The sequence below is a fragment of the Microcebus murinus genome, chromosome 21 (genome assembly GCF_040939455.1).
Source record: "Microcebus murinus isolate Inina chromosome 21, M.murinus_Inina_mat1.0, whole genome shotgun sequence".
Taxonomy (NCBI): Eukaryota; Metazoa; Chordata; class Mammalia; order Primates; family Cheirogaleidae; genus Microcebus; species Microcebus murinus.
In genome coordinates, this window is record NC_134124.1 from 210912 (window position 1) to 487235 (window position 276324).

Here is a 276324-nt window from a genome sequence, read left to right on the forward strand (position 1 = left end):
TGTCTCTGTTTGCTCGTTTCTTTCTTCCATTTCGGGAAAGTCTTCCTTGCTGGGTGTGGAAATCTCCTATGCCTTCCCTCGCCTATTCTGTCAGCTTTAAAATTCTCTTTCAGTTGCCACCCTCACAGATGGATTAGGAAACTCTTTCCAGTGCACTCATTAGTGAAATGACCTCCAGGAAGCTGGAATCCAATATCTAATGGCCGATTTTTAGCGAGTCCACACGCCAGGGTGGTCGGGGTCCAATGCAGCCCCGGCCAGGCCCAGGCCCCTTGGACTGGGCCACAGGAGGACACGGAGGAGGGTCCCGGCCCCCACGAAGCGGTGCCGGCAGTTCTCCACGGGCTTGGGCGTTTTCCAGAGGTAGCAGATGGAGGGGACTGATTTCTTCAGCGCCCCCCAAACCACGCCACCCCACCCCACCCATGGGACACATCCCCAGAGAGAGACGCCCCATACACTGGCTGTGCCCCAGCCCTGGCCCGGGGGAATAGGCGGCAGCCCACCCACAGGGCTAGGGGGCGGGCGCAGCTGAAAGGGGTTGTGGGGGAGGGCGGCCCCTGGCTGGGGTCAAAGGGCGAGCGTCCCGCGCGTGCGCAGTCAGCGGCAGGCAGCGACGCGCTGGGGGTGGGCAGCGGGTAGGTGAAGGAGGCCGGGCGAGGAGACGAGGGGGGCTGGGAGGGCTCCACCTTGGCTAGTCCAACCGTGGAGGCGCATCTTGTGTGAGTGTGAGTGAGTGTGAGTGTGTGTGTGTGTGTATAGAGAGACAGCCCCCGCCCCGCCCCGCCCCGCCCCGCCCCGCCCATCACCCTCGTCCCTGGGAGCCCGCGGGACCCGGCCGGCGAACTCAACCGGCCCGGCCCGGCGCGGGAGGCGGCGGCGGGGAAGCCCAGAGAGGCTCGGCTTCTTGAGCGGGGCAGGGGCGCCCTCCGCCGCCGTCTAGGGCCACACCACCCTGAACGCCCCCGATCTCGTCTGGTCTGGGAAGCTAAGCAGGGTCGGGCCCGGTTAGTACTTGGATGGGAGACCGCCTGGGAATACCGGGTGCCACAGGCTGCTGCTTTTTTTTTTTTTTTTTTTTGTCCCCTTTCTGGGAGCGCGGCGGCGGCCCGGGGTGGGGGTCACCCCCACCCTCAGCGCCCGCGCGGTGCCTGGCGCCCCAGCCCGCACCGTGGGGCCTCCTCTTGTCCCAAGCCGCGACACCGCCGCCACGCGGCAGCATGCGTGGCATCTGGACTGTCAGGTCTCAGACCAAAGGTCTGCTCTGTGGGAACCGACACGCTGGAGGAAACCTTGAGAGTCTGAGAGGGGAGGGAGTTCCAGAGGAAGGCCAGGATGTCATTTTGAGGGAGTATGTGACCAGAACTCGTCCCGTTGCTTTTGGGGTTCTATGGGCTACACGCAGGAATCTTTGGTGGTGGCACCTGATGTTGGGGGATCCGGAGTCACACCCAGACCTGCTCCACAGGCCTCCTTTTACTTTTCTCTTCGGATTCATTATTTTTAAAAAGTGTCTCTTACCTCTAGGATTGCATTTTCTTTTCTCTCTCTCTTCAAGCAGATGATGGGAGTACAAGTATTCAGGTGACATGTGTTGCCCGTGCCCCCCTCCTCCCTGCGTTCTTTTTTTTTTTTTTTTTTTTGAGACAGAGTCTCGTTTTGCTGCCCAGGCTAGAGTGAGTGCCATGGCGTCAGCCTAGCTCACAGCAACCTCAATCTCCGGGCTCAAGCAATCCTGCTGCCTCAGCCTCCCGAGTAGTTGGGACTACAGGCATGCACCACCACGCCCGGCTGTGTTTTTCTATATATATTAGTTGGCCAATTAATTTCTTTCTATTTTTAGTAGAGACGGGGTCTCGCTCTTGCTCAGGCTGGTTTCGAACTCCTGACCTGGAGCAATCCGCCCGCCTCGGCCTCCCAGAGAGCTAGGATTACAGGCGTGAGCCACCGCGCCCGGCCCCCCCTGTGTTCTTATTCATATACCTCTCATGTTGTTCCAGCGTATTGTGGGGGTACCAATGTTAAGGTCGGGTGCCTTGCCCTCTCCAAGCCTCCCCCCTCGGGTCAGAGCTTCAAGTGCGCCCATCCCCCAGTCGGTGCGCACCCACCCCATGCCTAATGGATGTGTATGCCCCTCCCCTCCCCCCACCCGCCCGACACCCACCCGATGAAGGTGATTCCTCTCTGTCCACTTAGGCGTCCATCCGTTCGTACCAATTTGCTGGTGAGCGCGCTCACGTGGTGCTCGTGTGTCCATTCTTGGGATACCTGGCCTACTGGAACGGGTTCCAGCTCTGGCCAGGAGAACACGAGAGGCGCCCTCTCACCGCTGCTCCTCACAGCCGAATGGCACTCCGTGGTGTCCACGCGCCACATTTTATTGATGCACTCCTGGATGGATGGGCACTCGGGTCGCTTCCACGTCTTTGCGATTGTGAATTGTGCCCTAACTGTCACCCTAACCCTTACCCAGCCCGTCTCCTCTGCCCCTGCCTGACGCACTCCTCCCCGGCCAGGCCCGTCACTGTCCTGGGCCCCCGCCTGACCGGCTCCTCCCCGCCCGGCCTGTCACCGTCCTCTGCCCCTGCCTGACATGCTCCTTCCCGCCCGCCCGGCCTCTCACCGTCCTGGGCCCCTGCCTGACCGGCTCCTCCGTCGCCTGGGCCTTCCAAGGGCTTGGTGTGGACGCTGCTTCCAGGAAGCCCACCAGAAACCCGGCAGCAGGGTGGCCGCAGCAGTCTCCAGCAGCCGTCCCTAAGTCGCGTGAGTGCGGGGGACGTGCCCCCGCTGTGCCGCGGGGGCCCAGCCTGGTGTCTTCCCTGAGGCCCTGCGGCTGCCGGCTGGGCTGCCGCTCCCCGCAAGGGGAGAGCCGCGGAGGTGGGGACCGCCTCCTGATGGGGACGTACACGCAGCTCTCCACGTCGGATTCCGGGGCTCTCTGTCCTGCCCGAAGGCCCAGCTGGCCTGCGGGTCCTTAGAGTGGCAAAAACATCCGAAAACTGAGATTGAGGGTCCGGTGGGTGTCTGCACTTTTGTGCTGGGCACCCCAGGGAGGCCCGGGGGCTGGCTGGACAACGTGGTCTGCTGGGCGGGGGGGTTGGAGGAGCAACTGATGCCCTTTGCACTTTGGGTAGCAAGAGTCTGAGGTGTCTCTGAGCCCTGTGCCCTGTGGGGGGGGGCGGGGGGGGAGGAGGAGGAGGAGGAGGAGGAGGTGGGAAGGGCCGGGGCCTGCAGTCCTGTTCCCGGGGTGGCACGGCAAGTGGCTTCTTCCACAGGCTGCTTGGCCTGGGCTCCCTGCACCTGGGCCTTTGGAGGACCGGCCCTGTGCTTGCCAACACTTCCTGCAGGGACCCAGAGCTGGGAGGTGGCATCTCTCAGCCCTGGGTCGGGCAGAGCCCCAGCGGGCCATGCCCACAACCTCTCTCAGCACCGGTCCCCCAGAAGGCTCCTTTGGGACCAGGATTCTCTTGCGGTGACTCTTTAAGGTCTGGCCCCTGGATGGAGGGGCACCAGGAGTAGAGGAGCAGGAAGGGGAAGGGGGTGGCCATGCGAGGGGACACTTTGAGGCCGAGTCCCAGCTTCAGCCTGATCCTCCTGGGAACCCCGCTCTGAGACAAGGAGCCGGGCTTCGCATTCCCACAGCAGCCAGTCGTGGGCTGAGGACACCTGGGGCGTTGGGAACTCCCTGGCTTCTCCTTGGTTTAACGTCTAGAGTTGCTTGTGAATCGCGCCGCCACACACACCCGAGCGCAGGTGTCTTCCGCACAGACTGCGGGCCTCGCTCTTCTGAACGCCGCTAGCTCGCCACCCACCCACGGGTGAACCTGGTCAGGGTGCTTTCTCTAAGGGGCAGACTCTTTTCCGGGCGGGCTACCGGTGTCTCTGTTTGCTCGTTTCTTTCTTCCATTTCGGGAAAGTCTTCCTTGCTGGGTGTGGAAATCTCCTATGCCTTCCCTCGCCTATTCTGTCAGCTTTAAAATTCTCTTTCAGTTGCCACCCTCACAGATGGATTAGGAAACTCTTTCCAGTGCACTCATTAGTGAAATGACCTCCAGGAAGCTGGAATCCAATATCTAATGGCCGATTTTTAGCGAGTCCACACGCCAGGGTGGTCGGGGTCCAATGCAGCCCCGGCCAGGCCCAGGCCCCTTGGACTGGGCCACAGGAGGACACGGAGGAGGGTCCCGGCCCCCACGAAGCGGTGCCGGCAGTTCTCCACGGGCTTGGGCGTTTTCCAGAGGTAGCAGATGGAGGGGACTGATTTCTTCAGCGCCCCCCAAACCACGCCACCCCACCCCACCCATGGGACACATCCCCAGAGAGAGACGCCCCATACACTGGCTGTGCCCCAGCCCTGGCCCGGGGGAATAGGCGGCAGCCCACCCACAGGGCTAGGGGGCGGGCGCAGCTGAAAGGGGTTGTGGGGGAGGGCGGCCCCTGGCTGGGGTCAAAGGGCGAGCGTCCCGCGCGTGCGCAGTCAGCGGCAGGCAGCGACGCGCTGGGGGTGGGCAGCGGGTAGGTGAAGGAGGCCGGGCGAGGAGACGAGGGGGGCTGGGAGGGCTCCACCTTGGCTAGTCCAACCGTGGAGGCGCATCTTGTGTGAGTGTGAGTGAGTGTGAGTGTGTGTGTGTGTGTATAGAGAGACAGCCCCCGCCCCGCCCCGCCCCGCCCCGCCCCGCCCATCACCCTCGTCCCTGGGAGCCCGCGGGACCCGGCCGGCGAACTCAACCGGCCCGGCCCGGCGCGGGAGGCGGCGGCGGGGAAGCCCAGAGAGGCTCGGCTTCTTGAGCGGGGCAGGGGCGCCCTCCGCCGCCGTCTAGGGCCACACCACCCTGAACGCCCCCGATCTCGTCTGGTCTGGGAAGCTAAGCAGGGTCGGGCCCGGTTAGTACTTGGATGGGAGACCGCCTGGGAATACCGGGTGCCACAGGCTGCTGCTTTTTTTTTTTTTTTTTTTTGTCCCCTTTCTGGGAGCGCGGCGGCGGCCCGGGGTGGGGGTCACCCCCACCCTCAGCGCCCGCGCGGTGCCTGGCGCCCCAGCCCGCACCGTGGGGCCTCCTCTTGTCCCAAGCCGCGACACCGCCGCCACGCGGCAGCATGCGTGGCATCTGGACTGTCAGGTCTCAGACCAAAGGTCTGCTCTGTGGGAACCGACACGCTGGAGGAAACCTTGAGAGTCTGAGAGGGGAGGGAGTTCCAGAGGAAGGCCAGGATGTCATTTTGAGGGAGTATGTGACCAGAACTCGTCCCGTTGCTTTTGGGGTTCTATGGGCTACACGCAGGAATCTTTGGTGGTGGCACCTGATGTTGGGGGATCCGGAGTCACACCCAGACCTGCTCCACAGGCCTCCTTTTACTTTTCTCTTCGGATTCATTATTTTTAAAAAGTGTCTCTTACCTCTAGGATTGCATTTTCTTTTCTCTCTCTCTTCAAGCAGATGATGGGAGTACAAGTATTCAGGTGACATGTGTTGCCCGTGCCCCCCTCCTCCCTGCGTTCTTTTTTTTTTTTTTTTTTTTGAGACAGAGTCTCGTTTTGCTGCCCAGGCTAGAGTGAGTGCCATGGCGTCAGCCTAGCTCACAGCAACCTCAATCTCCGGGCTCAAGCAATCCTGCTGCCTCAGCCTCCCGAGTAGTTGGGACTACAGGCATGCACCACCACGCCCGGCTGTGTTTTTCTATATATATTAGTTGGCCAATTAATTTCTTTCTATTTTTAGTAGAGACGGGGTCTCGCTCTTGCTCAGGCTGGTTTCGAACTCCTGACCTGGAGCAATCCGCCCGCCTCGGCCTCCCAGAGAGCTAGGATTACAGGCGTGAGCCACCGCGCCCGGCCCCCCCTGTGTTCTTATTCATATACCTCTCATGTTGTTCCAGCGTATTGTGGGGGTACCAATGTTAAGGTCGGGTGCCTTGCCCTCTCCAAGCCTCCCCCCTCGGGTCAGAGCTTCAAGTGCGCCCATCCCCCAGTCGGTGCGCACCCACCCCATGCCTAATGGATGTGTATGCCCCTCCCCTCCCCCCACCCGCCCGACACCCACCCGATGAAGGTGATTCCTCTCTGTCCACTTAGGCGTCCATCCGTTCGTACCAATTTGCTGGTGAGCGCGCTCACGTGGTGCTCGTGTGTCCATTCTTGGGATACCTGGCCTACTGGAACGGGTTCCAGCTCTGGCCAGGAGAACACGAGAGGCGCCCTCTCACCGCTGCTCCTCACAGCCGAATGGCACTCCGTGGTGTCCACGCGCCACATTTTATTGATGCACTCCTGGATGGATGGGCACTCGGGTCGCTTCCACGTCTTTGCGATTGTGAATTGTGCCCTAACTGTCACCCTAACCCTTACCCAGCCCGTCTCCTCTGCCCCTGCCTGACGCACTCCTCCCCGGCCAGGCCCGTCACTGTCCTGGGCCCCCGCCTGACCGGCTCCTCCCCGCCCGGCCTGTCACCGTCCTCTGCCCCTGCCTGACATGCTCCTTCCCGCCCGCCCGGCCTCTCACCGTCCTGGGCCCCTGCCTGACCGGCTCCTCCGTCGCCTGGGCCTTCCAAGGGCTTGGTGTGGACGCTGCTTCCAGGAAGCCCACCAGAAACCCGGCAGCAGGGTGGCCGCAGCAGTCTCCAGCAGCCGTCCCTAAGTCGCGTGAGTGCGGGGGACGTGCCCCCGCTGTGCCGCGGGGGCCCAGCCTGGTGTCTTCCCTGAGGCCCTGCGGCTGCCGGCTGGGCTGCCGCTCCCCGCAAGGGGAGAGCCGCGGAGGTGGGGACCGCCTCCTGATGGGGACGTACACGCAGCTCTCCACGTCGGATTCCGGGGCTCTCTGTCCTGCCCGAAGGCCCAGCTGGCCTGCGGGTCCTTAGAGTGGCAAAAACATCCGAAAACTGAGATTGAGGGTCCGGTGGGTGTCTGCACTTTTGTGCTGGGCACCCCAGGGAGGCCCGGGGGCTGGCTGGACAACGTGGTCTGCTGGGCGGGGGGGTTGGAGGAGCAACTGATGCCCTTTGCACTTTGGGTAGCAAGAGTCTGAGGTGTCTCTGAGCCCTGTGCCCTGTGGGGGGGGGGCGGGGGGGGAGGAGGAGGAGGAGGAGGAGGAGGTGGGAAGGGCCGGGGCCTGCAGTCCTGTTCCCGGGGTGGCACGGCAAGTGGCTTCTTCCACAGGCTGCTTGGCCTGGGCTCCCTGCACCTGGGCCTTTGGAGGACCGGCCCTGTGCTTGCCAACACTTCCTGCAGGGACCCAGAGCTGGGAGGTGGCATCTCTCAGCCCTGGGTCGGGCAGAGCCCCAGCGGGCCATGCCCACAACCTCTCTCAGCACCGGTCCCCCAGAAGGCTCCTTTGGGACCAGGATTCTCTTGCGGTGACTCTTTAAGGTCTGGCCCCTGGATGGAGGGGCACCAGGAGTAGAGGAGCAGGAAGGGGAAGGGGGTGGCCATGCGAGGGGACACTTTGAGGCCGAGTCCCAGCTTCAGCCTGATCCTCCTGGGAACCCCGCTCTGAGACAAGGAGCCGGGCTTCGCATTCCCACAGCAGCCAGTCGTGGGCTGAGGACACCTGGGGCGTTGGGAACTTTCTGGCTTCTCCTTGGTTTAACGTCTAGAGCTGCTTGTGAATCGCGCCGCCACACACACCCGAGCGCAGGTGTCTTCCGCACAGACTGCGGGCCTCGCTCTTCTGAACGCCGCTAGCTCACCACCCACCCACGGGTGAACCTGGTCAGGGTGCTTTCTCTAAGGGGCAGACTCTTTTCCGGGCGGGCTACCGGTGTCTCTGTTTGCTCGTTTCTTTCTTCCATTTCGGGAAAGTCTTCCTTGCTGGGTGTGGAAATCTCCTATGCCTTCCCTCGCCTATTCTGTCAGCTTTCAAATTCTCTTTCAGTTGCCACCCTCACAGATGGATTAGGAAACTCTTTCCGGTGCACTCATTAGTGAAATGACCTCCAGGAAGCTGGAATCCAATATCTAATGGCCGATTTTTAGCGAGTCCACACGCCAGGGTGGTCGGGGTCCAATGCAGCCCCGGCCAGGCCCAGGCCCCTTGGACTGGGCCACAGGAGGACACGGAGGAGGGTCCCGGCCCCCACGAAGCGGTGCCGGCAGTTCTCCACGGGCTTGGGCGTTTTCCAGAGGTAGGAGATGGAGGGGACTGATTTCTTCAGCGCCCCCCAAACCACGCCACCCCACCCCACCCATGGGACACATCCCCAGAGAGAGACGCCCCATACACTGGCTGTGCCCCAGCCCTGGCCCGGGGGAATAGGCGGCAGCCCACCCACAGGGCTAGGGGGCGGGCGCAGCTGAAAGGGGTTGTGGGGGAGGGCGGCCCCTGGCTGGGGTCAAAGGGCGAGCGTCCCGCGCGTGCGCAGTCAGCGGCAGGCAGCGACGCGCTGGGGGTGGGCAGCGGGTAGGTGAAGGAGGCCGGGCGAGGAGACGAGGGGGGCTGGGAGGGCTCCACCTTGGCGAGTCCAGCCGTGGAGGCGCATCTTGTGTGGGTGTGAGTGAGTGTGAGTGTGTGTGTGTGTGTGTATAGAGAGACAGCCCCCGCCCCGCCCCGCCCCGCCCCGCCCATCACCCCCGTCCCTGGGAGCCCGCGGGACCCGGCCGGGGAACTCAACCGGCCCGGCCCGGCGCGGGAGGCGGCGGCGGGGAAGCCCAGAGAGGCTCGGCTTCTTGAGCGGGGCAGGGGCGCCCTCCGCCGCCGTCTAGGGCCACACCACCCTGAACGCCCCCGATCTCGTCTGGTCTGGGAAGCTAAGCAGGGTCGGGCCCGGTTAGTACTTGGATGGGAGACCGCCTGGGAATACCGGGTGCCACAGGCTGCTGCTTTTTTTTTTTTTTTTTTTTTTTGGCCTCTTGTTCTGTCCCCTTTCTGGGAGCGCGGCGGCGGCCCGGGGTGGGGGTCACCCCCACCCTCAGCGCCCGCGCGGTGCCTGGCGCCCCAGCCCGCACCGTGGGGCCTCCTCTTGTCCCAAGCCCCGACACCGCCGCTACGCGGCAGCATGCGTGGCATCTGGACTGTCAGGTCTCAGACCAAAGGTCTGCTCTGTGGGAACCGACACGCTGGAGGAAACCTTGAGAGTCTGAGAGGGGAGGGAGTTCCAGAAGAAGGCCAGGATGTCATTTTGAGGGAGTATGTGACCAGAACTCGTCCCGTTGCTTTTGGGGTTCTATGGGCTACACGCAGGAATCTTTGGTGGTGGCACCTGATGTTGGGGGATCCGGAGTCACACCCAGACCTGCTCCACAGGCCTCCTTTTACTTTTCTCTTCGGATTCATTATTTTTAAAAAGTGTCTCTTACCTCTAGGATTGCATTTTCTTTTCTCTCTCTCTTCAAGCAGATGATGGGAGTACAAGTATTCAGGTGACATGTCACGCCCGTGCCCCCCTCCCCCCTGCGTTCTTTTTTTTTTTTTTTTTTTTGAGACAGAGTCTCGTTTTGCTGCCCAGGCTAGAGTGAGTGCCATGGCGTCAGCCTAGCTCACAGCAACCTCAATCTCCGGGCTCAAGCAATCCTGCTGCCTCAGCCTCCCGAGTAGTTGGGACTACAGGCATGCACCACCACGCCCGGCTGTGTTTTTCTATATATATTAGTTGGCCAATTAATTTCTTTCTATTTTTAGTAGAGACGGGGTCTCGCTCTTGCTCAGGCTGGTTTCGAACTCCTGACCTGGAGCAATCCGCCCGCCTCGGCCTCCCAGAGAGCTAGGATTACAGGCGTGAGCCACCGCGCCCGGCCCCCCCTGTGTTCTTATTCATATACCTCTCATGTTGTTCCAGCGTATTGTGGGGGTACCAATGTTAAGGTCGGGTGCCTTGCCCTCTCCAAGCCTCCCCCCTCGGGTCAGAGCTTCAAGTGCGCCCATCCCCCAGTCGGTGCGCACCCACCCCATGCCTAATGGATGTGTATGCCCCTCCCCTCCCCCCACCCGCCCGACACCCACCCGATGAAGGTGATTCCTCTCTGTCCACTTAGGCGTCCATCCGTTCGTACCAATTTGCTGGTGAGCGCGCTCACGTGGTGCTCGTGTGTCCATTCTTGGGATACCTGGCCTACTGGAACGGGTTCCAGCTCTGGCCAGGAGAACACGAGAGGCGCCCTCTCACCGCTGCTCCTCACAGCCGAATGGCACTCCGTGGTGTCCACGCGCCACATTTTATTGATGCACTCCTGGATGGATGGGCACTCGGGTCGCTTCCACGTCTTTGCGATTGTGAATTGTGCCCTAACTGTCACCCTAACCCTTACCCAGCCCGTCTCCTCTGCCCCTGCCTGACGCACTCCTCCCCGGCCAGGCCCGTCACTGTCCTGGGCCCCCGCCTGACCGGCTCCTCCCCGCCCGGCCTGTCACCGTCCTCTGCCCCTGCCTGACATGCTCCTTCCCGCCCGCCCGGCCTCTCACCGTCCTGGGCCCCTGCCTGACCGGCTCCTCCGTCGCCTGGGCCTTCCAAGGGCTTGGTGTGGACGCTGCTTCCAGGAAGCCCACCAGAAACCCGGCAGCAGGGTGGCCGCAGCAGTCTCCAGCAGCCGTCCCTAAGTCGCGTGAGTGCGGGGGACGTGCCCCCGCTGTGCCGCGGGGGCCCAGCCTGGTGTCTTCCCTGAGGCCCTGCGGCTGCCGGCTGGGCTGCCGCTCCCCGCAAGGGGAGAGCCGCGGAGGTGGGGACCGCCTCCTGATGGGGACGTACACGCAGCTCTCCACGTCGGATTCCGGGGCTCTCTGTCCTGCCCGAAGGCCCAGCTGGCCTGCGGGTCCTTAGAGTGGCAAAAACATCCGAAAACTGAGATTGAGGGTCCGGTGGGTGTCTGCACTTTTGTGCTGGGCACCCCAGGGAGGCCCGGGGGCTGGCTGGACAACGTGGTCTGCTGGGCGGGGGGGTTGGAGGAGCAACTGATGCCCTTTGCACTTTGGGTAGCAAGAGTCTGAGGTGTCTCTGAGCCCTGTGCCCTGTGGGGGGGGGGCGGGGGGGGAGGAGGAGGAGGAGGAGGAGGAGGTGGGAAGGGCCGGGGCCTGCAGTCCTGTTCCCGGGGTGGCACGGCAAGTGGCTTCTTCCACAGGCTGCTTGGCCTGGGCTCCCTGCACCTGGGCCTTTGGAGGACCGGCCCTGTGCTTGCCAACACTTCCTGCAGGGACCCAGAGCTGGGAGGTGGCATCTCTCAGCCCTGGGTCGGGCAGAGCCCCAGCGGGCCATGCCCACAACCTCTCTCAGCACCGGTCCCCCAGAAGGCTCCTTTGGGACCAGGATTCTCTTGCGGTGACTCTTTAAGGTCTGGCCCCTGGATGGAGGGGCACCAGGAGTAGAGGAGCAGGAAGGGGAAGGGGGTGGCCATGCGAGGGGACACTTTGAGGCCGAGTCCCAGCTTCAGCCTGATCCTCCTGGGAACCCCGCTCTGAGACAAGGAGCCGGGCTTCGCATTCCCACAGCAGCCAGTCGTGGGCTGAGGACACCTGGGGCGTTGGGAACTTTCTGGCTTCTCCTTGGTTTAACGTCTAGAGCTGCTTGTGAATCGCGCCGCCACACACACCCGAGCGCAGGTGTCTTCCGCACAGACTGCGGGCCTCGCTCTTCTGAACGCCGCTAGCTCACCACCCACCCACGGGTGAACCTGGTCAGGGTGCTTTCTCTAAGGGGCAGACTCTTTTCCGGGCGGGCTACCGGTGTCTCTGTTTGCTCGTTTCTTTCTTCCATTTCGGGAAAGTCTTCCTTGCTGGGTGTGGAAATCTCCTATGCCTTCCCTCGCCTATTCTGTCAGCTTTCAAATTCTCTTTCAGTTGCCACCCTCACAGATGGATTAGGAAACTCTTTCCGGTGCACTCATTAGTGAAATGACCTCCAGGAAGCTGGAATCCAATATCTAATGGCCGATTTTTAGCGAGTCCACACGCCAGGGTGGTCGGGGTCCAATGCAGCCCCGGCCAGGCCCAGGCCCCTTGGACTGGGCCACAGGAGGACACGGAGGAGGGTCCCGGCCCCCACGAAGCGGTGCCGGCAGTTCTCCACGGGCTTGGGCGTTTTCCAGAGGTAGGAGATGGAGGGGACTGATTTCTTCAGCGCCCCCCAAACCACGCCACCCCACCCCACCCATGGGACACATCCCCAGAGAGAGACGCCCCATACACTGGCTGTGCCCCAGCCCTGGCCCGGGGGAATAGGCGGCAGCCCACCCACAGGGCTAGGGGGCGGGCGCAGCTGAAAGGGGTTGTGGGGGAGGGCGGCCCCTGGCTGGGGTCAAAGGGCGAGCGTCCCGCGCGTGCGCAGTCAGCGGCAGGCAGCGACGCGCTGGGGGTGGGCAGCGGGTAGGTGAAGGAGGCCGGGCGAGGAGACGAGGGGGGCTGGGAGGGCTCCACCTTGGCGAGTCCAGCCGTGGAGGCGCATCTTGTGTGGGTGTGAGTGAGTGTGAGTGTGTGTGTGTGTGTGTATAGAGAGACAGCCCCCGCCCCGCCCCGCCCCGCCCCGCCCATCACCCCCGTCCCTGGGAGCCCGCGGGACCCGGCCGGGGAACTCAACCGGCCCGGCCCGGCGCGGGAGGCGGCGGCGGGGAAGCCCAGAGAGGCTCGGCTTCTTGAGCGGGGCAGGGGCGCCCTCCGCCGCCGTCTAGGGCCACACCACCCTGAACGCCCCCGATCTCGTCTGGTCTGGGAAGCTAAGCAGGGTCGGGCCCGGTTAGTACTTGGATGGGAGACCGCCTGGGAATACCGGGTGCCACAGGCTGCTGCTTTTTTTTTTTTTTTTTTTTTTTGGCCTCTTGTTCTGTCCCCTTTCTGGGAGCGCGGCGGCGGCCCGGGGTGGGGGTCACCCCCACCCTCAGCGCCCGCGCGGTGCCTGGCGCCCCAGCCCGCACCGTGGGGCCTCCTCTTGTCCCAAGCCCCGACACCGCCGCTACGCGGCAGCATGCGTGGCATCTGGACTGTCAGGTCTCAGACCAAAGGTCTGCTCTGTGGGAACCGACACGCTGGAGGAAACCTTGAGAGTCTGAGAGGGGAGGGAGTTCCAGAAGAAGGCCAGGATGTCATTTTGAGGGAGTATGTGACCAGAACTCGTCCCGTTGCTTTTGGGGTTCTATGGGCTACACGCAGGAATCTTTGGTGGTGGCACCTGATGTTGGGGGATCCGGAGTCACACCCAGACCTGCTCCACAGGCCTCCTTTTACTTTTCTCTTCGGATTCATTATTTTTAAAAAGTGTCTCTTACCTCTAGGATTGCATTTTCTTTTCTCTCTCTCTTCAAGCAGATGATGGGAGTACAAGTATTCAGGTGACATGTCACGCCCGTGCCCCCCTCCCCCCTGCGTTCTTTTTTTTTTTTTTTTTTTTGAGACAGAGTCTCGTTTTGCTGCCCAGGCTAGAGTGAGTGCCATGGCGTCAGCCTAGCTCACAGCAACCTCAATCTCCGGGCTCAAGCAATCCTGCTGCCTCAGCCTCCCGAGTAGTTGGGACTACAGGCATGCACCACCACGCCCGGCTGTGTTTTTCTATATATATTAGTTGGCCAATTAATTTCTTTCTATTTTTAGTAGAGACGGGGTCTCGCTCTTGCTCAGGCTGGTTTCGAACTCCTGACCTGGAGCAATCCGCCCGCCTCGGCCTCCCAGAGAGCTAGGATTACAGGCGTGAGCCACCGCGCCCGGCCCCCCCTGTGTTCTTATTCATATACCTCTCATGTTGTTCCAGCGTATTGTGGGGGTACCAATGTTAAGGTCGGGTGCCTTGCCCTCTCCAAGCCTCCCCCCTCGGGTCAGAGCTTCAAGTGCGCCCATCCCCCAGTCGGTGCGCACCCACCCCATGCCTAATGGATGTGTATGCCCCTCCCCTCCCCCCACCCGCCCGACACCCACCCGATGAAGGTGATTCCTCTCTGTCCACTTAGGCGTCCATCCGTTCGTACCAATTTGCTGGTGAGCGCGCTCACGTGGTGCTCGTGTGTCCATTCTTGGGATACCTGGCCTACTGGAACGGGTTCCAGCTCTGGCCAGGAGAACACGAGAGGCGCCCTCTCACCGCTGCTCCTCACAGCCGAATGGCACTCCGTGGTGTCCACGCGCCACATTTTATTGATGCACTCCTGGATGGATGGGCACTCGGGTCGCTTCCACGTCTTTGCGATTGTGAATTGTGCCCTAACTGTCACCCTAACCCTTACCCAGCCCGTCTCCTCTGCCCCTGCCTGACGCACTCCTCCCCGGCCAGGCCCGTCACTGTCCTGGGCCCCCGCCTGACCGGCTCCTCCCCGCCCGGCCTGTCACCGTCCTCTGCCCCTGCCTGACATGCTCCTTCCCGCCCGCCCGGCCTCTCACCGTCCTGGGCCCCTGCCTGACCGGCTCCTCCGTCGCCTGGGCCTTCCAAGGGCTTGGTGTGGACGCTGCTTCCAGGAAGCCCACCAGAAACCCGGCAGCAGGGTGGCCGCAGCAGTCTCCAGCAGCCGTCCCTAAGTCGCGTGAGTGCGGGGGACGTGCCCCCGCTGTGCCGCGGGGGCCCAGCCTGGTGTCTTCCCTGAGGCCCTGCGGCTGCCGGCTGGGCTGCCGCTCCCCGCAAGGGGAGAGCCGCGGAGGTGGGGACCGCCTCCTGATGGGGACGTACACGCAGCTCTCCACGTCGGATTCCGGGGCTCTCTGTCCTGCCCGAAGGCCCAGCTGGCCTGCGGGTCCTTAGAGTGGCAAAAACATCCGAAAACTGAGATTGAGGGTCCGGTGGGTGTCTGCACTTTTGTGCTGGGCACCCCAGGGAGGCCCGGGGGCTGGCTGGACAACGTGGTCTGCTGGGCGGGGGGGTTGGAGGAGCAACTGATGCCCTTTGCACTTTGGGTAGCAAGAGTCTGAGGTGTCTCTGAGCCCTGTGCCCTGTGGGGGGGGGCGGGGGGGGAGGAGGAGGAGGAGGAGGAGGAGGTGGGAAGGGCCGGGGCCTGCAGTCCTGTTCCCGGGGTAGCACGGCAAGTGGCTTCTTCCACAGGCTGCTTGGCCTGGGCTCCCTGCACCTGGGCCTTTGGAGGACCGGCCCTGTGCTTGCCAACACTTCCTGCAGGGACCCAGAGCTGGGAGGTGGCATCTCTCAGCCCTGGGTCGGGCAGAGCCCCAGCGGGCCATGCCCACAACCTCTCTCAGCACCGGTCCCCCAGAAGGCTCCTTTGGGACCAGGATTCTCTTGCGGTGACTCTTTAAGGTCTGGCCCCTGGATGGAGGGGCACCAGGAGTAGAGGAGCAGGAAGGGGAAGGGGGTGGCCATGCGAGGGGACACTTTGAGGCCGAGTCCCAGCTTCAGCCTGATCCTCCTGGGAACCCCGCTCTGAGACAAGGAGCCGGGCTTCGCATTCCCACAGCAGCCAGTCGTGGGCTGAGGACACCTGGGGCGTTGGGAACTCCCTGGCTTCTCCTTGGTTTAACGTCTAGAGCTGCTTGTGAATCGCGCCGCCACACACACCCGAGCGCAGGTGTCTTCCGCACAGACTGCGGGCCTCGCTCTTCTGAACGCCGCTAGCTCGCCACCCACCCACGGGTGAACCTGGTCAGGGTGCTTTCTCTAAGGGGCAGACTCTTTTCCGGGCGGGCTACCGGTGTCTCTGTTTGCTCGTTTCTTTCTTCCATTTCGGGAAAGTCTTCCTTGCTGGGTGTGGAAATCTCCTATGCCTTCCCTCGCCTATTCTGTCAGCTTTCAAATTCTCTTTCAGTTGCCACCCTCACAGATGGATTAGGAAACTCTTTCCGGTGCACTCATTAGTGAAATGACCTCCAGGAAGCTGGAATCCAATATCTAATGGCCGATTTTTAGCGAGTCCACACGCCAGGGTGGTCGGGGTCCAATGCAGCCCCGGCCAGGCCCAGGCCCCTTGGACTGGGCCACAGGAGGACACGGAGGAGGGTCCCGGCCCCCACGAAGCGGTGCCGGCAGTTCTCCACGGGCTTGGGCGTTTTCCAGAGGTAGCAGATGGAGGGGACTGATTTCTTCAGCGCCCCCCAAACCACGCCACCCCACCCCACCCATGGGACACATCCCCAGAGAGAGACGCCCCATACACTGGCTGTGCCCCAGCCCTGGCCCGGGGGAATAGGCGGCAGCCCACCCACAGGGCTAGGGGGCGGGCGCAGCTGAAAGGGGTTGTGGGGGAGGGCGGCCCCTGGCTGGGGTCAAAGGGCGAGCGTCCCGCGCGTGCGCAGTCAGCGGCAGGCAGCGACGCGCTGGGGGTGGGCAGCGGGTAGGTGAAGGAGGCCGGGCGAGGAGACGAGGGGGGCTGGGAGGGCTCCACCTTGGCTAGTCCAACCGTGGAGGCGCATCTTGTGTGAGTGTGAGTGAGTGTGAGTGTGTGTGTGTGTGTATAGAGAGACAGCCCCCGCCCCGCCCCGCCCCGCCCCGCCCCGCCCATCACCCTCGTCCCTGGGAGCCCGCGGGACCCGGCCGGCGAACTCAACCGGCCCGGCCCGGCGCGGGAGGCGGCGGCGGGGAAGCCCAGAGAGGCTCGGCTTCTTGAGCGGGGCAGGGGCGCCCTCCGCCGCCGTCTAGGGCCACACCACCCTGAACGCCCCCGATCTCGTCTGGTCTGGGAAGCTAAGCAGGGTCGGGCCCGGTTAGTACTTGGATGGGAGACCGCCTGGGAATACCGGGTGCCACAGGCTGCTGCTTTTTTTTTTTTTTTTTTTTTGTCCCCTTTCTGGGAGCGCGGCGGCGGCCCGGGGTGGGGGTCACCCCCACCCTCAGCGCCCGCGCGGTGCCTGGCGCCCCAGCCCGCACCGTGGGGCCTCCTCTTGTCCCAAGCCCCGACACCGCCGCTACGCGGCAGCATGCGTGGCATCTGGACTGTCAGGTCTCAGACCAAAGGTCTGCTCTGTGGGAACCGACACGCTGGAGGAAACCTTGAGAGTCTGAGAGGGGAGGGAGTTCCAGAAGAAGGCCAGGATGTCATTTTGAGGGAGTATGTGACCAGAACTCGTCCCGTTGCTTTTGGGGTTCTATGGGCTACACGCAGGAATCTTTGGTGGTGGCACCTGATGTTGGGGGATCCGGAGTCACACCCAGACCTGCTCCACAGGCCTCCTTTTACTTTTCTCTTCGGATTCATTATTTTTAAAAAGTGTCTCTTACCTCTAGGATTGCATTTTCTTTTCTCTCTCTCTTCAAGCAGATGATGGGAGTACAAGTATTCAGGTGACATGTCACGCCCGTGCCCCCCTCCCCCCTGCGTTCTTTTTTTTTTTTTTTTTTTTGAGACAGAGTCTCGTTTTGCTGCCCAGGCTAGAGTGAGTGCCATGGCGTCAGCCTAGCTCACAGCAACCTCAATCTCCGGGCTCAAGCAATCCTGCTGCCTCAGCCTCCCGAGTAGTTGGGACTACAGGCATGCACCACCACGCCCGGCTGTGTTTTTCTATATATATTAGTTGGCCAATTAATTTCTTTCTATTTTTAGTAGAGACGGGGTCTCGCTCTTGCTCAGGCTGGTTTCGAACTCCTGACCTGGAGCAATCCGCCCGCCTCGGCCTCCCAGAGAGCTAGGATTACAGGCGTGAGCCACCGCGCCCGGCCCCCCCTGTGTTCTTATTCATATACCTCTCATGTTGTTCCAGCGTATTGTGGGGGTACCAATGTTAAGGTCGGGTGCCTTGCCCTCTCCAAGCCTCCCCCCTCGGGTCAGAGCTTCAAGTGCGCCCATCCCCCAGTCGGTGCGCACCCACCCCATGCCTAATGGATGTGTATGCCCCTCCCCTCCCCCCACCCGCCCGACACCCACCCGATGAAGGTGATTCCTCTCTGTCCACTTAGGCGTCCATCCGTTCGTACCAATTTGCTGGTGAGCGCGCTCACGTGGTGCTCGTGTGTCCATTCTTGGGATACCTGGCCTACTGGAACGGGTTCCAGCTCTGGCCAGGAGAACACGAGAGGCGCCCTCTCACCGCTGCTCCTCACAGCCGAATGGCACTCCGTGGTGTCCACGCGCCACATTTTATTGATGCACTCCTGGATGGATGGGCACTCGGGTCGCTTCCACGTCTTTGCGATTGTGAATTGTGCCCTAACTGTCACCCTAACCCTTACCCAGCCCGTCTCCTCTGCCCCTGCCTGACGCACTCCTCCCCGGCCAGGCCCGTCACTGTCCTGGGCCCCCGCCTGACCGGCTCCTCCCCGCCCGGCCTGTCACCGTCCTCTGCCCCTGCCTGACATGCTCCTTCCCGCCCGCCCGGCCTCTCACCGTCCTGGGCCCCTGCCTGACCGGCTCCTCCGTCGCCTGGGCCTTCCAAGGGCTTGGTGTGGACGCTGCTTCCAGGAAGCCCACCAGAAACCCGGCAGCAGGGTGGCCGCAGCAGTCTCCAGCAGCCGTCCCTAAGTCGCGTGAGTGCGGGGGACGTGCCCCCGCTGTGCCGCGGGGGCCCAGCCTGGTGTCTTCCCTGAGGCCCTGCGGCTGCCGGCTGGGCTGCCGCTCCCCGCAAGGGGAGAGCCGCGGAGGTGGGGACCGCCTCCTGATGGGGACGTACACGCAGCTCTCCACGTCGGATTCCGGGGCTCTCTGTCCTGCCCGAAGGCCCAGCTGGCCTGCGGGTCCTTAGAGTGGCAAAAACATCCGAAAACTGAGATTGAGGGTCCGGTGGGTGTCTGCACTTTTGTGCTGGGCACCCCAGGGAGGCCCGGGGGCTGGCTGGACAACGTGGTCTGCTGGGCGGGGGGGTTGGAGGAGCAACTGATGCCCTTTGCACTTTGGGTAGCAAGAGTCTGAGGTGTCTCTGAGCCCTGTGCCCTGTGGGGGGGGGCGGGGGGGGAGGAGGAGGAGGAGGAGGAGGAGGTGGGAAGGGCCGGGGCCTGCAGTCCTGTTCCCGGGGTGGCACGGCAAGTGGCTTCTTCCACAGGCTGCTTGGCCTGGGCTCCCTGCACCTGGGCCTTTGGAGGACCGGCCCTGTGCTTGCCAACACTTCCTGCAGGGACCCAGAGCTGGGAGGTGGCATCTCTCAGCCCTGGGTCGGGCAGAGCCCCAGCGGGCCATGCCCACAACCTCTCTCAGCACCGGTCCCCCAGAAGGCTCCTTTGGGACCAGGATTCTCTTGCGGTGACTCTTTAAGGTCTGGCCCCTGGATGGAGGGGCACCAGGAGTAGAGGAGCAGGAAGGGGAAGGGGGTGGCCATGCGAGGGGACACTTTGAGGCCGAGTCCCAGCTTCAGCCTGATCCTCCTGGGAACCCCGCTCTGAGACAAGGAGCCGGGCTTCGCATTCCCACAGCAGCCAGTCGTGGGCTGAGGACACCTGGGGCGTTGGGAACTCCCTGGCTTCTCCTTGGTTTAACGTCTAGAGCTGCTTGTGAATCGCGCCGCCACACACACCCGAGCGCAGGTGTCTTCCGCACAGACTGCGGGCCTCGCTCTTCTGAACGCCGCTAGCTCGCCACCCACCCACGGGTGAACCTGGTCAGGGTGCTTTCTCTAAGGGGCAGACTCTTTTCCGGGCGGGCTACCGGTGTCTCTGTTTGCTCGTTTCTTTCTTCCATTTCGGGAAAGTCTTCCTTGCTGGGTGTGGAAATCTCCTATGCCTTCCCTCGCCTATTCTGTCAGCTTTAAAATTCTCTTTCAGTTGCCACCCTCACAGATGGATTAGGAAACTCTTTCCAGTGCACTCATTAGTGAAATGACCTCCAGGAAGCTGGAATCCAATATCTAATGGCCGATTTTTAGCGAGTCCACACGCCAGGGTGGTCGGGGTCCAATGCAGCCCCGGCCAGGCCCAGGCCCCTTGGACTGGGCCACAGGAGGACACGGAGGAGGGTCCCGGCCCCCACGAAGCGGTGCCGGCAGTTCTCCACGGGCTTGGGCGTTTTCCAGAGGTAGCAGATGGAGGGGACTGATTTCTTCAGCGCCCCCCAAACCACGCCACCCCACCCCACCCATGGGACACATCCCCAGAGAGAGACGCCCCATACACTGGCTGTGCCCCAGCCCTGGCCCGGGGGAATAGGCGGCAGCCCACCCACAGGGCTAGGGGGCGGGCGCAGCTGAAAGGGGTTGTGGGGGAGGGCGGCCCCTGGCTGGGGTCAAAGGGCGAGCGTCCCGCGCGTGCGCAGTCAGCGGCAGGCAGCGACGCGCTGGGGGTGGGCAGCGGGTAGGTGAAGGAGGCCGGGCGAGGAGACGAGGGGGGCTGGGAGGGCTCCACCTTGGCTAGTCCAACCGTGGAGGCGCATCTTGTGTGAGTGTGAGTGAGTGTGAGTGTGTGTGTGTGTGTATAGAGAGACAGCCCCCGCCCCGCCCCGCCCCGCCCCGCCCCGCCCATCACCCTCGTCCCTGGGAGCCCGCGGGACCCGGCCGGCGAACTCAACCGGCCCGGCCCGGCGCGGGAGGCGGCGGCGGGGAAGCCCAGAGAGGCTCGGCTTCTTGAGCGGGGCAGGGGCGCCCTCCGCCGCCGTCTAGGGCCACACCACCCTGAACGCCCCCGATCTCGTCTGGTCTGGGAAGCTAAGCAGGGTCGGGCCCGGTTAGTACTTGGATGGGAGACCGCCTGGGAATACCGGGTGCCACAGGCTGCTGCTTTTTTTTTTTTTTTTTTTTGTCCCCTTTCTGGGAGCGCGGCGGCGGCCCGGGGTGGGGGTCACCCCCACCCTCAGCGCCCGCGCGGTGCCTGGCGCCCCAGCCCGCACCGTGGGGCCTCCTCTTGTCCCAAGCCGCGACACCGCCGCCACGCGGCAGCATGCGTGGCATCTGGACTGTCAGGTCTCAGACCAAAGGTCTGCTCTGTGGGAACCGACACGCTGGAGGAAACCTTGAGAGTCTGAGAGGGGAGGGAGTTCCAGAGGAAGGCCAGGATGTCATTTTGAGGGAGTATGTGACCAGAACTCGTCCCGTTGCTTTTGGGGTTCTATGGGCTACACGCAGGAATCTTTGGTGGTGGCACCTGATGTTGGGGGATCCGGAGTCACACCCAGACCTGCTCCACAGGCCTCCTTTTACTTTTCTCTTCGGATTCATTATTTTTAAAAAGTGTCTCTTACCTCTAGGATTGCATTTTCTTTTCTCTCTCTCTTCAAGCAGATGATGGGAGTACAAGTATTCAGGTGACATGTGTTGCCCGTGCCCCCCTCCTCCCTGCGTTCTTTTTTTTTTTTTTTTTTTTGAGACAGAGTCTCGTTTTGCTGCCCAGGCTAGAGTGAGTGCCATGGCGTCAGCCTAGCTCACAGCAACCTCAATCTCCGGGCTCAAGCAATCCTGCTGCCTCAGCCTCCCGAGTAGTTGGGACTACAGGCATGCACCACCACGCCCGGCTGTGTTTTTCTATATATATTAGTTGGCCAATTAATTTCTTTCTATTTTTAGTAGAGACGGGGTCTCGCTCTTGCTCAGGCTGGTTTCGAACTCCTGACCTGGAGCAATCCGCCCGCCTCGGCCTCCCAGAGAGCTAGGATTACAGGCGTGAGCCACCGCGCCCGGCCCCCCCTGTGTTCTTATTCATATACCTCTCATGTTGTTCCAGCGTATTGTGGGGGTACCAATGTTAAGGTCGGGTGCCTTGCCCTCTCCAAGCCTCCCCCCTCGGGTCAGAGCTTCAAGTGCGCCCATCCCCCAGTCGGTGCGCACCCACCCCATGCCTAATGGATGTGTATGCCCCTCCCCTCCCCCCACCCGCCCGACACCCACCCGATGAAGGTGATTCCTCTCTGTCCACTTAGGCGTCCATCCGTTCGTACCAATTTGCTGGTGAGCGCGCTCACGTGGTGCTCGTGTGTCCATTCTTGGGATACCTGGCCTACTGGAACGGGTTCCAGCTCTGGCCAGGAGAACACGAGAGGCGCCCTCTCACCGCTGCTCCTCACAGCCGAATGGCACTCCGTGGTGTCCACGCGCCACATTTTATTGATGCACTCCTGGATGGATGGGCACTCGGGTCGCTTCCACGTCTTTGCGATTGTGAATTGTGCCCTAACTGTCACCCTAACCCTTACCCAGCCCGTCTCCTCTGCCCCTGCCTGACGCACTCCTCCCCGGCCAGGCCCGTCACTGTCCTGGGCCCCCGCCTGACCGGCTCCTCCCCGCCCGGCCTGTCACCGTCCTCTGCCCCTGCCTGACATGCTCCTTCCCGCCCGCCCGGCCTCTCACCGTCCTGGGCCCCTGCCTGACCGGCTCCTCCGTCGCCTGGGCCTTCCAAGGGCTTGGTGTGGACGCTGCTTCCAGGAAGCCCACCAGAAACCCGGCAGCAGGGTGGCCGCAGCAGTCTCCAGCAGCCGTCCCTAAGTCGCGTGAGTGCGGGGGACGTGCCCCCGCTGTGCCGCGGGGGCCCAGCCTGGTGTCTTCCCTGAGGCCCTGCGGCTGCCGGCTGGGCTGCCGCTCCCCGCAAGGGGAGAGCCGCGGAGGTGGGGACCGCCTCCTGATGGGGACGTACACGCAGCTCTCCACGTCGGATTCCGGGGCTCTCTGTCCTGCCCGAAGGCCCAGCTGGCCTGCGGGTCCTTAGAGTGGCAAAAACATCCGAAAACTGAGATTGAGGGTCCGGTGGGTGTCTGCACTTTTGTGCTGGGCACCCCAGGGAGGCCCGGGGGCTGGCTGGACAACGTGGTCTGCTGGGCGGGGGGGTTGGAGGAGCAACTGATGCCCTTTGCACTTTGGGTAGCAAGAGTCTGAGGTGTCTCTGAGCCCTGTGCCCTGTGGGGGGGGGGCGGGGGGGGAGGAGGAGGAGGAGGAGGAGGAGGTGGGAAGGGCCGGGGCCTGCAGTCCTGTTCCCGGGGTGGCACGGCAAGTGGCTTCTTCCACAGGCTGCTTGGCCTGGGCTCCCTGCACCTGGGCCTTTGGAGGACCGGCCCTGTGCTTGCCAACACTTCCTGCAGGGACCCAGAGCTGGGAGGTGGCATCTCTCAGCCCTGGGTCGGGCAGAGCCCCAGCGGGCCATGCCCACAACCTCTCTCAGCACCGGTCCCCCAGAAGGCTCCTTTGGGACCAGGATTCTCTTGCGGTGACTCTTTAAGGTCTGGCCCCTGGATGGAGGGGCACCAGGAGTAGAGGAGCAGGAAGGGGAAGGGGGTGGCCATGCGAGGGGACACTTTGAGGCCGAGTCCCAGCTTCAGCCTGATCCTCCTGGGAACCCCGCTCTGAGACAAGGAGCCGGGCTTCGCATTCCCACAGCAGCCAGTCGTGGGCTGAGGACACCTGGGGCGTTGGGAACTTTCTGGCTTCTCCTTGGTTTAACGTCTAGAGCTGCTTGTGAATCGCGCCGCCACACACACCCGAGCGCAGGTGTCTTCCGCACAGACTGCGGGCCTCGCTCTTCTGAACGCCGCTAGCTCACCACCCACCCACGGGTGAACCTGGTCAGGGTGCTTTCTCTAAGGGGCAGACTCTTTTCCGGGCGGGCTACCGGTGTCTCTGTTTGCTCGTTTCTTTCTTCCATTTCGGGAAAGTCTTCCTTGCTGGGTGTGGAAATCTCCTATGCCTTCCCTCGCCTATTCTGTCAGCTTTCAAATTCTCTTTCAGTTGCCACCCTCACAGATGGATTAGGAAACTCTTTCCGGTGCACTCATTAGTGAAATGACCTCCAGGAAGCTGGAATCCAATATCTAATGGCCGATTTTTAGCGAGTCCACACGCCAGGGTGGTCGGGGTCCAATGCAGCCCCGGCCAGGCCCAGGCCCCTTGGACTGGGCCACAGGAGGACACGGAGGAGGGTCCCGGCCCCCACGAAGCGGTGCCGGCAGTTCTCCACGGGCTTGGGCGTTTTCCAGAGGTAGGAGATGGAGGGGACTGATTTCTTCAGCGCCCCCCAAACCACGCCACCCCACCCCACCCATGGGACACATCCCCAGAGAGAGACGCCCCATACACTGGCTGTGCCCCAGCCCTGGCCCGGGGGAATAGGCGGCAGCCCACCCACAGGGCTAGGGGGCGGGCGCAGCTGAAAGGGGTTGTGGGGGAGGGCGGCCCCTGGCTGGGGTCAAAGGGCGAGCGTCCCGCGCGTGCGCAGTCAGCGGCAGGCAGCGACGCGCTGGGGGTGGGCAGCGGGTAGGTGAAGGAGGCCGGGCGAGGAGACGAGGGGGGCTGGGAGGGCTCCACCTTGGCGAGTCCAGCCGTGGAGGCGCATCTTGTGTGGGTGTGAGTGAGTGTGAGTGTGTGTGTGTGTGTGTATAGAGAGACAGCCCCCGCCCCGCCCCGCCCCGCCCCGCCCATCACCCCCGTCCCTGGGAGCCCGCGGGACCCGGCCGGGGAACTCAACCGGCCCGGCCCGGCGCGGGAGGCGGCGGCGGGGAAGCCCAGAGAGGCTCGGCTTCTTGAGCGGGGCAGGGGCGCCCTCCGCCGCCGTCTAGGGCCACACCACCCTGAACGCCCCCGATCTCGTCTGGTCTGGGAAGCTAAGCAGGGTCGGGCCCGGTTAGTACTTGGATGGGAGACCGCCTGGGAATACCGGGTGCCACAGGCTGCTGCTTTTTTTTTTTTTTTTTTTTTTTTGGCCTCTTGTTCTGTCCCCTTTCTGGGAGCGCGGCGGCGGCCCGGGGTGGGGGTCACCCCCACCCTCAGCGCCCGCGCGGTGCCTGGCGCCCCAGCCCGCACCGTGGGGCCTCCTCTTGTCCCAAGCCCCGACACCGCCGCTACGCGGCAGCATGCGTGGCATCTGGACTGTCAGGTCTCAGACCAAAGGTCTGCTCTGTGGGAACCGACACGCTGGAGGAAACCTTGAGAGTCTGAGAGGGGAGGGAGTTCCAGAAGAAGGCCAGGATGTCATTTTGAGGGAGTATGTGACCAGAACTCGTCCCGTTGCTTTTGGGGTTCTATGGGCTACACGCAGGAATCTTTGGTGGTGGCACCTGATGTTGGGGGATCCGGAGTCACACCCAGACCTGCTCCACAGGCCTCCTTTTACTTTTCTCTTCGGATTCATTATTTTTAAAAAGTGTCTCTTACCTCTAGGATTGCATTTTCTTTTCTCTCTCTCTTCAAGCAGATGATGGGAGTACAAGTATTCAGGTGACATGTCACGCCCGTGCCCCCCTCCCCCCTGCGTTCTTTTTTTTTTTTTTTTTTTTGAGACAGAGTCTCGTTTTGCTGCCCAGGCTAGAGTGAGTGCCATGGCGTCAGCCTAGCTCACAGCAACCTCAATCTCCGGGCTCAAGCAATCCTGCTGCCTCAGCCTCCCGAGTAGTTGGGACTACAGGCATGCACCACCACGCCCGGCTGTGTTTTTCTATATATATTAGTTGGCCAATTAATTTCTTTCTATTTTTAGTAGAGACGGGGTCTCGCTCTTGCTCAGGCTGGTTTCGAACTCCTGACCTGGAGCAATCCGCCCGCCTCGGCCTCCCAGAGAGCTAGGATTACAGGCGTGAGCCACCGCGCCCGGCCCCCCCTGTGTTCTTATTCATATACCTCTCATGTTGTTCCAGCGTATTGTGGGGGTACCAATGTTAAGGTCGGGTGCCTTGCCCTCTCCAAGCCTCCCCCCTCGGGTCAGAGCTTCAAGTGCGCCCATCCCCCAGTCGGTGCGCACCCACCCCATGCCTAATGGATGTGTATGCCCCTCCCCTCCCCCCACCCGCCCGACACCCACCCGATGAAGGTGATTCCTCTCTGTCCACTTAGGCGTCCATCCGTTCGTACCAATTTGCTGGTGAGCGCGCTCACGTGGTGCTCGTGTGTCCATTCTTGGGATACCTGGCCTACTGGAACGGGTTCCAGCTCTGGCCAGGAGAACACGAGAGGCGCCCTCTCACCGCTGCTCCTCACAGCCGAATGGCACTCCGTGGTGTCCACGCGCCACATTTTATTGATGCACTCCTGGATGGATGGGCACTCGGGTCGCTTCCACGTCTTTGCGATTGTGAATTGTGCCCTAACTGTCACCCTAACCCTTACCCAGCCCGTCTCCTCTGCCCCTGCCTGACGCACTCCTCCCCGGCCAGGCCCGTCACTGTCCTGGGCCCCCGCCTGACCGGCTCCTCCCCGCCCGGCCTGTCACCGTCCTCTGCCCCTGCCTGACATGCTCCTTCCCGCCCGCCCGGCCTCTCACCGTCCTGGGCCCCTGCCTGACCGGCTCCTCCGTCGCCTGGGCCTTCCAAGGGCTTGGTGTGGACGCTGCTTCCAGGAAGCCCACCAGAAACCCGGCAGCAGGGTGGCCGCAGCAGTCTCCAGCAGCCGTCCCTAAGTCGCGTGAGTGCGGGGGACGTGCCCCCGCTGTGCCGCGGGGGCCCAGCCTGGTGTCTTCCCTGAGGCCCTGCGGCTGCCGGCTGGGCTGCCGCTCCCCGCAAGGGGAGAGCCGCGGAGGTGGGGACCGCCTCCTGATGGGGACGTACACGCAGCTCTCCACGTCGGATTCCGGGGCTCTCTGTCCTGCCCGAAGGCCCAGCTGGCCTGCGGGTCCTTAGAGTGGCAAAAACATCCGAAAACTGAGATTGAGGGTCCGGTGGGTGTCTGCACTTTTGTGCTGGGCACCCCAGGGAGGCCCGGGGGCTGGCTGGACAACGTGGTCTGCTGGGCGGGGGGGTTGGAGGAGCAACTGATGCCCTTTGCACTTTGGGTAGCAAGAGTCTGAGGTGTCTCTGAGCCCTGTGCCCTGTGGGGGGGGGCGGGGGGGGAGGAGGAGGAGGAGGAGGAGGAGGTGGGAAGGGCCGGGGCCTGCAGTCCTGTTCCCGGGGTAGCACGGCAAGTGGCTTCTTCCACAGGCTGCTTGGCCTGGGCTCCCTGCACCTGGGCCTTTGGAGGACCGGCCCTGTGCTTGCCAACACTTCCTGCAGGGACCCAGAGCTGGGAGGTGGCATCTCTCAGCCCTGGGTCGGGCAGAGCCCCAGCGGGCCATGCCCACAACCTCTCTCAGCACCGGTCCCCCAGAAGGCTCCTTTGGGACCAGGATTCTCTTGCGGTGACTCTTTAAGGTCTGGCCCCTGGATGGAGGGGCACCAGGAGTAGAGGAGCAGGAAGGGGAAGGGGGTGGCCATGCGAGGGGACACTTTGAGGCCGAGTCCCAGCTTCAGCCTGATCCTCCTGGGAACCCCGCTCTGAGACAAGGAGCCGGGCTTCGCATTCCCACAGCAGCCAGTCGTGGGCTGAGGACACCTGGGGCGTTGGGAACTCCCTGGCTTCTCCTTGGTTTAACGTCTAGAGCTGCTTGTGAATCGCGCCGCCACACACACCCGAGCGCAGGTGTCTTCCGCACAGACTGCGGGCCTCGCTCTTCTGAACGCCGCTAGCTCGCCACCCACCCACGGGTGAACCTGGTCAGGGTGCTTTCTCTAAGGGGCAGACTCTTTTCCGGGCGGGCTACCGGTGTCTCTGTTTGCTCGTTTCTTTCTTCCATTTCGGGAAAGTCTTCCTTGCTGGGTGTGGAAATCTCCTATGCCTTCCCTCGCCTATTCTGTCAGCTTTCAAATTCTCTTTCAGTTGCCACCCTCACAGATGGATTAGGAAACTCTTTCCGGTGCACTCATTAGTGAAATGACCTCCAGGAAGCTGGAATCCAATATCTAATGGCCGATTTTTAGCGAGTCCACACGCCAGGGTGGTCGGGGTCCAATGCAGCCCCGGCCAGGCCCAGGCCCCTTGGACTGGGCCACAGGAGGACACGGAGGAGGGTCCCGGCCCCCACGAAGCGGTGCCGGCAGTTCTCCACGGGCTTGGGCGTTTTCCAGAGGTAGCAGATGGAGGGGACTGATTTCTTCAGCGCCCCCCAAACCACGCCACCCCACCCCACCCATGGGACACATCCCCAGAGAGAGACGCCCCATACACTGGCTGTGCCCCAGCCCTGGCCCGGGGGAATAGGCGGCAGCCCACCCACAGGGCTAGGGGGCGGGCGCAGCTGAAAGGGGTTGTGGGGGAGGGCGGCCCCTGGCTGGGGTCAAAGGGCGAGCGTCCCGCGCGTGCGCAGTCAGCGGCAGGCAGCGACGCGCTGGGGGTGGGCAGCGGGTAGGTGAAGGAGGCCGGGCGAGGAGACGAGGGGGGCTGGGAGGGCTCCACCTTGGCTAGTCCAACCGTGGAGGCGCATCTTGTGTGAGTGTGAGTGAGTGTGAGTGTGTGTGTGTGTGTATAGAGAGACAGCCCCCGCCCCGCCCCGCCCCGCCCCGCCCCGCCCATCACCCTCGTCCCTGGGAGCCCGCGGGACCCGGCCGGCGAACTCAACCGGCCCGGCCCGGCGCGGGAGGCGGCGGCGGGGAAGCCCAGAGAGGCTCGGCTTCTTGAGCGGGGCAGGGGCGCCCTCCGCCGCCGTCTAGGGCCACACCACCCTGAACGCCCCCGATCTCGTCTGGTCTGGGAAGCTAAGCAGGGTCGGGCCCGGTTAGTACTTGGATGGGAGACCGCCTGGGAATACCGGGTGCCACAGGCTGCTGCTTTTTTTTTTTTTTTTTTTTTGTCCCCTTTCTGGGAGCGCGGCGGCGGCCCGGGGTGGGGGTCACCCCCACCCTCAGCGCCCGCGCGGTGCCTGGCGCCCCAGCCCGCACCGTGGGGCCTCCTCTTGTCCCAAGCCCCGACACCGCCGCTACGCGGCAGCATGCGTGGCATCTGGACTGTCAGGTCTCAGACCAAAGGTCTGCTCTGTGGGAACCGACACGCTGGAGGAAACCTTGAGAGTCTGAGAGGGGAGGGAGTTCCAGAAGAAGGCCAGGATGTCATTTTGAGGGAGTATGTGACCAGAACTCGTCCCGTTGCTTTTGGGGTTCTATGGGCTACACGCAGGAATCTTTGGTGGTGGCACCTGATGTTGGGGGATCCGGAGTCACACCCAGACCTGCTCCACAGGCCTCCTTTTACTTTTCTCTTCGGATTCATTATTTTTAAAAAGTGTCTCTTACCTCTAGGATTGCATTTTCTTTTCTCTCTCTCTTCAAGCAGATGATGGGAGTACAAGTATTCAGGTGACATGTCACGCCCGTGCCCCCCTCCCCCCTGCGTTCTTTTTTTTTTTTTTTTTTTTGAGACAGAGTCTCGTTTTGCTGCCCAGGCTAGAGTGAGTGCCATGGCGTCAGCCTAGCTCACAGCAACCTCAATCTCCGGGCTCAAGCAATCCTGCTGCCTCAGCCTCCCGAGTAGTTGGGACTACAGGCATGCACCACCACGCCCGGCTGTGTTTTTCTATATATATTAGTTGGCCAATTAATTTCTTTCTATTTTTAGTAGAGACGGGGTCTCGCTCTTGCTCAGGCTGGTTTCGAACTCCTGACCTGGAGCAATCCGCCCGCCTCGGCCTCCCAGAGAGCTAGGATTACAGGCGTGAGCCACCGCGCCCGGCCCCCCCTGTGTTCTTATTCATATACCTCTCATGTTGTTCCAGCGTATTGTGGGGGTACCAATGTTAAGGTCGGGTGCCTTGCCCTCTCCAAGCCTCCCCCCTCGGGTCAGAGCTTCAAGTGCGCCCATCCCCCAGTCGGTGCGCACCCACCCCATGCCTAATGGATGTGTATGCCCCTCCCCTCCCCCCACCCGCCCGACACCCACCCGATGAAGGTGATTCCTCTCTGTCCACTTAGGCGTCCATCCGTTCGTACCAATTTGCTGGTGAGCGCGCTCACGTGGTGCTCGTGTGTCCATTCTTGGGATACCTGGCCTACTGGAACGGGTTCCAGCTCTGGCCAGGAGAACACGAGAGGCGCCCTCTCACCGCTGCTCCTCACAGCCGAATGGCACTCCGTGGTGTCCACGCGCCACATTTTATTGATGCACTCCTGGATGGATGGGCACTCGGGTCGCTTCCACGTCTTTGCGATTGTGAATTGTGCCCTAACTGTCACCCTAACCCTTACCCAGCCCGTCTCCTCTGCCCCTGCCTGACGCACTCCTCCCCGGCCAGGCCCGTCACTGTCCTGGGCCCCCGCCTGACCGGCTCCTCCCCGCCCGGCCTGTCACCGTCCTCTGCCCCTGCCTGACATGCTCCTTCCCGCCCGCCCGGCCTCTCACCGTCCTGGGCCCCTGCCTGACCGGCTCCTCCGTCGCCTGGGCCTTCCAAGGGCTTGGTGTGGACGCTGCTTCCAGGAAGCCCACCAGAAACCCGGCAGCAGGGTGGCCGCAGCAGTCTCCAGCAGCCGTCCCTAAGTCGCGTGAGTGCGGGGGACGTGCCCCCGCTGTGCCGCGGGGGCCCAGCCTGGTGTCTTCCCTGAGGCCCTGCGGCTGCCGGCTGGGCTGCCGCTCCCCGCAAGGGGAGAGCCGCGGAGGTGGGGACCGCCTCCTGATGGGGACGTACACGCAGCTCTCCACGTCGGATTCCGGGGCTCTCTGTCCTGCCCGAAGGCCCAGCTGGCCTGCGGGTCCTTAGAGTGGCAAAAACATCCGAAAACTGAGATTGAGGGTCCGGTGGGTGTCTGCACTTTTGTGCTGGGCACCCCAGGGAGGCCCGGGGGCTGGCTGGACAACGTGGTCTGCTGGGCGGGGGGGTTGGAGGAGCAACTGATGCCCTTTGCACTTTGGGTAGCAAGAGTCTGAGGTGTCTCTGAGCCCTGTGCCCTGTGGGGGGGGGCGGGGGGGGAGGAGGAGGAGGAGGAGGAGGAGGTGGGAAGGGCCGGGGCCTGCAGTCCTGTTCCCGGGGTGGCACGGCAAGTGGCTTCTTCCACAGGCTGCTTGGCCTGGGCTCCCTGCACCTGGGCCTTTGGAGGACCGGCCCTGTGCTTGCCAACACTTCCTGCAGGGACCCAGAGCTGGGAGGTGGCATCTCTCAGCCCTGGGTCGGGCAGAGCCCCAGCGGGCCATGCCCACAACCTCTCTCAGCACCGGTCCCCCAGAAGGCTCCTTTGGGACCAGGATTCTCTTGCGGTGACTCTTTAAGGTCTGGCCCCTGGATGGAGGGGCACCAGGAGTAGAGGAGCAGGAAGGGGAAGGGGGTGGCCATGCGAGGGGACACTTTGAGGCCGAGTCCCAGCTTCAGCCTGATCCTCCTGGGAACCCCGCTCTGAGACAAGGAGCCGGGCTTCGCATTCCCACAGCAGCCAGTCGTGGGCTGAGGACACCTGGGGCGTTGGGAACTCCCTGGCTTCTCCTTGGTTTAACGTCTAGAGCTGCTTGTGAATCGCGCCGCCACACACACCCGAGCGCAGGTGTCTTCCGCACAGACTGCGGGCCTCGCTCTTCTGAACGCCGCTAGCTCGCCACCCACCCACGGGTGAACCTGGTCAGGGTGCTTTCTCTAAGGGGCAGACTCTTTTCCGGGCGGGCTACCGGTGTCTCTGTTTGCTCGTTTCTTTCTTCCATTTCGGGAAAGTCTTCCTTGCTGGGTGTGGAAATCTCCTATGCCTTCCCTCGCCTATTCTGTCAGCTTTCAAATTCTCTTTCAGTTGCCACCCTCACAGATGGATTAGGAAACTCTTTCCGGTGCACTCATTATTGAAATGACCTCCAGGAAGCTGGAATCCAATATCTAATGGCCGATTTTTAGCGAGTCCACACGCCAGGGTGGTCGGGGTCCAATGCAGCCCCGGCCAGGCCCAGGCCCCTTGGACTGGGCCACAGGAGGACACGGAGGAGGGTCCCGGCCCCCACGAAGCGGTGCCGGCAGTTCTCCACGGGCTTGGGCGTTTTCCAGAGGTAGCAGATGGAGGGGACTGATTTCTTCAGCGCCCCCCAAACCACGCCACCCCACCCCACCCATGGGACACATCCCCAGAGAGAGACGCCCCATACACTGGCTGTGCCCCAGCCCTGGCCCGGGGGAATAGGCGGCAGCCCACCCACAGGGCTAGGGGGCGGGCGCAGCTGAAAGGGGTTGTGGGGGAGGGCGGCCCCTGGCTGGGGTCAAAGGGCGAGCGTCCCGCGCGTGCGCAGTCAGCGGCAGGCAGCGACGCGCTGGGGGTGGGCAGCGGGTAGGTGAAGGAGGCCGGGCGAGGAGACGAGGGGGGCTGGGAGGGCTCCACCTTGGCTAGTCCAACCGTGGAGGCGCATCTTGTGTGAGTGTGAGTGAGTGTGAGTGTGTGTGTGTGTGTATAGAGAGACAGCCCCCGCCCCGCCCCGCCCCGCCCCGCCCCGCCCATCACCCTCGTCCCTGGGAGCCCGCGGGACCCGGCCGGGGAACTCAACCGGCCCGGCCCGGCGCGGGAGGCGGCGGCGGGGAAGCCCAGAGAGGCTCGGCTTCTTGAGCGGGGCAGGGGCGCCCTCCGCCGCCGTCTAGGGCCACACCACCCTGAACGCCCCCGATCTCGTCTGGTCTGGGAAGCTAAGCAGGGTCGGGCCCGGTTAGTACTTGGATGGGAGACCGCCTGGGAATACCGGGTGCCACAGGCTGCTGCTTTTTTTTTTTTTTTTTTTTGTCCCCTTTCTGGGAGCGCGGCGGCGGCCCGGGGTGGGGGTCACCCCCACCCTCAGCGCCCGCGCGGTGCCTGGCGCCCCAGCCCGCACCGTGGGGCCTCCTCTTGTCCCAAGCCCCGACACCGCCGCTACGCAGCAGCATGCGTGGCATCTGGACTCCCAGGTCTCAGACCAAAGGTCTGCTCTGTGGGAACCGACACGCTGGAGGAAACCTTGAGAGTCTGAGAGGGGAGGGAGTTCCAGAAGAAGGCCAGGATGTCATTTTGAGGGAGTATGTGACCAGAACTCGTCCCGTTGCTTTTGGGGTTCTATGGGCTACACGCAGGAATCTTTGGTGGTGGCACCTGATGTTGGGGGATCCGGAGTCACACCCAGACCTGCTCCACAGGCCTCCTTTTACTTTTCTCTTCGGATTCATTATTTTTAAAAAGTGTCTCTTACCTCTAGGATTGCATTTTCTTTTCTCTCTCTCTTCAAGCAGATGATGGGAGTACAAGTATTCAGGTGACATGTCACGCCCGTGCCCCCCTCCCCCCTGCGTTCTTTTTTTTTTTTTTTTTTTTGAGACAGAGTCTCGTTTTGCTGCCCAGGCTAGAGTGAGTGCCATGGCGTCAGCCTAGCTCACAGCAACCTCAATCTCCGGGCTCAAGCAATCCTGCTGCCTCAGCCTCCTGAGTAGTTGGGACTACAGGCATGCACCACCACGCCCGGCTGTGTTTTTCTATATATATTAGTTGGCCAATTAATTTCTTTCTATTTTTAGTAGAGACGGGGTCTCGCTCTTGCTCAGGCTGGTTTCGAACTCCTGACCTGGAGCAATCCGCCCGCCTCGGCCTCCCAGAGAGCTAGGATTACAGGCGTGAGCCACCGCGCCCGGCCCCCCCTGTGTTCTTATTCATATACCTCTCATGTTGTTCCAGCGTATTGTGGGGGTACCAATGTTAAGGTCGGGTGCCTTGCCCTCTCCAAGCCTCCCCCCTCGGGTCAGAGCTTCAAGTGCGCCCATCCCCCAGTCGGTGCGCACCCACCCCATGCCTAATGGATGTGTATGCCCCTCCCCTCCCCCCACCCGCCCGACACCCACCCGATGAAGGTGATTCCTCTCTGTCCACTTAGGCGTCCATCCGTTCGTACCAATTTGCTGGTGAGCGCGCTCACGTGGTGCTCGTGTGTCCATTCTTGGGATACCTGGCCTACTGGAACGGGTTCCAGCTCTGGCCAGGAGAACACGAGAGGCGCCCTCTCACCGCTGCTCCTCACAGCCGAATGGCACTCCGTGGTGTCCACGCGCCACATTTTATTGATGCACTCCTGGATGGATGGGCACTCGGGTCGCTTCCACGTCTTTGCGATTGTGAATTGTGCCCTAACTGTCACCCTAACCCTTACCCAGCCCGTCTCCTCTGCCCCTGCCTGACGCACTCCTCCCCGGCCAGGCCCGTCACTGTCCTGGGCCCCCGCCTGACCGGCTCCTCCCCGCCCGGCCTGTCACCGTCCTCTGCCCCTGCCTGACATGCTCCTTCCCGCCCGCCCGGCCTCTCACCGTCCTGGGCCCCTGCCTGACCGGCTCCTCCGTCGCCTGGGCCTTCCAAGGGCTTGGTGTGGACGCTGCTTCCAGGAAGCCCACCAGAAACCCGGCAGCAGGGTGGCCGCAGCAGTCTCCAGCAGCCGTCCCTAAGTCGCGTGAGTGCGGGGGACGTGCCCCCGCTGTGCCGCGGGGGCCCAGCCTGGTGTCTTCCCTGAGGCCCTGCGGCTGCCGGCTGGGCTGCCGCTCCCCGCAAGGGGAGAGCCGCGGAGGTGGGGACCGCCTCCTGATGGGGACGTACACGCAGCTCTCCACGTCGGATTCCGGGGCTCTCTGTCCTGCCCGAAGGCCCAGCTGGCCTGCGGGTCCTTAGAGTGGCAAAAACATCCGAAAACTGAGATTGAGGGTCCGGTGGGTGTCTGCACTTTTGTGCTGGGCACCCCAGGGAGGCCCGGGGGCTGGCTGGACAACGTGGTCTGCTGGGCGGGGGGGTTGGAGGAGCAACTGATGCCCTTTGCACTTTGGGTAGCAAGAGTCTGAGGTGTCTCTGAGCCCTGTGCCCTGTGGGGGGGGGCGGGGGGGGAGGAGGAGGAGGAGGAGGAGGAGGTGGGAAGGGCCGGGGCCTGCAGTCCTGTTCCCGGGGTAGCACGGCAAGTGGCTTCTTCCACAGGCTGCTTGGCCTGGGCTCCCTGCACCTGGGCCTTTGGAGGACCGGCCCTGTGCTTGCCAACACTTCCTGCAGGGACCCAGAGCTGGGAGGTGGCATCTCTCAGCCCTGGGTCGGGCAGAGCCCCAGCGGGCCATGCCCACAACCTCTCTCAGCACCGGTCCCCCAGAAGGCTCCTTTGGGACCAGGATTCTCTTGCGGTGACTCTTTAAGGTCTGGCCCCTGGATGGAGGGGCACCAGGAGTAGAGGAGCAGGAAGGGGAAGGGGGTGGCCATGCGAGGGGACACTTTGAGGCCGAGTCCCAGCTTCAGCCTGATCCTCCTGGGAACCCCGCTCTGAGACAAGGAGCCGGGCTTCGCATTCCCACAGCAGCCAGTCGTGGGCTGAGGACACCTGGGGCGTTGGGAACTCCCTGGCTTCTCCTTGGTTTAACGTCTAGAGCTGCTTGTGAATCGCGCCGCCACACACACCCGAGCGCAGGTGTCTTCCGCACAGACTGCGGGCCTCGCTCTTCTGAACGCCGCTAGCTCGCCACCCACCCACGGGTGAACCTGGTCAGGGTGCTTTCTCTAAGGGGCAGACTCTTTTCCGGGCGGGCTACCGGTGTCTCTGTTTGCTCGTTTCTTTCTTCCATTTCGGGAAAGTCTTCCTTGCTGGGTGTGGAAATCTCCTATGCCTTCCCTCGCCTATTCTGTCAGCTTTCAAATTCTCTTTCAGTTGCCACCCTCACAGATGGATTAGGAAACTCTTTCCGGTGCACTCATTAGTGAAATGACCTCCAGGAAGCTGGAATCCAATATCTAATGGCCGATTTTTAGCGAGTCCACACGCCAGGGTGGTCGGGGTCCAATGCAGCCCCGGCCAGGCCCAGGCCCCTTGGACTGGGCCACAGGAGGACACGGAGGAGGGTCCCGGCCCCCACGAAGCGGTGCCGGCAGTTCTCCACGGGCTTGGGCGTTTTCCAGAGGTAGGAGATGGAGGGGACTGATTTCTTCAGCGCCCCCCAAACCACGCCACCCCACCCCACCCATGGGACACATCCCCAGAGAGAGACGCCCCATACACTGGCTGTGCCCCAGCCCTGGCCCGGGGGAATAGGCGGCAGCCCACCCACAGGGCTAGGGGGCGGGCGCAGCTGAAAGGGGTTGTGGGGGAGGGCGGCCCCTGGCTGGGGTCAAAGGGCGAGCGTCCCGCGCGTGCGCAGTCAGCGGCAGGCAGCGACGCGCTGGGGGTGGGCAGCGGGTAGGTGAAGGAGGCCGGGCGAGGAGACGAGGGGGGCTGGGAGGGCTCCACCTTGGCGAGTCCAGCCGTGGAGGCGCATCTTGTGTGGGTGTGAGTGAGTGTGAGTGTGTGTGTGTGTGTGTATAGAGAGACAGCCCCCGCCCCGCCCCGCCCCGCCCCGCCCATCACCCCCGTCCCTGGGAGCCCGCGGGACCCGGCCGGGGAACTCAACCGGCCCGGCCCGGCGCGGGAGGCGGCGGCGGGGAAGCCCAGAGAGGCTCGGCTTCTTGAGCGGGGCAGGGGCGCCCTCCGCCGCCGTCTAGGGCCACACCACCCTGAACGCCCCCGATCTCGTCTGGTCTGGGAAGCTAAGCAGGGTCGGGCCCGGTTAGCACTTGGATGGGAGACCGCCTGGGAATACCGGGTGCCACAGGCTGCTGCTTTTTTTTTTTTTTTTTTTTTTTGGCCTCTTGTTCTGTCCCCTTTCTGGGAGCGCGGCGGCGGCCCGGGGTGGGGGTCACCCCCACCCTCAGCGCCCGCGCGGTGCCTGGCGCCCCAGCCCGCACCGTGGGGCCTCCTCTTGTCCCAAGCCCCGACACCGCCGCTACGCGGCAGCATGCGTGGCATCTGGACTGTCAGGTCTCAGACCAAAGGTCTGCTCTGTGGGAACCGACACGCTGGAGGAAACCTTGAGAGTCTGAGAGGGGAGGGAGTTCCAGAAGAAGGCCAGGATGTCATTTTGAGGGAGTATGTGACCAGAACTCGTCCCGTTGCTTTTGGGGTTCTATGGGCTACACGCAGGAATCTTTGGTGGTGGCACCTGATGTTGGGGGATCCGGAGTCACACCCAGACCTGCTCCACAGGCCTCCTTTTACTTTTCTCTTCGGATTCATTATTTTTAAAAAGTGTCTCTTACCTCTAGGATTGCATTTTCTTTTCTCTCTCTCTTCAAGCAGATGATGGGAGTACAAGTATTCAGGTGACATGTCACGCCCGTGCCCCCCTCCCCCCTGCGTTCTTTTTTTTTTTTTTTTTTTTTGAGACAGAGTCTCGTTTTGCTGCCCAGGCTAGAGTGAGTGCCATGGCGTCAGCCTAGCTCACAGCAACCTCAATCTCCGGGCTCAAGCAATCCTGCTGCCTCAGCCTCCCGAGTAGTTGGGACTACAGGCATGCACCACCACGCCCGGCTGTGTTTTTCTATATATATTAGTTGGCCAATTAATTTCTTTCTATTTTTAGTAGAGACGGGGTCTCGCTCTTGCTCAGGCTGGTTTCGAACTCCTGACCTGGAGCAATCCGCCCGCCTCGGCCTCCCAGAGAGCTAGGATTACAGGCGTGAGCCACCGCGCCCGGCCCCCCCTGTGTTCTTATTCATATACCTCTCATGTTGTTCCAGCGTATTGTGGGGGTACCAATGTTAAGGTCGGGTGCCTTGCCCTCTCCAAGCCTCCCCCCTCGGGTCAGAGCTTCAAGTGCGCCCATCCCCCAGTCGGTGCGCACCCACCCCATGCCTAATGGATGTGTATGCCCCTCCCCTCCCCCCACCCGCCCGACACCCACCCGATGAAGGTGATTCCTCTCTGTCCACTTAGGCGTCCATCCGTTCGTACCAATTTGCTGGTGAGCGCGCTCACGTGGTGCTCGTGTGTCCATTCTTGGGATACCTGGCCTACTGGAACGGGTTCCAGCTCTGGCCAGGAGAACACGAGAGGCGCCCTCTCACCGCTGCTCCTCACAGCCGAATGGCACTCCGTGGTGTCCACGCGCCACATTTTATTGATGCACTCCTGGATGGATGGGCACTCGGGTCGCTTCCACGTCTTTGCGATTGTGAATTGTGCCCTAACTGTCACCCTAACCCTTACCCAGCCCGTCTCCTCTGCCCCTGCCTGACGCACTCCTCCCCGGCCAGGCCCGTCACTGTCCTGGGCCCCCGCCTGACCGGCTCCTCCCCGCCCGGCCTGTCACCGTCCTCTGCCCCTGCCTGACATGCTCCTTCCCGCCCGCCCGGCCTCTCACCGTCCTGGGCCCCTGCCTGACCGGCTCCTCCGTCGCCTGGGCCTTCCAAGGTCTTGGTGTGGACGCTGCTTCCAGGAAGCCCACCAGAAACCCGGCAGCAGGGTGGCCGCAGCAGTCTCCAGCAGCCGTCCCTAAGTCGCGTGAGTGCGGGGGACGTGCCCCCGCTGTGCCGCGGGGGCCCAGCCTGGTGTCTTCCCTGAGGCCCTGCGGCTGCCGGCTGGGCTGCCGCTCCCCGCAAGGGGAGAGCCGCGGAGGTGGGGACCGCCTCCTGATGGGGACGTACACGCAGCTCTCCACGTCGGATTCCGGGGCTCTCTGTCCTGCCCGAAGGCCCAGCTGGCCTGCGGGTCCTTAGAGTGGCAAAAACATCCGAAAACTGAGATTGAGGGTCCGGTGGGTGTCTGCACTTTTGTGCTGGGCACCCCAGGGAGGCCCGGGGGCTGGCTGGACAACGTGGTCTGCTGGGCGGGGGGGTTGGAGGAGCAACTGATGCCCTTTGCACTTTGGGTAGCAAGAGTCTGAGGTGTCTCTGAGCCCTGTGCCCTGTGGGGGGGGGCGGGGGGGGAGGAGGAGGAGGAGGAGGAGGAGGTGGGAAGGGCCGGGGCCTGCAGTCCTGTTCCCGGGGTAGCACGGCAAGTGGCTTCTTCCACAGGCTGCTTGGCCTGGGCTCCCTGCACCTGGGCCTTTGGAGGACCGGCCCTGTGCTTGCCAACACTTCCTGCAGGGACCCAGAGCTGGGAGGTGGCATCTCTCAGCCCTGGGTCGGGCAGAGCCCCAGCGGGCCATGCCCACAACCTCTCTCAGCACCGGTCCCCCAGAAGGCTCCTTTGGGACCAGGATTCTCTTGCGGTGACTCTTTAAGGTCTGGCCCCTGGATGGAGGGGCACCAGGAGTAGAGGAGCAGGAAGGGGAAGGGGGTGGCCATGCGAGGGGACACTTTGAGGCCGAGTCCCAGCTTCAGCCTGATCCTCCTGGGAACCCCGCTCTGAGACAAGGAGCCGGGCTTCGCATTCCCACAGCAGCCAGTCGTGGGCTGAGGACACCTGGGGCGTTGGGAACTCCCTGGCTTCTCCTTGGTTTAACGTCTAGAGCTGCTTGTGAATCGCGCCGCCACACACACCCGAGCGCAGGTGTCTTCCGCACAGACTGCGGGCCTCGCTCTTCTGAACGCCGCTAGCTCGCCACCCACCCACGGGTGAACCTGGTCAGGGTGCTTTCTCTAAGGGGCAGACTCTTTTCCGGGCGGGCTACCGGTGTCTCTGTTTGCTCGTTTCTTTCTTCCATTTCGGGAAAGTCTTCCTTGCTGGGTGTGGAAATCTCCTATGCCTTCCCTCGCCTATTCTGTCAGCTTTCAAATTCTCTTTCAGTTGCCACCCTCACAGATGGATTAGGAAACTCTTTCCGGTGCACTCATTAGTGAAATGACCTCCAGGAAGCTGGAATCCAATATCTAATGGCCGATTTTTAGCGAGTCCACACGCCAGGGTGGTCGGGGTCCAATGCAGCCCCGGCTAGGCCCAGGCCCCTTGGACTGGGCCACAGGAGGACACGGAGGAGGGTCCCGGCCCCCACGAAGCGGTGCCGGCAGTTCTCCACGGGCTTGGGCGTTTTCCAGAGGTAGGAGATGGAGGGGACTGATTTCTTCAGCGCCCCCCAAACCACGCCACCCCACCCCACCCATGGGACACATCCCCAGAGAGAGACGCCCCATACACTGGCTGTGCCCCAGCCCTGGCCCGGGGGAATAGGCGGCAGCCCACCCACAGGGCTAGGGGGCGGGCGCAGCTGAAAGGGGTTGTGGGGGAGGGCGGCCCCTGGCTGGGGTCAAAGGGCGAGCGTCCCGCGCGTGCGCAGTCAGCGGCAGGCAGCGACGCGCTGGGGGTGGGCAGCGGGTAGGTGAAGGAGGCCGGGCGAGGAGACGAGGGGGGCTGGGAGGGCTCCACCTTGGCGAGTCCAGCCGTGGAGGCGCATCTTGTGTGGGTGTGAGTGAGTGTGAGTGTGTGTGTGTGTGTGTATAGAGAGACAGCCCCCGCCCCGCCCCGCCCCGCCCATCACCCCCGTCCCTGGGAGCCCGCGGGACCCGGCCGGCGAACTCAACCGGCCCGGCCCGGCGCGGGAGGCGGCGGCGGGGAAGCCCAGAGAGGCTCGGCTTCTTGAGCGGGGCAGGGGCGCCCTCCGCCGCCGCCGTCTAGGGCCACACCACCCTGAACGCCCCCGATCTCGTCTGCTCTGGGAAGCTAAGCAGGGTCGGGCCCGGTTAGTACTTGGATGGGAGACCGCCTGGGAATACCGGGTGACACAGGCTGCTGGTTTTTTTTTTTTTTTTTTTTTTTTTTTGGCCTCTTGTTCTGTCCCCTTTCTGGGAGCGCGGCGGCGGCCCGGGGTGGGGGTCACCCCCACCCTCAGCGCCCGCGCGGTGCCTGGCGCCCCAGCCCGCACCGTGGGGCCTCCTCTTGTCCCAAGCCCCGACACCGCCGCTACGCGGCAGCATGCGTGGCATCTGGACTGTCAGGTCTCAGACCAAAGGTCTGCTCTGTGGGAACCGACACGCTGGAGGAAACCTTGAGAGTCTGAGAGGGGAGGGAGTTCCAGAAGAAGGCCAGGATGTCATTTTGAGGGAGTATGTGACCAGAACTCGTCCCGTTGCTTTTGGGGTTCTATGGGCTACACGCAGGAATCTTTGGTGGTGGCACCTGATGTTGGGGGATCCGGAGTCACACCCAGACCTGCTCCACAGGCCTCCTTTTACTTTTCTCTTCGGATTCATTATTTTTAAAAAGTGTCTCTTACCTCTAGGATTGCATTTTCTTTTCTCTCTCTCTTCAAGCAGATGATGGGAGTACAAGTATTCAGGTGACATGTCACGCCCGTGCCCCCCTCCCCCCTGCGTTCTTTTTTTTTTTTTTTTTTTTGAGACAGAGTCTCGTTTTGCTGCCCAGGCTAGAGTGAGTGCCATGGCGTCAGCCTAGCTCACAGCAACCTCAATCTCCGGGCTCAAGCAATCCTGCTGCCTCAGCCTCCCGAGTAGTTGGGACTACAGGCATGCACCACCACGCCCGGCTGTGTTTTTCTATATATATTAGTTGGCCAATTAATTTCTTTCTATTTTTAGTAGAGACGGGGTCTCGCTCTTGCTCAGGCTGGTTTCGAACTCCTGACCTGGAGCAATCCGCCCGCCTCGGCCTCCCAGAGAGCTAGGATTACAGGCGTGAGCCACCGCGCCCGGCCCCCCCTGTGTTCTTATTCATATACCTCTCATGTTGTTCCAGCGTATTGTGGGGGTACCAATGTTAAGGTCGGGTGCCTTGCCCTCTCCAAGCCTCCCCCCTCGGGTCAGAGCTTCAAGTGCGCCCATCCCCCAGTCGGTGCGCACCCACCCCATGCCTAATGGATGTGTATGCCCCTCCCCTCCCCCCACCCGCCCGACACCCACCCGATGAAGGTGATTCCTCTCTGTCCACTTAGGCGTCCATCCGTTCGTACCAATTTGCTGGTGAGCGCGCTCACGTGGTGCTCGTGTGTCCATTCTTGGGATACCTGGCCTACTGGAACGGGTTCCAGCTCTGGCCAGGAGAACACGAGAGGCGCCCTCTCACCGCTGCTCCTCACAGCCGAATGGCACTCCGTGGTGTCCACGCGCCACATTTTATTGATGCACTCCTGGATGGATGGGCACTCGGGTCGCTTCCACGTCTTTGCGATTGTGAATTGTGCCCTAACTGTCACCCTAACCCTTACCCAGCCCGTCTCCTCTGCCCCTGCCTGACGCACTCCTCCCCGGCCAGGCCCGTCACTGTCCTGGGCCCCCGCCTGACCGGCTCCTCCCCGCCCGGCCTGTCACCGTCCTCTGCCCCTGCCTGACATGCTCCTTCCCGCCCGCCCGGCCTCTCACCGTCCTGGGCCCCTGCCTGACCGGCTCCTCCGTCGCCTGGGCCTTCCAAGGGCTTGGTGTGGACGCTGCTTCCAGGAAGCCCACCAGAAACCCGGCAGCAGGGTGGCCGCAGCAGTCTCCAGCAGCCGTCCCTAAGTCGCGTGAGTGCGGGGGACGTGCCCCCGCTGTGCCGCGGGGGCCCAGCCTGGTGTCTTCCCTGAGGCCCTGCGGCTGCCGGCTGGGCTGCCGCTCCCCGCAAGGGGAGAGCCGCGGAGGTGGGGACCGCCTCCTGATGGGGACGTACACGCAGCTCTCCACGTCGGATTCCGGGGCTCTCTGTCCTGCCCGAAGGCCCAGCTGGCCTGCGGGTCCTTAGAGTGGCAAAAACATCCGAAAACTGAGATTGAGGGTCCGGTGGGTGTCTGCACTTTTGTGCTGGGCACCCCAGGGAGGCCCGGGGGCTGGCTGGACAACGTGGTCTGCTGGGCGGGGGGGTTGGAGGAGCAACTGATGCCCTTTGCACTTTGGGTAGCAAGAGTCTGAGGTGTCTCTGAGCCCTGTGCCCTGTGGGGGGGGGGCGGGGGGGGAGGAGGAGGAGGAGGAGGAGGAGGTGGGAAGGGCCGGGGCCTGCAGTCCTGTTCCCGGGGTGGCACGGCAAGTGGCTTCTTCCACAGGCTGCTTGGCCTGGGCTCCCTGCACCTGGGCCTTTGGAGGACCGGCCCTGTGCTTGCCAACACTTCCTGCAGGGACCCAGAGCTGGGAGGTGGCATCTCTCAGCCCTGGGTCGGGCAGAGCCCCAGCGGGCCATGCCCACAACCTCTCTCAGCACCGGTCCCCCAGAAGGCTCCTTTGGGACCAGGATTCTCTTGCGGTGACTCTTTAAGGTCTGGCCCCTGGATGGAGGGGCACCAGGAGTAGAGGAGCAGGAAGGGGAAGGGGGTGGCCATGCGAGGGGACACTTTGAGGCCGAGTCCCAGCTTCAGCCTGATCCTCCTGGGAACCCCGCTCTGAGACAAGGAGCCGGGCTTCGCATTCCCACAGCAGCCAGTCGTGGGCTGAGGACACCTGGGGCGTTGGGAACTCCCTGGCTTCTCCTTGGTTTAACGTCTAGAGCTGCTTGTGAATCGCGCCGCCACACACACCCGAGCGCAGGTGTCTTCCGCACAGACTGCGGGCCTCGCTCTTCTGAACGCCGCTAGCTCGCCACCCACCCACGGGTGAACCTGGTCAGGGTGCTTTCTCTAAGGGGCAGACTCTTTTCCGGGCGGGCTACCGGTGTCTCTGTTTGCTCGTTTCTTTCTTCCATTTCGGGAAAGTCTTCCTTGCTGGGTGTGGAAATCTCCTATGCCTTCCCTCGCCTATTCTGTCAGCTTTCAAATTCTCTTTCAGTTGCCACCCTCACAGATGGATTAGGAAACTCTTTCCGGTGCACTCATTAGTGAAATGACCTCCAGGAAGCTGGAATCCAATATCTAATGGCCGATTTTTAGCGAGTCCACACGCCAGGGTGGTCGGGGTCCAATGCAGCCCCGGCCAGGCCCAGGCCCCTTGGACTGGGCCACAGGAGGACACGGAGGAGGGTCCCGGCCCCCACGAAGCGGTGCCGGCAGTTCTCCACGGGCTTGGGCGTTTTCCAGAGGTAGGAGATGGAGGGGACTGATTTCTTCAGCGCCCCCCAAACCACGCCACCCCACCCCACCCATGGGACACATCCCCAGAGAGAGACGCCCCATACACTGGCTGTGCCCCAGCCCTGGCCCGGGGGAATAGGCGGCAGCCCACCCACAGGGCTAGGGGGCGGGCGCAGCTGAAAGGGGTTGTGGGGGAGGGCGGCCCCTGGCTGGGGTCAAAGGGCGAGCGTCCCGCGCGTGCGCAGTCAGCGGCAGGCAGCGACGCGCTGGGGGTGGGCAGCGGGTAGGTGAAGGAGGCCGGGCGAGGAGACGAGGGGGGCTGGGAGGGCTCCACCTTGGCGAGTCCAGCCGTGGAGGCGCATCTTGTGTGGGTGTGAGTGAGTGTGAGTGTGTGTGTGTGTGTGTATAGAGAGACAGCCCCCGCCCCGCCCCGCCCCGCCCCGCCCATCACCCCCGTCCCTGGGAGCCCGCGGGACCCGGCCGGGGAACTCAACCGGCCCGGCCCGGCGCGGGAGGCGGCGGCGGGGAAGCCCAGAGAGGCTCGGCTTCTTGAGCGGGGCAGGGGCGCCCTCCGCCGCCGTCTAGGGCCACACCACCCTGAACGCCCCCGATCTCGTCTGGTCTGGGAAGCTAAGCAGGGTCGGGCCCGGTTAGCACTTGGATGGGAGACCGCCTGGGAATACCGGGTGCCACAGGCTGCTGCTTTTTTTTTTTTTTTTTTTTTTTTGGCCTCTTGTTCTGTCCCCTTTCTGGGAGCGCGGCGGCGGCCCGGGGTGGGGGTCACCCCCACCCTCAGCGCCCGCGCGGTGCCTGGCGCCCCAGCCCGCACCGTGGGGCCTCCTCTTGTCCCAAGCCCCGACACCGCCGCTACGCGGCAGCATGCGTGGCATCTGGACTGTCAGGTCTCAGACCAAAGGTCTGCTCTGTGGGAACCGACACGCTGGAGGAAACCTTGAGAGTCTGAGAGGGGAGGGAGTTCCAGAAGAAGGCCAGGATGTCATTTTGAGGGAGTATGTGACCAGAACTCGTCCCGTTGCTTTTGGGGTTCTATGGGCTACACGCAGGAATCTTTGGTGGTGGCACCTGATGTTGGGGGATCCGGAGTCACACCCAGACCTGCTCCACAGGCCTCCTTTTACTTTTCTCTTCGGATTCATTATTTTTAAAAAGTGTCTCTTACCTCTAGGATTGCATTTTCTTTTCTCTCTCTCTTCAAGCAGATGATGGGAGTACAAGTATTCAGGTGACATGTCACGCCCGTGCCCCCCTCCCCCCTGCGTTCTTTTTTTTTTTTTTTTTTTTTGAGACAGAGTCTCGTTTTGCTGCCCAGGCTAGAGTGAGTGCCATGGCGTCAGCCTAGCTCACAGCAACCTCAATCTCCGGGCTCAAGCAATCCTGCTGCCTCAGCCTCCCGAGTAGTTGGGACTACAGGCATGCACCACCACGCCCGGCTGTGTTTTTCTATATATATTAGTTGGCCAATTAATTTCTTTCTATTTTTAGTAGAGACGGGGTCTCGCTCTTGCTCAGGCTGGTTTCGAACTCCTGACCTGGAGCAATCCGCCCGCCTCGGCCTCCCAGAGAGCTAGGATTACAGGCGTGAGCCACCGCGCCCGGCCCCCCCTGTGTTCTTATTCATATACCTCTCATGTTGTTCCAGCGTATTGTGGGGGTACCAATGTTAAGGTCGGGTGCCTTGCCCTCTCCAAGCCTCCCCCCTCGGGTCAGAGCTTCAAGTGCGCCCATCCCCCAGTCGGTGCGCACCCACCCCATGCCTAATGGATGTGTATGCCCCTCCCCTCCCCCCACCCGCCCGACACCCACCCGATGAAGGTGATTCCTCTCTGTCCACTTAGGCGTCCATCCGTTCGTACCAATTTGCTGGTGAGCGCGCTCACGTGGTGCTCGTGTGTCCATTCTTGGGATACCTGGCCTACTGGAACGGGTTCCAGCTCTGGCCAGGAGAACACGAGAGGCGCCCTCTCACCGCTGCTCCTCACAGCCGAATGGCACTCCGTGGTGTCCACGCGCCACATTTTATTGATGCACTCCTGGATGGATGGGCACTCGGGTCGCTTCCACGTCTTTGCGATTGTGAATTGTGCCCTAACTGTCACCCTAACCCTTACCCAGCCCGTCTCCTCTGCCCCTGCCTGACGCACTCCTCCCCGGCCAGGCCCGTCACTGTCCTGGGCCCCCGCCTGACCGGCTCCTCCCCGCCCGGCCTGTCACCGTCCTCTGCCCCTGCCTGACATGCTCCTTCCCGCCCGCCCGGCCTCTCACCGTCCTGGGCCCCTGCCTGACCGGCTCCTCCGTCGCCTGGGCCTTCCAAGGGCTTGGTGTGGACGCTGCTTCCAGGAAGCCCACCAGAAACCCGGCAGCAGGGTGGCCGCAGCAGTCTCCAGCAGCCGTCCCTAAGTCGCGTGAGTGCGGGGGACGTGCCCCCGCTGTGCCGCGGGGGCCCAGCCTGGTGTCTTCCCTGAGGCCCTGCGGCTGCCGGCTGGGCTGCCGCTCCCCGCAAGGGGAGAGCCGCGGAGGTGGGGACCGCCTCCTGATGGGGACGTACACGCAGCTCTCCACGTCGGATTCCGGGGCTCTCTGTCCTGCCCGAAGGCCCAGCTGGCCTGCGGGTCCTTAGAGTGGCAAAAACATCCGAAAACTGAGATTGAGGGTCCGGTGGGTGTCTGCACTTTTGTGCTGGGCACCCCAGGGAGGCCCGGGGGCTGGCTGGACAACGTGGTCTGCTGGGCGGGGGGGTTGGAGGAGCAACTGATGCCCTTTGCACTTTGGGTAGCAAGAGTCTGAGGTGTCTCTGAGCCCTGTGCCCTGTGGGGGGGGGCGGGGGGGGAGGAGGAGGAGGAGGAGGAGGAGGTGGGAAGGGCCGGGGCCTGCAGTCCTGTTCCCGGGGTGGCACGGCAAGTGGCTTCTTCCACAGGCTGCTTGGCCTGGGCTCCCTGCACCTGGGCCTTTGGAGGACCGGCCCTGTGCTTGCCAACACTTCCTGCAGGGACCCAGAGCTGGGAGGTGGCATCTCTCAGCCCTGGGTCGGGCAGAGCCCCAGCGGGCCATGCCCACAACCTCTCTCAGCACCGGTCCCCCAGAAGGCTCCTTTGGGACCAGGATTCTCTTGCGGTGACTCTTTAAGGTCTGGCCCCTGGATGGAGGGGCACCAGGAGTAGAGGAGCAGGAAGGGGAAGGGGGTGGCCATGCGAGGGGACACTTTGAGGCCGAGTCCCAGCTTCAGCCTGATCCTCCTGGGAACCCCGCTCTGAGACAAGGAGCCGGGCTTCGCATTCCCACAGCAGCCAGTCGTGGGCTGAGGACACCTGGGGCGTTGGGAACTCCCTGGCTTCTCCTTGGTTTAACGTCTAGAGCTGCTTGTGAATCGCGCCGCCACACACACCCGAGCGCAGGTGTCTTCCGCACAGACTGCGGGCCTCGCTCTTCTGAACGCCGCTAGCTCGCCACCCACCCACGGGTGAACCTGGTCAGGGTGCTTTCTCTAAGGGGCAGACTCTTTTCCGGGCGGGCTACCGGTGTCTCTGTTTGCTCGTTTCTTTCTTCCATTTCGGGAAAGTCTTCCTTGCTGGGTGTGGAAATCTCCTATGCCTTCCCTCGCCTATTCTGTCAGCTTTCAAATTCTCTTTCAGTTGCCACCCTCACAGATGGATTAGGAAACTCTTTCCGGTGCACTCATTAGTGAAATGACCTCCAGGAAGCTGGAATCCAATATCTAATGGCCGATTTTTAGCGAGTCCACACGCCAGGGTGGTCGGGGTCCAATGCAGCCCCGGCTAGGCCCAGGCCCCTTGGACTGGGCCACAGGAGGACACGGAGGAGGGTCCCGGCCCCCACGAAGCGGTGCCGGCAGTTCTCCACGGGCTTGGGCGTTTTCCAGAGGTAGGAGATGGAGGGGACTGATTTCTTCAGCGCCCCCCAAACCACGCCACCCCACCCCACCCATGGGACACATCCCCAGAGAGAGACGCCCCATACACTGGCTGTGCCCCAGCCCTGGCCCGGGGGAATAGGCGGCAGCCCACCCACAGGGCTAGGGGGCGGGCGCAGCTGAAAGGGGTTGTGGGGGAGGGCGGCCCCTGGCTGGGGTCAAAGGGCGAGCGTCCCGCGCGTGCGCAGTCAGCGGCAGGCAGCGACGCGCTGGGGGTGGGCAGCGGGTAGGTGAAGGAGGCCGGGCGAGGAGACGAGGGGGGCTGGGAGGGCTCCACCTTGGCGAGTCCAGCCGTGGAGGCGCATCTTGTGTGGGTGTGAGTGAGTGTGAGTGTGTGTGTGTGTGTGTATAGAGAGACAGCCCCCGCCCCGCCCCGCCCCGCCCCGCCCATCACCCCCGTCCCTGGGAGCCCGCGGGACCCGGCCGGGGAACTCAACCGGCCCGGCCCGGCGCGGGAGGCGGCGGCGGGGAAGCCCAGAGAGGCTCGGCTTCTTGAGCGGGGCAGGGGCGCCCTCCGCCGCCGTCTAGGGCCACACCACCCTGAACGCCCCCGATCTCGTCTGGTCTGGGAAGCTAAGCAGGGTCGGGCCCGGTTAGTACTTGGATGGGAGACCGCCTGGGAATACCGGGTGCCACAGGCTGCTGCTTTTTTTTTTTTTTTTTTTTTTTGGCCTCTTGTTCTGTCCCCTTTCTGGGAGCGCGGCGGCGGCCCGGGGTGGGGGTCACCCCCACCCTCAGCGCCCGCGCGGTGCCTGGCGCCCCAGCCCGCACCGTGGGGCCTCCTCTTGTCCCAAGCCCCGACACCGCCGCTACGCGGCAGCATGCGTGGCATCTGGACTGTCAGGTCTCAGACCAAAGGTCTGCTCTGTGGGAACCGACACGCTGGAGGAAACCTTGAGAGTCTGAGAGGGGAGGGAGTTCCAGAAGAAGGCCAGGATGTCATTTTGAGGGAGTATGTGACCAGAACTCGTCCCGTTGCTTTTGGGGTTCTATGGGCTACACGCAGGAATCTTTGGTGGTGGCACCTGATGTTGGGGGATCCGGAGTCACACCCAGACCTGCTCCACAGGCCTCCTTTTACTTTTCTCTTCGGATTCATTATTTTTAAAAAGTGTCTCTTACCTCTAGGATTGCATTTTCTTTTCTCTCTCTCTTCAAGCAGATGATGGGAGTACAAGTATTCAGGTGACATGTCACGCCCGTGCCCCCCTCCCCCCTGCGTTCTTTTTTTTTTTTTTTTTTTTTGAGACAGAGTCTCGTTTTGCTGCCCAGGCTAGAGTGAGTGCCATGGCGTCAGCCTAGCTCACAGCAACCTCAATCTCCGGGCTCAAGCAATCCTGCTGCCTCAGCCTCCCGAGTAGTTGGGACTACAGGCATGCACCACCACGCCCGGCTGTGTTTTTCTATATATATTAGTTGGCCAATTAATTTCTTTCTATTTTTAGTAGAGACGGGGTCTCGCTCTTGCTCAGGCTGGTTTCGAACTCCTGACCTGGAGCAATCCGCCCGCCTCGGCCTCCCAGAGAGCTAGGATTACAGGCGTGAGCCACCGCGCCCGGCCCCCCCTGTGTTCTTATTCATATACCTCTCATGTTGTTCCAGCGTATTGTGGGGGTACCAATGTTAAGGTCGGGTGCCTTGCCCTCTCCAAGCCTCCCCCCTCGGGTCAGAGCTTCAAGTGCGCCCATCCCCCAGTCGGTGCGCACCCACCCCATGCCTAATGGATGTGTATGCCCCTCCCCTCCCCCCACCCGCCCGACACCCACCCGATGAAGGTGATTCCTCTCTGTCCACTTAGGCGTCCATCCGTTCGTACCAATTTGCTGGTGAGCGCGCTCACGTGGTGCTCGTGTGTCCATTCTTGGGATACCTGGCCTACTGGAACGGGTTCCAGCTCTGGCCAGGAGAACACGAGAGGCGCCCTCTCACCGCTGCTCCTCACAGCCGAATGGCACTCCGTGGTGTCCACGCGCCACATTTTATTGATGCACTCCTGGATGGATGGGCACTCGGGTCGCTTCCACGTCTTTGCGATTGTGAATTGTGCCCTAACTGTCACCCTAACCCTTACCCAGCCCGTCTCCTCTGCCCCTGCCTGACGCACTCCTCCCCGGCCAGGCCCGTCACTGTCCTGGGCCCCCGCCTGACCGGCTCCTCCCCGCCCGGCCTGTCACCGTCCTCTGCCCCTGCCTGACATGCTCCTTCCCGCCCGCCCGGCCTCTCACCGTCCTGGGCCCCTGCCTGACCGGCTCCTCCGTCGCCTGGGCCTTCCAAGGGCTTGGTGTGGACGCTGCTTCCAGGAAGCCCACCAGAAACCCGGCAGCAGGGTGGCCGCAGCAGTCTCCAGCAGCCGTCCCTAAGTCGCGTGAGTGCGGGGGACGTGCCCCCGCTGTGCCGCGGGGGCCCAGCCTGGTGTCTTCCCTGAGGCCCTGCGGCTGCCGGCTGGGCTGCCGCTCCCCGCAAGGGGAGAGCCGCGGAGGTGGGGACCGCCTCCTGATGGGGACGTACACGCAGCTCTCCACGTCGGATTCCGGGGCTCTCTGTCCTGCCCGAAGGCCCAGCTGGCCTGCGGGTCCTTAGAGTGGCAAAAACATCCGAAAACTGAGATTGAGGGTCCGGTGGGTGTCTGCACTTTTGTGCTGGGCACCCCAGGGAGGCCCGGGGGCTGGCTGGACAACGTGGTCTGCTGGGCGGGGGGGTTGGAGGAGCAACTGATGCCCTTTGCACTTTGGGTAGCAAGAGTCTGAGGTGTCTCTGAGCCCTGTGCCCTGTGGGGGGGGGCGGGGGGGGAGGAGGAGGAGGAGGAGGAGGAGGTGGGAAGGGCCGGGGCCTGCAGTCCTGTTCCCGGGGTAGCACGGCAAGTGGCTTCTTCCACAGGCTGCTTGGCCTGGGCTCCCTGCACCTGGGCCTTTGGAGGACCGGCCCTGTGCTTGCCAACACTTCCTGCAGGGACCCAGAGCTGGGAGGTGGCATCTCTCAGCCCTGGGTCGGGCAGAGCCCCAGCGGGCCATGCCCACAACCTCTCTCAGCACCGGTCCCCCAGAAGGCTCCTTTGGGACCAGGATTCTCTTGCGGTGACTCTTTAAGGTCTGGCCCCTGGATGGAGGGGCACCAGGAGTAGAGGAGCAGGAAGGGGAAGGGGGTGGCCATGCGAGGGGACACTTTGAGGCCGAGTCCCAGCTTCAGCCTGATCCTCCTGGGAACCCCGCTCTGAGACAAGGAGCCGGGCTTCGCATTCCCACAGCAGCCAGTCGTGGGCTGAGGACACCTGGGGCGTTGGGAACTCCCTGGCTTCTCCTTGGTTTAACGTCTAGAGCTGCTTGTGAATCGCGCCGCCACACACACCCGAGCGCAGGTGTCTTCCGCACAGACTGCGGGCCTCGCTCTTCTGAACGCCGCTAGCTCGCCACCCACCCACGGGTGAACCTGGTCAGGGTGCTTTCTCTAAGGGGCAGACTCTTTTCCGGGCGGGCTACCGGTGTCTCTGTTTGCTCGTTTCTTTCTTCCATTTCGGGAAAGTCTTCCTTGCTGGGTGTGGAAATCTCCTATGCCTTCCCTCGCCTATTCTGTCAGCTTTCAAATTCTCTTTCAGTTGCCACCCTCACAGATGGATTAGGAAACTCTTTCCGGTGCACTCATTAGTGAAATGACCTCCAGGAAGCTGGAATCCAATATCTAATGGCCGATTTTTAGCGAGTCCACACGCCAGGGTGGTCGGGGTCCAATGCAGCCCCGGCCAGGCCCAGGCCCCTTGGACTGGGCCACAGGAGGACACGGAGGAGGGTCCCGGCCCCCACGAAGCGGTGCCGGCAGTTCTCCACGGGCTTGGGCGTTTTCCAGAGGTAGCAGATGGAGGGGACTGATTTCTTCAGCGCCCCCCAAACCACGCCACCCCACCCCACCCATGGGACACATCCCCAGAGAGAGACGCCCCATACACTGGCTGTGCCCCAGCCCTGGCCCGGGGGAATAGGCGGCAGCCCACCCACAGGGCTAGGGGGCGGGCGCAGCTGAAAGGGGTTGTGGGGGAGGGCGGCCCCTGGCTGGGGTCAAAGGGCGAGCGTCCCGCGCGTGCGCAGTCAGCGGCAGGCAGCGACGCGCTGGGGGTGGGCAGCGGGTAGGTGAAGGAGGCCGGGCGAGGAGACGAGGGGGGCTGGGAGGGCTCCACCTTGGCTAGTCCAACCGTGGAGGCGCATCTTGTGTGAGTGTGAGTGAGTGTGAGTGTGTGTGTGTGTGTATAGAGAGACAGCCCCCGCCCCGCCCCGCCCCGCCCCGCCCCGCCCATCACCCTCGTCCCTGGGAGCCCGCGGGACCCGGCCGGCGAACTCAACCGGCCCGGCCCGGCGCGGGAGGCGGCGGCGGGGAAGCCCAGAGAGGCTCGGCTTCTTGAGCGGGGCAGGGGCGCCCTCCGCCGCCGTCTAGGGCCACACCACCCTGAACGCCCCCGATCTCGTCTGCTCTGGGAAGCTAAGCAGGGTCGGGCCCGGTTAGTACTTGGATGGGAGACCGCCTGGGAATACCGGGTGCCACAGGCTGCTGCTTTTTTTTTTTTTTTTTTTTGTCCCCTTTCTGGGAGCGCGGCGGCGGCCCGGGGTGGGGGTCACCCCCACCCTCAGCGCCCGCGCGGTGCCTGGCGCCCCAGCCCGCACCGTGGGGCCTCCTCTTGTCCCAAGCCCCGACACCGCCGCTACGCGGCAGCATGCGTGGCATCTGGACTGTCAGGTCTCAGACCAAAGGTCTGCTCTGTGGGAACCGACACGCTGGAGGAAACCTTGAGAGTCTGAGAGGGGAGGGAGTTCCAGAAGAAGGCCAGGATGTCATTTTGAGGGAGTATGTGACCAGAACTCGTCCCGTTGCTTTTGGGGTTCTATGGGCTACACGCAGGAATCTTTGGTGGTGGCACCTGATGTTGGGGGATCCGGAGTCACACCCAGACCTGCTCCACAGGCCTCCTTTTACTTTTCTCTTCGGATTCATTATTTTTAAAAAGTGTCTCTTACCTCTAGGATTGCATTTTCTTTTCTCTCTCTCTTCAAGCAGATGATGGGAGTACAAGTATTCAGGTGACATGTCACGCCCGTGCCCCCCTCCCCCCTGCGTTCTTTTTTTTTTTTTTTTTTTTGAGACAGAGTCTCGTTTTGCTGCCCAGGCTAGAGTGAGTGCCATGGCGTCAGCCTAGCTCACAGCAACCTCAATCTCCGGGCTCAAGCAATCCTGCTGCCTCAGCCTCCCGAGTAGTTGGGACTACAGGCATGCACCACCACGCCCGGCTGTGTTTTTCTATATATATTAGTTGGCCAATTAATTTCTTTCTATTTTTAGTAGAGACGGGGTCTCGCTCTTGCTCAGGCTGGTTTCGAACTCCTGACCTGGAGCAATCCGCCCGCCTCGGCCTCCCAGAGAGCTAGGATTACAGGCGTGAGCCACCGCGCCCGGCCCCCCCTGTGTTCTTATTCATATACCTCTCATGTTGTTCCAGCGTATTGTGGGGGTACCAATGTTAAGGTCGGGTGCCTTGCCCTCTCCAAGCCTCCCCCCTCGGGTCAGAGCTTCAAGTGCGCCCATCCCCCAGTCGGTGCGCACCCACCCCATGCCTAATGGATGTGTATGCCCCTCCCCTCCCCCCACCCGCCCGACACCCACCCGATGAAGGTGATTCCTCTCTGTCCACTTAGGCGTCCATCCGTTCGTACCAATTTGCTGGTGAGCGCGCTCACGTGGTGCTCGTGTGTCCATTCTTGGGATACCTGGCCTACTGGAACGGGTTCCAGCTCTGGCCAGGAGAACACGAGAGGCGCCCTCTCACCGCTGCTCCTCACAGCCGAATGGCACTCCGTGGTGTCCACGCGCCACATTTTATTGATGCACTCCTGGATGGATGGGCACTCGGGTCGCTTCCACGTCTTTGCGATTGTGAATTGTGCCCTAACTGTCACCCTAACCCTTACCCAGCCCGTCTCCTCTGCCCCTGCCTGACGCACTCCTCCCCGGCCAGGCCCGTCACTGTCCTGGGCCCCCGCCTGACCGGCTCCTCCCCGCCCGGCCTGTCACCGTCCTCTGCCCCTGCCTGACATGCTCCTTCCCGCCCGCCCGGCCTCTCACCGTCCTGGGCCCCTGCCTGACCGGCTCCTCCGTCGCCTGGGCCTTCCAAGGGCTTGGTGTGGACGCTGCTTCCAGGAAGCCCACCAGAAACCCGGCAGCAGGGTGGCCGCAGCAGTCTCCAGCAGCCGTCCCTAAGTCGCGTGAGTGCGGGGGACGTGCCCCCGCTGTGCCGCGGGGGCCCAGCCTGGTGTCTTCCCTGAGGCCCTGCGGCTGCCGGCTGGGCTGCCGCTCCCCGCAAGGGGAGAGCCGCGGAGGTGGGGACCGCCTCCTGATGGGGACGTACACGCAGCTCTCCACGTCGGATTCCGGGGCTCTCTGTCCTGCCCGAAGGCCCAGCTGGCCTGCGGGTCCTTAGAGTGGCAAAAACATCCGAAAACTGAGATTGAGGGTCCGGTGGGTGTCTGCACTTTTGTGCTGGGCACCCCAGGGAGGCCCGGGGGCTGGCTGGACAACGTGGTCTGCTGGGCGGGGGGGTTGGAGGAGCAACTGATGCCCTTTGCACTTTGGGTAGCAAGAGTCTGAGGTGTCTCTGAGCCCTGTGCCCTGTGGGGGGGGGCGGGGGGGGAGGAGGAGGAGGAGGAGGAGGAGGTGGGAAGGGCCGGGGCCTGCAGTCCTGTTCCCGGGGTAGCACGGCAAGTGGCTTCTTCCACAGGCTGCTTGGCCTGGGCTCCCTGCACCTGGGCCTTTGGAGGACCGGCCCTGTGCTTGCCAACACTTCCTGCAGGGACCCAGAGCTGGGAGGTGGCATCTCTCAGCCCTGGGTCGGGCAGAGCCCCAGCGGGCCATGCCCACAACCTCTCTCAGCACCGGTCCCCCAGAAGGCTCCTTTGGGACCAGGATTCTCTTGCGGTGACTCTTTAAGGTCTGGCCCCTGGATGGAGGGGCACCAGGAGTAGAGGAGCAGGAAGGGGAAGGGGGTGGCCATGCGAGGGGACACTTTGAGGCCGAGTCCCAGCTTCAGCCTGATCCTCCTGGGAACCCCGCTCTGAGACAAGGAGCCGGGCTTCGCATTCCCACAGCAGCCAGTCGTGGGCTGAGGACACCTGGGGCGTTGGGAACTCCCTGGCTTCTCCTTGGTTTAACGTCTAGAGCTGCTTGTGAATCGCGCCGCCACACACACCCGAGCGCAGGTGTCTTCCGCACAGACTGCGGGCCTCGCTCTTCTGAACGCCGCTAGCTCGCCACCCACCCACGGGTGAACCTGGTCAGGGTGCTTTCTCTAAGGGGCAGACTCTTTTCCGGGCGGGCTACCGGTGTCTCTGTTTGCTCGTTTCTTTCTTCCATTTCGGGAAAGTCTTCCTTGCTGGGTGTGGAAATCTCCTATGCCTTCCCTCGCCTATTCTGTCAGCTTTCAAATTCTCTTTCAGTTGCCACCCTCACAGATGGATTAGGAAACTCTTTCCGGTGCACTCATTAGTGAAATGACCTCCAGGAAGCTGGAATCCAATATCTAATGGCCGATTTTTAGCGAGTCCACACGCCAGGGTGGTCGGGGTCCAATGCAGCCCCGGCCAGGCCCAGGCCCCTTGGACTGGGCCACAGGAGGACACGGAGGAGGGTCCCGGCCCCCACGAAGCGGTGCCGGCAGTTCTCCACGGGCTTGGGCGTTTTCCAGAGGTAGCAGATGGAGGGGACTGATTTCTTCAGCGCCCCCCAAACCACGCCACCCCACCCCACCCATGGGACACATCCCCAGAGAGAGACGCCCCATACACTGGCTGTGCCCCAGCCCTGGCCCGGGGGAATAGGCGGCAGCCCACCCACAGGGCTAGGGGGCGGGCGCAGCTGAAAGGGGTTGTGGGGGAGGGCGGCCCCTGGCTGGGGTCAAAGGGCGAGCGTCCCGCGCGTGCGCAGTCAGCGGCAGGCAGCGACGCGCTGGGGGTGGGCAGCGGGTAGGTGAAGGAGGCCGGGCGAGGAGACGAGGGGGGCTGGGAGGGCTCCACCTTGGCTAGTCCAACCGTGGAGGCGCATCTTGTGTGAGTGTGAGTGAGTGTGAGTGTGTGTGTGTGTGTATAGAGAGACAGCCCCCGCCCCGCCCCGCCCCGCCCCGCCCCGCCCATCACCCTCGTCCCTGGGAGCCCGCGGGACCCGGCCGGCGAACTCAACCGGCCCGGCCCGGCGCGGGAGGCGGCGGCGGGGAAGCCCAGAGAGGCTCGGCTTCTTGAGCGGGGCAGGGGCGCCCTCCGCCGCCGTCTAGGGCCACACCACCCTGAACGCCCCCGATCTCGTCTGGTCTGGGAAGCTAAGCAGGGTCGGGCCCGGTTAGTACTTGGATGGGAGACCGCCTGGGAATACCGGGTGCCACAGGCTGCTGCTTTTTTTTTTTTTTTTTTTTGTCCCCTTTCTGGGAGCGCGGCGGCGGCCCGGGGTGGGGGTCACCCCCACCCTCAGCGCCCGCGCGGTGCCTGGCGCCCCAGCCCGCACCGTGGGGCCTCCTCTTGTCCCAAGCCCCGACACCGCCGCTACGCGGCAGCATGCGTGGCATCTGGACTGTCAGGTCTCAGACCAAAGGTCTGCTCTGTGGGAACCGACACGCTGGAGGAAACCTTGAGAGTCTGAGAGGGGAGGGAGTTCCAGAAGAAGGCCAGGATGTCATTTTGAGGGAGTATGTGACCAGAACTCGTCCCGTTGCTTTTGGGGTTCTATGGGCTACACGCAGGAATCTTTGGTGGTGGCACCTGATGTTGGGGGATCCGGAGTCACACCCAGACCTGCTCCACAGGCCTCCTTTTACTTTTCTCTTCGGATTCATTATTTTTAAAAAGTGTCTCTTACCTCTAGGATTGCATTTTCTTTTCTCTCTCTCTTCAAGCAGATGATGGGAGTACAAGTATTCAGGTGACATGTCACGCCCGTGCCCCCCTCCCCCCTGCGTTCTTTTTTTTTTTTTTTTTTTTGAGACAGAGTCTCGTTTTGCTGCCCAGGCTAGAGTGAGTGCCATGGCGTCAGCCTAGCTCACAGCAACCTCAATCTCCGGGCTCAAGCAATCCTGCTGCCTCAGCCTCCCGAGTAGTTGGGACTACAGGCATGCACCACCACGCCCGGCTGTGTTTTTCTATATATATTAGTTGGCCAATTAATTTCTTTCTATTTTTAGTAGAGACGGGGTCTCGCTCTTGCTCAGGCTGGTTTCGAACTCCTGACCTGGAGCAATCCGCCCGCCTCGGCCTCCCAGAGAGCTAGGATTACAGGCGTGAGCCACCGCGCCCGGCCCCCCCTGTGTTCTTATTCATATACCTCTCATGTTGTTCCAGCGTATTGTGGGGGTACCAATGTTAAGGTCGGGTGCCTTGCCCTCTCCAAGCCTCCCCCCTCGGGTCAGAGCTTCAAGTGCGCCCATCCCCCAGTCGGTGCGCACCCACCCCATGCCTAATGGATGTGTATGCCCCTCCCCTCCCCCCACCCGCCCGACACCCACCCGATGAAGGTGATTCCTCTCTGTCCACTTAGGCGTCCATCCGTTCGTACCAATTTGCTGGTGAGCGCGCTCACGTGGTGCTCGTGTGTCCATTCTTGGGATACCTGGCCTACTGGAACGGGTTCCAGCTCTGGCCAGGAGAACACGAGAGGCGCCCTCTCACCGCTGCTCCTCACAGCCGAATGGCACTCCGTGGTGTCCACGCGCCACATTTTATTGATGCACTCCTGGATGGATGGGCACTCGGGTCGCTTCCACGTCTTTGCGATTGTGAATTGTGCCCTAACTGTCACCCTAACCCTTACCCAGCCCGTCTCCTCTGCCCCTGCCTGACGCACTCCTCCCCGGCCAGGCCCGTCACTGTCCTGGGCCCCCGCCTGACCGGCTCCTCCCCGCCCGGCCTGTCACCGTCCTCTGCCCCTGCCTGACATGCTCCTTCCCGCCCGCCCGGCCTCTCACCGTCCTGGGCCCCTGCCTGACCGGCTCCTCCGTCGCCTGGGCCTTCCAAGGGCTTGGTGTGGACGCTGCTTCCAGGAAGCCCACCAGAAACCCGGCAGCAGGGTGGCCGCAGCAGTCTCCAGCAGCCGTCCCTAAGTCGCGTGAGTGCGGGGGACGTGCCCCCGCTGTGCCGCGGGGGCCCAGCCTGGTGTCTTCCCTGAGGCCCTGCGGCTGCCGGCTGGGCTGCCGCTCCCCGCAAGGGGAGAGCCGCGGAGGTGGGGACCGCCTCCTGATGGGGACGTACACGCAGCTCTCCACGTCGGATTCCGGGGCTCTCTGTCCTGCCCGAAGGCCCAGCTGGCCTGCGGGTCCTTAGAGTGGCAAAAACATCCGAAAACTGAGATTGAGGGTCCGGTGGGTGTCTGCACTTTTGTGCTGGGCACCCCAGGGAGGCCCGGGGGCTGGCTGGACAACGTGGTCTGCTGGGCGGGGGGGTTGGAGGAGCAACTGATGCCCTTTGCACTTTGGGTAGCAAGAGTCTGAGGTGTCTCTGAGCCCTGTGCCCTGTGGGGGGGGGCGGGGGGGGAGGAGGAGGAGGAGGAGGAGGAGGTGGGAAGGGCCGGGGCCTGCAGTCCTGTTCCCGGGGTAGCACGGCAAGTGGCTTCTTCCACAGGCTGCTTGGCCTGGGCTCCCTGCACCTGGGCCTTTGGAGGACCGGCCCTGTGCTTGCCAACACTTCCTGCAGGGACCCAGAGCTGGGAGGTGGCATCTCTCAGCCCTGGGTCGGGCAGAGCCCCAGCGGGCCATGCCCACAACCTCTCTCAGCACCGGTCCCCCAGAAGGCTCCTTTGGGACCAGGATTCTCTTGCGGTGACTCTTTAAGGTCTGGCCCCTGGATGGAGGGGCACCAGGAGTAGAGGAGCAGGAAGGGGAAGGGGGTGGCCATGCGAGGGGACACTTTGAGGCCGAGTCCCAGCTTCAGCCTGATCCTCCTGGGAACCCCGCTCTGAGACAAGGAGCCGGGCTTCGCATTCCCACAGCAGCCAGTCGTGGGCTGAGGACACCTGGGGCGTTGGGAACTCCCTGGCTTCTCCTTGGTTTAACGTCTAGAGCTGCTTGTGAATCGCGCCGCCACACACACCCGAGCGCAGGTGTCTTCCGCACAGACTGCGGGCCTCGCTCTTCTGAACGCCGCTAGCTCGCCACCCACCCACGGGTGAACCTGGTCAGGGTGCTTTCTCTAAGGGGCAGACTCTTTTCCGGGCGGGCTACCGGTGTCTCTGTTTGCTCGTTTCTTTCTTCCATTTCGGGAAAGTCTTCCTTGCTGGGTGTGGAAATCTCCTATGCCTTCCCTCGCCTATTCTGTCAGCTTTCAAATTCTCTTTCAGTTGCCACCCTCACAGATGGATTAGGAAACTCTTTCCGGTGCACTCATTATTGAAATGACCTCCAGGAAGCTGGAATCCAATATCTAATGGCCGATTTTTAGCGAGTCCACACGCCAGGGTGGTCGGGGTCCAATGCAGCCCCGGCCAGGCCCAGGCCCCTTGGACTGGGCCACAGGAGGACACGGAGGAGGGTCCCGGCCCCCACGAAGCGGTGCCGGCAGTTCTCCACGGGCTTGGGCGTTTTCCAGAGGTAGCAGATGGAGGGGACTGATTTCTTCAGCGCCCCCCAAACCACGCCACCCCACCCCACCCATGGGACACATCCCCAGAGAGAGACGCCCCATACACTGGCTGTGCCCCAGCCCTGGCCCGGGGGAATAGGCGGCAGCCCACCCACAGGGCTAGGGGGCGGGCGCAGCTGAAAGGGGTTGTGGGGGAGGGCGGCCCCTGGCTGGGGTCAAAGGGCGAGCGTCCCGCGCGTGCGCAGTCAGCGGCAGGCAGCGACGCGCTGGGGGTGGGCAGCGGGTAGGTGAAGGAGGCCGGGCGAGGAGACGAGGGGGGCTGGGAGGGCTCCACCTTGGCTAGTCCAACCGTGGAGGCGCATCTTGTGTGAGTGTGAGTGAGTGTGAGTGTGTGTGTGTGTGTATAGAGAGACAGCCCCCGCCCCGCCCCGCCCCGCCCCGCCCCGCCCATCACCCTCGTCCCTGGGAGCCCGCGGGACCCGGCCGGGGAACTCAACCGGCCCGGCCCGGCGCGGGAGGCGGCGGCGGGGAAGCCCAGAGAGGCTCGGCTTCTTGAGCGGGGCAGGGGCGCCCTCCGCCGCCGTCTAGGGCCACACCACCCTGAACGCCCCCGATCTCGTCTGGTCTGGGAAGCTAAGCAGGGTCGGGCCCGGTTAGTACTTGGATGGGAGACCGCCTGGGAATACCGGGTGCCACAGGCTGCTGCTTTTTTTTTTTTTTTTTTTTGTCCCCTTTCTGGGAGCGCGGCGGCGGCCCGGGGTGGGGGTCACCCCCACCCTCAGCGCCCGCGCGGTGCCTGGCGCCCCAGCCCGCACCGTGGGGCCTCCTCTTGTCCCAAGCCCCGACACCGCCGCTACGCAGCAGCATGCGTGGCATCTGGACTCCCAGGTCTCAGACCAAAGGTCTGCTCTGTGGGAACCGACACGCTGGAGGAAACCTTGAGAGTCTGAGAGGGGAGGGAGTTCCAGAAGAAGGCCAGGATGTCATTTTGAGGGAGTATGTGACCAGAACTCGTCCCGTTGCTTTTGGGGTTCTATGGGCTACACGCAGGAATCTTTGGTGGTGGCACCTGATGTTGGGGGATCCGGAGTCACACCCAGACCTGCTCCACAGGCCTCCTTTTACTTTTCTCTTCGGATTCATTATTTTTAAAAAGTGTCTCTTACCTCTAGGATTGCATTTTCTTTTCTCTCTCTCTTCAAGCAGATGATGGGAGTACAAGTATTCAGGTGACATGTCACGCCCGTGCCCCCCTCCCCCCTGCGTTCTTTTTTTTTTTTTTTTTTTTGAGACAGAGTCTCGTTTTGCTGCCCAGGCTAGAGTGAGTGCCATGGCGTCAGCCTAGCTCACAGCAACCTCAATCTCCGGGCTCAAGCAATCCTGCTGCCTCAGCCTCCTGAGTAGTTGGGACTACAGGCATGCACCACCACGCCCGGCTGTGTTTTTCTATATATATTAGTTGGCCAATTAATTTCTTTCTATTTTTAGTAGAGACGGGGTCTCGCTCTTGCTCAGGCTGGTTTCGAACTCCTGACCTGGAGCAATCCGCCCGCCTCGGCCTCCCAGAGAGCTAGGATTACAGGCGTGAGCCACCGCGCCCGGCCCCCCCTGTGTTCTTATTCATATACCTCTCATGTTGTTCCAGCGTATTGTGGGGGTACCAATGTTAAGGTCGGGTGCCTTGCCCTCTCCAAGCCTCCCCCCTCGGGTCAGAGCTTCAAGTGCGCCCATCCCCCAGTCGGTGCGCACCCACCCCATGCCTAATGGATGTGTATGCCCCTCCCCTCCCCCCACCCGCCCGACACCCACCCGATGAAGGTGATTCCTCTCTGTCCACTTAGGCGTCCATCCGTTCGTACCAATTTGCTGGTGAGCGCGCTCACGTGGTGCTCGTGTGTCCATTCTTGGGATACCTGGCCTACTGGAACGGGTTCCAGCTCTGGCCAGGAGAACACGAGAGGCGCCCTCTCACCGCTGCTCCTCACAGCCGAATGGCACTCCGTGGTGTCCACGCGCCACATTTTATTGATGCACTCCTGGATGGATGGGCACTCGGGTCGCTTCCACGTCTTTGCGATTGTGAATTGTGCCCTAACTGTCACCCTAACCCTTACCCAGCCCGTCTCCTCTGCCCCTGCCTGACGCACTCCTCCCCGGCCAGGCCCGTCACTGTCCTGGGCCCCCGCCTGACCGGCTCCTCCCCGCCCGGCCTGTCACCGTCCTCTGCCCCTGCCTGACATGCTCCTTCCCGCCCGCCCGGCCTCTCACCGTCCTGGGCCCCTGCCTGACCGGCTCCTCCGTCGCCTGGGCCTTCCAAGGGCTTGGTGTGGACGCTGCTTCCAGGAAGCCCACCAGAAACCCGGCAGCAGGGTGGCCGCAGCAGTCTCCAGCAGCCGTCCCTAAGTCGCGTGAGTGCGGGGGACGTGCCCCCGCTGTGCCGCGGGGGCCCAGCCTGGTGTCTTCCCTGAGGCCCTGCGGCTGCCGGCTGGGCTGCCGCTCCCCGCAAGGGGAGAGCCGCGGAGGTGGGGACCGCCTCCTGATGGGGACGTACACGCAGCTCTCCACGTCGGATTCCGGGGCTCTCTGTCCTGCCCGAAGGCCCAGCTGGCCTGCGGGTCCTTAGAGTGGCAAAAACATCCGAAAACTGAGATTGAGGGTCCGGTGGGTGTCTGCACTTTTGTGCTGGGCACCCCAGGGAGGCCCGGGGGCTGGCTGGACAACGTGGTCTGCTGGGCGGGGGGGTTGGAGGAGCAACTGATGCCCTTTGCACTTTGGGTAGCAAGAGTCTGAGGTGTCTCTGAGCCCTGTGCCCTGTGGGGGGGGGCGGGGGGGGAGGAGGAGGAGGAGGAGGAGGAGGTGGGAAGGGCCGGGGCCTGCAGTCCTGTTCCCGGGGTAGCACGGCAAGTGGCTTCTTCCACAGGCTGCTTGGCCTGGGCTCCCTGCACCTGGGCCTTTGGAGGACCGGCCCTGTGCTTGCCAACACTTCCTGCAGGGACCCAGAGCTGGGAGGTGGCATCTCTCAGCCCTGGGTCGGGCAGAGCCCCAGCGGGCCATGCCCACAACCTCTCTCAGCACCGGTCCCCCAGAAGGCTCCTTTGGGACCAGGATTCTCTTGCGGTGACTCTTTAAGGTCTGGCCCCTGGATGGAGGGGCACCAGGAGTAGAGGAGCAGGAAGGGGAAGGGGGTGGCCATGCGAGGGGACACTTTGAGGCCGAGTCCCAGCTTCAGCCTGATCCTCCTGGGAACCCCGCTCTGAGACAAGGAGCCGGGCTTCGCATTCCCACAGCAGCCAGTCGTGGGCTGAGGACACCTGGGGCGTTGGGAACTCCCTGGCTTCTCCTTGGTTTAACGTCTAGAGCTGCTTGTGAATCGCGCCGCCACACACACCCGAGCGCAGGTGTCTTCCGCACAGACTGCGGGCCTCGCTCTTCTGAACGCCGCTAGCTCGCCACCCACCCACGGGTGAACCTGGTCAGGGTGCTTTCTCTAAGGGGCAGACTCTTTTCCGGGCGGGCTACCGGTGTCTCTGTTTGCTCGTTTCTTTCTTCCATTTCGGGAAAGTCTTCCTTGCTGGGTGTGGAAATCTCCTATGCCTTCCCTCGCCTATTCTGTCAGCTTTCAAATTCTCTTTCAGTTGCCACCCTCACAGATGGATTAGGAAACTCTTTCCGGTGCACTCATTATTGAAATGACCTCCAGGAAGCTGGAATCCAATATCTAATGGCCGATTTTTAGCGAGTCCACACGCCAGGGTGGTCGGGGTCCAATGCAGCCCCGGCCAGGCCCAGGCCCCTTGGACTGGGCCACAGGAGGACACGGAGGAGGGTCCCGGCCCCCACGAAGCGGTGCCGGCAGTTCTCCACGGGCTTGGGCGTTTTCCAGAGGTAGCAGATGGAGGGGACTGATTTCTTCAGCGCCCCCCAAACCACGCCACCCCACCCCACCCATGGGACACATCCCCAGAGAGAGACGCCCCATACACTGGCTGTGCCCCAGCCCTGGCCCGGGGGAATAGGCGGCAGCCCACCCACAGGGCTAGGGGGCGGGCGCAGCTGAAAGGGGTTGTGGGGGAGGGCGGCCCCTGGCTGGGGTCAAAGGGCGAGCGTCCCGCGCGTGCGCAGTCAGCGGCAGGCAGCGACGCGCTGGGGGTGGGCAGCGGGTAGGTGAAGGAGGCCGGGCGAGGAGACGAGGGGGGCTGGGAGGGCTCCACCTTGGCTAGTCCAACCGTGGAGGCGCATCTTGTGTGAGTGTGAGTGAGTGTGAGTGTGTGTGTGTGTGTATAGAGAGACAGCCCCCGCCCCGCCCCGCCCCGCCCCGCCCCGCCCATCACCCTCGTCCCTGGGAGCCCGCGGGACCCGGCCGGGGAACTCAACCGGCCCGGCCCGGCGCGGGAGGCGGCGGCGGGGAAGCCCAGAGAGGCTCGGCTTCTTGAGCGGGGCAGGGGCGCCCTCCGCCGCCGTCTAGGGCCACACCACCCTGAACGCCCCCGATCTCGTCTGGTCTGGGAAGCTAAGCAGGGTCGGGCCCGGTTAGTACTTGGATGGGAGACCGCCTGGGAATACCGGGTGCCACAGGCTGCTGCTTTTTTTTTTTTTTTTTTTTGTCCCCTTTCTGGGAGCGCGGCGGCGGCCCGGGGTGGGGGTCACCCCCACCCTCAGCGCCCGCGCGGTGCCTGGCGCCCCAGCCCGCACCGTGGGGCCTCCTCTTGTCCCAAGCCCCGACACCGCCGCTACGCAGCAGCATGCGTGGCATCTGGACTCCCAGGTCTCAGACCAAAGGTCTGCTCTGTGGGAACCGACACGCTGGAGGAAACCTTGAGAGTCTGAGAGGGGAGGGAGTTCCAGAAGAAGGCCAGGATGTCATTTTGAGGGAGTATGTGACCAGAACTCGTCCCGTTGCTTTTGGGGTTCTATGGGCTACACGCAGGAATCTTTGGTGGTGGCACCTGATGTTGGGGGATCCGGAGTCACACCCAGACCTGCTCCACAGGCCTCCTTTTACTTTTCTCTTCGGATTCATTATTTTTAAAAAGTGTCTCTTACCTCTAGGATTGCATTTTCTTTTCTCTCTCTCTTCAAGCAGATGATGGGAGTACAAGTATTCAGGTGACATGTCACGCCCGTGCCCCCCTCCCCCCTGCGTTCTTTTTTTTTTTTTTTTTTTTGAGACAGAGTCTCGTTTTGCTGCCCAGGCTAGAGTGAGTGCCATGGCGTCAGCCTAGCTCACAGCAACCTCAATCTCCGGGCTCAAGCAATCCTGCTGCCTCAGCCTCCTGAGTAGTTGGGACTACAGGCATGCACCACCACGCCCGGCTGTGTTTTTCTATATATATTAGTTGGCCAATTAATTTCTTTCTATTTTTAGTAGAGACGGGGTCTCGCTCTTGCTCAGGCTGGTTTCGAACTCCTGACCTGGAGCAATCCGCCCGCCTCGGCCTCCCAGAGAGCTAGGATTACAGGCGTGAGCCACCGCGCCCGGCCCCCCCTGTGTTCTTATTCATATACCTCTCATGTTGTTCCAGCGTATTGTGGGGGTACCAATGTTAAGGTCGGGTGCCTTGCCCTCTCCAAGCCTCCCCCCTCGGGTCAGAGCTTCAAGTGCGCCCATCCCCCAGTCGGTGCGCACCCACCCCATGCCTAATGGATGTGTATGCCCCTCCCCTCCCCCCACCCGCCCGACACCCACCCGATGAAGGTGATTCCTCTCTGTCCACTTAGGCGTCCATCCGTTCGTACCAATTTGCTGGTGAGCGCGCTCACGTGGTGCTCGTGTGTCCATTCTTGGGATACCTGGCCTACTGGAACGGGTTCCAGCTCTGGCCAGGAGAACACGAGAGGCGCCCTCTCACCGCTGCTCCTCACAGCCGAATGGCACTCCGTGGTGTCCACGCGCCACATTTTATTGATGCACTCCTGGATGGATGGGCACTCGGGTCGCTTCCACGTCTTTGCGATTGTGAATTGTGCCCTAACTGTCACCCTAACCCTTACCCAGCCCGTCTCCTCTGCCCCTGCCTGACGCACTCCTCCCCGGCCAGGCCCGTCACTGTCCTGGGCCCCCGCCTGACCGGCTCCTCCCCGCCCGGCCTGTCACCGTCCTCTGCCCCTGCCTGACATGCTCCTTCCCGCCCGCCCGGCCTCTCACCGTCCTGGGCCCCTGCCTGACCGGCTCCTCCGTCGCCTGGGCCTTCCAAGGGCTTGGTGTGGACGCTGCTTCCAGGAAGCCCACCAGAAACCCGGCAGCAGGGTGGCCGCAGCAGTCTCCAGCAGCCGTCCCTAAGTCGCGTGAGTGCGGGGGACGTGCCCCCGCTGTGCCGCGGGGGCCCAGCCTGGTGTCTTCCCTGAGGCCCTGCGGCTGCCGGCTGGGCTGCCGCTCCCCGCAAGGGGAGAGCCGCGGAGGTGGGGACCGCCTCCTGATGGGGACGTACACGCAGCTCTCCACGTCGGATTCCGGGGCTCTCTGTCCTGCCCGAAGGCCCAGCTGGCCTGCGGGTCCTTAGAGTGGCAAAAACATCCGAAAACTGAGATTGAGGGTCCGGTGGGTGTCTGCACTTTTGTGCTGGGCACCCCAGGGAGGCCCGGGGGCTGGCTGGACAACGTGGTCTGCTGGGCGGGGGGGTTGGAGGAGCAACTGATGCCCTTTGCACTTTGGGTAGCAAGAGTCTGAGGTGTCTCTGAGCCCTGTGCCCTGTGGGGGGGGGCGGGGGGGGAGGAGGAGGAGGAGGAGGAGGAGGTGGGAAGGGCCGGGGCCTGCAGTCCTGTTCCCGGGGTGGCACGGCAAGTGGCTTCTTCCACAGGCTGCTTGGCCTGGGCTCCCTGCACCTGGGCCTTTGGAGGACCGGCCCTGTGCTTGCCAACACTTCCTGCAGGGACCCAGAGCTGGGAGGTGGCATCTCTCAGCCCTGGGTCGGGCAGAGCCCCAGCGGGCCATGCCCACAACCTCTCTCAGCACCGGTCCCCCAGAAGGCTCCTTTGGGACCAGGATTCTCTTGCGGTGACTCTTTAAGGTCTGGCCCCTGGATGGAGGGGCACCAGGAGTAGAGGAGCAGGAAGGGGAAGGGGGTGGCCATGCGAGGGGACACTTTGAGGCCGAGTCCCAGCTTCAGCCTGATCCTCCTGGGAACCCCGCTCTGAGACAAGGAGCCGGGCTTCGCATTCCCACAGCAGCCAGTCGTGGGCTGAGGACACCTGGGGCGTTGGGAACTCCCTGGCTTCTCCTTGGTTTAACGTCTAGAGCTGCTTGTGAATCGCGCCGCCACACACACCCGAGCGCAGGTGTCTTCCGCACAGACTGCGGGCCTCGCTCTTCTGAACGCCGCTAGCTCGCCACCCACCCACGGGTGAACCTGGTCAGGGTGCTTTCTCTAAGGGGCAGACTCTTTTCCGGGCGGGCTACCGGTGTCTCTGTTTGCTCGTTTCTTTCTTCCATTTCGGGAAAGTCTTCCTTGCTGGGTGTGGAAATCTCCTATGCCTTCCCTCGCCTATTCTGTCAGCTTTCAAATTCTCTTTCAGTTGCCACCCTCACAGATGGATTAGGAAACTCTTTCCGGTGCACTCATTAGTGAAATGACCTCCAGGAAGCTGGAATCCAATATCTAATGGCCGATTTTTAGCGAGTCCACACGCCAGGGTGGTCGGGGTCCAATGCAGCCCCGGCCAGGCCCAGGCCCCTTGGACTGGGCCACAGGAGGACACGGAGGAGGGTCCCTGCCCCCACGAAGCGGTGCCGGCAGTTCTCCACGGGCTTGGGCGTTTTCCAGAGGTAGGAGATGGAGGGGACTGATTTCTTCAGCGCCCCCCAAACCACGCCACCCCACCCCACCCATGGGACACATCCCCAGAGAGAGACGCCCCATACACTGGCTGTGCCCCAGCCCTGGCCCGGGGGAATAGGCGGCAGCCCACCCACAGGGCTAGGGGGCGGGCGCAGCTGAAAGGGGTTGTGGGGGAGGGCGGCCCCTGGCTGGGGTCAAAGGGCGAGCGTCCCGCGCGTGCGCAGTCAGCGGCAGGCAGCGACGCGCTGGGGGTGGGCAGCGGGTAGGTGAAGGAGGCCGGGCGAGGAGACGAGGGGGGCTGGGAGGGCTCCACCTTGGCGAGTCCAGCCGTGGAGGCGCATCTTGTGTGGGTGTGAGTGAGTGTGAGTGTGTGTGTGTGTGTGTATAGAGAGACAGCCCCCGCCCCGCCCCGCCCCGCCCCGCCCATCACCCCCGTCCCTGGGAGCCCGCGGGACCCGGCCGGGGAACTCAACCGGCCCGGCCCGGCGCGGGAGGCGGCGGCGGGGAAGCCCAGAGAGGCTCGGCTTCTTGAGCGGGGCAGGGGCGCCCTCCGCCGCCGTCTAGGGCCACACCACCCTGAACGCCCCCGATCTCGTCTGGTCTGGGAAGCTAAGCAGGGTCGGGCCCGGTTAGCACTTGGATGGGAGACCGCCTGGGAATACCGGGTGCCACAGGCTGCTGCTTTTTTTTTTTTTTTTTTTTTTTGGCCTCTTGTTCTGTCCCCTTTCTGGGAGCGCGGCGGCGGCCCGGGGTGGGGGTCACCCCCACCCTCAGCGCCCGCGCGGTGCCTGGCGCCCCAGCCCGCACCGTGGGGCCTCCTCTTGTCCCAAGCCCCGACACCGCCGCTACGCGGCAGCATGCGTGGCATCTGGACTGTCAGGTCTCAGACCAAAGGTCTGCTCTGTGGGAACCGACACGCTGGAGGAAACCTTGAGAGTCTGAGAGGGGAGGGAGTTCCAGAAGAAGGCCAGGATGTCATTTTGAGGGAGTATGTGACCAGAACTCGTCCCGTTGCTTTTGGGGTTCTATGGGCTACACGCAGGAATCTTTGGTGGTGGCACCTGATGTTGGGGGATCCGGAGTCACACCCAGACCTGCTCCACAGGCCTCCTTTTACTTTTCTCTTCGGATTCATTATTTTTAAAAAGTGTCTCTTACCTCTAGGATTGCATTTTCTTTTCTCTCTCTCTTCAAGCAGATGATGGGAGTACAAGTATTCAGGTGACATGTCACGCCCGTGCCCCCCTCCCCCCTGCGTTCTTTTTTTTTTTTTTTTTTTTTGAGACAGAGTCTCGTTTTGCTGCCCAGGCTAGAGTGAGTGCCATGGCGTCAGCCTAGCTCACAGCAACCTCAATCTCCGGGCTCAAGCAATCCTGCTGCCTCAGCCTCCCGAGTAGTTGGGACTACAGGCATGCACCACCACGCCCGGCTGTGTTTTTCTATATATATTAGTTGGCCAATTAATTTCTTTCTATTTTTAGTAGAGACGGGGTCTCGCTCTTGCTCAGGCTGGTTTCGAACTCCTGACCTGGAGCAATCCGCCCGCCTCGGCCTCCCAGAGAGCTAGGATTACAGGCGTGAGCCACCGCGCCCGGCCCCCCCTGTGTTCTTATTCATATACCTCTCATGTTGTTCCAGCGTATTGTGGGGGTACCAATGTTAAGGTCGGGTGCCTTGCCCTCTCCAAGCCTCCCCCCTCGGGTCAGAGCTTCAAGTGCGCCCATCCCCCAGTCGGTGCGCACCCACCCCATGCCTAATGGATGTGTATGCCCCTCCCCTCCCCCCACCCGCCCGACACCCACCCGATGAAGGTGATTCCTCTCTGTCCACTTAGGCGTCCATCCGTTCGTACCAATTTGCTGGTGAGCGCGCTCACGTGGTGCTCGTGTGTCCATTCTTGGGATACCTGGCCTACTGGAACGGGTTCCAGCTCTGGCCAGGAGAACACGAGAGGCGCCCTCTCACCGCTGCTCCTCACAGCCGAATGGCACTCCGTGGTGTCCACGCGCCACATTTTATTGATGCACTCCTGGATGGATGGGCACTCGGGTCGCTTCCACGTCTTTGCGATTGTGAATTGTGCCCTAACTGTCACCCTAACCCTTACCCAGCCCGTCTCCTCTGCCCCTGCCTGACGCACTCCTCCCCGGCCAGGCCCGTCACTGTCCTGGGCCCCCGCCTGACCGGCTCCTCCCCGCCCGGCCTGTCACCGTCCTCTGCCCCTGCCTGACATGCTCCTTCCCGCCCGCCCGGCCTCTCACCGTCCTGGGCCCCTGCCTGACCGGCTCCTCCGTCGCCTGGGCCTTCCAAGGGCTTGGTGTGGACGCTGCTTCCAGGAAGCCCACCAGAAACCCGGCAGCAGGGTGGCCGCAGCAGTCTCCAGCAGCCGTCCCTAAGTCGCGTGAGTGCGGGGGACGTGCCCCCGCTGTGCCGCGGGGGCCCAGCCTGGTGTCTTCCCTGAGGCCCTGCGGCTGCCGGCTGGGCTGCCGCTCCCCGCAAGGGGAGAGCCGCGGAGGTGGGGACCGCCTCCTGATGGGGACGTACACGCAGCTCTCCACGTCGGATTCCGGGGCTCTCTGTCCTGCCCGAAGGCCCAGCTGGCCTGCGGGTCCTTAGAGTGGCAAAAACATCCGAAAACTGAGATTGAGGGTCCGGTGGGTGTCTGCACTTTTGTGCTGGGCACCCCAGGGAGGCCCGGGGGCTGGCTGGACAACGTGGTCTGCTGGGCGGGGGGGTTGGAGGAGCAACTGATGCCCTTTGCACTTTGGGTAGCAAGAGTCTGAGGTGTCTCTGAGCCCTGTGCCCTGTGGGGGGGGGCGGGGGGGGAGGAGGAGGAGGAGGAGGAGGAGGTGGGAAGGGCCGGGGCCTGCAGTCCTGTTCCCGGGGTGGCACGGCAAGTGGCTTCTTCCACAGGCTGCTTGGCCTGGGCTCCCTGCACCTGGGCCTTTGGAGGACCGGCCCTGTGCTTGCCAACACTTCCTGCAGGGACCCAGAGCTGGGAGGTGGCATCTCTCAGCCCTGGGTCGGGCAGAGCCCCAGCGGGCCATGCCCACAACCTCTCTCAGCACCGGTCCCCCAGAAGGCTCCTTTGGGACCAGGATTCTCTTGCGGTGACTCTTTAAGGTCTGGCCCCTGGATGGAGGGGCACCAGGAGTAGAGGAGCAGGAAGGGGAAGGGGGTGGCCATGCGAGGGGACACTTTGAGGCCGAGTCCCAGCTTCAGCCTGATCCTCCTGGGAACCCCGCTCTGAGACAAGGAGCCGGGCTTCGCATTCCCACAGCAGCCAGTCGTGGGCTGAGGACACCTGGGGCGTTGGGAACTCCCTGGCTTCTCCTTGGTTTAACGTCTAGAGCTGCTTGTGAATCGCGCCGCCACACACACCCGAGCGCAGGTGTCTTCCGCACAGACTGCGGGCCTCGCTCTTCTGAACGCCGCTAGCTCGCCACCCACCCACGGGTGAACCTGGTCAGGGTGCTTTCTCTAAGGGGCAGACTCTTTTCCGGGCGGGCTACCGGTGTCTCTGTTTGCTCGTTTCTTTCTTCCATTTCGGGAAAGTCTTCCTTGCTGGGTGTGGAAATCTCCTATGCCTTCCCTCGCCTATTCTGTCAGCTTTCAAATTCTCTTTCAGTTGCCACCCTCACAGATGGATTAGGAAACTCTTTCCGGTGCACTCATTAGTGAAATGACCTCCAGGAAGCTGGAATCCAATATCTAATGGCCGATTTTTAGCGAGTCCACACGCCAGGGTGGTCGGGGTCCAATGCAGCCCCGGCTAGGCCCAGGCCCCTTGGACTGGGCCACAGGAGGACACGGAGGAGGGTCCCGGCCCCCACGAAGCGGTGCCGGCAGTTCTCCACGGGCTTGGGCGTTTTCCAGAGGTAGGAGATGGAGGGGACTGATTTCTTCAGCGCCCCCCAAACCACGCCACCCCACCCCACCCATGGGACACATCCCCAGAGAGAGACGCCCCATACACTGGCTGTGCCCCAGCCCTGGCCCGGGGGAATAGGCGGCAGCCCACCCACAGGGCTAGGGGGCGGGCGCAGCTGAAAGGGGTTGTGGGGGAGGGCGGCCCCTGGCTGGGGTCAAAGGGCGAGCGTCCCGCGCGTGCGCAGTCAGCGGCAGGCAGCGACGCGCTGGGGGTGGGCAGCGGGTAGGTGAAGGAGGCCGGGCGAGGAGACGAGGGGGGCTGGGAGGGCTCCACCTTGGCGAGTCCAGCCGTGGAGGCGCATCTTGTGTGGGTGTGAGTGAGTGTGAGTGTGTGTGTGTGTGTGTATAGAGAGACAGCCCCCGCCCCGCCCCGCCCCGCCCCGCCCATCACCCCCGTCCCTGGGAGCCCGCGGGACCCGGCCGGGGAACTCAACCGGCCCGGCCCGGCGCGGGAGGCGGCGGCGGGGAAGCCCAGAGAGGCTCGGCTTCTTGAGCGGGGCAGGGGCGCCCTCCGCCGCCGTCTAGGGCCACACCACCCTGAACGCCCCCGATCTCGTCTGGTCTGGGAAGCTAAGCAGGGTCGGGCCCGGTTAGTACTTGGATGGGAGACCGCCTGGGAATACCGGGTGCCACAGGCTGCTGCTTTTTTTTTTTTTTTTTTTTTTTGGCCTCTTGTTCTGTCCCCTTTCTGGGAGCGCGGCGGCGGCCCGGGGTGGGGGTCACCCCCACCCTCAGCGCCCGCGCGGTGCCTGGCGCCCCAGCCCGCACCGTGGGGCCTCCTCTTGTCCCAAGCCCCGACACCGCCGCTACGCGGCAGCATGCGTGGCATCTGGACTGTCAGGTCTCAGACCAAAGGTCTGCTCTGTGGGAACCGACACGCTGGAGGAAACCTTGAGAGTCTGAGAGGGGAGGGAGTTCCAGAAGAAGGCCAGGATGTCATTTTGAGGGAGTATGTGACCAGAACTCGTCCCGTTGCTTTTGGGGTTCTATGGGCTACACGCAGGAATCTTTGGTGGTGGCACCTGATGTTGGGGGATCCGGAGTCACACCCAGACCTGCTCCACAGGCCTCCTTTTACTTTTCTCTTCGGATTCATTATTTTTAAAAAGTGTCTCTTACCTCTAGGATTGCATTTTCTTTTCTCTCTCTCTTCAAGCAGATGATGGGAGTACAAGTATTCAGGTGACATGTCACGCCCGTGCCCCCCTCCCCCCTGCGTTCTTTTTTTTTTTTTTTTTTTTGAGACAGAGTCTCGTTTTGCTGCCCAGGCTAGAGTGAGTGCCATGGCGTCAGCCTAGCTCACAGCAACCTCAATCTCCGGGCTCAAGCAATCCTGCTGCCTCAGCCTCCCGAGTAGTTGGGACTACAGGCATGCACCACCACGCCCGGCTGTGTTTTTCTATATATATTAGTTGGCCAATTAATTTCTTTCTATTTTTAGTAGAGACGGGGTCTCGCTCTTGCTCAGGCTGGTTTCGAACTCCTGACCTGGAGCAATCCGCCCGCCTCGGCCTCCCAGAGAGCTAGGATTACAGGCGTGAGCCACCGCGCCCGGCCCCCCCTGTGTTCTTATTCATATACCTCTCATGTTGTTCCAGCGTATTGTGGGGGTACCAATGTTAAGGTCGGGTGCCTTGCCCTCTCCAAGCCTCCCCCCTCGGGTCAGAGCTTCAAGTGCGCCCATCCCCCAGTCGGTGCGCACCCACCCCATGCCTAATGGATGTGTATGCCCCTCCCCTCCCCCCACCCGCCCGACACCCACCCGATGAAGGTGATTCCTCTCTGTCCACTTAGGCGTCCATCCGTTCGTACCAATTTGCTGGTGAGCGCGCTCACGTGGTGCTCGTGTGTCCATTCTTGGGATACCTGGCCTACTGGAACGGGTTCCAGCTCTGGCCAGGAGAACACGAGAGGCGCCCTCTCACCGCTGCTCCTCACAGCCGAATGGCACTCCGTGGTGTCCACGCGCCACATTTTATTGATGCACTCCTGGATGGATGGGCACTCGGGTCGCTTCCACGTCTTTGCGATTGTGAATTGTGCCCTAACTGTCACCCTAACCCTTACCCAGCCCGTCTCCTCTGCCCCTGCCTGACGCACTCCTCCCCGGCCAGGCCCGTCACTGTCCTGGGCCCCCGCCTGACCGGCTCCTCCCCGCCCGGCCTGTCACCGTCCTCTGCCCCTGCCTGACATGCTCCTTCCCGCCCGCCCGGCCTCTCACCGTCCTGGGCCCCTGCCTGACCGGCTCCTCCGTCGCCTGGGCCTTCCAAGGTCTTGGTGTGGACGCTGCTTCCAGGAAGCCCACCAGAAACCCGGCAGCAGGGTGGCCGCAGCAGTCTCCAGCAGCCGTCCCTAAGTCGCGTGAGTGCGGGGGACGTGCCCCCGCTGTGCCGCGGGGGCCCAGCCTGGTGTCTTCCCTGAGGCCCTGCGGCTGCCGGCTGGGCTGCCGCTCCCCGCAAGGGGAGAGCCGCGGAGGTGGGGACCGCCTCCTGATGGGGACGTACACGCAGCTCTCCACGTCGGATTCCGGGGCTCTCTGTCCTGCCCGAAGGCCCAGCTGGCCTGCGGGTCCTTAGAGTGGCAAAAACATCCGAAAACTGAGATTGAGGGTCCGGTGGGTGTCTGCACTTTTGTGCTGGGCACCCCAGGGAGGCCCGGGGGCTGGCTGGACAACGTGGTCTGCTGGGCGGGGGGGTTGGAGGAGCAACTGATGCCCTTTGCACTTTGGGTAGCAAGAGTCTGAGGTGTCTCTGAGCCCTGTGCCCTGTGGGGGGGGGCGGGGGGGGAGGAGGAGGAGGAGGAGGAGGAGGTGGGAAGGGCCGGGGCCTGCAGTCCTGTTCCCGGGGTAGCACGGCAAGTGGCTTCTTCCACAGGCTGCTTGGCCTGGGCTCCCTGCACCTGGGCCTTTGGAGGACCGGCCCTGTGCTTGCCAACACTTCCTGCAGGGACCCAGAGCTGGGAGGTGGCATCTCTCAGCCCTGGGTCGGGCAGAGCCCCAGCGGGCCATGCCCACAACCTCTCTCAGCACCGGTCCCCCAGAAGGCTCCTTTGGGACCAGGATTCTCTTGCGGTGACTCTTTAAGGTCTGGCCCCTGGATGGAGGGGCACCAGGAGTAGAGGAGCAGGAAGGGGAAGGGGGTGGCCATGCGAGGGGACACTTTGAGGCCGAGTCCCAGCTTCAGCCTGATCCTCCTGGGAACCCCGCTCTGAGACAAGGAGCCGGGCTTCGCATTCCCACAGCAGCCAGTCGTGGGCTGAGGACACCTGGGGCGTTGGGAACTCCCTGGCTTCTCCTTGGTTTAACGTCTAGAGCTGCTTGTGAATCGCGCCGCCACACACACCCGAGCGCAGGTGTCTTCCGCACAGACTGCGGGCCTCGCTCTTCTGAACGCCGCTAGCTCGCCACCCACCCACGGGTGAACCTGGTCAGGGTGCTTTCTCTAAGGGGCAGACTCTTTTCCGGGCGGGCTACCGGTGTCTCTGTTTGCTCGTTTCTTTCTTCCATTTCGGGAAAGTCTTCCTTGCTGGGTGTGGAAATCTCCTATGCCTTCCCTCGCCTATTCTGTCAGCTTTCAAATTCTCTTTCAGTTGCCACCCTCACAGATGGATTAGGAAACTCTTTCCGGTGCACTCATTAGTGAAATGACCTCCAGGAAGCTGGAATCCAATATCTAATGGCCGATTTTTAGCGAGTCCACACGCCAGGGTGGTCGGGGTCCAATGCAGCCCCGGCCAGGCCCAGGCCCCTTGGACTGGGCCACAGGAGGACACGGAGGAGGGTCCCGGCCCCCACGAAGCGGTGCCGGCAGTTCTCCACGGGCTTGGGCGTTTTCCAGAGGTAGGAGATGGAGGGGACTGATTTCTTCAGCGCCCCCCAAACCACGCCACCCCACCCCACCCATGGGACACATCCCCAGAGAGAGACGCCCCATACACTGGCTGTGCCCCAGCCCTGGCCCGGGGGAATAGGCGGCAGCCCACCCACAGGGCTAGGGGGCGGGCGCAGCTGAAAGGGGTTGTGGGGGAGGGCGGCCCCTGGCTGGGGTCAAAGGGCGAGCGTCCCGCGCGTGCGCAGTCAGCGGCAGGCAGCGACGCGCTGGGGGTGGGCAGCGGGTAGGTGAAGGAGGCCGGGCGAGGAGACGAGGGGGGCTGGGAGGGCTCCACCTTGGCGAGTCCAGCCGTGGAGGCGCATCTTGTGTGGGTGTGAGTGAGTGTGAGTGTGTGTGTGTGTGTGTATAGAGAGACAGCCCCCGCCCCGCCCCGCCCCGCCCATCACCCCCGTCCCTGGGAGCCCGCGGGACCCGGCCGGCGAACTCAACCGGCCCGGCCCGGCGCGGGAGGCGGCGGCGGGGAAGCCCAGAGAGGCTCGGCTTCTTGAGCGGGGCAGGGGCGCCCTCCGCCGCCGCCGTCTAGGGCCACACCACCCTGAACGCCCCCGATCTCGTCTGCTCTGGGAAGCTAAGCAGGGTCGGGCCCGGTTAGTACTTGGATGGGAGACCGCCTGGGAATACCGGGTGACACAGGCTGCTGGTTTTTTTTTTTTTTTTTTTTTTTTTTGGCCTCTTGTTCTGTCCCCTTTCTGGGAGCGCGGCGGCGGCCCGGGGTGGGGGTCACCCCCACCCTCAGCGCCCGCGCGGTGCCTGGCACCCCAGCCCGCACCGTGGGGCCTCCTCTTGTCCCAAGCCCCGACACCGCCGCTACGCGGCAGCATGCGTGGCATCTGGACTGTCAGGTCTCAGACCAAAGGTCTGCTCTGTGGGAACCGACACGCTGGAGGAAACCTTGAGAGTCTGAGAGGGGAGGGAGTTCCAGAAGAAGGCCAGGATGTCATTTTGAGGGAGTATGTGACCAGAACTCGTCCCGTTGCTTTTGGGGTTCTATGGGCTACACGCAGGAATCTTTGGTGGTGGCACCTGATGTTGGGGGATCCGGAGTCACACCCAGACCTGCTCCACAGGCCTCCTTTTACTTTTCTCTTCGGATTCATTATTTTTAAAAAGTGTCTCTTACCTCTAGGATTGCATTTTCTTTTCTCTCTCTCTTCAAGCAGATGATGGGAGTACAAGTATTCAGGTGACATGTCACGCCCGTGCCCCCCTCCCCCCTGCGTTCTTTTTTTTTTTTTTTTTTTTTGAGACAGAGTCTCGTTTTGCTGCCCAGGCTAGAGTGAGTGCCATGGCGTCAGCCTAGCTCACAGCAACCTCAATCTCCGGGCTCAAGCAATCCTGCTGCCTCAGCCTCCCGAGTAGTTGGGACTACAGGCATGCACCACCACGCCCGGCTGTGTTTTTCTATATATATTAGTTGGCCAATTAATTTCTTTCTATTTTTAGTAGAGACGGGGTCTCGCTCTTGCTCAGGCTGGTTTCGAACTCCTGACCTGGAGCAATCCGCCCGCCTCGGCCTCCCAGAGAGCTAGGATTACAGGCGTGAGCCACCGCGCCCGGCCCCCCCTGTGTTCTTATTCATATACCTCTCATGTTGTTCCAGCGTATTGTGGGGGTACCAATGTTAAGGTCGGGTGCCTTGCCCTCTCCAAGCCTCCCCCCTCGGGTCAGAGCTTCAAGTGCGCCCATCCCCCAGTCGGTGCGCACCCACCCCATGCCTAATGGATGTGTATGCCCCTCCCCTCCCCCCACCCGCCCGACACCCACCCGATGAAGGTGATTCCTCTCTGTCCACTTAGGCGTCCATCCGTTCGTACCAATTTGCTGGTGAGCGCGCTCACGTGGTGCTCGTGTGTCCATTCTTGGGATACCTGGCCTACTGGAACGGGTTCCAGCTCTGGCCAGGAGAACACGAGAGGCGCCCTCTCACCGCTGCTCCTCACAGCCGAATGGCACTCCGTGGTGTCCACGCGCCACATTTTATTGATGCACTCCTGGATGGATGGGCACTCGGGTCGCTTCCACGTCTTTGCGATTGTGAATTGTGCCCTAACTGTCACCCTAACCCTTACCCAGCCCGTCTCCTCTGCCCCTGCCTGACGCACTCCTCCCCGGCCAGGCCCGTCACTGTCCTGGGCCCCCGCCTGACCGGCTCCTCCCCGCCCGGCCTGTCACCGTCCTCTGCCCCTGCCTGACATGCTCCTTCCCGCCCGCCCGGCCTCTCACCGTCCTGGGCCCCTGCCTGACCGGCTCCTCCGTCGCCTGGGCCTTCCAAGGGCTTGGTGTGGACGCTGCTTCCAGGAAGCCCACCAGAAACCCGGCAGCAGGGTGGCCGCAGCAGTCTCCAGCAGCCGTCCCTAAGTCGCGTGAGTGCGGGGGACGTGCCCCCGCTGTGCCGCGGGGGCCCAGCCTGGTGTCTTCCCTGAGGCCCTGCGGCTGCCGGCTGGGCTGCCGCTCCCCGCAAGGGGAGAGCCGCGGAGGTGGGGACCGCCTCCTGATGGGGACGTACACGCAGCTCTCCACGTCGGATTCCGGGGCTCTCTGTCCTGCCCGAAGGCCCAGCTGGCCTGCGGGTCCTTAGAGTGGCAAAAACATCCGAAAACTGAGATTGAGGGTCCGGTGGGTGTCTGCACTTTTGTGCTGGGCACCCCAGGGAGGCCCGGGGGCTGGCTGGACAACGTGGTCTGCTGGGCGGGGGGGTTGGAGGAGCAACTGATGCCCTTTGCACTTTGGGTAGCAAGAGTCTGAGGTGTCTCTGAGCCCTGTGCCCTGTGGGGGGGGGCGGGGGGGGAGGAGGAGGAGGAGGAGGAGGAGGTGGGAAGGGCCGGGGCCTGCAGTCCTGTTCCCGGGGTAGCACGGCAAGTGGCTTCTTCCACAGGCTGCTTGGCCTGGGCTCCCTGCACCTGGGCCTTTGGAGGACCGGCCCTGTGCTTGCCAACACTTCCTGCAGGGACCCAGAGCTGGGAGGTGGCATCTCTCAGCCCTGGGTCGGGCAGAGCCCCAGCGGGCCATGCCCACAACCTCTCTCAGCACCGGTCCCCCAGAAGGCTCCTTTGGGACCAGGATTCTCTTGCGGTGACTCTTTAAGGTCTGGCCCCTGGATGGAGGGGCACCAGGAGTAGAGGAGCAGGAAGGGGAAGGGGGTGGCCATGCGAGGGGACACTTTGAGGCCGAGTCCCAGCTTCAGCCTGATCCTCCTGGGAACCCCGCTCTGAGACAAGGAGCCGGGCTTCGCATTCCCACAGCAGCCAGTCGTGGGCTGAGGACACCTGGGGCGTTGGGAACTCCCTGGCTTCTCCTTGGTTTAACGTCTAGAGCTGCTTGTGAATCGCGCCGCCACACACACCCGAGCGCAGGTGTCTTCCGCACAGACTGCGGGCCTCGCTCTTCTGAACGCCGCTAGCTCGCCACCCACCCACGGGTGAACCTGGTCAGGGTGCTTTCTCTAAGGGGCAGACTCTTTTCCGGGCGGGCTACCGGTGTCTCTGTTTGCTCGTTTCTTTCTTCCATTTCGGGAAAGTCTTCCTTGCTGGGTGTGGAAATCTCCTATGCCTTCCCTCGCCTATTCTGTCAGCTTTCAAATTCTCTTTCAGTTGCCACCCTCACAGATGGATTAGGAAACTCTTTCCGGTGCACTCATTATTGAAATGACCTCCAGGAAGCTGGAATCCAATATCTAATGGCCGATTTTTAGCGAGTCCACACGCCAGGGTGGTCGGGGTCCAATGCAGCCCCGGCCAGGCCCAGGCCCCTTGGACTGGGCCACAGGAGGACACGGAGGAGGGTCCCGGCCCCCACGAAGCGGTGCCGGCAGTTCTCCACGGGCTTGGGCGTTTTCCAGAGGTAGCAGATGGAGGGGACTGATTTCTTCAGCGCCCCCCAAACCACGCCACCCCACCCCACCCATGGGACACATCCCCAGAGAGAGACGCCCCATACACTGGCTGTGCCCCAGCCCTGGCCCGGGGGAATAGGCGGCAGCCCACCCACAGGGCTAGGGGGCGGGCGCAGCTGAAAGGGGTTGTGGGGGAGGGCGGCCCCTGGCTGGGGTCAAAGGGCGAGCGTCCCGCGCGTGCGCAGTCAGCGGCAGGCAGCGACGCGCTGGGGGTGGGCAGCGGGTAGGTGAAGGAGGCCGGGCGAGGAGACGAGGGGGGCTGGGAGGGCTCCACCTTGGCTAGTCCAACCGTGGAGGCGCATCTTGTGTGAGTGTGAGTGAGTGTGAGTGTGTGTGTGTGTGTATAGAGAGACAGCCCCCGCCCCGCCCCGCCCCGCCCCGCCCCGCCCATCACCCTCGTCCCTGGGAGCCCGCGGGACCCGGCCGGCGAACTCAACCGGCCCGGCCCGGCGCGGGAGGCGGCGGCGGGGAAGCCCAGAGAGGCTCGGCTTCTTGAGCGGGGCAGGGGCGCCCTCCGCCGCCGTCTAGGGCCACACCACCCTGAACGCCCCCGATCTCGTCTGGTCTGGGAAGCTAAGCAGGGTCGGGCCCGGTTAGTACTTGGATGGGAGACCGCCTGGGAATACCGGGTGCCACAGGCTGCTGCTTTTTTTTTTTTTTTTTTTGTCCCCTTTCTGGGAGCGCGGCGGCGGCCCGGGGTGGGGGTCACCCCCACCCTCAGCGCCCGCGCGGTGCCTGGCGCCCCAGCCCGCACCGTGGGGCCTCCTCTTGTCCCAAGCCCCGACACCGCCGCTACGCGGCAGCATGCGTGGCATCTGGACTCCCAGGTCTCAGACCAAAGGTCTGCTCTGTGGGAACCGACACGCTGGAGGAAACCTTGAGAGTCTGAGAGGGGAGGGAGTTCCAGAAGAAGGCCAGGATGTCATTTTGAGGGAGTATGTGACCAGAACTCGTCCCGTTGCTTTTGGGGTTCTATGGGCTACACGCAGGAATCTTTGGTGGTGGCACCTGATGTTGGGGGATCCGGAGTCACACCCAAACCTGCTCCACAGGCCTCCTTTTACTTTTCTCTTCGGATTCATTATTTTTAAAAAGTGTCTCTTACCTCTAGGATTGCATTTTCTTTTCTCTCTCTCTTCAAGCAGATGATGGGAGTACAAGTATTCAGGTGACATGTCACGCCCGTGCCCCCCTCCCCCCTGCGTTCTTTTTTTTTTTTTTTTTTTTGAGACAGAGTCTCGTTTTGCTGCCCAGGCTAGAGTGAGTGCCATGGCGTCAGCCTAGCTCACAGCAACCTCAATCTCCGGGCTCAAGCAATCCTGCTGCCTCAGCCTCCTGAGTAGTTGGGACTACAGGCATGCACTTCCACGCCCGGCTGTGTTTTTCTATATATATTAGTTGGCCAATTAATTTCTTTCTATTTTTAGTAGAGACGGGGTCTCGCTCTTGCTCAGGCTGGTTTCGAACTCCTGACCTGGAGCAATCCGCCCGCCTCGGCCTCCCAGAGAGCTAGGATTACAGGCGTGAGCCACCGCGCCCGGCCCCCCCTGTGTTCTTATTCATATACCTCTCATGTTGTTCCAGCGTATTGTGGGGGTACCAATGTTAAGGTCGGGTGCCTTGCCCTCTCCAAGCCTCCCCCCTCGGGTCAGAGCTTCAAGTGCGCCCATCCCCCAGTCGGTGCGCACCCACCCCATGCCTAATGGATGTGTATGCCCCTCCCCTCCCCCCACCCGCCCGACACCCACCCGATGAAGGTGATTCCTCTCTGTCCACTTAGGCGTCCATCCGTTCGTACCAATTTGCTGGTGAGCGCGCTCACGTGGTGCTCGTGTGTCCATTCTTGGGATACCTGGCCTACTGGAACGGGTTCCAGCTCTGGCCAGGAGAACACGAGAGGCGCCCTCTCACCGCTGCTCCTCACAGCGGAATGGCACTCCGTGGTGTCCACGCGCCACATTTTATTGATGCACTCCTGGATGGATGGGCACTCGGGTCGCTTCCACGTCTTTGCGATTGTGAATTGTGCCCTAACTGTCACCCTAACCCTTACCCAGCCCGTCTCCTCTGCCCCTGCCTGACGCACTCCTCCCCGGCCAGGCCCGTCACTGTCCTGGGCCCCCGCCTGACCGGCTCCTCCCCGCCCGGCCTGTCACCGTCCTCTGCCCCTGCCTGACATGCTCCTTCCCGCCCGCCCGGCCTCTCACCGTCCTGGGCCCCTGCCTGACCGGCTCCTCCGTCGCCTGGGCCTTCCAAGGGCTTGGTGTGGACGCTGCTTCCAGGAAGCCCACCAGAAACCCGGCAGCAGGGTGGCCGCAGCAGTCTCCAGCAGCCGTCCCTAAGTCGCGTGAGTGCGGGGGACGTGCCCCCGCTGTGCCGCGGGGGCCCAGCCTGGTGTCTTCCCTGAGGCCCTGCGGCTGCCGGCTGGGCTGCCGCTCCCCGCAAGGGGAGAGCCGCGGAGGTGGGGACCGCCTCCTGATGGGGACGTACACGCAGCTCTCCACGTCGGATTCCGGGGCTCTCTGTCCTGCCCGAAGGCCCAGCTGGCCTGCGGGTCCTTAGAGTGGCAAAAACATCCGAAAACTGAGATTGAGGGTCCGGTGGGTGTCTGCACTTTTGTGCTGGGCACCCCAGGGAGGCCCGGGGGCTGGCTGGACAACGTGGTCTGCTGGGCGGGGGGGTTGGAGGAGCAACTGATGCCCTTTGCACTTTGGGTAGCAAGAGTCTGAGGTGTCTCTGAGCCCTGTGCCCTGTGGGGGGGGGCGGGGGGGGAGGAGGAGGAGGAGGAGGAGGAGGTGGGAAGGGCCGGGGCCTGCAGTCCTGTTCCCGGGGTAGCACGGCAAGTGGCTTCTTCCACAGGCTGCTTGGCCTGGGCTCCCTGCACCTGGGCCTTTGGAGGACCGGCCCTGTGCTTGCCAACACTTCCTGCAGGGACCCAGAGCTGGGAGGTGGCATCTCTCAGCCCTGGGTCGGGCAGAGCCCCAGCGGGCCATGCCCACAACCTCTCTCAGCACCGGTCCCCCAGAAGGCTCCTTTGGGACCAGGATTCTCTTGCGGTGACTCTTTAAGGTCTGGCCCCTGGATGGAGGGGCACCAGGAGTAGAGGAGCAGGAAGGGGAAGGGGGTGGCCATGCGAGGGGACACTTTGAGGCCGAGTCCCAGCTTCAGCCTGATCCTCCTGGGAACCCCGCTCTGAGACAAGGAGCCGGGCTTCGCATTCCCACAGCAGCCAGTCGTGGGCTGAGGACACCTGGGGCGTTGGGAACTCCCTGGCTTCTCCTTGGTTTAACGTCTAGAGCTGCTTGTGAATCGCGCCGCCACACACACCCGAGCGCAGGTGTCTTCCGCACAGACTGCGGGCCTCGCTCTTCTGAACGCCGCTAGCTCGCCACCCACCCACGGGTGAACCTGGTCAGGGTGCTTTCTCTAAGGGGCAGACTCTTTTCCGGGCGGGCTACCGGTGTCTCTGTTTGCTCGTTTCTTTCTTCCATTTCGGGAAAGTCTTCCTTGCTGGGTGTGGAAATCTCCTATGCCTTCCCTCGCCTATTCTGTCAGCTTTCAAATTCTCTTTCAGTTGCCACCCTCACAGATGGATTAGGAAACTCTTTCCGGTGCACTCATTATTGAAATGACCTCCAGGAAGCTGGAATCCAATATCTAATGGCCGATTTTTAGCGAGTCCACACGCCAGGGTGGTCGGGGTCCAATGCAGCCCCGGCCAGGCCCAGGCCCCTTGGACTGGGCCACAGGAGGACACGGAGGAGGGTCCCGGCCCCCACGAAGCGGTGCCGGCAGTTCTCCACGGGCTTGGGCGTTTTCCAGAGGTAGCAGATGGAGGGGACTGATTTCTTCAGCGCCCCCCAAACCACGCCACCCCACCCCACCCATGGGACACATCCCCAGAGAGAGACGCCCCATACACTGGCTGTGCCCCAGCCCTGGCCCGGGGGAATAGGCGGCAGCCCACCCACAGGGCTAGGGGGCGGGCGCAGCTGAAAGGGGTTGTGGGGGAGGGCGGCCCCTGGCTGGGGTCAAAGGGCGAGCGTCCCGCGCGTGCGCAGTCAGCGGCAGGCAGCGACGCGCTGGGGGTGGGCAGCGGGTAGGTGAAGGAGGCCGGGCGAGGAGACGAGGGGGGCTGGGAGGGCTCCACCTTGGCGAGTCCAGCCGTGGAGGCGCATCTTGTGTGGGTGTGAGTGAGTGTGAGTGTGTGTGTGTGTGTGTATAGAGAGACAGCCCCCGCCCCGCCCCGCCCCGCCCATCACCCCCGTCCCTGGGAGCCCGCGGGACCCGGCCGGCGAACTCAACCGGCCCGGCCCGGCGCGGGAGGCGGCGGCGGGGAAGCCCAGAGAGGCTCGGCTTCTTGAGCGGGGCAGGGGCGCCCTCCGCCGCCGCCGTCTAGGGCCACACCACCCTGAACGCCCCCGATCTCGTCTGCTCTGGGAAGCTAAGCAGGGTCGGGCCCGGTTAGTACTTGGATGGGAGACCGCCTGGGAATACCGGGTGACACAGGCTGCTGGTTTTTTTTTTTTTTTTTTTTTTTTTTGGCCTCTTGTTCTGTCCCCTTTCTGGGAGCGCGGCGGCGGCCCGGGGTGGGGGTCACCCCCACCCTCAGCGCCCGCGCGGTGCCTGGCGCCCCAGCCCGCACCGTGGGGCCTCCTCTTGTCCCAAGCCCCGACACCGCCGCTACGCGGCAGCATGCGTGGCATCTGGACTGTCAGGTCTCAGACCAAAGGTCTGCTCTGTGGGAACCGACACGCTGGAGGAAACCTTGAGAGTCTGAGAGGGGAGGGAGTTCCAGAAGAAGGCCAGGATGTCATTTTGAGGGAGTATGTGACCAGAACTCGTCCCGTTGCTTTTGGGGTTCTATGGGCTACACGCAGGAATCTTTGGTGGTGGCACCTGATGTTGGGGGATCCGGAGTCACACCCAGACCTGCTCCACAGGCCTCCTTTTACTTTTCTCTTCGGATTCATTATTTTTAAAAAGTGTCTCTTACCTCTAGGATTGCATTTTCTTTTCTCTCTCTCTTCAAGCAGATGATGGGAGTACAAGTATTCAGGTGACATGTCACGCCCGTGCCCCCCTCCCCCCTGCGTTCTTTTTTTTTTTTTTTTTTTTGAGACAGAGTCTCGTTTTGCTGCCCAGGCTAGAGTGAGTGCCATGGCGTCAGCCTAGCTCACAGCAACCTCAATCTCCGGGCTCAAGCAATCCTGCTGCCTCAGCCTCCCGAGTAGTTGGGACTACAGGCATGCACCACCACGCCCGGCTGTGTTTTTCTATATATATTAGTTGGCCAATTAATTTCTTTCTATTTTTAGTAGAGACGGGGTCTCGCTCTTGCTCAGGCTGGTTTCGAACTCCTGACCTGGAGCAATCCGCCCGCCTCGGCCTCCCAGAGAGCTAGGATTACAGGCGTGAGCCACCGCGCCCGGCCCCCCCTGTGTTCTTATTCATATACCTCTCATGTTGTTCCAGCGTATTGTGGGGGTACCAATGTTAAGGTCGGGTGCCTTGCCCTCTCCAAGCCTCCCCCCTCGGGTCAGAGCTTCAAGTGCGCCCATCCCCCAGTCGGTGCGCACCCACCCCATGCCTAATGGATGTGTATGCCCCTCCCCTCCCCCCACCCGCCCGACACCCACCCGATGAAGGTGATTCCTCTCTGTCCACTTAGGCGTCCATCCGTTCGTACCAATTTGCTGGTGAGCGCGCTCACGTGGTGCTCGTGTGTCCATTCTTGGGATACCTGGCCTACTGGAACGGGTTCCAGCTCTGGCCAGGAGAACACGAGAGGCGCCCTCTCACCGCTGCTCCTCACAGCCGAATGGCACTCCGTGGTGTCCACGCGCCACATTTTATTGATGCACTCCTGGATGGATGGGCACTCGGGTCGCTTCCACGTCTTTGCGATTGTGAATTGTGCCCTAACTGTCACCCTAACCCTTACCCAGCCCGTCTCCTCTGCCCCTGCCTGACGCACTCCTCCCCGGCCAGGCCCGTCACTGTCCTGGGCCCCCGCCTGACCGGCTCCTCCCCGCCCGGCCTGTCACCGTCCTCTGCCCCTGCCTGACATGCTCCTTCCCGCCCGCCCGGCCTCTCACCGTCCTGGGCCCCTGCCTGACCGGCTCCTCCGTCGCCTGGGCCTTCCAAGGGCTTGGTGTGGACGCTGCTTCCAGGAAGCCCACCAGAAACCCGGCAGCAGGGTGGCCGCAGCAGTCTCCAGCAGCCGTCCCTAAGTCGCGTGAGTGCGGGGGACGTGCCCCCGCTGTGCCGCGGGGGCCCAGCCTGGTGTCTTCCCTGAGGCCCTGCGGCTGCCGGCTGGGCTGCCGCTCCCCGCAAGGGGAGAGCCGCGGAGGTGGGGACCGCCTCCTGATGGGGACGTACACGCAGCTCTCCACGTCGGATTCCGGGGCTCTCTGTCCTGCCCGAAGGCCCAGCTGGCCTGCGGGTCCTTAGAGTGGCAAAAACATCCGAAAACTGAGATTGAGGGTCCGGTGGGTGTCTGCACTTTTGTGCTGGGCACCCCAGGGAGGCCCGGGGGCTGGCTGGACAACGTGGTCTGCTGGGCGGGGGGGTTGGAGGAGCAACTGATGCCCTTTGCACTTTGGGTAGCAAGAGTCTGAGGTGTCTCTGAGCCCTGTGCCCTGTGGGGGGGGGGCGGGGGGGGAGGAGGAGGAGGAGGAGGAGGAGGTGGGAAGGGCCGGGGCCTGCAGTCCTGTTCCCGGGGTAGCACGGCAAGTGGCTTCTTCCACAGGCTGCTTGGCCTGGGCTCCCTGCACCTGGGCCTTTGGAGGACCGGCCCTGTGCTTGCCAACACTTCCTGCAGGGACCCAGAGCTGGGAGGTGGCATCTCTCAGCCCTGGGTCGGGCAGAGCCCCAGCGGGCCATGCCCACAACCTCTCTCAGCACCGGTCCCCCAGAAGGCTCCTTTGGGACCAGGATTCTCTTGCGGTGACTCTTTAAGGTCTGGCCCCTGGATGGAGGGGCACCAGGAGTAGAGGAGCAGGAAGGGGAAGGGGGTGGCCATGCGAGGGGACACTTTGAGGCCGAGTCCCAGCTTCAGCCTGATCCTCCTGGGAACCCCGCTCTGAGACAAGGAGCCGGGCTTCGCATTCCCACAGCAGCCAGTCGTGGGCTGAGGACACCTGGGGCGTTGGGAACTCCCTGGCTTCTCCTTGGTTTAACGTCTAGAGCTGCTTGTGAATCGCGCCGCCACACACACCCGAGCGCAGGTGTCTTCCGCACAGACTGCGGGCCTCGCTCTTCTGAACGCCGCTAGCTCGCCACCCACCCACGGGTGAACCTGGTCAGGGTGCTTTCTCTAAGGGGCAGACTCTTTTCCGGGCGGGCTACCGGTGTCTCTGTTTGCTCGTTTCTTTCTTCCATTTCGGGAAAGTCTTCCTTGCTGGGTGTGGAAATCTCCTATGCCTTCCCTCGCCTATTCTGTCAGCTTTCAAATTCTCTTTCAGTTGCCACCCTCACAGATGGATTAGGAAACTCTTTCCGGTGCACTCATTATTGAAATGACCTCCAGGAAGCTGGAATCCAATATCTAATGGCCGATTTTTAGCGAGTCCACACGCCAGGGTGGTCGGGGTCCAATGCAGCCCCGGCCAGGCCCAGGCCCCTTGGACTGGGCCACAGGAGGACACGGAGGAGGGTCCCGGCCCCCACGAAGCGGTGCCGGCAGTTCTCCACGGGCTTGGGCGTTTTCCAGAGGTAGCAGATGGAGGGGACTGATTTCTTCAGCGCCCCCCAAACCACGCCACCCCACCCCACCCATGGGACACATCCCCAGAGAGAGACGCCCCATACACTGGCTGTGCCCCAGCCCTGGCCCGGGGGAATAGGCGGCAGCCCACCCACAGGGCTAGGGGGCGGGCGCAGCTGAAAGGGGTTGTGGGGGAGGGCGGCCCCTGGCTGGGGTCAAAGGGCGAGCGTCCCGCGCGTGCGCAGTCAGCGGCAGGCAGCGACGCGCTGGGGGTGGGCAGCGGGTAGGTGAAGGAGGCCGGGCGAGGAGACGAGGGGGGCTGGGAGGGCTCCACCTTGGCTAGTCCAACCGTGGAGGCGCATCTTGTGTGAGTGTGAGTGAGTGTGAGTGTGTGTGTGTGTGTATAGAGAGACAGCCCCCGCCCCGCCCCGCCCCGCCCCGCCCCGCCCATCACCCTCGTCCCTGGGAGCCCGCGGGACCCGGCCGGCGAACTCAACCGGCCCGGCCCGGCGCGGGAGGCGGCGGCGGGGAAGCCCAGAGAGGCTCGGCTTCTTGAGCGGGGCAGGGGCGCCCTCCGCCGCCGTCTAGGGCCACACCACCCTGAACGCCCCCGATCTCGTCTGGTCTGGGAAGCTAAGCAGGGTCGGGCCCGGTTAGTACTTGGATGGGAGACCGCCTGGGAATACCGGGTGCCACAGGCTGCTGCTTTTTTTTTTTTTTTTTTTGTCCCCTTTCTGGGAGCGCGGCGGCGGCCCGGGGTGGGGGTCACCCCCACCCTCAGCGCCCGCGCGGTGCCTGGCGCCCCAGCCCGCACCGTGGGGCCTCCTCTTGTCCCAAGCCCCGACACCGCCGCTACGCGGCAGCATGCGTGGCATCTGGACTCCCAGGTCTCAGACCAAAGGTCTGCTCTGTGGGAACCGACACGCTGGAGGAAACCTTGAGAGTCTGAGAGGGGAGGGAGTTCCAGAAGAAGGCCAGGATGTCATTTTGAGGGAGTATGTGACCAGAACTCGTCCCGTTGCTTTTGGGGTTCTATGGGCTACACGCAGGAATCTTTGGTGGTGGCACCTGATGTTGGGGGATCCGGAGTCACACCCAGACCTGCTCCACAGGCCTCCTTTTACTTTTCTCTTCGGATTCATTATTTTTAAAAAGTGTCTCTTACCTCTAGGATTGCATTTTCTTTTCTCTCTCTCTTCAAGCAGATGATGGGAGTACAAGTATTCAGGTGACATGTCACGCCCGTGCCGCCCTCCCCCCTGCGTTCTTTTTTTTTTTTTTTTTTTTGAGACAGAGTCTCGTTTTGCTGCCCAGGCTAGAGTGAGTGCCATGGCGTCAGCCTAGCTCACAGCAACCTCAATCTCCGGGCTCAAGCAATCCTGCTGCCTCAGCCTCCCGAGTAGTTGGGACTACAGGCATGCACCACCACGCCCGGCTGTGTTTTTCTATATATATTAGTTGGCCAATTAATTTCTTTCTATTTTTAGTAGAGACGGGGTCTCGCTCTTGCTCAGGCTGGTTTCGAACTCCTGACCTGGAGCAATCCGCCCGCCTCGGCCTCCCAGAGAGCTAGGATTACAGGCGTGAGCCACCGCGCCCGGCCCCCCCTGTGTTCTTATTCATATACCTCTCATGTTGTTCCAGCGTATTGTGGGGGTACCAATGTTAAGGTCGGGTGCCTTGCCCTCTCCAAGCCTCCCCCCTCGGGTCAGAGCTTCAAGTGCGCCCATCCCCCAGTCGGTGCCCACCCACCCCATGCCTAATGGATGTGTATGCCCCTCCCCTCCCCCCACCCGCCCGACACCCACCCGATGAAGGTGATTCCTCTCTGTCCACTTAGGCGTCCATCCGTTCGTACCAATTTGCTGGTGAGCGCGCTCACGTGGTGCTCGTGTGTCCATTCTTGGGATACCTGGCCTACTGGAACGGGTTCCAGCTCTGGCCAGGAGAACACGAGAGGCGCCCTCTCACCGCTGCTCCTCACAGCCGAATGGCACTCCGTGGTGTCCACGTGCCACATTTTATTGATGCACTCCTGGATGGATGGGCACTCGGGTCGCTTCCACGTCTTTGCGATTGTGAATTGTGCCCTAACTGTCACCCTAACCCTTACCCAGCCCGTCTCCTCTGCCCCTGCCTGACGCACTCCTCCCCGGCCAGGCCCGTCACTGTCCTGGGCCCCCGCCTGACCGGCTCCTCCCCGCCCGGCCTGTCACCGTCCTCTGCCCCTGCCTGACATGCTCCTTCCCGCCCGCCCGGCCTCTCACCGTCCTGGGCCCCTGCCTGACCGGCTCCTCCGTCGCCTGGGCCTTCCAAGGGCTTGGTGTGGACGCTGCTTCCAGGAAGCCCACCAGAAACCCGGCAGCAGGGTGGCCGCAGCAGTCTCCAGCAGCCGTCCCTAAGTCGCGTGAGTGCGGGGGACGTGCCCCCGCTGTGCCGCGGGGGCCCAGCCTGGTGTCTTCCCTGAGGCCCTGCGGCTGCCGGCTGGGCTGCCGCTCCCCGCAAGGGGAGAGCCGCGGAGGTGGGGACCGCCTCCTGATGGGGACGTACACGCAGCTCTCCACGTCGGATTCCGGGGCTCTCTGTCCTGCCCGAAGGCCCAGCTGGCCTGCGGGTCCTTAGAGTGGCAAAAACATCCGAAAACTGAGATTGAGGGTCCGGTGGGTGTCTGCACTTTTGTGCTGGGCACCCCAGGGAGGCCCGGGGGCTGGCTGGACAACGTGGTCTGCTGGGCGGGGGGGTTGGAGGAGCAACTGATGCCCTTTGCACTTTGGGTAGCAAGAGTCTGAGGTGTCTCTGAGCCCTGTGCCCTGTGGGGGGGGGCGGGGGGGGAGGAGGAGGAGGAGGAGGAGGAGGTGGGAAGGGCCGGGGCCTGCAGTCCTGTTCCCGGGGTGGCACGGCAAGTGGCTTCTTCCACAGGCTGCTTGGCCTGGGCTCCCTGCACCTGGGCCTTTGGAGGACCGGCCCTGTGCTTGCCAACACTTCCTGCAGGGACCCAGAGCTGGGAGGTGGCATCTCTCAGCCCTGGGTCGGGCAGAGCCCCAGCGGGCCATGCCCACAACCTCTCTCAGCACCGGTCCCCCAGAAGGCTCCTTTGGGACCAGGATTCTCTTGCGGTGACTCTTTAAGGTCTGGCCCCTGGATGGAGGGGCACCAGGAGTAGAGGAGCAGGAAGGGGAAGGGGGTGGCCATGCGAGGGGACACTTTGAGGCCGAGTCCCAGCTTCAGCCTGATCCTCCTGGGAACCCCGCTCTGAGACAAGGAGCCGGGCTTCGCATTCCCACAGCAGCCAGTCGTGGGCTGAGGACACCTGGGGCGTTGGGAACTCCCTGGCTTCTCCTTGGTTTAACGTCTAGAGCTGCTTGTGAATCGCGCCGCCACACACACCCGAGCGCAGGTGTCTTCCGCACAGACTGCGGGCCTCGCTCTTCTGAACGCCGCTAGCTCGCCACCCACCCACGGGTGAACCTGGTCAGGGTGCTTTCTCTAAGGGGCAGACTCTTTTCCGGGCGGGCTACCGGTGTCTCTGTTTGCTCGTTTCTTTCTTCCATTTCGGGAAAGTCTTCCTTGCTGGGTGTGGAAATCTCCTATGCCTTCCCTCGCCTATTCTGTCAGCTTTAAAATTCTCTTTCAGTTGCCACCCTCACAGATGGATTAGGAAACTCTTTCCGGTGCACTCATTAGTGAAATGACCTCCAGGAAGCTGGAATCCAATATCTAATGGCCGATTTTTAGCGAGTCCACACGCCAGGGTGGTCGGGGTCCAATGCAGCCCCGGCCAGGCCCAGGCCCCTTGGACTGGGCCACAGGAGGACACGGAGGAGGGTCCCGGCCCCCACGAAGCGGTGCCGGCAGTTCTCCACGGGCTTGGGCGTTTTCCAGAGGTAGGAGATGGAGGGGACTGATTTCTTCAGCGCCCCCAAACCACGCCAACCCACCCCACCCATGGGACACATCCCCAGAGAGAGACGCCCCATACACTGGCTGTGCCCCAGCCCTGGCCCAGGGGAATAGGCGGCAGCCCACCCACAGGGCTAGGGGGGGGGCGCAGCTGAAAGGGGTTGTGGGGGAGGGCGGCCCCTGGCTGGGGTCAAAGGGCGAGCGTCCCGCGCGTGCGCAGTCAGCGGCAGGCAGCGACGCGCTGGGGGTGGGCAGCGGGTAGGTGAAGGAGGCCGGGCGAGGAGACGAGGGGGGTTGGGAGGGCTCCACCTTGGCGAGTCCAGCCGTGGAGGCGCATCTTGTGTGAGTGTGAGTGAGTGTGAGTGTGTGTGTGTGTGTATAGAGAGACAGCCCCCGCCCCGCCCCGCCCCGCCCCGCCCATCACCCCCGTCCCTGGGAGCCCGGGACCCGGCCGGCGAACTCAACCGGCCCGGCCCGGCGCGGGAGGCGGCGGCGGGGAAGCCCAGAGAGGCTCGGCTTCTTGAGCGGGGCAGGGGTGCCCTCCGCTGCCGTCTAGGGCCACACCACCCTGAACGCCCCCGATCTCGTCTGGTCTGGGAAGCTAAGCAGGGTCGGGCCCGGTTAGTACTTGGATGGGAGACCGCCTGGGAATACCGGGTGCCACAGGCTGCTGCTTTTTTTTTTTTTTTTTTTTTTTTTGGCCTCTTGTTCTGTCCCCTTTCTGGGAGCGCGGCGGCGGCACGGGGTGGGGGTCACCCCCACCCTCAGCGCCCGCGCGGTGCCTGGCGCCCCAGCCCGCACCGTGGGGCCTCCTCTTGTCCCAAGCCCCGACACCGCCGCTACGCGGCAGCATGCGTGGCATCTGGACTGTCAGGTCTCAGACCAAAGGTCTGCTCTGTGGGAACCGACACGCTGGAGGAAACCTTGAGAGTCTGAGAGGGGAGGGAGTTCCAGAAGAAGGCCAGGATGTCATTTTGAGGGAGTATGTGACCAGAACTCGTCCCGTTGCTTTTGGGGTTCTATGGGCTACACGCAGGAATCTTTGGTGGTGGCACCTGATGTTGGGGGATCCGGAGTCACACCCAGACCTGCTCCACAGGCCTCCTTTTACTTTTCTCTTCGGATTCATTATTTTTAAAAAGTGTCTCTTACCTCTAGGATTGCATTTTCTTTTCTCTCTCTCTTCAAGCAGATGATGGGAGTACAAGTATTCAGGTGACATGTCACGCCCGTGCCCCCCTCCCCCCTGCGTTCTTTTTTTTTTTTTTTTTTTGAGACAGAGTCTCATTTTGCTGCCCAGGCTAGAGTGAGTGCCATGGCGTCAGCCTAGCTCACAGCAACCTCAATCTCCGGGCTCAAGCAATCCTGCTGCCTCAGCCTCCCGAGTAGTTGGGACTACAGGCATGCACCACCACGCCCGGCTGTGTTTTTCTATATATATTAGTTGGCCAATTAATTTCTTTCTATTTTTAGTAGAGACGGGGTCTCGCTCTTGCTCAGGCTGGTTTCGAACTCCTGACCTGGAGCAATCCGCCCGCCTCGGCCTCCCAGAGAGCTAGGATTACAGGCGTGAGCCACCGCGCCCGGCCCCCCCTGTGTTCTTATTCATATACCTCTCATGTTGTTCCAGCGTATTGTGGGGGTACCAATGTTAAGGTCGGGTGCCTTGCCCTCTCCAAGCCTCCCCCCTCGGGTCAGAGCTTCAAGTGCGCCCATCCCCCAGTCGGTGCGCACCCACCCCATGCCTAATGGATGTGTATGCCCCTCCCCTCCCCCCACCCGCCCGACACCCACCCGATGAAGGTGATTCCTCTCTGTCCACTTAGGCGTCCATCCGTTCGTACCAATTTGCTGGTGAGCGCGCTCACGTGGTGCTCGTGTGTCCATTCTTGGGATACCTGGCCTACTGGAACGGGTTCCAGCTCTGGCCAGGAGAACACGAGAGGCGCCCTCTCACCGCTGCTCCTCACAGCCGAATGGCACTCCGTGGTGTCCACGCGCCACATTTTATTGATGCACTCCTGGATGGATGGGCACTCGGGTCGCTTCCACGTCTTTGCGATTGTGAATTGTGCCCTAACTGTCACCCTAACCCTTACCCAGCCCGTCTCCTCTGCCCCTGCCTGACGCACTCCTCCCCGGCCAGGCCCGTCACTGTCCTGGGCCCCCGCCTCCTTCCTGCCCGCCCGGCCTCTCACCGTCCTGGGCCCCTGCCTGACCGGCTCCTCCGTCGCCTGGGCCTTCCAAGGGCTTGGTGTGGACGCTGCTTCCAGGAAGCCCACCAGAAACCCGGCAGCAGGGTGGCCGCAGCAGTCTCCAGCAGCCGTCCCTAAGTCGCGTGAGTGCGGGGGACGTGCCCCCGCTGTGCCGCGGGGGCCCAGCCTGGTGTCTTCCCTGAGGCCCTGCGGCTGCCGGCTGGGCTGCCGCTCCCCGCAAGGGGAGAGCCGCGGAGGTGGGGACCGCCTCCTGATGGGGACGTACACGCAGCTCTCCACGTCGGATTCCGGGGCTCTCTGTCCTGCCCGAAGGCCCAGCTGGCCTGCGGGTCCTTAGAGTGGCAAAAACATCCGAAAACTGAGATTGAGGGTCCGGTGGGTGTCTGCACTTTTGTGCTGGGCACCCCAGGGAGGCCCGGGGGCTGGCTGGACAACGTGGTCTGCTGGGCGGGGGGGTTGGAGGAGCAACTGATGCCCTTTGCACTTTGAGTAGCAAGAGTCTGAGGTGTCTCTGAGCCCTGTGCCCTGTGGGGGGGGCGGGGGGGGGAGGAGGAGGAGGAGGAGGAGGAGGTGGGAAGGGCCGGGGCCTGCAGTCCTGTTCCCGGGGTGGCACGGCAAGTGGCTTCTTCCACAGGCTGCTTGGCCTGGGCTCCCTGCACCTGGGCCTTTGGAGGACCGGCCCTGTGCTTGCCAACACTTCCTGCAGGGACCCAGAGCTGGGAGGTGGCATCTCTCAGCCCTGGGTCGGGCAGAGCCCCAGCGGGCCATGCCCACAACCTCTCTCAGCACCGGTCCCCCAGAAGGCTCCTTTGGGACCAGGATTCTCTTGCGGTGACTCTTTAAGGTCTGGCCCCTGGATGGAGGGGCACCAGGAGTAGAGGAGCAGGAAGGGGAAGGGGGTGGCCATGCGAGGGGACACTTTGAGGCCGAGTCCCAGCTTCAGCCTGATCCTCCTGGGAACCCCGCTCTGAGACAAGGAGCCGGGCTTCGCATTCCCACAGCAGCCAGTCGTGGGCTGAGGACACCTGGGGCGTTGGGAACTCCCTGGCTTCTCCTTGGTTTAACGTCTAGAGCTGCTTGTGAATCGCGCCGCCACACACACCCGAGCGCAGGTGTCTTCCGCACAGACTGCGGGCCTCGCTCTTCTGAACGCCGCTAGCTCGCCACCCACCCACGGGTGAACCTGGTCAGGGTGCTTTCTCTAAGGGGCAGACTCTTTTCCGGGCGGGCTACCGGTGTCTCTGTTTGCTCGTTTCTTTCTTCCATTTCGGGAAAGTCTTCCTTGCTGGGTGTGGAAATCTCCTATGCCTTCCCTCGCCTATTCTGTCAGCTTTAAAATTCTCTTTCAGTTGCCACCCTCACAGATGGATTAGGAAACTCTTTCCGGTGCACTCATTAGTGAAATGACCTCCAGGAAGCTGGAATCCAATATCTAATGGCCGATTTTTAGCGAGTCCACACGCCAGGGTGGTCGGGGTCCAATGCAGCCCCGGCCAGGCCCAGGCCCCTTGGACTGGGCCACAGGAGGACACGGAGGAGGGTCCCGGCCCCCACGAAGCGGTGCCGGCAGTTCTCCACGGGCTTGGGCGTTTTCCAGAGGTAGGAGATGGAGGGGACTGATTTCTTCAGCGCCCCCCAAACCACGCCACCCCACCCCACCCATGGGACACATCCCCAGAGAGAAACGCCCCATACACTGGCTGTGCCCCAGCCCTGGCCCGGGGGAATAGGCGGCAGCCCACCCACAGGGCGAGGGAGGGGCGCAGCTGAAAGGGGTTGTGGGGGAGGGCGGCCCCTGGCTGGGGTCAAAGGGCGAGCGTCCCGCGCATGCGCAGTCAGCGGCAGGCAGTGACGCGCTGGGGGTGGGCAGCGGGTAGGTGAAGGAGGCCGGGCGAGGAGACGAGGGGGGCTGGGAGGGCTCCACCTTGGCGAGTCCAACCGTGGAGTCGCATCTTGTGTGAGTGTTAGTGAGTGTGAGTGTGTGTGTGTGTGTATAGAGAGACAGCCCCCGCCCCGCCCCGCCCCGCCCTGCCCCGCACCGCCCATCACCCTCATCCCTGGGAGCCCGCGGGACCCGGCCGGCGAACTCAACCGGCCCGGCCCGGCGCGGGAGGCGGCGGCGGGGAAGCCCAGAGAGGCTCGGCTTCTTGAGCGGGGCAGGGGCGCCCTCCGCCGCCGTCTAGGGCCACACCACCCTGAACGCCCCCGATCTCGTCTGGTCTGGGAATCTAAGCAGGGTCGGGCCCGGTTAGTACTTGGATGGGAGACCGCCTGGGAATACCGGGTGCCACAGGCTGTTGCTTTTTTTTTTTTTTTTTTTGTCCCCTTTCTGGGAGCGCGGCGGCGGCCCGGGGTGGGGGTCACCCCCACACTCAGCGCCCGCGCGGTGCCTGGCGCCCCAGCCCGCACCGTGGGGCCTCCTCTTGTCCCAAGCCGCGACACCGCCGCCACGCGGCAGCATGCGTGGCATCTGGACTGTCAGGTCTCAGACCAAAGGTCTGCTCTGTGGGAACCGACACGCTGGAGGAAACCTTGAGAGTCTGAGAGGGGAGGGAGTTCCAGAAGAAGGCCAGGATGTCATTTTGAGGGAGTATGTGACCAGAACTCGTCCCGTTGCTTTTGGGGTTCTATGGGCTACACGCAGGAATCTTTGGTGGTGGCACCTGATGTTGGGGGATCCGGAGTCACACCCAGACCTGCTCCACAGGCCTCCTTTTACTTTTCTCTTCGGATTCATGATTTTTAAAAAGTGTCTCTTACCTCTAGGATTGCATTTTCTTTTCTCTCTCTTTTCAAGCAGATGATGGGAGTACAAGTGTTCAGGTGACATGTGTTGCCCGTGCCCCCCTCCCCCCTGTGTTCTCATTCATATACCTCTCATGTTGTTCCAGCGTATCGTGGGGGTACCAATGTTAAGGTCGGGTGCGTTGCCCTCTCCCAGCCTCCCCCCTCGGGTCAGAGCTTCAAGTGCTCCCATCCCCCAGTCGGTGCGCACCCACCCCATGCCTAATGGATGTGTATGCCCCTCCCCTCCCCCCACCCGCCCGACACCCACCCGATGAAGGTGATTCCTCTCTGTCCACTTAGGTGTCCATCCGTTCGTACCAATTTGCTGGTGAGCGCGCTCACGTGGTGCTCGTGTGTCCATTCTTGGGATACCTGGCTTACTGGAACGGGTTCCAGCTCTGGCCAGGAGAACACGAGAGGCGCCCTCTCACCGCTGCTCCTCACAGCCGAATGGCACTCCGTGGTGTCCACGCGCCACATTTTATTAATGCACTCCTGGATGGATGGGCACTCGGGTCGCTTCCACGTCTTTGCGATTGTGAATTGTGCCCTAACTGTAACCCTAACCCTTACCCAGCCCGTCTCCTCTGCCCCTGCCTGACGCACTCCTCCCCGGCCTGGCCCGTCACTGTCCTGGGCTCCCGCCTGACCGGCTCCTCCCCGCCCGGCCTGTCACCGTCCTCTGCCCCTGCCTGACATGCTCCTTCCCGCCCGGCCTCTCACCGTCCTCGGCCCCTGCCTGACCGGCTCCTCCGTCGCCTGGGCCTTCCAAGGGCTTGGTGTGGACGCTGCTTCCAGGAAGCCCTCCAGAAACCCGGCAGCAGGGTGGCCGCAGCAGTCTCCAGCAGCCGTCCCTAAGTCGCGTGAGTGCGGGGGACGTGCCCCCGCTGTGCCCCCGCGGGGGCCCAGCCTGGTGTCTTCCCTGAGGCCCTGCGGCTGCCGGCTGGGCTGCCGCTCCCCGCAAGGGGAGAGCCGCGGAGGTGGGGACCGCCTCCTGATGGGGAGGTACACGCAGCTCTCCACGCAGCTCTCCACGTCGGATTCCGGGGCTCTCTGTCCTGCCCGAAGGCCCAGCTGGCCTGCGGGTCCTTAGAGTGGCGAAAACATCCGAAAGCTGAGATTGAGGGTCCGGTGGGTGTCTGCACTTTTGTGCTGGGCACCCCAGGGAGGCCCGGGGGCTGGCTGGACAACGTGGTCTGCTGGGCGGGGGGGTTGGAGGAGCAACTGATGCCCTTTGCACTTTGGGTAGCAAGAGTCTGAGGTGTCTCTGAGCCCTGTGCCTTGTCGGGGGTGGGGGGCGGGGGGGAGGAGGAGGTGGGAAGGGCCGGGGCCTGCAGTCCTGTTCCCGGGGTGGCATGGCAAGTGGCTTCTTCCACAGGCTGCTTGGCCTGGGCTCCCTGCACCTGGGCCTTTGGAGGACTGGCCCTGTGCTTGCCAACACTTCCTGCAGGGACCCAGAGCTGGGAGGTTGCATCTCTCAGCCCTGGGTCGGGCAGAGCCCCAGCGGGCCATGCCCACAACCTCTCTCAGCACCGGTCCCCCAGAAGGCTCCTTTGGGACCAGGATTCTCTTGGGGTGACTCTTTAAGGTCTGGCCCCTGGATGGAGGGGCACCAGGAGTAGAGGAGCAGGAAGGGGAAGGGGGTGGCCATGCGAGGGGACACTTTGAGGCCAAGTCCCAGCTTCAGCCTGATCCTCCTGGGAACCCCGCTCTGAGACAAGGAGCCGGGCTTCGCATTCCCACAGCAGCCAGTCGTGGGCTGAGGACACCTGGGGCGTTGGGAACTCCCTGGCTTCTCCTTGGTTTAACATCTAGAGCTGCTTGTGAATCGCGCCGCCACACACACCCGAGCGCAGGTGTCTTCCGCACAGACTGCGGGCCTCGCTCTTCTGAACGCCGCCGGCTCGCCACCCACCCACGCGTGAACCTGGTCAGGGTGCTTTCTCTCAGGGGCAGACTCTTTTCCGGGCGGGCTACCGGTGTCTCTGTTTGCTCGTTTCTTTCTTCCATTTCGGGAAAGTCTTCCTTGCTGGGTGTGGAAATCTCCTATGCCTTCCCTCGCCTATTCTGTCAGCTTTAAAATTCTCTTTCAGTTGCCACCCTCACAGATGGATTAGGAAACTCTTTCCGGTGCACTCATTAGTGAAATGACCTCAAGGAAGCTGGAATCCAATATCTAATGGCCGATTTTTAGCGAGTCCACACGCCAGGGTGGTCGGGGTCCAATGCAGCCCCGGCCAGGCCCAGGCCCCTTGGACTGGGCCACAGGAGGACACGGAGGAGGGTCCTGGCCCCCACGAAGCGGTGCCGGCAGTTCTCCACGGGCTTGGGCGTTTTCCAGAGGTAGGAGATGGAGGGGACTGATTTCTTCAGCGCCCCACAAACCACCCCACCCCACCCATGGGACACATCCCCAGAGAGAGACGCCCCATACACTGGCTGTGCCCCAGCCCTGGCCCCGGGGAATAGGCGGCAGCCCACCCACAGGGCGAGGGGGGGGCGCAGCTGAAAGGGGTTGTGGGGGAGGGCGGCCCCTGGCTGGGGTCAAAGGGCGAGCGCCCCGCGCTCGCGCGTGCGCAGTCAGCGGCGGCGACGCGCTGGGGGTGGGCAGCGGGTAGGTGAAGGAGGCCTGGGGAGGAGACGAGGGGGGCTGGGAGGGCTCCACCTTGGCGAGTCCAGCCGTGGAGGCGCATCTTGTGTGAGTGTGAGTGAGTGTGAGTGTGTGTGTGTGTGTATAGAGAGACAGCCCCCCCCCCCGCCCCGGGCCGCCCCGCCCCGCCCATCAACCCCGTCCCTGGGAGCCCGCGGGACCCGGCCGGCGAACTCAACAGGCCCGGCCCGGCGCGGGGCCTGGGGCGGGAGGCGGCGGCGGCGGCGGCGGCGGCGGGGGGAAAGCGCAGAGAGGCTCGGCTTCTTGAGCGGGGCAGGGGCGCCCTCCGCCGCCGTCTAGGGCCACCCCACCCTGAACGCCCCCGATCTCGTCTGGTCTCGGAAGCTAAGCAGGGTCGGGCCTGGTTAGTACTTGGATGGGAGACCGCCTGGGAATACCGGGTGCCACAGGCTGCTGCTTTTTTTTTTTTTTTTTTTTTTCCTCTTGTTCTGTCCCCTTTCTGGGAGCGGGGCGGCGGCGGCCCGGGGTGGGGGTGACCCCAACCCTCAGCGCCCGCCGCGGTGCCTGGCGCCGCAGCCCGCACCGTGGGGCCTCCTCTTGTCCCAAGCCGCGACACCGCCGCCACGCGGCAGCATGCGTGGCATCTGGACTGTCAGGTCTCAGACCAAAGGTCTGCTCTGTGGGAACCGACACGCTGGAGGAAACCTTGAGAGTCTGAGAGGGGAGGGAGTTCCAGAAGAAGGCCAGGATGTCATTTTGAGGGAGTATGTGACCAGAACTCGTCCCGTTGCTTTTGGGGTTCTATGGGCTACACGCAGGAATCTTTGGTGGTGGCACCTGATGTTGGGGGATCCGGAGTCACACCCAGACCTGCTCCACAGGCCTCCTTTTACTTTTCTCTTCGGATTCATGATTTTTAAAAAGTGTCTCTTACCTCTAGGATTGCATTTTCTTTTCTCTCTCTTTTCAAGCAGATGATGGGAGTACAAGTGTTCAGGTGACATGTGTTGCCCGTGCCCCCCTCCCCCCTGTGTTCTCATTCATATACCTCTCATGTTGTTCCAGCGTATCGTGGGGGTACCAATGTTAAGGTCGGGTGCGTTGCCCTCTCCCAGCCTCCCCCCTCGGGTCAGAGCTTCAAGTGCTCCCATCCCCCAGTCGGTGCGCACCCACCCCATGCCTAATGGATGTGTATGCCCCTCCCCTCCCCCCACCCGCCCGACACCCACCCGATGAAGGTGATTCCTCTCTGTCCACTTAGGTGTCCATCCGTTCGTACCAATTTGCTGGTGAGCGCGCTCACGTGGTGCTCGTGTGTCCATTCTTGGGATACCTGGCTTACTGGAACGGGTTCCAGCTCTGGCCAGGAGAACACGAGAGGCGCCCTCTCACCGCTGCTCCTCACAGCCGAATGGCACTCCGTGGTGTCCACGCGCCACATTTTATTAATGCACTCCTGGATGGATGGGCACTCGGGTCGCTTCCACGTCTTTGCGATTGTGAATTGTGCCCTAACTGTAACCCTAACCCTTACCCAGCCCGTCTCCTCTGCCCCTGCCTGACGCACTCCTCCCCGGCCTGGCCCGTCACTGTCCTGGGCTCCCGCCTGACCGGCTCCTCCCCGCCCGGCCTGTCACCGTCCTCTGCCCCTGCCTGACATGCTCCTTCCCGCCCGGCCTCTCACCGTCCTCGGCCCCTGCCTGACCGGCTCCTCCGTCGCCTGGGCCTTCCAAGGGCTTGGTGTGGACGCTGCTTCCAGGAAGCCCTCCAGAAACCCGGCAGCAGGGTGGCCGCAGCAGTCTCCAGCAGCCGTCCCTAAGTCGCGTGAGTGCGGGGGACGTGCCCCCGCTGTGCCCCCGCGGGGGCCCAGCCTGGTGTCTTCCCTGAGGCCCTGCGGCTGCCGGCTGGGCTGCCGCTCCCCGCAAGGGGAGAGCCGCGGAGGTGGGGACCGCCTCCTGATGGGGAGGTACACGCAGCTCTCCACGCAGCTCTCCACGTCGGATTCCGGGGCTCTCTGTCCTGCCCGAAGGCCCAGCTGGCCTGCGGGTCCTTAGAGTGGCGAAAACATCCGAAAGCTGAGATTGAGGGTCCGGTGGGTGTCTGCACTTTTGTGCTGGGCACCCCAGGGAGGCCCGGGGGCTGGCTGGACAACGTGGTCTGCTGGGCGGGGGGGTTGGAGGAGCAACTGATGCCCTTTGCACTTTGGGTAGCAAGAGTCTGAGGTGTCTCTGAGCCCTGTGCCTTGTCGGGGGTGGGGGGCGGGGGGGAGGAGGAGGTGGGAAGGGCCGGGGCCTGCAGTCCTGTTCCCGGGGTGGCACGGCAAGTGGCTTCTTCCACAGGCTGCTTGGCCTGGGCTCCCTGCACCTGGGCCTTTGGAGGACTGGCCCTGTGCTTGCCAACACTTCCTGCAGGGACCCAGAGCTGGGAGGTTGCATCTCTCAGCCCTGGGTCGGGCAGAGCCCCAGCGGGCCATGCCCACAACCTCTCTCAGCACCGGTCCCCCAGAAGGCTCCTTTGGGACCAGGATTCTCTTGGGGTGACTCTTTAAGGTCTGGCCCCTGGATGGAGGGGCACCAGGAGTAGAGGAGCAGGAAGGGGAAGGGGGTGGCCATGCGAGGGGACACTTTGAGGCCAAGTCCCAGCTTCAGCCTGATCCTCCTGGGAACCCCGCTCTGAGACAAGGAGCCGGGCTTCGCATTCCCACAGCAGCCAGTCGTGGGCTGAGGACACCTGGGGCGTTGGGAACTCCCTGGCTTCTCCTTGGTTTAACATCTAGAGCTGCTTGTGAATCGCGCCGCCACACACACCCGACCGCAGGTGTCTTCCGCACAGACTGCGGGCCTCGCTCTTCTGAACGCCGCCGGCTCGCCACCCACCCACGCGTGAACCTGGTCAGGGTGCTTTCTCTCAGGGGCAGACTCTTTTCCGGGCGGGCTACCGGTGTCTCTGTTTGCTCGTTTCTTTCTTCCATTTCGGGAAAGTCTTCCTTGCTGGGTGTGGAAATCTCCTATGCCTTCCCTCGCCTATTCTGTCAGCTTTAAAATTCTCTTTCAGTGGCCACCCTCACAGATGGATTAGGAAACTCTTTCCGGTGCACTCATTAGTGAAATGACCTCAAGGAAGCTGGAATCCAATATCTAATGGCCGATTTTTAGCGAGTCCACACGCCAGGGTGGTCGGGGTCCAATGCAGCCCCGGCCAGGCCCAGGCCCCTTGGACTGGGCCACAGGAGGACACGGAGGAGGGTCCCGGCCCCCACGAAGCGGTGCCGGCAGTTCTCCACGGGCTTGGGCGTTTTCCAGAGGTAGGAGATGGAGGGGACTGATTTCTTCAGCGCCCCACAAACCACCCCACCCCACCCATGGGACACATCCCCAGAGAGAGACGCCCCATACACTGGCTGTGCCCCAGCCCTGGCCCCGGGGAATAGGCGGCAGCCCACCCACAGGGCGAGGGGGGGGCGCAGCTGAAAGGGGTTGTGGGGGAGGGCGGCCCCTGGCTGGGGTCAAAGGGCGAGCGCCCCGCGCTCGCGCGTGCGCAGTCAGCGGCGGCGACGCGCTGGGGGTGGGCAGCGGGTAGGTGAAGGAGGCCTGGGGAGGAGACGAGGGGGGCTGGGAGGGCTCCACCTTGGCGAGTCCAGCCGTGGAGGCGCATCTTGTGTGAGTGTGAGTGAGTGTGAGTGTGTGTGTGTGTGTATAGAGAGACAGCCCCCCCCCCCCCGCCCCGGGCCGCCCCGCCCCGCCCATCAACCCCGTCCCTGGGAGCCCGCGGGACCCGGCCGGCGAACTCAACAGGCCCGGCCCGGCGCGGGGCCTGGGGCGGGAGGCGGCGGCGGCGGCGGCGGCGGCGGCGGCGGCGGCGGCGGGGGGGAAAGCGCAGAGAGGCTCGGCTTCTTGAGCGGGGCAGGGGCGCCCTCCGCCGCCGTCTAGGGCCACCCCACCCTGAACGCCCCCGATCTCGTCTGGTCTCGGAAGCTAAGCAGGGTCGGGCCTGGTTAGTACTTGGATGGGAGACCGCCTGGGAATACCGGGTGCCACAGGCTGCTGCTTTTTTTTTTTTTTTTTTTTTTCCTCTTGTTCTGTCCCCTTTCTGGGAGAGGGGCGGCGGCGGCCCGGGGTGGGGGTGACCCCAACCCTCAGCGCCCGCCGCCGTGCCTGGCGCCGCAGCCCGCACCGTGGGGCCTCCTCTTGTCCCAAGCCGCGACACCGCCGCCACGCGGCAGCATGCGTGGCATCTGGACTGTCAGGTCTCAGACCAAAGGTCTGCTCTGTGGGAACCGACACGCTGGAGGAAACCTTGAGAGTCTGAGAGGGGAGGGAGTTCCAGAAGAAGGCCAGGATGTCATTTTGAGGGAGTATGTGACCAGAACTCGTCCCGTTGCTTTTGGGGTTCTATGGGCTACACGCAGGAATCTTTGGTGGTGGCACCTGATGTTGGGGGATCCGGAGTCACACCCAGACCTGCTCCACAGGCCTCCTTTTACTTTTCTCTTCGGATTCATGATTTTTAAAAAGTGTCTCTTACCTCTAGGATTGCATTTTCTTTTCTCTCTCTTTTCAAGCAGATGATGGGAGTACAAGTGTTCAGGTGACATGTGTTGCCCGTGCCCCCCTCCCCCCTGTGTTCTCATTCATATACCTCTCATGTTGTTCCAGCGTATCGTGGGGGTACCAATGTTAAGGTCGGGTGCGTTGCCCTCTCCCAGCCTCCCCCCTCGGGTCAGAGCTTCAAGTGCTCCCATCCCCCAGTCGGTGCGCACCCACCCCATGCCTAATGGATGTGTATGCCCCTCCCCTCCCCCCACCCGCCCGACACCCACCCGATGAAGGTGATTCCTCTCTGTCCACTTAGGTGTCCATCCGTTCGTACCAATTTGCTGGTGAGCGCGCTCACGTGGTGCTCGTGTGTCCATTCTTGGGATACCTGGCTTACTGGAACGGGTTCCAGCTCTGGCCAGGAGAACACGAGAGGCGCCCTCTCACCGCTGCTCCTCACAGCCGAATGGCACTCCGTGGTGTCCACGCGCCACATTTTATTAATGCACTCCTGGATGGATGGGCACTCGGGTCGCTTCCACGTCTTTGCGATTGTGAATTGTGCCCTAACTGTAACCCTAACCCTTACCCAGCCCGTCTCCTCTGCCCCTGCCTGACGCACTCCTCCCCGGCCTGGCCCGTCACTGTCCTGGGCTCCCGCCTGACCGGCTCCTCCCCGCCCGGCCTGTCACCGTCCTCTGCCCCTGCCTGACATGCTCCTTCCCGCCCGGCCTCTCACCGTCCTCGGCCCCTGCCTGACCGGCTCCTCCGTCGCCTGGGCCTTCCAAGGGCTTGGTGTGGACGCTGCTTCCAGGAAGCCCACCAGAAACCCGGCAGCAGGGTGGCCGCAGCAGTCTCCAGCAGCCGTCCCTAAGTCGCGTGAGTGCGGGGGACGTGCCCCCGCTGTGCCCCCGCGGGGGCCTAGCCTGGTGTCTTCCCTGAGGCCCTGCGGCTGCCGGCTGGGCTGCCGCTCCCCGCAAGGGGAGAGCCGCGGAGGTGGGGACCGCCTCCTGATGGGGAGGTACACGCAGCTCTCCACGCAGCTCTCCACGTCGGATTCCGGGGCTCTCTGTCCTGCCCGAAGGCCCAGCTGGCCTGCGGGTCCTTAGAGTGGCGAAAACATCCGAAAGCTGAGATTGAGGGTCCGGTGGGTGTCTGCACTTTTGTGCTGGGCACCCCAGGGAGGCCCGGGGGCTGGCTGGACAACGTGGTCTGCTGGGCGGGGGGGTTGGAGGAGCAACTGATGCCCTTTGCACTTTGGGTAGCAAGAGTCTGAGGTGTCTCTGAGCCCTGTGCCTTGTCGGGGGTGGGGGGCGGGGGGGAGGAGGAGGTGGGAAGGGCCGGGGCCTGCAGTCCTGTTCCCGGGGTGGCACGGCAAGTGGCTTCTTCCACAGGCTGCTTGGCCTGGGCTCCCTGCACCTGGGCCTTTGGAGGACTGGCCCTGTGCTTGCCAACACTTCCTGCAGGGACCCAGAGCTGGGAGGTTGCATCTCTCAGCCCTGGGTCGGGCAGAGCCCCAGCGGGCCATGCCCACAACCTCTCTCAGCACCGGTCCCCCAGAAGGCTCCTTTGGGACCAGGATTCTCTTGCGGTGACTCTTTAAGGTCTGGCCCCTGGATGGAGGGGCACCAGGAGTAGAGGAGCAGGAAGGGGAAGGGGGTGGCCATGCGAGGGGACACTTTGAGGCCAAGTCCCAGCTTCAGCCTGATCCTCCTGGGAACCCCGCTCTGAGACAAGGAGCCGGGCTTCGCATTCCCACAGCAGCCAGTCGTGGGCTGAGGACACCTGGGGCGTTGGGAACTCCCTGGCTTCTCCTTGGTTTAACATCTAGAGCTGCTTGTGAATCGCGCCGCCACACACACCCGACCGCAGGTGTCTTCCGCACAGACTGCGGGCCTCGCTCTTCTGAACGCCGCCGGCTCGCCACCCACCCACGCGTGAACCTGGTCAGGGTGCTTTCTCTCAGGGGCAGACTCTTTTCCGGGCGGGCTACCGGTGTCTCTGTTTGCTCGTTTCTTTCTTCCATTTCGGGAAAGTCTTCCTTGCTGGGTGTGGAAATCTCCTATGCCTTCCCTCGCCTATTCTGTCAGCTTTAAAATTCTCTTTCAGTTGCCACCCTCACAGATGGATTAGGAAACTCTTTCCGGTGCACTCATTAGTGAAATGACCTCAAGGAAGCTGGAATCCAATATCTAATGGCCGATTTTTAGCGAGTCCACACGCCAGGGTGGTCGGGGTCCAATGCAGCCCCGGCCAGGCCCAGGCCCCTTGGACTGGGCCACAGGAGGACACGGAGGAGGGTCCCGGTCCCCACGAAGCGGTGCCGGCAGTTCTCCACGGGCTTGGGCGTTTTCCAGAGGTAGGAGATGGAGGGGACTGATTTCTTCAGCGCCCCACAAACCACCCCACCCCACCCATGGGACACATCCCCAGAGAGAGACGCCCCATACACTGGCTGTGCCCCAGCCCTGGCCCCGGGGAATAGGCGGCAGCCCACCCACAGGGCGAGGGGGGGGCGCAGCTGAAAGGGGTTGTGGGGGAGGGCGGCCCCTGGCTGGGGTCAAAGGGCGAGCGCCCCGCGCTCGCGCGTGCGCAGTCAGCGGCGGCGACGCGCTGGGGGTGGGCAGCGGGTAGGTGAAGGAGGCCTGGGGAGGAGACGAGGGGGGCTGGGAGGGCTCCACCTTGGCGAGTCCAGCCGTGGAGGCGCATCTTGTGTGAGTGTGAGTGAGTGTGAGTGTGTGTGTGTGTGTATAGAGAGACAGCCCCCCCCCCCGCCCCGGGCCGCCCCGCCCCGCCCATCAACCCCGTCCCTGGGAGCCCGCGGGACCCGGCCGGCGAACTCAACAGGCCCGGCCCGGGGCGGGGCCTGGGGCGGGAGGCGGCGGCGGCGGCGGCGGGGGAGAAAGCGCAGAGAGGCTCGGCTTCTTGAGCGGGGCAGGGGCGCCCTCCGCCGCCGTCTAGGGCCACCCCACCCTGAACGCCCCCGATCTCGTCTGGTCTCGGAAGCTAAGCAGGGTCGGGCCTGGTTAGTACTTGGATGGGAGACCGCCTGGGAATACCGGGTGCCACAGGCTGCTGCTTTTTTTTTTTTTTTTTTTTTTTTCCTCTTGTTCTGTCCCCTTTTTGGGAGCGGGGCGGCGGCGGCCCGGGGTGGGGGTGACCCCAACCCTCAGCGCCCGCCGCGGTGCCTGGCGCCGCAGCCCGCACCGTGGGGCCTCCTCTTGTCCCAAGCCGCGACACCGCCGCCACGCGGCAGCATGCGTGGCATCTGGACTGTCAGGTCTCAGACCAAAGGTCTGCTCTGTGGGAACCGACACGCTGGAGGAAACCTTGAGAGTCTGAGAGGGGAGGGAGTTCCAGAAGAAGGCCAGGATGTCATTTTGAGGGAGTATGTGACCAGAACTCGTCCCGTTGCTTTTGGGGTTCTATGGGCTACACGCAGGAATCTTTGGTGGTGGCACCTGATGTTGGGGGATCCGGAGTCACACCCAGACCTGCTCCACAGGCCTCCTTTTACTTTTCTCTTCGGATTCATGATTTTTAAAAAGTGTCTCTTACCTCTAGGATTGCATTTTCTTTTCTCTCTCTTTTCAAGCAGATGATGGGAGTACAAGTGTTCAGGTGACATGTGTTGCCCGTGCCCCCCTCCCCCCTGTGTTCTCATTCATATACCTCTCATGTTGTTCCAGCGTATCGTGGGGGTACCAATGTTAAGGTCGGGTGCGTTGCCCTCTCCCAGCCTCCCCCCTCGGGTCAGAGCTTCAAGTGCTCCCATCCCCCAGTCGGTGCGCACCCACCCCATGCCTAATGGAGGTGTATGCCCCTCCCCTCCCCCCACCCGCCCGACACCCACCCGATGAAGGTGATTCCTCTCTGTCCACTTAGGTGTCCATCCGTTCGTACCAATTTGCTGGTGAGCGCGCTCACGTGGTGCTCGTGTGTCCATTCTTGGGATACCTGGCTTACTGGAACGGGTTCCAGCTCTGGCCAGGAGAACACGAGAGGCGCCCTCTCACCGCTGCTCCTCACAGCCGAATGGCACTCCGTGGTGTCCACGCGCCACATTTTATTAATGCACTCCTGGATGGATGGGCACTCGGGTCGCTTCCACGTCTTTGCGATTGTGAATTGTGCCCTAACTGTAACCCTAACCCTTACCCAGCCCGTCTCCTCTGCCCCTGCCTGACGCACTCCTCCCCGGCCTGGCCCGTCACTGTCCTGGGCTCCCGCCTGACCGGCTCCTCCCCGCCCGGCCTGTCACCGTCCTCTGCCCCTGCCTGACATGCTCCTTCCCGCCCGGCCTCTCACCGTCCTCGGCCCCTGCCTGACCGGCTCCTCCGTCGCCTGGGCCTTCCAAGGGCTTGGTGTGGACGCTGCTTCCAGGAAGCCCTCCAGAAACCCGGCAGCAGGGTGGCCGCAGCAGTCTCCAGCAGCCGTCCCTAAGTCGCGTGAGTGCGGGGGACGTGCCCCCGCTGTGCCCCCGCGGGGGCCCAGCCTGGTGTCTTCCCTGAGGCCCTGCGGCTGCCGGCTGGGCTGCCGCTCCCCGCAAGGGGAGAGCCGCGGAGGTGGGGACCGCCTCCTGATGGGGAGGTACACGCAGCTCTCCACGCAGCTCTCCACGTCGGATTCCGGGGCTCTCTGTCCTGCCCGAAGGCCCAGCTGGCCTGCGGGTCCTTAGAGTGGCAAAAACATCCGAAAGCTGAGATTGAGGGTCCGGTGGCTGTCTGCACTTTTGTGCTGGGCACCCCAGGGAGGCCCGGGGGCTGGCTGGACAACGTGGTCTGCTGGGCGGGGGGGTTGGAGGAGCAACTGATGCCCTTTGCACTTTGGGTAGCAAGAGTCTGAGGTGTCTCTGAGCCCTGTGCCTTGTCGGGGGTGGGGGGCGGGGGGGAGGAGGAGGTGGGAAGGGCCGGGGCCTGCAGTCCTGTTCCCGGGGTGGCACGGCAAGTGGCTTCTTCCACAGGCTGCTTGGCCTGGGCTCCCTGCACCTGGGCCTTTGGAGGACTGGCCCTGTGCTTGCCAACACTTCCTGCAGGGACCCAGAGCTGGGAGGTTGCATCTCTCAGCCCTGGGTCGGGCAGAGCCCCAGCGGGCCATGCCCACAACCTCTCTCAGCACCGGTCCCCCAGAAGGCTCCTTTGGGACCAGGATTCTCTTGCGGTGACTCTTTAAGGTCTGGCCCCTGGATGGAGGGGCACCAGGAGTAGAGGAGCAGGAAGGGGAAGGGGGTGGCCATGCGAGGGGACACTTTGAGGCCAAGTCCCAGCTTCAGCCTGATCCTCCTGGGAACCCCGCTCTGAGACAAGGAGCCGGGCTTCGCATTCCCACAGCAGCCAGTTGTGGGCTGAGGACACCTGGGGCGTTGGGAACTCCCTGGCTTCTCCTTGGTTTAACATCTAGAGCTGCTTGTGAATCGCGCCGCCACACACACCCGAGCGCAGGTGTCTTCCGCACAGACTGCGGGCCTCGCTCTTCTGAACGCCGCCGGCTCGCCACCCACCCACGCGTGAACCTGGTCAGGGTGCTTTCTCTCAGGGGCAGACTCTTTTCCGGGCGGGCTACCGGTGTCTCTGTTTGCTCGTTTCTTTCTTCCATTTCGGGAAAGTCTTCCTTGCTGGGTGTGGAAATCTCCTATGCCTTCCCTCGCCTATTCTGTCAGCTTTAAAATTCTCTTTCAGTTGCCACCCTCACAGATGGATTAGGAAACTCTTTCCGGTGCACTCATTAGTGAAATGACCTCAAGGAAGCTGGAATCCAATATCTAATGGCCGATTTTTAGCGAGTCCACACGCCAGGGTGGTCGGGGTCCAATGCAGCCCCGGCCAGGCCCAGGCCCCTTGGACTGGGCCACAGGAGGACACGGAGGAGGGTCCCGGCCCCCACGAAGCGGTGCCGGCAGTTCTCCACGGGCTTGGGCGTTTTCCAGAGGTAGGAGATGGAGGGGACTGATTTCTTCAGCGCCCCACAAACCACCCCACCCCACCCATGGGACACATCCCCAGAGAGAGACGCCCCATACACTGGCTGTGCCCCAGCCCTGGCCCCGGGGAATAGGCGGCAGCCCACCCACAGGGCGAGGGGGGGGCGCAGCTGAAAGGGGTTGTGGGGGAGGGCGGCCCCTGGCTGGGGTCAAAGGGCGAGCGCCCCGCGCTCGCGCGTGCGCAGTCAGCGGCGGCGACGCGCTGGGGGTGGGCAGCGGGTAGGTGAAGGAGGCCTGGGGAGGAGACGAGGGGGGCTGGGAGGGCTCCACCTTGGCGAGTCCAGCCGTGGAGGCGCATCTTGTGTGAGTGTGAGTGAGTGTGAGTGTGTGTGTGTGTGTATAGAGAGACAGCCCCCCCCCCCCCGCCCCGGGCCGCCCCGCCCCGCCCATCAACCCCGTCCCTGGGAGCCCGCGGGACCCGGCCGGCGAACTCAACAGGCCCGGCCCGGCGCGGGGCCTGGGGCGGGAGGCGGCGACGGCGGCGGCGGCGGCGGCGGCGGCGGCGGGGGGGAAAGCGCAGAGAGGCTCGGCTTCTTGAGCGGGGCAGGGGCGCCCTCCGCCGCCGTCTAGGGCCACCCCACCCTGAACGCCCCCGATCTCGTCTGGTCTCGGAAGCTAAGCAGGGTCGGGCCTGGTTAGTACTTGGATGGGAGACCGCCTGGGAATACCGGGTGCCACAGGCTGCTGCTTTTTTTTTTTTTTTTTTTCCTCTTGTTCTGTCCCCTTTCTGGGAGCGGGGCGGCGGCGGCCCGGGGTGGGGGTGACCCCAACCCTCAGCGCCCGCCGCGGTGCCTGGCGCCGCAGCCCGCACCGTGGGGCCTCCTCTTGTCCCAAGCCGCGACACCGCCGCCACGCGGCAGCATGCGTGGCATCTGGACTGTCAGGTCTCAGACCAAAGGTCTGCTCTGTGGGAACCGACACGCTGGAGGAAACCTTGAGAGTCTGAGAGGGGAGGGAGTTCCAGAAGAAGGCCAGGATGTCATTTTGAGGGAGTATGTGACCAGAACTCGTCCCGTTGCTTTTGGGGTTCTATGGGCTACACGCAGGAATCTTTGGTGGTGGCACCTGATGTTGGGGGATCCGGAGTCACACCCAGACCTGCTCCACAGGCCTCCTTTTACTTTTCTCTTCGGATTCATGATTTTTAAAAAGTGTCTCTTACCTCTAGGATTGCATTTTCTTTTCTCTCTCTTTTCAAGCAGATGATGGGAGTACAAGTGTTCAGGTGACATGTGTTGCCCGTGCCCCCCTCCCCCCTGTGTTCTCATTCATATACCTCTCATGTTGTTCCAGCGTATCGTGGGGGTACCAATGTTAAGGTCGGGTGCGTTGCCCTCTCCCAGCCTCCCCCCTCGGGTCAGAGCTTCAAGTGCTCCCATCCCCCAGTCGGTGCGCACCCACCCCATGCCTAATGGATGTGTATGCCCCTCCCCTCCCCCCACCCGCCCGACACCCACCCGATGAAGGTGATTCCTCTCTGTCCACTTAGGTGTCCATCCGTTCGTACCAATTTGCTGGTGAGCGCGCTCACGTGGTGCTCGTGTGTCCATTCTTGGGATACCTGGCTTACTGGAACGGGTTCCAGCTCTGGCCAGGAGAACACGAGAGGCGCCCTCTCACCGCTGCTCCTCACAGCCGAATGGCACTCCGTGGTGTCCACGCGCCACATTTTATTAATGCACTCCTGGATGGATGGGCACTCGGGTCGCTTCCACGTCTTTGCGATTGTGAATTGTGCCCTAACTGTAACCCTAACCCTTACCCAGCCCGTCTCCTCTGCCCCTGCCTGACGCACTCCTCCCCGGCCTGGCCCGTCACTGTCCTGGGCTCCCGCCTGACCGGCTCCTCCCCGCCCGGCCTGTCACCGTCCTCTGCCCCTGCCTGACATGCTCCTTCCCGCCCGGCCTCTCACCGTCCTCGGCCCCTGCCTGACCGGCTCCTCCGTCGCCTGGGCCTTCCAAGGGCTTGGTGTGGACGCTGCTTCCAGGAAGCCCTCCAGAAACCCGGCAGCAGGGTGGCCGCAGCAGTCTCCAGCAGCCGTCCCTAAGTCGCGTGAGTGCGGGGGACGTGCCCCCGCTGTGCCCCCGCGGGGGCCCAGCCTGGTGTCTTCCCTGAGGCCCTGCGGCTGCCGGCTGGGCTGCCGCTCCCCGCAAGGGGAGAGCCGCGGAGGTGGGGACCGCCTCCTGATGGGGAGGTACACGCAGCTCTCCACGCAGCTCTCCACGTCGGATTCCGGGGCTCTCTGTCCTGCCCGAAGGCCCAGCTGGCCTGCGGGTCCTTAGAGTGGCGAAAACATCCGAAAGCTGAGATTGAGGGTCCGGTGGCTGTCTGCACTTTTGTGCTGGGCACCCCAGGGAGGCCCGGGGGCTGGCTGGACAACGTGGTCTGCTGGGCGGGGGGGTTGGAGGAGCAACTGATGCCCTTTGCACTTTGGGTAGCAAGAGTCTGAGGTGTCTCTGAGCCCTGTGCCTTGTCGGGGGTGGGGGGCGGGGGGGAGGAGGAGGTGGGAAGGGCCGGGGCCTGCAGTCCTGTTCCCGGGGTGGCACGGCAAGTGGCTTCTTCCACAGGCTGCTTGGCCTGGGCTCCCTGCACCTGGGCCTTTGGAGGACTGGCCCTGTGCTTGCCAACACTTCCTGCAGGGACCCAGAGCTGGGAGGTTGCATCTCTCAGCCCTGGGTCGGGCAGAGCCCCAGCGGGCCATGCCCACAACCTCTCTCAGCACCGGTCCCCCAGAAGGCTCCTTTGGGACCAGGATTCTCTTGCGGTGACTCTTTAAGGTCTGGCCCCTGGATGGAGGGGCACCAGGAGTAGAGGAGCAGGAAGGGGAAGGGGGTGGCCATGCGAGGGGACACTTTGAGGCCAAGTCCCAGCTTCAGCCTGATCCTCCTGGGAACCCCGCTCTGAGACAAGGAGCCGGGCTTCGCATTCCCACAGCAGCCAGTCGTGGGCTGAGGACACCTGGGGCGTTGGGAACTCCCTGGCTTCTCCTTGGTTTAACATCTAGAGCTGCTTGTGAATCGCGCCGCCACACACACCCGAGCGCAGGTGTCTTCCGCACAGACTGCGGGCCTCGCTCTTCTGAACGCCGCCGGCTCGCCACCCACCCACGCGTGAACCTGGTCAGGGTGCTTTCTCTCAGGGGCAGACTCTTTTCCGGGCGGGCTACCGGTGTCTCTGTTTGCTCGTTTCTTTCTTCCATTTCGGGAAAGTCTTCCTTGCTGGGTGTGGAAATCTCCTATGCCTTCCCTCGCCTATTCTGTCAGCTTTAAAATTCTCTTTCAGTGGCCACCCTCACAGATGGATTAGGAAACTCTTTCCGGTGCACTCATTAGTGAAATGACCTCAAGGAAGCTGGAATCCAATATCTAATGGCCGATTTTTAGCGAGTCCACACGCCAGGGTGGTCGGGGTCCAATGCAGCCCCGGCCAGGCCCAGGCCCCTTGGACTGGGCCACAGGAGGACACGGAGGAGGGTCCCGGCCCCCACGAAGCGGTGCCGGCAGTTCTCCACGGGCTTGGGCGTTTTCCAGAGGTAGGAGATGGAGGGGACTGATTTCTTCAGCGCCCCACAAACCACCCCACCCCACCCATGGGACACATCCCCAGAGAGAGACGCCCCATACACTGGCTGTGCCCCAGCCCTGGCCCCGGGGAATAGGCGGCAGCCCACCCACAGGGCGAGGGGGGGGCGCAGCTGAAAGGGGTTGTGGGGGAGGGCGGCCCCTGGCTGGGGTCAAAGGGCGAGCGCCCCGCGCTCGCGCGTGCGCAGTCAGCGGCGGCGACGCGCTGGGGGTGGGCAGCGGGTAGGTGAAGGAGGCCTGGGGAGGAGACGAGGGGGGCTGGGAGGGCTCCACCTTGGCGAGTCCAGCCGTGGAGGCGCATCTTGTGTGAGTGTGAGTGAGTGTGAGTGTGTGTGTGTGTGTATAGAGAGACAGCCCCCCCCCCCCCCGCCCCGGGCCGCCCCGCCCCGCCCATCAACCCCGTCCCTGGGAGCCCGCGGGACCCGGCCGGCGAACTCAACAGGCCCGGCCCGGCGCGGGGCCTGGGGCGGGAGGCGGCGACGGCGGCGGCGGCGGCGGCGGCGGCGGCGGGGGGGAAAGCGCAGAGAGGCTCGGCTTCTTGAGCGGGGCAGGGGCGCCCTCCGCCGCCGTCTAGGGCCACCCCACCCTGAACGCCCCCGATCTCGTCTGGTCTCGGAAGCTAAGCAGGGTCGGGCCTGGTTAGTACTTGGATGGGAGACCGCCTGGGAATACCGGGTGCCACAGGCTGCTGCTTTTTTTTTTTTTTTTTTTCCTCTTGTTCTGTCCCCTTTCTGGGAGCGGGGCGGCGGCGGCCCGGGGTGGGGGTGACCCCAACCCTCAGCGCCCGCCGCGGTGCCTGGCGCCGCAGCCCGCACCGTGGGGCCTCCTCTTGTCCCAAGCCGCGACACCGCCGCCACGCGGCAGCATGCGTGGCATCTGGACTGTCAGGTCTCAGACCAAAGGTCTGCTCTGTGGGAACCGACACGCTGGAGGAAACCTTGAGAGTCTGAGAGGGGAGGGAGTTCCAGAAGAAGGCCAGGATGTCATTTTGAGGGAGTATGTGACCAGAACTCGTCCCGTTGCTTTTGGGGTTCTATGGGCTACACGCAGGAATCTTTGGTGGTGGCACCTGATGTTGGGGGATCCGGAGTCACACCCAGACCTGCTCCACAGGCCTCCTTTTACTTTTCTCTTCGGATTCATGATTTTTAAAAAGTGTCTCTTACCTCTAGGATTGCATTTTCTTTTCTCTCTCTTTTCAAGCAGATGATGGGAGTACAAGTGTTCAGGTGACATGTGTTGCCCGTGCCCCCCTCCCCCCTGTGTTCTCATTCATATACCTCTCATGTTGTTCCAGCGTATCGTGGGGGTACCAATGTTAAGGTCGGGTGCGTTGCCCTCTCCCAGCCTCCCCCCTCGGGTCAGAGCTTCAAGTGCTCCCATCCCCCAGTCGGTGCGCACCCACCCCATGCCTAATGGATGTGTATGCCCCTCCCCTCCCCCCACCCGCCCGACACCCACCCGATGAAGGTGATTCCTCTCTGTCCACTTAGGTGTCCATCCGTTCGTACCAATTTGCTGGTGAGCGCGCTCACGTGGTGCTCGTGTGTCCATTCTTGGGATACCTGGCTTACTGGAACGGGTTCCAGCTCTGGCCAGGAGAACACGAGAGGCGCCCTCTCACCGCTGCTCCTCACAGCCGAATGGCACTCCGTGGTGTCCACGCGCCACATTTTATTAATGCACTCCTGGATGGATGGGCACTCGGGTCGCTTCCACGTCTTTGCGATTGTGAATTGTGCCCTAACTGTAACCCTAACCCTTACCCAGCCCGTCTCCTCTGCCCCTGCCTGACGCACTCCTCCCCGGCCTGGCCCGTCACTGTCCTGGGCTCCCGCCTGACCGGCTCCTCCCCGCCCGGCCTGTCACCGTCCTCTGCCCCTGCCTGACATGCTCCTTCCCGCCCGGCCTCTCACCGTCCTCGGCCCCTGCCTGACCGGCTCCTCCGTCGCCTGGGCCTTCCAAGGGCTTGGTGTGGACGCTGCTTCCAGGAAGCCCTCCAGAAACCCGGCAGCAGGGTGGCCGCAGCAGTCTCCAGCAGCCGTCCCTAAGTCGCGTGAGTGCGGGGGACGTGCCCCCGCTGTGCCCCCGCGGGGGCCTAGCCTGGTGTCTTCCCTGAGGCCCTGCGGCTGCCGGCTGGGCTGCCGCTCCCCGCAAGGGGAGAGCCGCGGAGGTGGGGACCGCCTCCTGATGGGGAGGTACACGCAGCTCTCCACGCAGCTCTCCACGTCGGATTCCGGGGCTCTCTGTCCTGCCCGAAGGCCCAGCTGGCCTGCGGGTCCTTAGAGTGGCGAAAACATCCGAAAGCTGAGATTGAGGGTCCGGTGGGTGTCTGCACTTTTGTGCTGGGCACCCCAGGGAGGCCCGGGGGCTGGCTGGACAACGTGGTCTGCTGGGCGGGGGGGTTGGAGGAGCAACTGATGCCCTTTGCACTTTGGGTAGCAAGAGTCTGAGGTGTCTCTGAGCCCTGTGCCTTGTCGGGGGTGGGGGGCGGGGGGGAGGAGGAGGTGGGAAGGGCCGGGGCCTGCAGTCCTGTTCCCGGGGTGGCACGGCAAGTGGCTTCTTCCACAGGCTGCTTGGCCTGGGCTCCCTGCACCTGGGCCTTTGGAGGACTGGCCCTGTGCTTGCCAACACTTCCTGCAGGGACCCAGAGCTGGGAGGTTGCATCTCTCAGCCCTGGGTCGGGCAGAGCCCCAGCGGGCCATGCCCACAACCTCTCTCAGCACCGGTCCCCCAGAAGGCTCCTTTGGGACCAGGATTCTCTTGCGGTGACTCTTTAAGGTCTGGCCCCTGGATGGAGGGGCACCAGGAGTAGAGGAGCAGGAAGGGGAAGGGGGTGGCCATGCGAGGGGACACTTTGAGGCCAAGTCCCAGCTTCAGCCTGATCCTCCTGGGAACCCCGCTCTGAGACAAGGAGCCGGGCTTCGCATTCCCACAGCAGCCAGTCGTGGGCTGAGGACACCTGGGGCGTTGGGAACTCCCTGGCTTCTCCTTGGTTTAACATCTAGAGCTGCTTGTGAATCGCGCCGCCACACACACCCGACCGCAGGTGTCTTCCGCACAGACTGCGGGCCTCGCTCTTCTGAACGCCGCCGGCTCGCCACCCACCCACGCGTGAACCTGGTCAGGGTGCTTTCTCTCAGGGGCAGACTCTTTTCCGGGCGGGCTACCGGTGTCTCTGTTTGCTCGTTTCTTTCTTCCATTTCGGGAAAGTCTTCCTTGCTGGGTGTGGAAATCTCCTATGCCTTCCCTCGCCTATTCTGTCAGCTTTAAAATTCTCTTTCAGTGGCCACCCTCACAGATGGATTAGGAAACTCTTTCCGGTGCACTCATTAGTGAAATGACCTCAAGGAAGCTGGAATCCAATATCTAATGGCCGATTTTTAGCGAGTCCACACGCCAGGGTGGTCGGGGTCCAATGCAGCCCCGGCCAGGCCCAGGCCCCTTGGACTGGGCCACAGGAGGACACGGAGGAGGGTCCCGGCCCCCACGAAGCGGTGCCGGCAGTTCTCCACGGGCTTGGGCGTTTTCCAGAGGTAGGAGATGGAGGGGACTGATTTCTTCAGCGCCCCACAAACCACCCCACCCCACCCATGGGACACATCCCCAGAGAGAGACGCCCCATACACTGGCTGTGCCCCAGCCCTGGCCCCGGGGAATAGGCGGCAGCCCACCCACAGGGCGAGGGGGGGGCGCAGCTGAAAGGGGTTGTGGGGGAGGGCGGCCCCTGGCTGGGGTCAAAGGGCGAGCGCCCCGCGCTCGCGCGTGCGCAGTCAGCGGCGGCGACGCGCTGGGGGTGGGCAGCGGGTAGGTGAAGGAGGCCTGGGGAGGAGACGAGGGGGGCTGGGAGGGCTCCACCTTGGCGAGTCCAGCCGTGGAGGCGCATCTTGTGTGAGTGTGAGTGAGTGTGAGTGTGTGTGTGTGTGTATAGAGAGACAGCCCCCCCCCCCCCGCCCCGGGCCGCCCCGCCCCGCCCATCAACCCCGTCCCTGGGAGCCCGCGGGACCCGGCCGGCGAACTCAACAGGCCAGGCCCGGCGCGGGGCCTGGGGCGGGAGGCGGCGGCGGCGGCGGCGGCGGCGGCGGCGGCGGCGGGGGGGAAAGCGCAGAGAGGCTCGGCTTCTTGAGCGGGGCAGGGGCGCCCTCCGCCGCCGTCTAGGGCCACCCCACCCTGAACGCCCCCGATCTCGTCTGGTCTCGGAAGCTAAGCAGGGTCGGGCCTGGTTAGTACTTGGATGGGAGACCGCCTGGGAATACCGGGTGCCACAGGCTGCTGCTTTTTTTTTTTTTTTTTTTTTTCCTCTTGTTCTGTCCCCTTTCTGGGAGAGGGGCGGCGGCGGCCCGGGGTGGGGGTGACCCCAACCCTCAGCGCCCGCCGCCGTGCCTGGCGCCGCAGCCCGCACCGTGGGGCCTCCTCTTGTCCCAAGCCGCGACACCGCCGCCACGCGGCAGCATGCGTGGCATCTGGACTGTCAGGTCTCAGACCAAAGGTCTGCTCTGTGGGAACCGACACGCTGGAGGAAACCTTGAGAGTCTGAGAGGGGAGGGAGTTCCAGAAGAAGGCCAGGATGTCATTTTGAGGGAGTATGTGACCAGAACTCGTCCCGTTGCTTTTGGGGTTCTATGGGCTACACGCAGGAATCTTTGGTGGTGGCACCTGATGTTGGGGGATCCGGAGTCACACCCAGACCTGCTCCACAGGCCTCCTTTTACTTTTCTCTTCGGATTCATGATTTTTAAAAAGTGTCTCTTACCTCTAGGATTGCATTTTCTTTTCTCTCTCTTTTCAAGCAGATGATGGGAGTACAAGTGTTCAGGTGACATGTGTTGCCCGTGCCCCCCTCCCCCCTGTGTTCTCATTCATATACCTCTCATGTTGTTCCAGCGTATCGTGGGGGTACCAATGTTAAGGTCGGGTGCGTTGCCCTCTCCCAGCCTCCCCCCTCGGGTCAGAGCTTCAAGTGCTCCCATCCCCCAGTCGGTGCGCACCCACCCCATGCCTAATGGATGTGTATGCCCCTCCCCTCCCCCCACCCGCCCGACACCCACCCGATGAAGGTGATTCCTCTCTGTCCACTTAGGTGTCCATCCGTTCGTACCAATTTGCTGGTGAGCGCGCTCACGTGGTGCTCGTGTGTCCATTCTTGGGATACCTGGCTTACTGGAACGGGTTCCAGCTCTGGCCAGGAGAACACGAGAGGCGCCCTCTCACCGCTGCTCCTCACAGCCGAATGGCACTCCGTGGTGTCCACGCGCCACATTTTATTAATGCACTCCTGGATGGATGGGCACTCGGGTCGCTTCCACGTCTTTGCGATTGTGAATTGTGCCCTAACTGTAACCCTAACCCTTACCCAGCCCGTCTCCTCTGCCCCTGCCTGACGCACTCCTCCCCGGCCTGGCCCGTCACTGTCCTGGGCTCCCGCCTGACCGGCTCCTCCCCGCCCGGCCTGTCACCGTCCTCTGCCCCTGCCTGACATGCTCCTTCCCGCCCGGCCTCTCACCGTCCTCGGCCCCTGCCTGACCGGCTCCTCCGTCGCCTGGGCCTTCCAAGGGCTTGGTGTGGACGCTGCTTCCAGGAAGCCCTCCAGAAACCCGGCAGCAGGGTGGCCGCAGCAGTCTCCAGCAGCCGTCCCTAAGTCGCGTGAGTGCGGGGGACGTGCCCCCGCTGTGCCCCCGCGGGGGCCTAGCCTGGTGTCTTCCCTGAGGCCCTGCGGCTGCCGGCTGGGCTGCCGCTCCCCGCAAGGGGAGAGCCGCGGAGGTGGGGACCGCCTCCTGATGGGGAGGTACACGCAGCTCTCCACGCAGCTCTCCACGTCGGATTCCGGGGCTCTCTGTCCTGCCCGAAGGCCCAGCTGGCCTGCGGGTCCTTAGAGTGGCGAAAACATCCGAAAGCTGAGATTGAGGGTCCGGTGGGTGTCTGCACTTTTGTGCTGGGCACCCCAGGGAGGCCCGGGGGCTGGCTGGACAACGTGGTCTGCTGGGCGGGGGGGTTGGAGGAGCAACTGATGCCCTTTGCACTTTGGGTAGCAAGAGTCTGAGGTGTCTCTGAGCCCTGTGCCTTGTCGGGGGTGGGGGGCGGGGGGGAGGAGGAGGTGGGAAGGGCCGGGGCCTGCAGTCCTGTTCCCGGGGTGGCACGGCAAGTGGCTTCTTCCACAGGCTGCTTGGCCTGGGCTCCCTGCACCTGGGCCTTTGGAGGACTGGCCCTGTGCTTGCCAACACTTCCTGCAGGGACCCAGAGCTGGGAGGTTGCATCTCTCAGCCCTGGGTCGGGCAGAGCCCCAGCGGGCCATGCCCACAACCTCTCTCAGCACCGGTCCCCCAGAAGGCTCCTTTGGGACCAGGATTCTCTTGCGGTGACTCTTTAAGGTCTGGCCCCTGGATGGAGGGGCACCAGGAGTAGAGGAGCAGGAAGGGGAAGGGGGTGGCCATGCGAGGGGACACTTTGAGGCCAAGTCCCAGCTTCAGCCTGATCCTCCTGGGAACCCCGCTCTGAGACAAGGAGCCGGGCTTCGCATTCCCACAGCAGCCAGTCGTGGGCTGAGGACACCTGGGGCGTTGGGAACTCCCTGGCTTCTCCTTGGTTTAACATCTAGAGCTGCTTGTGAATCGCGCCGCCACACACACCCGACCGCAGGTGTCTTCCGCACAGACTGCGGGCCTCGCTCTTCTGAACGCCGCCGGCTCGCCACCCACCCACGCGTGAACCTGGTCAGGGTGCTTTCTCTCAGGGGCAGACTCTTTTCCGGGCGGGCTACCGGTGTCTCTGTTTGCTCGTTTCTTTCTTCCATTTCGGGAAAGTCTTCCTTGCTGGGTGTGGAAATCTCCTATGCCTTCCCTCGCCTATTCTGTCAGCTTTAAAATTCTCTTTCAGTTGCCACCCTCACAGATGGATTAGGAAACTCTTTCCGGTGCACTCATTAGTGAAATGACCTCAAGGAAGCTGGAATCCAATATCTAATGGCCGATTTTTAGCGAGTCCACACGCCAGGGTGGTCGGGGTCCAATGCAGCCCCGGCCAGGCCCAGGCCCCTTGGACTGGGCCACAGGAGGACACGGAGGAGGGTCCCGGTCCCCACGAAGCGGTGCCGGCAGTTCTCCACGGGCTTGGGCGTTTTCCAGAGGTAGGAGATGGAGGGGACTGATTTCTTCAGCGCCCCACAAACCACCCCACCCCACCCATGGGACACATCCCCAGAGAGAGACGCCCCATACACTGGCTGTGCCCCAGCCCTGGCCCCGGGGAATAGGCGGCAGCCCACCCACAGGGCGAGGGGGGGGCGCAGCTGAAAGGGGTTGTGGGGGAGGGCGGCCCCTGGCTGGGGTCAAAGGGCGAGCGCCCCGCGCTCGCGCGTGCGCAGTCAGCGGCGGCGACGCGCTGGGGGTGGGCAGCGGGTAGGTGAAGGAGGCCTGGGGAGGAGACGAGGGGGGCTGGGAGGGCTCCACCTTGGCGAGTCCAGCCGTGGAGGCGCATCTTGTGTGAGTGTGAGTGAGTGTGAGTGTGTGTGTGTGTGTATAGAGAGACAGCCCCCCCCCCCCCCGCCCCGGGCCGCCCCGCCCCGCCCATCAACCCCGTCCCTGGGAGCCCGCGGGACCCGGCCGGCGAACTCAACAGGCCCGGCCCGGCGCGGGGCCTGGGGCGGGAGGCGGCGGCGGCGGCGGCGGCGGCGGCGGCGGCGGCGGGGGGGAAAGCGCAGAGAGGCTCGGCTTCTTGAGCGGGGCAGGGGCGCCCTCCGCCGCCGTCTAGGGCCACCCCACCCTGAACGCCCCCGATCTCGTCTGGTCTCGGAAGCTAAGCAGGGTCGGGCCTGGTTAGTACTTGGATGGGAGACCGCCTGGGAATACCGGGTGCCACAGGCTGCTGCTTTTTTTTTTTTTTTTTTTTCCTCTTGTTCTGTCCCCTTTCTGGGAGAGGGGCGGCGGCGGCCCGGGGTGGGGGTGACCCCAACCCTCAGCGCCCGCCGCGGTGCCTGGCGCCGCAGCCCGCACCGTGGGGCCTCCTCTTGTCCCAAGCCGCGACACCGCCGCCACGCGGCAGCATGCGTGGCATCTGGACTGTCAGGTCTCAGACCAAAGGTCTGCTCTGTGGGAACCGACACGCTGGAGGAAACCTTGAGAGTCTGAGAGGGGAGGGAGTTCCAGAAGAAGGCCAGGATGTCATTTTGAGGGAGTATGTGACCAGAACTCGTCCCGTTGCTTTTGGGGTTCTATGGGCTACACGCAGGAATCTTTGGTGGTGGCACCTGATGTTGGGGGATCCGGAGTCACACCCAGACCGGCTCCACAGGCCTCCTTTTACTTTTCTCTTCGGATTCATTATTTTTAAAAAGTGTCTCTTACCTCTAGGATTGCATTTTCTTTTCTCTCTCTTTTCAAGCAGATGATGGGAGTACAAGTGTTCAGGTGACATGTGTTGCCCGTGCCCCCCTCCCCCCTGTGTTCTCATTCATATACCTCTCATGTTGTTCCAGCGTATCGTGGGGGTACCAATGTTAAGGTCGGGTGCGTTGCCCTCTCCCAGCCTCCCCCCTCGGGTCAGAGCTTCAAGTGCTCCCATCCCCCAGTCGGTGCGCACCCACCCCATGCCTAATGGATGTGTATGCCCCTCCCCTCCCCCCACCCGCCCGACACCCACCCGATGAAGGTGATTCCTCTCTGTCCACTTAGGTGTCCATCCGTTCGTACCAATTTGCTGGTGAGCGCGCTCACGTGGTGCTCGTGTGTCCATTCTTGGGATACCTGGCTTACTGGAACGGGTTCCAGCTCTGGCCAGGAGAACACGAGAGGCGCCCTCTCACCGCTGCTCCTCACAGCCGAATGGCACTCCGTGGTGTCCACGCGCCACATTTTATTAATGCACTCCTGGATGGATGGGCACTCGGGTCGCTTCCACGTCTTTGCGATTGTGAATTGTGCCCTAACTGTAACCCTAACCCTTACCCAGCCCGTCTCCTCTGCCCCTGCCTGACGCACTCCTCCCCGGCCTGGCCCGTCACTGTCCTGGGCTCCCGCCTGACCGGCTCCTCCCCGCCCGGCCTGTCACCGTCCTCTGCCCCTGCCTGACATGCTCCTTCCCGCCCGGCCTCTCACCGTCCTCGGCCCCTGCCTGACCGGCTCCTCCGTCGCCTGGGCCTTCCAAGGGCTTGGTGTGGACGCTGCTTCCAGGAAGCCCTCCAGAAACCCGGCAGCAGGGTGGCCGCAGCAGTCTCCAGCAGCCGTCCCTAAGTCGCGTGAGTGCGGGGGACGTGCCCCCGCTGTGCCCCCGCGGGGGCCCAGCCTGGTGTCTTCCCTGAGGCCCTGCGGCTGCCGGCTGGGCTGCCGCTCCCCGCAAGGGGAGAGCCGCGGAGGTGGGGACCGCCTCCTGATGGGGAGGTACACGCAGCTCTCCACGCAGCTCTCCACGTCGGATTCCGGGGCTCTCTGTCCTGCCCGAAGGCCCAGCTGGCCTGCGGGTCCTTAGAGTGGCGAAAACATCCGAAAGCTGAGATTGAGGGTCCGGTGGCTGTCTGCACTTTTGTGCTGGGCACCCCAGGGAGGCCCGGGGGCTGGCTGGACAACGTGGTCTGCTGGGCGGGGGGGTTGGAGGAGCAACTGATGCCCTTTGCACTTTGGGTAGCAAGAGTCTGAGGTGTCTCTGAGCCCTGTGCCTTGTCGGGGGTGGGGGGCGGGGGGAGGAGGAGGTGGGAAGGGCCGGGGCCTGCAGTCCTGTTCCCGGGGTGGCACGGCAAGTGGCTTCTTCCACAGGCTGCTTGGCCTGGGCTCCCTGCACCTGGGCCTTTGGAGGACTGGCCCTGTGCTTGCCAACACTTCCTGCAGGGACCCAGAGCTGGGAGGTTGCATCTCTCAGCCCTGGGTCGGGCAGAGCCCCAGCGGGCCATGCCCACAACCTCTCTCAGCACCGGTCCCCCAGAAGGCTCCTTTGGGACCAGGATTCTCTTGCGGTGACTCTTTAAGGTCTGGCCCCTGGATGGAGGGGCACCAGGAGTAGAGGAGCAGGAAGGGGAAGGGGGTGGCCATGCGAGGGGACACTTTGAGGCCAAGTCCCAGCTTCAGCCTGATCCTCCTGGGAACCCCGCTCTGAGACAAGGAGCCGGGCTTCGCATTCCCACAGCAGCCAGTCGTGGGCTGAGGACACCTGGGGCGTTGGGAACTCCCTGGCTTCTCCTTGGTTTAACATCTAGAGCTGCTTGTGAATCGCGCCGCCACACACACCCGAGCGCAGGTGTCTTCCGCACAGACTGCGGGCCTCCCTCTTCTGAACGCCGCCGGCTCGCCACCCACCCACGCGTGAACCTGGTCAGGGTGCTTTCTCTCAGGGGCAGACTCTTTTCCGGGCGGGCTACCGGTGTCTCTGTTTGCTCGTTTCTTTCTTCCATTTCGGGAAAGTCTTCCTTGCTGGGTGTGGAAATCTCCTATGCCTTCCCTCGCCTATTCTGTCAGCTTTAAAATTCTCTTTCAGTTGCCACCCTCACAGATGGATTAGGAAACTCTTTCCGGTGCACTCATTAGTGAAATGACCTCAAGGAAGCTGGAATCCAATATCTAATGGCCGATTTTTAGCGAGTCCACACGCCAGGTTGGTCGGGGTCCAATGCAGCCCCGGCCAGGCCCAGGCCCCTTGGACTGGGCCACAGGAGGACACGGAGGAGGGTCCCGGCCCCCACGAAGCGGTGCCGGCAGTTCTCCACGGGCTTGGGCGTTTTCCAGAGGTAGGAGATGGAGGGGACTGATTTCTTCAGCGCCCCACAAACCACCCCACCCCACCCATGGGACACATCCCCAGAGAGAGACGCCCCATACACTGGCTGTGCCCCAGCCCTGGCCCCGGGGAATAGGCGGCAGCCCACCCACAGGGCGAGGGGGGGGCGCAGCTGAAAGGGGTTGTGGGGGAGGGCGGCCCCTGGCTGGGGTCAAAGGGCGAGCGCCCCGCGCTCGCGCGTGCGCAGTCAGCGGCGGCGACGCGCTGGGGGTGGGCAGCGGGTAGGTGAAGGAGGCCTGGGGAGGAGACGAGGGGGGCTGGGAGGGCTCCACCTTGGCGAGTCCAGCCGTGGAGGCGCATCTTGTGTGAGTGTGAGTGAGTGTGAGTGTGTGTGTGTGTGTATAGAGAGACAGCCCCCCCCCCCCCCGCCCCGGGCCGCCCCGCCCCGCCCATCAACCCCGTCCCTGGGAGCCCGCGGGACCCGGCCGGCGAACTCAACAGGCCCGGCCCGGCGCGGGGCCTGGGGCGGGAGGCGGCGGCGGCGGCGGCGGCGGCGGCGGCGGCGGGGGGGAAAGCGCAGAGAGGCTCGGCTTCTTGAGCGGGGCAGGGGCGCCCTCCGCCGCCGTCTAGGGCCACCCCACCCTGAACGCCCCCGATCTCGTCTGGTCTCGGAAGCTAAGCAGGGTCGGGCCTGGTTAGTACTTGGATGGGAGACCGCCTGGGAATACCGGGTGCCACAGGCTGCTGCTTTTTTTTTTTTTTTTTTTTTTCCTCTTGTTCTGTCCCCTTTCTGGGAGAGGGGCGGCGGCGGCCCGGGGTGGGGGTGACCCCAACCCTCAGCGCCCGCCGCGGTGCCTGGCGCCGCAGCCCGCACCGTGGGGCCTCCTCTTGTCCCAAGCCGCGACACCGCCGCCACGCGGCAGCATGCGTGGCATCTGGACTGTCAGGTCTCAGACCAAAGGTCTGCTCTGTGGGAACCGACACGCTGGAGGAAACCTTGAGAGTCTGAGAGGGGAGGGAGTTCCAGAAGAAGGCCAGGATGTCATTTTGAGGGAGTATGTGACCAGAACTCGTCCCGTTGCTTTTGGGGTTCTATGGGCTACACGCAGGAATCTTTGGTGGTGGCACCTGATGTTGGGGGATCCGGAGTCACACCCAGACCTGCTCCACAGGCCTCCTTTTACTTTTCTCTTCGGATTCATGATTTTTAAAAAGTGTCTCTTACCTCTAGGATTGCATTTTCTTTTCTCTCTCTTTTCAAGCAGATGATGGGAGTACAAGTGTTCAGGTGACATGTGTTGCCCGTGCCCCCCTCCCCCCTGTGTTCTCATTCATATACCTCTCATGTTGTTCCAGCGTATCGTGGGGGTACCAATGTTAAGGTCGGGTGCGTTGCCCTCTCCCAGCCTCCCCCCTCGGGTCAGAGCTTCAAGTGCTCCCATCCCCCAGTCGGTGCGCACCCACCCCATGCCTAATGGATGTGTATGCCCCTCCCCTCCCCCCACCCGCCCGACACCCACCCGATGAAGGTGATTCCTCTCTGTCCACTTAGGTGTCCATCCGTTCGTACCAATTTGCTGGTGAGCGCGCTCACGTGGTGCTCGTGTGTCCATTCTTGGGATACCTGGCTTACTGGAACGGGTTCCAGCTCTGGCCAGGAGAACACGAGAGGCGCCCTCTCACCGCTGCTCCTCACAGCCGAATGGCACTCCGTGGTGTCCACGCGCCACATTTTATTAATGCACTCCTGGATGGATGGGCACTCGGGTCGCTTCCACGTCTTTGCGATTGTGAATTGTGCCCTAACTGTAACCCTAACCCTTACCCAGCCCGTCTCCTCTGCCCCTGCCTGACGCACTCCTCCCCGGCCTGGCCCGTCACTGTCCTGGGCTCCCGCCTGACCGGCTCCTCCCTGCCCGGCCTGTCACCGTCCTCTGCCCCTGCCTGACATGCTCCTTCCCGCCCGGCCTCTCACCGTCCTCGGCCCCTGCCTGACCGGCTCCTCCGTCGCCTGGGCCTTCCAAGGGCTTGGTGTGGACGCTGCTTCCAGGAAGCCCTCCAGAAACCCGGCAGCAGGGTGGCCGCAGCAGTCTCCAGCAGCCGTCCCTAAGTCGCCTGAGTGCGGGGGACGTGCCCCCGCTGTGCCCCCGCGGGGGCCTAGCCTGGTGTCTTCCCTGAGGCCCTGCGGCTGCCGGCTGGGCTGCCGCTCCCCGCAAGGGGAGAGCCGCGGAGGTGGGGACCGCCTCCTGATGGGGAGGTACACGCAGCTCTCCACGCAGCTCTCCACGTCGGATTCCGGGGCTCTCTGTCCTGCCCGAAGGCCCAGCTGGCCTGCGGGTCCTTAGAGTGGCGAAAACATCCGAAAGCTGAGATTGAGGGTCCGGTGGGTGTCTGCACTTTTGTGCTGGGCACCCCAGGGAGGCCCGGGGGCTGGCTGGACAACGTGGTCTGCTGGGCGGGGGGGTTGGAGGAGCAACTGATGCCCTTTGCACTTTGGGTAGCAAGAGTCTGAGGTGTCTCTGAGCCCTGTGCCTTGTCGGGGGTGGGGGGCGGGGGGGAGGAGGAGGTGGGAAGGGCCGGGGCCTGCAGTCCTGTTCCCGGGGTGGCACGGCAAGTGGCTTCTTCCACAGGCTGCTTGGCCTGGGCTCCCTGCACCTGGGCCTTTGGAGGACTGGCCCTGTGCTTGCCAACACTTCCTGCAGGGACCCAGAGCTGGGAGGTTGCATCTCTCAGCCCTGGGTCGGGCAGAGCCCCAGCGGGCCATGCCCACAACCTCTCTCAGCACCGGTCCCCCAGAAGGCTCCTTTGGGACCAGGATTCTCTTGCGGTGACTCTTTAAGGTCTGGCCCCTGGATGGAGGGGCACCAGGAGTAGAGGAGCAGGAAGGGGAAGGGGGTGGCCATGCGAGGGGACACTTTGAGGCCGAGTCCCAGCTTCAGCCTGATCCTCCTGGGAACCCCGCTCTGAGACAAGGAGCCGGGCTTCGCATTCCCACAGCAGCCAGTCGTGGGCTGAGGACACCTGGGGCGTTGGGAACTCCCTGGCTTCTCCTTGGTTTAACATCTAGAGCTGCTTGTGAATCGCGCCGCCACACACACCCGAGCGCAGGTGTCTTCCGCACAGACTGCGGGCCTCGCTCTTCTGAACGCCGCCGGCTCGCCACCCACCCACGCGTGAACCTGGTCAGGGTGCTTTCTCTCAGGGGCAGACTCTTTTCCGGGCGGGCTACCGGTGTCTCTGTTTGCTCGTTTCTTTCTTCCATTTCGGGAAAGTCTTCCTTGCTGGGTGTGGAAATCTCCTATGCCTTCCCTCGCCTATTCTGTCAGCTTTAAAATTCTCTTTCAGTGGCCACCCTCACAGATGGATTAGGAAACTCTTTCCGGTGCACTCATTAGTGAAATGACCTCAAGGAAGCTGGAATCCAATATCTAATGGCCGATTTTTAGCGAGTCCACACGCCAGGGTGGTCGGGGTCCAATGCAGCCCCGGCCAGGCCCAGGCCCCTTGGACTGGGCCACAGGAGGACACGGAGGAGGGTCCCGGCCCCCACGAAGCGGTGCCGGCAGTTCTCCACGGGCTTGGGCGTTTTCCAGAGGTAGGAGATGGAGGGGACTGATTTCTTCAGCGCCCCACAAACCACCCCACCCCACCCATGGGACACATCCCCAGAGAGAGACGCCCCATACACTGGCTGTGCCCCAGCCCTGGCCCCGGGGAATAGGCGGCAGCCCACCCACAGGGCGAGGGGGGGGCGCAGCTGAAAGGGGTTGTGGGGGAGGGCGGCCCCTGGCTGGGGTCAAAGGGCGAGCGCCCCGCGCTCGCGCGTGCGCAGTCAGCGGCGGCGACGCGCTGGGGGTGGGCAGCGGGTAGGTGAAGGAGGCCTGGGGAGGAGACGAGGGGGGCTGGGAGGGCTCCACCTTGGCGAGTCCAGCCGTGGAGGCGCATCTTGTGTGAGTGTGAGTGAGTGTGAGTGTGTGTGTGTGTGTATAGAGAGACAGCCCCCCCCCCGCCCCGGGCCGCCCCGCCCCGCCCATCAACCCCGTCCCTGGGAGCCCGCGGGACCCGGCCGGCGAACTCAACAGGCCCGGCCCGGCGCGGGGCCTGGGGCGGGAGGCGGCGGCGGCGGCGGCGGGGGAGAAAGCGCAGAGAGGCTCGGCTTCTTGAGCGGGGCAGGGGCGCCCTCCGCCGCCGTCTAGGGCCACCCCACCCTGAACGCCCCCGATCTCGTCTGGTCTCGGAAGCTAAGCAGGGTCGGGCCTGGTTAGTACTTGGATGGGAGACCGCCTGGGAATACCGGGTGCCACAGGCTGCTGCTTTTTTTTTTTTTTTTTTTTTTTCCTCTTGTTCTGTCCCCTTTTTGGGAGCGGGGCGGCGGCGGCCCGGGGTGGGGGTGACCCCAACCCTCAGCGCCCGCCGCGGTGCCTGGCGCCGCAGCCCGCACCGTGGGGCCTCCTCTTGTCCCAAGCCGCGACACCGCCGCCACGCGGCAGCATGCGTGGCATCTGGACTGTCAGGTCTCAGACCAAAGGTCTGCTCTGTGGGAACCGACACGCTGGAGGAAACCTTGAGAGTCTGAGAGGGGAGGGAGTTCCAGAAGAAGGCCAGGATGTCATTTTGAGGGAGTATGTGACCAGAACTCGTCCCGTTGCTTTTGGGGTTCTATGGGCTACACGCAGGAATCTTTGGTGGTGGCACCTGATGTTGGGGGATCCGGAGTCACACCCAGACCTGCTCCACAGGCCTCCTTTTACTTTTCTCTTCGGATTCATGATTTTTAAAAAGTGTCTCTTACCTCTAGGATTGCATTTTCTTTTCTCTCTCTTTTCAAGCAGATGATGGGAGTACAAGTGTTCAGGTGACATGTGTTGCCCGTGCCCCCCTCCCCCCTGTGTTCTCATTCATATACCTCTCATGTTGTTCCAGCGTATCGTGGGGGTACCAATGTTAAGGTCGGGTGCGTTGCCCTCTCCCAGCCTCCCCCCTCGGGTCAGAGCTTCAAGTGCTCCCATCCCCCAGTCGGTGCGCACCCACCCCATGCCTAATGGAGGTGTATGCCCCTCCCCTCCCCCCACCCGCCCGACACCCACCCGATGAAGGTGATTCCTCTCTGTCCACTTAGGTGTCCATCCGTTCGTACCAATTTGCTGGTGAGCGCGCTCACGTGGTGCTCGTGTGTCCATTCTTGGGATACCTGGCTTACTGGAACGGGTTCCAGCTCTGGCCAGGAGAACACGAGAGGCGCCCTCTCACCGCTGCTCCTCACAGCCGAATGGCACTCCGTGGTGTCCACGCGCCACATTTTATTAATGCACTCCTGGATGGATGGGCACTCGGGTCGCTTCCACGTCTTTGCGATTGTGAATTGTGCCCTAACTGTAACCCTAACCCTTACCCAGCCCGTCTCCTCTGCCCCTGCCTGACGCACTCCTCCCCGGCCTGGCCCGTCACTGTCCTGGGCTCCCGCCTGACCGGCTCCTCCCCGCCCGGCCTGTCACCGTCCTCTGCCCCTGCCTGACATGCTCCTTCCCGCCCGGCCTCTCACCGTCCTCGGCCCCTGCCTGACCGGCTCCTCCGTCGCCTGGGCCTTCCAAGGGCTTGGTGTGGACGCTGCTTCCAGGAAGCCCTCCAGAAACCCGGCAGCAGGGTGGCCGCAGCAGTCTCCAGCAGCCGTCCCTAAGTCGCGTGAGTGCGGGGGACGTGCCCCCGCTGTGCCCCCGCGGGGGCCCAGCCTGGTGTCTTCCCTGAGGCCCTGCGGCTGCCGGCTGGGCTGCCGCTCCCCGCAAGGGGAGAGCCGCGGAGGTGGGGACCGCCTCCTGATGGGGAGGTACACGCAGCTCTCCACGCAGCTCTCCACGTCGGATTCCGGGGCTCTCTGTCCTGCCCGAAGGCCCAGCTGGCCTGCGGGTCCTTAGAGTGGCAAAAACATCCGAAAGCTGAGATTGAGGGTCCGGTGGCTGTCTGCACTTTTGTGCTGGGCACCCCAGGGAGGCCCGGGGGCTGGCTGGACAACGTGGTCTGCTGGGCGGGGGGGTTGGAGGAGCAACTGATGCCCTTTGCACTTTGGGTAGCAAGAGTCTGAGGTGTCTCTGAGCCCTGTGCCTTGTCGGGGGTGGGGGGCGGGGGGGAGGAGGAGGTGGGAAGGGCCGGGGCCTGCAGTCCTGTTCCCGGGGTGGCACGGCAAGTGGCTTCTTCCACAGGCTGCTTGGCCTGGGCTCCCTGCACCTGGGCCTTTGGAGGACTGGCCCTGTGCTTGCCAACACTTCCTGCAGGGACCCAGAGCTGGGAGGTTGCATCTCTCAGCCCTGGGTCGGGCAGAGCCCCAGCGGGCCATGCCCACAACCTCTCTCAGCACCGGTCCCCCAGAAGGCTCCTTTGGGACCAGGATTCTCTTGCGGTGACTCTTTAAGGTCTGGCCCCTGGATGGAGGGGCACCAGGAGTAGAGGAGCAGGAAGGGGAAGGGGGTGGCCATGCGAGGGGACACTTTGAGGCCAAGTCCCAGCTTCAGCCTGATCCTCCTGGGAACCCCGCTCTGAGACAAGGAGCCGGGCTTCGCATTCCCACAGCAGCCAGTTGTGGGCTGAGGACACCTGGGGCGTTGGGAACTCCCTGGCTTCTCCTTGGTTTAACATCTAGAGCTGCTTGTGAATCGCGCCGCCACACACACCCGAGCGCAGGTGTCTTCCGCACAGACTGCGGGCCTCGCTCTTCTGAACGCCGCCGGCTCGCCACCCACCCACGCGTGAACCTGGTCAGGGTGCTTTCTCTCAGGGGCAGACTCTTTTCCGGGCGGGCTACCGGTGTCTCTGTTTGCTCGTTTCTTTCTTCCATTTCGGGAAAGTCTTCCTTGCTGGGTGTGGAAATCTCCTATGCCTTCCCTCGCCTATTCTGTCAGCTTTAAAATTCTCTTTCAGTTGCCACCCTCACAGATGGATTAGGAAACTCTTTCCGGTGCACTCATTAGTGAAATGACCTCAAGGAAGCTGGAATCCAATATCTAATGGCCGATTTTTAGCGAGTCCACACGCCAGGGTGGTCGGGGTCCAATGCAGCCCCGGCCAGGCCCAGGCCCCTTGGACTGGGCCACAGGAGGACACGGAGGAGGGTCCCGGCCCCCACGAAGCGGTGCCGGCAGTTCTCCACGGGCTTGGGCGTTTTCCAGAGGTAGGAGATGGAGGGGACTGATTTCTTCAGCGCCCCACAAACCACCCCACCCCACCCATGGGACACATCCCCAGAGAGAGACGCCCCATACACTGGCTGTGCCCCAGCCCTGGCCCCGGGGAATAGGCGGCAGCCCACCCACAGGGCGAGGGGGGGGCGCAGCTGAAAGGGGTTGTGGGGGAGGGCGGCCCCTGGCTGGGGTCAAAGGGCGAGCGCCCCGCGCTCGCGCGTGCGCAGTCAGCGGCGGCGACGCGCTGGGGGTGGGCAGCGGGTAGGTGAAGGAGGCCTGGGGAGGAGACGAGGGGGGCTGGGAGGGCTCCACCTTGGCGAGTCCAGCCGTGGAGGCGCATCTTGTGTGAGTGTGAGTGAGTGTGAGTGTGTGTGTGTGTGTATAGAGAGACAGCCCCCCCCCCCCCCCGCCCCGGGCCGCCCCGCCCCGCCCATCAACCCCGTCCCTGGGAGCCCGCGGGACCCGGCCGGCGAACTCAACAGGCCCGGCCCGGCGCGGGGCCTGGGGCGGGAGGCGGCGACGGCGGCGGCGGCGGCGGCGGCGGCGGCGGGGGGGAAAGCGCAGAGAGGCTCGGCTTCTTGAGCGGGGCAGGGGCGCCCTCCGCCGCCGTCTAGGGCCACCCCACCCTGAACGCCCCCGATCTCGTCTGGTCTCGGAAGCTAAGCAGGGTCGGGCCTGGTTAGTACTTGGATGGGAGACCGCCTGGGAATACCGGGTGCCACAGGCTGCTGCTTTTTTTTTTTTTTTTTTTCCTCTTGTTCTGTCCCCTTTCTGGGAGCGGGGCGGCGGCGGCCCGGGGTGGGGGTGACCCCAACCCTCAGCGCCCGCCGCGGTGCCTGGCGCCGCAGCCCGCACCGTGGGGCCTCCTCTTGTCCCAAGCCGCGACACCGCCGCCACGCGGCAGCATGCGTGGCATCTGGACTGTCAGGTCTCAGACCAAAGGTCTGCTCTGTGGGAACCGACACGCTGGAGGAAACCTTGAGAGTCTGAGAGGGGAGGGAGTTCCAGAAGAAGGCCAGGATGTCATTTTGAGGGAGTATGTGACCAGAACTCGTCCCGTTGCTTTTGGGGTTCTATGGGCTACACGCAGGAATCTTTGGTGGTGGCACCTGATGTTGGGGGATCCGGAGTCACACCCAGACCTGCTCCACAGGCCTCCTTTTACTTTTCTCTTCGGATTCATGATTTTTAAAAAGTGTCTCTTACCTCTAGGATTGCATTTTCTTTTCTCTCTCTTTTCAAGCAGATGATGGGAGTACAAGTGTTCAGGTGACATGTGTTGCCCGTGCCCCCCTCCCCCCTGTGTTCTCATTCATATACCTCTCATGTTGTTCCAGCGTATCGTGGGGGTACCAATGTTAAGGTCGGGTGCGTTGCCCTCTCCCAGCCTCCCCCCTCGGGTCAGAGCTTCAAGTGCTCCCATCCCCCAGTCGGTGCGCACCCACCCCATGCCTAATGGATGTGTATGCCCCTCCCCTCCCCCCACCCGCCCGACACCCACCCGATGAAGGTGATTCCTCTCTGTCCACTTAGGTGTCCATCCGTTCGTACCAATTTGCTGGTGAGCGCGCTCACGTGGTGCTCGTGTGTCCATTCTTGGGATACCTGGCTTACTGGAACGGGTTCCAGCTCTGGCCAGGAGAACACGAGAGGCGCCCTCTCACCGCTGCTCCTCACAGCCGAATGGCACTCCGTGGTGTCCACGCGCCACATTTTATTAATGCACTCCTGGATGGATGGGCACTCGGGTCGCTTCCACGTCTTTGCGATTGTGAATTGTGCCCTAACTGTAACCCTAACCCTTACCCAGCCCGTCTCCTCTGCCCCTGCCTGACGCACTCCTCCCCGGCCTGGCCCGTCACTGTCCTGGGCTCCCGCCTGACCGGCTCCTCCCCGCCCGGCCTGTCACCGTCCTCTGCCCCTGCCTGACATGCTCCTTCCCGCCCGGCCTCTCACCGTCCTCGGCCCCTGCCTGACCGGCTCCTCCGTCGCCTGGGCCTTCCAAGGGCTTGGTGTGGACGCTGCTTCCAGGAAGCCCTCCAGAAACCCGGCAGCAGGGTGGCCGCAGCAGTCTCCAGCAGCCGTCCCTAAGTCGCGTGAGTGCGGGGGACGTGCCCCCGCTGTGCCCCCGCGGGGGCCCAGCCTGGTGTCTTCCCTGAGGCCCTGCGGCTGCCGGCTGGGCTGCCGCTCCCCGCAAGGGGAGAGCCGCGGAGGTGGGGACCGCCTCCTGATGGGGAGGTACACGCAGCTCTCCACGCAGCTCTCCACGTCGGATTCCGGGGCTCTCTGTCCTGCCCGAAGGCCCAGCTGGCCTGCGGGTCCTTAGAGTGGCGAAAACATCCGAAAGCTGAGATTGAGGGTCCGGTGGCTGTCTGCACTTTTGTGCTGGGCACCCCAGGGAGGCCCGGGGGCTGGCTGGACAACGTGGTCTGCTGGGCGGGGGGGTTGGAGGAGCAACTGATGCCCTTTGCACTTTGGGTAGCAAGAGTCTGAGGTGTCTCTGAGCCCTGTGCCTTGTCGGGGGTGGGGGGCGGGGGGGAGGAGGAGGTGGGAAGGGCCGGGGCCTGCAGTCCTGTTCCCGGGGTGGCACGGCAAGTGGCTTCTTCCACAGGCTGCTTGGCCTGGGCTCCCTGCACCTGGGCCTTTGGAGGACTGGCCCTGTGCTTGCCAACACTTCCTGCAGGGACCCAGAGCTGGGAGGTTGCATCTCTCAGCCCTGGGTCGGGCAGAGCCCCAGCGGGCCATGCCCACAACCTCTCTCAGCACCGGTCCCCCAGAAGGCTCCTTTGGGACCAGGATTCTCTTGCGGTGACTCTTTAAGGTCTGGCCCCTGGATGGAGGGGCACCAGGAGTAGAGGAGCAGGAAGGGGAAGGGGGTGGCCATGCGAGGGGACACTTTGAGGCCAAGTCCCAGCTTCAGCCTGATCCTCCTGGGAACCCCGCTCTGAGACAAGGAGCCGGGCTTCGCATTCCCACAGCAGCCAGTCGTGGGCTGAGGACACCTGGGGCGTTGGGAACTCCCTGGCTTCTCCTTGGTTTAACATCTAGAGCTGCTTGTGAATCGCGCCGCCACACACACCCGAGCGCAGGTGTCTTCCGCACAGACTGCGGGCCTCGCTCTTCTGAACGCCGCCGGCTCGCCACCCACCCACGCGTGAACCTGGTCAGGGTGCTTTCTCTCAGGGGCAGACTCTTTTCCGGGCGGGCTACCGGTGTCTCTGTTTGCTCGTTTCTTTCTTCCATTTCGGGAAAGTCTTCCTTGCTGGGTGTGGAAATCTCCTATGCCTTCCCTCGCCTATTCTGTCAGCTTTAAAATTCTCTTTCAGTGGCCACCCTCACAGATGGATTAGGAAACTCTTTCCGGTGCACTCATTAGTGAAATGACCTCAAGGAAGCTGGAATCCAATATCTAATGGCCGATTTTTAGCGAGTCCACACGCCAGGGTGGTCGGGGTCCAATGCAGCCCCGGCCAGGCCCAGGCCCCTTGGACTGGGCCACAGGAGGACACGGAGGAGGGTCCCGGCCCCCACGAAGCGGTGCCGGCAGTTCTCCACGGGCTTGGGCGTTTTCCAGAGGTAGGAGATGGAGGGGACTGATTTCTTCAGCGCCCCACAAACCACCCCACCCCACCCATGGGACACATCCCCAGAGAGAGACGCCCCATACACTGGCTGTGCCCCAGCCCTGGCCCCGGGGAATAGGCGGCAGCCCACCCACAGGGCGAGGGGGGGGCGCAGCTGAAAGGGGTTGTGGGGGAGGGCGGCCCCTGGCTGGGGTCAAAGGGCGAGCGCCCCGCGCTCGCGCGTGCGCAGTCAGCGGCGGCGACGCGCTGGGGGTGGGCAGCGGGTAGGTGAAGGAGGCCTGGGGAGGAGACGAGGGGGGCTGGGAGGGCTCCACCTTGGCGAGTCCAGCCGTGGAGGCGCATCTTGTGTGAGTGTGAGTGAGTGTGAGTGTGTGTGTGTGTGTATAGAGAGACAGCCCCCCCCCCCCCCCGCCCCGGGCCGCCCCGCCCCGCCCATCAACCCCGTCCCTGGGAGCCCGCGGGACCCGGCCGGCGAACTCAACAGGCCCGGCCCGGCGCGGGGCCTGGGGCGGGAGGCGGCGACGGCGGCGGCGGCGGCGGCGGCGGCGGCGGGGGGGAAAGCGCAGAGAGGCTCGGCTTCTTGAGCGGGGCAGGGGCGCCCTCCGCCGCCGTCTAGGGCCACCCCACCCTGAACGCCCCCGATCTCGTCTGGTCTCGGAAGCTAAGCAGGGTCGGGCCTGGTTAGTACTTGGATGGGAGACCGCCTGGGAATACCGGGTGCCACAGGCTGCTGCTTTTTTTTTTTTTTTTTTTCCTCTTGTTCTGTCCCCTTTCTGGGAGCGGGGCGGCGGCGGCCCGGGGTGGGGGTGACCCCAACCCTCAGCGCCCGCCGCGGTGCCTGGCGCCGCAGCCCGCACCGTGGGGCCTCCTCTTGTCCCAAGCCGCGACACCGCCGCCACGCGGCAGCATGCGTGGCATCTGGACTGTCAGGTCTCAGACCAAAGGTCTGCTCTGTGGGAACCGACACGCTGGAGGAAACCTTGAGAGTCTGAGAGGGGAGGGAGTTCCAGAAGAAGGCCAGGATGTCATTTTGAGGGAGTATGTGACCAGAACTCGTCCCGTTGCTTTTGGGGTTCTATGGGCTACACGCAGGAATCTTTGGTGGTGGCACCTGATGTTGGGGGATCCGGAGTCACACCCAGACCTGCTCCACAGGCCTCCTTTTACTTTTCTCTTCGGATTCATGATTTTTAAAAAGTGTCTCTTACCTCTAGGATTGCATTTTCTTTTCTCTCTCTTTTCAAGCAGATGATGGGAGTACAAGTGTTCAGGTGACATGTGTTGCCCGTGCCCCCCTCCCCCCTGTGTTCTCATTCATATACCTCTCATGTTGTTCCAGCGTATCGTGGGGGTACCAATGTTAAGGTCGGGTGCGTTGCCCTCTCCCAGCCTCCCCCCTCGGGTCAGAGCTTCAAGTGCTCCCATCCCCCAGTCGGTGCGCACCCACCCCATGCCTAATGGATGTGTATGCCCCTCCCCTCCCCCCACCCGCCCGACACCCACCCGATGAAGGTGATTCCTCTCTGTCCACTTAGGTGTCCATCCGTTCGTACCAATTTGCTGGTGAGCGCGCTCACGTGGTGCTCGTGTGTCCATTCTTGGGATACCTGGCTTACTGGAACGGGTTCCAGCTCTGGCCAGGAGAACACGAGAGGCGCCCTCTCACCGCTGCTCCTCACAGCCGAATGGCACTCCGTGGTGTCCACGCGCCACATTTTATTAATGCACTCCTGGATGGATGGGCACTCGGGTCGCTTCCACGTCTTTGCGATTGTGAATTGTGCCCTAACTGTAACCCTAACCCTTACCCAGCCCGTCTCCTCTGCCCCTGCCTGACGCACTCCTCCCCGGCCTGGCCCGTCACTGTCCTGGGCTCCCGCCTGACCGGCTCCTCCCCGCCCGGCCTGTCACCGTCCTCTGCCCCTGCCTGACATGCTCCTTCCCGCCCGGCCTCTCACCGTCCTCGGCCCCTGCCTGACCGGCTCCTCCGTCGCCTGGGCCTTCCAAGGGCTTGGTGTGGACGCTGCTTCCAGGAAGCCCTCCAGAAACCCGGCAGCAGGGTGGCCGCAGCAGTCTCCAGCAGCCGTCCCTAAGTCGCGTGAGTGCGGGGGACGTGCCCCCGCTGTGCCCCCGCGGGGGCCCAGCCTGGTGTCTTCCCTGAGGCCCTGCGGCTGCCGGCTGGGCTGCCGCTCCCCGCAAGGGGAGAGCCGCGGAGGTGGGGACCGCCTCCTGATGGGGAGGTACACGCAGCTCTCCACGCAGCTCTCCACGTCGGATTCCGGGGCTCTCTGTCCTGCCCGAAGGCCCAGCTGGCCTGCGGGTCCTTAGAGTGGCGAAAACATCCGAAAGCTGAGATTGAGGGTCCGGTGGGTGTCTGCACTTTTGTGCTGGGCACCCCAGGGAGGCCCGGGGGCTGGCTGGACAACGTGGTCTGCTGGGCGGGGGGGTTGGAGGAGCAACTGATGCCCTTTGCACTTTGGGTAGCAAGAGTCTGAGGTGTCTCTGAGCCCTGTGCCTTGTCGGGGGTGGGGGGCGGGGGGGAGGAGGAGGTGGGAAGGGCCGGGGCCTGCAGTCCTGTTCCCGGGGTGGCACGGCAAGTGGCTTCTTCCACAGGCTGCTTGGCCTGGGCTCCCTGCACCTGGGCCTTTGGAGGACTGGCCCTGTGCTTGCCAACACTTCCTGCAGGGACCCAGAGCTGGGAGGTTGCATCTCTCAGCCCTGGGTCGGGCAGAGCCCCAGCGGGCCATGCCCACAACCTCTCTCAGCACCGGTCCCCCAGAAGGCTCCTTTGGGACCAGGATTCTCTTGGGGTGACTCTTTAAGGTCTGGCCCCTGGATGGAGGGGCACCAGGAGTAGAGGAGCAGGAAGGGGAAGGGGGTGGCCATGCGAGGGGACACTTTGAGGCCAAGTCCCAGCTTCAGCCTGATCCTCCTGGGAACCCCGCTCTGAGACAAGGAGCCGGGCTTCGCATTCCCACAGCAGCCAGTCGTGGGCTGAGGACACCTGGGGCGTTGGGAACTCCCTGGCTTCTCCTTGGTTTAACATCTAGAGCTGCTTGTGAATCGCGCCGCCACACACACCCGAGCGCAGGTGTCTTCCGCACAGACTGCGGGCCTCGCTCTTCTGAACGCCGCCGGCTCGCCACCCACCCACGCGTGAACCTGGTCAGGGTGCTTTCTCTCAGGGGCAGACTCTTTTCCGGGCGGGCTACCGGTGTCTCTGTTTGCTCGTTTCTTTCTTCCATTTCGGGAAAGTCTTCCTTGCTGGGTGTGGAAATCTCCTATGCCTTCCCTCGCCTATTCTGTCAGCTTTAAAATTCTCTTTCAGTGGCCACCCTCACAGATGGATTAGGAAACTCTTTCCGGTGCACTCATTAGTGAAATGACCTCAAGGAAGCTGGAATCCAATATCTAATGGCCGATTTTTAGCGAGTCCACACGCCAGGGTGGTCGGGGTCCAATGCAGCCCCGGCCAGGCCCAGGCCCCTTGGACTGGGCCACAGGAGGACACGGAGGAGGGTCCCGGCCCCCACGAAGCGGTGCCGGCAGTTCTCCACGGGCTTGGGCGTTTTCCAGAGGTAGGAGATGGAGGGGACTGATTTCTTCAGCGCCCCACAAACCACCCCACCCCACCCATGGGACACATCCCCAGAGAGAGACGCCCCATACACTGGCTGTGCCCCAGCCCTGGCCCCGGGGAATAGGCGGCAGCCCACCCACAGGGCGAGGGGGGGGCGCAGCTGAAAGGGGTTGTGGGGGAGGGCGGCCCCTGGCTGGGGTCAAAGGGCGAGCGCCCCGCGCTCGCGCGTGCGCAGTCAGCGGCGGCGACGCGCTGGGGGTGGGCAGCGGGTAGGTGAAGGAGGCCTGGGGAGGAGACGAGGGGGGCTGGGAGGGCTCCACCTTGGCGAGTCCAGCCGTGGAGGCGCATCTTGTGTGAGTGTGAGTGAGTGTGAGTGTGTGTGTGTGTGTATAGAGAGACAGCCCCCCCCCCCCCGCCCCGGGCCGCCCCGCCCCGCCCATCAACCCCGTCCCTGGGAGCCCGCGGGACCCGGCCGGCGAACTCAACAGGCCCGGCCCGGCGCGGGGCCTGGGGCGGGAGGCGGCGACGGCGGCGGCGGCGGCGGCGGCGGCGGCGGGGGGGAAAGCGCAGAGAGGCTCGGCTTCTTGAGCGGGGCAGGGGCGCCCTCCGCCGCCGTCTAGGGCCACCCCACCCTGAACGCCCCCGATCTCGTCTGGTCTCGGAAGCTAAGCAGGGTCGGGCCTGGTTAGTACTTGGATGGGAGACCGCCTGGGAATACCGGGTGCCACAGGCTGCTGCTTTTTTTTTTTTTTTTTTTCCTCTTGTTCTGTCCCCTTTCTGGGAGCGGGGCGGCGGCGGCCCGGGGTGGGGGTGACCCCAACCCTCAGCGCCCGCCGCGGTGCCTGGCGCCGCAGCCCGCACCGTGGGGCCTCCTCTTGTCCCAAGCCGCGACACCGCCGCCACGCGGCAGCATGCGTGGCATCTGGACTGTCAGGTCTCAGACCAAAGGTCTGCTCTGTGGGAACCGACACGCTGGAGGAAACCTTGAGAGTCTGAGAGGGGAGGGAGTTCCAGAAGAAGGCCAGGATGTCATTTTGAGGGAGTATGTGACCAGAACTCGTCCCGTTGCTTTTGGGGTTCTATGGGCTACACGCAGGAATCTTTGGTGGTGGCACCTGATGTTGGGGGATCCGGAGTCACACCCAGACCTGCTCCACAGGCCTCCTTTTACTTTTCTCTTCGGATTCATGATTTTTAAAAAGTGTCTCTTACCTCTAGGATTGCATTTTCTTTTCTCTCTCTTTTCAAGCAGATGATGGGAGTACAAGTGTTCAGGTGACATGTGTTGCCCGTGCCCCCCTCCCCCCTGTGTTCTCATTCATATACCTCTCATGTTGTTCCAGCGTATCGTGGGGGTACCAATGTTAAGGTCGGGTGCGTTGCCCTCTCCCAGCCTCCCCCCTCGGGTCAGAGCTTCAAGTGCTCCCATCCCCCAGTCGGTGCGCACCCACCCCATGCCTAATGGATGTGTATGCCCCTCCCCTCCCCCCACCCGCCCGACACCCACCCGATGAAGGTGATTCCTCTCTGTCCACTTAGGTGTCCATCCGTTCGTACCAATTTGCTGGTGAGCGCGCTCACGTGGTGCTCGTGTGTCCATTCTTGGGATACCTGGCTTACTGGAACGGGTTCCAGCTCTGGCCAGGAGAACACGAGAGGCGCCCTCTCACCGCTGCTCCTCACAGCCGAATGGCACTCCGTGGTGTCCACGCGCCACATTTTATTAATGCACTCCTGGATGGATGGGCACTCGGGTCGCTTCCACGTCTTTGCGATTGTGAATTGTGCCCTAACTGTAACCCTAACCCTTACCCAGCCCGTCTCCTCTGCCCCTGCCTGACGCACTCCTCCCCGGCCTGGCCCGTCACTGTCCTGGGCTCCCGCCTGACCGGCTCCTCCCCGCCCGGCCTGTCACCGTCCTCTGCCCCTGCCTGACATGCTCCTTCCCGCCCGGCCTCTCACCGTCCTCGGCCCCTGCCTGACCGGCTCCTCCGTCGCCTGGGCCTTCCAAGGGCTTGGTGTGGACGCTGCTTCCAGGAAGCCCTCCAGAAACCCGGCAGCAGGGTGGCCGCAGCAGTCTCCAGCAGCCGTCCCTAAGTCGCGTGAGTGCGGGGGACGTGCCCCCGCTGTGCCCCCGCGGGGGCCTAGCCTGGTGTCTTCCCTGAGGCCCTGCGGCTGCCGGCTGGGCTGCCGCTCCCCGCAAGGGGAGAGCCGCGGAGGTGGGGACCGCCTCCTGATGGGGAGGTACACGCAGCTCTCCACGCAGCTCTCCACGTCGGATTCCGGGGCTCTCTGTCCTGCCCGAAGGCCCAGCTGGCCTGCGGGTCCTTAGAGTGGCGAAAACATCCGAAAGCTGAGATTGAGGGTCCGGTGGGTGTCTGCACTTTTGTGCTGGGCACCCCAGGGAGGCCCGGGGGCTGGCTGGACAACGTGGTCTGCTGGGCGGGGGGGTTGGAGGAGCAACTGATGCCCTTTGCACTTTGGGTAGCAAGAGTCTGAGGTGTCTCTGAGCCCTGTGCCTTGTCGGGGGTGGGGGGCGGGGGGGAGGAGGAGGTGGGAAGGGCCGGGGCCTGCAGTCCTGTTCCCGGGGTGGCACGGCAAGTGGCTTCTTCCACAGGCTGCTTGGCCTGGGCTCCCTGCACCTGGGCCTTTGGAGGACTGGCCCTGTGCTTGCCAACACTTCCTGCAGGGACCCAGAGCTGGGAGGTTGCATCTCTCAGCCCTGGGTCGGGCAGAGCCCCAGCGGGCCATGCCCACAACCTCTCTCAGCACCGGTCCCCCAGAAGGCTCCTTTGGGACCAGGATTCTCTTGCGGTGACTCTTTAAGGTCTGGCCCCTGGATGGAGGGGCACCAGGAGTAGAGGAGCAGGAAGGGGAAGGGGGTGGCCATGCGAGGGGACACTTTGAGGCCAAGTCCCAGCTTCAGCCTGATCCTCCTGGGAACCCCGCTCTGAGACAAGGAGCCGGGCTTCGCATTCCCACAGCAGCCAGTTGTGGGCTGAGGACACCTGGGGCGTTGGGAACTCCCTGGCTTCTCCTTGGTTTAACATCTAGAGCTGCTTGTGAATCGCGCCGCCACACACACCCGAGCGCAGGTGTCTTCCGCACAGACTGCGGGCCTCGCTCTTCTGAACGCCGCCGGCTCGCCACCCACCCACGCGTGAACCTGGTCAGGGTGCTTTCTCTCAGGGGCAGACTCTTTTCCGGGCGGGCTACCGGTGTCTCTGTTTGCTCGTTTCTTTCTTCCATTTCGGGAAAGTCTTCCTTGCTGGGTGTGGAAATCTCCTATGCCTTCCCTCGCCTATTCTGTCAGCTTTAAAATTCTCTTTCAGTGGCCACCCTCACAGATGGATTAGGAAACTCTTTCCGGTGCACTCATTAGTGAAATGACCTCAAGGAAGCTGGAATCCAATATCTAATGGCCGATTTTTAGCGAGTCCACACGCCAGGGTGGTCGGGGTCCAATGCAGCCCCGGCCAGGCCCAGGCCCCTTGGACTGGGCCACAGGAGGACACGGAGGAGGGTCCCGGCCCCCACGAAGCGGTGCCGGCAGTTCTCCAAGGGCTTGGGCGTTTTCCAGAGGTAGGAGATGGAGGGGACTGATTTCTTCAGCGCCCCACAAACCACCCCACCCCACCCATGGGACACATCCCCAGAGAGAGACGCCCCATACACTGGCTGTGCCCCAGCCCTGGCCCCGGGGAATAGGCGGCAGCCCACCCACAGGGCGAGGGGGGGGCGCAGCTGAAAGGGGTTGTGGGGGAGGGCGGCCCCTGGCTGGGGTCAAAGGGCGAGCGCCCCGCGCTCGCGCGTGCGCAGTCAGCGGCGGCGACGCGCTGGGGGTGGTCAGCGGGTAGGTGAAGGAGGCCTGGGGAGGAGACGAGGGGGGCTGGGAGGGCTCCACCTTGGCGAGTCCAGCCGTGGAGGCGCATCTTGTGTGAGTGTGAGTGAGTGTGAGTGTGTGTGTGTGTGTATAGAGAGACAGCCCCCCCCCCCCCCCGCCCCGGGCCGCCCCGCCCCGCCCATCAACCCCGTCCCTGGGAGCCCGCGGGACCCGGCCGGCGAACTCAACAGGCCCGGCCCGGCGCGGGGCCTGGGGCGGGAGGCGGCGGCGGCGGCGGCGGCGGCGGCGGCGGCGGCGGCGGCGGGGGGGAAAGCGCAGAGAGGCTCGGCTTCTTGAGCGGGGCAGGGACGCCCTCCGCCGCCGTCTAGGGCCACCCCACCCTGAACGCCCCCGATCTCGTCTGGTCTCGGAAGCTAAGCAGGGTCGGGCCTGGTTAGTACTTGGATGGGAGACCGCCTGGGAATACCGGGTGCCACAGGCTGCTGCTTTTTTTTTTTTTTTTTTTCCTCTTTTTCTGTCCCCTTTCTGGGAGCGGGGCGGCGGCGGCCCGGGGTGGGGGTGACCCCAACCCTCAGCGCCCGCCGCGGTGCCTGGCGCCGCAGCCCGCACCGTGGGGCCTCCTCTTGTCCCAAGCCGCGACACCGCCGCCACGCGGCAGCATGCGTGGCATCTGGACTGTCAGGTCTCAGACCAAAGGTCTGCTCTGTGGGAACCGACACGCTGGAGGAAACCTTGAGAGTCTGAGAGGGGAGGGAGTTCCAGAAGAAGGCCAGGATGTCATTTTGAGGGAGTATGTGACCAGAACTCGTCCCGTTGCTTTTGGGGTTCTATGGGCTACACGCAGGAATCTTTGGTGGTGGCACCTGATGTTGGGGGATCCGGAGTCACACCCAGACCTGCTCCACAGGCCTCCTTTTACTTTTCTCTTCGGATTCATGATTTTTAAAAAGTGTCTCTTACCTCTAGGATTGCATTTTCTTTTCTCTCTCTTTTCAAGCAGATGATGGGAGTACAAGTGTTCAGGTGACATGTGTTGCCCGTGCCCCCCTCCCCCCTGTGTTCTCATTCATATACCTCTCATGTTGTTCCAGCGTATCGTGGGGGTACCAATGTTAAGGTCGGGTGCGTTGCCCTCTCCCAGCCTCCCCCCTCGGGTCAGAGCTTCAAGTGCTCCCATCCCCCAGTCGGTGCGCACCCACCCCATGCCTAATGGATGTGTATGCCCCTCCCCTCCCCCCACCCGCCCGACACCCACCCGATGAAGGTGATTCCTCTCTGTCCACTTAGGTGTCCATCCGTTCGTACCAATTTGCTGGTGAGCGCGCTCACGTGGTGCTCGTGTGTCCATTCTTGGGATACCTGGCTTACTGGAACGGGTTCCAGCTCTGGCCAGGAGAACACGAGAGGCGCCCTCTCACCGCTGCTCCTCACAGCCGAATGGCACTCCGTGGTGTCCACGCGCCACATTTTATTAATGCACTCCTGGATGGATGGGCACTCGGGTCGCTTCCACGTCTTTGCGATTGTGAATTGTGCCCTAACTGTAACCCTAACCCTTACCCAGCCCGTCTCCTCTGCCCCTGCCTGACGCACTCCTCCCCGGCCTGGCCCGTCACTGTCCTGGGCTCCCGCCTGACCGGCTCCTCCCCGCCCGGCCTGTCACCGTCCTCTGCCCCTGCCTGACATGCTCCTTCCCGCCCGGCCTCTCACCGTCCTCGGCCCCTGCCTGACCGGCTCCTCCGTCGCCTGGGCCTTCCAAGGGCTTGGTGTGGACGCTGCTTCCAGGAAGCCCTCCAGAAACCCGGCAGCAGGGTGGCCGCAGCAGTCTCCAGCAGCCGTCCCTAAGTCGCGTGAGTGCGGGGGACGTGCCCCCGCTGTGCCCCCGCGGGGGCCCAGCCTGGTGTCTTCCCTGAGGCCCTGCGGCTGCCGGCTGGGCTGCCGCTCCCCGCAAGGGGAGAGCCGCGGAGGTGGGGACCGCCTCCTGATGGGGAGGTACACGCAGCTCTCCACGCAGCTCTCCACGTCGGATTCCGGGGCTCTCTGTCCTGCCCGAAGGCCCAGCTGGCCTGCGGGTCCTTAGAGTGGCGAAAACATCCGAAAGCTGAGATTGAGGGTCCGGTGGCTGTCTGCACTTTTGTGCTGGGCACCCCAGGGAGGCCCGGGGGCTGGCTGGACAACGTGGTCTGCTGGGCGGGGGGGTTGGAGGAGCAACTGATGCCCTTTGCACTTTGGGTAGCAAGAGTCTGAGGTGTCTCTGAGCCCTGTGCCTTGTCGGGGGTGGGGGGCGGGGGGGAGGAGGAGGTGGGAAGGGCCGGGGCCTGCAGTCCTGTTCCCGGGGTGGCACGGCAAGTGGCTTCTTCCACAGGCTGCTTGGCCTGGGCTCCCTGCACCTGGGCCTTTGGAGGACTGGCCCTGTGCTTGCCAACACTTCCTGCAGGGACCCAGAGCTGGGAGGTTGCATCTCTCAGCCCTGGGTCGGGCAGAGCCCCAGCGGGCCATGCCCACAACCTCTCTCAGCACCGGTCCCCCAGAAGGCTCCTTTGGGACCAGGATTCTCTTGCGGTGACTCTTTAAGGTCTGGCCCCTGGATGGAGGGGCACCAGGAGTAGAGGAGCAGGAAGGGGAAGGGGGTGGCCATGCGAGGGGACACTTTGAGGCCAAGTCCCAGCTTCAGCCTGATCCTCCTGGGAACCCCGCTCTGAGACAAGGAGCCGGGCTTCGCATTCCCACAGCAGCCAGTCGTGGGCTGAGGACACCTGGGGCGTTGGGAACTCCCTGGCTTCTCCTTGGTTTAACATCTAGAGCTGCTTGTGAATCGCGCCGCCACACACACCCGAGCGCAGGTGTCTTCCGCACAGACTGCGGGCCTCGCTCTTCTGAACGCCGCCGGCTCGCCACCCACCCACGCGTGAACCTGGTCAGGGTGCTTTCTCTCAGGGGCAGACTCTTTTCCGGGCGGGCTACCGGTGTCTCTGTTTGCTCGTTTCTTTCTTCCATTTCGGGAAAGTCTTCCTTGCTGGGTGTGGAAATCTCCTATGCCTTCCCTCGCCTATTCTGTCAGCTTTAAAATTCTCTTTCAGTGGCCACCCTCACAGATGGATTAGGAAACTCTTTCCGGTGCACTCATTAGTGAAATGACCTCAAGGAAGCTGGAATCCAATATCTAATGGCCGATTTTTAGCGAGTCCACACGCCAGGGTGGTCGGGGTCCAATGCAGCCCCGGCCAGGCCCAGGCCCCTTGGACTGGGCCACAGGAGGACACGGAGGAGGGTCCCGGCCCCCACGAAGCGGTGCCGGCAGTTCTCCACGGGCTTGGGCGTTTTCCAGAGGTAGGAGATGGAGGGGACTGATTTCTTCAGCGCCCCACAAACCACCCCACCCCACCCATGGGACACATCCCCAGAGAGAGACGCCCCATACACTGGCTGTGCCCCAGCCCTGGCCCCGGGGAATAGGCGGCAGCCCACCCACAGGGCGAGGGGGGGGCGCAGCTGAAAGGGGTTGTGGGGGAGGGCGGCCCCTGGCTGGGGTCAAAGGGCGAGCGCCCCGCGCTCGCGCGTGCGCAGTCAGCGGCGGCGACGCGCTGGGGGTGGGCAGCGGGTAGGTGAAGGAGGCCTGGGGAGGAGACGAGGGGGGCTGGGAGGGCTCCACCTTGGCGAGTCCAGCCGTGGAGGCGCATCTTGTGTGAGTGTGAGTGAGTGTGAGTGTGTGTGTGTGTGTATAGAGAGACAGCCCCCCCCCCCCCGCCCCGGGCCGCCCCGCCCCGCCCATCAACCCCGTCCCTGGGAGCCCGCGGGACCCGGCCGGCGAACTCAACAGGCCCGGCCCGGCGCGGGGCCTGGGGCGGGAGGCGGCGGCGGCGGCGGCGGCGGCGGCGGCGGCGGCGGCGGGGGGGAAAGCGCAGAGAGGCTCGGCTTCTTGAGCGGGGCAGGGGCGCCCTCCGCCGCCGTCTAGGGCCACCCCACCCTGAACGCCCCCGATCTCGTCTGGTCTCGGAAGCTAAGCAGGGTCGGGCCTGGTTAGTACTTGGATGGGAGACCGCCTGGGAATACCGGGTGCCACAGGCTGCTGCTTTTTTTTTTTTTTTTTTTCCTCTTGTTCTGTCCCCTTTCTGGGAGCGGGGCGGCGGCGGCCCGGGGTGGGGGTGACCCCAACCCTCAGCGCCCGCCGCGGTGCCTGGCGCCGCAGCCCGCACCGTGGGGCCTCCTCTTGTCCCAAGCCGCGACACCGCCGCCACGCGGCAGCATGCGTGGCATCTGGACTGTCAGGTCTCAGACCAAAGGTCTGCTCTGTGGGAACCGACACGCTGGAGGAAACCTTGAGAGTCTGAGAGGGGAGGGAGTTCCAGAAGAAGGCCAGGATGTCATTTTGAGGGAGTATGTGACCAGAACTCGTCCCGTTGCTTTTGGGGTTCTATGGGCTACACGCAGGAATCTTTGGTGGTGGCACCTGATGTTGGGGGATCCGGAGTCACACCCAGACCTGCTCCACAGGCCTCCTTTTACTTTTCTCTTCGGATTCATTATTTTTAAAAAGTGTCTCTTACCTCTAGGATTGCATTTTCTTTTCTCTCTCTTTTCAAGCAGATGATGGGAGTACAAGTGTTCAGGTGACATGTGTTGCCCGTGCCCCCCTCCCCCCTGTGTTCTCATTCATATACCTCTCATGTTGTTCCAGCGTATCGTGGGGGTACCAATGTTAAGGTCGGGTGCGTTGCCCTCTCCCAGCCTCCCCCCTCGGGTCAGAGCTTCAAGTGCTCCCATCCCCCAGTCGGTGCGCACCCACCCCATGCCTAATGGATGTGTATGCCCCTCCCCTCCCCCCACCCGCCCGACACCCACCCGATGAAGGTGATTCCTCTCTGTCCACTTAGGTGTCCATCCGTTCGTACCAATTTGCTGGTGAGCGCGCTCACGTGGTGCTCGTGTGTCCATTCTTGGGATACCTGGCTTACTGGAACGGGTTCCAGCTCTGGCCAGGAGAACACGAGAGGCGCCCTCTCACCGCTGCTCCTCACAGCCGAATGGCACTCCGTGGTGTCCACGCGCCACATTTTATTAATGCACTCCTGGATGGATGGGCACTCGGGTCGCTTCCACGTCTTTGCGATTGTGAATTGTGCCCTAACTGTAACCCTAACCCTTACCCAGCCCGTCTCCTCTGCCCCTGCCTGACGCACTCCTCCCCGGCCTGGCCCGTCACTGTCCTGGGCTCCCGCCTGACCGGCTCCTCCCCGCCCGGCCTGTCACCGTCCTCTGCCCCTGCCTGACATGCTCCTTCCCGCCCGGCCTCTCACCGTCCTCGGCCCCTGCCTGACCGGCTCCTCCGTCGCCTGGGCCTTCCAAGGGCTTGGTGTGGACGCTGCTTCCAGGAAGCCCTCCAGAAACCCGGCAGCAGGGTGGCCGCAGCAGTCTCCAGCAGCCGTCCCTAAGTCGCGTGAGTGCGGGGGACGTGCCCCCGCTGTGCCCCCGCGGGGGCCCAGCCTGGTGTCTTCCCTGAGGCCCTGCGGCTGCCGGCTGGGCTGCCGCTCCCCGCAAGGGGAGAGCCGCGGAGGTGGGGACCGCCTCCTGATGGGGAGGTACACGCAGCTCTCCACGCAGCTCTCCACGTCGGATTCCGGGGCTCTCTGTCCTGCCCGAAGGCCCAGCTGGCCTGCGGGTCCTTAGAGTGGCGAAAACATCCGAAAGCTGAGATTGAGGGTCCGGTGGCTGTCTGCACTTTTGTGCTGGGCACCCCAGGGAGGCCCGGGGGCTGGCTGGACAACGTGGTCTGCTGGGCGGGGGGGTTGGAGGAGCAACTGATGCCCTTTGCACTTTGGGTAGCAAGAGTCTGAGGTGTCTCTGAGCCCTGTGCCTTGTCGGGGGTGGGGGGCGGGGGGGAGGAGGAGGTGGGAAGGGCCGGGGCCTGCAGTCCTGTTCCCGGGGTGGCACGGCAAGTGGCTTCTTCCACAGGCTGCTTGGCCTGGGCTCCCTGCACCTGGGCCTTTGGAGGACTGGCCCTGTGCTTGCCAACACTTCCTGCAGGGACCCAGAGCTGGGAGGTTGCATCTCTCAGCCCTGGGTCGGGCAGAGCCCCAGCGGGCCATGCCCACAACCTCTCTCAGCACCGGTCCCCCAGAAGGCTCCTTTGGGACCAGGATTCTCTTGCGGTGACTCTTTAAGGTCTGGCCCCTGGATGGAGGGGCACCAGGAGTAGAGGAGCAGGAAGGGGAAGGGGGTGGCCATGCGAGGGGACACTTTGAGGCCAAGTCCCAGCTTCAGCCTGATCCTCCTGGGAACCCCGCTCTGAGACAAGGAGCCGGGCTTCGCATTCCCACAGCAGCCAGTCGTGGGCTGAGGACACCTGGGGCGTTGGGAACTCCCTGGCTTCTCCTTGGTTTAACATCTAGAGCTGCTTGTGAATCGCGCCGCCACACACACCCGAGCGCAGGTGTCTTCCGCACAGACTGCGGGCCTCGCTCTTCTGAACGCCGCCGGCTCGCCACCCACCCACGCGTGAACCTGGTCAGGGTGCTTTCTCTCAGGGGCAGACTCTTTTCCGGGCGGGCTACCGGTGTCTCTGTTTGCTCGTTTCTTTCTTCCATTTCGGGAAAGTCTTCCTTGCTGGGTGTGGAAATCTCCTATGCCTTCCCTCGCCTATTCTGTCAGCTTTAAAATTCTCTTTCAGTTGCCACCCTCACAGATGGATTAGGAAACTCTTTCCGGTGCACTCATTAGTGAAATGACCTCAAGGAAGCTGGAATCCAATATCTAATGGCCGATTTTTAGCGAGTCCACACGCCAGGGTGGTCGGGGTCCAATGCAGCCCCGGCCAGGCCCAGGCCCCTTGGACTGGGCCACAGGAGGACACGGAGGAGGGTCCCGGCCCCCACGAAGCGGTGCCGGCAGTTCTCCACGGGCTTGGGCGTTTTCCAGAGGTAGGAGATGGAGGGGACTGATTTCTTCAGCGCCCCACAAACCACCCCACCCCACCCATGGGACACATCCCCAGAGAGAGACGCCCCATACACTGGCTGTGCCCCAGCCCTGGCCCCGGGGAATAGGCGGCAGCCCACCCACAGGGCGAGGGGGGGGCGCAGCTGAAAGGGGTTGTGGGGGAGGGCGGCCCCTGGCTGGGGTCAAAGGGCGAGCGCCCCGCGCTCGCGCGTGCGCAGTCAGCGGCGGCGACGCGCTGGGGGTGGGCAGCGGGTAGGTGAAGGAGGCCTGGGGAGGAGACGAGGGGGGCTGGGAGGGCTCCACCTTGGCGAGTCCAGCCGTGGAGGCGCATCTTGTGTGAGTGTGAGTGAGTGTGAGTGTGTGTGTGTGTGTATAGAGAGACAGCCCCCCCCCCCCCCGCCCCGGGCCGCCCCGCCCCGCCCATCAACCCCGTCCCTGGGAGCCCGCGGGACCCGGCCGGCGAACTCAACAGGCCCGGCCCGGCGCGGGGCCTGGGGCGGGAGGCGGCGACGGCGGCGGCGGCGGCGGCGGCGGCGGCGGGGGGGAAAGCGCAGAGAGGCTCGGCTTCTTGAGCGGGGCAGGGGCGCCCTCCGCCGCCGTCTAGGGCCACCCCACCCTGAACGCCCCCGATCTCGTCTGGTCTCGGAAGCTAAGCAGGGTCGGGCCTGGTTAGTACTTGGATGGGAGACCGCCTGGGAATACCGGGTGCCACAGGCTGCTGCTTTTTTTTTTTTTTTTTTCCTCTTGTTCTGTCCCCTTTCTGGGAGCGGGGCGGCGGCGGCCCGGGGTGGGGGTGACCCCAACCCTCAGCGCCCGCCGCGGTGCCTGGCGCCGCAGCCCGCACCGTGGGGCCTCCTCTTGTCCCAAGCCGCGACACCGCCGCCACGCGGCAGCATGCGTGGCATCTGGACTGTCAGGTCTCAGACCAAAGGTCTGCTCTGTGGGAACCGACACGCTGGAGGAAACCTTGAGAGTCTGAGAGGGGAGGGAGTTCCAGAAGAAGGCCAGGATGTCATTTTGAGGGAGTATGTGACCAGAACTCGTCCCGTTGCTTTTGGGGTTCTATGGGCTACACGCAGGAATCTTTGGTGGTGGCACCTGATGTTGGGGGATCCGGAGTCACACCCAGACCTGCTCCACAGGCCTCCTTTTACTTTTCTCTTCGGATTCATTATTTTTAAAAAGTGTCTCTTACCTCTAGGATTGCATTTTCTTTTCTCTCTCTTTTCAAGCAGATGATGGGAGTACAAGTGTTCAGGTGACATGTGTTACCCGTGCCCCCCTCCCCCCTGTGTTCTCATTCATATACCTCTCATGTTGTTCCAGCGTATCGTGGGGGTACCAATGTTAAGGTCGGGTGCGTTGCCCTCTCCCAGCCTCCCCCCTCGGGTCAGAGCTTCAAGTGCTCCCATCCCCCAGTCGGTGCGCACCCACCCCATGCCTAATGGATGTGTATGCCCCTCCCCTCCCCCCACCCGCCCGACACCCACCCGATGAAGGTGATTCCTCTCTGTCCACTTAGGTGTCCATCCGTTCGTACCAATTTGCTGGTGAGCGCGCTCACGTGGTGCTCGTGTGTCCATTCTTGGGATACCTGGCTTACTGGAACGGGTTCCAGCTCTGGCCAGGAGAACACGAGAGGCGCCCTCTCACCGCTGCTCCTCACAGCCGAATGGCACTCCGTGGTGTCCACGCGCCACATTTTATTAATGCACTCCTGGATGGATGGGCACTCGGGTCGCTTCCACGTCTTTGCGATTGTGAATTGTGCCCTAACTGTAACCCTAACCCTTACCCAGCCCGTCTCCTCTGCCCCTGCCTGACGCACTCCTCCCCGGCCTGGCCCGTCACTGTCCTGGGCTCCCGCCTGACCGGCTCCTCCCCGCCCGGCCTGTCACCGTCCTCTGCCCCTGCCTGACATGCTCCTTCCCGCCCGGCCTCTCACCGTCCTCGGCCCCTGCCTGACCGGCTCCTCCGTCGCCTGGGCCTTCCAAGGGCTTGGTGTGGACGCTGCTTCCAGGAAGCCCTCCAGAAACCCGGCAGCAGGGTGGCCGCAGCAGTCTCCAGCAGCCGTCCCTAAGTCGCGTGAGTGCGGGGGACGTGCCCCCGCTGTGCCCCCGCGGGGGCCCAGCCTGGTGTCTTCCCTGAGGCCCTGCGGCTGCCGGCTGGGCTGCCGCTCCCCGCAAGGGGAGAGCCGCGGAGGTGGGGACCGCCTCCTGATGGGGAGGTACACGCAGCTCTCCACGCAGCTCTCCACGTCGGATTCCGGGGCTCTCTGTCCTGCCCGAAGGCCCAGCTGGCCTGCGGGTCCTTAGAGTGGCGAAAACATCCGAAAGCTGAGATTGAGGGTCCGGTGGCTGTCTGCACTTTTGTGCTGGGCACCCCAGGGAGGCCCGGGGGCTGGCTGGACAACGTGGTCTGCTGGGCGGGGGGGTTGGAGGAGCAACTGATGCCCTTTGCACTTTGGGTAGCAAGAGTCTGAGGTGTCTCTGAGCCCTGTGCCTTGTCGGGGGTGGGGGGCGGGGGGGAGGAGGAGGTGGGAAGGGCCGGGGCCTGCAGTCCTGTTCCCGGGGTGGCACGGCAAGTGGCTTCTTCCACAGGCTGCTTGGCCTGGGCTCCCTGCACCTGGGCCTTTGGAGGACTGGCCCTGTGCTTGCCAACACTTCCTGCAGGGACCCAGAGCTGGGAGGTTGCATCTCTCAGCCCTGGGTCGGGCAGAGCCCCAGCGGGCCATGCCCACAACCTCTCTCAGCACCGGTCCCCCAGAAGGCTCCTTTGGGACCAGGATTCTCTTGCGGTGACTCTTTAAGGTCTGGCCCCTGGATGGAGGGGCACCAGGAGTAGAGGAGCAGGAAGGGGAAGGGGGTGGCCATGCGAGGGGACACTTTGAGGCCAAGTCCCAGCTTCAGCCTGATCCTCCTGGGAACCCCGCTCTGAGACAAGGAGCCGGGCTTCGCATTCCCACAGCAGCCAGTCGTGGGCTGAGGACACCTGGGGCGTTGGGAACTCCCTGGCTTCTCCTTGGTTTAACATCTAGAGCTGCTTGTGAATCGCGCCGCCACACACACCCGAGCGCAGGTGTCTTCCGCACAGACTGCGGGCCTCGCTCTTCTGAACGCCGCCGGCTCGCCACCCACCCACGCGTGAACCTGGTCAGGGTGCTTTCTCTCAGGGGCAGACTCTTTTCCGGGCGGGCTACCGGTGTCTCTGTTTGCTCGTTTCTTTCTTCCATTTCGGGAAAGTCTTCCTTGCTGGGTGTGGAAATCTCCTATGCCTTCCCTCGCCTATTCTGTCAGCTTTAAAATTCTCTTTCAGTGGCCACCCTCACAGATGGATTAGGAAACTCTTTCCGGTGCACTCATTAGTGAAATGACCTCAAGGAAGCTGGAATCCAATATCTAATGGCCGATTTTTAGCGAGTCCACACGCCAGGGTGGTCGGGGTCCAATGCAGCCCCGGCCAGGCCCAGGCCCCTTGGACTGGGCCACAGGAGGACACGGAGGAGGGTCCCGGCCCCCACGAAGCGGTGCCGGCAGTTCTCCACGGGCTTGGGCGTTTTCCAGAGGTAGGAGATGGAGGGGACTGATTTCTTCAGCGCCCCACAAACCACCCCACCCCACCCATGGGACACATCCCCAGAGAGAGACGCCCCATACACTGGCTGTGCCCCAGCCCTGGCCCCGGGGAATAGGCGGCAGCCCACCCACAGGGCGAGGGGGGGGCGCAGCTGAAAGGGGTTGTGGGGGAGGGCGGCCCCTGGCTGGGGTCAAAGGGCGAGCGCCCCGCGCTCGCGCGTGCGCAGTCAGCGGCGGCGACGCGCTGGGGGTGGGCAGCGGGTAGGTGAAGGAGGCCTGGGGAGGAGACGAGGGGGGCTGGGAGGGCTCCACCTTGGCGAGTCCAGCCGTGGAGGCGCATCTTGTGTGAGTGTGAGTGAGTGTGAGTGTGTGTGTGTGTGTATAGAGAGACAGCCCCCCCCCCCCGCCCCGGGCCGCCCCGCCCCGCCCATCAACCCCGTCCCTGGGAGCCCGCGGGACCCGGCCGGCGAACTCAACAGGCCCGGCCCGGCGCGGGGCCTGGGGCGGGAGGCGGCGGCGGCGGCGGCGGCGGCGGCGGCGGCGGCGGGGGGGAAAGCGCAGAGAGGCTCGGCTTCTTGAGCGGGGCAGGGGCGCCCTCCGCCGCCGTCTAGGGCCACCCCACCCTGAACGCCCCCGATCTCGTCTGGTCTCGGAAGCTAAGCAGGGTCGGGCCTGGTTAGTACTTGGATGGGAGACCGCCTGGGAATACCGGGTGCCACAGGCTGCTGCTTTTTTTTTTTTTTTTTTTTTTCCTCTTGTTCTGTCCCCTTTCTGGGAGAGGGGCGGCGGCGGCCCGGGGTGGGGGTGACCCCAACCCTCAGCGCCCGCCGCGGTGCCTGGCGCCGCAGCCCGCACCGTGGGGCCTCCTCTTGTCCCAAGCCGCGACACCGCCGCCACGCGGCAGCATGCGTGGCATCTGGACTGTCAGGTCTCAGACCAAAGGTCTGCTCTGTGGGAACCGACACGCTGGAGGAAACCTTGAGAGTCTGAGAGGGGAGGGAGTTCCAGAAGAAGGCCAGGATGTCATTTTGAGGGAGTATGTGACCAGAACTCGTCCCGTTGCTTTTGGGGTTCTATGGGCTACACGCAGGAATCTTTGGTGGTGGCACCTGATGTTGGGGGATCCGGAGTCACACCCAGACCTGCTCCACAGGCCTCCTTTTACTTTTCTCTTCGGATTCATGATTTTTAAAAAGTGTCTCTTACCTCTAGGATTGCATTTTCTTTTCTCTCTCTTTTCAAGCAGATGATGGGAGTACAAGTGTTCAGGTGACATGTGTTGCCCGTGCCCCCCTCCCCCCTGTGTTCTCATTCATATACCTCTCATGTTGTTCCAGCGTATCGTGGGGGTACCAATGTTAAGGTCGGGTGCGTTGCCCTCTCCCAGCCTCCCCCCTCGGGTCAGAGCTTCAAGTGCTCCCATCCCCCAGTCGGTGCGCACCCACCCCATGCCTAATGGATGTGTATGCCCCTCCCCTCCCCCCACCCGCCCGACACCCACCCGATGAAGGTGATTCCTCTCTGTCCACTTAGGTGTCCATCCGTTCGTACCAATTTGCTGGTGAGCGCGCTCACGTGGTGCTCGTGTGTCCATTCTTGGGATACCTGGCTTACTGGAACGGGTTCCAGCTCTGGCCAGGAGAACACGAGAGGCGCCCTCTCACCGCTGCTCCTCACAGCCGAATGGCACTCCGTGGTGTCCACGCGCCACATTTTATTAATGCACTCCTGGATGGATGGGCACTCGGGTCGCTTCCACGTCTTTGCGATTGTGAATTGTGCCCTAACTGTAACCCTAACCCTTACCCAGCCCGTCTCCTCTGCCCCTGCCTGACGCACTCCTCCCCGGCCTGGCCCGTCACTGTCCTGGGCTCCCGCCTGACCGGCTCCTCCCCGCCCGGCCTGTCACCGTCCTCTGCCCCTGCCTGACATGCTCCTTCCCGCCCGGCCTCTCACCGTCCTCGGCCCCTGCCTGACCGGCTCCTCCGTCGCCTGGGCCTTCCAAGGGCTTGGTGTGGACGCTGCTTCCAGGAAGCCCTCCAGAAACCCGGCAGCAGGGTGGCCGCAGCAGTCTCCAGCAGCCGTCCCTAAGTCGCGTGAGTGCGGGGGACGTGCCCCCGCTGTGCCCCCGCGGGGGCCCAGCCTGGTGTCTTCCCTGAGGCCCTGCGGCTGCCGGCTGGGCTGCCGCTCCCCGCAAGGGGAGAGCCGCGGAGGTGGGGACCGCCTCCTGATGGGGAGGTACACGCAGCTCTCCACGCAGCTCTCCACGTCGGATTCCGGGGCTCTCTGTCCTGCCCGAAGGCCCAGCTGGCCTGCGGGTCCTTAGAGTGGCGAAAACATCCGAAAGCTGAGATTGAGGGTCCGGTGGCTGTCTGCACTTTTGTGCTGGGCACCCCAGGGAGGCCCGGGGGCTGGCTGGACAACGTGGTCTGCTGGGCGGGGGGGTTGGAGGAGCAACTGATGCCCTTTGCACTTTGGGTAGCAAGAGTCTGAGGTGTCTCTGAGCCCTGTGCCTTGTCGGGGGTGGGGGGCGGGGGGGAGGAGGAGGTGGGAAGGGCCGGGGCCTGCAGTCCTGTTCCCGGGGTGGCACGGCAAGTGGCTTCTTCCACAGGCTGCTTGGCCTGGGCTCCCTGCACCTGGGCCTTTGGAGGACTGGCCCTGTGCTTGCCAACACTTCCTGCAGGGACCCAGAGCTGGGAGGTTGCATCTCTCAGCCCTGGGTCGGGCAGAGCCCCAGCGGGCCATGCCCACAACCTCTCTCAGCACCGGTCCCCCAGAAGGCTCCTTTGGGACCAGGATTCTCTTGCGGTGACTCTTTAAGGTCTGGCCCCTGGATGGAGGGGCACCAGGAGTAGAGGAGCAGGAAGGGGAAGGGGGTGGCCATGCGAGGGGACACTTTGAGGCCAAGTCCCAGCTTCAGCCTGATCCTCCTGGGAACCCCGCTCTGAGACAAGGAGCCGGGCTTCGCATTCCCACAGCAGCCAGTCGTGGGCTGAGGACACCTGGGGCGTTGGGAACTCCCTGGCTTCTCCTTGGTTTAACATCTAGAGCTGCTTGTGAATCGCGCCGCCACACACACCCGAGCGCAGGTGTCTTCCGCACAGACTGCGGGCCTCGCTCTTCTGAACGCCGCCGGCTCGCCACCCACCCACGCGTGAACCTGGTCAGGGTGCTTTCTCTCAGGGGCAGACTCTTTTCCGGGCGGGCTACCGGTGTCTCTGTTTGCTCGTTTCTTTCTTCCATTTCGGGAAAGTCTTCCTTGCTGGGTGTGGAAATCTCCTATGCCTTCCCTCGCCTATTCTGTCAGCTTTAAAATTCTCTTTCAGTGGCCACCCTCACAGATGGATTAGGAAACTCTTTCCGGTGCACTCATTAGTGAAATGACCTCAAGGAAGCTGGAATCCAATATCTAATGGCCGATTTTTAGCGAGTCCACACGCCAGGGTGGTCGGGGTCCAATGCAGCCCCGGCCAGGCCCAGGCCCCTTGGACTGGGCCACAGGAGGACACGGAGGAGGGTCCCGGTCCCCACGAAGCGGTGCCGGCAGTTCTCCACGGGCTTGGGCGTTTTCCAGAGGTAGGAGATGGAGGGGACTGATTTCTTCAGCGCCCCACAAACCACCCCACCCCACCCATGGGACACATCCCCAGAGAGAGACGCCCCATACACTGGCTGTGCCCCAGCCCTGGCCCCGGGGAATAGGCGGCAGCCCACCCACAGGGCGAGGGGGGGGCGCAGCTGAAAGGGGTTGTGGGGGAGGGCGGCCCCTGGCTGGGGTCAAAGGGCGAGCGCCCCGCGCTCGCGCGTGCGCAGTCAGCGGCGGCGACGCGCTGGGGGTGGGCAGCGGGTAGGTGAAGGAGGCCTGGGGAGGAGACGAGGGGGGCTGGGAGGGCTCCACCTTGGCGAGTCCAGCCGTGGAGGCGCATCTTGTGTGAGTGTGAGTGAGTGTGAGTGTGTGTGTGTGTGTATAGAGAGACAGCCCCCCCCCCCCCCGCCCCGGGCCGCCCCGCCCCGCCCATCAACCCCGTCCCTGGGAGCCCGCGGGACCCGGCCGGCGAACTCAACAGGCCCGGCCCGGCGCGGGGCCTGGGGCGGGAGGCGGCGGCGGCGGCGGCGGCGGCGGCGGCGGCGGCGGCGGGGGGGAAAGCGCAGAGAGGCTCGGCTTCTTGAGCGGGGCAGGGGCGCCCTCCGCCGCCGTCTAGGGCCACCCCACCCTGAACGCCCCCGATCTCGTCTGGTCTCGGAAGCTAAGCAGGGTCGGGCCTGGTTAGTACTTGGATGGGAGACCGCCTGGGAATACCGGGTGCCACAGGCTGCTGCTTTTTTTTTTTTTTTTTTTTTTCCTCTTGTTCTGTCCCCTTTCTGGGAGAGGGGCGGCGGCGGCCCGGGGTGGGGGTGACCCCAACCCTCAGCGCCCGCCGCGGTGCCTGGCGCCGCAGCCCGCACCGTGGGGCCTCCTCTTGTCCCAAGCCGCGACACCGCCGCCACGCGGCAGCATGCGTGGCATCTGGACTGTCAGGTCTCAGACCAAAGGTCTGCTCTGTGGGAACCGACACGCTGGAGGAAACCTTGAGAGTCTGAGAGGGGAGGGAGTTCCAGAAGAAGGCCAGGATGTCATTTTGAGGGAGTATGTGACCAGAACTCGTCCCGTTGCTTTTGGGGTTCTATGGGCTACACGCAGGAATCTTTGGTGGTGGCACCTGATGTTGGGGGATCCGGAGTCACACCCAGACCTGCTCCACAGGCCTCCTTTTACTTTTCTCTTCGGATTCATGATTTTTAAAAAGTGTCTCTTACCTCTAGGATTGCATTTTCTTTTCTCTCTCTTTTCAAGCAGATGATGGGAGTACAAGTGTTCAGGTGACATGTGTTGCCCGTGCCCCCCTCCCCCCTGTGTTCTCATTCATATACCTCTCATGTTGTTCCAGCGTATCGTGGGGGTACCAATGTTAAGGTCGGGTGCGTTGCCCTCTCCCAGCCTCCCCCCTCGGGTCAGAGCTTCAAGTGCTCCCATCCCCCAGTCGGTGCGCACCCACCCCATGCCTAATGGATGTGTATGCCCCTCCCCTCCCCCCACCCGCCCGACACCCACCCGATGAAGGTGATTCCTCTCTGTCCACTTAGGTGTCCATCCGTTCGTACCAATTTGCTGGTGAGCGCGCTCACGTGGTGCTCGTGTGTCCATTCTTGGGATACCTGGCTTACTGGAACGGGTTCCAGCTCTGGCCAGGAGAACACGAGAGGCGCCCTCTCACCGCTGCTCCTCACAGCCGAATGGCACTCCGTGGTGTCCACGCGCCACATTTTATTAATGCACTCCTGGATGGATGGGCACTCGGGTCGCTTCCACGTCTTTGCGATTGTGAATTGTGCCCTAACTGTAACCCTAACCCTTACCCAGCCCGTCTCCTCTGCCCCTGCCTGACGCACTCCTCCCCGGCCTGGCCCGTCACTGTCCTGGGCTCCCGCCTGACCGGCTCCTCCCCGCCCGGCCTGTCACCGTCCTCTGCCCCTGCCTGACATGCTCCTTCCCGCCCGGCCTCTCACCGTCCTCGGCCCCTGCCTGACCGGCTCCTCCGTCGCCTGGGCCTTCCAAGGGCTTGGTGTGGACGCTGCTTCCAGGAAGCCCTCCAGAAACCCGGCAGCAGGGTGGCCGCAGCAGTCTCCAGCAGCCGTCCCTAAGTCGCGTGAGTGCGGGGGACGTGCCCCCGCTGTGCCCCCGCGGGGGCCCAGCCTGGTGTCTTCCCTGAGGCCCTGCGGCTGCCGGCTGGGCTGCCGCTCCCCGCAAGGGGAGAGCCGCGGAGGTGGGGACCGCCTCCTGATGGGGAGGTACACGCAGCTCTCCACGCAGCTCTCCACGTCGGATTCCGGGGCTCTCTGTCCTGCCCGAAGGCCCAGCTGGCCTGCGGGTCCTTAGAGTGGCGAAAACATCCGAAAGCTGAGATTGAGGGTCCGGTGGCTGTCTGCACTTTTGTGCTGGGCACCCCAGGGAGGCCCGGGGGCTGGCTGGACAACGTGGTCTGCTGGGCGGGGGGGTTGGAGGAGCAACTGATGCCCTTTGCACTTTGGGTAGCAAGAGTCTGAGGTGTCTCTGAGCCCTGTGCCTTGTCGGGGGTGGGGGGCGGGGGGGAGGAGGAGGTGGGAAGGGCCGGGGCCTGCAGTCCTGTTCCCGGGGTGGCACGGCAAGTGGCTTCTTCCACAGGCTGCTTGGCCTGGGCTCCCTGCACCTGGGCCTTTGGAGGACTGGCCCTGTGCTTGCCAACACTTCCTGCAGGGACCCAGAGCTGGGAGGTTGCATCTCTCAGCCCTGGGTCGGGCAGAGCCCCAGCGGGCCATGCCCACAACCTCTCTCAGCACCGGTCCCCCAGAAGGCTCCTTTGGGACCAGGATTCTCTTGCGGTGACTCTTTAAGGTCTGGCCCCTGGATGGAGGGGCACCAGGAGTAGAGGAGCAGGAAGGGGAAGGGGGTGGCCATGCGAGGGGACACTTTGAGGCCAAGTCCCAGCTTCAGCCTGATCCTCCTGGGAACCCCGCTCTGAGACAAGGAGCCGGGCTTCGCATTCCCACAGCAGCCAGTCGTGGGCTGAGGACACCTGGGGCGTTGGGAACTCCCTGGCTTCTCCTTGGTTTAACATCTAGAGCTGCTTGTGAATCGCGCCGCCACACACACCCGAGCGCAGGTGTCTTCCGCACAGACTGCGGGCCTCGCTCTTCTGAACGCCGCCGGCTCGCCACCCACCCACGCGTGAACCTGGTCAGGGTGCTTTCTCTCAGGGGCAGACTCTTTTCCGGGCGGGCTACCGGTGTCTCTGTTTGCTCGTTTCTTTCTTCCATTTCGGGAAAGTCTTCCTTGCTGGGTGTGGAAATCTCCTATGCCTTCCCTCGCCTATTCTGTCAGCTTTAAAATTCTCTTTCAGTTGCCACCCTCACAGATGGATTAGGAAACTCTTTCCGGTGCACTCATTAGTGAAATGACCTCAAGGAAGCTGGAATCCAATATCTAATGGCCGATTTTTAGCGAGTCCACACGCCAGGGTGGTCGGGGTCCAATGCAGCCCCGGCCAGGCCCAGGCCCCTTGGACTGGGCCACAGGAGGACACGGAGGAGGGTCCCGGCCCCCACGAAGCGGTGCCGGCAGTTCTCCACGGGCTTGGGCGTTTTCCAGAGGTAGGAGATGGAGGGGACTGATTTCTTGAGCGCCCCACAAACCACCCCACCCCACCCATGGGACACATCCCCAGAGAGAGACGCCCCATACACTGGCTGTGCCCCAGCCCTGGCCCCGGGGAATAGGCGGCAGCCCACCCACAGGGCGAGGGGGGGGCGCAGCTGAAAGGGGTTGTGGGGGAGGGCGGCCCCTGGCTGGGGTCAAAGGGCGAGCGCCCCGCGCTCGCGCGTGCGCAGTCAGCGGCGGCGACGCGCTGGGGGTGGGCAGCGGGTAGGTGAAGGAGGCCTGGGGAGGAGACGAGGGGGGCTGGGAGGGCTCCACCTTGGCGAGTCCAGCCGTGGAGGCGCATCTTGTGTGAGTGTGAGTGAGTGTGAGTGTGTGTGTGTGTGTATAGAGAGACAGCCCCCCCCCCCCCCGCCCCGGGCCGCCCCGCCTCGCCCATCAACCCCGTCCCTGGGAGCCCGCGGGACCCGGCCGAACTCAACAGGCCCGGCCCGGCGCGGGGCCTGGGGCGGGAGGCGGCGGCGGCGGCGGCGGCGGCGGCGGCGGCGGCGGGGGGGAAAGCGCAGAGAGGCTCGGCTTCTTGAGCGGGGCAGGGGCGCCCTCCGCCGCCGTCTAGGGCCACCCCACCCTGAACGCCCCCGATCTCGTCTGGTCTCGGAAGCTAAGCAGGGTCGGGCCTGGTTAGTACTTGGATGGGAGACCGCCTGGGAATACCGGGTGCCACAGGCTGCTGCTTTTTTTTTTTTTTTTTTCCTCTTGTTCTGTCCCCTTTCTGGGAGCGGGGCGGCGGCGGCCCGGGGTGGGGGTGACCCCAACCCTCAGCGCCCGCCGCGGTGCCTGGCGCCGCAGCCCGCACCGTGGGGCCTCCTCTTGTCCCAAGCCGCGACACCGCCGCCACGCGGCAGCATGCGTGGCATCTGGACTGTCAGGTCTCAGACCAAAGGTCTGCTCTGTGGGAACCGACACGCTGGAGGAAACCTTGAGAGTCTGAGAGGGGAGGGAGTTCCAGAAGAAGGCCAGGATGTCATTTTGAGGGAGTATGTGACCAGAACTCGTCCCGTTGCTTTTGGGGTTCTATGGGCTACACGCAGGAATCTTTGGTGGTGGCACCTGATGTTGGGGGATCCGGAGTCACACCCAGACCTGCTCCACAGGCCTCCTTTTACTTTTCTCTTCGGATTCATTATTTTTAAAAAGTGTCTCTTACCTCTAGGATTGCATTTTCTTTTCTCTCTCTTTTCAAGCAGATGATGGGAGTACAAGTGTTCAGGTGACATGTGTTGCCCGTGCCCCCCTCCCCCCTGTGTTCTCATTCATATACCTCTCATGTTGTTCCAGCGTATCGTGGGGGTACCAATGTTAAGGTCGGGTGCGTTGCCCTCTCCCAGCCTCCCCCCTCGGGTCAGAGCTTCAAGTGCTCCCATCCCCCAGTCGGTGCGCACCCACCCCATGCCTAATGGATGTGTATGCCCCTCCCCTCCCCCCACCCGCCCGACACCCACCCGATGAAGGTGATTCCTCTCTGTCCACTTAGGTGTCCATCCGTTCGTACCAATTTGCTGGTGAGCGCGCTCACGTGGTGCTCGTGTGTCCATTCTTGGGATACCTGGCTTACTGGAACGGGTTCCAGCTCTGGCCAGGAGAACACGAGAGGCGCCCTCTCACCGCTGCTCCTCACAGCCGAATGGCACTCCGTGGTGTCCACGCGCCACATTTTATTAATGCACTCCTGGATGGATGGGCACTCGGGTCGCTTCCACGTCTTTGCGATTGTGAATTGTGCCCTAACTGTAACCCTAACCCTTACCCAGCCCGTCTCCTCTGCCCCTGCCTGACGCACTCCTCCCCGGCCTGGCCCGTCACTGTCCTGGGCTCCCGCCTGACCGGCTCCTCCCCGCCCGGCCTGTCACCGTCCTCTGCCCCTGCCTGACATGCTCCTTCCCGCCCGGCCTCTCACCGTCCTCGGCCCCTGCCTGACCGGCTCCTCCGTCGCCTGGGCCTTCCAAGGGCTTGGTGTGGACGCTGCTTCCAGGAAGCCCTCCAGAAACCCGGCAGCAGGGTGGCCGCAGCAGTCTCCAGCAGCCGTCCCTAAGTCGCGTGAGTGCGGGGGACGTGCCCCCGCTGTGCCCCCGCGGGGGCCCAGCCTGGTGTCTTCCCTGAGGCCCTGCGGCTGCCGGCTGGGCTGCCGCTCCCCGCAAGGGGAGAGCCGCGGAGGTGGGGACCGCCTCCTGATGGGGAGGTACACGCAGCTCTCCACGCAGCTCTCCACGTCGGATTCCGGGGCTCTCTGTCCTGCCCGAAGGCCCAGCTGGCCTGCGGGTCCTTAGAGTGGCGAAAACATCCGAAAGCTGAGATTGAGGGTCCGGTGGCTGTCTGCACTTTTGTGCTGGGCACCCCAGGGAGGCCCGGGGGCTGGCTGGACAACGTGGTCTGCTGGGCGGGGGGGTTGGAGGAGCAACTGATGCCCTTTGCACTTTGGGTAGCAAGAGTCTGAGGTGTCTCTGAGCCCTGTGCCTTGTCGGGGGTGGGGGGCGGGGGGGAGGAGGAGGTGGGAAGGGCCGGGGCCTGCAGTCCTGTTCCCGGGGTGGCACGGCAAGTGGCTTCTTCCACAGGCTGCTTGGCCTGGGCTCCCTGCACCTGGGCCTTTGGAGGACTGGCCCTGTGCTTGCCAACACTTCCTGCAGGGACCCAGAGCTGGGAGGTTGCATCTCTCAGCCCTGGGTCGGGCAGAGCCCCAGCGGGCCATGCCCACAACCTCTCTCAGCACCGGTCCCCCAAAAGGCTCCTTTGGGACCAGGATTCTCTTGCGGTGACTCTTTAAGGTCTGGCCCCTGGATGGAGGGGCACCAGGAGTAGAGGAGCAGGAAGGGGAAGGGGGTGGCCATGCGAGGGGACACTTTGAGGCCAAGTCCCAGCTTCAGCCTGATCCTCCTGGGAACCCCGCTCTGAGACAAGGAGCCGGGCTTCGCATTCCCACAGCAGCCAGTCGTGGGCTGAGGACACCTGGGGCGTTGGGAACTCCCTGGCTTCTCCTTGGTTTAACATCTAGAGCTGCTTGTGAATCGCGCCGCCACACACACCCGAGCGCAGGTGTCTTCCGCACAGACTGCGGGCCTCGCTCTTCTGAACGCCGCCGGCTCGCCACCCACCCACGCGTGAACCTGGTCAGGGTGCTTTCTCTCAGGGGCAGACTCTTTTCCGGGCGGGCTACCGGTGTCTCTGTTTGCTCGTTTCTTTCTTCCATTTCGGGAAAGTCTTCCTTGCTGGGTGTGGAAATCTCCTATGCCTTCCCTCGCCTATTCTGTCAGCTTTAAAATTCTCTTTCAGTGGCCACCCTCACAGATGGATTAGGAAACTCTTTCCGGTGCACTCATTAGTGAAATGACCTCAAGGAAGCTGGAATCCAATATCTAATGGCCGATTTTTAGCGAGTCCACACGCCAGGGTGGTCGGGGTCCAATGCAGCCCCGGCCAGGCCCAGGCCCCTTGGACTGGGCCACAGGAGGACACGGAGGAGGGTCCCGGCCCCCACGAAGCGGTGCCGGCAGTTCTCCACGGGCTTGGGCGTTTTCCAGAGGTAGGAGATGGAGGGGACTGATTTCTTCAGCGCCCCACAAACCACCCCACCCCACCCATGGGACACATCCCCAGAGAGAGACGCCCCATACACTGGCTGTGCCCCAGCCCTGGCCCCGGGGAATAGGCGGCAGCCCACCCACAGGGCGAGGGGGGGGCGCAGCTGAAAGGGGTTGTGGGGGAGGGCGGCCCCTGGCTGGGGTCAAAGGGCGAGCGCCCCGCGCTCGCGCGTGCGCAGTCAGCGGCGGCGACGCGCTGGGGGTGGGCAGCGGGTAGGTGAAGGAGGCCTGGGGAGGAGACGAGGGGGGCTGGGAGGGCTCCACCTTGGCGAGTCCAGCCGTGGAGGCGCATCTTGTGTGAGTGTGAGTGAGTGTGAGTGTGTGTGTGTGTGTATAGAGAGACAGCCCCCCCCCCCCCGCCCCGGGCCGCCCCGCCCCGCCCATCAACCCCGTCCCTGGGAGCCCGCGGGACCCGGCCGGCGAACTCAACAGGCCCGGCCCGGCGCGGGGCCTGGGGCGGGAGGCGGCGACGGCGGCGGCGGCGGCGGCGGCGGCGGCGGGGGGGAAAGCGCAGAGAGGCTCGGCTTCTTGAGCGGGGCAGGGGCGCCCTCCGCCGCCGTCTAGGGCCACCCCACCCTGAACGCCCCCGATCTCGTCTGGTCTCGGAAGCTAAGCAGGGTCGGGCCTGGTTAGTACTTGGATGGGAGACCGCCTGGGAATACCGGGTGCCACAGGCTGCTGCTTTTTTTTTTTTTTTTTTTCCTCTTGTTCTGTCCCCTTTCTGGGAGCGGGGCGGCGGCGGCCCGGGGTGGGGGTGACCCCAACCCTCAGCGCCCGCCGCGGTGCCTGGCGCCGCAGCCCGCACCGTGGGGCCTCCTCTTGTCCCAAGCCGCGACACCGCCGCCACGCGGCAGCATGCGTGGCATCTGGACTGTCAGGTCTCAGACCAAAGGTCTGCTCTGTGGGAACCGACACGCTGGAGGAAACCTTGAGAGTCTGAGAGGGGAGGGAGTTCCAGAAGAAGGCCAGGATGTCATTTTGAGGGAGTATGTGACCAGAACTCGTCCCGTTGCTTTTGGGGTTCTATGGGCTACACGCAGGAATCTTTGGTGGTGGCACCTGATGTTGGGGGATCCGGAGTCACACCCAGACCTGCTCCACAGGCCTCCTTTTACTTTTCTCTTCGGATTCATGATTTTTAAAAAGTGTCTCTTACCTCTAGGATTGCATTTTCTTTTCTCTCTCTTTTCAAGCAGATGATGGGAGTACAAGTGTTCAGGTGACATGTGTTGCCCGTGCCCCCCTCCCCCCTGTGTTCTCATTCATATACCTCTCATGTTGTTCCAGCGTATCGTGGGGGTACCAATGTTAAGGTCGGGTGCGTTGCCCTCTCCCAGCCTCCCCCCTCGGGTCAGAGCTTCAAGTGCTCCCATCCCCCAGTCGGTGCGCACCCACCCCATGCCTAATGGATGTGTATGCCCCTCCCCTCCCCCCACCCGCCCGACACCCACCCGATGAAGGTGATTCCTCTCTGTCCACTTAGGTGTCCATCCGTTCGTACCAATTTGCTGGTGAGCGCGCTCACGTGGTGCTCGTGTGTCCATTCTTGGGATACCTGGCTTACTGGAACGGGTTCCAGCTCTGGCCAGGAGAACACGAGAGGCGCCCTCTCACCGCTGCTCCTCACAGCCGAATGGCACTCCGTGGTGTCCACGCGCCACATTTTATTAATGCACTCCTGGATGGATGGGCACTCGGGTCGCTTCCACGTCTTTGCGATTGTGAATTGTGCCCTAACTGTAACCCTAACCCTTACCCAGCCCGTCTCCTCTGCCCCTGCCTGACGCACTCCTCCCCGGCCTGGCCCGTCACTGTCCTGGGCTCCCGCCTGACCGGCTCCTCCCCGCCCGGCCTGTCACCGTCCTCTGCCCCTGCCTGACATGCTCCTTCCCGCCCGGCCTCTCACCGTCCTCGGCCCCTGCCTGACCGGCTCCTCCGTCGCCTGGGCCTTCCAAGGGCTTGGTGTGGACGCTGCTTCCAGGAAGCCCTCCAGAAACCCGGCAGCAGGGTGGCCGCAGCAGTCTCCAGCAGCCGTCCCTAAGTCGCGTGAGTGCGGGGGACGTGCCCCCGCTGTGCCCCCGCGGGGGCCTAGCCTGGTGTCTTCCCTGAGGCCCTGCGGCTGCCGGCTGGGCTGCCGCTCCCCGCAAGGGGAGAGCCGCGGAGGTGGGGACCGCCTCCTGATGGGGAGGTACACGCAGCTCTCCACGCAGCTCTCCACGTCGGATTCCGGGGCTCTCTGTCCTGCCCGAAGGCCCAGCTGGCCTGCGGGTCCTTAGAGTGGCGAAAACATCCGAAAGCTGAGATTGAGGGTCCGGTGGGTGTCTGCACTTTTGTGCTGGGCACCCCAGGGAGGCCCGGGGGCTGGCTGGACAACGTGGTCTGCTGGGCGGGGGGGTTGGAGGAGCAACTGATGCCCTTTGCACTTTGGGTAGCAAGAGTCTGAGGTGTCTCTGAGCCCTGTGCCTTGTCGGGGGTGGGGGGCGGGGGGGAGGAGGAGGTGGGAAGGGCCGGGGCCTGCAGTCCTGTTCCCGGGGTGGCACGGCAAGTGGCTTCTTCCACAGGCTGCTTGGCCTGGGCTCCCTGCACCTGGGCCTTTGGAGGACTGGCCCTGTGCTTGCCAACACTTCCTGCAGGGACCCAGAGCTGGGAGGTTGCATCTCTCAGCCCTGGGTCGGGCAGAGCCCCAGCGGGCCATGCCCACAACCTCTCTCAGCACCGGTCCCCCAGAAGGCTCCTTTGGGACCAGGATTCTCTTGCGGTGACTCTTTAAGGTCTGGCCCCTGGATGGAGGGGCACCAGGAGTAGAGGAGCAGGAAGGGGAAGGGGGTGGCCATGCGAGGGGACACTTTGAGGCCAAGTCCCAGCTTCAGCCTGATCCTCCTGGGAACCCCGCTCTGAGACAAGGAGCCGGGCTTCGCATTCCCACAGCAGCCAGTTGTGGGCTGAGGACACCTGGGGCGTTGGGAACTCCCTGGCTTCTCCTTGGTTTAACATCTAGAGCTGCTTGTGAATCGCGCCGCCACACACACCCGAGCGCAGGTGTCTTCCGCACAGACTGCGGGCCTCGCTCTTCTGAACGCCGCCGGCTCGCCACCCACCCACGCGTGAACCTGGTCAGGGTGCTTTCTCTCAGGGGCAGACTCTTTTCCGGGCGGGCTACCGGTGTCTCTGTTTGCTCGTTTCTTTCTTCCATTTCGGGAAAGTCTTCCTTGCTGGGTGTGGAAATCTCCTATGCCTTCCCTCGCCTATTCTGTCAGCTTTAAAATTCTCTTTCAGTGGCCACCCTCACAGATGGATTAGGAAACTCTTTCCGGTGCACTCATTAGTGAAATGACCTCAAGGAAGCTGGAATCCAATATCTAATGGCCGATTTTTAGCGAGTCCACACGCCAGGGTGGTCGGGGTCCAATGCAGCCCCGGCCAGGCCCAGGCCCCTTGGACTGGGCCACAGGAGGACACGGAGGAGGGTCCCGGCCCCCACGAAGCGGTGCCGGCAGTTCTCCACGGGCTTGGGCGTTTTCCAGAGGTAGGAGATGGAGGGGACTGATTTCTTCAGCGCCCCACAAACCACCCCACCCCACCCATGGGACACATCCCCAGAGAGAGACGCCCCATACACTGGCTGTGCCCCAGCCCTGGCCCCGGGGAATAGGCGGCAGCCCACCCACAGGGCGAGGGGGGGGCGCAGCTGAAAGGGGTTGTGGGGGAGGGCGGCCCCTGGCTGGGGTCAAAGGGCGAGCGCCCCGCGCTCGCGCGTGCGCAGTCAGCGGCGGCGACGCGCTGGGGGTGGGCAGCGGGTAGGTGAAGGAGGCCTGGGGAGGAGACGAGGGGGGCTGGGAGGGCTCCACCTTGGCGAGTCCAGCCGTGGAGGCGCATCTTGTGTGAGTGTGAGTGAGTGTGAGTGTGTGTGTGTGTGTATAGAGAGACAGCCCCCCCCCCCCCCCCGCCCCGGGCCGCCCCGCCCCGCCCATCAACCCCGTCCCTGGGAGCCCGCGGGACCCGGCCGGCGAACTCAACAGGCCCGGCCCGGCGCGGGGCCTGGGGCGGGAGGCGGCGGCGGCGGCGGCGGCGGCGGCGGCGGCGGCGGCGGCGGGGGGGAAAGCGCAGAGAGGCTCGGCTTCTTGAGCGGGGCAGGGACGCCCTCCGCCGCCGTCTAGGGCCACCCCACCCTGAACGCCCCCGATCTCGTCTGGTCTCGGAAGCTAAGCAGGGTCGGGCCTGGTTAGTACTTGGATGGGAGACCGCCTGGGAATACCGGGTGCCACAGGCTGCTGCTTTTTTTTTTTTTTTTTTTCCTCTTGTTCTGTCCCCTTTCTGGGAGCGGGGCGGCGGCGGCCCGGGGTGGGGGTGACCCCAACCCTCAGCGCCCGCCGCGGTGCCTGGCGCCGCAGCCCGCACCGTGGGGCCTCCTCTTGTCCCAAGCCGCGACACCGCCGCCACGCGGCAGCATGCGTGGCATCTGGACTGTCAGGTCTCAGACCAAAGGTCTGCTCTGTGGGAACCGACACGCTGGAGGAAACCTTGAGAGTCTGAGAGGGGAGGGAGTTCCAGAAGAAGGCCAGGATGTCATTTTGAGGGAGTATGTGACCAGAACTCGTCCCGTTGCTTTTGGGGTTCTATGGGCTACACGCAGGAATCTTTGGTGGTGGCACCTGATGTTGGGGGATCCGGAGTCACACCCAGACCTGCTCCACAGGCCTCCTTTTACTTTTCTCTTCGGATTCATGATTTTTAAAAAGTGTCTCTTACCTCTAGGATTGCATTTTCTTTTCTCTCTCTTTTCAAGCAGATGATGGGAGTACAAGTGTTCAGGTGACATGTGTTGCCCGTGCCCCCCTCCCCCCTGTGTTCTCATTCATATACCTCTCATGTTGTTCCAGCGTATCGTGGGGGTACCAATGTTAAGGTCGGGTGCGTTGCCCTCTCCCAGCCTCCCCCCTCGGGTCAGAGCTTCAAGTGCTCCCATCCCCCAGTCGGTGCGCACCCACCCCATGCCTAATGGATGTGTATGCCCCTCCCCTCCCCCCACCCGCCCGACACCCACCCGATGAAGGTGATTCCTCTCTGTCCACTTAGGTGTCCATCCGTTCGTACCAATTTGCTGGTGAGCGCGCTCACGTGGTGCTCGTGTGTCCATTCTTGGGATACCTGGCTTACTGGAACGGGTTCCAGCTCTGGCCAGGAGAACACGAGAGGCGCCCTCTCACCGCTGCTCCTCACAGCCGAATGGCACTCCGTGGTGTCCACGCGCCACATTTTATTAATGCACTCCTGGATGGATGGGCACTCGGGTCGCTTCCACGTCTTTGCGATTGTGAATTGTGCCCTAACTGTAACCCTAACCCTTACCCAGCCCGTCTCCTCTGCCCCTGCCTGACGCACTCCTCCCCGGCCTGGCCCGTCACTGTCCTGGGCTCCCGCCTGACCGGCTCCTCCCCGCCCGGCCTGTCACCGTCCTCTGCCCCTGCCTGACATGCTCCTTCCCGCCCGGCCTCTCACCGTCCTCGGCCCCTGCCTGACCGGCTCCTCCGTCGCCTGGGCCTTCCAAGGGCTTGGTGTGGACGCTGCTTCCAGGAAGCCCTCCAGAAACCCGGCAGCAGGGTGGCCGCAGCAGTCTCCAGCAGCCGTCCCTAAGTCGCGTGAGTGCGGGGGACGTGCCCCCGCTGTGCCCCCGCGGGGGCCCAGCCTGGTGTCTTCCCTGAGGCCCTGCGGCTGCCGGCTGGGCTGCCGCTCCCCGCAAGGGGAGAGCCGCGGAGGTGGGGACCGCCTCCTGATGGGGAGGTACACGCAGCTCTCCACGCAGCTCTCCACGTCGGATTCCGGGGCTCTCTGTCCTGCCCGAAGGCCCAGCTGGCCTGCGGGTCCTTAGAGTGGCGAAAACATCCGAAAGCTGAGATTGAGGGTCCGGTGGCTGTCTGCACTTTTGTGCTGGGCACCCCAGGGAGGCCCGGGGGCTGGCTGGACAACGTGGTCTGCTGGGCGGGGGGGTTGGAGGAGCAACTGATGCCCTTTGCACTTTGGGTAGCAAGAGTCTGAGGTGTCTCTGAGCCCTGTGCCTTGTCGGGGGTGGGGGGCGGGGGGGAGGAGGAGGTGGGAAGGGCCGGGGCCTGCAGTCCTGTTCCCGGGGTGGCACGGCAAGTGGCTTCTTCCACAGGCTGCTTGGCCTGGGCTCCCTGCACCTGGGCCTTTGGAGGACTGGCCCTGTGCTTGCCAACACTTCCTGCAGGGACCCAGAGCTGGGAGGTTGCATCTCTCAGCCCTGGGTCGGGCAGAGCCCCAGCGGGCCATGCCCACAACCTCTCTCAGCACCGGTCCCCCAGAAGGCTCCTTTGGGACCAGGATTCTCTTGCGGTGACTCTTTAAGGTCTGGCCCCTGGATGGAGGGGCACCAGGAGTAGAGGAGCAGGAAGGGGAAGGGGGTGGCCATGCGAGGGGACACTTTGAGGCCAAGTCCCAGCTTCAGCCTGATCCTCCTGGGAACCCCGCTCTGAGACAAGGAGCCGGGCTTCGCATTCCCACAGCAGCCAGTCGTGGGCTGAGGACACCTGGGGCGTTGGGAACTCCCTGGCTTCTCCTTGGTTTAACATCTAGAGCTGCTTGTGAATCGCGCCGCCACACACACCCGAGCGCAGGTGTCTTCCGCACAGACTGCGGGCCTCGCTCTTCTGAACGCCGCCGGCTCGCCACCCACCCACGCGTGAACCTGGTCAGGGTGCTTTCTCTCAGGGGCAGACTCTTTTCCGGGCGGGCTACCGGTGTCTCTGTTTGCTCGTTTCTTTCTTCCATTTCGGGAAAGTCTTCCTTGCTGGGTGTGGAAATCTCCTATGCCTTCCCTCGCCTATTCTGTCAGCTTTAAAATTCTCTTTCAGTGGCCACCCTCACAGATGGATTAGGAAACTCTTTCCGGTGCACTCATTAGTGAAATGACCTCAAGGAAGCTGGAATCCAATATCTAATGGCCGATTTTTAGCGAGTCCACACGCCAGGGTGGTCGGGGTCCAATGCAGCCCCGGCCAGGCCCAGGCCCCTTGGACTGGGCCACAGGAGGACACGGAGGAGGGTCCCGGCCCCCACGAAGCGGTGCCGGCAGTTCTCCACGGGCTTGGGCGTTTTCCAGAGGTAGGAGATGGAGGGGACTGATTTCTTCAGCGCCCCACAAACCACCCCACCCCACCCATGGGACACATCCCCAGAGAGAGACGCCCCATACACTGGCTGTGCCCCAGCCCTGGCCCCGGGGAATAGGCGGCAGCCCACCCACAGGGCGAGGGGGGGGCGCAGCTGAAAGGGGTTGTGGGGGAGGGCGGCCCCTGGCTGGGGTCAAAGGGCGAGCGCCCCGCGCTCGCGCGTGCGCAGTCAGCGGCGGCGACGCGCTGGGGGTGGGCAGCGGGTAGGTGAAGGAGGCCTGGGGAGGAGACGAGGGGGGCTGGGAGGGCTCCACCTTGGCGAGTCCAGCCGTGGAGGCGCATCTTGTGTGAGTGTGAGTGAGTGTGAGTGTGTGTGTGTGTGTATAGAGAGACAGCCCCCCCCCCCCGCCCCGGGCCGCCCCGCCCCGCCCATCAACCCCGTCCCTGGGAGCCCGCGGGACCCGGCCGGCGAACTCAACAGGCCCGGCCCGGCGCGGGGCCTGGGGCGGGAGGCGGCGGCGGCGGCGGCGGCGGCGGCGGCGGCGGCGGCGGGGGGGAAAGCGCAGAGAGGCTCGGCTTCTTGAGCGGGGCAGGGGCGCCCTCCGCCGCCGTCTAGGGCCACCCCACCCTGAACGCCCCCGATCTCGTCTGGTCTCGGAAGCTAAGCAGGGTCGGGCCTGGTTAGTACTTGGATGGGAGACCGCCTGGGAATACCGGGTGCCACAGGCTGCTGCTTTTTTTTTTTTTTTTTTTTCCTCTTGTTCTGTCCCCTTTCTGGGAGCGGGGCGGCGGCGGCCCGGGGTGGGGGTGACCCCAACCCTCAGCGCCCGCCGCGGTGCCTGGCGCCGCAGCCCGCACCGTGGGGCCTCCTCTTGTCCCAAGCCGCGACACCGCCGCCACGCGGCAGCATGCGTGGCATCTGGACTGTCAGGTCTCAGACCAAAGGTCTGCTCTGTGGGAACCGACACGCTGGAGGAAACCTTGAGAGTCTGAGAGGGGAGGGAGTTCCAGAAGAAGGCCAGGATGTCATTTTGAGGGAGTATGTGACCAGAACTCGTCCCGTTGCTTTTGGGGTTCTATGGGCTACACGCAGGAATCTTTGGTGGTGGCACCTGATGTTGGGGGATCCGGAGTCACACCCAGACCTGCTCCACAGGCCTCCTTTTACTTTTCTCTTCGGATTCATTATTTTTAAAAAGTGTCTCTTACCTCTAGGATTGCATTTTCTTTTCTCTCTCTTTTCAAGCAGATGATGGGAGTACAAGTGTTCAGGTGACATGTGTTGCCCGTGCCCCCCTCCCCCCTGTGTTCTCATTCATATACCTCTCATGTTGTTCCAGCGTATCGTGGGGGTACCAATGTTAAGGTCGGGTGCGTTGCCCTCTCCCAGCCTCCCCCCTCGGGTCAGAGCTTCAAGTGCTCCCATCCCCCAGTCGGTGCGCACCCACCCCATGCCTAATGGATGTGTATGCCCCTCCCCTCCCCCCACCCGCCCGACACCCACCCGATGAAGGTGATTCCTCTCTGTCCACTTAGGTGTCCATCCGTTCGTACCAATTTGCTGGTGAGCGCGCTCACGTGGTGCTCGTGTGTCCATTCTTGGGATACCTGGCTTACTGGAACGGGTTCCAGCTCTGGCCAGGAGAACACGAGAGGCGCCCTCTCACCGCTGCTCCTCACAGCCGAATGGCACTCCGTGGTGTCCACGCGCCACATTTTATTAATGCACTCCTGGATGGATGGGCACTCGGGTCGCTTCCACGTCTTTGCGATTGTGAATTGTGCCCTAACTGTAACCCTAACCCTTACCCAGCCCGTCTCCTCTGCCCCTGCCTGACGCACTCCTCCCCGGCCTGGCCCGTCACTGTCCTGGGCTCCCGCCTGACCGGCTCCTCCCCGCCCGGCCTGTCACCGTCCTCTGCCCCTGCCTGACATGCTCCTTCCCGCCCGGCCTCTCACCGTCCTCGGCCCCTGCCTGACCGGCTCCTCCGTCGCCTGGGCCTTCCAAGGGCTTGGTGTGGACGCTGCTTCCAGGAAGCCCTCCAGAAACCCGGCAGCAGGGTGGCCGCAGCAGTCTCCAGCAGCCGTCCCTAAGTCGCGTGAGTGCGGGGGACGTGCCCCCGCTGTGCCCCCGCGGGGGCCCAGCCTGGTGTCTTCCCTGAGGCCCTGCGGCTGCCGGCTGGGCTGCCGCTCCCCGCAAGGGGAGAGCCGCGGAGGTGGGGACCGCCTCCTGATGGGGAGGTACACGCAGCTCTCCACGCAGCTCTCCACGTCGGATTCCGGGGCTCTCTGTCCTGCCCGAAGGCCCAGCTGGCCTGCGGGTCCTTAGAGTGGCGAAAACATCCGAAAGCTGAGATTGAGGGTCCGGTGGCTGTCTGCACTTTTGTGCTGGGCACCCCAGGGAGGCCCGGGGGCTGGCTGGACAACGTGGTCTGCTGGGCGGGGGGGTTGGAGGAGCAACTGATGCCCTTTGCACTTTGGGTAGCAAGAGTCTGAGGTGTCTCTGAGCCCTGTGCCTTGTCGGGGGTGGGGGGCGGGGGGGAGGAGGAGGTGGGAAGGGCCGGGGCCTGCAGTCCTGTTCCCGGGGTGGCACGGCAAGTGGCTTCTTCCACAGGCTGCTTGGCCTGGGCTCCCTGCACCTGGGCCTTTGGAGGACTGGCCCTGTGCTTGCCAACACTTCCTGCAGGGACCCAGAGCTGGGAGGTTGCATCTCTCAGCCCTGGGTCGGGCAGAGCCCCAGCGGGCCATGCCCACAACCTCTCTCAGCACCGGTCCCCCAGAAGGCTCCTTTGGGACCAGGATTCTCTTGCGGTGACTCTTTAAGGTCTGGCCCCTGGATGGAGGGGCACCAGGAGTAGAGGAGCAGGAAGGGGAAGGGGGTGGCCATGCGAGGGGACACTTTGAGGCCAAGTCCCAGCTTCAGCCTGATCCTCCTGGGAACCCCGCTCTGAGACAAGGAGCCGGGCTTCGCATTCCCACAGCAGCCAGTCGTGGGCTGAGGACACCTGGGGCGTTGGGAACTCCCTGGCTTCTCCTTGGTTTAACATCTAGAGCTGCTTGTGAATCGCGCCGCCACACACACCCGAGCGCAGGTGTCTTCCGCACAGACTGCGGGCCTCGCTCTTCTGAACGCCGCCGGCTCGCCACCCACCCACGCGTGAACCTGGTCAGGGTGCTTTCTCTCAGGGGCAGACTCTTTTCCGGGCGGGCTACCGGTGTCTCTGTTTGCTCGTTTCTTTCTTCCATTTCGGGAAAGTCTTCCTTGCTGGGTGTGGAAATCTCCTATGCCTTCCCTCGCCTATTCTGTCAGCTTTAAAATTCTCTTTCAGTTGCCACCCTCACAGATGGATTAGGAAACTCTTTCCGGTGCACTCATTAGTGAAATGACCTCAAGGAAGCTGGAATCCAATATCTAATGGCCGATTTTTAGCGAGTCCACACGCCAGGGTGGTCGGGGTCCAATGCAGCCCCGGCCAGGCCCAGGCCCCTTGGACTGGGCCACAGGAGGACACGGAGGAGGGTCCCGGCCCCCACGAAGCGGTGCCGGCAGTTCTCCACGGGCTTGGGCGTTTTCCAGAGGTAGGAGATGGAGGGGACTGATTTCTTCAGCGCCCCACAAACCACCCCACCCCACCCATGGGACACATCCCCAGAGAGAGACGCCCCATACACTGGCTGTGCCCCAGCCCTGGCCCCGGGGAATAGGCGGCAGCCCACCCACAGGGCGAGGGGGGGGCGCAGCTGAAAGGGGTTGTGGGGGAGGGCGGCCCCTGGCTGGGGTCAAAGGGCGAGCGCCCCGCGCTCGCGCGTGCGCAGTCAGCGGCGGCGACGCGCTGGGGGTGGGCAGCGGGTAGGTGAAGGAGGCCTGGGGAGGAGACGAGGGGGGCTGGGAGGGCTCCACCTTGGCGAGTCCAGCCGTGGAGGCGCATCTTGTGTGAGTGTGAGTGAGTGTGAGTGTGTGTGTGTGTGTATAGAGAGACAGCCCCCCCCCCCCCCCCCCGCCCCGGGCCGCCCCGCCCCGCCCATCAACCCCGTCCCTGGGAGCCCGCGGGACCCGGCCGGCGAACTCAACAGGCCCGGCCCGGCGCGGGGCCTGGGGCGGGAGGCGGCGACGGCGGCGGCGGCGGCGGCGGCGGCGGCGGGGGGGAAAGCGCAGAGAGGCTCGGCTTCTTGAGCGGGGCAGGGGCGCCCTCCGCCGCCGTCTAGGGCCACCCCACCCTGAACGCCCCCGATCTCGTCTGGTCTCGGAAGCTAAGCAGGGTCGGGCCTGGTTAGTACTTGGATGGGAGACCGCCTGGGAATACCGGGTGCCACAGGCTGCTGCTTTTTTTTTTTTTTTTTTTCCTCTTGTTCTGTCCCCTTTCTGGGAGCGGGGCGGCGGCGGCCCGGGGTGGGGGTGACCCCAACCCTCAGCGCCCGCCGCGGTGCCTGGCGCCGCAGCCCGCACCGTGGGGCCTCCTCTTGTCCCAAGCCGCGACACCGCCGCCACGCGGCAGCATGCGTGGCATCTGGACTGTCAGGTCTCAGACCAAAGGTCTGCTCTGTGGGAACCGACACGCTGGAGGAAACCTTGAGAGTCTGAGAGGGGAGGGAGTTCCAGAAGAAGGCCAGGATGTCATTTTGAGGGAGTATGTGACCAGAACTCGTCCCGTTGCTTTTGGGGTTCTATGGGCTACACGCAGGAATCTTTGGTGGTGGCACCTGATGTTGGGGGATCCGGAGTCACACCCAGACCTGCTCCACAGGCCTCCTTTTACTTTTCTCTTCGGATTCATTATTTTTAAAAAGTGTCTCTTACCTCTAGGATTGCATTTTCTTTTCTCTCTCTTTTCAAGCAGATGATGGGAGTACAAGTGTTCAGGTGACATGTGTTGCCCGTGCCCCCCTCCCCCCTGTGTTCTCATTCATATACCTCTCATGTTGTTCCAGCGTATCGTGGGGGTACCAATGTTAAGGTCGGGTGCGTTGCCCTCTCCCAGCCTCCCCCCTCGGGTCAGAGCTTCAAGTGCTCCCATCCCCCAGTCGGTGCGCACCCACCCCATGCCTAATGGATGTGTATGCCCCTCCCCTCCCCCCACCCGCCCGACACCCACCCGATGAAGGTGATTCCTCTCTGTCCACTTAGGTGTCCATCCGTTCGTACCAATTTGCTGGTGAGCGCGCTCACGTGGTGCTCGTGTGTCCATTCTTGGGATACCTGGCTTACTGGAACGGGTTCCAGCTCTGGCCAGGAGAACACGAGAGGCGCCCTCTCACCGCTGCTCCTCACAGCCGAATGGCACTCCGTGGTGTCCACGCGCCACATTTTATTAATGCACTCCTGGATGGATGGGCACTCGGGTCGCTTCCACGTCTTTGCGATTGTGAATTGTGCCCTAACTGTAACCCTAACCCTTACCCAGCCCGTCTCCTCTGCCCCTGCCTGACGCACTCCTCCCCGGCCTGGCCCGTCACTGTCCTGGGCTCCCGCCTGACCGGCTCCTCCCCGCCCGGCCTGTCACCGTCCTCTGCCCCTGCCTGACATGCTCCTTCCCGCCCGGCCTCTCACCGTCCTCGGCCCCTGCCTGACCGGCTCCTCCGTCGCCTGGGCCTTCCAAGGGCTTGGTGTGGACGCTGCTTCCAGGAAGCCCTCCAGAAACCCGGCAGCAGGGTGGCCGCAGCAGTCTCCAGCAGCCGTCCCTAAGTCGCGTGAGTGCGGGGGACGTGCCCCCGCTGTGCCCCCGCGGGGGCCCAGCCTGGTGTCTTCCCTGAGGCCCTGCGGCTGCCGGCTGGGCTGCCGCTCCCCGCAAGGGGAGAGCCGCGGAGGTGGGGACCGCCTCCTGATGGGGAGGTACACGCAGCTCTCCACGCAGCTCTCCACGTCGGATTCCGGGGCTCTCTGTCCTGCCCGAAGGCCCAGCTGGCCTGCGGGTCCTTAGAGTGGCGAAAACATCCGAAAGCTGAGATTGAGGGTCCGGTGGCTGTCTGCACTTTTGTGCTGGGCACCCCAGGGAGGCCCGGGGGCTGGCTGGACAACGTGGTCTGCTGGGCGGGGGGGTTGGAGGAGCAACTGATGCCCTTTGCACTTTGGGTAGCAAGAGTCTGAGGTGTCTCTGAGCCCTGTGCCTTGTCGGGGGTGGGGGGCGGGGGGGAGGAGGAGGTGGGAAGGGCCGGGGCCTGCAGTCCTGTTCCCGGGGTGGCACGGCAAGTGGCTTCTTCCACAGGCTGCTTGGCCTGGGCTCCCTGCACCTGGGCCTTTGGAGGACTGGCCCTGTGCTTGCCAACACTTCCTGCAGGGACCCAGAGCTGGGAGGTTGCATCTCTCAGCCCTGGGTCGGGCAGAGCCCCAGCGGGCCATGCCCACAACCTCTCTCAGCACCGGTCCCCCAGAAGGCTCCTTTGGGACCAGGATTCTCTTGCGGTGACTCTTTAAGGTCTGGCCCCTGGATGGAGGGGCACCAGGAGTAGAGGAGCAGGAAGGGGAAGGGGGTGGCCATGCGAGGGGACACTTTGAGGCCAAGTCCCAGCTTCAGCCTGATCCTCCTGGGAACCCCGCTCTGAGACAAGGAGCCGGGCTTCGCATTCCCACAGCAGCCAGTCGTGGGCTGAGGACACCTGGGGCGTTGGGAACTCCCTGGCTTCTCCTTGGTTTAACATCTAGAGCTGCTTGTGAATCGCGCCGCCACACACACCCGAGCGCAGGTGTCTTCCGCACAGACTGCGGGCCTCGCTCTTCTGAACGCCGCCGGCTCGCCACCCACCCACGCGTGAACCTGGTCAGGGTGCTTTCTCTCAGGGGCAGACTCTTTTCCGGGCGGGCTACCGGTGTCTCTGTTTGCTCGTTTCTTTCTTCCATTTCGGGAAAGTCTTCCTTGCTGGGTGTGGAAATCTCCTATGCCTTCCCTCGCCTATTCTGTCAGCTTTAAAATTCTCTTTCAGTGGCCACCCTCACAGATGGATTAGGAAACTCTTTCCGGTGCACTCATTAGTGAAATGACCTCAAGGAAGCTGGAATCCAATATCTAATGGCCGATTTTTAGCGAGTCCACACGCCAGGGTGGTCGGGGTCCAATGCAGCCCCGGCCAGGCCCAGGCCCCTTGGACTGGGCCACAGGAGGACACGGAGGAGGGTCCCGGCCCCCACGAAGCGGTGCCGGCAGTTCTCCACGGGCTTGGGCGTTTTCCAGAGGTAGGAGATGGAGGGGACTGATTTCTTCAGCGCCCCACAAACCACCCCACCCCACCCATGGGACACATCCCCAGAGAGAGACGCCCCATACACTGGCTGTGCCCCAGCCCTGGCCCCGGGGAATAGGCGGCAGCCCACCCACAGGGCGAGGGGGGGGCGCAGCTGAAAGGGGTTGTGGGGGAGGGCGGCCCCTGGCTGGGGTCAAAGGGCGAGCGCCCCGCGCTCGCGCGTGCGCAGTCAGCGGCGGCGACGCGCTGGGGGTGGGCAGCGGGTAGGTGAAGGAGGCCTGGGGAGGAGACGAGGGGGGCTGGGAGGGCTCCACCTTGGCGAGTCCAGCCGTGGAGGCGCATCTTGTGTGAGTGTGAGTGAGTGTGAGTGTGTGTGTGTGTGTATAGAGAGACAGCCCCCCCCCCCCCCGCCCCGGGCCGCCCCGCCCCGCCCATCAACCCCGTCCCTGGGAGCCCGCGGGACCCGGCCGGCGAACTCAACAGGCCCGGCCCGGCGCGGGGCCTGGGGCGGGAGGCGGCGGCGGCGGCGGCGGCGGCGGCGGCGGCGGCGGGGGGGAAAGCGCAGAGAGGCTCGGCTTCTTGAGCGGGGCAGGGGCGCCCTCCGCCGCCGTCTAGGGCCACCCCACCCTGAACGCCCCCGATCTCGTCTGGTCTCGGAAGCTAAGCAGGGTCGGGCCTGGTTAGTACTTGGATGGGAGACCGCCTGGGAATACCGGGTGCCACAGGCTGCTGCTTTTTTTTTTTTTTTTTTTTTTCCTCTTGTTCTGTCCCCTTTCTGGGAGAGGGGCGGCGGCGGCCCGGGGTGGGGGTGACCCCAACCCTCAGCGCCCGCCGCGGTGCCTGGCGCCGCAGCCCGCACCGTGGGGCCTCCTCTTGTCCCAAGCCGCGACACCGCCGCCACGCGGCAGCATGCGTGGCATCTGGACTGTCAGGTCTCAGACCAAAGGTCTGCTCTGTGGGAACCGACACGCTGGAGGAAACCTTGAGAGTCTGAGAGGGGAGGGAGTTCCAGAAGAAGGCCAGGATGTCATTTTGAGGGAGTATGTGACCAGAACTCGTCCCGTTGCTTTTGGGGTTCTATGGGCTACACGCAGGAATCTTTGGTGGTGGCACCTGATGTTGGGGGATCCGGAGTCACACCCAGACCTGCTCCACAGGCCTCCTTTTACTTTTCTCTTCGGATTCATGATTTTTAAAAAGTGTCTCTTACCTCTAGGATTGCATTTTCTTTTCTCTCTCTTTTCAAGCAGATGATGGGAGTACAAGTGTTCAGGTGACATGTGTTGCCCGTGCCCCCCTCCCCCCTGTGTTCTCATTCATATACCTCTCATGTTGTTCCAGCGTATCGTGGGGGTACCAATGTTAAGGTCGGGTGCGTTGCCCTCTCCCAGCCTCCCCCCTCGGGTCAGAGCTTCAAGTGCTCCCATCCCCCAGTCGGTGCGCACCCACCCCATGCCTAATGGATGTGTATGCCCCTCCCCTCCCCCCACCCGCCCGACACCCACCCGATGAAGGTGATTCCTCTCTGTCCACTTAGGTGTCCATCCGTTCGTACCAATTTGCTGGTGAGCGCGCTCACGTGGTGCTCGTGTGTCCATTCTTGGGATACCTGGCTTACTGGAACGGGTTCCAGCTCTGGCCAGGAGAACACGAGAGGCGCCCTCTCACCGCTGCTCCTCACAGCCGAATGGCACTCCGTGGTGTCCACGCGCCACATTTTATTAATGCACTCCTGGATGGATGGGCACTCGGGTCGCTTCCACGTCTTTGCGATTGTGAATTGTGCCCTAACTGTAACCCTAACCCTTACCCAGCCCGTCTCCTCTGCCCCTGCCTGACGCACTCCTCCCCGGCCTGGCCCGTCACTGTCCTGGGCTCCCGCCTGACCGGCTCCTCCCCGCCCGGCCTGTCACCGTCCTCTGCCCCTGCCTGACATGCTCCTTCCCGCCCGGCCTCTCACCGTCCTCGGCCCCTGCCTGACCGGCTCCTCCGTCGCCTGGGCCTTCCAAGGGCTTGGTGTGGACGCTGCTTCCAGGAAGCCCTCCAGAAACCCGGCAGCAGGGTGGCCGCAGCAGTCTCCAGCAGCCGTCCCTAAGTCGCGTGAGTGCGGGGGACGTGCCCCCGCTGTGCCCCCGCGGGGGCCCAGCCTGGTGTCTTCCCTGAGGCCCTGCGGCTGCCGGCTGGGCTGCCGCTCCCCGCAAGGGGAGAGCCGCGGAGGTGGGGACCGCCTCCTGATGGGGAGGTACACGCAGCTCTCCACGCAGCTCTCCACGTCGGATTCCGGGGCTCTCTGTCCTGCCCGAAGGCCCAGCTGGCCTGCGGGTCCTTAGAGTGGCGAAAACATCCGAAAGCTGAGATTGAGGGTCCGGTGGCTGTCTGCACTTTTGTGCTGGGCACCCCAGGGAGGCCCGGGGGCTGGCTGGACAACGTGGTCTGCTGGGCGGGGGGGTTGGAGGAGCAACTGATGCCCTTTGCACTTTGGGTAGCAAGAGTCTGAGGTGTCTCTGAGCCCTGTGCCTTGTCGGGGGTGGGGGGCGGGGGGGAGGAGGAGGTGGGAAGGGCCGGGGCCTGCAGTCCTGTTCCCGGGGTGGCACGGCAAGTGGCTTCTTCCACAGGCTGCTTGGCCTGGGCTCCCTGCACCTGGGCCTTTGGAGGACTGGCCCTGTGCTTGCCAACACTTCCTGCAGGGACCCAGAGCTGGGAGGTTGCATCTCTCAGCCCTGGGTCGGGCAGAGCCCCAGCGGGCCATGCCCACAACCTCTCTCAGCACCGGTCCCCCAGAAGGCTCCTTTGGGACCAGGATTCTCTTGCGGTGACTCTTTAAGGTCTGGCCCCTGGATGGAGGGGCACCAGGAGTAGAGGAGCAGGAAGGGGAAGGGGGTGGCCATGCGAGGGGACACTTTGAGGCCAAGTCCCAGCTTCAGCCTGATCCTCCTGGGAACCCCGCTCTGAGACAAGGAGCCGGGCTTCGCATTCCCACAGCAGCCAGTCGTGGGCTGAGGACACCTGGGGCGTTGGGAACTCCCTGGCTTCTCCTTGGTTTAACATCTAGAGCTGCTTGTGAATCGCGCCGCCACACACACCCGAGCGCAGGTGTCTTCCGCACAGACTGCGGGCCTCGCTCTTCTGAACGCCGCCGGCTCGCCACCCACCCACGCGTGAACCTGGTCAGGGTGCTTTCTCTCAGGGGCAGACTCTTTTCCGGGCGGGCTACCGGTGTCTCTGTTTGCTCGTTTCTTTCTTCCATTTCGGGAAAGTCTTCCTTGCTGGGTGTGGAAATCTCCTATGCCTTCCCTCGCCTATTCTGTCAGCTTTAAAATTCTCTTTCAGTGGCCACCCTCACAGATGGATTAGGAAACTCTTTCCGGTGCACTCATTAGTGAAATGACCTCAAGGAAGCTGGAATCCAATATCTAATGGCCGATTTTTAGCGAGTCCACACGCCAGGGTGGTCGGGGTCCAATGCAGCCCCGGCCAGGCCCAGGCCCCTTGGACTGGGCCACAGGAGGACACGGAGGAGGGTCCCGGTCCCCACGAAGCGGTGCCGGCAGTTCTCCACGGGCTTGGGCGTTTTCCAGAGGTAGGAGATGGAGGGGACTGATTTCTTCAGCGCCCCACAAACCACCCCACCCCACCCATGGGACACATCCCCAGAGAGAGACGCCCCATACACTGGCTGTGCCCCAGCCCTGGCCCCGGGGAATAGGCGGCAGCCCACCCACAGGGCGAGGGGGGGGCGCAGCTGAAAGGGGTTGTGGGGGAGGGCGGCCCCTGGCTGGGGTCAAAGGGCGAGCGCCCCGCGCTCGCGCGTGCGCAGTCAGCGGCGGCGACGCGCTGGGGGTGGGCAGCGGGTAGGTGAAGGAGGCCTGGGGAGGAGACGAGGGGGGCTGGGAGGGCTCCACCTTGGCGAGTCCAGCCGTGGAGGCGCATCTTGTGTGAGTGTGAGTGAGTGTGAGTGTGTGTGTGTGTGTATAGAGAGACAGCCCCCCCCCCCCCCGCCCCGGGCCGCCCCGCCCCGCCCATCAACCCCGTCCCTGGGAGCCCGCGGGACCCGGCCGGCGAACTCAACAGGCCCGGCCCGGCGCGGGGCCTGGGGCGGGAGGCGGCGGCGGCGGCGGCGGCGGCGGCGGCGGCGGCGGCGGGGGGGAAAGCGCAGAGAGGCTCGGCTTCTTGAGCGGGGCAGGGGCGCCCTCCGCCGCCGTCTAGGGCCACCCCACCCTGAACGCCCCCGATCTCGTCTGGTCTCGGAAGCTAAGCAGGGTCGGGCCTGGTTAGTACTTGGATGGGAGACCGCCTGGGAATACCGGGTGCCACAGGCTGCTGCTTTTTTTTTTTTTTTTTTTTTTCCTCTTGTTCTGTCCCCTTTCTGGGAGAGGGGCGGCGGCGGCCCGGGGTGGGGGTGACCCCAACCCTCAGCGCCCGCCGCGGTGCCTGGCGCCGCAGCCCGCACCGTGGGGCCTCCTCTTGTCCCAAGCCGCGACACCGCCGCCACGCGGCAGCATGCGTGGCATCTGGACTGTCAGGTCTCAGACCAAAGGTCTGCTCTGTGGGAACCGACACGCTGGAGGAAACCTTGAGAGTCTGAGAGGGGAGGGAGTTCCAGAAGAAGGCCAGGATGTCATTTTGAGGGAGTATGTGACCAGAACTCGTCCCGTTGCTTTTGGGGTTCTATGGGCTACACGCAGGAATCTTTGGTGGTGGCACCTGATGTTGGGGGATCCGGAGTCACACCCAGACCTGCTCCACAGGCCTCCTTTTACTTTTCTCTTCGGATTCATGATTTTTAAAAAGTGTCTCTTACCTCTAGGATTGCATTTTCTTTTCTCTCTCTTTTCAAGCAGATGATGGGAGTACAAGTGTTCAGGTGACATGTGTTGCCCGTGCCCCCCTCCCCCCTGTGTTCTCATTCATATACCTCTCATGTTGTTCCAGCGTATCGTGGGGGTACCAATGTTAAGGTCGGGTGCGTTGCCCTCTCCCAGCCTCCCCCCTCGGGTCAGAGCTTCAAGTGCTCCCATCCCCCAGTCGGTGCGCACCCACCCCATGCCTAATGGATGTGTATGCCCCTCCCCTCCCCCCACCCGCCCGACACCCACCCGATGAAGGTGATTCCTCTCTGTCCACTTAGGTGTCCATCCGTTCGTACCAATTTGCTGGTGAGCGCGCTCACGTGGTGCTCGTGTGTCCATTCTTGGGATACCTGGCTTACTGGAACGGGTTCCAGCTCTGGCCAGGAGAACACGAGAGGCGCCCTCTCACCGCTGCTCCTCACAGCCGAATGGCACTCCGTGGTGTCCACGCGCCACATTTTATTAATGCACTCCTGGATGGATGGGCACTCGGGTCGCTTCCACGTCTTTGCGATTGTGAATTGTGCCCTAACTGTAACCCTAACCCTTACCCAGCCCGTCTCCTCTGCCCCTGCCTGACGCACTCCTCCCCGGCCTGGCCCGTCACTGTCCTGGGCTCCCGCCTGACCGGCTCCTCCCCGCCCGGCCTGTCACCGTCCTCTGCCCCTGCCTGACATGCTCCTTCCCGCCCGGCCTCTCACCGTCCTCGGCCCCTGCCTGACCGGCTCCTCCGTCGCCTGGGCCTTCCAAGGGCTTGGTGTGGACGCTGCTTCCAGGAAGCCCTCCAGAAACCCGGCAGCAGGGTGGCCGCAGCAGTCTCCAGCAGCCGTCCCTAAGTCGCGTGAGTGCGGGGGACGTGCCCCCGCTGTGCCCCCGCGGGGGCCCAGCCTGGTGTCTTCCCTGAGGCCCTGCGGCTGCCGGCTGGGCTGCCGCTCCCCGCAAGGGGAGAGCCGCGGAGGTGGGGACCGCCTCCTGATGGGGAGGTACACGCAGCTCTCCACGCAGCTCTCCACGTCGGATTCCGGGGCTCTCTGTCCTGCCCGAAGGCCCAGCTGGCCTGCGGGTCCTTAGAGTGGCGAAAACATCCGAAAGCTGAGATTGAGGGTCCGGTGGCTGTCTGCACTTTTGTGCTGGGCACCCCAGGGAGGCCCGGGGGCTGGCTGGACAACGTGGTCTGCTGGGCGGGGGGGTTGGAGGAGCAACTGATGCCCTTTGCACTTTGGGTAGCAAGAGTCTGAGGTGTCTCTGAGCCCTGTGCCTTGTCGGGGGTGGGGGGCGGGGGGGAGGAGGAGGTGGGAAGGGCCGGGGCCTGCAGTCCTGTTCCCGGGGTGGCACGGCAAGTGGCTTCTTCCACAGGCTGCTTGGCCTGGGCTCCCTGCACCTGGGCCTTTGGAGGACTGGCCCTGTGCTTGCCAACACTTCCTGCAGGGACCCAGAGCTGGGAGGTTGCATCTCTCAGCCCTGGGTCGGGCAGAGCCCCAGCGGGCCATGCCCACAACCTCTCTCAGCACCGGTCCCCCAGAAGGCTCCTTTGGGACCAGGATTCTCTTGCGGTGACTCTTTAAGGTCTGGCCCCTGGATGGAGGGGCACCAGGAGTAGAGGAGCAGGAAGGGGAAGGGGGTGGCCATGCGAGGGGACACTTTGAGGCCAAGTCCCAGCTTCAGCCTGATCCTCCTGGGAACCCCGCTCTGAGACAAGGAGCCGGGCTTCGCATTCCCACAGCAGCCAGTCGTGGGCTGAGGACACCTGGGGCGTTGGGAACTCCCTGGCTTCTCCTTGGTTTAACATCTAGAGCTGCTTGTGAATCGCGCCGCCACACACACCCGAGCGCAGGTGTCTTCCGCACAGACTGCGGGCCTCGCTCTTCTGAACGCCGCCGGCTCGCCACCCACCCACGCGTGAACCTGGTCAGGGTGCTTTCTCTCAGGGGCAGACTCTTTTCCGGGCGGGCTACCGGTGTCTCTGTTTGCTCGTTTCTTTCTTCCATTTCGGGAAAGTCTTCCTTGCTGGGTGTGGAAATCTCCTATGCCTTCCCTCGCCTATTCTGTCAGCTTTAAAATTCTCTTTCAGTTGCCACCCTCACAGATGGATTAGGAAACTCTTTCCGGTGCACTCATTAGTGAAATGACCTCAAGGAAGCTGGAATCCAATATCTAATGGCCGATTTTTAGCGAGTCCACACGCCAGGGTGGTCGGGGTCCAATGCAGCCCCGGCCAGGCCCAGGCCCCTTGGACTGGGCCACAGGAGGACACGGAGGAGGGTCCCGGCCCCCACGAAGCGGTGCCGGCAGTTCTCCACGGGCTTGGGCGTTTTCCAGAGGTAGGAGATGGAGGGGACTGATTTCTTGAGCGCCCCACAAACCACCCCACCCCACCCATGGGACACATCCCCAGAGAGAGACGCCCCATACACTGGCTGTGCCCCAGCCCTGGCCCCGGGGAATAGGCGGCAGCCCACCCACAGGGCGAGGGGGGGGCGCAGCTGAAAGGGGTTGTGGGGGAGGGCGGCCCCTGGCTGGGGTCAAAGGGCGAGCGCCCCGCGCTCGCGCGTGCGCAGTCAGCGGCGGCGACGCGCTGGGGGTGGGCAGCGGGTAGGTGAAGGAGGCCTGGGGAGGAGACGAGGGGGGCTGGGAGGGCTCCACCTTGGCGAGTCCAGCCGTGGAGGCGCATCTTGTGTGAGTGTGAGTGAGTGTGAGTGTGTGTGTGTGTGTATAGAGAGACAGCCCCCCCCCCCCCCCCGCCCCGGGCCGCCCCGCCTCGCCCATCAACCCCGTCCCTGGGAGCCCGCGGGACCCGGCCGGCGAACTCAACAGGCCCGGCCCGGCGCGGGGCCTGGGGCGGGAGGCGGCGGCGGCGGCGGCGGCGGCGGCGGCGGCGGCGGCGGGGGGGAAAGCGCAGAGAGGCTCGGCTTCTTGAGCGGGGCAGGGGCGCCCTCCGCCGCCGTCTAGGGCCACCCCACCCTGAACGCCCCCGATCTCGTCTGGTCTCGGAAGCTAAGCAGGGTCGGGCCTGGTTAGTACTTGGATGGGAGACCGCCTGGGAATACCGGGTGCCACAGGCTGCTGCTTTTTTTTTTTTTTTTTTCCTCTTGTTCTGTCCCCTTTCTGGGAGCGGGGCGGCGGCGGCCCGGGGTGGGGGTGACCCCAACCCTCAGCGCCCGCCGCGGTGCCTGGCGCCGCAGCCCGCACCGTGGGGCCTCCTCTTGTCCCAAGCCGCGACACCGCCGCCACGCGGCAGCATGCGTGGCATCTGGACTGTCAGGTCTCAGACCAAAGGTCTGCTCTGTGGGAACCGACACGCTGGAGGAAACCTTGAGAGTCTGAGAGGGGAGGGAGTTCCAGAAGAAGGCCAGGATGTCATTTTGAGGGAGTATGTGACCAGAACTCGTCCCGTTGCTTTTGGGGTTCTATGGGCTACACGCAGGAATCTTTGGTGGTGGCACCTGATGTTGGGGGATCCGGAGTCACACCCAGACCTGCTCCACAGGCCTCCTTTTACTTTTCTCTTCGGATTCATGATTTTTAAAAAGTGTCTCTTACCTCTAGGATTGCATTTTCTTTTCTCTCTCTTTTCAAGCAGATGATGGGAGTACAAGTGTTCAGGTGACATGTGTTGCCCGTGCCCCCCTCCCCCCTGTGTTCTCATTCATATACCTCTCATGTTGTTCCAGCGTATCGTGGGGGTACCAATGTTAAGGTCGGGTGCGTTGCCCTCTCCCAGCCTCCCCCCTCGGGTCAGAGCTTCAAGTGCTCCCATCCCCCAGTCGGTGCGCACCCACCCCATGCCTAATGGATGTGTATGCCCCTCCCCTCCCCCCACCCGCCCGACACCCACCCGATGAAGGTGATTCCTCTCTGTCCACTTAGGTGTCCATCCGTTCGTACCAATTTGCTGGTGAGCGCGCTCACGTGGTGCTCGTGTGTCCATTCTTGGGATACCTGGCTTACTGGAACGGGTTCCAGCTCTGGCCAGGAGAACACGAGAGGCGCCCTCTCACCGCTGCTCCTCACAGCCGAATGGCACTCCGTGGTGTCCACGCGCCACATTTTATTAATGCACTCCTGGATGGATGGGCACTCGGGTCGCTTCCACGTCTTTGCGATTGTGAATTGTGCCCTAACTGTAACCCTAACCCTTACCCAGCCCGTCTCCTCTGCCCCTGCCTGACGCACTCCTCCCCGGCCTGGCCCGTCACTGTCCTGGGCTCCCGCCTGACCGGCTCCTCCCCGCCCGGCCTGTCACCGTCCTCTGCCCCTGCCTGACATGCTCCTTCCCGCCCGGCCTCTCACCGTCCTCGGCCCCTGCCTGACCGGCTCCTCCGTCGCCTGGGCCTTCCAAGGGCTTGGTGTGGACGCTGCTTCCAGGAAGCCCTCCAGAAACCCGGCAGCAGGGTGGCCGCAGCAGTCTCCAGCAGCCGTCCCTAAGTCGCGTGAGTGCGGGGGACGTGCCCCCGCTGTGCCCCCGCGGGGGCCCAGCCTGGTGTCTTCCCTGAGGCCCTGCGGCTGCCGGCTGGGCTGCCGCTCCCCGCAAGGGGAGAGCCGCGGAGGTGGGGACCGCCTCCTGATGGGGAGGTACACGCAGCTCTCCACGCAGCTCTCCACGTCGGATTCCGGGGCTCTCTGTCCTGCCCGAAGGCCCAGCTGGCCTGCGGGTCCTTAGAGTGGCGAAAACATCCGAAAGCTGAGATTGAGGGTCCGGTGGCTGTCTGCACTTTTGTGCTGGGCACCCCAGGGAGGCCCGGGGGCTGGCTGGACAACGTGGTCTGCTGGGCGGGGGGGTTGGAGGAGCAACTGATGCCCTTTGCACTTTGGGTAGCAAGAGTCTGAGGTGTCTCTGAGCCCTGTGCCTTGTCGGGGGTGGGGGGCGGGGGGGAGGAGGAGGTGGGAAGGGCCGGGGCCTGCAGTCCTGTTCCCGGGGTGGCACGGCAAGTGGCTTCTTCCACAGGCTGCTTGGCCTGGGCTCCCTGCACCTGGGCCTTTGGAGGACTGGCCCTGTGCTTGCCAACACTTCCTGCAGGGACCCAGAGCTGGGAGGTTGCATCTCTCAGCCCTGGGTCGGGCAGAGCCCCAGCGGGCCATGCCCACAACCTCTCTCAGCACCGGTCCCCCAGAAGGCTCCTTTGGGACCAGGATTCTCTTGCGGTGACTCTTTAAGGTCTGGCCCCTGGATGGAGGGGCACCAGGAGTAGAGGAGCAGGAAGGGGAAGGGGGTGGCCATGCGAGGGGACACTTTGAGGCCAAGTCCCAGCTTCAGCCTGATCCTCCTGGGAACCCCGCTCTGAGACAAGGAGCCGGGCTTCGCATTCCCACAGCAGCCAGTCGTGGGCTGAGGACACCTGGGGCGTTGGGAACTCCCTGGCTTCTCCTTGGTTTAACATCTAGAGCTGCTTGTGAATCGCGCCGCCACACACACCCGAGCGCAGGTGTCTTCCGCACAGACTGCGGGCCTCGCTCTTCTGAACGCCGCCGGCTCGCCACCCACCCACGCGTGAACCTGGTCAGGGTGCTTTCTCTCAGGGGCAGACTCTTTTCCGGGCGGGCTACCGGTGTCTCTGTTTGCTCGTTTCTTTCTTCCATTTCGGGAAAGTCTTCCTTGCTGGGTGTGGAAATCTCCTATGCCTTCCCTCGCCTATTCTGTCAGCTTTAAAATTCTCTTTCAGTTGCCACCCTCACAGATGGATTAGGAAACTCTTTCCGGTGCACTCATTAGTGAAATGACCTCAAGGAAGCTGGAATCCAATATCTAATGGCCGATTTTTAGCGAGTCCACACGCCAGGGTGGTCGGGGTCCAATGCAGCCCCGGCCAGGCCCAGGCCCCTTGGACTGGGCCACAGGAGGACACGGAGGAGGGTCCCGGCCCCCACGAAGCGGTGCCGGCAGTTCTCCACGGGCTTGGGCGTTTTCCAGAGGTAGGAGATGGAGGGGACTGATTTCTTCAGCGCCCCACAAACCACCCCACCCCACCCATGGGACACATCCCCAGAGAGAGACGCCCCATACACTGGCTGTGCCCCAGCCCTGGCCCCGGGGAATAGGCGGCAGCCCACCCACAGGGCGAGGGGGGGGCGCAGCTGAAAGGGGTTGTGGGGGAGGGCGGCCCCTGGCTGGGGTCAAAGGGCGAGCGCCCCGCGCTCGCGCGTGCGCAGTCAGCGGCGGCGACGCGCTGGGGGTGGGCAGCGGGTAGGTGAAGGAGGCCTGGGGAGGAGACGAGGGGGGCTGGGAGGGCTCCACCTTGGCGAGTCCAGCCGTGGAGGCGCATCTTGTGTGAGTGTGAGTGAGTGTGAGTGTGTGTGTGTGTGTATAGAGAGACAGCCCCCCCGCCCCGGGCCGCCCCGCCCCGCCCATCAACCCCGTCCCTGGGAGCCCGCGGGACCCGGCCGGCGAACTCAACAGGCCCGGCCCGGCGCGGGGCCTGGGGCGGGAGGCGGCGGCGGCGGCGGGGGGGGAAAGCGCAGAGAGGCTCGGCTTCTTGAGCGGGGCAGGGGCGCCCTCCGCCGCCATCTAGGGCCACCCCACCCTGAACGCCCCCTATCTCGTCTGGTCTCGGAAGCTAAGCAGGGTCGGGCCTGGTTAGTACTTGGATGGGAGACCGCCTGGGAATACCGGGTGCCACAGGCTGCTGCTTTTTTTTTTTTTTTTTTTCCTCTTGTTCTGTCCCCTTTCTGGGAGCGGGGCGGCGGCGGCCCGGGGTGGGGGTGACCCCAACCCTCAGCGCCCGCCGCGGTGCCTGGCGCCGCAGCCCGCACCGTGGGGCCTCCTCTTGTCCCAAGCCGCGACACCGCCGCCACGCGGCAGCATGCGTGGCATCTGGACTGTCAGGTCTCAGACCAAAGGTCTGCTCTGTGGGAACCGACACGCTGGAGGAAACCTTGAGAGTCTGAGAGGGGAGGGAGTTCCAGAAGAAGGCCAGGATGTCATTTTGAGGGAGTATGTGACCAGAACTCGTCCCGTTGCTTTTGGGGTTCTATGGGCTACACGCAGGAATCTTTGGTGGTGGCACCTGATGTTGGGGGATCCGGAGTCACACCCAGACCTGCTCCACAGGCCTCCTTTTACTTTTCTCTTTGGATTCATGATTTTTAAAAAGTGTCTCTTACCTCTATGATTGCATTTTCTTTTCTCTCTCTCTTCAAGCAGATGATGGGAGTACAAGTATTCAGGTGACATGTGTTGCCCGTGCCCCCCTCCCCCCTGTGTTCTTTTTTTTTTTTTTTTTGAGACAGAGTCTCGTTTTGCTGCCCAGGCTAGAGTGAGTGCCATGGCGTCAGCCTAGCTCACAGCAACCTCAATCTCCGGGCTCAAGCAATCCTGCTGCCTCAGCCTCCCGAGTAGTTGGGACTACAGGCATGCACCACCACGCCCGGCTGTGTTTTCTACATATATTAGTTGGCCAATTAATTTCTTTCTATTTTTAGTAGAGACGGGGTCTCGCTCTTGCTCAGGCTGGTTTCGAACTCCTGACCTGGAGCAATCCGCCCGCCTCGGCCTCCCAGAGAGCTAGGATTACAGGCGTGAGCCACCGCGCCCGGCCCCCCCTGTGTTCTTATTCATATACCTCTCATGTTGTTCCAGCGTATTGTGGGGGTACCAATGTTAAGGTCGGGTGCCTTGCCCTCTCCAAGCCTCCCCCCTCGGGTCAGAGCTTCAAGTGCGCCCATCCCCCAGTCGGTGCGCACCCACCCCATGCCTAATGGATGTGTATGCCCCTCCCCTCCCCCCACCCGCCCGACACCCACCCGATGAAGGTGATTCCTCTCTGTCCACTTAGGCGTCCATCCGTTCGTACCAATTTGCTGGTGAGCGCGCTCACGTGGTGCTCGTGTGTCCATTCTTGGGATACCTGGCTTACTGGAACGGGTCCCAGCTCTGGCCAGGAGAACACGAGAGGCGCCCTCTGGCCGGGGCTGCATTGGACCCCGACCACCCTGGCGTGTGGACTCGCTAAAAATCGGCCATTAGATATTGGATTCCAGCTTCCTGGAGGTCATTTCACTAATGAGTGCACCGGAAAGAGTTTCCTAATCCATCTGTGAGGGTGGCAACTGAAAGAGAATTTGAAAGCTGACAGAATAGGCGAGGGAAGGCATAGGAGATTTCCACACCCAGCAAGGAAGACTTTCCCGAAATGGAAGAAAGAAATGAGCAAACAGAGACACCGGTAGCCCGCCCGGAAAAGAGTCTGCCCCTGAGAGAAAGCACCCTGACCAGGTTCACCCGTGGGTGGGTGGCGAGCTAGCGGCATTCAGAAGAGCGAGGCCCGCAGTCTGTGCGGAAGACACCTGCGCTCGGGTGTGTGTGGCGGCGCGATTCACAAGCAGCTCTAGACGTTAAACCAAGGAGAAGCCAGGGAGTTCCCAACGCCCCAGGTGTCCTCAGCCCACGACTGGCTGCTGTGGGAATGCGAAGCCCGGCTCCTTGTCTCAGAGCGGGGTTCCCAGGAGGATCAGGCTGAAGCTGGGACTTGGCCTCAAAGTGTCCCCTCGCATGGCCACCCCCTTCCCCTTCCTGCTCCTCTACTCCTGGTGCCCCTCCATCCAGGGGCCAGACCTTAAAGAGTCACCGCAAGAGAATCCTGGTCCCAAAGGAGCCTTCTGGGGGACCGGTGCTGAGAGAGGTTGTGGGCATGGCCCGCTGGGGCTCTGCCCGACCCAGGGCTGAGAGATGCCACCTCCCAGCTCTGGGTCCCTGCAGGAAGTGTTGGCAAGCACAGGGCCGGTCCTCTAAAGGCCCCCATACACTCGCTCCCCTCCCCCATGTGCTGTGCCCCAGCCCTGGCCCAGGGGAATAGGCGGCAGCCCACCCACAGGGTGGGGGGCCCAGCTGAAAGGGGTTGGGGGGGGAGGGCGGCCCCTGCCTTGGGTCCAAGGGCGGGGACCCGGGCGTGCGCAATGGGCGGTGGCGGCGGCGGCGGCCGTGGTGGTCGCGGTTGCGATCAAGAGCTAGGAGTGGGGGGCGGGGAGGTGAAGGAGGCCAGGTGAGGAGAGGAGGGGGGCTGGAAGGTCTCCACCTTGGCGAGTCCAGCCGTGGAGGCGCATCTTGTGTGAGTGTGAGTGAGTGAGTGTGAGTGTGTGTGTGTGTGTGTGTGTGTGTGTGTATAGAGAGACAGCCCCCCACCCCGGCCCGCCGCTTCCTGCCCGCCCCGCCCCGCCTGTCACCCCTGTCCCTGGGAGCCCTGCGTACCCGGCCGGCAAACTCAACAGGCCTGGCCTGGCGCGGGGCCTGGGGCGGGAGGAGGCGGCGGGGAAGCGCAGAGAGGCTCGGCTTCTTGAGCGGGGCAGGGGCGCCCTCTGCCGTCTAGGGCCACACCACCCTGAACGCGCCCGATCTCGTCTGGTCTCGGAAGCTAAGCAGGGTTGGGCCTGGTTAGTACTTGGATGGGAGACCGCCTGGGAATACCGGGTGCTGTAGGCTTCTTCTTTTTTCTTTTTTTGTTTTGCCTCTTGTTCTGTCCCCTTTCTGGGAGCGGGGCGGCGGCCCGGGGTGGGGGTCACCCACACCCTCAGCGCCCGCCGCGGTGCCTGGAGCCCCAGCCCGCACCGTGGGGCCTCCTCTTGTCCCAAGCCGCGATACCGCCGTCACGCGGCAGCATGCGTGGCTTCTGGATTGTCAGGTCTCAGACCAAAGTTCTGGCACCCTGTCTTACCGTCCCCCATGGGTGTGTGGACACACCCAGATCGACACAGCGCACGGCCTGCCCATCTCCCATGGGTGAGTGGACACAGCCTGATCCACACTGCGCCCTGCCTTCCTGTGTCCCTTTGGTGTGTGGACACAGCCAGTTCCACACTGCGCCCTGACTGCCCGTCTCCCGTGGGTGAGTTTACACAGTCACATCTACACTGCGCCCTGTCCGCCTGTCTCTGCTGGGTGTGTGGACACAACAAGTTCCACACAGCGCCCTGCCACCCGTCTCCCGTGGGTGAGGGGACACAATAAATCCACACGGCGCCCAGCCTACATATCTCCCGTGGGTGAGTAGACACAGCCACGTCCACGCAGCGTCCTGCCTACCCGTCTGTTTGATGTGTGGACACAGGAAGTTCCACACTGCTCCCTGTCTGCCCGTGTCCCGTGGGTGTGTGAACAATGACAGTTCCACACATAGCCCAGCCTGCATGTCACCCATGGGTGAGTGGATACAGCAAGTTCCACACTGCGCCCTGTCTGCCCGTTTGCCATATGTCTGTGGACACAGAAAGTTCCACACACAGCCCTGCCTGCCCGCCTCCCGTTGGTTTGTGGACACAGCCAGTTCCACACTGCGCCCTGACTGCCTGTCTCTGGTGGGTGAGTGGACACAGACACATCCACACAGCACCCTGCCTGCCCGTCACCCGTGGGTGAGTGGACACAGCCACATCCACAAAGCGCCCTTCCTGCCCGTCTCCCGTGGGTGAGTGGACACAGCCACATGCACACTGTGACCTGCCAGCCCGTCTCCCGTGGGAGAGTGCACACTGCAAGTTCCACAATGCGCCCTACCTGACCGTCTCCCATGGGTGTGTGGACACAGCCACATCCACACAGCACCCTGGCTGACCGCCTCCCATGGGTGTGTGGACACAGCCAGTTCCACACTGCGCCCTGCCTGCCCATCTCCCGTGGGTGAGTGGACACAGACAGATCCCCACATCGCCCAGCCTGCCCGTCTCCATCGGTGAGTGGACACAGCCAAATCATCACGGTGCCCAGCCTGCCCAACTCCGGTGGGTGAGTAGACACAGCCACATCCACACAGCACCCTGCCTGACAGTCTTCCATGGGTGTGTGGACACAGCCAGTTCCACACTACGCCCAGCCTGCCCGTCTCGGGTGGGTGTGTGGACACAGCAAGTTCCACACAGCGCCCTTCCTGTCCATCTCCCATGGGTGTGTGGACACAGCCAGATCCACACAGTGCCCTGCCTGAACGTATCCCATGGGTGTGTGGAAACAGGCAGATCCACACAGCGCCCTGCCTGCCCATCACCCGTGGGTGAGTAGAAAAAGCTAGTTCCACACTGTGCCCTGCCTGCCCACCTTCCGTGGGTGAGTGGAGACAGGCACATCCACACAGCGCCCTGCCTGTCCGTCTCCGGTAGGGGTGTGGACACAGCCAGTTCCACACTGGGCCCTGCCTGCCCGTCTCCCATGGGAGTGTGGACAAGGCAGATCCACACGGCTCCCAGCCTGCCCGTCTCCCGTGGGTGTGTTGACACAGCCACATCCACACAGCACCCTGCCTGACTGTCTCCCGTGGGTGAGTAGACACAGCCAGTTCCACACTGCGCCCTGCCTGCCCGTCTCCCGTGGGTGAGTGGAGACAGCCACATCCACACATGCCCTGCCTGCACGTCTCTGGTGGGTGTGTGGACACAGCCATTTCCACACTGCGTCCTGCTTGCCCGTCACCCATGGGTGAGTGATCACAGCCAGATCCACACTGCTCCCTGCCTGCCTGTCTCCCGTGGGTGAGTGGACACAGCCAGATCGTCACGGTGCCCAGCCTGCCCATCTCGTGTGGGTGAGTGGACACAGCCACATCCACACAGCACCCTTCCTGCCAGTCTCACGTGGGTGAGTGGACACAGCCAGATCCACACAGCGCCCTGCCTGAACGTATCCCATGGGTGTGTGGAAACAGCCAGATCCACACAGCGCCCTGCCTGCCCGTCTCCCGTGGGTAAGTAGACACAGCTAGTTCCACACTGCGCCCTGCCTGCCCATCTTCCGTGGGTGAGTGGGGACATCCACATCCACACAGCGCCCTGCCTGCCCGTCTCCGGTGGGGGTGTGTACACAGCCAGTTCCACACTGGGCCCTGCCTGCCCGTCACGCATGGGTGAGTGGACACAGCCAGATGTACACTGCGCCCTGCCTGCAAGTCTCCCGTGTGTGTGAGGACACAGCCAGATCCACACGGCGCCCAGCCTGCCCTTCTCCCGTTGGTGTGTGGACACGGCAAGATCCACACTGCGCCCTGCCTGCCCATCTCCCATGGGTGATTGGACACAGCCACATCCACACTACGCCCTGCCTGCCCGTCTCCCATGGGTGAGTGGACACAGCCAGATCCACACTGCGACCTGCCTGCCAGTCTCCCATGGGTGAGTGGACACAGCCACATCCACACTGCGCCCTGCCTGCCCGTCTCCCATGGGTGAGTGGACACAGCCACATCCACACTGCGCCCTGCCTGCCCGTCTCCCGTGGGTGTGTGGACACGGCAAGATCCAAACTGCGCCCTGCCTAACTGTCTCCCATGGGTGCGTGGACACAGCCAGTTCCACACAGAGTCCTACCTGCACGTCTCCGGTGCGTGTGTTGACACAGCCAGTTCCACACTGTGCCCTGCCTGTTCATCACCCATGGGTGAGTGGACTCAGCCAGATCCACACTGCGCCCTGCCTGCCCATCTCCCGTGGGTGAGTGGACACAGCCAGATCCACACGGCGAATAGCCTGCCCGTCTCCCATGGTTGAGTGGACACAGCCACATCCACACTGCGCCCTGCCTGACCGTCTCCCTTGGGTTTTTGGACACAGCCACATCCACACGACGCCCTGCCTGCCCGTCTCCCGTGAGTAAGTGGACACAGCCAGTTCCACACAGAGCCCTGCCTGCCCATCTCCTTTTGGTGAGTGGACACCTCCACATCCGTACTGCGCCCTGCATGCCCGTCTCCCATGGGTGAGTGGACACAGCCAGTTCCACACTGCGCCTAGCCTGCCCGTCACCCATGGGTGAGTGGACACAGCTAGATCCACACTGCGCCCGGCCTACTCGTCTCCCGTGCTTGTGTGGACACAGTCAGTTCCACACTGCGCCCGGCCTGCTCGTCTCCCGTGCTTGTGTGGACACAGTCAATTCCACACAGAGCACTGCCTGACCGTCTCCCGTAGGTGTGTGGACATAGCCAGTTCCACACTGCGCTCTGCCTTCTCGTCACCCATGCGTGAGTGGACACAGCCAGATGTACACTGCGTCCTGCATGCCCGTCTCCCGTTTGTGTGTGGACACAGCCAGATCCACATGGCTCCCAGCCTGCCCGTCTCCCGTGGGTGTGTTGACACAGCCACATCCACACAGCACCCTGCCTGACCATCTCCCGTGGGTGAGTAGACACAGCCAGTTCCACACTGCGCCCTGCCTGCCCATCTCCCATGGGTGAGTGGACACAGCCAGTTCCACACTGCGCCCTGCCTGCCAGTCTCCTGTGGGTGAGTGGAGATAGCCACATCCACACAGCACCCTGCCTGCCCGTCTCTTGTGGGTGTGTGTACACAGCCATTTCCAAACTGCGCCCTGCTTGCCCGTCAACCATGTGTGAGTGGACACAGCCAGATCCACACAGCACCCTGCCTGCCCGTCTCCGGTGGGTGTGTGGACACAGCCATATCCACACAGCGACCTGCCTGCCCGTCTCCCATGGGTGAGTGGACACAGACAGATCTACACAGTGCCCTGCATGCCCGTCGCCGGTGGGTGTGTGGACACAGCCAGATCCACACAGTGCCCTGCCTGCCCGTCTCCCATGGGTGAGTGGACACAGCCAGATCCACACAGCGCCCTGCCTGCCCATCTCTGGTGGGTGTGTGGACACAGCCAGATCCACACAGCGCCCTGCCTGCCCATCTCCCATGACTGTGTCGACACAACCAGATTCACACGGCGCCCAGCCTGCCCGAATCCCGTGGGTGAGTGGACACAGCCACATCCGCACAGCACCCTGGCTGACCGTCTCACATGGGTGTGTGGACACAGCCAGTTCCACACAGCGCCCTGCCTGCCCGGCTCCCGTGGGTGAGTGGACACAGCCACATCCACACAGCACCCTTTCTGACCATCTCCCATGGATGTGTGGACACAGCATGTTCCACACAGCGCCCTGCCTGCCCGTCTGCCGTGTGTGAGTGGACAGAGCCAGATCCACATAGCGCCCTCCCTGCCCGTCTCCCGTGAGTGTAGGTACACGGCAACTTCCACACGGCGCCCAGCCGGCCCGTCTCCCATGCGTGAGTGGACACAGCCACATCCACACAGCGCCCTGCCTGCCCGTCTACCGTGGGTCAGTGGAAACAGCCAGATCTACACTGCGCCCTGCCTTCCCGTCTCCCGTGGGTGAGTGGACACAGCCACATCCACACTGCGCCCTGCCTCCACGTCTCCCGTGGGTGTGTGGACACGGCAAAATCGACACTGCGCCCTGCCTCCCTGTCTCCTGTGGGTGAGTGGACACAGCCAGTTCCACACAGCGCCCTGCCTGACCGTATCCCATGGGTAAGTGGACACACCCAGATCCAAACAGCGCCCTGCCTTCCCGTCTCCGGTGGGTGTGTGGACAAAGCCAGATCCACACAGACCTCTGCCTGCCCATCACCCATGGGTGAGTGGACACAGTCAGATCGACACTGTGCCCTGCCTGCCTGTCTCCCGTGGGTGAGTGGAAACAGCAGAATCCACACTGCGCGCTGCCTGCTCATCTCCCGTGGGTGAGTGGACAGAGCCAGATACACACGGCGCCCAGCCTGCCCATCTCCCATTGTTGAGTGGACACAGCCACATCCACAAAGCACCTTGCCTGACCATCTCCCATGGGAGTGTGGACACAGCCAGTTCCACACAGCGCACTACCTGCCCGTCTCCGGTGGGTGTCTGGACAGAGCAAGTTCCACACTGCGCTCTGCCTGCCCGTCTCCCGTGGGTGAGTGGACACAGCCACATCCACACTGCGCCCTGCCTCCCGTTTACCGTGGGTGTGTGGACACACCAGTTCCACACTGCGCCCTGTCTGCCCGACAACCCTGGGTGAGTGGAACCAGCCAGTTCAACACTGGGCCCTGCCTGCCCATCTCCCATGAGTGTGTGGACACGGCAAGATCCACACTGTGCCCTACCTGCCCGTCTCCTGTGGTTGAGTGGACACAGCCAGTTCCACACTGCGCCCTGCCTGCCCGTCCCCCGTGGGTGAGTAGACACAGCCAGATCCACACAGTGCTGCGACCTGCCTGCCCTTCTCCCATGGGTTAGTGGACATAGCCAGATCCTCACAGTGCCCTGCCTGCCCGTCTCTCATGAGTGTGTCGACACAACCAGATCCACATGGCGCCCAGCCTGCACGTCTCCCATGGGTGTGTGGACACAGCCAGATCCACACAGCGCCCTGCCTGCCCGTCGCCCGTGGGTGAGTGGACACAGCCAGATCCACACTGCACCCTGCCTGCCCGTCTCCCCAGGGTGAGTGGACACAGCCAGATACACACAGCACCCTGCCTGCCCGTCTCCCATGGGTATGTGGACACGGCCAGAACCACACTGCACTCTGCATGACCGACTCCCGTGGGTGTGTAGACACAGCGAGTCCCACACAGAACCCTGACTGGCAGTCTCCCATGGGTGTGTGCACACAGCCGGATCCACACGACGCCCAGCCTGCCCGTCTCCCATGGGTGTGTGGACACAGTCAGATGCACATGGCACCCAGCCTGCCCGTCTCCAGTGAGTGAGTGGACACAGCCAGATCTACACTGCGCCCTGCCTGCCCATCTACTGTGGGTGTGTGGTCACAGCCAGTTGCACACAGTGCCCTGCCTGCCCGTCTCCAGTGCGTGTGTGGACACAGCCAGTTCCACACTGCGCCCTGCCTGACCGTATCCCATGGGTGTGTGGAAACAGCCAGATCCACTCAGCGCCCTGCCTGCCCATTTCCCGTGGGTGAGTAGACACTGCCATTTCCACACTGCGCCCTGCCTGCCCATCTTCCGTGGCTGAGTGAAGACAGGCACATCCACACAGAGTCCTGCCTGCCCATCTCTGGTGGTGGTTGTGGACACTGCCAGTTCCAAACTACGCCCTGCCTGCCCGTCACAAATGTGTGAATGGACACAGCCACATCCACACTGCGCCCTGCCTGCCAGTCTCCCGTGGGTGTGTGGATACGGCAAGATCCACACTGCGCCCTTCCTGCCCGTCTCCCGTGTGCGAGTGGGCACAGCCACATCTATACTGCGCCCTGCCTGCCCGTCTGCTGTGTGTGAGTGGACACAGCCAGATCCGCACTGCACCCTGCCTGACCGTCTGCCGTGGGTCAGTGGACATAGCCAGATCCACACAGCACCCTCTCTGCACGTCTCCCGTGGGTGAGTGGACACAGCCAGATCCACACTGCGACCTGCCTGCCTGTCTCCCGTGGGTGAGTGGAAACAGCCAGATCCGCACTGCGCCCTCACTGCCCGTCTCTTGTTGGTGAGTGGACACAGCCAGATCTGCACTGCGCCCTGCCTGACCGTCTGCCGTGGGTGATTGGACACAGCCAGATATGCACTGCGCCCTGCCTGCCCTTCTGCCGTGGGTCAGTGGACATACCCAGATCCACACAACACCCTCTCTGCCCGTCTCCCGTGGGTCAGTGGACACAGCCAGATCCGCACTGCGCCCTGCCTGCTCGTCTCCCGTGGGTAGTGGACAGAGCCAGATCCGCACAGGCCCTGCCTGCCCGTCTGCCGAGGGTGAGTGGACACAGCCAGATCCGCACTGCGCCCTGCCTGCCCGTCTGCCGTGGGTCAGTGGACATAGCCAGATCCACACAGCACCATCTCTGCCCGTCTCCCGTGGGTGAGTGGACACAGCCAGATCCGCACTGCGACATGCCTACCCGTCTACCGTGGGTCGGTGGACATAGCAAGATCCACACAGCACTCTCTCTGCCCGTCTCCCGTGGGTGAGTGGACACAGCCAGATCCACACTGCGCCTTGCCTACCCATCTCCATGGGTGAGTGGACACAGCCAGATCCGCACTGCGCCCAGCCTGCCCGTCTCCCGTGGGTGAGTGGACACAGCCAGATCCGCACTGAGCCCTGCCTGCCCGTCTCCCGTGGGTGAGTGGACACAGCCAGATCCGCACTGCGCCTTGCCTGCCCGTCTGACGTGGGTCAGTAACATAGCCAGATCCACACAGCACCCTCTCTGCCCGTCTCCCATGGGTGAGTGGACACAGCCAGATCCGCACTGCGCCCTGCCTGCCCGTCTCCCGTGGGTGAGTGGACACAGCCAGATCCGCACTGCGCCCTATCTGACCGTCTGCAGTGGGTGAGTGGATACAGACAGATCCGCAGTGCGCCCTGCGTGCCCCTCTGCCGTGGGTCAGTGGACATAGCCAGATCAACACAGCACCCTCTCCGCCCGTCTCCCATGGGTGAGTGGACACAGCCAGATCCACACTGTGCCTTGCCTGCCCGTCTCCCGTGGGTGAGTGGACACAGCCAGATCCGCACTGCGCCCTGCCTGCCCGTCTGCCGTGGGTCAGTTGACATAGCCAGGTCCACACAGCACCCTCTCTGCCCGTCTCCCGTGGGTGAGTGGACACAGCCAGATCCGCACTGCGCCTTGCCTGCTTGTCTCCCGTGGGTGAGTGGAGACAGCCAGATCCGCACTGCGCCCTGCCTACTCATCTACCGTGGGTGAGTGGACACAGCCAGATCCGCACTGCGCCCTGCCTGCCCGTCTCCCGTGGGTGAGTGGATACAGCCAGATCCGCAGTGCGCCCTGCCTGACCGTCTCCCGTAGGTGAGTGGACACAGCCAGAACCGCACTGCGTCCTGACTGACCGTCTGCCGTGGGTGAGTGGACACAGCCAGATTCGCACTGCGCCCTGCCTGCCGGTCTGCCGTGGGTGATTGGACACAGCCAGATCCGCACTGCGCCCTGCTTGCCGGTCTGCCGTGGGTCAGTGGACATAGCCAGATCCAAACAGCATCCTCTCTGCCCGTCTTCCGTGGGTGAGTGGACACAGCCAGATCCGCACTGCGCCCTGCCTGACCGTCTGCCATGGGTGAGTGGACACAGCCAGATCCGCACTGCGCCCTGCCTGCCCGTCTGCCGAGCGTGATTGGACACAGCCAGATCCGCACTGCGCCCTGCCTGCCCGTCTGCCGTGGGTCAGTGGGCATAGTCAGATCCACACAGCACCCTCTCTGCCCGTCTCCCGTGGGTGAATGAACACAGCCATATCCACACTGCGCCTTGCCTGCCAGTCTCCAGTGGGTGAGTGGACACAGCCAGATCCGAACTGCACCTGCCTGCCCGTCTCCCGTGGGTGAGTGGACACAGCCAAATCCGCACTGTGACCTGCCTGCCTGTCTCCCGTGGGTGAGTGGACACAGCCAGATCTGCACTGCACCTTGCCTGCCCATCTCCCGTGGGTGAGTGGACACACCCAGATCCGCACTGCGCCCTGCCTGACCGTCTGCCGTGAGTCAGTGGACATAGCCAGATCCACACAGCACCATCTCTGCCAGTCTCCTGTGGGTGAGTGGATACAGCAAGATCCACACGGCGCCTTGCCTACTAGTCTCCCGTGGGTGAGTGGACACAGCCAGATCCGTACTGCGTCCTGGCTGCCCATCTGCCGTGGGTCAGTGGACATAGCCAGATCCACACAGCACCCTCTCTGCCCGTCTCCCGTGGGTGAGTGGACACAGCCAGATCCGCACTGCGCCTTGCCTGCCTGTCTCCCGTGGGTGAATGGACAGAGCCAGAACCGCACTGCGCAGTGCCTGCCCGTGTCCCGTGGGTGAGTGGACACAGCCAGAACCGCACTGCGCCCTGCCTGCCCGACTGCCGTGGGTGAGTGGACACAGCCAGATCCGCACTGCGCCCTGCCTGCCCGTCTGCCGTGGGTGAGTGGACACAGCCAGATCCGCACTGCGCCCTGCCTGCCCATCTGCCGTTGGTCAGTGGACATAGCCAGATCCACACAGCATTCTCTCTGCCAGTCTCCCGTGGGTGAATGGATACAGCCAGATCCACACTGTGCGTTGCTTGCCCGTCTCCCGTGTTTGAGTGGACACAGCCAGATCCGCACTGTGCCCTACCTGCCCGTCTCCCGTGAGACCGTGGACACAGCAAGATCCACACTGCGCCCTGCCTGCCCGTCTCCCGTGGGTGAGTGGATACAGCCAGATCCGCACTGCACCCTGCATGACCGTCTGCCGTGTGTGAGTGGACACAGCGAGATCCGACTGCGCCCTGCCTGCACGACTGCCTGGGTCAGTGGACATAGCCAGAACCACACAGCACCCTCTCTGCCCGTCTGCCGTGGGTGAGTGGACACAGCCAGATCCACACTACGCCTTGAATGCCCGTCACCCGTGGATAAGTGGACACAGCCAGATCCGCACTGCGCCCTGCTTTGCCATCTGCCGTGGGTGAGTGGACACACCCAGATCCGCACTGCGCCCTGCCTGCCCGTCTGCCGTGGGTCAGTGGACATAGCCAGATCCACACAGCACCCTCTCTGCTGGTCTCCGGTGGGTGAGTGGACACAGCCAGATCCACACTGCGCCTTGTCTGCCCGTCTCCCGTGTGTGAGTGGACACAGCTAGATCCGCACTGTACCCTGCCTGCCCGTCTCCCGTGGGTGAGTGGACACAGCCAGATCCGCACTGCGCCTGCCTGACCGTCTCCCCTGGGTGAGTGGACACAGCCAGATCCGCACTGCGCCCTGGCTGACCGTCATCTGTGGGTGAGTGGACACAACCAGATCCGCACTGCGCCCTGCCTGCCCGTCTGCTGTGGGTGAGTGGAGACAGCCAGATCCGCACTGCGCCCTGCCTACCCGTCTGCCGTGGGTCAGTGCACATAGCCTGATACATACAGCACCCTCTCTGCCCTTCTCCCGTGGGTGAGTGGACACAGCCAGATCCGCACTGCACCCTGCCTGCCCATCCGCCGTGGGTGAGTGGACACAGCCAGATCCGCACTGCGCCCTGCCTGCCCTTCTGCCGTGGGTGAGTGGCCACAGCCAGATCCGCACTGCGCCCTGCCGGCCCGTCTTCCGTGGGTGAGTGGACACAGCCAGATCCACACTGCGCCCTGCCTGCCCGTCTGCCGTGGGTCAGTGGACATAGCCAGATCCACACAGCACCCTCTCTGCCCATCTGCCGTGGGTGAGTGGACACAGCCAGATCCACACTGCGCCTTGCCTGCCCATCTCCCGTGGGTGAGTGGACACAGCCAGATCCGCACTGCGCACTGCCTGCACGTCTGCCGTGGGAGAGTGGACACAGCCAGATCCACACTGTGCCTTGCCTACCCGTCTCCCGAGGGTGAGTGGATACAGCAAGATCCGCACTGTGCCCTGCCTGACCGTCTGCCGTGTGTGAGTATACACAGCCAGATCCACACTGCGCCTTGCCTGCCCGTCTCCCGTGCGTGAGTGGAGACAGCCAGATCCGCACTACGCCCTGCCTGCTTGTCTGCCGTGGGTGATTGGACACAGCCAGATCCGCACTGCGCAGTGCCTGCCCGTCTGCTGTGGGTCAGCGGACATAGCCAGATCCACACAGCACCCTCTCTTCCCGTCTCCCGTGGGTGAGAGGACACAGCCAGATCCACAATGCGCCTTGCCTGCCCGTCTCCCGTGGGTGAGTGGACACAGCCAGATTCGCCCTGCGCCTTGACTACCCGTCTCCCGTGGGTGAGAGGACACAGCCAGATCCGCACTGCACCCTGCCTGCCCGTCTCCCGTGGGTGAGTGGACACAGCCAGATCCGGACTGCACCCTGCCTGACCGTCTGCCGTGGGTGAGTGGACACAGTCCGATCCGCACCTTGCCCTGCCTGCTCGTCTGCCGTGGGTCAGTGGACATAGCCATATCCACACAGCACCCTCTCTGCCCGTCTCCCTTGGGTGAGTGGACAAGCCAGATTGACACTGCGCCTTGCCTACCAGTCTCCCGTGTGTGAGTGGACACAGCCAGATCCGCACTGCGCCCTGCCTGCCCGTTTGCCGTGGGTCAGTGGACATAGCCAGATCCACACAGCACCCTATCTGCCCGTCTCCCGTGGGTGAGTGGACACAGCCAAATCCACACTGCGCCTTGCCTGACCGCCTCCCGTGGGTGAGTGGACACAGCCAGATCCGCACTGCGCCCTGCCTGCCCGTCTGCCGTGGGTGACTGGACACAGCCAGATCCACACTGCGCCTTGCCTGCCCGCCTCCCGTGGGTGAGTGGACACAGCCAGATCCGCACTGCGCCCTGCCTGCCCGTCTCCCATGGGTGAGTGGACACATCCAGATCCGCACTGCGCCCTGCCTGACCGTCTGCCGTGGGTGAGTGTACACAGCCATATCCGCACTGCGCCCTGCCTGCCCGTCTGCCGTGGGTCAGTGGACATAGCCAGATAAAAACAGCACCCTCTCTGCTCGTCTCCCGTGGGTGAGTGGACACAGCCAGATCCACACTGCGCCTTGCCTGCATGCCTCCCGTGGGTGAGTGGACACAGCCAAATCCACACTGCACCCTGCCTGCCGTCTTCCGTGGGTGATTGGACACAGCCAGATCCAAACTGCGCCCTGCCTGCCCGTCTGCCGTGTGTCAGTGGACATAGCCAAATCCACACAGCACCCTCTCTGCCCGTCTCCCGTGGGTAAGTGGACACAGCCAGATCCACACTGCGCCTTGCCTGCCCGTCTCCCGTGGGTGAGTGGACACAGCCAGATCCGCACTGCGCCCTGCCTGCCCGTCTCATGTGGATGAGTGGACACAGCCAGATCCGCACTGCGCCCTGCCTGCCCATCTCCCGTGGGTGAGTGGACACAGCCAGATCTGCACTGCGCCCTGCCTGACCGTCTGCCGTGGGTGAGTGGACTCAGCCAGATCCGCAGTGCGCCCTGCCTGCCCGTCTGTTGTGGGTCAGTTGACATAGCCAGATCCACACAGGATCCTCTCTGCCCGTCTCCCGTGGGTGAGTGGACACAGCCAGATCCACACAGCACCTTACTGACCGCCTCCCGTGGGTGAGTGGACACAGCCAGATCCGCACTGCGCCCTGCCTTCCCGTCTGCCGTGGGTGAGTGGACACAGCCAGATCCGCACTGCGCCCTGCCTGCCCGTCTCCCGTGGGTGAGTGGACACAGCCAGATCCGCACTGCGCCCTGCCTGCCCGTCTCCCATGGGTGAGTGGACACAGCCAGATCCGCACTGCGCCCTGCCTGACCGTCTGCCGTGGGTGAGGGGACACAGCCAGGTCCGCACTGCGCCTTGGATGACCGCCTCCCGTGGGTGAGTGGACACAGCCAGATCCGCACTGCGCCCTGCCGGCCTGTCTGCCGTGGGTGAGTGGAAACAGCCAGATCCACACTGCGCCGTGCATGCCCGCCTGCCGTGGGTCAGTGGACATAGCCAAATCCAAACAGCACCCTCTCTGCCAGTCTCCCGTGGGTCAGTGGACACAGCCAGATCCACACTGCGCCTTGCCTGCCCGTCTCCCGTGGGTGAGTGGACACAGCCAGTTCCGCTCTGCGCCCTGCCTGCCCGTCTACCGTGGGTGATTGGACACAGCCAGATCCGCACTGCGCACTGTCTGCCCATCTGCCGTGTGTCAGTGGACATAGGCAGATCCACACAGCACTCTCTCTGCCCGTCTCCCGTGGGTGAGTGGACACAGCCAGATCCACCCTGCACCCTGCCTGACTGTCTGCCGTGGGAGAGTGGACACAGCCAGATCCGCACTGCGCCCTGCCTGCCCGTCTGCCTTGGGTGAGTGGACACAGCCAGATCCGCACTGCGCCTTGCCTGCCCGTCTCCCGTGGGTGAGTGGACACAGCCAGATCCGCAATGCGCCCTGCCTGACCGGCTGCCATAGGTGAGTGGACACAGCCAGATCCGCACTGCGCCCTGCCTGCCCGTCTGCCGTGTGTCAGTGGACACAGCCAGATCCGCACTGCGCCCTGCCTGACCGTCTGCCGTGGGTGAGTGTACACAGCCAGATCCGCACTGCGCCCTGCCTGCCCATCTGCTGTGGGTCAGTGGACATAGCCAGATCCTCTCAGCATGCTCTCTGCCCGTCTCCCGTGGGTGAGTGGACACAGCCAGGTCCACACTGCGCCTTGTCTGCCCGTCTCCTGTGGGTGAGTGGACACAGAAATATCCGCACTGCGCCCTGCCTGCCCATCTCCCGTGGGTGAGTGGACACAGCCAGATCCGCACAAGCCCTGCCTGCCCGTCTCCCGTGGGTGAGTGGACACAGCCAGATCCGCACTGCGCCTTGCCTGGCCGTCTACCGTGGGTGAGTGTACACAGCCAGATCCGCACTGCGCACTGCCTGCCCGTCTGCCGTGGGTCAGTGAACATAGCCAGATCCCCACAGCAACCTCTCTGCCCGTCTCCCGTGGGTGAGTGGACACAGCCAGGTCCACACTGCGCCTTGCCTGTCCGTCCTCCGTGGGTGAGTGGACACAGCCAGATCCGCACTGCGCCCTGACTGCCCGTGTGCCGTGGGTCAGTGGACATAGCCAGATCCACACAGCACCCTCTCTGCCCGTCTCCCGTGGGTGAGTGGACACAGCCAGATCCACACTGCGCCTTGCCTGCCCGTCTCCCGTGGGTGAGTGGACACAGCCAGTTCAGCACTGCGCCCTGCCTGCCCGTCTCCCGTGGGTGAGTGGACACAGCCAGATCCGCACTGCGCCGTGCCTGCCCGTCTCCCGTGGGTGAGTGTACACATCCATATCCGCACTTCGCCCTGCCTGAACGTCTGCCGTGGGTGAGTGGACACAGCGAGATCCGCACTGCACACTGCCAGCCCGTCTGCCGTGGGGCAGTGGACATAGGAAGATCAACACAGCACCCTCTCTGCCCGTCTCCCATTGGTGAGTGGACACAGCCAAATCCACACTGCGCCTTGCCAGCCCGTCTCCCATGGGTGAGTGGACATATCCAGATTAGCACTGCGCCCAGCCTGCCCGTCTCCCATGGGTGAGTGGACACAGCCAGATCTGCACTGCGCCCTGCCTGCCCGTCTCCAGTGTTGAGTGGACACAGCCAGATCCACACTGCGCCTTGCCTGCCCGTCTCCCGTGGGTGAGTGGACACAGCCAGATCCGCACTTCGCCCTGCCTGCCCGTTGCCGTGGTTGAGTGGACACAGCCAGTTCCGCACTGCGCCCTGCCTGTCCGTCTGCCGTGGGTCAGTGGACACAGCCAGATCCACACTGCGCCCCACTGCCCGCCTCCCGTGGGTGAGTGGACACAGCCAGATCCGCACTGCGCCCTGCCTGCCCATCTACCGTGGGTCAGTTGACAAAGCCAGATCCATACAGCACCCTTTCTGCCCGTCGCTCGTGGGTGAGTGGACACAGCCAGATCCGAACTGCGCCCTGCCTGGCCGTCTGCAGTGGGTCAGTGGACATAGACAGATGCACACAGCACCCTCTCTACCCGTCTCCCGTGGGTGAGTGGACACAGCGAGATCCGCACTGCGCCCTGCCTGCCCGTCTCCCGTGGGTGTGTGGACACAGCCAGATCCACACTGCGCCTTGCCTGCCCGTCTCCCGTGGGTGACTGGACACAGCCAGATTCGCACAGCACCCTGCCTGACCGTCTGCCGTCGGTGAGTGGACATAGCCAGATCCGCACTGCGCCCTGCCTGCCCGTCTGCCGTTGGTCAGTGGACATAGCCAGATCCACACAGCATTCTCTCTGCCAGTCTCCCGTGGGTGAATGGATACAGCCAGATCCACACTGTGCGTTGCTTGCCCGTCTCCGGTGTTCGAGTGGACACAGCCAGATCCGCACTGCGCCCTACCTACCCGTCTCCCGTGGGTGAGTGGACACAGTAAGATCCACACTGCGCCCTGCCTGCCTGTCTCCCGTGGGTGATTGGACACAGCCAGATCCGCACTGCACCCTGCATGACCGACTGCCGTGTGTGAGTGGACACAGCCAGATCCGACTGCGCCCTGCCTGCACGAATGCCGTGGGTCAGTGGACATAGCCAGAACCACACAGCACCCTCTCTGCCCGTCTGCCATGGGTGAGTGGACACAGCCAGATCCACACTGCGCTTTGCTTGCCCGTCTCCCGTGGGTCAGTGGACACAGCCAGATCCGCACTGCGCCCTGCCTGACCGTCTGCCATGGGTGAGTGGACACAGCCAGATCCGCACTGCGCCCTGCCTGCCCGACTCCCGTGGGTCAGTGGACATAGCCAGATCCACACAGCACCCTCTCTGCCCATCTGCCGTGGGTGAGTGGACACAGCCAGATCCACACTGCGCCTTGCCTGCCCATCTCCCGTGGGTGAGTGGACACAGCAAGATCCGCACTGTGCCCTGCCTGACCGTCTGCCGTGTGTGAGTGGACACAGCCAGATCCACACTGCGCCTTGCCTGCCCGTCTCCCGTGCGTGAGTGAAGACAGCCAGATCCGCACTGTGCCCTGCCTGCTTGTCTGCCGTGGGTGATTGGACACAGCCAGATCCGCACTTCGCAGTGCCTGCCCGTCTGCCGTGGGTCAGTGGACATAGCCAGATCCACACAGCACCCTCTCTGCCCGTCTCCCATGGGTGAGTGGACACAGCCAGATCCGCACTGCGCCCTGCCTGACCGTCTCCCGTGGGTGAGGGTACACAGCCAGATCCGCACTGAGCCCTGCCTGCCCGTCTGCCGTGGGTCAGTGGACATAGCCAGATCCACACAGCACCCTCTCTGCCCGTCTCCCGTGGGTGAGTGGACACAGCCAGATCCACACTGCGCCTTGGCTGACCGCCTCCCGTGGGTGAGTGGACACAGCCAGATCCGCACTGCGCCCTGCCTGCCTGTCTGCCGTGGGTGAGTGGAAACAGCCAGATCCACACTTCGCCGTGCATGCCCGCCTGCCGTGGGTCAGTGGACATAGCCAGATCCAAACAGCACCCTCTCTTACAGTCTCCCGTGGGTCAGTGGACACAGCCAGATCCACACTGCGCCTTGCCTGCCCGTCTCCCGTGGGTGAGTGGACACAGCCAGTTCCGCTCTGCGCCCTGCCTGCCCGTCTACCGTGGGTGATTGGACACAGCCAGATCCGCACTGCGCACTGTCTGCCCATCTGCCGTGTGTCAGTGGACATAGGCAGATCCACATAGCACTCTCTCTGCCCGTCTCCCGTGGGTGAGTGGACACAGCCAGATCCACCCTGCACCCTGCCTGACTGTCTGCCGTGGGAGAGGGGACACAGCCAGATCCGCACTGCGCCCTGCCTGCCCATCTGCCTTGGGTGAGTGGACACAGCCAGATCCGCACTGCGCCTTGCCTGCCCGTCTCCCGTAGGTGAGTGGACACAGCCAGATCCGCAATGCGCCCTGCCTGACCGGCTGCCATAGGTGAGTGGACACAGCCAGATCCGCACTGCGCCCTGCCTGACCGTCTGCCGTGTGTCAGTGGACACAGCCAGATCCGCACTGCGCCCTGCCTGACCGTCTGCCATGGGTGAGTGTACACAGCCAGATCCGCACTGCGCCCTGCCTGCCCATCTGCTGTGGGTCAGTGGACATAGCCAGATCCTCACAGCACGCTCTCTGCCCGTCTCCCGTGGGTGAGTGGACACAGCCAGGTCCACACTGCGCCTTGCCTGGCCGTCTCCCGTGGGTGAGTGGACACAGCCAGATCCGCACTGCGCCCTGGCTGCCCGTGTGCCGTGGGTCAGTGGACATAGCCAGATCCACACAGCACCCTCTCTGCCCGTCTCCCGTGGGTGAGTGGACACAGCCAGATCCACACTGCGCCTTGCCTGCCCGTCTCCCGTGGGTGAGTGGACACAGCCAGATCCGCACTGCGCCGTGCCTGCCCGTCTCCCGTGGGTGAGTGTACACATCCATATCCGCACTGCACCCTGCCTGAACGTCTGCCGTGGGTGAGTGGACACAGCGAGACCCGCACTGCGCCCTGCCAGCCCGTCTGCCGTGGGGCAGTGGACATAGCCAGATCAACACAGCACCCTCTCTGCCCGTCTCCCATTGGTGAGTGGACACAACCAAATCCACACTGCGCCTTTCCAGCCCGTCTCCCGTGGGTGAGTGGACATACCCAGATTAGCACTGCGCCCAGCGTGCCCGTCTCCCATGGGTGAGTGGACACAGCCAGATCTGCACTGCGCCCTGCCTGCCCGTCTCCCGTGTTGAGTGGACACAGCCAGATCCACACTGCGCCTTGCCTGCCCGTCTCCCGTGGGTGAGTGGACACAGCCAGATCCGCACTTCGCCCTGCCTGCTCGTTGCCGTGGTTGAGTGGACACAGCCAGTTCCGCACTACGCCCTGCCTTCCCGTCTGCCGTGGGTCAGTGGACATAGCCAGATCCACACAGGACACTCTCTGCCCGTCTCCCGTGGGTGAGTGGACACAGCCAGATCCGCACTGCGCCCTGCATGACCATCTGCCGTGGGTGAGTGGAAACAGCCAGATCCGCACTGCGCCCTGCCTGCCCATCTGCCGTGGTTCAGTGCACATAGCCAGATCCACACAGCACCCTCTCTGCCAGTCACCCGTGGGTCAGTGGACACAGCCAGATCCCCACTGCGCACTGCCTGCCCGTCTCCCGTTGGTGAGTGGACACAGCCAGATCCGCACTGCGCCCTGCCTGCCCGTCTGACTTCGGTTAGTGGACAGAGCCAGGTCCACACAGCACCCTCTCTGCCGGTCTCCCGTGGGTGAGTGGACACAGCGAGATCCACACTGCGCCTTGCCTACCCGTCTCCCGTGGGGGAGTAGACACAGCCAGATCCGCACTGCGCCCTTCCTGCCCGTCTCCCGTGGGCGAGTGGACACAGCCAGATCTGCACTGCACCCTGCCTGCCCGTCTCCCGTGGTGAATGGACACAGCCAGATCCGCACAGCGCCCTGCCTGACCGTCTGCCGTGGGTGAGTGGACACAGCCAGATCCGCACTGCGCACTGCCTGCCCGTCTACCATGGGTTAGCGGACATAGCCAGATCCACACAGCACCCTCTCTGCCTGTCTCCCGTGGGTGAGTGAACACAGCCAGATCCACATGCGCCTTTACTGCCTGCCTCCCGTTGGTGAGTGGACACAGCCAGATCCACACTGCGCCCTGCCTGCCCGTCTGCCGTGTGTGAGTGGACACAGCCAAATCCGCACTGCGCCCTGCCTGCCCATCTGCCGTGGGTCAGTGGACATAGCCAGATCCACACAGCACCCTCTCTGCCCGTCTCCCGTGGGTGAGTGTACACAGCCAGATCCACACTGCGCCTGGCCTACCCGTCTCCCGTGGGTGAGTGGACACAGCCAGATCCTGACTGCGCCTGGCCTACCCGTCTCCCGTGGGTTAGTGGACACAGCCAGATCCGCACTGCGCCCTGCCTGCCCGTCTGCCGTGGGTGAGTGGACACAGCCAGATCCGCACTGCGCCCTGCATGCCCGTCTGCCGTGGGTCAGGGGACATAGCCAGATCCACACAGTACCTTCTCTGCCCGTCTCCCGTGGGTGAGTGGACATTGCCAGATCCACACTGCGCCTTGCCTGCCCGTCTCCCGTGGGTGAGTGGACACAGCCAGATCCGCACTGCGCCCTGCCTGCCCGTCTGCCGTGGGTGAGTGCACACAGCCAGATCCACACTGAGCCCTGCCTGCCGGTCTGCCGTGGGTCAGTGGACATAGCCAGATCCACACAGCACCCTTTCTGCCCGTCGCTCGTGGGTGAGTGGACACAGCCAGATCCGAACTGCGCCCTGCCTGGCCGTCTGCAGTGGGTCAGTGGACATAGACAGATGCACACAGCACCCTCTCTACCCGTCTCCCGTGGGTGAGTGGACACAGCGAGATCCGCACTGCGCCCTGCCTGCCCGTCTCCCGTGGGTGTGTGGACACAGCCAGATCCACACTGCGCCTTGCCTGCCCGTCTCCCGTGGGTGACTGGACACAGCCAGATTCGCACAGCACCCTGCCTGACCGTCTGCCGTCGGTGAGTGGACATAGCCAGATCCGCACTGCGCCCTGCCTGCCCGTCTGCCGTTGGTCAGTGGACATAGCCAGATCCACACAGCATTCTCTCTGCCAGTCTCCCGTGGGTGAATGGATACAGCCAGATCCACACTGTGCGTTGCTTGCCCGTCTCCGGTGTTCGAGTGGACACAGCCAGATCCGCACTGCGCCCTACCTACCCGTCTCCCATGGGTGAGTGGACACAGTAAGATCCACACTGCGCCCTGCCTGCCCGTCTCCCGTGGGTGATTGGACACAGCCAGATCCGCACTGCACCCTGCATGACCGACTGCCGTGTGTGAGTGGACACAGCCAGATCCGACTGCGCCCTGCCTGCACGAATGCCGTGGGTCAGTGGACATAGCCAGAACCACACAGCACCCTCTCTGCCCGTCTGCCATGGGTGAGTGGACACAGCCAGATCCACACTGCGCTTTGCTTGCCCGTCTCCCGTGGGTCAGTGGACACAGCCAGATCCGCACTGCGCCCTGCCTGACCGTCTGCCATGGGTGAGTGGACACAGCCAGATCCGCACTGCGCCCTGCCTGCCCGACTCCCGTGGGTCAGTGGACATAGCCAGATCCACACAGCACCCTCTCTGCCCATCTGCCGTGGGTGAGTGGACACAGCCAGATCCACACTGCGCCTTGCCTGCCCATCTCCCGTGGGTGAGTGGACACAGCCAGATCCGCACTGCGCACTGCCTGCAAGTCTGCCGTGGGTGAGTGGACACAGCCAGATCCACACTGTGCCTTGCCTACCCGTCTCCCGAGGGTGAGTGGATACAGCAAGATCCGCACTGTGCCCTGCCTGACCGTCTGCCGTGTGTGAGTGGACACAGCCAGATCCACACTGCGCCTTGCCTGCCCGTCTCCCGTGCGTGAGTGAAGACAGCCAGATCCGCACTGTGCCCTGCCTGCTTGTCTGCCGTGGGTGATTGGACACAGCCAGATCCGCACTTCGCAGTGCCTGCCCGTCTGCCGTGGGTCAGTGGACATAGCCAGATCCACACAGCACCCTCTCTGCCCGTCTCCCATGGGTGAGTGGACACAGCCAGATCCGCACTGCGCCCTGCCTGACCGTCTCCCGTGGGTGAGGGTACACAGCCAGATCCGCACTGAGCCCTGCCTGCCCGTCTGCCGTGGGTCAGTGGACATAGCCAGATCCACACAGCACCCTCTCTGCCCGTCTCCCGTGGGTGAGTGGACACAGCCAGATCCACACTGCGCCTTGGCTGACCGCCTCCCGTGGGTGAGTGGACACAGCCAGATCCGCACTGCGCCCTGCCTGCCTGTCTGCCGTGGGTGAGTGGAAACAGCCAGATCCACACTTCGCCGTGCATGCCCGCCTGCCGTGGGTCAGTGGACATAGCCAGATCCAAACAGCACCCTCTCTTACAGTCTCCCGTGGGTCAGTGGACACAGCCAGATCCACACTGCGCCTTGCCTGCCCGTCTCCCGTGGGTGAGTGGACACAGCCAGTTCCGCTCTGCGCCCTGCCTGCCCGTCTACCGTGGGTGATTGGACACAGCCAGATCCGCACTGCGCACTGTCTGCCCATCTGCCGTGTGTCAGTGGACATAGGCAGATCCACATAGCACTCTCTCTGCCCGTCTCCCGTGGGTGAGTGGACACAGCCAGATCCACCCTGCACCCTGCCTGACTGTCTGCCGTGGGAGAGGGGACACAGCCAGATCCGCACTGCGCCCTGCCTGCCCATCTGCCTTGGGTGAGTGGACACAGCCAGATCCGCACTGCGCCTTGCCTGCCCGTCTCCCGTAGGTGAGTGGACACAGCCAGATCCGCAATGCGCCCTGCCTGACCGGCTGCCATAGGTGAGTGGACACAGCCAGATCCGCACTGCGCCCTGCCTGACCGTCTGCCGTGTGTCAGTGGACACAGCCAGATCCGCACTGCGCCCTGCCTGACCGTCTGCCATGGGTGAGTGTACACAGCCAGATCCGCACTGCGCCCTGCCTGCCCATCTGCTGTGGGTCAGTGGACATAGCCAGATCCTCACAGCACGCTCTCTGCCCGTCTCCCGTGGGTGAGTGGACACAGCCAGGTCCACACTGCGCCTTGCCTGGCCGTCTCCCGTGGGTGAGTGGACACAGCCAGATCCGCACTGCGCCCTGGCTGCCCGTGTGCCGTGGGTCAGTGGACATAGCCAGATCCACACAGCACCCTCTCTGCCCGTCTCCCGTGGGTGAGTGGACACAGCCAGATCCACACTGCGCCTTGCCTGCCCGTCTCCCGTGGGTGAGTGGACACAGCCAGATCCGCACTGCGCCGTGCCTGCCCGTCTCCCGTGGGTGAGTGTACACATCCATATCCGCACTGCGCCCTGCCTGAACGTCTGCCGTGGGTGAGTGGACACAGCGAGACCCGCACTGCGCCCTGCCAGCCCGTCTGCCGTGGGGCAGTGGACATAGCCAGATCAACACAGCACCCTCTCTGCCCGTCTCCCATTGGTGAGTGGACACAACCAAATCCACACTGCGCCTTTCCAGCCCGTCTCCCGTGGGTGAGTGGACATACCCAGATTAGCACTGCGCCCAGCGTGCCCGTCTCCCATGGGTGAGTGGACACAGCCAGATCTGCACTGCGCCCTGCCTGCCCGTCTCCCGTGTTGAGTGGACACAGCCAGATCCACACTGCGCCTTGCCTGCCCGTCTCCCGTGGGTGAGTGGACACAGCCAGATCCGCACTTCGCCCTGCCTGCTCGTTGCCGTGGTTGAGTGGACACAGCCAGTTCCGCACTGCGCCCTGCCTTCCCGTCTGCCGTGGGTCAGTGGACATAGCCAGATCCACACAGGACACTCTCTGCCCGTCTCCCGTGGGTGAGTGGACACAGCCAGATCCGCACTGCGCCCTGCATGACCATCTGCCGTGGGTGAGTGGAAACAGCCAGATCCGCACTGCGCCCTGCCTGCCCATCTGCCGTGGTTCAGTGCACATAGCCAGATCCACACAGCACCCTCTCTGCCAGTCACCCGTGGGTCAGTGGACACAGCCAGATCCCCACTGCGCACTGCCTGCCCGTCTCCCGTTGGTGAGTGGACACAGCCAGATCCGCACTGCGCCCTGCCTGCCCGTCTGACTTCGGTTAGTGGACAGAGCCAGGTCCACACAGCACCCTCTCTGCCGGTCTCCCGTGGGTGAGTGGACACAGCGAGATCCACACTGCGCCTTGCCTACCCGTCTCCCGTGGGGGAGTAGACACAGCCAGATCCGCACTGCGCCCTTCCTGCCCGTCTCCCGTGGGCGAGTGGACACAGCCAGATCTGCACTGCACCCTGCCTGCCCGTCTCCCGTGGTGAATGGACACAGCCAGATCCGAACAGCGCCCTGCCTGACCGTCTGCCGTGGGTGAGTGGACACAGCCAGATCCGCACTGCGCACTGCCTGCCCGTCTACCATGGGTTAGCGGACATAGCCAGATCCACACAGCACCCTCTCTGCCTGTCTCCCGTGGGTGAGTGAACACAGCCAGATCCACATGCGCCTTTACTGCCTGCCTCCCGTTGGTGAGTGGACACAGCCAGATCCACACTGCGCCCTGCCTGCCCGTCTGCCGTGTGTGAGTGGACACAGCCAAATCCGCACTGCGCCCTGCCTGCCCATCTGCCGTGGGTCAGTGGACATAGCCAGATCCACACAGCACCCTCTCTGCCCGTCTCCCGTGGGTGAGTGTACACAGCCAGATCCACACTGCGCCTGGCCTACCCGTCTCCCGTGGGTGAGTGGACACAGCCAGATCCTGACTGCGCCTGGCCTACCCGTCTCCCGTGGGTTAGTGGACACAGCCAGATCCGCACTGCGCCCTGCCTGCCCGTCTGCCGTGGGTGAGTGGACACAGCCAGATCCGCACTGCGCCCTGCATGCCCGTCTGCCGTGGGTCAGGGGACATAGCCAGATCCACACAGTACCTTCTCTGCCCGTCTCCCGTGGGTGAGTGGACATTGCCAGATCCACACTGCGCCTTGCCTGCCCGTCTCCCGTGGGTGAGTGGACACAGCCAGATCCGCACTGCGCCCTGCCTGCCCGTCTGCCGTGGGTGAGTGCACACAGCCAGATCCACACTGAGCCCTGCCTGCCGGTCTGCCGTGGGTCAGTGGACATAGCCAGATCCACACAGCACCCTCTCTGCCCGTCTCCCGTGGGTGAGTGGACACAGCCAGATCCGCACTGCGCCCTTCCTGACCGTCTGCAGTGGGTGAGTGGACACAGCCATATACGCACTGCGCCCTGCCTGACCGTCTGCCGTGGGTCAGTGGACATAGCGAGATCCACACAGCACCCTCTCTGCCCGTCTCCCGAGGGTGAGTGGACACAGCCAGATCCACACTGAGCCATGCCTGCCCGTCTACCGTGGGTAAGTGGACACAGCCTGATCCGCATTGCGCCCTGCCTGCCCGTCTGCCGTGGGTGAGTGGACACAGCCAGATCCGCACTGCGCCCTGCCTGCCTGTCTGCCGTGGGTTAGTGGACATAGCCAGATCCAGACAGCACACTCTCTGCCCGTCTCCCGTGGGTGAGAGAACACAGCCAGATCCGCACTGTGCCCTGCCTGACCGCCTGCCGTGGGTGAGTGGACACAGCCAGATCTGCACTGCGCCATGCCTGCCCGTCTGCTGTGGGTCAGTGGACATAGCCAGATCCACACAGCACCCTCTCTGCGCGTCTCCAGTGGGTGATTGGCACAGCCAGATCCGCACTGCACCCTTCCTGACCGTCTGCCGTGGGTGAGTGAACACAGCCATATACGCACTGCACACTGCCTGCCCGTCTGCCGTGGGTCAGTGGACATAGCCAGATCCACACAGCACCCTCTCTGCCCGTCTCCCGTGGGTGAGTGGACACAGCCAGATCCGCACTGCGCCTTGCCGGCCCGTCTCCCGTGGGTGAGTGGACACAGCCAGATCCGCACTGCGCCCTGCCTGCCCGTCTGCCGTGGGTGAGTGGACACAGCCAGATCCGCACTGCGCCCTGCCTGCCCGTCTCCCGATGGTGAGTGGACACAGCCAGATCCGCACTGCGCCCTGCCTGCCCGTCTCCTGTGGGTGAGTGGACACAGCCAGATCCACATGCGCCTTTCCTGCCTGCCTCTCGTTGGTGAGTGGACACAGCCAGATCCACACTGCGCCCTGCCTGCCCGTCTGCCATGTGTGAGTGGACACAGCCAGATCCACACTGCGACCTGCCTGCCCGTCTCCCGTGGGTGAGTGGACATAGGCAGATCCGCACTACGCCCTGCATGACCGTCTGCGGTGGGTGATTGGACACAGCCAGATCCGCACTGCGCCCTGCCTGACCATCAGCCGTGGGTGAGTGGACACAGCCAGATCCGCACTGCGCCCTGCCTGCCCGTCTGCCGTGGGTGAGTGGACACAGCCAGATCCACACTGCGCCTTGCCTGCCCGCCTCCCGTGGGTGAGTGGACACAGCCAGATCCGCACTGCGCCCTTCGTGCCCATCTACCGTGGGTGAGTGGACACAGCAAGATCCGCACTGCGCCCTGCCTGCTAGTCTTCCGTGGGTGAGTGGACACAGCCAGATCCGCACTGCGCCCTGCCTGCCCGTCTGCCGTGGGTCGGTGGACATAGCCAGATCCACACAGCACTCTCTCTGACCGTCTCCCGTGTGTGAGTGGACACAGGCAGATCCACACTGCTCCTTGCCTACCCGTCTCCCGTGGGTAGTGGACACAGCCAGATCCGCACTGCACCCTGCCTGACCGTCTGCTGTGGGTGAGTGGACACAGCCAGATCCGCACTGCCCCCTGCCTGCCCGTCTGCCGTGGGTCAGTGGACATAGCCAGATCCACACAGCCCCCTCTCTGCCCGTTTCCCGTTGATGAATGGACACAGCCAGATCCTCACTGCGTCTTGCCTGCCCATCTCCCGTGGGTGAGTGGACACAGCCAGATCCGCACTGCGCCCTGCCTGCCCGTCTCCCGTGGGTGAGAGGACACAGCCAGATCCGCACTGCGCCCTGCCTGCCCGTCTCCCGTGGGTGAGTGGACACAGCCAGATCCGCACAGCGCCTTGCCTGCCCGTCTGCCGTGGGTCAGTGGACATAGCCAGATACACACAACACCCTCTCTGTCCGTCTCCCCTGGGTGAGGGAACACAGCCAGATCCATACTGTGCCTTGCCTGCCCGTCTCCCGTAGGTGAGTGGACACAGCCAGATCCGCACTGCGCCCTGTCTGCCCGTCTGCCGTGGGTGATTGGACACAGCCAGATCCGCACAGCGCCTTGCCTGCCCGTCGGATATGGGTCGGTGGACATAGCCAGATCCACACAGCACCCTCTCTTCCCGTCTCCGGTGGGTGATTGGACACAGCCAGATCCACACTGCGCCCTGCCTGCCTGTCTGCCGTGGGTGAGTGGACACAGCCAGATCCGCACTGCGCCCTACCTGCCCGTCTGCTGCGGGTCAATGGACATAGCCAGATCCACACAGCACCCTCTCTGCCTGTCTCCCGTGGGTGAGTGGACACAGCCAGATCCACACTGCGCCTTGCCTACCCGTCTTCCGTGGGTGAGTGGACAAAGCCAAAACCGCACTGCGCCCTGCCTGCCCATCTATCGTCGGTGAGTGGACACAGCCAGATCCGCACTGCGCCCTGCCTGCCCGTCTGCCGTGGGTGAGTGGACACAGCCAGATCCGCACTGCGCCCTGCCTGCCCGTCTGCCGTGGGACAGTGGACATAGCCAGATCCACACAGCACCCTCTCTGCCATCTCCCGTGGGTGAGTGTACACAGCCAGATCCACACTGCGCGTTTTCTACCAGTCTCACGTGGGTGAGTGGACACAGCCAGATCCGCACTGCGCCCTGCCTGACCCTCAGCCATGGGTGAGTGGACACAGCCAGATATGCACTGCGTTCTGCCTGCCCGTCTGCCGTGTGTCAGTGGACGTAGCCAGATCCACACAGCACCCTCTCTTCCCGTCTCCCGTGGGTTAGTGGACACAGCCAGATGCACACTGCGCGTTTTCTACCCATCTCACGTGGGTGAGTGGACACAACCAGATCCACAGTGCGCCGTGCCTGCCCGTATGCCGTGGGTCAGTGGACATAGCCAGATCCAGACAGCACCCTCTCTGTCCGTCTCCCGTGGGTGAGTGGACACAGCCAGATCCACACTGCGCCTTGCCTGCCCGTCTCCCGTGCGTGAGTGTACACAGCCAGTTCCGCACTGCACCCTGCCTGCCCGTCTGCCGTGGGTGATTGGACACAGCCAGATCCGCACTGCGCCCTGCCTGCCCGTCTGCCGTGGGTCAGTGGACATAGCCAGATCCACACAGCACACTCTATGCCCGTCTCCCATGGGTGAGTGGACACAGCCAGATCCACACTGCGCCTTGCCTGCCCATCTACCGTGGGTGAGTGGACACAGCCAGATCCGCACTGCGCCCTGCATGCCCGTCTCCCGTGGGTGAGTGGACACAGCCAGATACACACTGCGCCTTGCCTGCCCGTCTCCCGTGGGTGGGTGGACACAGCCAGATCCGCACTGCGCCCTGCCTGCCCGTCTCCCGTGGGTGAGTGGACACAGCAAGATCCGCACTGCGCCCTGCCTGCCCATCTCCCGTGTGTGAGTGGACACAGGCAGATCCGCACTGCGCCCTGCCTGACCGTCTGCCGTGGGTGAGTGGACACAGCCAGAACCGCACTGCGCCCTGCCTGCCCGTCTGCCGTGGGTCAGTGGACATGGCCAGATCCATACAGCACCCTCTCTGCCCGTCTCCCGTGGGTGAGTGGACACAGCCAGATCCGAACTGCGCCCTGCCTGGCCGTCTGCAGTTGGTCAGTGGACATAGCCAGATGCACACAGCACCTTCTCTACCCGTCTCCCTTGGATGAGTGGACACAGCCAGATCCGCACTGCGCCCTGCCTGCCCGTCTCCCGTGGGTGAGTGGACACAGCCATATCCGCACTGCGCCCTGCCTGCCCGTCTCCCGTGGGTGAGTGGACACAGCCAGATCCGCACTGCGACCTGCCTGCTCGTCTCCCGTGGGTGAGTGGACACAGCAAGATCCGCACTGCGCCCTGCCTTCCCATCTGCTGTGGGTCAGTGGATATTGCCAGATCCACACAGCACCCTCTCTGCCCGTATCCCGTGGGTCAGTGGTCATAGACAGATCCACACAGCACCCTCTCTGCCCGTCTCCCGTGGGTGAGTGGACACAGCCAGATCCACAATGCGCCTTGCTTGCCCGTCTCCCGTGGGTGAGTGGACACAGCCAGATCCGCACTGCGCCCTGCCTGCCCGTCTCCCGTGGGTGAGGGGACACAGCCAGATCCACACTGTGCCTTGACTACCCGTCTTCCGAGGGTGAGTGGACACAGCCAGATCCGCACTGCGCCCTGCCTGACCGTCTGCCGTGGGTGAGTGGACACAGCCAGATCCGCACTGCGCCCTGCCTGCCCGTCTGCCGTGGGTCAGTGGACATAGCCAGATCCACACAGCACCCACTCTTCCGGTCTCCCGTGGGTGAGTGGACACAGCCAGATCCACACTGCGCCTTGCCTACCCGTCTCCCGTCGGTGAGTGGACACAGCCAGATCCACACTTCGCCCTGCCTGACCGTCTGCCGTGGGTGAGTGGACACAGCCAGATCCGCACTGCGCCCTGCCTGCCCGTCTGCCGTGGGTCAGTGGACATTGCCAGATCCACACATCACCCTCTCTGCCCGTCTCACGTGGGTGAGTGGACACAGTCAGATCCACACTGCGCCTTGCCTGCTCGGCTCCCGTGAGTGAGTGGAGACAGCCACATCCGCACTGCGCCCTGCCTGCTTGTCTGCCGTGGGTGATTGGACACAGCCAGATCCGCACTGCGCAGTGCCTGCCCGTCTGCCGTGGGTCAGTGGACATAGCCAGATCCACACAGCACCCTCTCTGCCCGTCTCCCGTGGGTGAGTGGACACAGTCAGATCCACACTGCGCCTTGCCTGCCCGTCTCCCGTGGGTGAGTGGACACAGCCAGATCAGCACTGTGCCCTGCCTGCCCGTCTCCCGTGGATGAGTGGACACAGCCATATCCGCACTGCGCCCTGCCTGCCCATCTCCCGTGGGTCAGTGGACACAGCCAGTTCCGCACCGCGCCCTGCCTGACTGTCTGCCGTGGGTTAGTGGACACAGCCAGATCCGCACTGCGCCCTGCCTGCCCGTCTCCCGTGGGTGAGTGGACACAGCCAGATCCGCACTGCGCCCTGCCTGACTGTCTGCCGTGGGTTAGTGGACACAGCCAGATCCATTCTGCGCCCGGGCTGCCCGTCTGCCGTGGGTGAGTGGACATAGCCAGATCCACACAGCACCCTCTCTGCCCGTCTCCCATGGGTGAGTGGACACAGCCAGTTCCACACTGCGCCTTGCCTGCCCGTCTCCCGTGGGTGAGTGGACACAGTCAGATCCGAACTGCGCCCTGCCTGACCGTCTGCCGTGGGTGAGTGGACACAGCCAGATGCGCACTGCGCCCTGCCTGCACGTCTGCCGTGGGTCAGTGGACATAGCCAGATCCACACAGCACCCTCTCTGCCCGTCTCCCGTGGGTGAGTGGACACAGCCAGATCAGCACTGCGCCCTGCCTGCCCGTCTGCCGTGGGTGATTGGACACAGCCAGATCCGCACTGCGCTTTGCCTGCCCGTCTGCCATGGGTCAGTGGACATAGCCAGATCCACACAGCACCCTCTCTGCCCTTCTCCCATGGGTGAGTGGACACAGCCTGATCCACACTGCGCCTTGCCTACCCGTCTCCCGTGGGTGAGTGGACAAGCCTAGATCCGCACTGCGCCCTGCCTGACCATCTGCCGTGGGTGAGTGGACACAGCCAGATCCGCACTGCGCCCTGCCTGCCCATCTGCCGTAGGTGATTGGACACAGCCAGATCCGCACTGCTCCCTGCCTTCCCGTCTGCCGTGGGTCAGTGGACATAGCCAGATCCAAACAGCATCCTCTCTGCCCGTCTCCCATGGGTGAGTGGACACAGCCAGATCCGCTTGCGCCCTGCCTGCCCGTATCCCATGGGTGAGTGGACACAGCCAGATCCGCAGTGGGCCCTGCCTGCCCATATCCCATGGGTGACTGGCCACAGCCAAATCCGCACTGCGCCCTGCCTGCCCGTCTGCCGTGGGTCAGTGGACATAGCCAGATCCACACAGAACCCTCTCTGCCCGTCACCCGTGGGTGAGTGGACACATCCAGATCCGCACTGGGCCCTGCCTGCCCTTATCCCGTGGGTGAGTGGACACAGCCAGATCCGCACTGCGCCCTGCCTGCCCGTCTCCCGCGAGTGAGTGGACACAGCCAGATCCGCACTGCGCCCTGCCTGCCCGTCTCCCGTGGGAGAGTAGACAAAGCCAGATCCGCACTGCGCCTTCCTGCCCATCTCCCGTGCGTGAGTGGACACAGTCAGATCTGCACTGCGTCCTGCCTGCCCGTATCCCGTGGGTGAGTGGACACAGCCAGATCCGCACAGCGCCTTCCTGCCCATCTCCCGTGCGTGAGTGGACACAGCCAGATCCGCACTGTGCCCTGCCTGCCCTTCTCCCGTGGGTGAGTGGACACAGCCAGATCCGCACTGCGCCCTGCCTGCCCGTATCCCGTGGGTGAGTGGACACAGCCAGATCCGCACTGGGCCATGCCTGCCCGTATCCCGTGGGTGAGTGGACACAGCCAGATCCGCACTGCGCCCTGCCTGCCCTTCTGCCGTTGGTGATTGGACACAGCCAAATCCACGCTGCGCCCTGCCTGCCCGTCTGCCGTGGGTCTGTGGACTTAGCCAGATCCAAACAGCACCCTCTCTGCCCGTCTCCCGTGGGTGAGTCGACACAGCCAGATCCACACTGCGCCTTGCCTGCCCGTCTCCCGTGGGTGAGTGGACACAGCCAGATCCACCCTGCGCCTTGACTGCCCGTCTCCCGTGGGTGAGAGGACACAGCCAGATCCACACTGTGCCCTGCCTGCCTGTCTCCCGTGGGGGAGTGGACATAGCCAGATCCACACAGCACCCTCTCTGCCCGTCTCCCGTGCGTGGGTGGACACAGCCAGATCCGCACTGCGCCCTGCCTGCCCGTCTGCCGTGGGTCAGTGGACATAGCCACATCCACAGAGCACCTTCTCTGCCCGTCTCCGGTGGGTGAGTGGACACAGCCAGATCCACACTGCGCCCTGCCTGCCCGTCTGCCGTGGATCAGTGGACACAGCCAGATCCACACTGCGCCTTGTCTGCCCCTCTCCTGTGGATGCGTGGACACAGCCAGATCCGCACTGCGCGCTGCCTGTCCGTCTGCCATGGGTGAGTAGACACAGCCAGATCCGCACTGCGCCCTGCCTGCCCGTCTGCTGTGGGTCAGTGGACATAGCCAGATCCACACAGCACCCTCTCTGCCCGTCTGTCATGGGTGAGTGGACATAGCCACATCCACACTACGCCTTGCCTCCCGTCTCCCGTGGGTGAGTGGACACAGCCAGATCCGCACTGCGCCCTGCCTGCCCGTCTGCCGTGGGTGAGTGAACACAGCCAGATCCGCACTGCGCCCTGCCTGCCCGTCTCCCGTCGGTGAGTGGACACAGACAGATCTGCACTGCGCCCTACCTGCCCGTCTCCCGTGGGTGAGTGAACACAGCCAGATCCGCACTACGCCCTGCCTGACCGTCTGCCTTGGGTGAGTCGACACAGCCAGATGCGAACTGCACCCTGTCTGCCTGTCTGCCGTGCGTCAGTGGACACAGCCAGATCCACACTGCGCCTTGCCTGCCCATCTCCCGTGGGTGAGTGGAAAAGCCAGATCCACACTGCGACTTGCCTGGCCATCTCCCGTGGTGAGTGGACACAGACAGATCCGCACTTCGCCCTGCCTGCCTGTCTGCCGTGGGTGAGTGGACACAGCCAGATCCGCACTGCGCCCTGCCTGGCCTTCTGCCGTGGGTCAGTGGACATAGCCAGATCCACACAGCACCCTCTATGCCCGTCTCCCGTGGGTGAGTGGACACAGCCTGATCCACACTGCACCTTGCCTGCCCGCCTCCCGTTGGTGTTGGACACAGCCAGATCCGCACTGCGCCCTGCCTGCCCGTCTCCCGTGAGTGAGTGGACACAGCCAGATCCGCACTGCGCCCTGCCTGCACTTCTCCCATTGGTGAGGGGACACAGCCAGATCCGCACTGCGCCCTGCCTGACCGTCTGCCTTGGGTCAGTGGACACAGCCAGATCCGCACTGCGCCCTGCCTGCACGTCTCCCGTGGGTGAGTGGACACAGCCAGATCCGCACTGCGCCCTGCCTGCCCTTCTCCTGTTGGTGAGTGGACACAGCCAGATCCGCACTGCGCCCTGCCTGCCCTTCTCCCGTTGGTGAATGGACACAGCCAGATCCGCACTGCGCCCTGCCTGACGGTCTGCCGTGGGTGAGTGGACACAGCCAGATCCGCACTGCGCCCTGCCTGCCCGTCTGCCGTGGGTGAGTGGACACAGCCAGATCCGCACTGCACCCTGCCTGCCCGTTTGCCGTGGGTCCGTGAACACAGCTATATTCACACAGCACCCTCTCTGCCCGTCTCTCATGGGTGAGTGGACATAGCCAGATCCACACTGCGCACTCACTGCCCGTCTCCCTTGGGAGTGTGAACACAGCCAATTCCACACTGTGCCCTGCCTGCTTGTCACCCGTGGATGAGTGGACACAGCCAGATCCACACTGTGCACTCACTGTCCGTCTCCCGTGAGTGAGTAGACACAGCCAGATCCACACTGAGCCCTCACTGCCCGTCTCCCGTGAGTGAGTGGACACAGTCAGATCCAAACTGAGCTCTCACTGCTCGTCTCCCGTGAGTGAGTTGACACAGCCAGCTCCACACTGAGCCCTCACTGCCCGTCACCCGTGGGTAGTGGACACAGCCAGATCCGCACTGCGCCTTGCCTGCCCGTATGCCGTGGGTGAGTGGACACAGCCAGATCCGCACTGCGCCCTGCCTGACCGTCTGCCGTGGGTGAGTGGACACAGCCAGATCCGCACTGCGCCCTGCCTGCCCGTCTGCCGTGGGTCAGTGGACATAGCCAGATCCACACAGCACCCTCTCTGCCCGTCTCCCGTGGGTGAGTGGACACAGCCAGATCCACACTGCGCCTTGCCTGCCCGCCTCCCGTGGGTGAGTGGACACAGCCAGATCCTCACTGCGCCCTACCTGCCCGTCTGCCGTTTGTGAGTGGACACAGCCAGATCCGCACTGCGTCCTGCCTGCCCGTCTGCCGTGGGTCAGTGGACATAGCCAGATCCACACAGCACCCTCTCTGCCCGTCTCCCGTGGGTGAGTGGACACAGTCAGATCCACACTGCGCCTTGCCTACCCATCTCCGTGGGTGAGTGGACACAGCCAGATCCGCACTGCGCCCTGCCTGCCCGTATGCCGTGGGTGAGTGGACACAGCCAGATCCGCACTGCACCCTGCCTGCCCGTCTGCCGTGGGTGAGTGGACATAGCCAGATCCGCACTGCGCCCCGCCTGCCCGTCTCCCGTTGGTGAGTGTACACAGCCAGATCCACACTGCGCCTTGCCTGCCCGTCTACTAGTGGGTGAGTGGACACAGTCAGATCCGCACTGTGCCCTGCCTGACCGTCACCCGTGGGTTAGTGGACACAGCCAGATATGCACTGCGCCCTGCCGGCCCGTCTGCCGTGGGTCAGTGGACATAGCCAGATCCAAACAGCACCCTCTCTGCCCGTCTCCCGTGGGTGAGTCGACACAGCGAGATCCAAACTGCGCCTTGCCTGCCTATCTCCCGTGGGTGAGTGGATACAGCCAGATCCGCACTGCGCCCTGCCTGCCCGTATCCCGTGGGTGAGTGTACACAGCCAGATCCGCACTGCACCCTGCCTGCCCGTACCCCGTGGGTGAGTGGACACAGCCAGATCCGCACTGTGCCCTGCCTGTCCGTCTGCCGTGGGTGAGTGGACACAGCCAGATCCGCACTGCGCCCTGCCTGCCCGTCTGCCGTGGGTGATTGGACACAGCCACATCCGCACTGCGTGCTGCCTGGCTGTCTGCAGTGGGTCAGTGGACATAGCCAGATCCAAACAGCACCCTCCATGCCCGTCTCCCGTGGGTGAGTGGACACAGCCAGATCCACACTGCGCCTAGTCTGCCTATCTCCCGTGGGTGAGTGGATACAGCCAGATCCGCACTGTGCCCTACCTGCCCGTCTGCCGTGGGTCAGTGGACATAGCCAGATCCACACATCACCCTCTCTGCCCGTACTCCCGTGGGTTAGTGGACACAGCCAGATCCACACTGCGCATTGCCTGTCCTTCTCCCGTGGGTGAGTGGACACAGCCAGATCCGCACTGCGCCCTGCCTGCCCGTCTCCCGTGGGTGAGTGGACACAGCCAGATCCACACTGCGACCTGCCTGCCCGTCTCCCGTGGGTGAGTGGACATAGGCAGATCCGCACTACGCCCTGCATGACCGTCTGCGGTGGGTGATTGGACACAGCCAGATCCGCACTGCGCCCTGCCTGACCATCAGCCGTGGGTGAGTGGACACAGCCAGATCCGCACTGCGCCCTGCCTGCCCGTCTGCCGTGGGTGAGTGGACACAGCCAGATCCACACTGCGCCTTGCCTGCCCGCCTCCCGTGGGTGAGTGGACACAGCCAGATCCGCACTGCGCCCTTCGTGCCCATCTACCGTGGGTGAGTGGACACAGCAAGATCCGCACTGCGCCCTGCCTGCTAGTCTTCCGTGGGTGAGTGGACACAGCCAGATCCGCACTGCGCCCTGCCTGCCCGTCTGCCGTGGGTCGGTGGACATAGCCAGATCCACACAGCACTCTCTCTGACCGTCTCCCGTGTGTGAGTGGACACAGGCAGATCCACACTGCTCCTTGCCTACCCGTCTCCCGTGGGTAGTGGACACAGCCAGATCCGCACTGCACCCTGCCTGACCGTCTGCCGTGGGTGAGTGGACACAGCCAGATCCGCACTGCCCCCTGCCTGCCCGTCTGCCGTGGGTCAGTGGACATAGCCAGATCCACACAGCCCCCTCTCTGCCCGTTTCCCGTTGATGAATGGACACAGCCAGATCCTCACTGCGTCTTGCCTGCCCATCTCCCGTGGGTGAGTGGACACAGCCAGATCCGCACTGCGCCCTGCCTGCCCGTCTCCCGTGGGTGAGAGGACACAGCCAGATCCGCACTGCGCCCTGCCTGCCCGTCTCCCGTGGGTGAGTGGACACAGCCAGATCCGCACAGCGCCTTGCCTGCCCGTCTGCCGTGGGTCAGTGGACATAGCCAGATACACACAACACCCTCTCTGTCCGTCTCCCCTGGGTGAGGGAACACAGCCAGATCCATACTGTGCCTTGCCTGCCCGTCTCCCGTAGGTGAGTGGACACAGCCAGATCCGCACTGCGCCCTGTCTGCCCGTCTGCCGTGGGTGATTGGACACAGCCAGATCCGCACAGCGCCTTGCCTGCCCGTCGGATATGGGTCGGTGGACATAGCCAGATCCACACAGCACCCTCTCTTCCCGTCTCCGGTGGGTGATTGGACACAGCCAGATCCACACTGCGCCCTGCCTGCCTGTCTGCCGTGGGTGAGTGGACACAGCCAGATCCGCACTGCGCCCTACCTGCCCGTCTGCTGCGGGTCAATGGACATAGCCAGATCCACACAGCACCCTCTCTGCCTGTCTCCCGTGGGTGAGTGGACACAGCCAGATCCACACTGCGCCTTGCCTACCCGTCTTCCGTGGGTGAGTGGACAAAGCCAAAACCGCACTGCGCCCTGCCTGCCCATCTATCGTCGGTGAGTGGACACAGCCAGATCCGCACTGCGCCCTGCCTGCCCGTCTGCCGTGGGTGAGTGGACACAGCCAGATCCGCACTGCGCCCTGCCTGCCCGTCTGCCGTGGGACAGTGGACATAGCCAGATCCACACAGCACCCTCTCTGCCATCTCCCGTGGGTGAGTGTACACAGCCAGATCCACACTGCGCGTTTTCTACCAGTCTCACGTGGGTGAGTGGACACAGCCAGATCCGCACTGCGCCCTGCCTGACCCTCAGCCATGGGTGAGTGGACACAGCCAGATATGCACTGCGTTCTGCCTGCCCGTCTGCCGTGTGTCAGTGGACGTAGCCAGATCCACACAGCACCCTCTCTTCCCGTCTCCCGTGGGTTAGTGGACACAGCCAGATGCACACTGCGCGTTTTCTACCCATCTCACGTGGGTGAGTGGACACAACCAGATCCACAGTGCGCCGTGCCTGCCCGTCTGCCGTGGGTCAGTGGACATAGCCAGATCCAGACAGCACCCTCTCTGTCCGTCTCCCGTGGGTGAGTGGACACAGCCAGATCCACACTGCGCCTTGCCTGCCCGTCTCCCGTGCGTGAGTGTACACAGCCAGTTCCGCACTGCACCCTGCCTGCCCGTCTGCCGTGGGTGATTGGACACAGCCAGATCCGCACTGCGCCCTGCCTGCCCGTCTGCCGTGGGTCAGTGGACATAGCCAGATCCACACAGCACACTCTATGCCCGTCTCCCATGGGTGAGTGGACACAGCCAGATCCACACTGCGCCTTGCCTGCCCATCTCCCGTGGGTGAGTGGACACAGCCAGATCCGCACTGCGCCCTGCATGCCCGTCTCCCGTGGGTGAGTGGACACAGCCAGATACACACTGCGCCTTGCCTGCCCGTCTCCCGTGGGTGGGTGGACACAGCCAGATCCGCACTGCGCCCTGCCTGCCCGTCTGCCGTGGGTCAGTGGACATAGCCAGATCCACACAGCACCCTCTCTGCCCGTCTCCCGTGGGTGAGTGGACACAGTCAGATCCACACTGCGCCTTGCCTGCCCGTCTCCCGTGGGTGAGTGGACACAGCCATATCCGCACTGCGCCCTGCCTGCCCATCTCCCGTGGGTCAGTGGACACAGCCAGTTCCGCACCGCGCCCTGCCTGACTGTCTGCCGTGGGTTAGTGGACACAGCCAGATCCGCACTGCGCCCTGCCTGCCCGTCTCCCGTGGGTGAGTGGACACAGCCAGATCCGCACTGCGCCCTGCCTGACTGTCTGCCGTGGGTTAGTGGACACAGCCAGATCCATTCTGCGCCCGGGCTGCCCGTCTGCCGTGGGTGAGTGGACATAGCCAGATCCACACAGCACCCTCTCTGCCCATCTCCCATGGGTGAGTGGACACAGCCAGTTCCACACTGCGCCTTGCCTGCCCGTCTCCCGTGGGTGAGTGGACACAGCCAGATCCGAACTGCGCCCTGCCTGACCGTCTGCCGTGGGTGAGTGGACACAGCCAGATGCGCACTGCGCCCTGCCTGCACGTCTGCCGTGGGTCAGTGGACATAGCCAGATCCACACAGCACCCTCTCTGCCCGTCTCCCGTGGGTGAGTGGACACAGCCAGATCAGCACTGCGCCCTGCCTGCCCGTCTGCCGTGGGTGATTGGACACAGCCAGATCCGCACTGCGCTTTGCCTGCCCGTCTGCCATGGGTCAGTGGACATAGCCAGATCCACACAGCACCCTCTCTGCCCTTCTCCCATGGGTGAGTGGACACAGCCTGATCCACACTGCGCCTTGCCTACCCTTCTCCCGTGGGTGAGTGGACAAGCCTAGATCCGCACTGTGCCCTGCCTGACCATCTGCCGTGGGTGAGTGGACACAGCCAGATCCGCACTGCGCCCTGCCTGCCCATCTGCCGTAGGTGATTGGACACAGCCAGATCCGCACTGCTCCCTGCCTTCCCGTCTGCCGTGGGTCAGTGGACATAGCCAGATCCAAACAGCATCCTCTCTGCCCGTCTCCCATGGGTGAGTGGACACAGCCAGATCCGCTTGCGCCCTGCCTGCCCGTATCCCATGGGTGAGTGGACACAGCCAGATCCGCAGTGGGCCCTGCCTGCCCGTATCCCATGGGTGAGTGGCCACAGCCAAATCCGCACTGCGCCCTGCCTGCCCGTCTGCCGTGGGTCAGTGGACATAGCCAGATCCACACAGAACCCTCTCTGCCCGTCACCCGTGGGTGAGTGGACACATCCAGATCCGCACTGGGCCCTGCCTGCCCTTATCCCGTGGGTGAGTGGACACAGCCAGATCCGCACTGCGCCCTGCCTGCCCGTCTCCCGCGAGTGAGTGGACACAGCCAGATCCGCACTGCGCCCTGCCTGCCCGTCTCCCGTGGGAGAGTAGATAAAGCCAGATCCGCACTGCGCCTTCCTGCCCATCTCCCGTGCGTGAGTGGACACAGTCAGATCTGCACTGCGTCCTGCCTGCCCGTATCCCGTGGGTGAGTGGACACAGCCAGATCCGCACAGCGCCTTCCTGCCCATCTCCCGTGCGTGAGTGGACACAGCCAGATCCGCACTGTGCCCTGCCTGCCCTTCTCCCGTGGGTGAGTGGACACAGCCAGATCCGCACTGCGCCCTGCCTGCCCGTATCCCGTGGGTGAGTGGACACAGCCAGATCCGCACTGGGCCATGCCTGCCCGTATCCCGTGGGTGAGTGGACACAGCCAGATCCGCACTGCGCCCTGCCTGCCCTTCTGCCGTTGGTGATTGGACACAGCCAAATCCACGCTGCGCCCTGCCTGCCCGTCTGCCGTGGGTCTGTGGACTTAGCCAGATCCAAACAGCACCCTCTCTGCCCGTCTCCCGTGGGTGAGTCGACACAGCCAGATCCACACTGCGCCTTGCCTGCCCGTCTCCCGTGGGTGAGTGGACACAGCCAGATCCACCCTGCGCCTTGACTGCCCGTCTCCCGTGGGTGAGAGGACACAGCCAGATCCACACTGTGCCCTGCCTGCCTGTCTCCCGTGGGGGAGTGGACATAGCCAGATCCACACAGCACCCTCTCTGCCCGTCTCCCGTGCGTGGGTGGACACAGCCAGATCCGCACTGCGCCCTGCCTGCCCGTCTGCCGTGGGTCAGTGGACATAGCCACATCCACAGAGCACCTTCTCTGCCCGTCTCCGGTGGGTGAGTGGACACAGCCAGATCCACACTGCGCCCTGCCTGCCCGTCTGCCGTGGATCAGTGGACACAGCCAGATCCACACTGCGCCTTGTCTGCCCCTCTCCTGTGGATGCGTGGACACAGCCAGATCCGCACTGCGCGCTGCCTGTCCGTCTGCCATGGGTGAGTAGACACAGCCAGATCCGCACTGCGCCCTGCCTGCCCGTCTGCTGTGGGTCAGTGGACATAGCCAGATCCACACAGCACCCTCTCTGCCCGTCTGTCATGGGTGAGTGGACATAGCCACATCCACACTACGCCTTGCCTCCCGTCTCCCGTGGGTGAGTGGACACAGCCAGATCCGCACTGCGCCCTGCCTGCCCGTCTGCCGTGGGTGAGTGAACACAGCCAGATCCGCACTGCGCCCTGCCTGCCCGTCTCCCGTCGGTGAGTGGACACAGACAGATCTGCACTGCGCCCTACCTGCCCGTCTCCCGTGGGTGAGTGAACACAGCCAGATCCGCACTACGCCCTGCCTGACCGTCTGCCTTGGGTGAGTCGACACAGCCAGATGCGAACTGCACCCTGTCTGCCTGTCTGCCGTGCGTCAGTGGACACAGCCAGATCCACACTGCGCCTTGCCTGCCCATCTCCCGTGGGTGAGTGGAAAAGCCAGATCCACACTGCGACTTGCCTGGCCATCTCCCGTGGTGAGTGGACACAGACAGATCCGCACTTCGCCCTGCCTGCCTGTCTGCCGTGGGTGAGTGGACACAGCCAGATCCGCACTGCGCCCTGCCTGGCCTTCTGCCGTGGGTCAGTGGACATAGCCAGATCCACACAGCACCCTCTATGCCCGTCTCCCGTGGGTGAGTGGACACAGCCTGATCCACACTGCACCTTGCCTGCCCGCCTCCCGTTGGTGTTGGACACAGCCAGATCCGCACTGCGCCCTGCCTGCCCGTCTCCCGTGAGTGAGTGGACACAGCCAGATCCGCACTGCGCCCTGCCTGCACTTCTCCCATTGGTGAGGGGACACAGCCAGATCCGCACTGCGCCCTGCCTGACCGTCTGCCTTGGGTCAGTGGACACAGCCAGATCCGCACTGCGCCCTGCCTGCACGTCTCCCGTGGGTGAGTGGACACAGCCAGATCCGCACTGCGCCCTGCCTGCCCTTCTCCTGTTGGTGAGTGGACACAGCCAGATCCGCACTGCGCCCTGCCTGCCCTTCTCCCGTTGGTGAATGGACACAGCCAGATCCGCACTGCGCCCTGCCTGACGGTCTGCCGTGGGTGAGTGGACACAGCCAGATCCGCACTGCGCCCTGCCTGCCCGTCTGCCGTGGGTGAGTGGACACAGCCAGATCCGCACTGCACCCTGCCTGCCCGTTTGCCGTGGGTCCGTGAACACAGCTATATTCACACAGCACCCTCTCTGCCCGTCTCTCATGGGTGAGTGGACATAGCCAGATCCACACTGCGCACTCACTGCCCGTCTCCCTTGGGAGTGTGAACACAGCCAATTCCACACTGTGCCCTGCCTGCTTGTCACCCGTGGATGAGTGGACACAGCCAGATCCACACTGTGCACTCACTGTCCGTCTCCCGTGAGTGAGTAGACACAGCCAGATCCACACTGAGCCCTCACTGCCCGTCTCCCGTGAGTGAGTGGACACAGTCAGATCCAAACTGAGCTCTCACTGCTCGTCTCCCGTGAGTGAGTTGACACAGCCAGCTCCACACTGAGCCCTCACTGCCCGTCACCCGTGGGTAGTGGACACAGCCAGATCCGCACTGCGCCTTGCCTGCCCGTATGCCGTGGGTGAGTGGACACAGCCAGATCCGCACTGCGCCCTGCCTGACCGTCTGCCGTGGGTGAGTGGACACAGCCAGATCCGCACTGCGCCCTGCCTGCCCGTCTGCCGTGGGTCAGTGGACATAGCCAGATCCACACAGCACCCTCTCTGCCCGTCTCCCGTGGGTGAGTGGACACAGCCAGATCCACACTGCGCCTTGCCTGCCCGCCTCCCGTGGGTGAGTGGACACAGCCAGATCCTCACTGCGCCCTACCTGCCCGTCTGCCGTTTGTGAGTGGACACAGCCAGATCCGCACTGCGTCCTGCCTGCCCGTCTGCCGTGGGTCAGTGGACATAGCCAGATCCACACAGCACCCTCTCTGCCCGTCTCCCGTGGGTGAGTGGACACAGTCAGATCCACACTGCGCCTTGCCTACCCGTCTCCGTGGGTGAGTGGACACAGCCAGATCCGCACTGCGCCCTGCCTGCCCGTATGCCGTGGGTGAGTGGACACAGCCAGATCCGCACTGCACCCTGCCTGCCCGTCTGCCGTGGGTGAGTGGACATAGCCAGATCCGCACTGCGCCCTGCCTGCCCGTCTCCCGTTGGTGAGTGTACACAGCCAGATCCACACTGCGCCTTGCCTGCCCGTCTACTAGTGGGTGAGTGGACACAGTCAGATCCGCACTGTGCCCTGCCTGACCGTCACCCGTGGGTTAGTGGACACAGCCAGATATGCACTGCGCCCTGCCGGCCCGTCTGCCGTGGGTCAGTGGACATAGCCAGATCCAAACAGCACCCTCTCTGCCCGTCTCCCGTGGGTGAGTCGACACAGCGAGATCCACACTGCGCCTTGCCTGCCTATCTCCCGTGGGTGAGTGGATACAGCCAGATCCGCACTGCGCCCTGCCTGCCCGTATCCCGTGGGTGAGTGTACACAGCCAGATCCGCACTGCACCCTGCCTGCCCGTACCCCGTGGGTGAGTGGACACAGCCAGATCCGCACTGCGCCCTGCCTGTCCGTCTGCCGTGGGTGAGTGGACACAGCCAGATCCGCACTGCGCCCTGCCTGCCCGTCTGCCGTGGGTGATTGGACACAGCCACATCCGCACTGCGTGCTGCCTGGCTGTCTGCAGTGGGTCAGTGGACATAGCCAGATCCAACCAGCACCCTCCATGCCCGTCTCCCGTGGGTGAGTGGACACAGCCAGATCCACACTGCGCCTTGTCTGCCTATCTCCCGTGGGTGAGTGGATACAGCCAGATCCGCACTGTGCCCTGCCTGCCCGTCTGCCGTGGGTCAGTGGACATAGCCAGATCCACACATCACCCTCTCTGCCCGTACTCCCGTGGGTTAGTGGACACAGCCAGATCCACACTGCGCCTTGCCTGTCCTTCTCCCGTGGGTGAGTGGACACAGGCAGATCCGCACTGCGCCCTGCCTGCCCGTCTCCCGTGGGTGAGTGGACACAGCCAGATCCACACTGCGACCTGCCTGCCCGTCTCCCGTGGGTGAGTGGACATAGGCAGATCCGCACTACGCCCTGCCTGACCGTCTGCGGTGGGTGATTGGACACAGCCAGATCCGCACTGCGCCCTGCCTGACCATCAGCCGTGGGTGAGTGGACACAGCCAGATCCGCACTGCGCCCTGCCTGCCCGTCTGCCGTGGGTGAGTGGACACAGCCAGATCCACACTGCGCCTTGCCTGCCCGCCTCCCGTGGGTGAGTGGACACAGCCAGATCCGCACTGCGCCCTTCGTGCCCATCTACCGTGGGTGAGTGGACACAGCAAGATCCGCACTGCACCCTGCCTGCTAGTCTTCCGTGGGTGAGTGGACACAGCCAGATCCGCACTGCGCCCTGCCTGCCCGTCTGCCGTGGGTCGGTGGACATAGCCAGATCCACACAGCACTCTCTCTGACCGTCTCCCGTGTGTGAGTGGACACAGGCAGATCCACACTGCTCCTTGCCTACCCGTCTCCCGTGGGTAGTGGACACAGCCAGATCCGCACTGCACCCTGCCTGACCGTCTGCCGTGGGTGAGTGGACACAGCCAGATCCGCACTGCCCCCTGCCTGCCCGTCTGCCGTGGGTCAGTGGACATAGCCAGATCCACACAGCCCCCTCTCTGCCCGTTTCCCGTTGATGAATGGACACAGCCAGATCCTCACTGCGTCTTGCCTGCCCATCTCCCGTGGGTGAGTGGACACAGCCAGATCCACACTGCGCCCTGCCTGCCCGTCTCCCGTGGGTGAGAGGACACAGCCAGATCCGCACTGCGCCCTGCCTGCCCGTCTCCCGTGGGTGAGTGGACACAGCCAGATCCGCACAGCGCCTTGCCTGCCCGTCTGCCGTGGGTCAGTGGACATAGCCAGATACACACAACACCCTCTCTGTCCGTCTCCCCTGGGTGAGGGAACACAGCCAGATCCATACTGTGCCTTGCCTGCCCGTCTCCCGTAGGTGAGTGGACACAGCCAGATCCGCACTGCGCCCTGTCTGCCCGTCTGCCGTGGGTGATTGGACACAGCCAGATCCGCACAGCGCCTTGCCTGCCCGTCGGATATGGGTCGGTGGACATAGCCAGATCCACACAGCACCCTCTCTTCCCGTCTCCGGTGGGTGATTGGACACAGCCAGATCCACACTGCGCCCTGCCTGCCTGTCTGCCGTGGGTGAGTGGACACAGCCAGATCCGCACTGCGCCCTACCTGCCCGTCTGCTGCGGGTCAATGGACATAGCCAGATCCACACAGCACCCTCTCTGCCTGTCTCCCGTGGGTGAGTGGACACAGCCAGATCCACACTGCGCCTTGCCTACCCGTCTTCCGTGGGTGAGTGGACAAAGCCAAAACCGCACTGCGCCCTGCCTGCCCATCTATCGTCGGTGAGTGGACACAGCCAGATCCGCACTGCGCCCTGCCTGCCCGTCTGCCGTGGGTGAGTGGACACAGCCAGATCCGCACTGCGCCCTGCCTGCCCGTCTGCCGTGGGACAGTGGACATAGCCAGATCCACACAGCACCCTCTCTGCCATCTCCCGTGGGTGAGTGTACACAGCCAGATCCACACTGCGCGTTTTCTACCAGTCTCACGTGGGTGAGTGGACACAGCCAGATCCGCACTGCGCCCTGCCTGACCCTCAGCCATGGGTGAGTGGACACAGCCAGATATGCACTGCGTTCTGCCTGCCCGTCTGCCGTGTGTCAGTGGACGTAGCCAGATCCACACAGCACCCTCTCTTCCCGTCTCCCGTGGGTTAGTGGACACAGCCAGATGCACACTGCGCGTTTTCTACCCGTCTCACGTGGGTGAGTGGACACAACCAGATCCACAGTGCGCCGTGCCTGCCCGTCTGCCGTGGGTCAGTGGACATAGCCAGATCCAGACAGCACCCTCTCTGTCCGTCTCCCGTGGGTGAGTGGACACAGCCAGATCCACACTGCGCCTTGCCTGCCCGTCTCCCGTGCGTGAGTGTACACAGCCAGTTCCGCACTGCACCCTGCCTGCCCGTCTGCCGTGGGTGATTGGACACAGCCAGATCCGCACTGCGCCCTGCCTGCCCGTCTGCCGTGGGTCAGTGGACATAGCCAGATCCACACAGCACACTCTATGCCCGTCTCCCATGGGTGAGTGGACACAGCCAGATCCACACTGCGCCTTGCCTGCCCATCTCCCGTGGGTGAGTGGACACAGCCAGATCCGCACTGCGCCCTGCATGCCCGTCTCCCGTGGGTGAGTGGACACAGCCAGATACACACTGCGCCTTGCCTGCCCATCTCCCGTGTGTGAGTGGACACAGGCAGATCCGCACTGCGCCCTGCCTGACCGTCTGCCGTGGGTGAGTGGTCACAGCCAGAACCGCACTGCGCCATGCCTGCCCGTCTGCCGTGGGTCAGTGGACATGGCCAGATCCATACAGCACCCTCTCTGCCCGTCTCCCGTGGGTTTGTGGACACAGCCAGATCCGAACTGCGCCCTGCCTGGCCGTCTGCAGTTGGTCAGTGGACATAGCCAGATGCACACAGCACCTTCTCTACCCGTCTCCCTTGGATGAGTGGACACAGCCAGATCCGCACTGCGCCCTGCCTGCCCGTCTCCCGTGGGTGAGTGGACACAGCCGTATCCGCACTGCGCCAAGCCTGCCCGTCTCCCGTGGGTGAGTGGACACAGCCAGATCCGCACTGCGACCTGCCTGCTCGTCTCCCGTGGGTGAGTGGACACAGCAAGATCCGCACTGCGCCCTGCCTTCCCATCTGCTGTGGGTCAGTGGATATTGCCAGATCCACACAGCACCCTCTCTGCCCGTATCCCGTGGGTCAGTGGTCATAGACAGATCCACACAGCACCCTCTCTGCCCGTCTCCCGTGGGTGAGTGGACACAGCCAGATCCACAATGCGCCTTGCTTGCCCGTCTCCCGTGGGTGAGTGGACACAGCCAGATCCGCACTGCGCCCTGCCTGCCCGTCTCCCGTGGGTGAGGGGACACAGCCAGATCCACACTGTGCCTTGACTACCCGTCTTCCGAGGGTGAGTGGACACAGCCAGATCCGCACTGCGCCCTGCCTGACCGTCTGCCGTGGGTGAGTGGACACAGCCAGATCCGCACTGCGCCCTGCCTGCCCGTCTGCCGTGGGTCAGTGGACATAGCCAGATCCACACAGCACCCACTCTTCCGGTCTCCCGTGGGTGAGTGGACACAGCCAGATCCACACTGCGCCTTGCCTACCCGTCTCCCGTCGGTGAGTGGACACAGCCAGATCCACACTTCGCCCTGCCTGACCGTCTGCCGTGGGTGAGTGGACACAGCCAGATCCGCACTGCGCCCTGCCTGCCCGTCTGCCGTGGGTCAGTGGACATTGCCAGATCCACACATCACCCTCTCTGCCCGTCTCACGTGGGTGAGTGGACACAGCCAGATCCACACTGCGCCTTGCCTGCTCGGCTCCCGTGAGTGAGTGGAGACAGCCACATCCGCACTGCGCCCTGCCTGCTTGTCTGCCGTGGGTGATTGGACACAGCCAGATCCGCACTGCGCAGTGCCTGCCCGTCTGCCGTGGGTCAGTGGACATAGCCAGATCCACACAGCACCCTCTCTGCCCGTCTCCCGTGGGTGAGTGGACACAGTCAGATCCACACTGCGCCTTGCCTGCCCGTCTCCCGTGGGTGAGTGGACACAGCCAGATCAGCACTGTGCCCTGCCTGCCCGTCTCCCGTGGGTGAGTGGACACAGCCATATCCGCACTGCGCCCTGCCTGCCCATCTCCCGTGGGTCAGTGGACACAGCCAGTTCCGCACCGCGCCCTGCCTGACTGTCTGCCGTGGTTTAGTGGACACAGCCAGATCCGCACTGCGCCCTGCCTGCCCGTCTCCCGTGGGTGAGTGGACACAGCCAGATCCGCACTGCGCCCTGCCTGACTGTCTGCCGTGGGTTAGTGGACACAGCCAGATCCATTCTGCGCCCGGGCTGCCCGTCTGCCGTGGGTGAGTGGACATAGCCAGATCCACACAGCACCCTCTCTGCCCGTCTCCCATGGGTGAGTGGACACAGCCAGTTCCACACTGCGCCTTGCCTGCCCGTCTCCCGTGGGTGAGTGGACACAGCCAGATCCGAACTGCGCCCTGCCTGACCGTCTGCCGTGGGTGAGTGGACACAGCCAGATGCGCACTGCGCCCTGCCTGCACGTCTGCCGTGGGTCAGTGGACATAGCCAGATCCACACAGCACCCTCTCTGCCCGTCTCCCGTGGGTGAGTGGACACAGCCAGATCAGCACTGCGCCCTGCCTGCCCGTCTGCCGTGGGTGATTGGACACAGCCAGATCCGCACTGCGCTTTGCCTGCCCGTCTGCCATGGGTCAGTGGACATAGCCAGATCCACACAGCACCCTCTCTGCCCTTCTCCCATGGGTGAGTGGACACAGCCTGATCCACACTGCGCCTTGCCTACCCGTCTCCCGTGGGTGAGTGGACAAGCCTAGATCCGCACTGCGCCCTGCCTGACCATCTGCCGTGGGTGAGTGGACACAGCCAGATCCACACTGCGCCCTGCCTGCCCATCTGCCGTAGGTGATTGGACACAGCCAGATCCGCACTGCTCCCTGCCTTCCCGTCTGCCGTGAGTCAGTGGACATAGCCAGATCCAAACAGCATCCTCTCTGCCCGTCTCCCATGGGTGAGTGGACACAGCCAGATCCGCTTGCGCCCTGCCTGCCCGTATCCCATGGGTGAGTGGACACAGCCAGATCCGCAGTGGGCCCTGCCTGCCCGTATCCCATGGGTGAGTGGCCACAGCCAAATCCGCACTGCGCCCTGCCTGCCCGTCTGCCGTGGGTCAGTGGACATAGCCAGATCCACACAGAACCCTCTCTGCCCGTCACCCGTGGGTGAGTGGACACATCCAGATCCGCACTGGGCCCTGCCTGCCCTTATCCCGTGGGTGAGTGGACACAGCCAGATCCGCACTGCGCCCTGCCTGCCCGTCTCCCGCGAGTGAGTGGACACAGCCAGATCCGCACTGCGCCCTGCCTGCCCGTCTCCCGTGGGAGAGTAGACAAAGCCAGATCCGCACTGCGCCTTCCTGCCCATCTCCCGTGCGTGAGTGGACACAGTCAGATCTGCACTGCGTCCTGCCTGCCCGTATCCCGTGGGTGAGTGGACACAGCCAGATCCGCACAGCGCCTTCCTGCCCATCTCCCGTGCGTGAGTGGACACAGCCAGATCCGCACTGTGCCCTGCCTGCCCTTCTCCCGTGGGTGAGTGGACACAGCCAGATCCGCACTGCGCCCTGCCTGCCCGTATCCCGTGGGTGAGTGGACACAGCCAGATCCGCACTGGGCCATGCCTGCCCGTATCCCGTGGGTGAGTGGACACAGCCAGATCCGCACTGCGCCCTGCCTGCCCTTCTGCCGTTGGTGATTGGACACAGCCAAATCCACGCTGCGCCCTGCCTGCCCGTCTGCCGTGGGTCTGTGGACTTAGCCAGATCCAAACAGCACCCTCTCTGCCCGTCTCCCGTGGGTGAGTCGACACAGCCAGATCCACACTGCGCCTTGCCTGCCCGTCTCCCGTGGGTGAGTGGACACAGCCAGATCCACCCTGCGCCTTGACTGCCCGTCTCCCGTGGGTGAGAGGACACAGCCAGATCCGCACTGCGCCCTGCCTACCCGTCTCCCGTGGGTGAGTGGAGACAGCGAGATCCACACTGCACCCTGCCTGCCCGTCTGCCGTGGGTCACTGGACATAGCCAGATCCAAACAACACCCTCTCTGACCGTCTCCCTTGGGTGAGTGGACACAGTCAGATCCACACTGCACCTTGCATGCCCGTCTCCCGTGGGTGAGTGGACACAGCCAGATCCACATTGCGCCTTGCCTGCCCGTCTCCCGTGGGTGAGTAGACACAGCCAGATCCACACTGCGCCTTGCCTACCCGTCTCCCGTGTGTGAGTGGACACAGCCAGATCCGCACTGCGCCCTGCTTGACCGTCTGCCGTGGATGAGTGGACACAGCCAAATCCGCACTGCGCCCTGCCTGCCCGTCTGCCGTGGGTCAGTGGACATAGCCAGATCCACACAGCACCCTCTCTGCCCGTCTCCCGTGGGTGAGTGGACACAGCCAGATCCACACTGCGCCTTGCCTACCAGTCTCCCGTGGGTGAGTGGACACTGCCAGATCCGCACTGCGCCTTGCCTGACCGTCTGCCGTGGGTGAGTGGACACAGCCCAATCCGCACTGCGCCCTGCATGCCCGTCTGCCGTGGGTGATTGGACACAGCCAGATCCGCACTGCGCCCTACCTGCCCGTCTGCCGTGAGTCATAGCCAGATCCAAACAGGCACCCTCTCTGCCCATCTCCCGTGGGTGAGTGGACACAGCCAGATCCACACTGCGCGTTTTCTACCAGTCTCACGTGGGTGAGTGGACACAGCCAGATCCGCACTGCGCCCTGCCTGCCAGTCTCCCGTGGGTGAGTGGACACATCCAGATCTGCACTGTGCCCTGCCTGCCCGTCTCCCGTGGGTGAGTGGACACAGCCAGATCCGCACTGCGCCCTGCCTGCCCGTCTGCCGTGGGTCAGTGGACACAGCCAGATCCACACAGCACCCTATCTGCCCGTCTCCCGTGGGTGAGTGGACACAGCCAGATCCACAGTGCGCCTTGCCTGCCCGTCTCCCGTGGGTGGGTGGACACAGCCAGATCCGCACTGCGCCCTGCCTGCCGGTCTCCCGTGGGTGAGTGGACACAGCGAGATCTGCACTGCGCCCTGCCTGCCCATCTCCCGTGGGTGAGTGGACACTGCCAGATCCGACTGCGCCCTGCCTGCACGACTGCCGTGGGTCAGTGGACATAGCCAGATCCACACATCACCCTCTCTGCCCGTCTGCCGTGGGTGAGTGGAAACAGCCAGATCCACACTACGCCTTGCCTGCCCGTCCTTTGTGGGTGAGTGGACACAGCCAGATCCGCACTGCGCCCAGCGGAGACCGGCACAGAGGGTGCTGTGCGGATCTGGCTGTGTCCACTCACCCACAGCAGACGGGCAGGCAGGGCGCAATGCGGATCTGGCTGTGTCCACTCACCCACAGCAGATGGGCAGGCAGGGTACAGTGCGGATCTAGCTGTGTCCACTCACCCACGGCAGACGGTCAGGAGGGCGCAGTGCGGATCTGGCTGTCTCCACTCACCCACAGGAGACGGGCAGGCAGGGCGCAGTGCGGATCTGGCTGTGTCCACTCACCCACGGGAGACGGGCAGGTAGGGCGCAGTGCAGATGTCGCTGTGTCCACTAACCTACCGGAGACGGGCAGGCAAGGCGCAATGTGGATCTGGGTGTGTCCACTCACCCACCGGAGACGGGCAGAGAGGGTGCAGTGTGGATCTGGCTATGTACACTGACCCTCGGCAGACGGGCAGGCGGGGCGTAGTGTGGATGTGGCTGTGTCTAATCACCCACGGCAGACGGGCAGGCAGGGCGCAGTGCGGATCTGGCTTTGTCCACTCACCCATTGCAGACGGTAAGGCAAAGCGCAGTGCGGATCTGGCTGTCTCCACTCACCCACGGGAGACAGGTAGGCAAGGCGCAGTGTGCATCTGGCTGTGTACACTCACCCACGGGAGACGGGCAGAGAGGGTGCTGTGTGGATCTTGCCATGTCCACTGACCCACGGCAAACGGGCATTCAGGGCGCAGTGCGGATCTGGCTGTGACCACTCACCCATGGCAGACGGTCAGGCAGGGCGCAGTGCGGATCTGGCTGTGTCCACTCACCCACGGGAGATGGGCAGGCAGGGCGCAGTGCGGATCTGGCTGTGTCCACTCACCCACGGAAGACGGGCAGGCAGGGCGCAGTGCGGATCTGGCTGTGTCCACCCACCCACGGGAGACGGGCAGGCAAGGCGCATTGTGGATCTGGCTATGTCCACTCACCCACGGGAGACGGGCAGAGAGGGTGCTGTGTGGATCTGGCTGTGTCCACTGACCCACGGCAGACGGGCAGGCAGGGCGCAGTGGGGATCTGGCTGTGTCCACTCACCCACGGGAGACGGGCAGGCAGGGCGCAGTGCGGATCTGGCTGTGTCCACTCACCCACGGGAGACGGGCAGGCAGGGCGCAGTGTGGATCTGGCTGTGTCCACTCACCCACGGGAGATGGGCATAGATGGTGCTGTTTGGATCTGTCTATGACCCACGGCAGATGGGCAGGTAGGGCGCAGTGCGGACCTGGCTGTGTCCAATCACCCACGGCAGACGGGCATGCAGGGCGCAGTTCGGATCTGGCTGTGTCCACTCACCCACGGCAGACGGTGAGGCAGGGCGCAGTGCGGATCTGGCTGTGTCCACTCACCCACGGGAGACGGGCAGGCAAGGCGCAGTGTGGATCAGGCTGTGTCCACTCACCCAAGGGAGACAGGCAGAGAGGGTGATGTTTGGATCTGGCTATGTCCACTGACCCCCGGCAGACGGGCAGGCAGGGCGCAGTGCGGATCTGGCTGTGTCCACTCACCCACGGGAGATGGGCAGGCAGGGCGCAGTGCAGATCTGGCTGTGTCCTCTCACCCACGGGAGACTGGCAGTCAAGGCGCAGGGCGGATCTGGCTGTGTCCACTCACCCACGGGAGACGGGCAGGCAAGGCGCATTGTGGATCAGGCTGTGTCCACTCACCCACGGGAGACGGGCAGAGAGGGTGCTGTTTGGATCTGGCTATGTCCACTGACCCACGGCAGACGGGCAGGCAGGGCGCAGTGTGGATGTGGCTGTGTCCAATCACCCATGGCAGACGGTCATGCAGGGCATATGCGGATCTGGCTGTGTCCACTCACGCACGGGAGATGGGCAGGAAGGCGCAGTGCGGATCTGGCTGTGTCCACTCACCCACGGGAGACGGGCAAGCAGGGCGCAGTGCGGATCTGCCTGTGTCCACTCACGCACGGGAGATGGGCAGGAAGGCGCAGTGCAGATCTGGCTTTGTCTACTCACCCACGGGAGACGGGCAGGCAGGGCGCAGTGCAGATCTGGCTGTGTACACTCACCCACGGGAGACGGGCAGAAGGGCGCAGTGCGCATCTGGCTGTGTCCACTCACCTACGGGAGACGGGCAGGCAAGGCGCAGTGTGGATCTGGCTGTGTCCACTGACCCACGGGAGACGGGCAGAGAGGGTGCTGTGTGGATCTGGCTATGTCCACTGACCCACGGCAGACGGGCAGACATGGCGCAGTGCAGATCTGGCTGTGTCCACTCACCCACGGCAGACGGTCAGGCAGGGCACAGTGCGGATCTGGCTGTGTCCACTCACCCACGAGAGACGGGCAGGCAAGGCGTAGTGTGGATCTGGCTGTGTCCACTCACCCACGGCAGACGGGCAGAGAGGGTGATGTGTGGATCTGGCTATGTCCACTGACCCACGGCAGTCGTGCAGGCAGGGCGCAGTCGGATCTGGCTGTGTCCACTCACACACTGCAGACGGTCATGCAGGGTGCAGTGCAGATCTGGCTGTGTCCACTCACCCACGGAAGACGGGCAGGCAGGGCGCAGTGCGGATCTGGCTGTGTCCACTCACACACGGGAGACGGGCCAGCAACGCACAGTGTGGATCTGGCTGTATCCATTCACCAACGGGAGACTGGCAGAGAGAATGCTGTGTTGATCTGGCTATGTCCACTGACCAAAGGCAGACGGGCAGGCAGGGCGCAGTGCGGATCTGGCTGTGTCCACTCACCCACGGCAGACGGTCAGGCAGGGCGCAGTGCGAATCTGGCTGTGTCCAGTCACACACGGGAGACGGGCAGGCAAGGCGCAGTGCGGATCTGGCTGTGTCCACTCACCCACGGGAGACGGGCAGGCAGGGCGCAGTGCGGATCTCGCTGTGTCCACTCACCCACGGGAAATGGGTAGAGAGGGTGCTGTGTGTATCTGGCTATGTCCACTGACCCACTGCAGACGGCCAGGCATGGCGCAGTTCGGATCTGGCTGTGTCCACTCACACAAGGCAGACGGTCAGGCAGGGCGCAGTGCGGATTTCGCTGTGTCCACACACCCACGGGAGACGGGCCGGCAGGGCGTAATGCAGATCTGGCTTTGTCCACTCACCCACGGGAGACGGGCAGGCAGGGCGCAGTGCGGATCTGGGTGTGTCTTCTCACCCACGGAAGGCGGGCAGGCAAGGCGCAGTGTGGATCTGGCTTTGTCCACTCACCCATGGGTGACGGGCAGAGAGGCTGCTGTTTGGATCTGGCTATGTCCACTGACCCACGGCAGACGGGCAGGCAGGGCGCAGTGCGGATCTGGCTGTGTCTAATCACCCACGGTAGTCGGGCAGTCAGGACGCAGTGCGGATCTGGCTGTGTCCACTCACCCACGGCAGACGGTCAGGCAGGGCGCAGTGCGGATCTGGCTGTGTCCACTCACCCACGGGAGACGGGTAGGCAAGGCGCAGTGTGGATCTGGCTGTGTCCACTCAACCACGGGAGACGGTCACAGAGGGTGCTGTGTGGATCTGGCTATGTCCACTGACCCACGGCAGACGGGCAAGCAGGGCGCAGTGCGGATCTGGCTGTGTCCACTCAACCACGGCAGACGGTCAGGCAGGGCGCAGTGCGGATTTGCCTGTGTCCACTCATCCACGGGAGATGGGTAGGCAAGACGCAGTGTGGATCTGGCTGTGTCCACTGACCCACGGGAGACGGGCAGAGAGGGAGCTGTGTGGATCTGGCTATGTCCACTGACCCACGGCAGTCGTGCAGGCAGGGCGCAGTCGAATCTGGCTGTGTCCACTCACACACGGCAGACGGTCATGCAGTGTGCAGTGCAGATCTGGCTGTGTCCACTCACCCACGGAAGACGGGTAGGCAGGGCACAGTGCGGATCTGGCTGTGTCCACTCAGCCACGGGAGACGGGCAGGCAGGGCGCAGTGCGGATCTGGCTGTGTCCACTCACACACGGGAGACGGGCAAGCAACGCACAGTGTGGATCTGGCTGTATCCATTCACCCAGGGGAGACTGGCAGAGAGAATGCTGTGTTGATCTGGCTATGTCCACTGACCAACGGCAGACGGGCAGGCAGTGCGCAGGATGGATCTGGCTGTGTCCACTCACCCACGGCAGACGGTCAGGCAGGCCGCAGAGCGAATCTGGCTGTGTCCACTCACCCACGGGAGACGGGTAGAGAGGGTGCTGTGTGCATTTGGCTATGTCCACTGACCCACTGCAAACGGCCAGGCAGGGCGCAGTTCGGATCTGGCTGTGTCCACTCACACAAGGCAGACGGTCAGGCAGGGCGCAGTGCGGATTGCGTTGTGTCCACTCACCCACGGGAGATGGGCCGGAAGGGCGTAATGCAGATCTGGCTGTGTCCACTCACCCACGGGAGAGGGGCAGGCAGGGCTCAGTGCGGATCTGGGTGTGACCACTCACCCACGGGACGCGGGCAGGCAGGGCGCAGTGCGGATCTGGCTGTGTCCAATCACCCACGGCAGTCGGGCAGGCAGGGCGCAGTGCGGATCTGGCTGTGTCCACTCACCCACGTCAGACGGTCAGGCAGGGCGCAGTGCGGATCTGGCTGTGTCCACTCACCCACGGGAGACGGATAGGCAAGGCGCAGTGTGCATCTGGCTGTGTCCACTCAACCACGGGAGACGGGCAGAGAGGGTGCTGTGCGGATCTGGCTATGTCCACTGACCCACGGCAGACGGGCAGGCACGGCGCAGTGCGGATCTGGCTGTGTCCACTCAACCACGGCAGACGGTCAGGCAGGGCGCAGTGCGGATCTAGCTGTGTCCACTCACCCACGGGAGACGGGCAGGCAGGGTGCAGTGCGGATGTGGCTGTGTCCACTCACCCACGGGAGGCGGGCAGGCAAGGCACAGTGTGGATCTGGCTGTGTCCACTCACCCACGGGAGACGGGCAGAGAGGGTGCTGTGTGGATCTGGCCATGTCCACTGACCCACGGCTGACGGGCAGGCAGGGCGCAGTGCGGATCTGGCTGTGTCCACTCACCCACGGCAGACGTTCAGGCAGGGCACAGTGCCGATCTGGCTGTGTCCACTTACCCACGGGAGACGGGCAGGGAGGGCGCAATGCGGATCTGGCTGAGTCCACTCACCCACGGGAGACGGGCAGTCAAGGCGCAGGGCGGATTTGGCTGTGTATACTCACCCACGGGAGACGGGCAGGCAAGGCGCATTGTGGATCTGTCTGTGTCCACTCACCCACGGGAGATGGGCAGAGATGGTGCTGTTTGAATCTGGCTATGTCCACTGAACCACGGCAGACGGACAGGCAGGGCGCAGTGCGGATGTGGCTGTGTCCAATCACCCACGGCAGACGGGCAGGCAGGGCGCAGTGCGGATCTGGCTGAGTCCACTCACCCATTGCAGACGGTAAGGCAAGGCGCAGTGCGGATCTGGCCGTGTCCACTCACCCACGGGAGACAGGTAGGCAACGCGCAGTGTGGATCCTGCTGTGTCCACTCACCCATGGGAGATGGGCAGAGAGGGTGCTGTGTGGATATGGCCATGTCCACTGACCCACGGCAGACGGGCAGGCAGGGCGCAGTGCGGATCTGGCTGTGTCCACTCACCCACGGCAGACGGTCAGGCAGGGCGCAGTGTGGATGTGGCTGTGTCCAATCACCCACGGGAGATGGGCAGGCAGGGCGCAGTGCGGATCTCGCTGTGTCCACTCACCCACGGGAGACGGGCAGGCAGGGCGCAGTGCGGATCTGGCTGTGTCCACCCACCCACGGGAGATGGGCAGGCAAGGCACAGTGTGGATCTGGTTGTGTCCACTCACCCACGGGAGACGGGCAGAGAGGGTGCTGTGTGGATCTGGCTGTGTCCACTGACCCACGGCAGACGGGCAGGCAGTGCGCAGTGCGGATCTGGCTGTGTCCACTCACCCACGGGAGTCGGGCAGGCAGGGCGCAGTGCGGATCTGGATGTGTCCACTCACCCACGGGAGACGGGCAGGCAGGGCGCAGTGTGGATGTTGCTGTGTCCACTCACGCACGGGAGACGGGCAGGCAAGGCGCAGTGTGGATCTGGCTGTGTCCACTCACCCACGGGAGATGGGCAGAGAGGGTGCCTGTTTGGATCTGGCTATGACTCACGGCAGACGGGCAGGTAGGGCGCAGTGCGGATCTGGCTGTGTCCAATCACCCACGGCAGACGGGCATGCAGGGCGCAGTGCGAATCGGGCTGTGTCCACTCACCCACGGCAGACGGTCATGCAGGGTGCAGTGCGGATCTGGCTGTGTCCACTCACCCACGGGAGACGGGTAGGCAAGGCGCAGTGTGGATCTGGCTGTGTCCACTCACCCACGGGAGACGGGCAGAGAGGGTGCTGTGTGGATCTGGCTATGTCCTCTGACCCACGGCAGACGGGCAGGCAGGGCGCAGTGCGGAATTGGCTGTGTCCACTCACCCACGGCAGACGGTCAAGCAGGGAGCAGTGCGGATCTGGCTGTGTCCACTCACCCACGGGAGACGGGCAGGCAGGGCGCAGTGCGGATCTGGCTGTGTCCTCTCCCCCACGGGAGACGGGCAGTCAAGGCGCAGAGCGGATCTGGCTGGGTCCACTCACCCACGGGAGACGGGTAGGGAAGGCGCATTGTGGATCAGGCTGTGTCCACTCACCCACGGGAGACGGGCAGAGAGGGTGCTGTTTGTATATGGCTATGTACACTGACCCACGGCAGACGGGCAGGCAGGGCGCAGTGTGGATTTGGCTGTGTCCAATCACCAACGGCAGAAGGGCAGGCAGGGCGCAGTGCGGATTTGGCTGTGTCCACTCACCCACGGCAGACGGTCAAGCAGGGAGCAGTGCGGATCTGGCTGTGTCCACTCACCCACGGGAGACGGGCAGGCAGGGCGCAGTGCGGATCTGGCTGTGTCCTCTCCCCCACGGGAGACGGGCAGTCAAGGCGCAGAGCGGATCTGGCTGGGTCCACTCACCCACGGGAGACGGGTAGGGAAGGCGCATTGTGGATCAGGCTGTGTCCACTCACCCACGGGAGACGGGCAGAGAGGGTGCTGTTTGTATCTGGCTATGTACACTGACCCACGGCAGACGGGCAGGCAGGGCGCAGTGTGGATTTGGCTGTGTCCAATCACCAACGGCAGAAGGGCAGGCAGGGCGCAGTGCGGATCTGGCTGTGTCCACTCACCCACGGCATACGGGCAGGCAGGGCCCAGTGTGGATCTGGCTGTGTCCACTCACCCACGGGATACGGGCAGGCAGGGCGCAGTGCGGATCTGGCTGTGTCCACTCACCCACGGGAGACGGGCAGAGAGGGTGCTGTTTGGATCTGGCTATGTCCTATGACCCACGGCAGACCGGAAGGCAGGGAGCAGTGCGGATCTGGCTGTGTCCAATCACCCATGGCAGATGGGCAGGCAGGGCGCAGTGCGGATCTGGCTGTGTCCACTCACCCACGGCAGACGGTCAGGCAGGACGCACTGCGGATCTGTGCTTGTCCACTCACCCATGGGAGACGGGAAGGCAAGGCGCAGTGTGGATCAGCCTTTGTCCACTCACCCATGGGAGAAGGGCAGAGAGGGTGCTGTGTGGATCTGGCTATGTCCACTGACCCATGGCAGACGGGCAGGCAAAGCGCAGTGCAGATCTGGCTGTGTCCAATCACCCACGGCAGACGGGCAGGCAGGGCGCAGTGCTGATCTGGCTGTGTCCACTCACCCACGGGAGACGGTCAGAGAGGGTGCTGTGCGGATCTGGCTATGTCCACTGACCCACGGCAGACGGGCAGGAAGGGCGCAGTGCGGATCTGGCTGTGTCCACTCACCCACGGCAGACGGTCAGGCAGGGCGCAGTTCGGATCTGGCTGTGTCCACTCACCCACGGGAGACGGGCATGCAAGGCGCAGTGTGGAACTGGCTGTGTCCACTCACCCATGGGAGACGGGCAGAGAGGGTGCTGTGTGGATCTGGCTATATCCACTGACCCAAAGCAGATGGGAAAGCAGGGTGCAGTGCGGATCTGTCTGTGTCCACTCACCCACGGCAGACGTTCAGGCAGGGCGCAGTGCGGATCTGGCTGTGACCACTTACCGACGGGTGATGGGTAGGCAAGGCGCAGTGCGGATCTGGCTGTGTCCACTCACCCTCGGGAGACGGCAGAGAGGATGCTGTGTGGATCTGGCTGTGTCCACTCACTCACGGGAGACGGACAGTGAGTGCACAGTGTGGATCTGGCTGTGTCCACTCATCCACGGGTGACGGGAAGGCAGGGCGCAGTCGGATCTGGCTGTGTCCACTCACACACGGCAGACGGTGATGCAGGGTGCAGTGCAGATCTGGCTGTGTCCACTCACCCACGGAAGACGGGCAGGCAGGGCGCAGTGTGGATCTGGCTGTGTCCACTCACCCACGGGATACGGGCAGGCAGGGCGCAGTGCGGATCTGGCTGTGTCCACTCACACACGGGAGACGGGCAAGCAACGCACAGTGTGGATCTGGCTGTATCCATTCACCCACGAGAGACTGGCAGAGAGAATGCTGTGTTGATCTGGCCATGTCCACTGACCAACGGCAGATGGGCAGGCAGGGCGCAGTGCGGATCTGGCTGTGTCCACTCACCCACGGCAGACGGTCAGGCAGGGCGCAGTGCGAATCTGGCTGTGTCCAGTCACACACGGGAGACGGGCAGGCAAGGCGCAGTGCGGATCTGGCTCTGTCCACTCACCCACGGGAGACGGGCAGGCAGGGCGCAGTGCGGATCTCGCTGTGTCCACTCACCCACGGGAGACGGGTAGAGAGGGTGATGTGTGCATCTGGCTATGTCCACTGACCCACTGCAGACGGCCAGGAAGGGCGCAGTTCGGATCTGGCTGTGTCCACTCACACAAGGCAGACGGTCAGGCAGGACGCAGTGCGGATTTCGCTGTGTCCACTCACCCATGCGAGACGGGCCGGCAGGGCTTAATGCAGATCTGGCTGTGTCCACTCACCCACGGGAGACGGGCAGGCAGGGTGCAGTGCGGATCTGGGTGTGTCCACTCACCCACGGGAGGCGGGCAGGCAAGGCGCAGTGTGGATCTGGCTGTGTCCACTCACCCACGGTAGACGGGCAGAGAGGCTGCTGTTTGGTTCTGGCTATGTCCACTGACCCACGGCAGACGGGCAGGCAGGGCGCAGTGCGGATCTGGCTGTGTCCAATCACCCACGGCAGTCAGGCAGGCAGGGCGCAGTGCGGATCTGGCTGTGTCCACTCACCCACGGCAGACGGTCAGGCAGGGCGCATTGCGGATCTGGCTGTGTCCACTCACCCACGGGAGGCGGGCAGGCAAGGCGCAGTGTGGATCTGGCTGTGTCCACTCACCCACGGTAGACGGGCAGAGAGGCTGCTGTTTGGTTCTGGCTATGTCCACTGACCCACGGCAGACGGGCAGGCAGGGCGCAGTGCGGATCTGGCTGTGTCCAATCACCCACGGCAGTCAGGCAGGCAGGGCGCAGTGCGGATCTGGCTGTGTCCACTCACCCACGGCAGACGGTCAGGCAGGGCGCATTGCGGATCTGGCTGTGTCCACTCACCCACGGGAGACGGGTAGGCAAGGCGCAGTGTGGATCTGGCTGTGTCCACTCAACCACGGGAGACGGGCATAGAGGGTGCTGTGTGGATCTGGCTATGTCCACTGACCCACGGCAGACGGGCAGGCAGGGCGCAGTGCGGATCTGGCTGTGTCCACTGACCCTGCCTACCCGTCTGCCGTGGGTCAGTGGACATAGCCAGATCCGCACAGCACACTCTCTGCCCATCTCCCATGGGTGAGTAGACACAGCCAGATCCACAATGCGCCTTGCCTGCCTGTCTCCCGTTGGTGAGTGGACACAGCCAGATCCTCACTGCGCCCTGCCTTCCCGTCTGCCGTGGGTGAGATGACACAGCCAGATCCGCACTGCGCCCTGCCTGCCCGTCTGCCGTGGGTCAGTGGACATAGCCAGATCCACACAGCACACTCTCTGCCCGTCTCCCGAGGGTGAGTGGACACAGCCAGATACACACAGCACCCTCTCTGCCCGTCTCCCGTGGGTGAGTGGACACAGCCAGATCCACACTGCGCCCTGCCTGCCCATCTGCCGTGGGTCAGTGGACACAGCCAGATCCACACAGCACCCTCCCTTCCCGTCTCCCGTGGGTGAGTGGACACAGCCAGAACCGCCCTGCGCCTTGCCTGCCCGTCTCCCGTGGGTGAGTGGACACAACCAAATCCGCACTGCGCCCTGCCTGCCCATCTGCCGTGGGTGAGTGGACACAGCCTGATCCGCACTGCGCCCTGTCTGCCCATCTGCCGTGGGTGAGTGGACACAGCCAGATCGCAATGCGCCCAGCCTGCCCGTCTGCCGTGGGTCAGTGGACATAGCCAGATACACAGCACCCTCTCTACCCGTCTCTCATGGGTGAGTGGACACAGCCAGATCCGCACTGTGCCCTGCCTGCCCATCTGCCGTGGGTCAGTGGACATAGCCAGATACACATAGCACCCTCTCTGCCCGTCTCCCATGGGTGAGTGGACACAGCCAGATTCACACTGCGCCTTGCCTGACCGTCTGCCGTGGGTGAGTTGACACAGCCGGATCCGCACTGCGCCCTGCCTGCCCGTCTGCCGTGGGTCAGTGGACTCAGCTATATCCACACAGCACCCTCTCTGCCCGTCTCCCGTGGGTGAGTGGACATAGCCAGATCCACACTTCGCACTCACTGCCCGTCTCCCGTGGGAGTGTGAACACAGCCAATTCCACACTGTGCCCTGCCTTCCCGTCACCCGTGGATGAGTGGACACAGCCAGATCCACACTGTGCACTCACTGTCCGTCTCCCGTGAATGAGTGGTCACAGCCAGATCCACATTGAGCCCTCACTGCCCGTCTCCTGTGAGTGAGTGGACACAGCCATATCCACACTAAGCTCTCACTGCTCGTTTCCCGTGAGTGAGTGGACACAGCCAGATCCACACTGAGCCCTCACTGCCCGTCTCCCGTGGGTGAGTGGACACAGCCAGACCCGCACTGCGCCTTGCCTGCCCATCACCCGTGGGTAAGTGGTAACAGCCAGATCCGCACTGTGCCCTGCCTTCCCGTCACCCGTGGATGAGTGGACACAGCCAGATCCACACTGTGCACTCACTGTCCGTCTCCCGTGAGTGAGTTGACACAGCCAGATCCACACAGCACCCTCTCTGCCGTCTCCCGTGGGTGAGTGTACACAGCCAGATCCGCACTGCGCCCTGCCTGACCGTCTGCCGTGGGTGAGTGGACACAGCCAGATCCGCACTGCGCCCTCCCTTCCCATCTGCTGTGGGTCAGTGGATATAGCCAGATCCACACAGCACCCTCTCTGCCCGTATCCCGTGGGTGAGTGGACACAGCCAGATCCACACTGCGCCTTGCCTGCCCGTCTCCCGTGGGTGAGTGGACACAGCAAGATCCGCACTGCGCCCTGCCTGCCCGTCTCCCGTGGGTGAGTGGACACAGCCAGATCCGCACTGCGCACTGCCTGACCGTCTCCCGTGGGTGAGTGGATTCAGCCAGATCCGCACTGCGCTCTGCCTGCCCGTCTGCCGTGGGTCAGTGGTCATAGACAGATCCACACAGCACCCTCTATGCCCGTCTCCCGTGGGTGAGTGAACACAGCCAGATCCACAATGCGCCTTGCCTGCCCGTCTCCCGTGGGTTGGTGGACACAGCCAGATCCGCACTGCGCCCTGCCTGCCCGTCTCCCGTGGGTGAGGGGACACAGCCAGATCCACACTGTGCCTTGACTACCCGTCTTCCGAGGGTGAGTGGACACAGCCAGATCCGCACTGCGCACTGCCTGACCGTCTGTCGTGGGTGAGGGGACACAGCCAGATCCGCACTGCGCCCTGCCTGCCCGTCTGCCGTGGGTCAGTGGACATAGCCAGATCCCCACAGCACCCACTCTGCCCGTCTCCCGTGGGTGAGTGGACACAGCCAGATCCACACTGCGCCTTGCCTACCCGTCTCCCGTGGGGGAGTGGACACAGTCAGATCCACACTGCGCCCTGCCTGACCGTCTGCCGTGGGTGAGTGGACACAGCCAGATCCGCACTGCGCCCTGCCTGCCCATCTTCCGTGGGTCAGTGGACATTGCCAGATCCACACATCACCCTCTCTGCCCGTCTCACGTGGGTGAGTGGACACAGCCAGATCCACACTGCGCCTTGCCTGCCCGGCTCCCGTGAGTGAGTGGAGACAGCCACATCCGCACTGCGCCCTGCCTGCTTGTCTGCCGTGGGTGATTGGTCACAGCCAATCCGCACTGCGCAGTGCCTACCCGTCTGCCGTGGGTCAGTAAACATAGCCACATCCACACAGCACCCTCTCTGCCCGTCTCCCGTGGGTGAGTGGACACAGCCATATCCGCACTGCGCCCTGCCTGCCCGTCTACCGTGGGTGAGTGGACACAGCCAGATCCGCACTGCGCCCTGCCTGACTGTCTGCCGTGGGTTAGTGGACACAGCCAGATCCACACTGCGCCCTGCCTGCCCGTCTCCCGTGGGTGAGTGGACACAGCCAGATCCGCACTGCGCCCTGCCTGCCCTTTTGCCGTTGGTGATTGGACACAGCCAAATCCACACTGCGCCCTGCCTGCCCGTCTGCCGTGGGTCAGTGGACATAGCCAGTTCCAAACAGCACCCTCTGCCCGTCTCCCGTGGGTGAGTGGACACAGCCTGATCCACAATGCGCCTTCCCTGACCGTCTCCCGTGGGTGAGTGGACACAGCCAGATCCGCCCTGCACCTTGACTGCCCGTCTCCTTTGGGTGAGAGGACACAGCCAGATCCGCACTGCGCCCTGCCTGCCCGTCTGCCGTGGGTCACTGGACATAGCCAGATCCAAACACCACCCTCTCTGCCCGTCTCCCTTGGGTGAGTGGACACAGCCAGATCCACACTGCGCCCTGTCTGCCCGTCTCCCGTGCGTGAGTGGACACAGCAAGATCCACAGTGCGCCCTGCCTGCCCGTCTCCCGTGGGTGAGTGGACACAGCCAGATCCGCACTGCGCCCTGCCTGCCCGTCTCCCGTGGGTGAGTGGACACAGCCAGATCCGCACTGCGCCCTGCCTGCCCGTCTGCCGTGGGTCAGTGGACACAGCCCGATCCACACAGCACCCTCTCTGCCCGTCTCCCGTGGGTGAGTGGACACAGCCAGATCCACACTGCTCCTTGCCTGCCCGTCTCCCGTGGGTGGGTGGACACAGCCAGATCCGCACTGCGCCCTGCCGCCCGTCCCCGTGGGTAAGTGGACACAGCGAGATCCGCACTGCGCCCTGCCTGCCAATCTCCCGTGGGTGAGTGGACACAGCCAGATCCGCACTGCGCCCTGCCTGACCGTCTGCCGTGGGTGAGTGGACACAGCCAGATCCGCACAGTGCCCTGCATGCCCGTCTGCCGTGGGTCAGTGGACATGGCCAGATCCACACAGCACCCTCTCTGCCCGTCTCCCGTGGGTGAGTGGACACAGCCAGATCCACACTGCGCCTTGCCTGCCCGCCTCCCGTGGGTGAGTGGACACAGCCAGATCTGCACTGCACCCTGCCTGCTCGTCTGCCGTGGGTGACTGGACACAGCCAGATCCGCACTGCGCCCTGCCTCACCGTCTGCCGTGGGTGAGTGGACACAGCCAGATCCATACTGCGCCTTGCCTACCCGTCTCCCGTGGGTGAGTGGACACAGCCAGATCCATACTGCGCCTTGCCTACCCGTCTCCCGTGGGTGAGTGGACACAGCCAGATCCGCACTGCACCCTGCCTGACCGTCTGCCTTGGGTGAGTGGACACAGCCATATCCGCACTGCGCCCTGCCTACCCGTCTGCCGTGGCTCAGTGGACATAGCCAGATCCACACAGCACCATCTCTGCCCGTCTCTCGTGGGTGAGTGGTCACAGCCCGATCTACACTTTGACTTGCCTGCCCGCCTCCCGTGGATGAGTGGACACAGCCAGATCCGCACTGCGCCCTGCCTGCTCGTCTGCCGTGGGTGACTGGACACAGCCAGATCCGCACTGCGCCCTGCCTGCCCGTCTGCCGTGGGTCAGTGGACATAGCCAGAGCCACACAGAACCCTCTCTGCCCGTCTCCCGTGGGTGAGTGGACGCAGCCATATCCACACTGCGCCTTGCCTACCCGTCTCCCGGGAGTGAGTGGACACAGCCAGATCCGCACTGCACCCTGCATGACCCTCTGCGTGGGTGAGTGGACACAGCCAGATCCGCACTGCGACTTGCCTGCCCGTCTGCCGTGGGTCAGTGGACATAGCCAGATCCACAAAGCACCCTCTCTGCCCGTCTCCCGTGGGTGAGTGGACACAGCCAGATCCACACTGCGCCTTGCCTGCCCGTCTCCCGTGGGTGAGTGGACACAGCCAGATCCGCACTGCGCCCTGCCTGCCCGTCTCCCGTGGGTGAGTGGACACAGCCAGATCCGCACTGCTCCCTGCCTGACGGTCTCCCGCGGTTGAGTGGACACAGCCAGATCCGCAGGGCGCCCTTCCTGCCCGTCTGCCGTTGGTCAGTGGACATAGCCAGATCCACATAGCACCCTCTCTGTCCGTCTCCCGTGAGTGAGTGGACACAGTCAGATCCACACTGCGCCTTGACTGCCCGTCTACCGTGGGTTAGTGGACACAGCCAGATCAGCACTGCGCCCTGCCTGCCCATCTGCCGTGGGTGATTGGACACAGCCAGATCGGTACTGCGCCCTGCCTACCCGTCTGCCGTGGGTCAATGGACATAGCCAGATCCGCACAGCACACTCTCTGTCCATCTCCCGTGGGTGAGTAGACACAGCCAGATCCACAATGCGCCTTGCCTGCCTCTCCCGTTGGTGAGTGGACACAGCCAGATCCTCACTGCGCCCTGCCTTCCCGTCTGCCGTGGGTGAGTGGACACAGTCAGATCCGCACTACGCCCTGCCTGCCCGTCTGCCGTGGGTCAGTGGACATAGCCAGATCCACACAGCACACTCTCTGCCCGTCTCCCGAGGGTGAGTGGACACAGCCAGATACACACAGCACCCTCTCTGCCCGTCTCCAGTGGGTGAGTGGACACAGCCAGATCCACACTGCGCCCTGCCTGCCCATCTGCCGTGGGTCAGTGGACACAGCCAGATCCACACAGCACCCTCCCTTTCCGTCTCCCGTGGGTGAGTGGAGACAGCCAGATCCACACTGCGCCTTGCCTGCCCGTCCCCCGTGGGTGAGTGGACACAACCAAATCCGCACTGCACCCTGCCTGCCCATCTGCCGTGGGTGAGTGGACACAGCCAGATCCGCACTGCGACCTGTCTGCCCGTCTGCCGTCGGTGAGTGGACACAGCCAGATCCGCAATGCGACCAGCCTGCCCGTCTGCCGTGGGTAAGTGGACATAGCCAGATACATAGCACCCTCTCTATCCGTCTCTCATGGGTGAGTGGACACAGCCAGATCCGCACAGTGCCCTGCCTGCCCGTCTGCCGTGGGTCAGTGGACATAGCCAGATCTACACAGCACCCACTCTGCCTGTCTCCCGTGGTAAGTGGACACAGCCAGATCCACACTGCGCCTTGCATGCCCGTCTCCCGTGGGTGAGTGGACACAGAAAGATCCGCACTGTGCCCTGCCTGCCCGTCTCATGTGGATATGTGGACACAGCCAGATCCGCACTGCGCCCTGCCTGCCCATCTCCCGTGGGTGAGTGGACACAGCCAGATCTGCACTGCGCCCTGCCTGACTGTCTGCCGTGGGTGAGGGGACATAGCCAGATCCGCACTGCGCCCTGCCTGCCCGTCTGTCGTGGGTCAGTGGACATAGCCAGTTCCACACAGCACCCTCTCTGCCCGTCGCCCGTGGGTGAGTGGACACAGCCAGATCCACACTGCGCCTTGCCTTACCGCCTCCCGTGGGTGAGTGGACACAGCCAGAACCGCACTGCGCCCTGCCTGCCCGTCTGCCGTGGGTGAGTGGAAACAGCCAGATCCACACTGCGCCGTGCCTGCCCGCCTCCCGTGGGTGAGTGGACACAGCCAGATCCGCACTGCGCCCTGCCTACCCGTCTCCCGTGGGTGAGTCGACACAGCCAGATCCGCACTGAGCCCTGCCTACCCGTCTGCCGTGGGTCAGTGGACATAGCCAGATCCACACAGCACCCTCTCTACCCGTCTCCCGTGGGTGAGTGGACAGAGACAAATCCACACTGCACCTTGCCTGCCCGTCTCCCATGGGTGAGTGGACACAGCCAGATCCGCACTGCCCCCTGACTGCCCGTCTCCCCTGGGTGATTGGAAACAGCCAGATCCGAAAGCGCCCTGCCTGCCCGTCTGTCGTGGGTCAGTGGACCTAGCCAGATCCAAACAGCACCCTCTCTGCTAGTCTCCCGTGGGTGAGTGGACACAGCCAGATCCACACTGCGCCTTGCCAGCCCGTCTCCCGTGGGTGAGTGGACACAGCCAGTTCCGCACTGCGCCCTGCCTGCCCGTCTACCATGTGTGATTGGACACAGCCAGATCCGCACTGCGCACCTCCTGCCCGTCTGCCGTGTGTCAGTGGACATAGCCAGATCCACACAGCACCCTCTCTGCCCGTCTCCCGTGGGTGAGTGGACACAGCCAGATCCACACTGCACCCTGCCTGACCGTTTGCCGTGGGAGAGTGGACACAGCCAGATCCGCACTGCGCCCTGCCTGCCCGTCTGCCTTGGGTGAGTGGACACAGCCAGATCCGCACTGCGCCTTGCCTGCCCGTCTCCCGTGGGTGAGTGGACACAGCCAGATCCGCAATGCGCCCTGCCTGACCGTCTGCCGTAGGTGAGTGGACACAGCCAGATCCGCACTGCGCCCTGCCTGCCCGTCTGCTGTGGGTCAGTGGACATAGCCAGATCCACACAGCACCCTCTCTGCCCGTCTCCCGAGCGTTAGTGGACACTGCCAGATCGCCACTGTGCCTTGCCTGCCCGTCTCCCATGGGTGAGTGGACACAGCCAGATCCACAGTGCGCCCTGGATGCCCGTCTGCCGTGGGTCAGTAGACATAGCCAGATCCACACAGCACTCTCTCTGCCCGTCTCCCGTGGGTGAGTGGACACAGCCAGATCCACACTGCCCCTTGCCTACTTGTCTCCCGTGGGTGAGTGGACACAGCCAGATACGCACTGAGCCCTGCATGACCGTCTGCCGTGGGTGAGTGTACACAGCCAGATCCGCACTGCGCCCTGCCTGTCCGTCTGCCGTGGGTCTGTGGACATAGCCAGATCCACACAGCACACTCTCTGCCCGTCTCCCGTGAGTGAGTGGACACAGCCAGATCCACACTGCGACTTGCCTACCCATCTCAAGTGAGTGAATGGACACAGCCAGATCCGCAATGCGCGCTGCCTGCCCGTCTGCCGTGGGTGATTGGACACAGCCAGATCCGCACTGCACCCTGCCTGCCCGTCTCCCGTGGGTGAGTGGACAAAGCCAGATCCGCACTGCGCCCTGCCTGCCCGTCTGCCGTGGGTGATTGGAGACAGACAGATGTGCACTGCGCCCTGCCTGCCCGTCTGCCGTGGGTCAGTGGACATAGCCAGATCCAAACAGCACCCTCTCTGCCCGTCTCCTGTGGGTGAGTGGACATTGCCAGATCTACACTGCGCCTTGCATGCCCGTCTCACGTGGGTGAGTGGACACAGCCAGATCCGCACTGCGCCCTGCCTCCCCGTCTGCCGTGGGTGAGTGGACACAGCCTGATCCGCACTGCGCCCTGCCTGCCTGTCTGCCGTTGGTCAGTGGACATAGCCAGATCCACACAGCACACTCTCTGCCAGTCTCCCGTGAGTGAGTGGACACAGCCAGATCCACACTGCGCCTTGCCTGCCCGTCTCCCGTGGGTGAGTGGACACAGCCAGATCCACACTGCGCCTTGCCTGCCCGGCTACCGTGGGTGAGTGGAAACAACCAGATCCGCACTGCGCCCTGCCTGCCCGTCTCCCGTGGGTGAGTGGACACAGCCAGATCCGCACAGCGCCCTGCCTGCCCGTCTCCCGTGGGTGAGTGGACACAGCCAGTTCCGCACTGCGCCCTGCCTGACCGTCTACCGTGGGTGATTGGACACAGCCAGATCGGAACTGCGCCATGCCTGCCCGTCTGCCGTGAGTCAGTGGACATAGCCAGATCCACACAGCACCCTCTCTGCCCGTCTCCCATGTGTGAGTGGACACAGCCAGATCCACACTGCGCCTTGCCTGCCCGTCTCCCGTGGGTGAGTGGACACAGCCAGATCCGCACTTCGCCCTGCCTGCCCGATGCCGTGGTTGAGTGGACACAGCCAGATCCGCACTGTGCCCTGCCTGCCCGTCTCCCGTGGGTGAGTGGACATAGCGAGATCCACACTGCGCCTTGCCTTCCCGTCTCCCGTGGGTGAGTGGACACAGCCAGATCCGCACTTTGCCCTGCCTGCCCGTTGCCGTGGTTGAGTGGACACAGCCAGATTCGCACTGCGCCCTGCCTGCCCGTCTGCCGTGGGTCAGTGGACATAGCCAGATCCACACAGCACCCTCTCTGCCCGTCTCCCGTGGGTGAGTGGACACAGCCAGATCCGCACTGCGTCCTGCATGACCATCTGCCGTGGGTGAGTGGACACTGCCAGATCCGCACTGCAACCTGCCTGCCCGTCTCCCGTGGGTGAGTGGACACAGCCATATCCGTACTGCGCCCTGCCTGACCGTCTCCCGTGGGTGAGTGGACACAGCCAGATCCGCACTGCGCCCTGCCTGCCCGTCTCCCGTGGGTGAGTGGACACAGCCAGATCCGCACAGCACCCTCTTTGTCCTTCTCCCGTGGTTGAGGGGACACAGCCAGATCCACACTGCGCCTTGCCTGCCCGTCTCCCGTGGGTGAGTCGACACAGCCAGTTCCGCACTGCGCCCTGCCTGCCCGTCTACCGTGGGTGATTGGACACAGCCAGATCCGCACTGGGCCCTGCCTGCCCGTCTGCCGTGGGTCAGTGGACATAGCCAGATCCACACAGCACCCTCTCTGCCCGTCTCCCGTGGGTGAGTCGACACAGCCAGATCCGCACTGCGCCTTGCCTGCCCGTCTCCCGTGGGTGAGTGGACAGAGCCAGGTCCGCACTGCGCCCTGCCTGCCCGGCTCCCGTGGGTGATTGGACACAGTCAGATCCGCACTTTGCCCTGCCTGCCCGTCTCCCGTGGGTGAGTGGACACAGCCACATCCGCACTGCGCCTTGCCTGCCCGTCTCCCGTGGGTGAGTGTACACAGCCATATCAGCACTGCGCCCTGCCTAAACGTCTGCCGTGGGTGAGTGGAGACAGCCAGATCCGCACTGCTCCCTGCCTGCCCGTCTGCCGTGGGTCAGTGGACATAGTCAGATCCACACAGCACCCTCTCTGACCGTCTCCCATGGGTGAGTGGACACAGCCAGATCCACACTGCGCCCTGCCTGCCCGTCTCCCGTGGGTGAGTGGACACAGCCAGATCCGCACTGCGCCTTGCCTGCCCGTCTCCCGTGGGTGAGTGGACACAGCCAGATCCACACTGCGCCTTGCCTACCCGTCTCCCGTGGGGGAGTGGACACAGTCAGATCCACACTGCGCCCTGCCTGACCGTCTGCCGTGGGTGAGTGGACACAGCCAGATCCGCACTGCGCCCTGAATGCCCATCTTCCGTGGGTCAGTGGACATTGCCAGATCCACACATCACCCTCTCTGCCCGTCTCACGTGGGTGAGTGGACACAGCCAGATCCACACTGCGCCTTGCCTGCCCGGCTCCCGTGAGTGAGTGGAGACAGCCACATCCGCACTGCGCCCTGCCTGCTTGTCTGCCGTGGGTGATTGGTCACAGCCAATCCGCACTGCGCAGTGCCTACCCGTCTGCCGTGGGTCAGTAAACATAGCCACATCCACACAGCACCCTCTCTGCCCGTCTCCCGTGGGTGAGTGGACACAGCCATATCCGCACTGCGCCCTGCCTGCCCGTCTACCGTGGGTGAGTGGACACAGCCAGATCCGCACTGCGCCCTGCCTGACTGTCTGCCGTGGGTTAGTGGACACAGCCAGATCCGCACTGCGCCCTGCCTGCCCGTCTCCCGTGGGTGAGTGGACACAGCCAGATCCGCACTGCGCCCTGCCTGCCCTTTTGCCGTTGGTGATTGGACACAGCCAAATCCACACTGCGCCCTGCCTGCCCGTCTGCCGTGGGTCAGTGGACATAGCCAGGTCCAAACAGCACCCTCTGCCCGTCTCCCGTGGGTGAGTGGACACAGCCTGATCCACAATGCGCCTTCCCTGACCGTCTCCCGTGGGTGAGTGGACACAGCCAGATCCCCCCTGCCCCTTGACTGCCCGTCTCCTGTGGGTGAGAGGACACAGCCAGATCCGCACTGCGCCCTCTCTGCCCGTCTCCCTTGGGTGAGTGGACACAGCCAGATCCACACTGCGCCTTGTCTGCCCGTCTCTCGTGCGTGAGTGGACACAGCAAGATCCACAGTGCGCCCTGCCTGCCCGTCTCCCGTGGGTGAGTGGACACAGCCAGATCCGCACTGCGCCCTGCCTGCCCGTCTCCCGTGGGTGAGTGGACACAGCCAGATCCGCACTGCGCCCTGCCTGCCCGTCTGCCGTGGGTCAGTGGACACAGCCAGATCCACACAGCACCCTATCTGCCCGTCTCCCGTGGGTGAGTGGACACAGCCAGATCCACACTGCTCCTTGCCTGCCCGTCTCCCGTGGGTGGGTGGACACAGCCAGATCCGCACTGCGCCCTGCCTCCCGTCCCCATGGGTAAGTGGACACAGCGAGATCCGCACTGCGCCCTGCCTGCCCATCTCCCGTGGGTGAGTGGACACAGCCAGATCCGCACTGCGCCCTGCCTGACCGTCTGCCGTGGGTGAGTGCTCACAGCCAGATCCGCACAGTGCCCTGCATGCCCGTCTGCCGTGGGTCAGTGGACATGGCCAGATCCACACAGGACCCTCTCTGCCCATCTCCCGTGGGTGAGTGGACACAGCCAGATGCACACTGCGCCTTGCCTACCTGTCTACCGTGGGTGAGTGGACCCGGCCAGATCCGCACTGCGCCCTACCTGCCCGTCTCCCGTGGGTGAGTGGACACAGCTGGATCGGCACTGAGCCCTGCCTGACCGTCTTCCGTGGGTGAGTGGACACAGCCAGATCCGCACTGCGCCCTGCCTGCCCTTCTGCCGTGGGTCAGTGGACATGGCCAGATCCACACAGCACCCTCTCTGCCCGTCTCCCGTGGGTGAGTGGACACAGCCAGATCCACACTGCGCCTTGCCTGCCCGCCTCCCGTGGGTGAGTGGACACAGCCAGATCTGCACTGCACCCTGCCTGCCCGTCTCCCGTGGGTGAGTGGACACAGCCAGATCCGCACCGCGCCCTGCCTGCCCGTCTGCCGTGGGTAAGTGGACATAGCCAGATCCACACAGCACCCTCTCTGCCCGTCTCCCGTGGGTGAGTGGACACAGCCAGATCCGCACTGCGCCTTGCCTTACCGTCTGCCATGGGTGAGTGGACACAGCCAGATCCGCACTGCGCCCTGCCTTCCTGTCTGCCGTGGGTGATTTGACACAGCCACATCCGCACTGCGCCCTGCCTGCCCGTCTGCCGTGGGTCAGTGGACATAGCCAGATCCAAACAGCAACCTCTCTGCCCGTCTCCCGTGGGTGAGTGGACACAGCCAGATCCACAATGCGCCTTGCCTGCCCGTCTCCCGTGGGTGAGTGGACACAGCCAGATCCGCCCTGCGCCTTGACTGCCCGTCTCCCGTGGGTGAGAGGACACAGCCAGATCCGACTGCGCCCTGCCTGCCCGTCTCCCGTGGGTGAGTGGACACAGCCAGATCTGGACTGCACCCTGCCTCACCGTCTGCCGTGGGTGAGTGGACACAGCCAGATCTATACTGCGCCTTGCCTACCTGTCTCCCGTGGGTGAGTGGACACAGCCAGATCCATACTGCGCCTTGCCTACCCGTCTCCCGTGGGTGAGTGGACACAGCCAGATCCGCACTGCACCCTGCCTGACCGTCTGCCTTGGGTGAGTGGACACAGCCATATCCGCACTGCGCCCTGCCTGCCCGTCTGCCGTGGCTCAGTGGACATAGCCAGATCCACACAGCACCATCTCTGCCCGATTCCCGTGGGTGAGTGGACACAGCCCGATCTACACTTTGACTTGCCTGCCCGCCTCCCGTGGATGAGTGGACACAGCCAGATCCGCACTGCGCCCTGCCTGCTCGTCTGCCGTGGGTGACTGGACACAGCCAGATCCGCACTGCGCCCTGCCTGCCCGTCTGCCGTGGGTCATTGGACATAGCCAGAGCCACACAGAACCCTCTCTGCCCGTCTCCCGTGGGTGAGTGGACGCAGCCATATCCACACTGCGCCTTGCCTACCCGTCTCCCGGGAGTGATTGGACACATCCAGATCCGCACTGCACCTTGCATGACCCTCTGCGTGGGTGAGTGGACACAGCCAGATCCGCACTGCGACTTGCCTGCCCGTCTGCCGTGGGTCAGTGGACATAGCCAGATCCACAAAGCACCCTCTCTGCCCGTCTCCCGTGGGTGAGTGGACACAGCCAGATCCACACTGCGCCTTGCCTGCCCGTCTCCCGTGGGTGAGTGGACACAGCCAGATCCGCACTGCGCCCTGCCTGCCCGTCTCCCGTGGGTGAGTGGACACAGCCAGATCCGCACTGCTCCCTGCCTCACGGTCTCCCGTGGTTGAGTGGACACAGCCAGATCCGCAGGGCGCCCTTCCTGCCCGTCTGCCGTTGGTCAGTGGACATAGCCAGATCCACATAGCACCCTCTCTGTCCGTCTCCCGTGGGTGAGTGGACACAGTCAGATCCGCACTACGCCCTGCCTGCCCGTCTGCCGTGGGTCAGTGGACATAGCCAGATCCACACAGCACACTCTCTGCCCGTCTCCCGAGGGTGAGTGGACACAGCCAGATACACACAGCACCCTCTCTGCCCGTCTCCAGTGGGTGAGTGGACACAGCCAGATCCACACTGCGCCCTGCCTGCCCATCTGCCGTGGGTCAGTGGACACAGCCAGATCCACACAGCACCCTCCCTTTCCGTCTCCCGTGGGTGAGGGGAGACAGCCAGATCCACACTGCGCCTTGCCTGCCCGTCCCCCGTGGGTGAGTGGACACAACCAAATCCGCACTGCGCCCTGCCTGCCCATCTGCCGTGGGTGAGTGGACAAAGCCAGATCCGCACTGCGACCTGTCTGCCCGTCTGCCGTCGGTGAGTGGACACAGCCAGATCCGCAATGCGACCAGCCTGCCCGTCTGCCGTGGGTCAGTGGACATAGCCAGATACATAGCACCCTCTCTATCCGTCTCTCATGGGTGAGTGGACACAGCCAGATCCGCACAGTGCCCTGCCTGCCCGTCTGCCGTGGGTCAGTGGACATAGCCAGATCTACACAGCACCCACTCTGCCTGTCTCCCGTGGTAAGTGGACACAGCCAGATCCACACTGCGCCTTGCATGCCCGTCTCCCGTGGGTGAGTGGACACAGCCAGATCCGCACTGCGCCCTGCCTGCCCGTCTCATGTGGATATGTGGACACAGCCAGATCCGCACTGCGCCCTGCCTGCCCATCTCCCGTGGGTGAGTGGACACAGCCAGATCCACACTGCGCCCTGCCTGACTGTCTGCCGTGGGTGAGGGGACATAGCCAGATCCGCACTGCGCCCTGCCTGCCCGTCTGTCGTGGGTCAGTGGACATAGCCAGATCCACACAGCACCCTCTCTGCCCGTCGCCCGTGGGTGAGTGGACACAGCCAGATCCACACTGCGCCTTGCCTTACCGCCTCCCGTGGGTGAGTGGACACAGCCAGATCCGCACTGCGCCCTGCCTGCCCGTCTGCCGTGGGTGAGTGGAAACAGCCAGATCCACACTGCGCCGTGCCTGCCCGCCTCCCGTGGGTGAGTGGACACAGCCAGATCCGCACTGCGCCCTGCCTGCCCGTCTCCCGTGGGTGAGTCGACACACCCAGATCCGCACTGAGCCCTGCCTACCCGTCTGCCGTGGGTCAGTGGACATAGCCAGATCCACACAGCACCCTCTCTACCCGTCTCCCGTGGGTGAGTGGACAGAGACAAATCCACACTGCACCTTGCCTGCCCGTCTCCCATGGGTGAGTGGACACAGCCAGATCCGCACTGCGCCCTGACTGCCCGTCTCCCCTGGGTGATTGGACACAGCCAGATCCGAACTGCGCCCTGCCTGCCCGTCTGCCGTGGGTCAGTGGACCTAGCCAGATCCAAACAGCACCCTCTCTGCTAGTCTCCCGTGGGTGAGTGGACACAGCCAGATCCACACTGCGCCTTGCCAGCCCGTCTCCCGTGGGTGAGTGGACACAGCGAGTTCCGCACTGCGCCCTGCCTGCCCGTCTACCATGTGTGATTGGACACAGCCAGATCCGCACTGCGCACCTCCTGCCCGTCTGCCGTGTGTCAGTGGACATAGCCAGATCCACACAGCACCCTCTCTGCCCGTCTCCCGTGGGTGAGTGGACACAGCCAGATCCACACTGCACCCTGCCTGACCGTCTGCCTTGGGTGAGTGGACACAGCCAGATCCGCACTGCGCCTTGCCTGCCCGTCACCCGTGGGTGAGTGGACACAGCCAGATCCGCAATGCGCCCTGCCTGACCGTCTGCCGTAGGTGAGTGGACACAGCCAGATCCGCACTGCGCCCTGCCTGCCCGTCTGCTGTGGGTCAGTGGACATAGCCAGATCCACACAGCACCCTCTCTGCCCGTCTCCCGAGCGTTAGTGGACACTGCCAGATCGCCACTGTGCCTTGCCTGCCCGTCTCCCATGGGTGAGTGGACACAGCCAGATCCACAGTGCGCCCTGGATGCCCATCTGCCGTGGGTCAGTAGACATAGCCAGATCCACACAGCACTCTCTCTGCCCGTCTCCCGTGGGTGAGTGGACACAGCCAGATCCACACTGCCCCTTGCCTACTTGTCTCCCGTGGGTGAGTGGACACAGCCAGATACGCACTGAGCCCTGCATGACCGTCTGCCGTGGGTGAGTGTACACAGCCAGATCCGCACTGCGCCCTGCCTGTCCGTCTGCCGTGGGTCTGTGGACATAGCCAGATCCACACAGCACACTCTCTGCCCGTCTCCCGTGAGTGAGTGGACACAGCCAGATCCACACTGCGACTTGCCTACCCATCTCAAGTGAGTGAATGGACACAGCCAGATCCGCAATGCGCGCTGCCTGCCCGTCTGCCGTGGGTGATTGGACACAGCCAGATCCGCACTGCACCCTGCCTGCCCGTCTCCCGTGGGTGAGTGGACAAAGCCAGATCCGCACTGCGCCCTGCCTGCCCGTCTGCCGTGGGTGATTGGAGACAGACAGATGTGCACTGCGCCCTGCCTGCCCGTCTGCCGTGGGTCAGTGGACATAGTCAGATCCAAACAGCACCCTCTCTGCCCGTCTCCTGTGGGTGAGTGGACATTGCCAGATCCACACTGCGCCTTGCATGCCCATCTCACGTGGGTGAGTGGACACAGCCAGATCCGCACTGCGCCCTGCCTGCCCGTCTGCCGTGGGTGAGTGGACACAGCCTGATCCGCACTGCGCCCTGCCTGCCTGTCTGCCGTTGGTCAGTGGACATAGCCAGATCCACACAGCACACTCTCTGCCAGTCTCCCGTGAGTGAGTGTACACAGCCAGATCCACACTGCGCCTTGCCTGCCCGTCTCCCGTGGGTGAGTGGACACAGCCAGATCCACACTGCGCCTTGGCTGCCCGGCTACCGTGGGTGGGTGGAAACAACCAGATCCGCACTGCGCCCTGCCTGCCCGTCTCCCGTGGGTGAGTGGACACAGCCAGATCCGCACAGCGCCCTGCCTGCCTGTCTCCCGTGGGTGAGTGGACACAGCCAGTTCCGCACTGCGCCCTGCCTGACCGTCTACCGTGGGTGATTGGACACAGCCAGATCGGCACTGCGCTCTGCCTGCCCGTCTGCCGTCAGTCAGTGGACATAGCCAGATCCACACAGCACCCTCTCTGCCCGTCTCCCATGTGTGAGTGGACACAGCCAGATCCACACTGCGCCTTGCCTGCCCGTCTCCCGTGGGTGAGTGGACACAGCCAGATCCGCACTTCGCCCTGCCTGCCCGATGCCGTGGTTGAGTGGACACAGCCAGATCCGCACTGTGCCCTGCCTGCCCGTCTCCCGTGGGTGAGTGGACATAGCGAGATCCACACTGCGCCTTGCCTTCCCGTCTCCCGTGGGTGAGTGGACACAGCCAGATCCGCACTTCGCCCTGCCTGCCCGTTGCCGTGGTTGAGTGGACACAGCCAGAATCGCACTGCGCCCTGCCTGCCCGTCTGCCGTGGGTCAGTGGACATAGCCAGATCCACACAGCACCCTCTCTGCCCGTCTCCCGTGGGTGAGTGGACACAGCCAGATCCGCACTGCGTCCTGCATGTCCATCTGCCGTGGGTGAGTGGACACTGCCAGATCCGCACTGCAACCTGCCTGCCCGTCTCCCGTGGGTGAGTGGACACAGTCATATCCGTACTGCGCCCTGCCTGACCGTCTGCCGTGGGTGAGTGGACACAGCCAGATCCGCACTGGTCCCTGCCTGCCCGTCTGCCGTGGGTCAGTGGACATAGTCAGATCAACACAGCACCCTCTCTGACCGTCTCCCATGGGTGAGTGGACACAGCCAGATCCACACTGTGCCCTGCCTGCCCGTCTCCCGTGGGTGAGTGGACACAGCCAGATCCGCACTGCGCCTTGCCTGCCCGTCTCCCGTGCGTGAGTGGACACAGCCAGATCCGCACTGCGCCCTGCCTGCCCGTCTCCCGTGGGTGAGTGGACACAGCCAGATCCGCTCTGCGCCCTGACTGCCCATCTGCCGTGGGTCAGTGCACATAGCCAGATCCACGCAGCACCCTCTCTGCCCGCCTCCCGTGGGTGAGTGGACACAGCCAGATCCGCACTGCGCCCTGCCTGACCATCTGCCGTGGGTGAGTGGACACAGCCAGATCCGCACTGCGCCCTGCCTGCACATCTGCCGTGGTTCAGTGGACATAGCCAGATCCACACAGCACGGTCTCTGCCAGTCTCCTGTGGGTGAGTGGATACAGCCAGATCCACACGGCGCCTTGCCTACTAGTCTCCCGTGGGTGAGGGGACACAGCCAGATCCGCACTGCGCCCTGCATGACCGTCTGCCGTGGGTGAGTCGACACAGCCAGATCCACACTGCGCCCTGCCTGCCCGTCTGCCGTGGGTCAGTGGACATAGCCAGATCCACACAGCACCCTCTCTGTCCGTCGCCTGTGGGTGAGTGGACACAGCCAAATCCACACTGCGCCTTGCCTGCCCATCTCCCGTGGGTGAGTGGACACAGCCAGATCCACACTGCGCCTTGCCTCCCCGTCTCCCGTGGGTGAGTGGACACAGCCAGATCCTCACTGCGCCATGCCTGCCCGTCTGCCGTGGGTGAGTGGACACAGCCAGATCCGCACTGCGCCTTGCCTGCCCGTCTCTTGTGGGTGAGGGGACATAGCCAGATCCACACTGCGCCTTGCCTCCCCGTCTCCCGTGGGTGAGTGGACACAGCCAGATCCGCACTGCGCCTTGCCTGCCCGTCTCCCGTGCGTGAGTGGACACAGCCAGATCCGCACTGCGCCCTGCTTGCCCGTCTCCCGTGGGTGAGTGGACACAGCCAGATCCGCTCTGCGCCCTGACTGCCCATCTGCCGTGGGTCAGTGCACATAGCCAGATCCACGCAGCACCCTCTCTGCCCGCCTCCCGTGGGTGAGTGGACACAGCCAGATCCGCACTGCGCCCTGCCTGACCATCTGCCGTGGGTGAGTGGACACAGCCAGATCCGCACTGCGCCCTGCCTGCACATCTGCCGTGGTTCAGTGGACATAGCCAGATCCACACAGCACGGTCTCTGCCAGTCTCCTGTGGGTGAGTGGATACAGCCAGATCCACACGGCGCCTTGCCTACTAGTCTCCCGTGGGTGAGGGGACACAGCCAGATCCGCACTGCGCCCTGCATGACCGTCTGCCGTGGGTGAGTCGACACAGCCAGATCCACACTGCGCCCTGCCTGCCCGTCTGCCGTGGGTCAGTGGACATAGCCAGATCCACACAGCACCCTCTCTGTCCGTCTCCTGTGGGTGAGTGGACACAGCCAGATCCACACTGCGCCTTGCCTGCCCATCTCCCTTGGGTGAGTGGACACAGCCAGATCCACACTGCGCCTTGCCTCCCCGTCTCCCGTGGGTGAGTGGACACAGCCAGATCCGCACTGCACGCTGCCTGCCCGTCTGCCGTGGGTGAGTGGACACAGCCAGATCCGCACTGCGCCTTGCCTGCCCGTCTCTTGTGGGTGAGTGGACACAGCCAGATCCACACAGCACCCTCACTGCCCGTCTCCCGTCGGTGAGTGGCCACAGCCAGATCCACACTGCGCCTTGCCTACCCGTCTCCCGTGGGTGAGTGGCCACAGCCAGATCCCCAAGGCGCCTTGCCTGTCCGTCTACCGTGGGTGAATGGACACAGCAAGATCCGCACTGCGTCCTGCCTGCCCGTCTGCCGTGGGTGATTGGACACAGCCAGATCCGCACTGCGCCCTACCTGCTTGTCTGCCGTGGGTCAGTGGACATAGCCAGATCCAAACAGCACCCTCTCTGCCCATCTCCCGTGGGTGAGTGGACACAGCCAGATCCACACTGCGCCTTGCCTGCCTGTCTCCCGTGGGTGAGTGGACACAGCCAGATCCGCACTGGGCCCTGCCTGCCCGTCTCCCGTGGGTGAGTGGACACAGCCAGATCCGCACTGCGCCCTGCCTGCCCGTCTGCCGTGGGTGAGTGGACACAGCCAGATCCGCACTGCGCCATGCCTGCCCGTCTGCCGTGGGTCACTGGACATAGCCAGATCCACACAGAACGCTCTATGCCCGCTCCCGTGTGTGAGTGGACACAGCCAGATCCACACTGCGCCTTGCCTACCCATCTCCCGTGGGTGAGTGGACACAGCCAGATCCGCACTGCACCCTGCCTGACCGTCTGCCATGGGTGAGAGGACACAGCCAGATCCGCACTGCGCGATGCCTGCCCGTCTGCTGTGGGTCAGTGGACATAGACATATCCACACAGCACACTCTCTGCCCGTCTCCCATGGGTGAGTGGACACAGCCAGATCCACACTGCGCCTTGCCTTCCCGTCTCCCGTGTGTGATTGGAAACAGCCAGATCCGCACTGCGCCCTGCCTGCCCGTCTGACGTGGGTCAGTGGACATAGCCAGATCCACACAGCACTGTCTGTGCCCGTTTCCCGTGGGTGAGTGGACACAGCCAGATCCACACATCGCTTTGCCTGCCCGTCTCCGGTGGGTCAGTGGACACAACCAGATCCGCACTGCGCCCTGCCTGCCCGTCTCCCGTGGATGAGTGGACACAGCCAGATCCGCACTGCGCCCTGCCTGCCCGTCTGCCGTGGGTGAGTGGACACAGCCAGATCCGCACTGCGCCCTGCCTGACCATCCTCCGTGGGTGAGTGGACACAGCCAGATCCGCATTGCGCCCTGCCTGCCCGTCTGCCGTGGGTCAGTGGACATAGCCAGATCCACACAGCAACCTCTCTGCCCGTTTCCCGTGGTTGAGTGGACACAGACAGATCCACACTACGCCTTGCCTGACCGCCTCCCGTGGGTGAGTGGACACAGCCAGATCCACACTGCGCCTTGCCTGCCCGTCTCCCGTGGGTGAGTGGACACAGCCAGATCCACACAGCACCCTCTCTGCCCATCTCCCGTGGGTGAGTGGACACAGCCAGATCGACACTGCGCATTGCCTACCTGTCTGCCGTTGGTGAGTGGACACAGCCAGATCCGCACTGCGCCTTGCCTTCCTGTCTCCCTTGGGTGATTGGAAAAAGCCAGATCCACACTGCGCCCTGCCTGCCCGTCTGCCGTGGGTCAGTGGACATAGCCAGATCCATACAGCACTCTCTGTGCCCGCCTCCCGTGTGTGAGTGGACACAGCCAGATCCACACTGTGCTTTGCCTGCCCGTCTCCGGTGGGTGAGTGGACACAACCAGATCCGCACTGCGCCCTGCCTGCCCGTCTCCCGTGGATGAGTGGACACAGCCAGATCCGCACTGCGCCCTGACTGCCCGTCTGCCGTGGGTGAGTGGACACTCCCACATCCGCACTGCGCCCTGCCTGACCATCCTCCGTGGGTGAGTGGACACAGCCAGATCCGCACTGCGCCCTGCCTGCCCGTCTGCCATGGGTCAGTGGACATAGCCTAATCCACACAGCACCCTCTCTGTCCGTCTCCCGTGGGTGAGTGGACACAGCCAATTCCACATTGCGCCATGCCTGCCGTCTACCGTGGGTAAGTGGACACAGCCAGATCCGCACTGCGCCCTGCCTGCCCGTCTGCCGTGGGTGATTTGACACAGCCAGATCCGCACTGCGCCCTGACTGCCCGCCTGCCGTGGGTCAGTGGACATAGCCAGATCCAAACAGCACCCTCTCTGCCCGTCTCCCGTGGGTGAGTGGACACAGCCAGATCCACACTGCGCCTTGCCTACCCGTCTCCCGTGGGTTAGTGGACACAGCCAGATCCGCACTGCACCCTGTCTGACCGTCTGCCGTGGGTGAGTGGACACAGCCAGATCCGCCCTGCGCCCTGCCTGCCCGTCTGCCGTGGGTCATTGGACATAGCCATATATACACAGCACCCGCTCTGCTTGTCACCCGTGGGTGAGTGGACACAGCCAGATCCACACTGTGCCTTGCCTACCCATCTCCCGTGGGTGAGTGTACACAGCTAGATCCGCACTGCGCCCTGCCAGACCGTCTGCCGTGGGTGAGTGGACACAGCCAGATCCTCACTACGCCCTGCCTGCCCGACTGCCGAAGGTCAGTGGACATAGCCAGATCCACACAGCACCCTCTCTGCCCGACTCCCGTGGGTGAGTGGACACAGCCATATCCACACTGCGCCTTGCCTGCCCGTCGCCCGTGGGTGAGTGGTCACAGCCAGATCAGCACTGCGCCCTGCCTGCCCTTCTGCCGTGGGTGAGTGGACACAGCCAGATCCGCACTGCGCCTTGCCTACCCGTCTCCCGTGGGTGAGTGGACACAGCCAGATCCGCACTGCCCCCTGCCTGCCCGTCTGCCGTGGGTGAGTGGACACAGCCAGATCCGCACTGCGCCCTGCCTGACCATTTGCCGTGGGTGAGTGGACACAGCCAGTTCCGCAAAGCGCCCTGCCTGCCCGTCTGCCGTGGGTGAGTGGACTCAGCCAGATCCGCACTGCGCCATGCCTTCCCATCTCCCGTGGATGAGAGGACACAGCCAGATCCGCACTGCGCCCTGCCTGACCATCCTCCGTGGGTGAGTGGACACAGCCAGTTTCGCATTGCGCCCTGCCTGCCCGTCTGCCGTGGGTCCGTGGACATAGCCAGATCCAAACAGCACCTTCTCTGCCCGTCTCCCGTGGGTGAGTGGACACAGCCAGATCCACACTGTGCCTTGCCTACCCATCTCCCGTGGGTCAGTGGACACAGCTAGATCCGCACTGCGCCCTGTCTGACCGTCTGCCGTGGGTGAGTGGACACAGCCAGATCCGCACTCCGCCCTGCCTGCCCGTCTGCCAAAGGTCAGTGGACATAGCCTGATCCACACAGCACCCTCTCTGCCCGACTCCCGTGGGTGAGTGGACACAGCCAGATCCACACTGCGCCTTGCCTGCCCGTCTCCCGTGGGTGAGTGGACACAGCCAGATCCGCACTGCGCCCTGCCTGCCCTTCTGCCGTGGGTGAGTGGACACAGCCAGATCCGCACTGCGCCCTGCCTGCCGGTCGCCCGTGGGTGAGTGGACACAGCCAGATCTGCACTGCGCGCTGCCTGACGGTCTGCCGTGGGTGAGTGGACACAGCCAGATCCGCGCTGCACCCTGCCTGCCCATCTGCCGTGGGTCAGTGGACATAGCCAGATCGACACAGCACTCTCTCTGCCCGTCTCCCGTGGGAGAGTGGCCACAGCCAGATCCACACTGCGCCCTGCCTGCCCGTCTCCCGTGGGTGAGTTGACACAGCCAGATCCACAATGCGCCCTGCCTGCCCGTCTCCCGTGGGTGAGTGGACACAGCCAGATCCGCACTGCGCCCTGCCTGCCCGTCTGCCGTGGGTCAGTGGACATAGCCAGATCCACACAGCACCCTCTCTGCCCGTCTCCCGTGGGTGAGTGGACACAGCCAAATCCACACTACGCCTTGCCTGCCTGTCTCCCGTGGGTGAGTGGACACAGCCAGATCCGCTCTGCACCCTGCCTGACCGTCTGCCGTGGGTGAGTGGACAAAGCCAGATCCGCACTGCGCCATGCCTGCCCGTCTGCTGTGGGTCAGTGGACATAGACATATCCACACAGCACACTCTCTGCCCGTCTCCCATGGGTGAGTGGACACAGCCAGATCCACACTGCGCCTTGCCTTCCTGTCTCCCGTGGGTGATTGGAAACAGCAAGATCCGCACTGCGCCCTGCCTTCCCGTCTGCTGTGGGTCAGTGGACATAGCCAGATCCACACAGCACTCTCTGTGCCCGTTTCCCGTGGGTGAGTGGACACAGCCAGATCCACACTGCGCTTTGCCTGCCCGTCTCCGGTGGGTCAGTGGACACAACCAGATCCGCACTGCGCCCTGCCTGCCCGTCTCCCGTGGATGAGTGGACACAGCCAGATCCGCACCGCGCCCTGCCTGCCCGTCTGCCGTGGGTGAGTGGACACAGCCAGATCCGCACTGCGCCCTGCCTGACCATCCTCCGTGGGTGAGTGGACACAGCCAGATCCACACTGCGCCTTGCCTGCCCGTCTCCCGTGGGTGAGTGGACACAGCCAGATCCACACAGCACCCTCTCTGCCCATCTCCCGTGGGTGAGTGGACACAGCCAGATCCACACTGCGCATTGCCTACCTGTCTCCCGTGGGTGAGTGGACACAGCCAGATCCGCACTGCGCCCTGCCCGACCGTCTGCCATGGGTGAGTGGACACAGCCAGATCCGCACTGCGCCTTGCCTTCCTGTCTCCCTTGGGTGATTGGAAAAAGCCAGATCCACACTGCGCCCTGCCTGCCCGTCTGCCGTGGGTCAGTGGACATAGCCAGATCCATACAGCACTCTCTGTGCCCGCCTCCCGTGGGTGAGTGGACACAGCCAGATCCACACTGTGCTTTGCCTTCCCGTCTCCGGTGGGTGAGTGGAAACAACCAGATCCGCACTGCGCCCTGCCTGCCTGTCTCCCGTGGATGTGTGTACACAGCCAGATCCGCACTGCGCCCTGACTGCCCGTCTGCCGTGGGTGAGTGGACACACCCAGATCCGCACTGCGCCCTGCCTGACCATCCTCCGTGGGTGAGTGGACACAGCCAGATCCGCACTGCGCCCTGCCTGCCCGTCTGCCATGGGTCAGTGGACATAGCCAAATCCACACAGCACCCTCTCTGTCCGTCTCCCGTGGGTGAGTGGACACAGCCAATTCCACATTGCGCCATGCCTGCCGTCTACCGTGGGTAAGTGGACACAGCCAGATCCGCACTGCGCCCTGCCTGCCCGTCTGCCGTGGGTGATTTGACACAGCCAGATCCGCACTGCGCCCTGACTGCCCGCCTGCCGTGGGTCAGTGGACATAGCCAGATCCAAACAGCACCCTCTCTGCCCGTCTCCCGTGGGTGAGTGGACACAGCCAGATCCACACTGCGCCTTGCCTACCCGTCTCCCGTGGGTTAGTGGACACAGCCAGATCCGCACTGCACCCTGTCTGACCGTCTGCCGTGGGTGAGTGGACACAGCCAGATCCGCCCTGCGCCCTGCCTGCCCGTCTGCCGTGGGTCATTGGACATAGCCATATATACACAGCACCCGCTCTGCTTGTCAACCGTGGGTGAGTGGACACAGCCAGATCCACACTGTGCCTTGCCTAACCATCTCCCGTGGGTGAGTGTACACAGCTAGATCCGCACTGCGCCCTGCCTGCCCGTCTGCCGTGGGTGAGTGGACACAGCCAGATCCTCACTACGCCCTGCCTGCCCGACTGCCGAAGGTCAGTGGACATAGCCAGATCCACACAGCACCCTCTCTGACCGACTCCCGTGGGTGAGTGGACACAGCCATATCCACACTGCGCCTTGCCTGCCCGTCGCCCGTGGGTGAGTGGTCACAGCCAGATCAGCACTGCGCCCTGCCTGCCCTTCTGCCGTGGCTGAGTGGACACAGCCAGATCCGCACTGCGCCTTGCCTGCCCGTCTCCCGTGGGTGAGTGGACACAGCCAGATCCGCACTGCCCCCTGCCTGCCCGTCTGCCGTGGGTGAGTGGACACAGCCAGATCCGCACTGCGCCCTGCCTGACCATTTGCCGTGGGTGAGTGGACACAGCCAGTTCCGCAAAGCGCCCTGCCTGCCCGTCTGCCGTGGGTGAGTGGACACAGCCAGATCCGCACTGCGCCATGCCTGCCCATCTCCCGTGGATGAGAGGACACAGCCAGATCCGCACTGCGCCCTGCCTGACCATCCTCCGTGGGTGGGTGGACACAGCCAGTTTCGCATTGCGCCCTGCCTGCCCGTCTGCCGTTGGTCAGTGGACATAGCCAGATCCAAACAGCACCCTCTCTGCCCGTCTCCCGTGGGTGAGTGGACACAGCCAGATCCGCACTGCGCCCTGCCTGCCTTCTGCCGAGGGTGAGTGGACACAGCCAGATCCGCACTGCGCCTTGCCTGCCGGTCGCCCGTGGGTGAGTGGACACAGCCAGATCCGCACTGCGCGCTGCCTGACCGTCTGCCGTGGGTGAGTGGACACAGCCAGATCCGCGCTGCACCCTGCCTGCCCGTCTGCCGTGGGTCAGTGGACATAGCCAGATCGACACAGCACTCTCTCTGCCCGTCTCCCGTGGGAGAGTGGCCACAGCCAGATCCACACTGCGCCCTGCCTGCCCGTCTCCCGTGGGTGAGTGGACACAGCCAGATCCACAATGCGCCCTGCCTGCCCGTCTCCCGTGGGTGAGTGGACACAGCCAGATCCGCACTGCGCCCTGCCTGCCCGTCTGCCGTGGGTCAGTGGACATAGCCAGATCCACACAGCACCCTCTCTGCCCGTCTCCCATGGGTGAGTGGACACAGCCAAATCCACACTACGCCTTGCCTGCCTGTCTCCCGTGGGTGAGTGGACACAGCCAGATCCGCACTGCACCCTGCCTGACCGTCTGCCGTGGGTGAGTGGACAAAGCCAGATCCGCACTGCGCCATGCCTGCCCGTCTGCTGTGGGTCAGTGGACATAGACATATCCACACAGCACACTCTCTGCCCGTCTCCCATGGGTGAGTGGACACAGCCAGATCCACACTGCGCCTTGCCTTCCCGTCTCCCGTGGGTGATTGGAAACAGCGAGATCCGCACTGCGCCCTGCCTTCCCGTCTGCTGTGGGTCAGTGGACATAGCCAGATCCACACAGCACTCTCTGTGCTCGTCTCCCGTGGGTGAGTGGACACAGCCAGATCCATACTGCGCCTTGCCTGCTCGTCTCCCGTAGGTAGTGGACACAGCCAGATGCGCACTGCGCACTGCCTGCCCGTCTCCCGTGGGTGTGTGGACACAGCCAGATCCGCACTACGCCCTGCCTGCCCATCTCCCGTGGGTGAGTGGACACAGCCAGATCCTCACTGCGCCCTGCCTGACTGTCTGCCGTGGGTGATTTGACACGGCCAGATCCGTACTGCGCCCTGCCTGATCGTCTGCCGTGAGTCAGTGGACATATCGAGATCCACACAGCACACTCTCTGCCCGTCTCTCGTGGGTGAGTGGACAAAGCCAGATACGCACTGCGCCCTGCCTGCCCGTCTCCCGTGGTAGAGTGGACACAGCCAGATCCGCACTGCACTCTGCCTGAACATCTGTCGTGGGTGAGTGGACACAGCCAGATTTGTACTGCGCCCTGCCTGCCCGTTTTTCATGGGTCAGTGGAGTTAGCCAGATCCACACAGCACCCTTTCTTCCCGTCTCCCGTGGGTTAGTGGACACAGCCAGATCCACACTGCACCTTGCCTGCCCGTCTCCCGTGGGTGATAGGACACAGCCAGATCCGCACTGCGCCCTGCCTGACTGTCTGCCGTGGGTCAGTGGACATAGCCAGATCCACACAGCACCCTCTCTGCCCGTCTCCCCTGGGTGAGTGGACATAGCCAAATCCACACTGCGCCTTGCCTACCCGTCTCCCGTGTGTGAGTGGACACAGCCAGATCCACACTGCGCCCTGCATGACCGTCTGCCGTGGTTGAGTGGACACAGCCAGATCCGCACTGCGCCCTGCCGGCCCGTCTGCCGTGGGTCAGTGGACATAGCCAGATCCACACCGCACCCTCTCTGCCCGTCACCCGTGGGTTAGTGGACACAGCCAGATACACACTGCGCCCTGCCTGCCCGTCTGCCGTGGGTGAGTGGACACAGCCAGATCTGAACTGCGCCCTGCCTGCCCGTCTGCCGTGGGTGATTGGACACAGCCAGATTCGCACTGCGCCCTGCTTGCCCATCTTCCGTGGGTCAGTGGATATAGCCAGATCCAAACACCACACTCTCTGCCCGTCTCCCGTGGGTGAGTGGACACAGCCAGATCCACACTGCGCCCTGCCTGCCCGTCTCCCGTGGGTGAGTGGAGACAGCCAGATCCGCACTGCGCCCTGCCTGCCCGTCTGCCGTGGGTGAGTGGACACAGCCAGATCTGCACTGCTCCCTTCCTGACCGTCTGCCGTGGATCAGTGGACATAGCCAGATCCACACAGCACCTTCTCTGCCCGTCTGCCGTGGGTGAGTGGACACAGCCAGATCCGCACTGCGCGCTGCCTGACCGTCTGCCGTGGGTGAGTGGACACAGCCAGATCCGCACTGTGCCCTGCCTGCCAGTCTACCGTTGGTCAGTGGACATAGCCAGATCCACACATCACCCTCTCTGCCTGTCTCCCTTGGTGAGTGGACACAGCCAGATCCACACTGCGCCTTGCATGCCCGTCTCCCGTGGGTGAGTGGACACAGCCAGATCCGCACTGCGCCCTGCCTGCCCGTCTCCCGTGGGTGAGTGGACACAGCCAGATCTGCACTGCGCCCTGCCTGCCCGTCTCCCGTTGGTGAGTGGACACAGCCAGATCCGCACTGCGCCTTGCCTGCCCGTCTCCCGTAGGTGAGTGGACACAGCCAGATCTGCACTGCGCCCTGCGTGCCCGTCTGTCGTGGTTCAGTGGACATAGCCAGATCCACACAGCACCCTCTCTGCCCGTATCCCGTGGGTGAGTGGACACAGCCATATCCGCACTGCGCCTTGCCTTACCGTCCCCCGTGGGTGAGTGGACACAGGCAGATCCGCACTGCGCCCTGCCTGCCCGTCTTCCGTGGGTCAGTGGACATAGCCAGATCCACACAGCACCCTCTCTGCTGGTCTCCCGTGGGTGAGTGGACACAGCCAGATCCACACTGCGCCTTGCCTACCCGTCTCCCGTGG

General features: G+C 63.6%; 1 non-coding gene and 51 pseudogenes across 1 annotated transcript; all 52 read left to right on the plus strand.

Moving 5' to 3' along the window:
- Window positions 1–937: 937 nt before the first annotated feature.
- LOC142863316 (uncharacterized) lies at window positions 938–1056 on the plus strand (annotated as a pseudogene).
- Window positions 1057–4814: 3758 nt separating this feature from the next.
- LOC142863317 (uncharacterized) lies at window positions 4815–4933 on the plus strand (annotated as a pseudogene).
- A 3756-nt stretch (window positions 4934–8689) lies between these two features.
- LOC142863318 (uncharacterized) lies at window positions 8690–8808 on the plus strand (annotated as a pseudogene).
- A 3772-nt stretch (window positions 8809–12580) lies between these two features.
- LOC142863319 (uncharacterized) lies at window positions 12581–12699 on the plus strand (annotated as a pseudogene).
- Window positions 12700–16473: 3774 nt separating this feature from the next.
- Window positions 16474–16592, plus strand: LOC142863320 (uncharacterized; annotated as a pseudogene).
- A 3759-nt stretch (window positions 16593–20351) lies between these two features.
- LOC142863321 (uncharacterized) lies at window positions 20352–20470 on the plus strand (annotated as a pseudogene).
- Window positions 20471–24226: 3756 nt separating this feature from the next.
- LOC142863322 (uncharacterized) lies at window positions 24227–24345 on the plus strand (annotated as a pseudogene).
- Window positions 24346–28120: 3775 nt separating this feature from the next.
- On the plus strand, window positions 28121–28239 carry LOC142863324 (uncharacterized; annotated as a pseudogene).
- Window positions 28240–31998: 3759 nt separating this feature from the next.
- LOC142863325 (uncharacterized) lies at window positions 31999–32117 on the plus strand (annotated as a pseudogene).
- Window positions 32118–35872: 3755 nt separating this feature from the next.
- Window positions 35873–35991, plus strand: LOC142863360 (uncharacterized; annotated as a pseudogene).
- A 3770-nt stretch (window positions 35992–39761) lies between these two features.
- Window positions 39762–39880, plus strand: LOC142863355 (uncharacterized; annotated as a pseudogene).
- A 3776-nt stretch (window positions 39881–43656) lies between these two features.
- LOC142863361 (uncharacterized) lies at window positions 43657–43775 on the plus strand (annotated as a pseudogene).
- A 3773-nt stretch (window positions 43776–47548) lies between these two features.
- LOC142863326 (uncharacterized) lies at window positions 47549–47667 on the plus strand (annotated as a pseudogene).
- Window positions 47668–51442: 3775 nt separating this feature from the next.
- Window positions 51443–51561, plus strand: LOC142863342 (uncharacterized; annotated as a pseudogene).
- Window positions 51562–55319: 3758 nt separating this feature from the next.
- LOC142863327 (uncharacterized) lies at window positions 55320–55438 on the plus strand (annotated as a pseudogene).
- Window positions 55439–59196: 3758 nt separating this feature from the next.
- On the plus strand, window positions 59197–59315 carry LOC142863328 (uncharacterized; annotated as a pseudogene).
- Window positions 59316–63073: 3758 nt separating this feature from the next.
- On the plus strand, window positions 63074–63192 carry LOC142863329 (uncharacterized; annotated as a pseudogene).
- A 3755-nt stretch (window positions 63193–66947) lies between these two features.
- Window positions 66948–67066, plus strand: LOC142863362 (uncharacterized; annotated as a pseudogene).
- A 3772-nt stretch (window positions 67067–70838) lies between these two features.
- On the plus strand, window positions 70839–70957 carry LOC142863330 (uncharacterized; annotated as a pseudogene).
- Window positions 70958–74726: 3769 nt separating this feature from the next.
- Window positions 74727–74845, plus strand: LOC142863356 (uncharacterized; annotated as a pseudogene).
- Window positions 74846–78623: 3778 nt separating this feature from the next.
- LOC142863331 (uncharacterized) lies at window positions 78624–78742 on the plus strand (annotated as a pseudogene).
- Window positions 78743–82494: 3752 nt separating this feature from the next.
- Window positions 82495–82613, plus strand: LOC142863358 (uncharacterized; annotated as a pseudogene).
- Window positions 82614–86391: 3778 nt separating this feature from the next.
- On the plus strand, window positions 86392–86510 carry LOC142863332 (uncharacterized; annotated as a pseudogene).
- A 3749-nt stretch (window positions 86511–90259) lies between these two features.
- LOC142863333 (uncharacterized) lies at window positions 90260–90378 on the plus strand (annotated as a pseudogene).
- Window positions 90379–94102: 3724 nt separating this feature from the next.
- LOC142863352 (uncharacterized) lies at window positions 94103–94221 on the plus strand (annotated as a pseudogene).
- A 3435-nt stretch (window positions 94222–97656) lies between these two features.
- LOC142863235 (uncharacterized) lies at window positions 97657–97775 on the plus strand (annotated as a pseudogene).
- Window positions 97776–101246: 3471 nt separating this feature from the next.
- On the plus strand, window positions 101247–101365 carry LOC142863236 (uncharacterized; annotated as a pseudogene).
- A 3448-nt stretch (window positions 101366–104813) lies between these two features.
- LOC142863237 (uncharacterized) lies at window positions 104814–104932 on the plus strand (annotated as a pseudogene).
- Window positions 104933–108402: 3470 nt separating this feature from the next.
- On the plus strand, window positions 108403–108521 carry LOC142863238 (uncharacterized; annotated as a pseudogene).
- A 3466-nt stretch (window positions 108522–111987) lies between these two features.
- On the plus strand, window positions 111988–112106 carry LOC142863240 (uncharacterized; annotated as a pseudogene).
- A 3465-nt stretch (window positions 112107–115571) lies between these two features.
- On the plus strand, window positions 115572–115690 carry LOC142863241 (uncharacterized; annotated as a pseudogene).
- A 3469-nt stretch (window positions 115691–119159) lies between these two features.
- On the plus strand, window positions 119160–119278 carry LOC142863242 (uncharacterized; annotated as a pseudogene).
- A 3463-nt stretch (window positions 119279–122741) lies between these two features.
- LOC142863243 (uncharacterized) lies at window positions 122742–122860 on the plus strand (annotated as a pseudogene).
- A 3447-nt stretch (window positions 122861–126307) lies between these two features.
- LOC142863244 (uncharacterized) lies at window positions 126308–126426 on the plus strand (annotated as a pseudogene).
- Window positions 126427–129897: 3471 nt separating this feature from the next.
- On the plus strand, window positions 129898–130016 carry LOC142863246 (uncharacterized; annotated as a pseudogene).
- A 3467-nt stretch (window positions 130017–133483) lies between these two features.
- On the plus strand, window positions 133484–133602 carry LOC142863247 (uncharacterized; annotated as a pseudogene).
- Window positions 133603–137067: 3465 nt separating this feature from the next.
- On the plus strand, window positions 137068–137186 carry LOC142863248 (uncharacterized; annotated as a pseudogene).
- A 3473-nt stretch (window positions 137187–140659) lies between these two features.
- On the plus strand, window positions 140660–140778 carry LOC142863249 (uncharacterized; annotated as a pseudogene).
- A 3468-nt stretch (window positions 140779–144246) lies between these two features.
- On the plus strand, window positions 144247–144365 carry LOC142863250 (uncharacterized; annotated as a pseudogene).
- A 3466-nt stretch (window positions 144366–147831) lies between these two features.
- Window positions 147832–147950, plus strand: LOC142863251 (uncharacterized; annotated as a pseudogene).
- Window positions 147951–151413: 3463 nt separating this feature from the next.
- On the plus strand, window positions 151414–151532 carry LOC142863252 (uncharacterized; annotated as a pseudogene).
- A 3472-nt stretch (window positions 151533–155004) lies between these two features.
- On the plus strand, window positions 155005–155123 carry LOC142863253 (uncharacterized; annotated as a pseudogene).
- A 3466-nt stretch (window positions 155124–158589) lies between these two features.
- On the plus strand, window positions 158590–158708 carry LOC142863254 (uncharacterized; annotated as a pseudogene).
- Window positions 158709–162172: 3464 nt separating this feature from the next.
- Window positions 162173–162291, plus strand: LOC142863255 (uncharacterized; annotated as a pseudogene).
- A 3474-nt stretch (window positions 162292–165765) lies between these two features.
- On the plus strand, window positions 165766–165884 carry LOC142863257 (uncharacterized; annotated as a pseudogene).
- A 3467-nt stretch (window positions 165885–169351) lies between these two features.
- Window positions 169352–169470, plus strand: LOC142863258 (uncharacterized; annotated as a pseudogene).
- A 3471-nt stretch (window positions 169471–172941) lies between these two features.
- LOC142863259 (uncharacterized) lies at window positions 172942–173060 on the plus strand (annotated as a pseudogene).
- A 3466-nt stretch (window positions 173061–176526) lies between these two features.
- LOC142863260 (uncharacterized) lies at window positions 176527–176645 on the plus strand (annotated as a pseudogene).
- A 3472-nt stretch (window positions 176646–180117) lies between these two features.
- Window positions 180118–180236, plus strand: LOC142863261 (uncharacterized; annotated as a pseudogene).
- A 3474-nt stretch (window positions 180237–183710) lies between these two features.
- LOC142863262 (uncharacterized) lies at window positions 183711–183829 on the plus strand (annotated as a pseudogene).
- Window positions 183830–187267: 3438 nt separating this feature from the next.
- LOC142863348 (uncharacterized) lies at window positions 187268–187386 on the plus strand (annotated as a pseudogene).
- A 2674-nt stretch (window positions 187387–190060) lies between these two features.
- On the plus strand, window positions 190061–190179 carry LOC142863127 (5S ribosomal RNA). Its single transcript, XR_012914021.1, has one exon. It is a non-coding gene; the product is annotated as a 5S ribosomal RNA (ribosomal RNA).
- Window positions 190180–276324: the final 86145 nt, after the last annotated feature.